Source organism: Sminthopsis crassicaudata, chromosome 1 (genome assembly GCF_048593235.1).
Source record: "Sminthopsis crassicaudata isolate SCR6 chromosome 1, ASM4859323v1, whole genome shotgun sequence".
Lineage (NCBI taxonomy): Eukaryota > Metazoa > Chordata > Mammalia > Dasyuromorphia > Dasyuridae > Sminthopsis > Sminthopsis crassicaudata.
The window spans coordinates 737,116,155-737,392,289 of record NC_133617.1 but is presented as its reverse complement, the minus strand read 5'-3'; the positions used below and the strand labels follow the sequence as shown (position 1 = coordinate 737,392,289).

Below are 276,135 nucleotides of genomic sequence, written 5' to 3'. Positions count from 1 at the left end.
TTTTAAATGCTAACTCCACGCCAGGCATTGGTGACATGGAACTCAGAGGCCATTTTTGCTGGGCACTTCCTACATAAATTCAACCTCTGACCTACTGCACTCATCCCAAAGCCTCCAAGTCACTTATTCAATGTCATTTTTTTTTTTTTTTTTTCATTTGTCTCACTGTTTCCCAGTTCTGTCTTCTGGTGTCAAGCAGAAAAAGCCACGTTACATTATTGCTTCCTATTGAGCCTGCTAGGCAGTGCAGATTATAAGAGTGCTGTGTCTGGAGTAAGAAAGATCTGCGTTCAAATCCAGCCTTGGACACTTAGTAATCGTGTGATTTTAGGCAAGTCATGTAGACGTTGTTTGACTTAATTTCCTCATCTATAAAATGGAGACAATCATAGCGCCTCTCTCCCGATCTTGGAAGAATCAAATGAGATCGTAGCTGGAAAGTACCTGGCATAAAGTAAACTCTATATAGTATTAAATCAGTTAAGTTCTAAGTTTCTTTAACTGTGAAATGGGGTACAATAGCACCTACCTCCCAGGCTTGTTGTGAAGACAAAATAATATTTGTAAAGTGTCTCCCACAGTGTCTGGCACTGTATAAATGCTCACTATTCTTTGACTATTCCTTATTTCCATTTCCATTTGATGGCCCTTCAATACTGGAAGATAGCTCTGGTGTTTGCCCCCTTCCCTTCCCTGCAGCCTTAAACATCTGGTTCCATGGATGGATCCTCAGATGCATAAACAAGAGGCCCTTCATGGTCTTGATTGCTCTACTGGAATCACTTGCAGCTTGTGAACGTCCTTCCCTGGAGAAGACCAGATGGGCCTGTTGAGGTTGGAGGGCAGCCGAGCCCTCGCCTCTCCAGTTCTGGATGCTCTGTGTGATTGCACCCACTTACCGCATCACGCTCCTGATTTAGAGGTGGGATTCTCCCAGCTGGCTCACTGAGGTCATGTTCATGGGGTGGGCAGAGCCTTCAGCCTCTGAGGACCCAGAAGAATAGACAACAGACAGGAGCCACTGCTTGTGCCCGCCCATGCCCGTGGTATACAAATGCATGGGAGCGGAGGCATAAATGTCAGAGGGCACCTGTATGACCACCTGTATGTCCTCATGGGCCATTTTTTTTTTTTATCAGATATGGAAGAAGTCAATTTCAGGGGCTCTGTGAATTTCACTTGGAATGAGACATTCTAAACCAGAAACCATTCCACTCCGGGGAAATAATCTTCCTATTAGTTTGTTTAGCTGCCGGTAATAAGAGGCTCTGTTCAATAAAGGAGCACCTCAGTGTGGGGGCCCTGGGCACTCTGTGGTGGGGTGGGGAGGGAGGGCTGAGGCTATTGGATTCGGGGGCCCTAATTATAAACCCCTGCAGCTGGCTTTCATCAAGGTCTGTTTGTGCGGGGACTTGTGTGTGTCTGTGTGAAGGTGGGTGTTTGCGTGTATATGTGTGTGTTTTTATTTCTGCAAGTCTGGGGATGTGTGTTTATGTCCGCACTTATGTCTGTGAACATGTGTGTGCGTGCTTTTATTTGTGGGTCCTGGGGAGCAGATACTCGGAGGGAGAACTTGAGCTAGAGAGGATGATGGAGAGGGAAGAGGGGAGGAGGACAGGAGGAGGAAGGACCAACTTCCCTGACGGAATTTCCCTAGAGTTGCTGTTGATTTTGATCCATGACAACTCCCAGAGAATCAGGAAGGAAAAATAATCCTCAGTGGATTTCAGATGTGGAAAGTACCTGAGAGATCATCGAACTGAATGGTTTTCAAATTTCTTGGTTTCGGGACTTCTTAAACTTAAAAAAACCCCTTAACTTTATTTATATAATATTATAATATCATATATATTATTATTATATATGATATAATATTATATATTATATATAATATAATAATACTTTATAATAAACAGAATAACCCTGGATATTTACCATGTTAAAAATTAAAACTGACAGAAAATTTAATATTATTTATTCATTTGAAATAATAACAAATCCATTATATGTTAAAATAACATCTTTTAAATTTAAATTAAAAAAAAATCTATATTTTCCAAAATCACAACAAAAAATAGTGGCATTGTTTTACATGTTTTAAAACAAAAATCTTTCATGTCTAGTTTCATAAAAGACAGCTGAAGTCTTCTCTCTGCTTCTCATTCAATCTGCTGTGCTGTTATTTGGGTTGAAATCTGCAAAGAAAACTGAGACTCGTATAGCTCTGGAGTTGGAAAAGAAAGGAGTCTCTTAATAGGCAAATAACTTCTTAATGATGTTATGAAAATAGCTTTGACCTTGAGGAGCCCTCAGGAGGGCAGTGGGGACCCCAGGGGTTTATGGATTCCACTTTGAGAACTGCAGATCTAATCTAATCTCCTCATTTTACAGATAAAGAAAATGAGACCTGGGGAGTTTAGATAAACTTGCCTGAGGTCATCTAGATAGTGAATTCTGGAGGAGAATTCAAACTCTCCTCTAGTTCCAAATCTGCCATGCTGCTTCTCACTAATCCTATTATTTTGGAGATGAGAAATTAATATTTGTAAATTATAAGTAACTTGAAGAGGGATGCAAAGCTTATGTGTGAAAGTGCATTACTTTTTAATATTCATTTAAAAAAATTTTGAGCTTCCAATTCTCTCCTTCCCTCATTCATTGAGAAGGCAACAGATGGGATTATACATGTGAAGTCATGCAAAACATTTCCACATCAGCCTCTTTGCTAGAAAAGCAAAGTTTAGAAAAAGCAGGCTTTGATCTGCCCTCAGATGCTATCAGATTTCTCTCTGGAGATGAGTAACATTTTTCATCCTAAATCCTTTGGAATTGACTAGGATCATTGTATCACTGAGAATAGTTAATTCGTTCAGAGTTAATCACCAATAGGATATTGCTGTTACCACGTACAATGTTCCCCTGGTTCTTCTCACTTCACTCTGCATCAGATCAAGGGAGTCTTCCCAGGTTTTTCTGAAATATCCTGCTCATCATTTCTTATAGGACAATAATATTTTATTACAATCCTATACCACACTTGTTCAGCCATTTCCCAAGAGATGGGCATACCCTCAATTTTCAATTCTCCAAAAAAGCTGCTATAAATATTTTTGAATCTATTTAGATTCTTTCCTCTTTTCTTTGATTACTCTAGGATGCAGACTTAGTAGTGGTATCCATGGTCAAATGGGATGCACAGTTTTATAGCCCTTTGAGCAGAATTCCAAATTATTCTGTTATATGCTGGCCATTGTGCTAGATGCTAATTCCTGCCCTTGATAAGTTTATATTCTACTGGCATGTAGAAAATACAACTTTTATGTAAGTAAGTATAATATACCATGTTATAAGAAAAAATGAATAGGGAGCATTTGGGAAAACATGGGAAGAGTCAGGTGAACGGATGCAAACTGAAATGAGAAGGATCAGAAGAACACCTGATACAATAAGTATAACAATGTAATTAGAAAGGCCAAAAACCAAAATAAAGCTGAATATTTTGTATTCATAGTCATCACACTTGGTCCTGAAAGGAAAGGGGAAAAAAAAATGGGTGAAGCAATACCTAGGATGTCAGACTCAGATTCTGGTTTGGCTGGTTTGGTTGAACCATTTTTGCCTTTCTTAACTTTTGTTAAAAAGTATGACTTGCCAGGTAGAGGAAAGGGAAAAATAAGTTTTAAAATAAAAAGTCAATAAAAATGTAGCAATAAAATTAAAATAAGTACAAGTCAAGGGAATTTGAAGGAGCAGATAGCACTAGGATACAGAGGTTGGTGTAGGCTGGAGGGATTGTAAACTGAGGAAAGGACTGATTTTTCAGAGATTTCTTATTTTCCATGGCACCTAGCAAAGTCTTAAAGTCCTAACATGTCAGAGCTTGAAGGGATTTGAAAGGCTGGGTTTAACCCCTTAATCAGGCAAATGAAGAAACTGGAGTTCATATAGGGGAAGTCACTGGCTCAAGGTGAGGTAGCTAGTTTAGAAGCCAGTTCTCTTGCCTCCCAGGCTAGTGCTTCTGACAAAATTTAAGTTGCTTAAAAGTAAGTTTCCAAGAATATTTGTGAATTCTGGTTCTGTTTCTGAAGAGGAGGTATTTATTAAAAACAAAATGGTAGAGCAAGTTTGGGGCAGGAAGGCAGATTCCTTTTGACTTTATGAAGTAAAAGATCAACAAACTCAAATTGCTAAAGAGAGTCATAGTGGTTGGATGTTCAATATGATCGTTCCCCATGATTGAGAGCTCAGAATCAACTTTACTGGTACAATCCAGATTAGACCTACTGATTTGGCTCTGAGTCCCATGGTGATTAGCCACTGAGTGCCCTTTTCTCAATCAGTGAATAAGCATTTATTAAGCACCAACTGGGTGCCCACTACTAGGGATATAAAGACAAAATTCTCTCTACCCTCTCTCAGGGTACTGATAGTTTTAGAGAGATGTAGAAAGCATAAATGTTAAACTCAGAGCATTTAGCAGCATGTAGCCACAACACTCCTGAGTGAGTCTAGAATCAAGTTATAATTGGGAAATAGCTGACAAGGTAAACAAAATATAATAAAACATAGTGGTTTGCCATTTCCTTCTCCAGAAGCAAAGAGAGGTTAAGTGACCTGCCTAAAATTGCACAGCTAGAAAGTTTCCAAGGCTGGATTTGAACACACACACACACATTTTATATATATATATATATATATATATACACACACACACACACACACATATATACTTGTATATAGAATACGTACATATATATTATATATATATGTATACTACATATACAATACTTAATATATATACGTATAATATAAACCACATATGTACTACAATATAGCCAAATATGTATGCAAATATATTCATTATATATGACTATAGGAACATATATTGATGTTATATAAATCTAGTTAAACATTTAATGTATATGACATGCATATATAATGTAGTGCTTCCGGCTGTGGGGGCCAGACTATGCAAAGACCAGCTGGGGTGTCCAGCTTTTAGCTGAGGGCCTTCGTGCCTTCTCACAACATTACCCTGTGATGCATTCGGCTGCTAAGCATCCTCTGTGCCGATTTGTGACTAGCAGGGTTCAATTACTGATGCAACAGCAGAAGAAGTGACATCCGTGCACCAGTGAATTGCATCTTACAAAGCAGTGTCAAGACTATTTACTCATCACTTTATAGTAATTTCTACCCTCTGAAAGGTTGCACGAGTATGAGAGAGAAGGGAGACAGTCCCTTTCCTAGGACAAGACAGGAGAGAGACAGAGAGAGACAGACAGAGAAAGACAGAGACAGAGACAGACAGACAGAGACAGAGACAGATAGAAAGAGATAGAGACAGAGAGACAGAGAGAGAGAGAGACAGAGAGAGAGAGAGAGAGAGAGAGAGAGAGAGAGAGAGAGAGAGAGAGAGAGAGAGAGAGAGACAGCGAGAGAGAGAGACAGCGAGAGAGAGAAAGAGATAAAGAAAGAGAGGCATAAAGACAGAGAGACAGAGAGAGACATAAAGACAGAGAGACAGAGAGAGAGAGAAAGAGAGAGAGACAGAGACAGAGAGATAGAGAGAGAGAGAAAGAGAGAGAAACAGCAAGAGAGAAAGAGATAAAGAAAGAGAGACATAAAGACAGAGAGACAGAGAGAGACATAAAGACAGAGAGACAGAGAGAGAGAGAGAAAGAGAGAGAGAGACAGAGAGACAGAGACAGAGAGAGAGAAAGAGAGAGAGACAGAGAGACAGAGACAGAGAGAGAGAAAGAGAGAGAGACAGAGAGAGAGAAAGAGAGAGAGACAGAGACAGAGAGGAAAGAGACAGAGACAGAGAGACAGACAGCGAGAGAAAGAGAGAGAGAGACAGAGAGACAGAGACAGAGAGAGAGAAAGAGAGAGAGACAGAGAGACAGAGACAGAGAGAGAGAAAGAGAGAGAGACAGAGAGAGAGAAAGAGAGAGAGACAGAGACAGAGAACAGAGAGGAAAGAGACAGAGACAGAGAGACAGACAGCAGAGACAAAGACAGAGAGAGAGAGGAAGGAAAGAAGAGAGGGGAGATACAGAGAGACAGACAGAGAGACAGAGACAGAGAGAGAGACAGAGAGAGAGAGAGAGAGAGAGAGAGAGAGAGAGAGAGAGAGAGAGAGAGAGAGAGAGAGAGAAACACTCACAGAGACTGACAAGGAGGGAGATACAGAGACAGAGAAGAGGAGGGAAAAGAAATTCACTGTGAAACCCATTAGCAGAAGGTATAAAAGAATTTCCTGAGACACAGTAGGTACAGGGAGTCTTGGGGAAGGCATGGAGGAAGCTCCGAGCGTCGTTCCGGGGCAGGAGACCTGGAACGTCTGACCTGACAGGGGCTGCTGGTGGTGCTATTGGATTAGGCAAGATCGCTCTGGGACTGCCTGTGCCTGTGCTGGCAAGACTAGTGCTCAGTCTGAAATAAAACAGCATAATAACAGTTTAAACATTAAAGGGAAAATTAATCTCTATAAAAATATTCACAGAGTTTACTATCCAGGCAAGTCTATGCCCAAGCTAGTTTATTGTTTTATATGTGAGCTTTTCATTTGAAAGATAACACATAGGAAATGTAATTACATCACGTTAGCAGAAGTCTCAGAATACAGACAGTCGTGGAAAAGTCCTGCAAATAGTAGCCATGTGCTACAGAACTTGGAACGGGGCTGAATTCGTGGACCCAGAGCCTACAAGTCCATCAAAGGCTTGCTCATTTCCAAGGCTGCTGGACTATCGACTTACAGGTTTAATGAAGGCAGGAATTGTTCACCTGGGCTCCTAGGCAAATTTCAGGGGGTCTGTGAACTTGGATGGGAAAAAAAAATCTTTATTTTCTCTAACTTTAGCATTTCTTTTGAATATTTAAGATTATTCTGAGAGAGGACCGTCAACTTCACCGCCAAAGAGATACATGAAAGAAAAGGCAAAACCTCCTGAATTAAAGGCTGCCATGAAAATTCCCATTAAGATGAAAAGAAAGAAAAAAAGCATAGCATAAACTTCAAGCTGAAAGGGAACAGGGTGATAATCTTGTCCAATGTTCCCATTTTATGGATGAGAAGTTAGTTAAATGACTTGCCCTCATTATTAGAGATAGTAAGTGGAAGAGACAAAATTTGAAAGTGGATATTCTTGCTTCTAGACTTAGTCTTAACTCTAGCCAAAGCTCTAATTCTAGTTTTATCCCTAACTCAAACCATAGCCCTAGTTTTAAATCTAATAATAGTTTTAACTTAAAAATCTCACCTTACTTGTATCACAACCAAAGATCTTTTTTTTTAATTAATAATTTTTTATTATATATATATATTTTTTATAATATTATCCCTTGTATTCATTTTTCCAAATTATCCCCCCCTCCCTCTATTCCCTCCCCCCGATGACAGGCAATCCCATACATTTTACATGTGTTACAATATAGTCTAGGTACAATACATGTGTGTGAATATCATTTTCTTGTTGTACAATAAACTTTAGATTCCAAAGGTACATGCAACCTGGGCAGACAGATATTAGTGCTAACAATTTACATTCATTTCCCAGTGTTTCTTCTCTGGGTGTAGCTACCTCTGTCCATCATTGATCAACTGGAAGTGAGTTGGATCTTCTTTATGTTGAAGATTTCCACTTCCATCAGAATACATCCTCATACAGTATTGTTGTTGAAGTATACAGTGATCTTCTGGTTCTGCTCATTTCACTCAGCATCAGTTGATTTAAGTCTCTCCAGGCCTCTCTGTATTCCTCCTGCTGGTCATTTCTTACAGAGCAATAATATTCCATAACCTTCATATACCACAATTTACCCACCCATTCTCCAACTGATGGACATCCATTCATCTTCCAGTTTCTAGCTACAACAAAAAGAGCTGCCACAAACATTTTGGCACATACAGGTCCCTTTCCGCTCTTTAGTATTTCTTTGGGATATAAGCCCAGTAGTAGCGCTGCTGGGTCAAAGGGTATGCACAGTTTGATAACTTTTTGGGCATAATTCCAGATTGCTCTCCAGAATGGCTGGATTCTTTCACAACTCCACCAGCAATGTATTAGTGTCCCAGTTTCCCCACATCCCCTCCAACATTTATCATTATTTGTTCCTGTCATCTTAGCCAATCTGACAGGTGTGTAGTGGTATCTCAGAGTGGTCTTAATTTGCATTTCTCTGATCAATAGTGATTTGGAACACTCTTTCATGTGAGTGGATATAGTTTCAATTTCTTCCTCTGAGAATTGTCTGTTCATATCCTTTGACCACTTATCAATTGGAGAATGGTTCGGTTTCTTATAAATTAGGGTCAGTTCTCTATATATTTTGGAAATGAGACCTTTGTCAGAACCTTTGTTTTTAAAAATATTTTCCCAATTTGTTACTTCCCTTCTAATCTTGTTTGCATTAGTATTATTTGTACAGAAACTTTTTAGTTTGATGTAATCAAAATCTTCTATTTTGTGATCAATAATGATCTCTAGTTCTCCTCTGGTCATAAATTCCTTCCTCCTCCACAGGTCTGAGAGGTAGATTATCCTCTGTTCCTCTAATCTATTTATTATCTCCCTCTTTATGCCTAAATCATGGACCCATTTTGATCTTATCTTGGTATATGGTGTTAAGTGTGGATCCATATCTAATTTCTGCCATACTAATTTCCAGTTTTCCCAACAGTTTTTTCCGAATAATGAATTTTTATCCCTAATGTTGGTATCTTTGGGTTTGTCAAAGATTAGGTTGCTATAGATGTACCCTTTTTTGTCCTTTGTATCTAATCTGTTCCACTGATCTACCGGTCTATTTCTTAGCCAATACCAAATGGTTTTGGTGACTGCTGCTATATAATATAGCTTTAGATCAGGTACACTTAGACCACCTTCCTCTGAGTTTTTTTTTCATTAGTTCCCTTGCAATTCTCGACCTTTTATTCTTCCATATGAATTTTGTTGTTATTTTTTCTAGGTCATTGAAATAGTTTCTTGGGAGTCTGATTGGTATAGCACTAAATAAATAGATTAGTTTGGGGAGTATTGTCATCTTTATTATATTCACTCGGCCTATCCAAGAGCACTGAATGTCTTTCCAATTATTTAAATCTGATTTTATTTTTGTGGCAAGTGTTTTGTAATTTTTCTCATATAATTCCTGACTTTTCTTTGGTAGATGGATTCCCAAATACTTTATACTCTCAACATTTGTTTGGAATGGAATTTCTCTTTGTATCTCTTGCTGTTGCATTTTGTTAGTGATATATAAAAATGCCGAGGATTTATGTGGATTTATTTTGTATCCTGCCACTTTGCTGAAATTTTGAATTATTTCTAGTAGCTTTTTAGCAGAGTCTTTGGGGTTCTCTAAGTATACCATCATGTCATCTGCAAAAAGTGATAGTTTAATTTCCTCATTTCCTACTCTAATTCCTTGAATCTCTTTCTCGGCTCTTATTGCCGAGGCTAGCGTTTCTAGTACTATATTGAATAGTAATGGTGATAGTGGGCAACCTTGTTTCACTCCTGATCTTACTGGGAAAGGTTGCAGTTTATTTCTATTGCATATTATGCTTACTGAAGGTCTTAAATATATGCTCCTGATTATTCTAAGGAATAGTCCATTTATTCCTATACTCTCAAGAGTTTTTAGTAGGAATGGATGTTGGATTTTGTCAAATGCTTTTTCTGCATCTATTGAGATGATCATATCACAACCAAAGATCTTTCCCTAGCCCTAGACTTAAGTCTAAGCCTGGAAGGGAACGATAAGACAAAGGGCAAAGGTCAGCAGTTTCCATGACCACTGATATGGGCATCCATGGGGGCTTCTTGCTTTTTAGTATGAGACAAGATTATGTTGCTTCCTATAGACACCACCCTCCCCTGTCTAACTGCTAAGTTAAGCATCTGTCCCATTTTCTTTAAGACTCATTGTGGAAAGACTTTTAACTCAAAGTACAGAGCTCTTTACTGCACCAACCTAAGAAACCAGTATTTATTGAGTGTTCACCATCCCATGAGGATGGAATAGAAGGGGAAATTATGGGATGCACACCCACAAGTCTCTGCCATGAGAAGGTCAACTGCCAGCCAGTCAATAAGCATTTATTAATCTCTTACAATTTATTTATTTTTTTTTTGAGGCTGTGGTTAAGTGACTTGCCCAGGGTCACACAGCCAGAACATGTTAAGTGTCTGAGGCTGGATTTGAACTCAGGTCTTCCTGATTCCAGGGCCAGTGCTCTTTCCAGTATACCACCTAGTTGTCCTCAATCACAAGCTTCTTTAAACTTATGTTTCTCACAAGCTAATAATATACTACTATTTGTGTATGAGCAATTCACGTCTAAGCTCCCTAAGTCTTAGTTTCCTCATCAGTAAAATGAAGGGAGGAGACTAGTTGATTCCTGACATTTTCTCCAGTTTTAGGTCTATGGTCCTATGAGCTCTACATGTCGAGACAATTGAGATGCGCTCAGCTGGGGTTGGCTTACAGAAAGCATCCCGGTAAGGGACCGGGTGGACAATTTCCTGCCTCAGAAGCAGATTGATCTACAAAAAATCTGATGTACCTCTTCCTTGACATGCTATAGGAATTGCACATAAGCTTTTCCCAGCCTTGTTTTGTATAAAGCAATGAACACTCTTTTCCTTTTAATCCAAGTAGGGAGAGGGTTTCTGTCATCTCTGTTCTCTCTTTTTCAGTGCAGATTTTGGGAAGGGAGATGGATGAGATGTTCTGAATACGACAGTCACTTTAGGGGAGTCGCTGAGAGCCTGGGATATCACTTCAAAATGTGTCTTTTGCCATTGGATAAAAGTCACATCAACAAATATTTATTAAAGGTCATATATATATTATACTAATCTAAATTAAGTATGAATATTAATATTAAGAGTTGGATTTACAGAGAAGGGCAAAGAGCAGTCTCTACTACTCTCAAGGAGCTCCCTCTCCAATGACAGAGACGTGCAAAAACTGTAGAAACAGCTATGTACAAATGATCCACAGGGAGGACAAATTGTATACAAGTTAGAGAGGAAACCCTGGTGATAAGGGGTAACTAGAGAGACTTCTTGCAGAAAGTTGGATTTTTGTTGGGCCTTGATGGAAGGTGAGGAGCATGGAAGACAGTCACAATCAAGTTAAATTATTATTATTCACTGAGGCAATTGGGATTACTTGATGTGCCCAAGGACACACAGACAGGAAGTGTTAAGTGTCTGAGGTCAGATTTGATATTATTAGATTATCATTATTATTAATAATGATAATCCATGCTCAAGTTGTTCCCTTAAGGTAGGAGAACCCCAAAGGCACGACCCATCTCATGTTTGCCTTTTTTTCCCACTTCCTCTCACCATGCTTGATCCATAGCAGGTGCTTAATGATTGCTTGTTGAATGAATAATCTACTCCCCCTGCTCCCCAGTCCCCAGGTTTCCTGCGGTTTCTCCGTGGGCCAGATCAGATCCTGGGTCCCCCATTGCGAAGGGAACAAAGATTGATGGACTCCCATCTTGGCGACTCGGTTGTTCATTCGGGGAGCACAAACAACATTTGCAAGAAAATGGAAGGATAAATTATTAATGCTCACCAAGGAAATTTCTAACGCTATTAGCGTCATGCCATTAAATGTGTTTCTTATGCCAGGGAAGTGATTTTATTGCAGATCAGAACGGGACAGAATGCAAACGCTGTAACACTGGATTTAGTCAATTAACGGAGATGCAGGGAAACTGTAAGTTGGTGGTGGTTTATTATGGCACTGCTTGGAATGGTAATGCTTTGGTGACTTTTCCATTTGCTTTATAGCTAATGTTTCCATTTATTGCTGAAGTCTGTGCACTCTATTAAAAAAATCTCCTTTAGTTTAGATGCTCAAACTAGGATGTTTAAGGCAGGAAAGGAGATGGAACTAGGGCAGGGTAGCGAGTCAGTGCCCCAGGGTGCTGAAATTTAAAGGGCACTGACATGCCTTGTAATTTCTGCAGGTAGAAATGACTGAGTTTAACATCTAGTTAGCAAGACTAGTTAGTTAATACAAGAAGAACTGCTTTAAATGCTCCACCCAACCCCAGTGGCCACATGAAAGATGAGCTCCTCCATAACTTCCCCAGGCATAGCTTTGGCGTGTTCTAGAGTTTTTGACTCAGTTTTGGATGGGTGGTGCTCTAGACCTACAAGGCGCATGTTTCATTCTCTACCATCTCACCCTGCCCTCTGAACTTGGTCTTAAATTTGAGTGTACCTTTCTTGCCGTTTACTGAGGGGAAAGAGAAGAAGGAAGGCATTTTGAGATGTTAGTTCTAGGCTCTAACATTTTTAGTTACAGCTCTGCATGGGTATTTATTTATACAGAATAAATCCTAATCCTTGCCTAATTTAAGAGCTGGAAGCCTAACTCTCTAGGGAGGATCTGGCAAAATCTTCTGACCAATACATAAATGAATGAATTTTTTAGTTATTTTTGCACTTGCTCTTTAACAAGTTTTCTTCTACGCAGCCCTTGCCTCAAGAACCTTATATTCTTCTAAACAAATTAGAGAACTATGTCCATGTTTTGAAATGTTTTAGAATGGGGCAGCTGAGTGGTGCAGTAGAGTACAAGCCCTGAAGTCAGGAGGATCTGAATTCAAATCTGGCCTCAGACACTTAACACTTCCTGGCTGTGTGACCCTGGGCAAGTCACTTAACCCTAAATGTCTCAGCAAAAGAAAAAAAAAAAAGATACTGGGATAGTGAGCAGGGATATAGGGGAGTAGATTGATGTTCTAGGAACAATGGTGGAATTAGTTTAATTTTGGCTCTCCAGCTGGAACACTGAAATGGAGTTGGCTAAAAAGAATCCACCTATAGTAATAATGTGGTTATTCAGACAGTTAGAAGATTGCCGGACAGCAGGGATGGAGTGAAGGAGAGTGGGGTTCTCCTGAGAAAGCAGGCCGGAGAAGACAATTAACATCTAGAACAGAGTGCCAAGACGGAAGGCCTGGAAGGAAAGAGTCAAAAACTCCAGGGCAAGTTTGGCAATGGCCACTAGGAAGGTCCTAGTTGAGAGAAGAAAGCTCCAGTTAAAATATCCCTGACTTAGAGGAAGTTTTTCAGGATCCCGCAGCAGAGAAAGTGGCTGCTTTCCCCCATCATCCTGTCAGGATGCTGGCCCCTTGGGAGACTATCTGCCCCTTTGGAACATGTTTATAAGAAGTATATGATGTTATGACCAGCCAGTCTCCTTTTCCTAAAAGTTCACTCAAGATCTGAATTAATGAATTGCCCATATTTGTACTGGGTGCTACAAAAAAAAAAAAAAGCTTTCCTTACAATAATAATATAATATAATATAATATAATATAATATAATATAATATAATATAATATAATATAATATAATATAATATAATATAATATAATATAATATAATATAATATAATATAATATAATATAATATAATATAATATAATATAATATAATATAATATAATATAATATAATATAATATAATATGATGTGATATAATATAATATAATATAATATGATATAATATAATATAATATAACATAATATAACATAATATATATAATATAATATATACCGATTGTGACAATCTGTATATAAAGTCTCAATATACCCATTGTAGAGAGAAAAAACTGAGGTTCAGTCCCAATGAAGGTCAGCGTGAAGTAAATGGCAAAGCCAAGGGCCCAAACCCAAGTTTTTTGCCTCTGAGGCAGACTCTGCCATGTCGCTGCCCTCACTCATCAACTTTTCCTGGTTTGGGCACATTTTGTGGGTGTTTCCACCAAGGAAGGATCCTGTGATACCAGATACCGCCTGTCTCCCTGTGATTGTAGCCTGGGGAGTGCCCACCAAGGCAGGCTGTTATCTGTAGTTCTGGGATAGAACATCACCCTGCACTGACTAGGAGACTAGGACTGGGAGCCATGGGCCAGTGGAGAAGAAAGAGTCTATTTGGGAAGACTAGCTGGAGAGCGAGTTGTTGGGCCGGCCTGGCCACGCTCCTGAACAGCAATCACAAAGGGCAAGATTTCGGGTTCCTAGCTCTGAATGGGGCAGCTGAGTGGTGCAGTAGAGTGCAGTAGAAATAATCTTTTATTCCTTCAGTGGATGGAAAAGGGAGGCTTTTTTTCAAGTCCAAGGACTTTTTGGCCCATTACCCTTCAGTCACTGGAGACTGAGAAGGAAGGAAATGGACTTGAACCTGAAGGGGGTAAAGGTTCCAGCCAGGAATCGAATGAGCCCAGTATGACATGCCCTACCACATACATGGAATGCTTTTGATGTTAGCTTTTATCTAATCCAATTAGATTGTTTGCTTACTTCTGAACTGGAGGCTGAGGAAACTGGCCAATAATATGGAGAGCAACTCAAGAGCAAATGGGGACTTGTGAGCGAGATGAAGCTAGGTGAGCCAGATGGAGGCAATGTTGGGAGCGTTATTATACCCACGGCACCCTCATCCCTCATGGTATTCATGGGGACCAACCTGCTACACTGGATTAAACAAACCTGCCTTTCTTTCCCCCTTCTTCCTGGCTGAAAATCTGCCCCGGAATCAGAGCTTGTAGAACAAATAAAGTAGATACTGAGATAAATTCTCAGAGCATGAGCAGCTAGATGAAGGGACCTCGTCCTGTTTACTTCCATTAATTTGTAATCTGGACTCTTTTTTTTTTTTCATAGAAAGAAGGAAAGGCAATATTCTTTTGTTTTCACAGCTGGCTTACTGCTGTTTTATTAGTGTTCTGACTGCAGGAACTTGACAGGTGCTAACCTTTAATCTAAGACAGAAGAGCCATGCTGTAATGGAGGAAGGGAAGGAAAGAAAGAAGGAAGGCAAAAGGGCAGAGAGAAGAAAAGAAGAAAGGCAGGGAGGGAGGAAGGAAAGAAGGAAGAGAGGAAGGAAAGGGAGGAAGGAGGAAAGGAGGAGAGAAGGAATGATAGAGAAGAAAAGAGAAAGAATGTAAGAAAGAAATAAAAGAAAAGGAAAGAAAGAAGGAAAGAAAAGATAGTGGAAAGAAGAGAGCAAAAGGAAGGAATAAAGAAAGAGAAAATCAGAATGATGTGATATCCCTTTTTTATTACATCTTCCCCACTATGAGGAACGAGGTTAAATGAATTCACTCTTGGCTAAGCCCTGCCTGCTCAACTACGCTGCATTTGTACTTTTGCCCCATGGTCCCCCAAATGAAAACCTCCATCTAATTTCTTCTGGGTCTTTAAGAGCAGTCAGGCAGGACCACTGTGCAGTTAACATCTGGAAATTAATTACAGCTGCGAGGGGACTTAATTACAATGCTCTGGATGGTACAAGAGCTGGAGATTAGAGAACAAATAGAGGAGTCAGAGCATCACAGAATGTTAGAACTAAAGGGGGCCTGAGAGATCAACTAAACCAACCCCTTCATTTCACAGATGAGAAAACTGAAACCCGAAGATGCTATGCAATTTCTGCAAGGTCACAGGGAGTGTGTTGACTCCTGGGGTTTGGAACTGACACGTTCGTCACTTCCCTAGAATTGCATTGAAGGTGACGGCTTTTCCTAGTGATGGGGTTTTATCCTTGAGCACCTATTGAACTGGTTGACATTCTTAAAAGAATCCCAGGTAATCACTTAAAAAAAAAACTCTATACAATTTGCACTTGGGAGACGGAGACAAAAAGGAGAGTTTTTCTTTCTGCTACACTTCACTGTCTCCTGATTGTCATATTTTATTAATTTAGATTCTTCAGTTGCCCACTTTTCAATGTCCTTGGTTGGGTGGGGTCAATACTTGAGCTTTCTCAGTGTCAGACTTATAATATGATCATCGGACTGGCCAGAATTTTACAGCTAGAATAACTTTTTTAAAATTTAAAAAATTTTAAAACTTAAATTAAAAAGTTTAAAATTAAAATAATGGCATTATCTTTTGTAAAAGCAAAGAAACAGAAGCATATTGATATTTGTAGATTGGGGAATGGCTAAATATGATTGGTTCAATATTAATAGGATTTAAAAACAATGAATGTGATGAATTCAGAAAAGGAAACAAGTTTCATAATGACTAAAACAATGTAAATGGAAAGAAAACTACCATAAAGGAATCAAAACTAAATGTTGTGAAATTATAATAACCAAGCCTCACTCCAAGAATGCCTTTGATAAAACGTCACCCTTCCTTATTTGTTAGGCCAGGGAATATGGGTATGGAACTTTGCATTTGATCTCAGATTTTTTTCAATGTTTTTGTTAATTTTGCTGAACTGTTTTTCTTTCTTTCTTTTTTTTTATTATAATGGACAACTCTCTGGGAGAAGGAGGGAAGAGATAGGTATATACTGGGAATATAGTTGGTGTAAAAACAAAAGATTTTAATAAAAATAATTTTTATTTAATATTTTCCCCAATTATATGTAAAAATGATTTTGGCATTCTTCCCCTCTCAAATTTTGAATTCCAAACTCTCTCCTTCTCTCCCTACCCCTTTCATTGAGAGGGCAAGCAATTTGACATAGGTTATACATGTATAGTCATGCAAAACACATTTCCAAGGAAGTCATTCTGGGAAAAAAAACACAGAGAAAAAAACCCCAAGAAAAATAAGAAAGTAAGGAAAAAACTGTCTGGAAACATTGTATTGCTGAAAATAGCTAAGTAGATCATCATCCAATATTGCTGTTACTGTGTACAATGTTTTCCTCGTTCTACTCATTTCCCTTTGCATCAGTTCATCTAAGTATTTCCATCCTGTTCCTTATTCTTAAAACACAGTAATATTATGTTTAAATTTATACACATAAAGTATATATACTTTAAAATTATATACAACTTGCTTAACCATTCCTGATTTGTAAATATCTCCTCAATTTGCATTTTTTTTTTTTTGCCACCACTAAGAAAGCTGCAATAAATATTTTTGTACACATAGGGCCTATTCTTTTATTTATTTTTTTAAATCTCTTTGGGACACAGAACCAAGTATTGCTTAGTCAAAAGGTAGTTTTATAGTTCTTTGAGCATAGTTCCAAATTGCTTCCCAGAATGATTGAATCACTATACAACTTGCAAATAGTACATTAGTGTTTTAATTATTCCACATCTCCTCTAACAGTTGTCATTTCCCATTTAGGAATATAAACAGTTTAATCTTTTTGAATCCCTAATGATTTCTCTTTCTTGTTTACCTTTGATGCTTATTTTGCATCTTGCAAAGATTTTGAAAGTCAAATTTTCTATTCCACTCTGGTCTTTTCACCAGGAATGGTTGAAAGCCCTCTATTTTATTGAATATTCAATGAATATTTTCCTTCATCCACAGAAGTTTTGCTGACTAGGTGATTCTTGATTGTAATCCTAGCTCTTTTGCTTTCTGGAATATAATATTCCAAGTCCTCCAATCTTTTGACAAAGAAGTAGCTAAATCTTGTGTTATTTTGACTATGTTTCTTGATATTTGAATGTTTTCTTTTTGGGTGTTTGCAGTATTTTCTTCTTGATCTGGGGAAGTCTAGAATTAGGCTATAATATTTGTGAGAGTTAATCATTTTAAGATCTCTCTTAGGAGATGATTGGTAGATTCTTTCAAATTCTATTTTACCTCTGATTCCAAAATATTAGGGCAGCTTTTCTCAGTATTTTCTTGAAAGATGGTATCTAGCTTCTTGTTTTGATAATGACTTTCAGATAGTCCAATAATTCTTAAATGAACTATTTTCTAGGTCAGCTCTTTCCCCAATGAGATATTTCACATTTTCTTCTGTTTTTTAACTCGTTCTTTTGATTTTGTTTGTTTCTTGATTTCTCATAAAGTTGCTCAATTCTAACTTTTAAGGAGTTATTTTCTTCAGGTAGTCTTTATACCTCCTTTTATATATGGCCAATTCTACTTTTTAAGTTCTTTTCAGTAAATTAAAAATTTTTTTTTTCATTTGACCAATTCTGCTTTTGAAGGCATTTTTGTGCCTCTTGCAATTTGGCCTATGCTGGTTTTTTAAAGTGTTATTTTCTTTGGTAATTTTTTGGGGGGGACTCCTTTACCAAGCTGTTGATTAATTTTTTATGATTTTCTTGCATCACTATCATTTCTTTTCCAAATTTTTATTTTTACTTGATTTTCAAAATCTTTTTTGAGTTCTTCCATGTCCTTTTCTTTTGAGGCTTTGAATGCAGACATTTTGACTTTGTTTTCTTTTATGAGTATATGTTTAGATTTATCTTGCCACCATAATAACTTTCTATAGTCAGAATTTTTTTCTGTTGTTTACTCATTTTCCAAGCTATTTTTTGACTTTTAACTCTATGCTAATATGGGCCAAGAGGAAGTGGCATTGTTCCAAGTTTCAAATTCTTTTGTGCAACTGTTTTCAGAAGTAATTCTGGAGACCTGTAAGTTTTTGGTTCTTCAAAACTGGTATAGTCTAGGGATGTTTGCTACCCTCCTGTAGGTCTGTGCACTGTTTTCAATCCTAGAACTTTGACCTGAGTTTCTGTTCCCCCATGGCCACAACTTCTAGTATGCTGGTGCTCCTCCTCCTCCATTGGGACTAAGACCCAGGACTGTGACCTCAATCCAGGTATAGGCAATGGCACAGTCTTGTCCCTGTTGCCAGCAAAATGATCCCTGTAAATCAGTGCCTCTGACCCAGTGCCTGATCCTATTATCATCTATGATCTGAGAAGTCTGGAAATCATTATTGCTGCCACTGACTCAGTCATTTTCATGCCTACTCCTGGTTTGCCGGGTCCCAGTGTGCACTGGCTCAACCTGCACTATTATTCTCTTACCATTTTGTCCTGCTGTCCTTCTAAATTGGCTTGGGTTGGAAAATTGTTTCACTCAGTCTTTTTTGTGGGTTCTGCTGCTCTAAAATCTATTTAGAGGTATTATTTGAAAGTATTTGGAGGGGTTTGGGGGCGAATTCAGGGGAGTCCCTGATTTTACTCTGCCACTGTGGCCTAAAATTAATTTTTTAAATGACCTTTATCTGTATCTTCAAATTGTCTCTTAGTGGGAGGAATGATTCAACTTGGACTTGGTCACAGAAATACCTTTTTCTAGATTTGCTCCTAGGTTTCTACACAGGAGATTTCATTATGGAAGGCTACCTAGAGCTCAATTGTAGAAAATGGGCTAGTTAAAGTCTTATTGTTAAAAGGGAGAGAGGGAAAAGGAGAGGAAAAAGGAGAGGAAGAGAGAGAAAGAGAGAGGAAAAAAGAGAGGAAGAGAGAGAGAGAGAGAGAGATAGATAGAGAGAGAGAGACAGAGAGAGAGAGAATGAATATTTATTTCCTGTGCTAAAAAGTCGATAAAATTCACAGAATTTTCAAGTTGTGAGAGACCATAGTGATTGTTTAGTTCAACCCATAAATGAACAAGATAAAAACCAAATATGATTCTTGCCTTTTAGGGACTTGCACTTGCCTGGTACACATTGCCTCCGGCATCTCTCTCAGAATGCCTTTTTGCTGTAGCTAGGCTGACTCTCCTCCCCCATGGTTGGCATTTGGTGACCCTTTATCTATAGGAGTTGCTTTCTCAGGGAATGGGGGTAAGGGTTTTGCTGGAAGCAGGACTGGTGGTCTGGTGGATGTTGCCCCTCAGGATTCTTGTGCCGATCGGCCTCTCAATGGAAGTTGGTCAGCAGTTGTGACAGATGATGATGATGAAGGCGGATCCCTCCTCCGTGATGATTTCTCCCTTCAGTGATGGCTGCAGGAGATGGGTAAGAAGTAAGTCTGGTGGTTTGGGGGTTATTGTTATTTCCAAGACTCACGAATAAGGGGATAGCATGATTAGATGTCTGCTTTAAGAACATCAGTTAAGCAGAAAATGGGTTGCAAAGAAGGGAAACTGGAGACAGAGAAACCAATCAGAAGACTGTTGTGATAGTCATCAAGAAAAAAGAAAAAGGAGACAACAAGAAAGGAGAGCAAGGAGTTGACAGATGGATAAGAGGAGCTGATGTGAAGTCCTACATGGTTTTCTCCTTGTATATATTATTAGAGCCCATTGTGAGTGTCCTTGCATGGTTTCAGACCAAATGAGATCTTGGAAGGCATCTTAAAACTATATATAAATTCTAGCTATTATTATTTTCTTCTCCTAGAACTCAGAAGTAGTCCTGGCTGCCTGTTATCTTTTACAATTTCTATTTGGTAAATAATTGTGTAGATTGGGTTCATTTGTACATTGGGATATAAGTTCATTTGAAGAATTGTTAAAAGCATCTTTGGGTCACCTCGAGCAGCAGATTTCTTCCCGTTTCCACACGGCTTTCATTTCTTCTCCTCCGTCTCCATTCTGAGAGCTTTTTGTCTCCATGGAGTTTGGGGATCATGAGTTAGGGTAACATCTATCAGACACCATTTCCTTACATTTTTATGTGTAGGCAATTATGGGAAGTAGCTTTAGCTGGGAAAATGCACTGATTCTAATGTAGTTTATTTGTTGATTTATCAAGCCCATTTCACAGTTCCGATTAGTAATGCTGGGATTTGTCATCTGTTCATTTCTGAAGAAGAGTGAGCCTCTGGTCAATATTTCTGATCAGATGATCATGTCTTTTTAGGTGTTTACATATTTGTAGACTACAATGACGTGGTTTTTTTTTGTTTTTTTTTTTTTTGTTTTTACCATTTCCTTGAAAAGTCTGCATTAATAACCAAATACACTAGCTTTAGGAATGTGTCATGTCTGCAGTTTCTTTTTTACTTTATTTTTGGAGGCAATCAGGTTAAGTGACACAGCTAGTAAGTGTCAAGGCCAAATTTGAATTCAGATCCCACACTCTATCTGCTGTACCCTTGACCTGCCTCGTATCAGCAGTTTCTGGAAACAAAGGCCCAATTCTTTGCAGTGATTGTGAAATCCTGCATTTTTGTAGACAGACAAATCCTCCGGACTGAGTTATTTTTCCCTTGATATTTTTTGACATACGACTGGTTGAGTCCATGTGGGTGTCGCCTATGGCAGCTCACCTTTTGGTTCCAATCCTGGACCTTTTCCATTTCCCTGATGCTCTCTGCTGATGAACAGCTGCTAGTTACACCCAATAACTCCAGGATCCTCTCTTCCTGTTGTTCTGTGGAGTGCCGTCTGTTTGTTTAGAGATTATTACAGGTAATGTGTAACCTCCTTGCCACAAAGCTCGAGAATATTTAACACTTCTCTTCCTCCTTTTGATGAGAAAGTGTTCATCTTTTTCATCTTTATATCTCCATTCTATATCAGCTACTTTAGATCTCTAGTAGGGATGACACTTCTTTTGTTTGGGTCCTTTCTGACCCCAAATTAATAAAGTTGTTGTCTCCTTTACCATTCTGTTCTGAAAGTCCACATTCAGACGGGCATTGAGAAGGTATTAATTATTTCTCTGAAAGCTGTCTCCTCTCTTCCATCCTCCTCCATCCCCCTTTCCTTTTCTCTTTCTCTTTCTTCTTCCACACAAGTCCCCTTATCTACCATTCATACCTTCACTGCCCCTGTGCTGGTCTTAATCCCCTCTCATCTGATTATTTCAATGGCTCCCTAAGTAGCCTCCCTGCCTCCGATTTCTCCCCACTTGAACACAGCCTCCCCTCAGCTACCAAAGAGATCTTCCTAAAACACAGGTCTTACCATGTCATACCAGCCCCTACTCAATAAACTCCAGGGACTCCCCATTATTTCTGCAAAGTCCTCTGATTTTTAAAGGTCTGGTTCCTTCCTGTCCTTTCAGACTTCCTTCACTTGATTCCTTTCCCATGATCCAGTGGAACGGATCATTTTGCACTTCTTGTAATGGCGCTCCATCTCCTATCCTTTATCTGTTGGCTTCTCTGAGCTTCTTTGAGATAAAGCTCAAGGCTACCTTCCAAGAGGGGCTTTTTTCCTGTCCTCCTTCCCCTCTCCCACACCCTACTCTCTACTGCCTTACCCTATGGGATTACCTTCTGACTTCTCTGCCTGAATCTTGTATTTACATCTTATCCCCCTATCAGAATATAAGTCCTTTGAGAGAAGATACTGATTTGGTCTTTCTTAGCAGAGCACCAGGCTTGTGGTAATCATTTGTTAAATTCTCCCTGCCTGACTTCTTCTTCTCTTCCTCCTCCTTCCCCCCTTTCCTTCTTCCAAGGCCAGACAAGAGAGTATGGAAGCAGGGGACAGAGCCAGGTCAGATTGCCTGAACTCATGAAAGGGATGGCCAAGCACTTGGTTCTTAAGTTGCAAAGAGTTGGTGACTTCAGCAAAGCTAATGCCTCATGGCCTGGCTCTATCCAGACCGCTGCCCGGAGAAAGGATGGCCCCATAAGGCAGTGGAGACACATTCACAAGATCTGAAGCCAAATACTACATTCTTGGCTCTTGCATAAAATGACCTGGAACAGGTGGCTCGTCAATCTATAGCCCTTCCTGGTTCTCTTGGCCATGTGGCCCTTCAGGACTTTGCCTTTGTGGTTTCCAACTCTGTGTAAAATTTCCTGATGGTATTAGAGCCTTGAGCATCCTGGATCTTGATTTTGCACACCACAGTCAAATAGGTTTGCAAATGGAAAATTGAAAGCCACTGTTAATGAAAATCCCCTCAGAAAATGGAGTAGCTATACTAATAAAGATAATGACAGAATCCAGCCAAGCCTGGAAATTAAAAAAAAAAAACACACAAAAAAACAACTGAGTAAATTCTAAGCAGTTTGCCCAGAAAAGAGGATGCTGGGTCATTGACCTCATCCTCAAAGTTCTGGTCCGAGCAGCCCTATCTCAGGTGACTTGGCCAGGGCAGCCTCTCCACAATGCATCTGACTCCTGCCAACGAGGCACAGCAGGACAAAGTCCGAGAGGGTTCAGCTATTTTCCACGGGCCTCAGAAATCACGGCTTGCCATCTGCTTGTGAAATAAAGAGATACATTTAGGTTTCTGCCTCCAATTGGACACATGGGGAGCGGCACACATCAACCAGTCTGCATCGAAATGAGAATTCATGCTCGGTACAGAGAGACCCACTGAGACTTCTCCCCTCAAAGGGATCAGAAAGTCAAAGAGACTTGCAAAGTTTGCCACCCTGATTTTGTCAGGAACTTTCCCGAGAACTTTTCTAAGTCTCAGAATGGCTTCTTTTCAGAGGTTTATGCTTCCATTATCTCATTCCATCTTCATGTCAGACCCCCTACTTAACCCCAATCTTCTCCCAGGGATATGACATGGCCATCAATCAGGGAACACTGTGATTTGAGAAGATTCAAAATGGTAGGGGCAGAAGAATAACAAAAACCACATGGGGGGCTAGTAATCAGGACGCTTCCTATCAGGGATGCTGACATTAGTGTGAAAATTAACCCCTGTGGCTCCGACTCCTGCAGCTGTGGGCCTCCTGGCAACTCAGAACAACTCAGAAACTTCTGAGTTTGGGACAGTTTTATTTTCAGTTCAGTGTGGGGACCATGACAGCTCAGGGGACACCCCCAAATCACTGGGTTCTGAGTCTTGGCAGGGGACTCTAGAACAAGGAACATCTACAGGTATCCCGCCCTTCTGGGCTGTATCCATGATCTATCCATCACGAAGTCACCCCAAGATACAGCTGTCGGGGTGAGAGCAGCAAAGGCTTGTTAAGTGAAAAAATAAAGTGTTTCATGGGTTTCCAAGTTCAAAAGAAAAAAACCTTAAGCAAATAACACAATAAACTGGCCTTAAGAGCAAGCTTCTGGGTAACCAGGCACCAGACAAACATTTATTTGCCTTTCATTTGTTTCCAAGTTTGATTAACTTTCCTTTGAAAAATCATGAGTCCAGCCCCAATGGTGGCGGCTCAGAAATCCCAGGACAAATCTGAGATTCTTTCCACTGTATTGTTTGAGACTCATGATCCTACTCCAATCCACCTACTGACAAAACACTTGGAACACAGTAGGTGTTTACTGAATGCTTGTTGCTCATTGTCTGTTTTTACTAAATAGCTGTCTGCCTACTATGTGCCAGGGACTGGTTCCTTTGTCAGCATATACTCCCCCTCCTCCACTATGCTCAACTGGCTTTTTTGATTCAAACATAAAATGTTTCAGATGAAATAATATGCATAAAGTGCTTAGCCCTTTACCTGGCACATAGTAGTCACTTAATGTTTGCTCCCTTTCACTACCAGAGATGTGAGATTTCAACCTAGTTTCTCTAACTCTAGAGAAGAAAATCTTTTCTTTGTACGATGCAAAGAAATTCTGTACAAATGAGCCTGGCAGTTTGATTGGATAAGTTCCAAAATAAATGAGATTCAAAAAGTGGTAAATATTTTAATTACAAAGAACCCGACACTGTCCACTGAATTCTTAACTTGGGTCCAGTTCCTTGTCCTTGGTGCGGCTTACCTGCAAAACGAAGCATTGGGAGGGGGATCTCCGAGCACCTTGCAGTTCCAACAATGGTTGACAACAAACTTAGACTCTTCTCCTGATGGGGAGAGCTCCCCCCCCCCATATATCTACCACATCCTCAGGTGCGAAACATCCCAGCGGCTTGAAAGTAAATGTTCTTTTGGAAATCTGAACCAAACTGAAAATAATCTCGCAATGATTCACACTTGGCTTGTCTTGCTTCTCAGGTACCAGTTTCCCCAGATGGTACAAGATAAATTAGTTTCCTTCCAAGTGAAATAAAACAGAGAAACCAGAGACAGAAAATACTAATCCTTTGACTCATGTCCCATCTCCTCCATGAAGTCTTTCCTGAATTATTGGGTTGACCGTGGCCTCCTCCTCCTCCTCCATTCTGGAATCAGTGCCATAGCTAGGTGTTCTAGGACCTGGGCCCAGCTTCCAAGAAAAGAGGGTGGGGCAAGTAACCTGAAATGAATATTCACCCCAGTGTTTCAAGATACATTCAACTGAGGTAGGGGGAGAGACCCAAGGACCAAGGCCTAGAAGAGAGACCCAGGACCCTACAAGGCCATAGCTGGAAAGTCCACAGCTTGCCAGACTGGGGAAGGATGCTGGAGTGGGGCCAGATCTGGGGGGAGTTTGCCAAGGCTATTGCTGCCTGGAATGTGGTGGAGGGAAGGAGGAAGGACCACCTGGTAATTTTGAGGTGAAGGGGAATGTTGGGAGGGAAAGAGGAACTTGCCAAAAAAAAAAAAAAAGATAAAGAAAAAAACAACCCAGAAAGAAGGAAAGTCAATGAAGCATTAAAAATATACAGAAAATTTCTAAGATCTTTCCAGCTCCCAATTTTAACTAAAGATTCTTACTAACTCAGTTGTAGGCTCCATTTCATACTATGCTTTTTTTTAATACTCTGCTTTTATTTTAGGTATGTAATACATATGATTTTTCTAAACTTTCCTCTCTGTTTCCGTTTTCTTTCATTCTTTAATGGGAGTGGAGAGGGAGATCCTTGGCAGAGCGATGCCAAAAAAAGAGGGCCATTGTGACTTTTAAAATGAAAAAATAGAAAAGAAGTTCAGAAAGAAAAACAAAGCAATCTTACTGAATAAGTATTTTTAGATGGACTGAATTGCAACAGTGGTCATGTCTCACGTTATCTCATAAATAAAATCAAAATGAACAGACTGAAACTTGCCCATTCCTTTCATTTTCCCCCTCAAGGATCTATGTTTTACTAAGTATGAATTTCCAAGAGATCAAAGAAAGAGATGAAGAATCCATGTGTTTTTGCCTTTTGCTGTACTTTCAATGCTTAGTCCAGTGCCTGGCACATTGTAGACACTTTAAAATACTTGGAAGGGAGCTGGGCGTTGCCGTGGTTAAAGCACTAGGTTTGGAATCAGGAGGACTCATCTTCATGAGTTCAAACTTGACCTCAGACACTCACTCTGACCCCGGACAAGTCACTTAGCTCTGCCTCAGTTTCCCCATCTGTAAAATGAGCTGGAGAAGGAAATGGCAAACCACTTCAGTGTCTTTGCCAGATGCTGTCTCAGAGAGTTGGACATGAATGAAATGAAATGACTGATAACCAATAAATGCTTGCTGATTTGCTTTTCCCACAGCAACGATTTCTGATTGATTGACTTGTTTGTTTGTTTGATTGATTCCCATGCCTTAATTTGCTCATCTGTAAAATGAGGTTATTTGATTAATGATCAAATTAACGGGAGATGCCTCCCAACATTAAGTTTATGAGCATAATTGGAGGGGTGCTGCAAAGACAAAGAGAGATGGGTGACGGAGAAGCTGCTGGCCCTGAGCGCAGGTTCAGCAGGTCAAGATGGCCCTGAGCCTTTTCCTGGGAGCACCTCCAGGGGACAGAAGTAGCTGAAGTCAGATGCTCAGCTTTCTAAGTAAAAAGAGGCTGTAAGAGCAGAGTGGGGTGCTTCCTCGTCATGGGGGAAGAATGGGGGCCAGGTTGGGGAGGACACTGGGCAGCCCGAGAGGCAGAAGGATACAAATGGAGCCTCTTGCTCTGTACTGAACAAAGTCATATTCCAATGTGTATGAGTGGCAAAGTGGGGCAGGATGGGAGTGCAAATTCAGATAAAGGGAGAGCATCATTTCTAAGCAGGCAATCTTTGTGAATGATAGAGAGTAAGGAGGGGGTTCATGGGTGGGACCATAGAGGCCATCTTGCTCAATCCCCTCATTTTATTAATGGGGAAAATAAGAGTTAGAAAAGCAAGATGACTCACTCAGTGTCACCCATATGGCAGTGGTAATATTTGAATTTGGGACCTCGGGCTCCAAAGCTTTTGTCCCATGTCTCCTTGTGCTGTTGAAGCTCCACTGCCAACAGGCTCCCTCTCTTTCTGTTTCAAAGTCTATGAAGGAAAAGGAGAAATAGTTCCTAGAGTTTCTGTGTTCATCCTCTTCCAGGAGGGGGCCCGAGGGGGGAGCCTAGTGTTCTTGGCGGGGAACTAGTTGGGGAATGGGCTTTGTATCCTTGGTTTAATCACAATTTTCTAATTAGAACTGGGAAGCACATTCTAGGGGAAGCTAATAGATAAATTAGTGCAGTTAATTGGTCTTTATTAAGTTTGAAGATAAATTTCGATTGTCACTAAGGACCCTGCTTGAAAACACTTCAGACAGAATTTTCAACCCATGGGGAAAATGAAGATAATTTTGTTATTGTTATTAATATGATACTTTTTTTTGGAGGGTCTAAATTTTTGATTTCACTAGTTTGGAGAATTCCCAATGAGGAAACTCTTTCTTCCAAAAGTCCTAGATGTTTGCTAGAGCAACGAGAGGGTAAGGGACTTTCTTGGGGTCACAGAGCAGGTAGATGTTGAAGGCAGGATTATATCTCAAATCTTCCCAGTTGGAGAGGACTGGTTCAAATCCTGTTTCTGTGCGATTTCTAAAATTCTAACTTACAGTTTTTTGATCTCCAATCATCCTATATCTCTATCTGGCCACTGGACCCAGAGGGCTCTGGAGAGGAACGCGGGGCAGGTGACCTTGCGGAGCTTCCCTCTCTTCAATCCAATTCACAGTCACCTCCCTGATGTAGTGGTCCTCCTGGAGAACGAAGGACAAACATCATTGACCACAACAACAGTTTGTTGGTATTGGGGAGAACGGTGGGCTTGGAATCCGCAAGATGTGAGTTCAAAAGTGCCTCAGGTACTGCAAGACCATGGGCCAGTCACTTAATTTCTCTCAGCCTCAGTTTCCTCCTCTGTAAAATGAAGATGAGAGCACCTATTACAGAAGGTTGTTGCCAAAATCAAATGAGTTAATGAACGTAAGACATGGTTTAATCATTAGCCATTGTAAATAATAGCACTAATAATAAACACAATTATTAATAAGAATAGGTCTATAATGGTGGAGAGAGTTTTTATACCTGGAATTCTCAGCACAAATAAAAATGCTATTTCTTTTTTTTCAATTAATTTTATAATTATAATTTTTTTGATAGTACATATGCATGGATAATTTTTTTTACAACATTATCCCTTGTATTCACTTTTCCAAATAAAAAATATAATTTCTGAAGTCCTTAAAGAAGTTCTTTTTTTTAAATAACTTTTTTTTTTGACAGTACATATGCATGGGCAATTTTTTTACAACATTGTCCCTTGCACTCACTTCTGTTTCGATTTTTCCCTTCCCTCCCTCCATGTTAAACATGTTAAATATGTTATAGTATATCCTAGATACAATCTATGTGCGCAGGACCAAACAGTTCTCTTGTTGCACAGGAAGAGTTGGATTCAGAAGTAAAAATAACCTGGGAAGAAAAACTAAAAAATAGCAGAAGTTGTCACGTGACTTAAATGTTTGTTGAGTTGATTTGAATTATAAAGGCCACTCTGGATAAGTTATTTACTGCCTTTACTTTAACCCTTTGGGGGCCTCAGTTTACTCAGCTCGTTGGCCCGGATAGCCACTGGGGCCCCTTCCAGATACAGATATGGGAGCTAAGAGCTAACAGGAATTAAATGACACAAAGGGTTTGGGTGTCTATGGGAACTTTCTGACCTCTGACTCATTGACACACCCAGAAAACCAGTCTTGGGATTACTGCCAACTACCCTCACTCTGAGACGGTCACAAGCCGGAGGAAGACTTGTGGATCTCAAAGAAACCAGCAGGGATCTCTTTGGGATGTGGAGATGTTGACTGTGGGAGTTGGGTCTCAGAAAGGAATAAATTGGGGAAATGTGCAATTATCCTCCCAAAAATGTAAGCTCCCTGAGGGCAGGGACCAGTATTTTTTATTTTTGTACCCCCAGCTCCTGGAACACAAAAAGGGCTTGATAAATGCTCCTTGGATTGCATTGAATTGATAGAGCAGGGGAAAAGTTATTACCATGACGCCAACTTGATGGCTACATAGCACTTTAATGTTTACAGAGCACTTTATAAATATTTGATTTTGCCTCCTAACAACCTTGGGCGGTAAGATCTAGGACCATTTCCAGGCAGAGAGAGGTTAGGTCAGTTGCTCAGGGTGCTACAACCAGCCAAGGCCTGAGGCACGATTTGCATTCATGTGCTGTCAGTAAATAGTGACAAGCTCCCAGCTGGTGGATCCCCCCAGATTCCTCTATTTACTGATCTCCTTTACATTGTTTCTCTCTCACTTCTCCCCAGGTTCCAACAGGTGGTGCTGCTTGCCTTTTTAAATTAAATTTAATTTATTTATTGCTGAGGCAATTAGGTTAAGTGACTTACCCAGGGTCACACAGCCAGGAAGCATTAATTATCTGAGCTCACATTCAAACTCAGGTCCTTCTGACTTAAGGGCTCTACTCACTGAGCCACCTAGCTGCTCCTGCTGCTTTTCCTTTTGCTGGAGCAAACCCTGCCTTTGCAGTTTGCAATTCCAAGTAATTTAATTCAATTTAGCAGTTATTGATTAATGGGAAAATGAGGGCTTGTGAACAGTAGAATAGGAATCCAGTCTAATAAATCCTTCCTAAGTGCATTGAATGAGGGGCTATGGATGCAAAGATTTTTTTGGGGGGAAAATACCCCCAAACAGTCCCTCTCTTTAAGAAGCTTACACTCTAGTGAGAGGAGAGTACTTCAGGTCTTCCCAGACAGTCAGCAGAGAAAGCCTCGCTCCATATTCAGCTCCACCAGTTCCAATCCCAAAAGTCTCCACTTGGAAGCCTCTCCCTGCTCTGTGGTTTATGCTGATGGCATAAATATTCTCTAAGGAATCAATGGACATGATAGCATATCCCAACTGCTCTAGTTCAAGGCTAATGCTTCCAAAGAGCAGCATCTTCCACTTTGGCTCATAATAGGGGTAAGCACAATAAGCATTTATTAAATACCTATTGTGTGCTAGGCATGGTACTGAATGCTGGACATACAAAGCAACAACCATATATACATACACCCAACCATGAGGGAGGGAGCCTGATCTGGCAGATCAAAGGGTACCCCTGAACACTCCCATTTCCTGTTTTTTTCCTAATATTTTGATCTGATGGAATTAATTCTAACTGGTCACAAGAAAGCTATTCAGAAAGAAAATGAGGGCTTGTGAACAACAGAATGGGAACCCCAAAGGAGAAAATGGAACTCTCTTCTTTTTTGAGAGAATTGGGGGGGGCAGGTATGAAACTCTATACATGTTGGCCAACCTGCTCGATTTGTTGATTCATTTTCCTGAACCTTTTCTTTTGTCTCTTTTAAATTCTTTATTATGAAGGATGACTGCCCGAGAAAGAGAGATTTATAGAAATGAAGATTATATAAAAACAAAAGATCTTTAAAAATAGATTTAAAGAATAGGAATCCAAGCAGATTCTAAGAACCTGAATATAACTTTTTGCACTACATTTGTCATAATTATTTGTACACTTGCCTATCCTCCATTATTCCATAGACTCCTTGAGAGGAGGCTTACAGGAAACAGTGTAGTTGGTATAGTAGATCCAGTCATGCCCTAGAGATAGAGAATCTGAGTTCCAATTCCAACGCTGATGCTTTTCCTACTATTGGCCAAATTATTAAGTTTTCTAGACCTCAGTTTCCTTGGCTGTAAAAGAAGGGGGTTGGACCGCACAACCTCCTTCTTATACTTAGATTTATGATCTGATTATGATCTGATTCCAAATTGAGGACCAGGAGCCTCTGAGGTTGCTTACATCTCTATAATGCCTCCTTCTAGGATTATCTTCATTTAAACTATCCATCTATCTACCTTTCTATCAATGTTTTTCTTTCTTTTTCTTTCTTTCTTTCTTTCTTTCTTTCTTTCTTTCTTTCTTTCTTTCTTTCTTTCTTTCTTTCTTTCTTTCTTTCTTTCTTTCTTTCTTTCTTTCTTTCTTTCTTTCTTTCTTTCTTTCTTTCTTTTTCTTCCTTCCTTCCTTCCTTCCTTCCTTCCTTCCTTCCTTCCTTCCTTCCTTCCTTCCTTCCTTCCTTCCTTCCTTCCTTCCTTCCTTCCTTCCTTCCTTCCTTCCTTTCCTTCCTTTCTTTCTTTCTTTCTTTCTTTCTTTCTTTCTTTCTTTCTTTCTTTCTTTCTTTCTTTCTTTCTTTCTTTCTTTCTTTCTTTCTTTCTTTCTTTCTTTCTTTCTTTCTTTCTTTCTTTCTTTCTTTCTTTCTTTCTTCCTTCCTTCCTTCCTTCCTTCCTTCCTTCCTTCCTTCCTTCCTTCCTTCCTTCCTTCCTTCCTCCCTTTCTTTCTTTCTTTCCTTCTTCTTTCTTTCTTTCTTTCTTTCTTTCTTTCTTTCTTTCTTTCTTTCTTTCTTTCTTTCTTTCTTTCTTTCTTTCTTTCTTTCTTTCTTTCTTTCTTTCTTTCTTTCATTTTCTTTCTGTCTATCTACTTACCTATCTCAATCTATCTCTATTTGTATCAGGTAAAATGATTTGCATGTTATCTTCCTCCCTTGAATGTGGGCTCTTTGAGGCCAGAGAATGAATTTTGGCTTTTTTTAAATAATAATTTTTACTTTGCAAAATACATGCAAGAATAGTTTTCAACATTCACCTTTACAAAAACTTGTGTTCCAAATTTTTCTCCCTCCTTCATTCCTTTCTGCTCCCTTAGAGAACAAATAATCCAATAAAGGTTAAACATGAGCAATTTTTCTATCCATATTTCCACATTTATCATACTGCACAAGAAAAATCAGATCAAAAAGGAGAAAAAAATAAGAAAAAAGCAAGCAAGCAAACAACAACCAAAACAAAAAAGGTGAAAATAACTATGCTGTGATCCACATTCAGTCCCCACCGTCCTGCCTCTGGATGCAGTGGCTCTTTCCATCACAAGTCTATTGGAACTGTTAGCCTTTTTGTGTGTGCCCATTATTTGGCAGTATATCTAACACAGAATAAATATTTAATACACTTTTGTTGACTGATTGAATGATTGACGATGATCTATGACTGTATTTGTCTTTGTATTTCTAGGGCTTAAAAGAGTGCCTGGGACACAGTAAGCACTTAATGAATGATTATTGAATTGATTTGAAATTATATATTGCTTTCCAGTTCATAGAGCACTTGCCTTATAACATTCCCATGAGGAAAATAATTCAAATGTTATTATCTATTTTACAGATTAGGAAACTGAGGCAGAGAATTCAGTCTCCCACTCCTATTCATCTATCTGGACGGTGGTTTCCTGGCTCCCAGGTCAGGCTTCTTTCTGCTGGCCCATAGCTTTCTCTAGATTCTTTTCTGTGAGATGAAATACAATGTAGAGTGCAGAACTTTTGTCTGGCTCAGCTATTTCTCAGTGATCAGATCTTTATCGCCATCACTCATTCCCCTTGTCCCAGGCAAAGGGCTCAGTGATGGATTCCCTCTATAACATGGCAACTCGACCATTTGCCTTCTTCCCTGGCAGTTCCTGTGCTGTTCTACCTGGCCCCATAAAGCTTAAAACATGGACAACAGGTTTTTGAAAAGATGCTCTCTCATATATACTGACTTGGCTTTAGAATTATTGGAAATAGTTGCAGCCAAATCACATTTCTGTCCTTGGCTGACACGCACCAAACAAATACTGGATGGGGGCCATCTCCTTCGTAATGTAGGACTTCATTTGGATGGCTCTATCCGTTACTGGGATTGTCACAACCTGTACCTACAAAGACTGTTGGCCTTGAAGACCTGTTCTGCTCTGGTACTAGTCAGCTCCTCAGCTTGGGACCCAGGTATGTTGATTTTTGACCCAGGCCAGTCATTTCACTGTACAGGGGACTCAGCAGGAACTTGGAGGGTTTCCCTGGAGTCCTTAAGGAGTTAAGTGATTGTCCTGGATCGCATGGTATCAGCACCAAGGCCAGCTCCCAAGCCAGCAGACCAACTGCCTCTCTTAAGGGTGATGTAGTGGGTAGAGTGTAATAATGGATCGAGGGCTATCTTTGAAGTTAAAAACAACTGGGTTCAAAACCAGTCTTAGATATTTTTTACTTGTAAAAATTACCATTTTACTTGTGTAGTGTCAGTTTCATCATCTGTCAAATGACAGGGTTGAACGCAATGGCTTCTAAGGTCTCAATCTTAAAATCTACGATCTTCTGATCTTAAATTTTTAAAATATCTTCTCTAAACCTCCTAGTTTAGTATCTTATCTCTAAGACTGAAAGGATGTATCTCATCCAACACTCTCACTTTATAGATGAGGAAACTGAGGCCCCCAAAGTTTAATGGGTTCACCTAAGATCCCATCAGTATTAAACATCAGAAGTAGTTTAAAAAGGTGCAGCTTCTCTGATTCCAGAAAAGATGCTTTTCCCACTTGTATCTTGCAGCCTCAATTTCCTTGCCTGTGCAATGGGGAAACCCCAAATTCCCTGCCTCAAAAATGTAATGTATGTAATGCAATCTGTAAAACTTAGCATACTATTGACTTGTAAGTTATTATCATTACCTTTGCTGTTACAGCAGGTAGAAGTGTACCCAGATGGGGGAAAATATTCTTTGAGAACGCCTTTGAATTTAGCAAACCTTATGCAGAGCATTGGGAAGACAAAAGACCAAAAGAAAATAGTTTCTGCCCTCAAGGAGCTTATCTTCCACAACAAAGAATGTGAAATGTATATAGAGAAGCATAATACAAAATAATTCGAGGATGAAGTAAGTTTTATTTCTTTTTTTTATTGACAGAACATATGCATGGGTAATTTTTGAACACTGACCTCTGCAATCACTCCAACTTTTCCCCTCCTTCCCTCCACCCCCTCCCCTAGATGATAGGCAGTCTTATATATGTTAAACATCTTAAAATATATGTTAAATACAATACATGTGTACATACTTATGCAGTTCTCTTGTTGCATAAGAAAAATCGGATTTAGAAAGATAAAAATAACCAAGAAGAAAAACAAAAATGCAAGCAGTCCACACTCATTTCCCAGTGTTCTTTCGCTGGGTGTAGCTGGTTCTGTTCATAACTGATCAATTGGAACTGATTTGGATCTTCTCTTTGTCAAAAAGAGCCCCGTCCATAAGAATTGATCATCCTATAGTATTGTTGTTGAAGTGTACAATGATCTCCTGGTCCTGCTCATTTCACTCAGCAGCAGTTCATGTCAGTTTCTCCAAGCCTCTCTGTATTCGTCCTGCTGGTCATTTCTTACAGAACAATAATATTCCAAAACATTCATATACTAATTTACTTAGCCATTCTCCAACTGATGGGCATGATGTAAGTCAGAAATAAATGTTAGGAAGATAAAAGAGTTTGTATGTGGTGGGTAAGGAACTTCTCAGAGACAAGAAAAGTAACTTAGTCATCATATTCTTCACGACTCTTAGAATAGTGAATAATCAATGCCAACTTATTGAATATTGGAGAAGTTAGGACTTAGATGCCCTAATACCTCAGAAAGGTTCAGAAGGGGTAAGATTTGGAGGATAATGTTGATACTATCATGATGAATTTAACACACACACACACACACACACACACACACACATATATATATATATATAAACTAGATACAATAGAGATGTGTAATTCTATACATAATTGTTTTGTCCTTTGTTTATGATGATTGCCTAGTTTGTGATAAAAATTTATAAAAATAAAATAACATGAAATGTGTCTCCTAGCACCGAGTATTTTTCCTTTGCTGTACAGCCTTGACTGAATTATTTAATTTCTCTAGGCCATAGTTTCATCATCTGTAAAATGAGGGAATCAGATTAAATGACCTCTAAGGTTCCTTCCAACTCTAAAATTTATGATCTTCTGACTTTATCAAAGACCTAGCACAAAGCAGCCTTGTTTTCCCCATGCTCCTAATGCTAACGGTGACCCTATCTTGTTAACCATAAATCAGAATATATGGTCTGACAAAGAATATTACTCTCACAAAGCCATGGTCAAAGGACATTCTTTTTTTTTTTGAAATCAGAACTGTCCTATAAAATCCTGGCTGCCTGGTCACTGCCATTGATTCTGTAGAAGCCCATTTCTTTAGCATCAAAATACTCTAAGTGACGTAGGCAAAGCATGGAAGACCATTTGTCCCACAAACTGATATGGCAGGTGACCCACAGGGCACTGGAAAGATGCATGGTGAGTAGAAATAGGTTGTAGCATCTTGCCAATAATGAAAGGTATAGAAGTTTAAATTTTATCAAGGATACGTGTATCCACAAACAAAGGTGGGTTGATCGGCGAGAAAGAATGGACAGCATTAGCTCTCTAGTAGGATTCCCACAATATTAAAGTAATAAGAGGCAGGTCTAGGTCTTCCTTCAGGACATAGGGGAGACTTTTCATGGAGGACTTATGGGAAAACAAGTGAGTTTCACACAGAAATAGGAGGGTTGTGCTCTCTGTTTGTAGAGGGATTAGATACAGCGATGAGATCAAGCACACATCCACTGAAGTTTTGGTCTGGTTTGCCACATCAGCATATCTAAGATTTGGACACATCATCCCCACAGTTCTATGCCTGGATGAAATGTAGACCACATGCACACAACCGATTCACTATTACTTATACTAATGCATACATAGGGATCAGTAATTAGACTTACCATCATAACACTAACAACCAAACTTTATTAATCATAGGTATGCAAACATTAGCTGCTAGTCTCTATTTTATTCTTCCCATTTAGGGAACCCATTTAGGGTTTTCTTGGAAAAGATAGAGTGGTTTGCCATTTCCTACTCTGGCTCATTTTCGAGATGAGGAACTGAGACAAACAGGGTTAAGTGACTGGGCCAGGGTCACATAGCTAGTAAGTGCCTGAGGGCAGATTTGAACTTGTGAAAATCACTTTTCCTGATTCTAAATCCAGTGCTCTAACCACTGTTCCATCCAGCTGCTCACCTTCTCTATTTAGCATTATTAATGTGAATCCCAATGGAAACAAACCACCAATCTGATTTCTTAGGGCTTATCAGAAATCATGTACTCAGTGCTAATATTCAGTGACAAGGTTCCTTCTCTGCCCAGTCAAAGGTCACGTGTCTGCCTCTAAGGTGGTGGTTTGGCAAATCAGAAAATCTTGCTCAGCCAATCAGCTTGTTCCTCAAGTGAACATGGCCAATCTTGAGTGTCCAGTGCATGTGCCTTGTTCACTACCTAAAGACAAGCAAGGGGTTAGGGTCTCTGTCATGTTTCTTGTAGATCTTGCAATGGGTATGCATCCAAATTGTGATTGATTGTCAATGGCTTAATTTATTTATCCCTTAATTTAACTGATGACATAAACTAATATTTAACAAGATTGTTTTCCAAATTTTTCCCTCTGTAGTCTGCTTGTCTGATGTCTCATATGTTGTTTAATCATTTACCAACTTATCCCTCACAATGCTTATTTTAATATTAAAAACAAATTATGAAAAACAAATATAAGAATATTTCTACCCAAATGGTGGCTCGATGATAGTCACTTATGTCAAGGGAACAAACATCCTCATCACACTGGAAAAAAATTCTTTCTAACAAGTCCCCTTCCAATGGTCCTGGGAACTCTACAAAGGCACATCCGGAATAGAAAGAGTTCAGACAATACTGTAAATTGCATCTATTACTGACTTTGTGGTATAGTTAGTATTCTTCAACCCTTAACAATTAAAGCTCTTCTAAGTTGGAATAGATTAAGAGATAATGAAAAAAAAAAGGGAGAAAAAGGGATAGAGCACCAGCTCTGAATTCAGGAGGACCCGAGTTCAAATCTGATCTCAGACACTTACCACTTCCTAAGTATGAGATCCTGGACAAGTCACTTAACCCCAATGCCTCAGGGGGAAAAAAGATAATGAGGTTACTTGCTAGAATATGGATTAGACTAAATGGCTTTTCTGATCCTAAGATTCTACAAAACTCTTTATTGTTCTCAATGCCCAGTATCTTGCAGCATGGCCCAGAACATTATTTCCTTAGAGACACATACAACAAAGGAAAAATCACTTAGAACTAAACACCAGCCCTTCTCCCTCCTCCAGAAATTGCTCTGCTTCTCTCCCCACTTTAAGGACAATCATGTCTACAATCAAAACACAGGGATCAGTCGAGGAACAGCAACCCAGAGGCTCTGCTCTACCCTGCCCCATATTTTTCATCTACTGTCCACAAATAGACAGATTGGGAGACCGGATGTCCCATGTTTGGACAACTGGTAGCAGATGCTGTCTTTCTGTCCCCAAACATTAGCTGTCTTGCCTTCCTGACTATTGAAACTTTTTCTTTTTTCAGGACTTCATCCACTGGGGACCTTTTCTTTTTACCAGATAGGGAAGAACACGAAGAACAATTCATTGTTAATAGTGCGAGGGGTATGTTTACCCTGAGGCTTTTCTCCAGAATAATTTCTGCAGAAGTACTTGAGAACTTGGTAACTAGGATGCTCAATTTGATATGACTCATTCCTGCTAATGTTCTGGTCTCATAAAAATTTTAACTTTAACTGCCATTATCCCCGATAAACAAACTTACCTAAGACGCCAATGGATGTCTCAGCATCAGCCATGTTTTATGACCCTCGAAATCCATCTTCTCCTTTAGTGACCTGCATCAGCTAGGTTTTTGATTTCTTTTAATGAAATAACACCATTTCCTCTTCAGCCTTTAGCTGCCCAGACTGCAAGAAGTTTGTTCTTGCTTTGTGCCATGGTTTTGTTGTAGAGGCCCAGAAGTGAAGGAGAAGAAGGAAAAGCTGTTTTGGAAGCTCATGGAACTCTTTTGAGTGGATATGATAGCATCATCACAGGATCTGAATGAGACTTTCTTCCTTTCCCAATCAAAGACATTAATTAGATCTCAGACCATATCCTTTAACAGAACTTATCAGGAACTTTTGCCATCAGGGCTTTTAATATATGTTTGGTAAGACAACCATTTTAGTTTACGTTAGTTACAGCATTCTTGTAGTGAGGGCTACATATGAATCAGCTTACAGTTAATTTGCCAAGTTTGGTCAGTCAACTTGGGAAATTCAGGCACAATTATGGTTCTCTTAGGTTTATGGATATGGTTTACGACTGGGGAAATAGAATGCCAGATTTCCTACCCACAGCTACATCTAGGGGAGCTACATAACCTGGAGACCGTTGACCAACAAGGAGTCCTTGGATGGATTTCAGGGAGTTCAAGAACTTGGATTGGGGGAAAATTGCATTTTCAATTTTTCTGACTGAAATTGAACCCATCTTTCAATGAGGACTTTAGGCAATAGATCATTATTCTGAGAAGGGTCCGTAAGCTTCACCACACTGCCAAATGGGTCCACAACACAAAAGAAAACTTGATTTAGCCTTGGACAGATTCTTATGAGCAACTTTCTAGTGTCCCAACGGCAATTCTCTAGTATTATAAGGGGCCCAGAAGGTTCCCATATTTATGTTTGTGAAGGGAGTTTCATTCACAGAAGATCCATATACCAATGAAATCATAAGGCCAGAAACAAAAAAAGACCCATAGTTCTTTTCTTTGTAGACTGTTGTGAGGCACAAATGAGATAATATTTCCTAGACTTTAATGTTCTCTCTACATGCTGGTGATTATTTATAAAATGGTAATCATATTGCTACTGGACAAATAGTTGCTCTGATATCATTCATTCAGCAGTTGAACACAGATGGAAGAAACTCCTCTTTGAGCCCATCAAAAATCTCTCCTACCTGTCCGGTCCTCCTCCAAGGGGCTGCTTTGGCTGGTGAACAAACAATACAAAGACTGATGTACTTCCTGGTCAGCCTCCTTGATTTGGAATGTTGTTTTCTCAATGTCTAAGTGAAAATTTTTCCTTAAATTTCATTTTAATCCATTCCCTTAAATTTCCAGAGAAATATTCTCTTCCTTCATCCTTTACCCTGCAGAGTCTCACATGTCTTTTATTGTTCATCACTGTTTTCCCATAGACTTTTCTTTAGGGATACAAATCCAAGCAGAAGTGACGGTCAGGCTGAGTGGACTCTGTGGCTGCAGCAGTACTAATGCTGGGCTTGATGTTTAGGACCATCAGAACTTAGGTCAGATCACCAATGCTGTATTTTCTGCTCACTTCTCTCTCAATCACTTTTCCCCTCAATTTCAAACCAATCTAACTTTCTTTTGATTGTCTCAATGTGCTTTCTGTGTGAGGCACAATATCAAGCCATTGCTTACTTACTACAGACTTCTGGAATCATACAGCCTAGGGCAAGTGAATTAACCTCTGTCAGCTTCAGTTTCTTCATCTGCAAAATGGGTATAATCTCACAGCATTATTTTGAGGATAAAATGAGGCAATATGTAAAATGATTTGCAAATTTTGAAGCACTATTTAAATGCTAGCTACTTGTCTGCCTTCTGGTCAGGAGCATTCTCACCCTGGAGATGCTTCTGTCCTGTAGCCCTCTCTCCTGCCTGTCATGGATCACTATTTCATGAGATCTCTGGGGGGCCCTTGCTCACTTTACTTCTTCCTCCTCCCCTCTCCTCTTTCTAGGTTCTCTTTATGTATTGTCTTCCCTTCTCACAACAGAAACTTCTTGCTGGTAGGATCGGTCTTTTTGATTGTTTCGTTTTGTTCATCCGTTTTTGTATCCCTTGAATTTAGCAAAGTGACAGGCACTTGGTAAGCACTTAAAAATGCTTTATCCCTCCATCCATCGCCACCATTGTTATTTAGTAGAGTTCAAGAAGTTCCAGCTATAGCAGAGACAAGAAAAATAAATGGAAGGAATTAACACTGGCAAAGAGGAAACACAATTACCCCAATTTACAGATGATATGATGGTGTATTTTGTGAATCCTAGAGATTTAACAAAAATGTAATTGAAACAATTAAAGTTGCTATGTAAAAAAAAAAAAGAAAAAAAGAAAAAAGAAAAACACAGAAAAGCAAGTATGTTACTGACAAAACCTAGCCAGAGGAGTTTGGGGAAGAAATCCACTTAAAATAAATGCAAAATGCATATAATATCTGCAAGTCTTGGGCACTTATAGGGATACAACTATAAACTATTCTTACATAAGGAAAAGACGATAAACAATTGGAAATGTTTTAATTGTTCACAGGTAGGGCAGGACAACATAATAAAAATGATGGTGACATCTAAATTAATTCCAAGGTTTGGTGCCATGTCAAGTTTGTAGACTAGACCTATCCCAATATTTCCAACATTTCAGTGGATTTGTGAGTTTATAGATCAATCAATCAACAGATGTTCATTAAGAGCCAGACACCATGCTGGGGTCCTGAGGATGTTCTTGCTCAGTCATTTTTAGTTATGTCTGGCTGACTCTTCATGATCTTATTTGGGGTTTTCTTTCTTTTTTTAAAAAGTGAATATCATCATGCTTTATTTTCAGTTTGAATAGTTCCACAGAGAATGATTCCTTCTTCTAAATCTTTTTTAAATTGTAGCATTAAAAATATTGAAAAACACTTTCAAAATCTTGTCCAAGCATATATTTTTTAATTTTTAATTTATTTGCTAATATGAAAGTATGTTTTGCATAACTTCACATGTATAATCAATATCAAATTGTCTTCTCAAGGTCAGGGAGAGAATTTGAAACTCAAAATTTGAAAAATGTTAATTTTTTTACATGTGTCTGGAAAATATTTATTTATTTTTATTATTAAAGTTTGTTATTTTCAACACATACACATAGACAATTTTCAACATTTACCCTTGCAAAACCTTGCGTTCCTTATTCCCACCCCTCCCCTACATGGCAAGTAATCCAATATATGTTAGACATGTACAATTCTTCTATACATATTCCCACAATGTATTCCCACAATTATCTTGCTGCACAAGAATAATCAGATCGAAAAGGAAAAAAATGAGCAAGAAAACAAAATGCCAGCAAACAACAACAAAAAAGTGAAAATCCTGTGTTGTGATCCACATTCAGTCCCCACAGTCTCTCTCTGGGTGCAGATGGCTCTCTCCATCACAAGACCATTGGAACTGGCCTGAGTCATCTCATTGTTGAAAAGAGCCATGTCCATCAAAATTGATCATCGTATAATCTTCTTGTTTCTGCATACAACGATCTCCTGGTCCTACTGATTTCACTCCATATCAGTTCATATAAGTCTCTCCAGACCTCTTTGAAGTCATCCTGCTGATCATTTTTTTTTACAGAACAATAATATTCCATAACATCCATATACCATAATTTCCCCAACCATTCTCCAATTGATGGGCATCCATTCATTTTCCAGTTTCTAGCCACTACAAAAAGGGCTGCCACAAACATTTTTGCAGATGTGTCTCCCTTTCAGTTGAGAAATATTTAACAAAATCAATTTAAAAATTAAAAAGAAGTTGAAAAGTGGGGAATAGATGAAAGATAACCATCCTAAGTTCTTTCTCAAAATGGAGAATTTTGTCTTTTATGGGACATTCTCAAAAACTGGCCACTGAAGAAGGACCCTGCAAGGATTTACTTCCTGGTTGAAAGGAAGTCAGCTCAGTTTTGGAAGATACCAGTAACATGTGGACCTCAGGCTTCCCAACTTTCCCAGATTTGTGGAGAGTCTTCAGAATCACCACCAGACTTCGAGCTCCCAGGCCCTTTGTACTTGCCTCCTCTCCCTCCCCCCACTCCACCAGAAGTGGGACACTGGAGAACTTCCCTCCAATTATGCTATAGCTTTCTTAGTTATTGGCTATGAATAAATATAATATATAACTAGGAGTAAATTGGGCTGGCTAGAGTTTTGTTTTGGGGAAATTTTGTGTTAACAAAGGGTAAAGCTAGACAGATGGATGTCAGGACTGGCATCCGTGAGTTAATAGTCACGTGCCAGGAGCAAGGGTGGGAAGGAGTATTTGCATGAAAAGCTGCCCCTTTGATTTACGACCAGACATATCGGCATTCACCATTAGTCTTAGTAATTCTCTTAAGCGGCCTTTCGGGTTTGGGTAATAGCACTGGCTTCACATGCTCGGAACAGCCACCTTGCTATTTTTTGTTTGTTTCTTGGCTAACAGCCTCATTTTGCATGCACTGGTTAAGTCTGATGACTCCCTCCCTCGTTCCTGTCCAGTCATTTCTCTCTGCTTCTATTTCCATTAGCGATGGCTGCCACCTGAAGCCCACATCCAGCCATTTATCAAAGTTAAACCTCCTCCTGTTGGCTCTGACCCATTTTCTTCAGATCCAGCTCTTTCTCTAGCTTGTCCCACCCTCTCCTGTGGGTCAAGTTTGACTTGAGTGAGAACTCTGGGCTTCCTGATTTGCCTCTTTCCTTAGGCTATTTATTAAATTAGTAAATGGTTCCCCTCCCAATGTATCACCATTCTGATCATTGTGGTTCTCCAGTAAGGTGTGATGTCTCCCATGCCCAGTCAGGAATCAATTAGTTCACATCCCTGGTGATCTATGGAAACAGTGTCTCATCTCCCGACACATCCCTCATCTGGGCAAATCATTCTCAGAAGGGCTTCAAATGGATCTGTCTTTGGTTTTTTAATAATCAAATTTTTATGTCATTTGTTACAGAAAATTAGAAGAATTTAATGTGAGCTGACAAATATTGATTAGATTCCCCTGAATTCCTAATGTTATTGGGTGATTTATGAGCAAATCCTTCATTTCATTAATTAGATCAGTCCGGCAGCTTTACAACCAAAGCTATGGTTCTGTGGATTATCATTCCTTGGCTCACATCAGCAACTTTTGAGAATGATAATTTATTTTTTAAAGTCTTTCTCCAGATTTTCTGCATGCTCTATTAAGAATTCTTATGTCTAGAGGGCTTGCCAAAGTTCTTCCCTCCCAATGATCCAGTGAGGAAAAGAGAGGAGGATTATCATCTTCATTGTACAAATGAAGAAACTGAGTCACCTACACCTCAAGAGTGACAGAGCTGGAGAAGTGGCCCTTTTGGGGCCACGCGCAGTGAGTGCTCCTTGGGACATTCTGCATGGTCTCCCTAGAAGCAACAATGTTCTTCAGAGAAAGACAAGATGATACAATAATTAGAGCGCTAGACTTGGAATCAGGAATTCCCGGGCTCATATCCTCCCATAATACTTATAAGCAGTGTGTTCCTGGGCAAGTCATGTATGTTCTCTGAGAGTTAGTTTCTTTATATATAAAATGAGATTAATAATAGAACTTGATCCATAGAATTACTATAAGGATCAAATGAGATTCTTTCTCTCTGTCTCTGTCTCTATCTCTGTTTTTCTGTCTCTCTGTCTCTGTTTCTGTCTGTCTCTGTCTCTCTTTCTCTCCCCATCTTTCTTTCCTTCTCCCTTCCTAGTATTCCTCTTCAATCTTCCTTTCCTTTTCCCTCTTCCTCCACCTCTCTCCTTTTCCCTCTCCTTTCCCCTTCTCTTTTTCTGTCTCTCTCTTTCTCTATTTGCTACCTCTTTCCCTTTCCCTCTCCCCCCTCAGTGCTCCCCCTCTCTCTTCCTTTTCTTTTTCCTCCTCTTCCCTCTCCCTCTTTCTATTTCTGCCTCTGTCTCTGTGTCTGTATGTATCTCTTTCTTTCTCTCTTTGTTACCTCTTTCCCTTTCCCTCTCCCCCTCATTACTCTCCCTCTCTCTTCCTTTTCTTTTTCCTCCTCTTCCCTCTCCCTCTTTCTATTTCTGCCTCTGCCTCTTCTGTGTCTGTATGTCTGTCTCTCTGTCATTTGAAACCAAATTGTCGATGACCTTGGAAGGCTGCAGAATCTGGACTTAATTTGGTAGCAATGGGGAGCTGCCGGTGACTTTTGAGCATTAATATCACATTGTCAGAGCTTTGCTAGCTGGATCCCTGAACTCTGCTAAGGGCACCCTGGGAAAGCATTAGGGATGTTAGCTCAGACACCTGGACCCTAGATAATCATTGAGCAGTTTCCTCTGGTTGTTCTGGGCTGGGCCACTTGCCAACATGACTGAGGGTGTGCCAGATGCACCCCCAGGGGAGATGGACATGCTAGGTCAAGCTGATCACCTTGCCCAGATGAAGAGCAGAGCAGAGAGGAACAAAGACTCCAGGAAGGGGAGGGCGGTGGAAGATTCAGCACAGAGCTCCCCCTTGCTTTCTCCCATGTTTTCTCTTATTCTTTGTTCCTCCTCCACTCTGATGACAGAATTATAGTCACCGGGAACAGCTCTTTTGAACTGGTGAGATTCAAAGCATCCTAGATGGAGGGCTAGACAAGCCCTTAGGGTCATTAAACCCAAACCTCTCCATTTCTGGATGAGGAAATTAAAGACCAGATGGGTGCAGTGACCTTTTTCAGGTATAAGTGACCAAGAAAGAACCCACGTTCAGGACTCCCTGGCCTAAGGCTCCGTCCATTATTCTACATTGTCTCTCTGATCCCCCACTTTTGATTATTCTGTTTCAGTTTCCCCAATGTCCAGAGCCTCCTTCTTGGGCACCTGAAACAAGTCCTTAATTCCCTCTGTGCCCAACTTCTCTGTGTTGGGATTTCCTCCATTCTGGTGAGAGGAATTGATTGGGTTCTTTTCAGAGCAAGAACTAAGGTAGGGTGACTGGGGTTTAGTGGCTACTAAAATTTGGGGAGCACTAACAATGTTTGCCTGCTATTAATGGAGAAACCACTGGGCTTATCACCCAGCTAGCAAGAAGAATCAATTATAGGGACATACCAGATGGTGAACTTGCCAACTTCCACCAAGACATGGTCGAGATGCCACCTGCAGTGCTCTAAGGACCTTTGCAATCTGAAAAAATTTTGTTTTCCTAGGCCTCCAGAGCCTTTCCATTTGATTTGCAGCCAATACTTTCTAGAAATGATGTTTTCCTCAATTATCTCCTTAAGAACAGGAGCTATCTCATTTTTCCAAGTATAATTCCAGTGTTGGAGTCAGGAGTTCAAATCTGGGCTCAGACATGTCTGTGTGAACCTGGGCAAGTCATTCAACTTATGTTTGCCTCAGTTTCCTGAATTGTAAAGTGGAATTCATAACAACATCTGTCCCACTAATTTTGAAAGGATCAAATTGTATATTTGTGAATAGCATAGTGACTGGCACACAGTATCTTCTAACGAATCCTTCCTCCCTCATTCCCTCTCTCTCTCCCTCTCTTTCTTCTATCCTTCCTTCCTAATAAATGCCTTTTCATATCTTAATATAAAATTTATCTGAGCCTCTCTGATTGATATTTCTTTTTATCTCTTGAAATTACTTGGCAATTATTCATCATCTCTACTTATGCTTAACTTGAAGGCAGGATCTCTTTTGTTTTGTCTCATATTTTGTTTTATTCCTAGCACCTAGTATAGGGCCTTGGAACTGGATTGAATTGCACTGAGTTTAGTTTCTTACTCTTCAGAGGAACAAAAAGAAGCAATAAAAGAAATATTGAAGGAACCTAAGTGCCCAAAAGAGCAGCCATCAAGGTCCTGAGGAACTTCTGATTTCCCACACTGGAAGCTCAAGAAACTAGAGCAGAGACCAGGAGACTATAGCTAGGGGATAGCAATTAGAAGCTACTGCAGCAATCCAGGTGAGAGGTGATGAGGTGGGAAATACAACGATAGCCCTGGGAGTGGACAAAAAGGGACCTACATGGAAAATGCTGTGAAGGCAGAAGAGAGATTTGGCAGCTGATGGGATGTAGAGAATGAGAGTGAGGAGTCTAGGAGGATATAAAGGTATGAACATGGGTGATTAGAAGGATATTGTGCTAGAAAGATATGGGATGAGGGGAAAGAGTTGGGGTCAAAATCAGGGTTGGGAAATTCAAGGTGAACAGCCTCAGAAGTTTGTATTCTTTTTGTAAGTTTTGAATTAAGAAGTGAGATTCTCAGATTAGAGTAGGCAGGGGGAAGGGCCATTGTGGACTTTTGAAGAGAATTTGGAACGGTGCCTGTAGTGAATTGGACAGAAAAGCAATTAGGGAAGAGGACTGCTTTGATTAGTTAATATAAATTTACTGTGGACTCAGTCGGTATAGTTATGTGACATCCTCCAGCTTCATTTACCAGAATATGAGGAACTAAATGCAAATTGAAGCATAATTTTTCTACTGTTTTTATTTTTGTTGTCTTGTTTTGTTTGTATTTTCTTTTGCAGCTTGACTAATATAAAACTGTTTTGCATGACTTCAGACACACAATCGATAATCAAACTGCTTTGCTTTTCAAGGAGAGATAGAAAGGAGGGAGACAATTTTGAATTCAAAAGTAAATAGAATATTAAACTTTACATCTAGTTGGGAAATATTTAAATAACTAAATAAAAGTAATTTTAAAAACCCAGTCTATGGTGGGGGTAAGCCAGGATTGGGTTTGGCCAGACAGTGGTGAACACAAGGGAGGTAGAGAGGGTGACGTAGAGTTGATTCTGTAATCAGAAAAGGATGAGAGTATAACCAAAGCAGGGAGGTAGCCTGGAAAGTGTGAGGGCTGGAGAGACTAGAAGCTACAATGAAGACAAAGGATAGGTAAGGAATAAGGAAAGGAGGAATGATGGAAGATTATAATTGGAAGATCAAATAGGAAAAGGGAGCCCTTCTTGGTGAGCAAGGGATGTGTCCACATTTGTGTGTGACAGAGATGGAATAGAGGAGTGAATGAAAAGAGGTGAGTAGAGTGAGAAACTGGGAAGTTAGAGTATTTTAGGAAACCTCAACATCTGTCATGGTCCTTTGTATGAGGGCAGAAACTGAAGTGGAGAAGGAGCTAGATTATGAGTCAAGACATTGAACTCATTAAGAAAGAAGGGAGACGGTCCCTGGGGTCAGTGAATAACAGCCGGTTGATTGGTTGTTGTCCTTCATTCTTGAAGAGGACCAAAATGACATCGCTATGTTGGAGTCCAGTTACAATGTGGCCCAGTGTGGTGGATCAGACCAATAGGAACCACAGGTCAGACACAAATTGTCCATAGGAACATTTGGGACAGATTCTTGTGTTTCTTCTGGATTAATTCCATTCTGCTTAGCTCCAAGAGCACAGCCCCTTCTCTAATGAGGGCACGCCATAGCCGGCGGTCCTGTGTCAGTGTCTCCCTCGTCATACAATCGATTCTAAAGTTCATAAGAGAGACTCTGAGAGTGTCTTTGTATCGCTTTTTTCTTGTGAGCTAACAGTCACCAGTATTTCAGTTGGATGATTAGCCTGGTTAGAGTGAACCTCAAAGGAGGAAAGATTGGTGAGAGATAGCAGTAAAAGAACAAGCCAGAAGTGTCAGGGGGAGGAATGAGAATTCTGACAGGTGAGTTGGGTGGTAGGAGAGAACATACTACAGCCAATACAAGAAAGACCCGAGATATCCTGTAATCCAACAGGAGTTGGGTCTCAATTAGTGTCAGGAGATGAGAGAAACAAGAGAGGAAAAAGATTAAGATGAAAAGAAGCTTGTTCATTATAGAACAAGAGATCCAGAGAGCACAGTGAAATGGGCAGACAGAGCAGGAATGTCTTTGTACGTGGCTGAGATGGTTGAGATAGGGAAGGATGAGTTGGTGTTGGGGTGTGTTCTTTGGCAATCAGGAGTTCTGTATCCCAGGAAAGGGGAGGCCAAAGGGAAGGGAAGCATGTCAACCATTAGGGAAAGAGTCTGTAAATAGTATTAGTGGATGGGAGGAATTCCCCTTTGGACCAGAAAGTTCAGGTTTCCTTCTTAGCCTTGGCTGGCGTTTGAATTCTCACAGCCCCTAAATATGCTGTGTCCAACATCAGGAAGCCCTGCCTGGAGATGGAAAGTGTTACCACATCCTTAACAATCTGAACTTTCTTCTGTCTTGTGTTTACTTTTAAAAAATGATTGATTAGGATTCTTTTCTCTCCTTACTTTATCGCCACCAGTCACCAGCTCTCCAAATTTAAAGAAAAATTAACATATTGACCTTGTTAGGTGATGAATGACCCGTTCTATTGCTTTACCAAGTGTTTTATTTCCAATGATCCTATCAATAGAAGTAATTTTTATCCCTTGTCCCCTGCCCCAGTCAGAAGGGGAAACTAAAGACTGGATGGAACTAAATGCCTAGCTCAAGCTTCTACGACCAGGAAGTGACTGAACCCGGCAACTCAAAGTCAGGAATGAGCTTGTATAATGAGCTCTTTTCATTATGCTTTTCTCTTTCCAAAACCTCCAAGTCATTGGAGAAGGTTCTCTCTCTTCTTAATTTTCTTGTACTAAACGCAGTTGCCTACAAGGTTTTTCCCTGAGGGGAGGTTCTGTTGCTTTTTTGTCAGTGTGCCCTTTGTGCCTAACATTGTGCCATGTATGAAGCTGGGACTTTACAAATATTGGTTGCTTTGAATTTGACACTGAATTTTTATTGTGATGTGGTAGCCACCTGCCAGTGGCTGCTGGAGGTCTAACTCAGACCTGTAGAATGGATCTCTTCATGTGAGAGGATGATGATGATACAAGGAAACTGAGAGGCAATTGCTGTTCTCTGACCTCTCTCCTCTTCCCTCTTCCTCCAATTTATTTCATTCCCAATCCATGAGGAACATCTCCATCAGTAAAGGCTGCTTTGCAACGCCTTCAAGTGTTCTGATTCACCGCTGTGGAGGCTCTTGGAGAATTGACCTGCCCCTTCACTTAGGCGTGGTCCTTAACAAATTTTTAAGTGGGAAGCACCCCAAATTCATTTCCTGAGATAAGAGGGAGGCCAGAGAGACTTTTTGCACAATCAAATAATGGTTTCATGTAGGTTTTCTTTAACATTTTGTATCATGGATACCTTTGGCAACCGATGTGCCCTTTCTCAAAATTACATTATTTGATGAAGAAAATAAAATATGCAAGATTACAAAGGAAACCAAAGTTTAGTGGGGAAAAATGTCATTTTTTAATAATATTCAGATTCACAGTTGGATTGAAATCTGTCAGAGACCCTAGTTTAAAAGTCCCAAGTTTAGTGGAAAGAATATTAATTTTGTGTGTGGACAACCTTGCTCTGCCACTTCCATCTGCCTCATTATCTTGGGCCATCATCTCCTTTCTCTGAGTCTCATTTTCTTCTCTGTAAGTGGAAAGAGTGGGACTGAATAACCTCTAAGTTGCCTTCTCATTCTAAAGCTTCTATCCCACAATCCACTATTTTGATATCCATTGAGATCATTAGGGAGCAGGATGTATAGATCAGCCATGCTGGGATTGGCCTGGGTTTCCGCTTTCCATCTGGGAGAATGCCCTTCAGGGCAAGGTGGCTTCAGATACCAAGCAGGGAGGATAATGGGAAGGGATATTTCATAGAGGCACACCAGATAGATCTTAGCAGCTCGCTGAAGTTTGGAGGGGTGTCATGATATTCATTCTGGGGAAGTGGAGGAGGGAAAAGATGGAGGAAGAAGATGGAGGGAGAGGGGACGTACTCTTTCTTTAACCCCTTTAGAAATGTTCAGTCCTGTCAGTGAAGGATCGACAGCTGCCACTTTACCAGGACTCTTAGGCAGGTGGTTTTGTGCCCTTCCAGAGCAGGCAGATTAGTCCTGGCAGAATTATTCCAGGCCATTATGGTAAATAATCCATGAATTAAAAAGGATTTCCATCAGAGCCCAGGGAAGCGACAGAATGGTTCTGGTCCATCAGGTTGGACCTGAGAATTTTTTTTTTTTGGAGCTGCCAATTTCTATAACATATGAACCCCACAGCTGCTCATAATAGTTTTCAAGACGCTTCTCTGAGGGAAAGCTACCCTGATGCGTTTCCAAATGACTTCATACAATTCCTTTTCTCTGCATCTCTTAATGATTTACACAGGGAGACACAATTTTTTTTTTTTCAGAAACAGTGAAGAAAACTCCGAAGAGTTTTTGTCAGATCATTCATCGAGGACTTTAATGTTCTTTGTGTGGGAGGAGAAAAATGAATGCGTGACCAAGGAAGGGGGAACATTTGGGGGGGAAAAAAGAAATTCCACATTTATTGGAAAATAATTTTCCATGGCGTAATAATAATCCATTAACCCTGGAATAAACCCCGAGTTAATGGTGATCGTCACTGCACTGTGATGTCTCATATTTTCCAAGGCAAACAAAACCGTCATTAAGCATGATGGTGTCTCCTCCAAAGCTATCATGCTCATTTTGGGTGAAATAAAATCCATTACCCATAGACAGAAATGCCCTGCGATAAATACAAGGTTATAATTTAGCTCAGGGTTCTGGGTGGCGTCATTGGCCTGTTTTAATAGGAGAAGGGACCTGGGATTGAATTACTGTCTGAAGATTTCCTGCCGAAGAGCGCCTTGCAAAAGGACCTTGTCAGATCGTATATTTTATGGTTTATAAGGCATTGCATGGTAGACATTTAAATCTCACAGAGAAGAGTTTTTAGTGCTGGGGGCACCGAAGGAACAAGCCTGGGGTTTGCAGGCTGTGAGGTGTAAGAGGACAATGATAACAGGGAAATAAAATGGTCTCACTTCAGTCTGGGTCATCATTCTTTCAGCTTACAGAGTGAGGCTGGCAACAGAGATACTGAGCTTGCGTGAACATCACTCACGGGGTAGGATTTCAGCGAAATGCTGCTTTGATTGTTTGTTCATTATCAAGGCCTAAAATTCAGCCTTCTGGGGTTACCACCTCACTCCTGTGGAGTTCTGGGAGATCAGTGGGTGAGGAAGAGAGAGAACAATTTGTTCCTGGCCTTCTGGAGCAGTGGCTGGAGGCTCAGATTGCCTTTCCAAGCAGGAACCTGCTTGAATTAAGAAATTGGGTCTGACAGCAGTGGAATACAAAATGGTTGCTTTGGCTCTGCTATTGTGCCAGCTGGCCCAGCTTTGGAAAAACAGGCCAGTTAGTGTATTAATCGGCCCTCCCACCCCCAATCCATGTCAATGCTGTGGAAAGAGCAACTTTATTTATTGTTTCAGGCAAAGCTGGGAGATTACCCTTTTGTTTCATAATCATAATTCATATTTAAAAAGTCCTTTGAAGTTATCAAAGTATGTAACTTCCAAAATCTGGTTTCATGTTTTATTTATAGCCTATACCCTCGCCCCTTATTGTTTGCCCCATGAAATAAACTCCAATTTCATGCTGTGCTTTCATTCAGCATTCAGGCAAATCTAGAAGTTCCCCATTGGTCCTTCTTTTACCAGACCAATCAGATGACACTTTAGTAAAAAATACTAGTACAAAACTAAGGACCTTTACATAGTTGGACCCCACTAATTAATTAATTAAACATGACCCAAAAATGACAAGGAAAACTTTCCTCATCCTCCTGGAGGTGTTCTTTCTTTCACAGAAGTCATTCGTGGGGGTACACATGTGAGAGGACACTTTCAGAATAGGAGAGGCTACATGAATCAGAGACATTGATACCCCACTCTCCTGGGGCCGCACCCCACCTGGAACACCTCCCATTACTGGCTGAGCCGGCTGCTGGTCCCTCCACTTGTGCACTTACCTCTGGGATGTTGATATTATTTGCTGATCTAGTGATGTTTTTTGCTTTTGGATTGGCGTGCAACAGAGTGGTTTTTAAATGAACTATTGAGTCCTTTATTCTTCAATGTTCCCACCAAATGTTCCTCCATGGTGCTAATAGAAGTACTATTATAGCTTAGGGTTTCTACAGAACTCATCTGTTCAAGTTCTTGAAGTTTAAACTCAATCTATCCAGAACTTTTCCCCTTAAACCTTCCTTCACTCCAAGCTTCCCTATTATTGGACCTGCTATCCTCCCAATCCCCCCAGCTCATCACCTAAGTGTCAACTTTGACTGCTCACTCTCTCTCTCTCAAGTCTACCAAACCCTTTCCATTTCACCTTTGCAGCATCTCTTGTATGGAGAGGAGATAGTGGGAGAACTCTGGGAAAGGTATACTTGAAACAAAGATACTTACAGCAGGGTGTTTACTCAGTGTGATTGATGAGATAATGGTTCTCTAGTTCACATAAACTTAGTGTGATGTAGTGATGTAATAGTACTAAGGTACTTAAGGGCTGAGAGGACTTGAAATAAATAGACTCCATCTTTGAGCATCCTTGTGAGTCTCCTACCTTCATCACTCCTCCAAGATCAAGGACTTGGGCTGGTCCTGAGGTCCTCCAGAGAGCTAGTCCAGATGGTATATTTTGGCACCCCAGCGTGGGGACTCTAGAAACAATGGTACATTTTATCACTCCAACTTGGGGGCCGTAGAAAGCACACTACATTTTGGCGCCCAACGTGGGGCATAAGAAGCACAAGAATTATCATCATCCTCTCACATGAAGAGAGCTATTTGTGAGTAGGATCCTCCCAGAGTCTACAGGCATGAATTAGACCTTCAGCAGCCACTGGCAGGTGGCTATTGCAACATATGGCTCCCAATGCTCCAGAGACCCGGTATAGACCAATCATCACAACATATGGTGCCCAAACAGAGACAAGGAAAGGGAGAAGAGACCCGGTATGGGCCAATCATCACACTTTTATTCACCCCATTCTCTCTGACACTGCCCCACTCTGGTGCGACCCTCCTCCACACGCTTGGATCATGTCATAGCTGCTGCTGGCTCTGTCCCACTCCAATCTCCCCCCTCCAATCCATTCTCTAACCCTCCACTCAGCAGTCTGACCACATGATGCCCTGACTGAATAAATGCTACCTTCAAGGACTAATACAAAGTTTGTGTTGGGCTTTATAGACCTTCATAACATATCCCCCCCATTCTTTTCCCATCTCCCTATACCTTTACACCCCACCACAAATACTTCAGATCAGTGACACCGTTTCATGGATGTTCCACTAATGAGTGACTCCATCTCTTGCTCCCGGCACTTTCATCAGCTTTATCCCACAGTCTCCCTCTTCAACTCTACCTCCTGACTTGCTCCAAACACCAAATAAGAGCTCATTTTCTGTATCCAACCTTTCAACCTTTCTCCCCTGCCCTTTTAATTATTTCTTATCCATAGCTTGCTTGCCCACATTTGTCCCCTTGTTGCCTTTCCCATCAAATTAGGAGCTCTTGGACTATCTTGCTTTTGCCTCTTTTCTCCCCCCAGGTCTTAGCACGGTATCTGGCACATAGTGGGTACTTAATAAATACATACTTGAGTGAATGATTAGATTTCTGCTGCTATCTGTCAGTCTTCAACCATACTGTGGATTTACCATAGTCTTTCTCTTACAAGGAGGTTATTTGTATTCTTTTAGCTCAAGCCTAAGAACTATTTTAGCTCTTTTCAAGAGTCAGATATACATGTGTATCCAGGTGGCCAACAAAATTCAAGAGCAACATTCAGGCTTAGATTTAACTTGCTTTTTAAATTCCTTTGTTTCTATCTCAGCCTCCTGCTCCTTTAATTCTCCCTCTCCTTCTCCTTCTGCTCCTCCCTCTCTCATTCCTTTCTTCCTTCCTTCTGTCTCTCTGTTTCTGTCTCTGTCTTTCTGTTTCTTTCTCTGTATCTGTCTGTGTCTGTCTCTCTTTCTTTGTCTCGGTGTCTCTCTTTGTTTTCTCTGTCTCTGTTTCTTTCTGTGTTTCTATCTCTGTGTCTGCTTATCTTTGTATCTTTCTGTTTCTTTCTCTGTGACTGTCTATGTCTCTTTCTATATCTCTGTTTCTGTGTCTGTGTCTTTCTTGTTCTCTGTCTTCTCTTCTCTCTCTCTTTCTTCTTTTCAGATTTCTTTCATCTGCTATAACTGTTTTCTAAAGAGATCCCTTTACGTCACTTGGCAGTTTCACTTAGCAAGATTAGGGAGGCCGAGTATAGAGGTTGTCACTTTTTATTTCTCATTCCTGACAGGAACAAAACTGTTCTTCTTTCAACTTACAGAAAAGGAAGTTGAGGCACAGAGGACTGTTGTGAAGATCAAAAGAGATGGTGGATGTAGCAAGCTTTGCAAAGCTTAAATCCCTCCATGAATGTGAGCAATGATTGTTATTCTTTATCAGTTGCAACATTGGCACTATTTTCTTCTGTTAGCGTAGTTAGATATTACAGGCAGAAGATGAAAATATAATTTGAAGGCAGATAAAACCAGAGAAATTGACTCTATAAATAATATTCTTGCATAAAGTTCATATATGAAGAAATTCAATAATTTCAGGGAAACTCCTAAAGTTTCTCTCAATTTATTAAGTAATCCAGTTAGTCTTGGAAGGTTTCTATGCTATTTTAGAGATGTATTGAGCACAGTTCATAAAACCTTGAGATAGAAAACCAAAAGGATTTGAGGTAGGTCTTGCTGTGCTTATTTTGGACTTCTTTGTTTGTCCACCACACTTTCCTCAATTTTTTTAGCTTTCTTTTGTGTTTGATCTTTTCCCATTGGATTGTAAATTCCTTGAAGGGAGTAGCTATCTCTTTTCTGTATTTGTATCCTCAGATGCAAATCTGGCTTAGATTTCTGGCAAAAAGTAGGCATTTAATAATTTTTTTTACTGACTTGACTAAAGTTTCTTCCTTGTTCCTCTGTCCTTGCCTCAAAATCCAAAATGGAGGTCGGTTCTCTGACCTTTAGGCGGTTGACTGCCATTCTGCCCCTTTGAAGCTCACAAGACCATATCTATATTGCCCTTATCTAACAGAAATAAGATAGGATAGACCACAGAGACAGAAACAACTCCCAGAACATGTGCTCACAGGCCACATTGTACATCCTTTTATGATCTCTTTGGGAGATAGACCCAGTAGAGACATTGTTGGATCAGAGAGGGAAATAAAGTACTGATACCCCTCCACTGGAGGCTTTCCATGTTCCTTCCATCCTCACTAGAATATACCCAGGCCCTTTGGCAGGGTAGTACTTTTGGAAGAATCCCAGTTCCAGCATCACGACCAGTCAACTGTCCATCTTTTCGCCATATAGTGCGCAGACCAGCACTGGCTACAGGAAGTCTATATGTGCCCCCAGAGCAGGGGGGAGTGTGCTACATATCTCTGCCCTTAAAGGTCATCCTGCCTCTCTGGAAGCAGGCTGCCTACACTGTTTCATAGGGATACTGAATAGGCTGTTTCCCACCCATATATATTTATGTATATTTATAATTTGTGTGTCTATTTTCTACCTTGATAAAATGTAAGTTCCTTGAGGACAGGGACTGTTTGATTTTTGATTATATCCTCAATGCCAGAACCTGGCACATAGGAGGTATTTAATAAATGCCTGTTGAATTGAATTTATATCATTTTCTCTGAACTTTCTTTCTTTCTTTTTCTTTCTTTTTTTGCTGAGGCAACTGGGGTTAAGTGACTTGCCCAGGGTCACACAGCTAGGAAGTGTTAAGTGTCTGAGACCACATTTGAACTCAGGTCTTCCTGACTTCAGGGCTGGTGCTCTAACCACTGCACTACCTAGCTGCCCCCTTCTCTGAACTTTCAAGCCATTGCAAATGGCACATTTCTTCCCTGAATTTCAGTCTCTCTAGTTTTCACTCCCTCAGAACACCCATCTACACCCAAAACATTGCTTTGGCTTAGGCTTACATCCACAAGCTAAACATGAAAAGAAAATTAATTGGCTCATGGCATTAGAAGTGAACAAATGTTCATCCCATTTGTAGCTCAGTGATGGATTGTCTGTTGCCTCAGAGCAGAGATGCCCCACGTTCACCCCTTAGACTTGACAGATTATTTCTTTTGGCAACCCCAGGCCACTTGTGGAATTCACAGTCACAGGGGTTGAGATATGTATAAATGTCTAGGAGCAAATGAGCTGATGTGGTCAACAGCTGGTGGCTTGGAGGTCAGCAGAACCAAGACAGAGAACTGGCAGGTTGGAAATCATGGCTCCAGAAAGACATAACGTCAACAGTCATAAAGCAAAGTAAGAGAGATACCCTGCAGAGGGAGGGAAGGAACTGGGAGAGCTTTGTGGATAAGGTTATCCAGATGGGACTGACTTAACCTGTTTATTTGGAGACATTCTCTCTCCCCTAAAGCCCTAGGTTCCCCCTTTACTTATGAAGAGACTGATGTAGCTCTTGTGAGTGACTACCGTGTAGGGTAAATGTGAACTTCTTTTAATTTTTTCTCAGATTTCTCCTACTATGGACAGTCTTTTAAAAATTCTGATTGTTCTATGAAATCCTGAGTTGAACAGGAAAATGAGAGCAGGAGGGATTGTCTTCAGAAAACTGCAAAGTGCATTTAATAATTTCAAGTTTCCCTGTGAACCTGGTCTTTTAAAAATGATTGTTATTTTTTTAGCATATTCAATATTTCTGCAGTTGTTTTATGTCTGTAAATCGTGGGAACACTAAAGAGTTGAAAAATGGATGCTGTGACTCACCCAGAAGGAGATTGAGAAGATCCATGGTGGATACAGCAAGCTTCAACTCCCCATCAGCAAGGAATTACTGAGTTGACGTGGGGTAATATTTATCCTCACAGTTCCCATTTTTACAGCCCTAGAGGTTTGCAAAGAATCTTACTGAGGCTATCTCATCAGAATCTTATAATAGCCCTAGGAAGTAGGTTTGATTATTATCCCCATTTTGCAAAGGAAAGGATGGCAATCCACTCCAGTATCCTTATCAAGAAAATCCCAAATGGGTCAGGAAGAGTCAGACAAGACTGAAATGACTGAAGAACTGTAACAGAGGATGAAGAAACTGAGGCAGATCAGGGTGAAATGACTTGCCTAGAATCACACAGCTAGTAAGTGTCTGAGGTGGTTTTGAATACAGGTTGTTTCTGTAATGCATCTCTCTCTCTCTCTCTCTCTCTCTCTCTCTCTCTCTCTCTCTCTCTCTCTCTCTCTCTCTCTCTGTCTCTCTCTCTCTCTCTGTCTCTCTCTCTCTCTCTCTGTCTCTCTGTCTCTCTGTCTCTCTGTCTCTCTGTCTCTCTCTCTCTCTCTCTCTCTCTCTCTCTCTCTGTCTCTCTCTGTCTCTCTGTCTCTGTCTCTCTCTGTGTCTCTCTGTCTCTCTCTAGAGACTCTCTCTCTCTCTCTGTCTCTGTCTCTCTCTGTCTCTCTGTCTCTGTCTCTCTCTGTGTCTCTCTGTCTCTCTCTAGAGACTCTCTCTCTCTCTCTGTCTCTGTCTCTCTCTCTCTCTCTGTGTGTCTCTCTGTCTCTCTCTAGAGACTCTCTCTCTCTCTCTCTCTCTCTCTCTCTCTTTTTAAAGAGTATAATCAGGAGGAACAGATACAGCTGGCCACTTTATGATTCCATTGGCATCTTTGATATGTCAAGAGAACTGGAGGAAAGCTTCCAACACTTTGGATAGACCCCCATGGCAAATATATGGGAGGACTCGGGTAAGAGACATGTAAATTAGCTTGCAATTGGCATTGTGTGAAGGAATAGCAATATTAATGAGGTAAAATATTTTGCACAATATTCTTCATAGAATTAAATTTTTTTTAAAAATAATAGCTTTTAAAAAATACATGCAAAGATAGTTTTCAACATTCACCCTTGCAAAATTTTGTGTTATAAATTTTTTCTCCCTCTCTTCCTCCCACTTCCCTTCCCTGGACAGCAAGTAATTCAATATAGCTTAAACATGTACAGTTCTTCTAAACATATTTGCACATTTATCATGCTGCATAAGAAAAATCCAATTAAAAATAAGAAAGAAAAAAGCAAGCAAACAAATAACAACAAAAAAGGTAAAAATACTATGTTGTGATCCATATTCAAAACCGACATTCTTCTCTGGAGGCATATGGCTCTCTCCATCACAAGCCTATTGGGACTGGACTGAAGCACCTCATTGTTGAAAAGAGCCATGTCCATCAGAGTTGATTATCACATAATCTTGTTGTTGCCATGTACAATGTTCTCTTGCTTCTAGTCACTTCACTTAGCATCAGTTCACGTAAGTTTCTCCAGGCCTTTTGGAAATCATCTTGCTGATGGTACAATGATATTTGAACAATTGATTGAACAATAATATTCTATTACATTCATACATCATAACTTAGTCATTTCCCAACTGATGGCCATCCACTCAGCTTCCAGTTCCTTACCACCACAAAAAAGGGCTGCAATAAACATTTTTTGCACAGAAGAGTCTTTTCCCCTTTTTTATGATCTCTTTGGGAGATAGACCCAGGAGAGATATTGTTGGATCAAAGAATATGCACGGTTTGTTAGCTCTTTGCACATAGTTCCAAATTACTCTCCAAAACTGTTCTATCACTTCATAATTCCATCAACAATCCATTAGTATCCAGTTTTCCTACATCTCCAACACTCATCATTCTCTTTTCTGTCATCTTAGCCAATTTGAGAGGTGTTAGTGTTTTCTCAGAAATGTCTTAATTTGCATTTCTCTGATCAATAGTGATTTCGAGAGTTTTTTCATATGATTAAAAATGGCTTTAATTTCTTCATCTGCAAATTGTCTGTTCATATCTTTTGGCTATTTCTCATTTGGAGAATGGCTTGTATTCTTATAAATTTGAGTCAATTCTTTGCATATTTTAGAAACGAGACCTTTATTAGAACCCCTTCCCCCCCAAAATTTTTATACTTACCTTCCAATCTTGGCTGCATTGGTTTTGCTTGAACAAAAAAATTTCAATTTAATATAATCAAAATTATCCATTTTGCATTTCACAATGTACTCCGGTTCTTCCTTAACCATAAATTCCTTCCTTCTCCACAGATCTGAGAGGTAGACTACTCCTTGTTCTCCTAATCTGCTTATAATATCACCCTTTATTTCTAAATCATGAACCCATTTTGACCTTATCTTGGTATAAGGCTTCATAGAATTCTGCATATTGGATTCTTCATTGATTTAATGGAGAAATAGATTTATCTATAACTGAGGATCAAACTTGGTAGACTTTATCTCTTTCAAATTTTCATTCTAGGGTTACTTTTTAGGGCTTATATTTCCAAGGGAAATCCGCTTCTTGCTTTCAAATGGTTTGTCTTGCTGAAAACCAGCTATGAAATCTTTTTTTTTTTTTTTTCTTTCCCCTGAGGCTGGGGTTAAGTGACTTGGCCAGGGTCACACAGCTGGGAAGTGTTAAATGTCTGAGATCAGATTTGAACTCAGGTCCTCCTGAATTCAAGGCTGGTGCTCTATCCACTGCGCCCCCTAGCTGCCTCCCTATGAACTCTTTTGATGTTTTAAAAAATATATCATATGTTTAAAAATGTATATATGCATTTATGCATAGATACATACATAGGGATACACACTATGTACATACACACCCATATATATGTACATGTACACACACATATACATACACAAACAGTTTCTTTTTACCAGAAAGTGATCTCTTTGGCAGCCCAGTAATTCTGGACTCTGAAAGTGATTCAAATAGCTTTTGGAGCCTATTAGAGATCATCATTTCTACTTGGCCCTCTGACACTTGTATGGTCTATGAGTGGAAGGAGTTTTCTTGCAAACTATTAATTACATAAAGGACAGTTTGCCATTTGCTCATTATTATAATTTCAAAGATGGTGCTTCGAGGCATTCCGGAGCAATCTACTCAATGGTGTTCACACCGCTCTCCTTACGACTTGAACGATCAATTTCACTATAAATATCTTCCCTATTGAAGCGTTGGGTCATTAAGTTTAACACTGTCAGTGTTCTACCTATTACATACTACTTAATTAGTGATATTAGGTGATATTAGGCAGCATACTTCACACTGAAATATATTTAGATTTTTTTTATACTATCATCGGAGCCTAGGATGTACTATAAAAGCTTAACAGTGGAGTAATTGTGTGGTAAAGGTACAGATAGTTGATATGTCTAATCAAGAACAAATATTCATTATGGGTAATGTACTGTGTAGCTCTCATTCATGTGAAGGGATGGTGGTAGACATGGGCAGAGCAGTATCTGGGACTGGCTGTTCTTTCAAAGCTTATTTGTACCCCAGAAATTGGACACTGACTTCAGGATCTTGATTGTAGAGACTTTAAGATGGGAACTTAGGAAGGAAGGACGATTTCTTCCTCCAGAGTTAGCAAGACGGGATGGTGAATAAAGGGCTAGTTTTGGGATCTGCCTCAGTCACTTACTAGCTTGTGTAACTCACTTTCCTGTACCTCAGTTTCTGCATCTGTAAAATGGGAGGCAGGTTGCACTCGATGGATAGAAGGCCCCTTCTAGCTCTAATTTATGATCTGGTGATGATGCATTGGGGGAGTGTTGAGGAAAAAACATGGTTTCTCTACTTCTTCATCCTTTAGATTTAGTTGGCAAAGTTTAATTAGCTCACAAATGTAGTTGCCCAGAACAAATCTACAGTGTCATCTTTTCTCACTTAGTCCTTCCTTATACTTAGCATTATTAGGTTTGTTCAGCATCTAAGCACACTGCTCATGGACCTCGTTGGGGAGTTCTTTTACTAAGTCAAGCCTCGTAAGGCAAATCCAAAGCAGAGGCACCGAATGAAACAGAATCACAGGTGATTTCAATGACTTGGGTATTCAACTGCTCTGCCCTTCATTTCCAAATGGTCGCCATCCATCTCCCCTACAAGTCTCCCAGGCAGTATAAGGACTGTCCATGATGAACCCTGGGTTCTAAATCTAGCAGGAGGAAGATTCATCAAGTCATACTTTTTTCTACTTTGGGCCTCAATGTCTTTATCTGTAAAATGAAAGCACTAGAAGAGATGGCCTCTAAGCTCTTGATTCTGGCTGCTTGGCTGCCTCTCTCCTTCCTTAGACCAGCCCTAGCTACTTATATATATATATATATATACACACATATATATGTATATATGTATACTCACATATACATATATACATACATATATATATGTGTATATATATATATATATGTATATATATATATATATATATATATCTAGGGTTTTTTAAAAACTATTTCAGGATTAATTTTCCTTAAATAGATCTTGTCTATTGTCTTCCAGATTCTTCTCTGGAAATGTTGATTCATTTTGGGACTAGAACATTTAGAGAACCGAGTCTGATGGGAGCACTGGCCTTGGGGACAGAGGGGTAGAGTTCAAATCTCACCTCTCACTACTTATTAACTTGAATAAGACCTTGGGCTCCTTTGAGCTTCAGTTTATTCTGTGAAATGGGTGGGTCGGGTCTCCAAGATCTCTTTCAAGTCTATTTCTAAGGTCTGACAAATCTAATTTTGACCCATTTTATTGGATTCCATGTGGATCCCACCTTGGCAAAGGAAGTTAAAGGACTAATTCCAGATCCACAAAGGTGTCTTAAAGCCTTAATCTTACATAATGCTTCTCATCTTCTGACACCTCCAACCACTTATAGAATTCAGCTGCTCTTGATGAGTATAATTTGATTGATTTTGCCCAAGTAACTGAAAGTGATGGACCTGGTAAAGAAACTGATTTGGGAGTGATTTGGAGGCTTTGCCAGGTGTCTACAACTGTATTATAACATTTCAGTCAATGGGGGGGGAATGGGAAGGTTGCTCAATAAGCATCCTCCAGACCAGTGTTTCTTAGACATTTTCCAGATGACTCCATTTCATCTGAACCATTTTTACATGATTCAGGGTGTGTGTGTGTGTGTGTGTGTGTGTGTGTGTGTGTGTGTATTCCTAATTATGTAACTCTGAACAACTCACTTAACCGTGTTTGCCTCAGTTTCCTTATCTTTAAAATGAGCTGGAGAAGGAAATGGCAATTTCCTCTAGTGTCTTTGCCAAGAAAATCGCAAATGGAGTCATGAAGACTTGGACATAATTGATATATATGTGTGTGTGTGTGTGTGTGTGTGTGTGTGTGTGTGTGTGTGTATGTATATATATATAATATATATAATAAGTATACAAGTCAAAAAGTGATAATAAATCATAATTTTGCAGCCCCCACATTCAGTTAGGAGACTATATAGAGTAGTGAACCATGGTTTAGGAAGTTGGGCTCTAGGTCACTAGAAAAGGATGGATATAAAACATAAGGTTTTCTTAGCTTTAATCAAGTGGGAAAGGGAAGAATCAAGCAGAAAGCACCTGTGAAAGTACTGTTTAGGGTCTGTTCTGGGCATTAGAGAACGAAAGAGCAGGATGAAAAGTCTCGGTACTCAAGGGCTTATTTTTTCTTAAGGTAGATGACATTTACATACACACACACATGTGTACATAGCCAATTAACCAACAAATCAATCGCCCAAAACTTATTAAACAACTCTTGTGACTAAGTACACAGGCAAAGAGACAAAAAGGAGTCGGGAGTCGGGAGGCATTTAGGGTTAGGGTTATAATCCTGACCTCAGGGGGCATACATTCTATTACATTTTAGTATTAATATTATATTCTATTATTACAGTTTCCCATGTAGGTATCAGTGAATCAAAAAATATTTATTAAATTTCCATTTTGTGCCAGCAATTGTGTTAGGCACTGGGGGGGGGGCACAAAATCAAAAGTTAAGTAGCCTCTGCCCTCAAGGAACTTACATTTATTTTGGGAACACAACATGTATACTTCTAAATAAATCAACGAGTATTTATTAAGCACTTGTGTGCCCTCTACTAGGAACACAAAGGTAAAAGTGAAACAATTTCTGTCCTTGAGGGGCTGCCATTCCATTGAATGAGTGTCTATGTGTATGTGTGTATAGTATAAATACACATATATAAAAGAATATACAAAAATATACCAGATAAGGATAATTGTGGGGACAAGAGGGAACTTTTGCCCATATCTCTCAACATTTGTATTTTGGGATCTGTTGATACACACGTGATTGGTATTTTGCCAAGAGTGAAACAATGCTAGTTTGTAGATGATGTAATTTAGGGTTAACACAGTGTAGCGTTACTACGCAAATTTTTCTAACACTTAGATTTTCTGTTTTAAGAACATTTGTCTGGCTACATATTCCCATCATCTGGCTTTTAAAGAGTTGAATCCGCATCTAACACAATCCCTAACACACAGTAGGTGTTGAATTTTGTTTATTGAAGGCAGCTAGGTGGCCCAATAGATGAAGTGATAGAGTTGAAATTAGGGAAGACTCTCCATGAGTTCAAATTTGGCATTGGACACTTCCTAACTATGTAACTCTGAACAACTCACTTCACCCTGTTTGCCTCAGTTTCCTTATCTGTAAAATGAGCTGGAGAAGGAAATGGCAAATCCCTCTAGTGTCTTCACCAAGAAAACTCCAAATGGAGTCAAGAAGACTCCAAAACAATCCAACAAAAAATGTTTATTGATTGATCAAAATAAGTCTCTGAAGATCTTGTCAGCAATTTACAAAATGGATCAGGCCAAAGATGAAATCCATCTCCCTAAATAAAAACAAGGCCAGGTCTGACCAACAACTTTGCACTTAACAGGCTTTACATAGTCAATTGAAAATTACTCAGCACAGTAATAAATGTTTAGCAAGTGATGTTTCTTTGCACATCAGGTGGTAAAACTGTAGCTGTGAATACATTGCTTGTAGTAAGAGTCTCCTCTTTTAATGCTGTGGTCGCAGATGGGCTAATAAATATTCAGTGTCTTTGAAGTACATTTGCAGTTTCGGAGGGTTCATGTCCCTTCCCCCTCTTTTACACAAATAAAATGCACAATCACCTTAAATCATACTTTTTAATGAGGGAAAAACATTGTAAGTCATTGTGAAAAACATCCAATGTGTTTTGAAAGTGGCTGGCTCCATTCTGGCAAGGCTGTGGCTTTAGTGTTCAAATTAGTGTTTGTTTCATCTAGTGAAGGAACCCTTTTGTGACTTGGAAATTTAGTAGAAACTCCGGCAACACTCTCGATAGCCAAGTGTCCTATCAATCGGCAAAGATTTACTATCCAGAGAATCTGGAGGGCTACTGTCATCCTTCAAAGTACAAACGAAATGGTGACTTATTGATCCAATGAAGAAGAAAATTGACTTTGTTTCCAGATCAAAGGATCTATAGAGATCTTTCCATCCATAATCTCATCACTTATTCTATGTTCAGAATACATCTAAACAAATGTAAACATATATCTATATCTATAGTGTGCATATGCTTGAATATGCCCATATATCTTTGTGTGGTATATGTCACTCTGAATCATTGATGAAAACGTTATCTCGAGAGTGGGACCAAGCATAGGTCTCTGTGTCAGTCCAAATCGCTATGAAATGAATATTCGGAATCCAATTCTATGTATCATCATTGGTTAGCTCCTGGATTTCCATCTTAATCCACATGAATAGAATGAAAGATTCTATCATCTTTTCAAAATTTGGGTACACTATATCTAAAGCAACTATTTGAGGCATTTAGGTGGCACAATGGATGGCGTGTGGAGCTTGAAATAAGGAGTAGTTGAGTTCAAATCTCGTGTCCCGATCAGCTGTGTGACCCTCGGTAAGTCACTTACCCCTAATTGTCTCCCCCAAAAATTCAATATAAATGTGAGCTATATAACAGACCTCCCAATTTATTTATCATGCCCAAAAGGGAAATTAGGCTCATCTGGTATGACTGTGATCTTCTCTTTTGTGGGCCTTCTTTTCTTGCATTGTAAAATGAGTGAGGTGGACTCGATGACCTTGGAAGTCCTCAACATGATACCAAAGAAAAAGAATTGGCTTGGGAGCCAGCGGGCTTGGCTTCAGATATTTGCTCCCTGTGTGATCTTGAGCAAGTTATTTAACTGCCCTAGAATCTGTTTCCTTATTTCTAAAAAGACTGCTGACGTTCTTCCAGTTCCAGGCCTATGATCCTGTGTATGTCCCAGCATAAGATCTTTTATATTCTTAGTTCTCAGTTTCCTTCTCTGTAAAATAAATGGGGACTAGCTGGCATATGAGATTCCTTTGAATGCACCTGTGCCATGAATTACACAGTGGAAAGAACGCTGGTTTCAAAATCTAGCATCCTGAGGTTGGATCCCACCTTAGACATTAGCTAGTGATAGAATCTTGGGCAAATCTCTCATTACATAAGAACTTCAGCTTTCTCCTTCACAAAATGGGGAGAAGAATCTTTGCTCTGCTTGTGGACAGTATGAGCTCCGTAAGGAAAGTGCTCTGGAATCCTTAGCTGCTCTCGAGAAACGTGAGTCATTATTGTGAGCCAGAGACAGATGTGGCTTAAGGAATAAGACAATTTGGAGATGAGACAATCTCCCCTAATGATGTCCAATCTCAAAACTCCCAAGACAAACAGCAGTTATTTTGGAGGCTCTTCTCTGTAACAATCATTCTGAGCAAAAGTAGCAGTTCAGTGGACATTTCCTAAGATTGTGTTAGCAGCTGAAACAAGTACATTGAATGGGATGGTAATTTCCTAAGTTTTATGTGACTTGGTTTTTTAAATAGAGATGAAATCAGATGGACATGAAGTTAATGAGTACTTGCCCATGTAAACCCATCTGGGCAAATCTACTTCTTCCCCACCCTCCTCAACTTCTGGGGCTTGCCATACCCAGTCCCATTAGATTGTAAAGTCTTTGAAGTCAGGGTGTGCCTTTTGCCTTTTTTTTTTTTTTTTTGTATCCCTAGCACTTAGCACAGTGCCTGAAGCATAATTAGTGCTTAATAAATGTTTATTAAATTTAAATTGCCCCAAAGCAGCTACTGATTGCGACTAGAAGGGGCTGACAATCTTAGAGCTTCTTAAAGCAGCCATACTCCTGAAAAGATTTATGTACAAGCTAGATTTTTGGAGAAAGTTGATTTTTCTTCAAAGATCCACTGTGGTTGATTCTTATAACAGAGGCAGTATGGGTTGAGAAAAGGGTGTTGGGGTTTGAGTCAGGAGACTGGTTAGTTCCTGGCTCCACCCTTTAAATTCAATGACTTGGGGAAAATCAATCCTTTTTAGACTTTAGCTTCTTTAAAAGGTTGGGTTTCTAGGACTGTAAACCTATGATTCCTTGGCATGATTTGGAGCTGGTTGACCTTCTAAAAGAAAAGAACTGAAGATTAGAAAGTAGAAAATGGGTTAAGGTGGCAATTTGGGAAGGATTGGGAAGAACTGGACTTTTCTGGAAATATTTGGTTGTGAAGTCCAGAGAGAGAGAGAGAGAGAGAGAGAGAGAGAGAGAGAGAGAGAGAGAAACAGAGAGAGACAGAGACAGAGACAGAGACAGAGACAGAGATAGAGGCTGAGAGAAACAGAGAGAGAGAGAGGACAGAGAAGACAGAGACAGACAGAGATAGAGGCAGAGAGAGACACACAGAGAGAAGGAGAAACAGAGAGAGAGAGAGAGGACAGAGAAGACAGAGACAGAGAGACATACACACAGAGAGAATGTGTAGGTGTCTCAAATCTAGGTTTTCATTGAGCCTGTCTGCACCATTTCTTGCTGTTTTATCTTTAGCCCTTCTCCAACTAACTTAAAATCTCCCTAAGTTAGGCGACGAGAAGTGTGGGGGATGGAGAGAACACTTCGATTCTCCAGTTTAGACTTTTTGTAAATCCAATCTAAAAATGCAATTTAAACACATTCAGATACAGTACATAATACAAATGAAGATGCAAATGGTTATTAATAAAAAATGAGGTAAGTTAATGAAAAAGCAATTCACAATAGGTTTATATCACATAATGAAGTATCAGGGGCATAAAAGTCCTTGACATATGAGAATTAATCACTGGGCCCAGAATGTTCAGGAGACGTTGAAGGAGACATAATTTTCTGAACCCTCAAAGTGAAAAATGGAATGGAAGTGGAACTAAGTTTCTGTAGTCAGGACTGAGGCGCCGGAAATTCATAGTGGAAGAGATGGCTTCCATTTCTTAAAGTCTTTCAGAGCACTCTGTAACTCATTAAGGCCAGATCTGAGGGAACACTGATGCTGGGAGACGCCCATTTAATCCCCCCCAAAAAAAATTTTAGCCACCTCCTGGCTTTGGGATGGAGCTCAAAGCATCAGACTCATGGTCAGGACTGACCTTTAAAACACTGCCCCCATGACCAGTAAGAGTCTGCCTGGTGTTGAGTTTTGTTGAAATGTTTTAATGGTGGAAGTGGGAATCCTAAGGGAGGAAAAGTAAATGTAATCTTTTTTTTTTTTTTTTAATTCTAAAAGAAATCGGCAGACCGCAGTGGAAAAATCTCTGGATTTGGAATCAGAGAGGTTCAAAGGCTAGCTCAGACACATACTTGTTGTGCCATTCTGGATAGGTTCCTTCAGTTCTAATTCTGTTTCTCTAATCTCAGTTTTCACATCTGCATAATGTTGGGATTGTACTAGATGATTCCTCTTCTCCAGTTCCACCATCCTATGATCATGAACTTTGCAATTATCCAAAGGCAGAGCAGCCCTCTCTACTCACATGTAGGCTCGTCACTTCACTTCCTACTGAGGAAGCCTGCCTTATGTCCCTGCCTTATGTCTCTACCCACTTCAGGCCATGTTCACTGAGCTGCCAAAGGGATCTTCCTAAGTGCTGTCACCTGCACCGGCCAGGAACTTCATCAGCTCCTCATCACCTGTGTCTGACCTGGGTAGAGCCTCCCTAGATCCTGTTGAGTAGCAATAGTTGGACATGTTGTACTTTGTTGTTTTGTTTGCTCCTCTTTGAGTTCAAAGGGCAGCAATGATCATGGCGGTGACCACCGATATCAGATATAAAGTCTTCTGCTTGGCATTTAAAGGCTTTTGTAACCCGTGTTCTTCCTTTCCAGTCTTCTTAATCTTTCCCTTCCACTCTAGGATCCAGCCACTGGTCTCCTTGCTGGTTCTTTTTCGCAGCTCTCCATCTCCCATCTCCATGACTTTTCTCTGGCTCTCTCCTAAGCCTGTAACGTTCCCTCTCTTCACTTCTACCTGCTGGCTTCCTTGAAGACTCAGTTTAGATTTCAGTTTCTATAGAAGGCCTTTCTTGATTCCATCTACTGCTAGTGTCTTCCCTTCTAGATTTAGCTTCCATTTATGCTGTATGGCCAGAGTTTTCTGTATGTTGTTTCTGTTATTAGAATGTGAACTTCTTGAAGACAGAGAGCATGTTTTTGCCTCTTTTTGTATCCCGGATTACAAGTAAACACATCAGAAATACTTTTTGGCTAACTGACCACTCCCTCCCGGGACCAACTTATTGTTCATTTTCAATGACTACGATGTAGATAAGAATGGACATGTTGTATAGGTTGTCCATGTGATTGTGTATCATGATTAGGCAAGAGGCATTCTTCATCCCGTCTCTCCATGTAGTAAAATTTGAAGTCCTAAGTCCAAATCCATATATAGTTTATGAATCCTGTTTGAATTGTAACTGCAAAGACGAATCCTTGCTAAAAAGAACATAAATGCTCTTCTGAACTGTTGGAATAGCCCAAAGACCTCAATTAAGTTATGTTTCCTGCTTTCTTGACCTACAAGTCGTGGGAGTGGATCAATTCAGTCCTGTGGCAATTAGTCTTCTTTTCTGCTTTTTTTATGACCATGATTTACATCATATCCAATTACATCATCACAGATAACATCACAAAAGAGTTAGAATTATAGAAGAGTGGAAGCATAATAGGATTTAGAGATCATCTGGTCTAACAAAATCAAGATATTGATGAGTGCATAGGGACTCAGAGACACTGACTCTGTGTGGTACATGGCCAGGGAGTTATTTCTCCTTTTTTTTTTAATTGAGTAGGATACAGAAAAAGAAAAAAAAAATCCAAAATGCATTCAGGGGAAACTGAACTTGCTTCTTAAAACAGTAAAATATTGTTTTCATTTTTTTCCTGCTATTTCTTTTCAGTTACCAAGAAATATTCCCACTCATGGCACACAAAAGAAAAGGTTTAATTCTTGTAATAACTATGCAGAGTTAAGCAAAACTAATTCTTTCATTGGCCAAGTGTAAAAAAATATACGTCTCATTCTGCATGCTGAGTTTATGATTTCACTGTCAGAAGCTTATTTCATCACTAGTCCTCTGGGATCATAGCTGACCGTTGCATTCACCAGACAAATTAAGTCTTTCAGAGATGTCTTTTTGTTGTTCAGTCATGTTCAACTCTTTCTTACCCTTCTTGAGGTTTTCTTGGCAAAGATATTGGAGTGATTTGTCATTTCCTTCTAAGTTGTCTTTATGATATTATTGTATGAATTCTGTTCTGCTCATTGTATTCTGTATCAGTTCACATATATCTTTGTGGATTTCTCTAAAATCAATTGGGCATCATTTCTTTTGGCATTTAATTACATTCATGTTCAGCTATTCCCTACTTGACGGGCTCCCCTTTAGTCTCGAGGTCTTTGCTACTACAAAAAAGAGCTGCTACTTTCTGCGGTAGCAAAGAATTGGAAAATGAGTAGATGTGATAATAGAATATTATTGTTCTATAAAAATGATGAACCAGCTGGTTTGAGAAAGACCTAAAAAGATTTACATGAACTGATACTGAATGAAACAAGCAGAACCAGGAATACAGTGTACACAGTAACAGCGAGAGTGGGCGATGATCAACCGTGAAAGACTTGTTTCTTCTCGGTGGTTCAGTGATCCAAAGCAATCCAATAGACTTTGAGCAGAAAATGCCATCTGCAATCAGAGAAAGAACTGAGGAGACTACATGTAAATCAACAGAACTATATTCACTTCTTGTTTCTGTTTTTTTTTTAATCTCTTCCTTGATTTTCCCCTTTTGCTCTGATTTTTCTCTCCCAACATGATTCATAAAACAATGTGTACTTTAAAAAAGAGCTGCTAAAAAAGCTCCTCTTTCTTTGATATTTTGGGGGCATAGATGTGGCAGAGATGCGCTTTCTCACTATCCCTTCACTTCTCTTGAGTTTCAAGTCACCTGGACCTGACATATTACATATACTCCACAGTATTAGAAGGGTCTATGAACAGAACTGCCAATCTTTGTTGGTGATTTTTTGAGTCAACAATGGAGAGAGAGAGAGAGAGAGAGAGAGAGAGAGAGAGAGAGAGAGAGAGAGAGAGAGAGAGAGAGAGACAGAGAGAGAGGGAGAGCGAGAGAGAGAGACAGAGAGAGAGAGAGAGAGAGAGAGAGAGAGAGAGAGAGAGAGAGAGAGAGAGAGACAGAGACAGAGACACACACAGAGAGAGAGAGAGAGAGAGAGAGAGAGAGAGAGAGAGAGAGAGAGAGAGAGAGGAAATAGGCAAATATTCTGATTTTCAGAGATTCCTTCAAACACTAAACTAGAGAGTTTAATACTGGTTTCTGATAAAATTCTAGTGCAAACAGCCTATTAAGAATGTTTTAGGTTCAATTTCTTTAGGTCCAATTCTTTATCCTTCTAGATGCCTCCTGACTCTTTAATACTATTAATAAAATTTTGATTGATAAACATTTATTAAGTGCCTACTCTAATCCTTGAACTATATACCTTTTATAATTAATATGAAGAAAACATTTTTTAAACCTTAAAATGTTGAAGCTATAGAAATATGATTACATCATTAATAAATCATTATGTTTCCAATAAAGCAAGACTGCTGGGTTATCCTGTAATCACTCAGTTACTTCTTGATGCAGTCTATATTAATAATGTCACTATTCGTTGGCGCAGTCTACACTAGGAGGGTAACCATTTTATTAATTCAGTTGATAATAATGCAACCATTTACTTATTAGTGAAGTCTACGCAGTGAGGTAACCATTTTATTGGTATAGTCTATACCAGTAATCACTTTTTTTTTTTCCTGAGGTGATTGGGGTTAAGTGACTTGCCCAGGGTCACACAGCCAGGAAATATTAAGTGTCTGAGACCACATTTGACTCAGATCCTCCTGACTTCAGGGCTGGTGCTCTATCCACTTCATCACTTAGTTGCCCCCCAATAACCACTTCTTTTTGGTGTACTCTACACTAATAATCTTGGGATTATACAAACATGACCCTAAGAACAAAGCCCTGTAGTCAAAATGGGAATGTAGAGATCATTTAATCTGACCTCATTTTATAGAGCAGAGTCTAGTGAGTTCACCCCAGTTATGCTATAAAAATAGTAAGCGACCTCTGACCGTCACCCCCATCCTTCCATTTTTGCCTTCATCTTTCCTTCAGCTGTTTTCTGACCCTTGTGATCTCTACCCTTCACCCTCAGAATTTTTCAGACATTCTCCCTGTCATAACTGCACTTCCTCCAATCTCAGCTCTATAACCTCACGGGACAAGGTGTTCTGCTCTCCAACCTCCTACTCCCTGGTCTTATTGTTGCTTGTTCCTTGACTGACCCCAGCCCTGGATTACCTCTCCCACCAACCATCTACCTTTTTTTTGTTCCCATTCATATGCTCTGAACAGAGTCAAAGAGCTGTGCTCACAGCCTACATTCTACATTCATGTCACACACCTTTGACTGGGCTCTGGAACCTAAATGACTTTCTATCTCATACTCACATAGAGCTTCAGCACCTTTAGAGATATTCTAAATCCCCGGTCCCCTCAAGACTCCCAATCCTCTTCTTTTCAGGACTTTATCCCTCTCCTTTCCTTTCTGTTAGTCTCTGATAACGAGACAAGGCTGCCCTTCCACGTGTGCTGCTGAGCCTCTTCCCTCCCCTTATCTCTGTCATGCATCTTCAATCTCTCTCCATCTACTGGCTTCCTGCCTTCCTACCTGCCCAAGTCTCTAGCTTTTAAAGAACATTTCCTCAGACTTACCATCTGCTCAAGCTCTTGTGTTCTTTTCTCCCTTTCTCAGACTCCTAGGAAAAAGCCATCTGTATTTGTTGCCTCAACTTCCCACCTCAACGCTTTGCATTCTGGCTTCCGCTATCATCATTCAGCTGACACCGCTCTCCAGCTTTGCTAAGAATCTCTTAATTTTCCAAATTGGATCTTCTCTTCTCAGTTGTCCTCTTCTTGGATCTGCTGCATTTAACACTGCTGAGCCCCTTCTCCTGTATATTCTTTCCCCTTTGGGTATTTGTGTCGCTCCTGTCCAGGTTCTTCTCTTGTCTTACCACACCTTCTCTAACCTTTACCGGCTTACCAGCTGTATCAGCCCCAGGTGGGCTTTCCCTCTGCCCTGAGCCCTTCTTTCTCTCTCCCTTCTCTCTCTTTAGTGACTTTAATAACTTTCATGGATTTAACTGTCATCTCCATGCAGCTGGTTCACAGATCTATATATCTAGTTGCAGTCTCTTTCTTGAGATCATTTAGAGTTCTTAGTTAACATTGGTTGAAATATTGAATTATTATTGGTTGAGGAAATAGAAAATATAGAGGCTCAGTTCTAGACCTTTGGTTTTCATTTGAAAATATGAATACATTATGGTTTATGTAGAAGGAAGAATGAATAAATGGAGTAAATGAATGAAAAAAGCATTTATTGAGCACTATGTACCAAACTCTAAATCAGGGGATCTCAAACTATGGCCCGCAGGCCACATGTGGCTGCTGAGGACGTTTATGTGGCCCGCCGGGTTATGGCAAATGGGCTGAGGGGCGGAGACAGAGTGTGAGCTTTTGTTTTTACTATAGTCCAGCCTCCTACAGTTTGAGGGACAGTGAACTGGCCCCTATTTAAGAAGTTTGAGGACCCCTGCTCTAAAAGCTGGGTTAGAAAGAAAAAAAAAAGAAAAAGAAAAATTTGAGCCAGTGAATTGGGGAAGACAACCCATTAAAAAGTTCAGCTGCAGAGATGGAAAGCTTAAAGGCTCCTTACTTAGGGTGTGTTCTCTGATTGAGCCATACTGCCCTGATGGCTATTTCTCCACCCTGTATTTCATCTTTTTTCCTCCTATCGGTTGTACTAGTGGTTTTCCATGCCCAGAATGCTTCAGCTCCTTACCTCTGATCCTTGGACTCCATGCTTTTCTTCCGACTTTGCTCAATTGTTCCCTTCTTCAAAAAGTCTTTCAGGATTCTCCCTAGTTGCTAAGAAATACCCTCCCCAAACTACCCTGCATTCATTTTGCATATATCCTCACTGTACCCACTGACAAGTGTGTCTGGCATTAAAATGGAAGCTCCTTGAGGGCTTTTGTGATTTTGCTTTTGTAGCTCCAGAACCTAGCCCAGCACCTGGCATATAGTAAGTACCTCACAGATATTTCAGATTGATGGACTGAGCAATGAAACTTTCTCATTAGCAGAGATTATATTTCAGAGTGATGACCTTTTTAGAAATAATTTATCACTCTGAACTTTCTGCAAATGATTACTTTTAAATGGCTGCACTTTCTTAGATGACTACATTTAATGTGAGATCCCCCTCCCACTTCTCCAATTCAAAAGTAAATCATTAAGACTACTCAGACATACTCTTTATATGATAATCAATCAATCAATCAACTAGCACTTATTAAGTGTCTTTGTGTGTGCCAGGCACCGTGCCTGGTCTATCAGCTATCCTAGACCATTAGGAGTAAGTTCAGATGGTAAAATCTTGCCAGATTCAGCATAAATCCTGACGTTGATAAATTGGATTGATGAAAAGAATCAATATCATGGGCCATTCCTGCCTTTTGTAATAGTTTGCAGGATCATAAATGATTTACTATAGGAAAAATATGTCAGCAGGAGAAATAATGTTATCTGTGGTCCAAGTGTATTGACAATTTAATTCTTAGAGTCCACATCATCATGGCTTAATGCAAGCCTGATTATATTAAAACTAAATAAGCCAGAAATAAAGTGTTCATGGCGATACTGAGCCCACATAGAGACCATCCATCTCTCTGCCCTTTTCGTGTGTGTGCATTGTCCCGAGTCCCTCTTACAGTTTATCTTTACAGATATTTTTATAAAGCTTATATTCTAGCATTTTCTAAAATGAATTTACTTTACACAACCCAAATACTCAGATATGAAGCATTCTCAGGCTTGGGCTGGGCTCCTTGAGGATAGGACTGATTTTTGTCTTTCTTTATATTCTCAATGCTTAGTATAGTTTGTGGCACATAGTAGGTGCTTAATAAGTGTTTAATGATCCATAAATAGAGAGTTATAACTAGCAATTCCAATGCTTGGGGCAAGCGATGTGGGTGGAAGAAATCTTAGACCTCAGGACACAAGGCTTCTTACTTTCCACCCCTCCAATTAAAGGGACTGTATGGAAATCTCTAGGCCCCCTCTTATCCTTGGGGTCTTGTGATTTTGCTGATATAGAGGAGAAGGGAGGAGGAGCCCACTTTTGTATGTTTACAAATTATTATTAATTGCATGCAAAGCTCAAGTGTTTCTACCTGCCCAAATGGTACCAGCACTGTTAGCTATTGACTAATTTTTCAACCATTGATATACACAATGTCTTTGTCTCAATGCAAGCCTTGGTTGCCCCGCCCTAATGCCAGTTCTGGATAGATCAATCAACAGTCCTTATTGAGCACCTATTTACTATATTCCAGGCACCATATTGGACTCTAGGAACATTAGGATAGAAATGAACTTCTCAAGAGGAACTGATATTGTAATGACTTGGGAGGGAATTCTCTCTCCTTAGGTCCCACTTCCAATATTTATTGGATGTGGGAGCTTAAGCTAGTCACTTACTCTCTGCCTTAATGGGGGTAATAGCCCCTGACTCCCAGGATCATTGGGAGCACTTATGTTTAAACTGTTAAATAAATATGAGTGACTTTTAATATATTAGTAAGAAGAGGACTGGGATAAAAGTTCTCTTGGCTGACAGATATTCTTTCCTGGGAATGACTTAGAATGGGAATAAAACTTCTTCCTGATCTTCACTGATGTTACATGTGATTGTGGGCCCTCCTCCCCCAGGAATATGGCAGCCAGGCAAACATCCTCAGTGCCTACTTCCGAGCCTCAGGTGTTGATGTTTCCAGAGTGGAGATGTTGTATTACATTGTTTCTTATATTTTCTTTATTGTTACAGGGATAAATGTGTTTGTTGATTGTGTGTTGCTTTGATGTTTTAAGTTTCCTCTTCCCTTATGTCTTGTTTGAATCAAAGTTCTGAGCAGTAATAGACTTATTCTCACCCCCTTTAGGTCTGTGCCCATTAAATGTGAATTCCAAACCTGGATTAACCTTAGAGAGTCACCAATGGTAATCCTTCTGGTAAGTCAAAAGCTACGTACTGCTATCTGACCTGCTGATACATCCTTAGGACCACTGGACTTGTCCATCTGCCCTATAGATGAACTCTTCTGTGTTGTTTCCCTCCATTATAGTTCCATGAGAGCAGGGATTGTTGTTTCTTTTTTTTTGTATAGGGCTTGGCACACAGCAGACACTTCAAATAATTTTTCATCCATTGGTATACACAATCTACATTGTGCTAGTATTTAGATTTGTTTGAAAGCTAGGTTTCTGTGTTTTTGTTCAACCCGTATTACTTTAATACTCCCTTTGCTTTAATCATAGACAAGTGGATCACTTTATAATGACTACTCCTAAACTAACGTCCATTTATCTATAGTCATGGCTAGTAAATATAGTTGTTTTTTCTTTTTTTTTTCCCCCCCTGAGGCTGGGGTTAAGTGACTTGCCCAGGGTCACACAGCTAGGAAATGTCTGAGACCAGATTTGAACTCAGATCCTCCTGAATTCAAGGCTGGTGCTCTATCCACTGTGCCACCTAGCTGTCCCTTAGTAAATATAGTTGTACTTCAAGGAGAAAAATCAAGATATGCTCAAAATGACTAACTGACTAAAAGAAGTAAAAATCTGGGAGCTGTTGGGACCCTGGATCTCTTAGAATCAGCCAAAGTCAGGATAAGCAAAAGTCTTTATTCTTGGTCTTTTGCGGTCGAGGTCAGGGGGTTAGATCTAGCAATCTCCACACCTCCTTCCTCTCCCTCCACCACCAGGAGAATGGATCAATTTCCTCCTCCTACTCCGCCCACTCATGTCACTTCCCCTTCTTTGTCCACATGCACTGATCCAGCCAGCACAAAATAGCTGGGGAGGGTCATCCTTCAAACATGTTAATAGAGAATTGTCCAATTGGCAATTAGCCTCACGTGCTCCATTATCCAAGTGCATTTGCTCAGTTCTAGCCCTTTAGGGGGAGTGGGTATGCCTGAGCAAATTTATTTGGCATAATGTCTGCATGCATTAGAATACTCCAGTTTTGCTGTGCTTTCCTTTATGGGTTTCCATTTCAATTAACTGGGATCCTGCGCTCAGTGTTGATTCCAGTGACTTATTTAAAACCAAGAATTCCCTCCCACTTGTATTCTCCACTGGTTTCAGGTTATCCATTAGTAAGGATTTGCCATGACTAATAATTCAAAGGTGGCCAATTTAAAATCACTCATGGGATGTACACGGAATTATTTGAGACTGTCTTATTTTATACCTACGTGTCTATTCAATTCAACAAGCATGTATTAATTGCTGACTGTGTGCTATCTACATTGAATTCAGTTTAACATTTATTAATGGCCTACTTTGTGCCAGAAACTGGGGATACAAATTTTAAAATGAAGCTAACAGTCCCTGAATGAAGGGAGGGATGGAAGGAAGGAGACCCTATATACTACTTTTGGATGGTAGTAACAAAAGCAATAGTCATGGGGATGTTTCTTCTCCAATGTCCTTTTCATTGATCAATAAATATCACTTCCTCCTGCTGAGCCATTTGCAGGGCCACAGATTGTGGTGGTGGAAGCTCTCCCTATATCTGTAGTGGCCGTGGCTGTGGTCCCAGTAGCAGCATCCCCATGGGGAATGCCCCCTGGGATGATGGCTATGGGGGCCAGGCTGAAAGGATGATTCCCAGAACTCTTGGGCTTATGCCCATTGTTGCTAATTGGTCAACGGCAAGGGAGTGGTTCCTTTGCCACAGTGATTGCTCCTCCTGATGATGGCTGTGGGCCAGGCTGTGGGCAGCTCAGAAGTTCCAGGACCAGGACTCTAGTGCCACTGTGGTCTTAGGGGACTCACTTGACCACATTGCCCCTGACTCTGCCAAAGAGACACGTCTTGATAACTGATGGATTATGAGAGCTAAGGAAGAGTAAAGAGCCAAAGATGATTCAGAGGTTGTGAATCTGATGATTGGAAGGATGATGATGATGATGATGATATTTCTATTTTGGCTCAAGCTCACTGTAATTCTTTTTTCCTTCTCCTTCCTCAACTACTTGGAAAAGTGTGGGCAGTTCTAAGTGAGATATCTCAATCTTCAATTAATTGTAGTGGCTGAAAACAATATATCATTAAGTGGAGATGCACACTGAGGTATGGGACGCACCATTGGAGGTGATATGATGTATGGGAGACATCTCCCTCTTCTGCATCTCTGCTGTCCGCCACCACTTGATCAACGGGCACCCATGGGGCAATTTGAAGATGCTTTAGAGTTGGCCATATGAAGCACCAGACAATTCCTTCACTGTTTTTGTTAGAATTTTCCATAGGAATTCTTTGGGTGATTTCTTATAAAATACAAGAGACATTTAAGAGGAGTTAATGAGAAGGGTTTTTTTATTCCCGAATGTCTTATTTGTGGCATTTGTGTTCCTGGTCCAGAGGCCAGACAGGGATCGCATCATAGGCCATACGGGGGCTGCTCGCTCCAGTCAGGACAGCAGGAAACGGAAGCAAATCCACCTTTAGGAAATCCTTGACATTGAATGGCTGGAAAGTATGCCGAGAACAAAGGCCCTCAGGTCATCCCAAATGAAAACTGTGTTAACTCAGAATAGAAAGACTCAGTGGAGAATGGAGACATGTCATTAAGCATTTAATGAGTTATCATATGATCACATAAAGACTGTTCTGCTCCCTGGGTCCCAGAGGGAAGAACCAAGAGCAATGGGTATCAGATGAGAAGCCTGATGTCAGGGGAAACATCACCCCCTCCCAAATACAAGAACAAGACTTTTTAACTAAGAGGGCTTTCCCCAAATACAGTGGACTGCCTTGAGAGGGATGAGTTGCCTCTGACTGGAGGTCTACAAGCAAGGGCTCGTCAGGAACGTTGCAAAAGAAATTCCTGTTCAGGGATGAGTCGGACTCAATGACTGCTGAGGGTGTTTTCAAGTTTGAAATCTGGTACCAAATATTCACTGTTTTATTGTAAATAGGAAAATCCTGGGTGTCTATTCATCACAGAGTTATTCTTTATGATCAAAAGGATTAAAATTTTATGATCAGGGATATGGCTCTAAATAATTGATCATCCCTTGAATAGTGGGCCCAATCTGCTATTTAAATTAAGAACACATTTTCTACTTCGAGCTGTTAACACTAAGTGACTACTATTAAGAGCCTGAGACTATACACCCATCATTTTTCATTTCAAAAGGCACCTTACTTTATTTAAAAAAATTGCCTTATTAAATAAAAAAATATAGCAGCTAATGTAAGTGTTTCCTCAGGCTCAAGAAGACCATACTTGGCAGATATTTGAAGGCTATCTTCCCCGGGGCTTGAAGCACAGGACTGCTTCTTTGTCACACAACTGTACTTTTAGCACACAAAAAGAAAGACAAGATGACCTCGGACGAGCCAGAGATTGGGGAATCTATCCAGTTTGTGGAGTTTTCAGATTAGGAAATTAGACCGTTATAATTAGAATTCTGAGATAATTGGTGGAAAAATTCAACAAGATGCACTTATGTTCTTCTCTTAAAGACAGGGCTAAGGAGACAAGTGGCCTGAATTGATAAGTAGCAAACACCGTAGTGTTTGGCAGAACCTGCAGGAATCATAATGAAAAAGCAACACTAAGGCCTTATAAAGACTAAGCTGATTAGGGATGGTTTCCTTTTTTTTTTTTGTGACTAAGAAAAGGTAAGGACTTCCAGCAATATTTTGGTAAAAATGTAGGGGTAATACAAATACAAATATGCTATAAAACTGCAGAGCAACTTACAAGACTTTTCTTTGACTATCACACTTTATTTTCTTTCTGGTAATACAAATATATAATAAAATAGAAAGTACCCAAATAGATTTTTAACAGGTAAGAAAAGAATACAGTTTCTGGATATCAAGCCATCATTTACAAATTAACACTGCAAAACATACGAATTAATAACTCTTAATTGGTTTACATAAGAATTATAATAGGAAATAAACAAAATCATCTATTTGATACAGAACAAATAAGAAAAAGCCCCCAACGTCCTAAGATTCTGTCATTATATTAGTTCTTCACAACGTTTTAAATGAATATAAATCTGTAAAAAAGACGTAGCTATTTCTGAACATTCTGTGGTACTTACAGACACATTTGATTCTTTGCCAAACTATTTTGATTGAAAGTGTGACCACACAACGTGCACGCACATTTTGGGGAACACTTGACAAAGCGCTAAAGCGTGAGATAATATCTTGCTGGAGGTGGAGGCATCCTGGGTCTTGGATAAGGGGCTAAGCCAGCTCGTAGTATTTCCCTGTCTGGGGATCGAAGTAGCAGTTTAGACATGGATCATACAACAGAGTCAGCACTTCCTCATCCTCTTCAGTGCTTAAGTCATCTTCACCTGTAGGAAAAAAGAGAAAGACATGAACCCACAAAGCTGAACAAAGTCGGGGAAATCCATTATTTATTGTGCTGACTGTGCAATCCACTGAGCTAAATACCGAGAGAAAGAGGATAAAACAGAAAAGATTCCCTGCCCCCAAGGTGTGATAAAATTCCACCTTCTTGAGGACAGTTTTTTTTTTTTTTTTTTTTATAAAAACGCTTGAAATCTATGGTTTTGTCGCTGTGGGAAGTCACCCAGGGGAATGCCCCTTGGTCAGTGGATTTAGATTGAGAATTGGCCCTGGGTACTCAGAGGTCCCCTGATTTTTTGAAAATTACAGAAGTTAGGAAAATGTTCAACAAACAAGCAAAAATTTGTGTCTGAAGGTGGACTATAGTAATATTTGAAGTAGAACAAGAAAGAAAATAACATAAATTTAAATAACTTTAGTGAATATCTAATCCTGCAGGATCTCAACCTAATATATTTTTTAGATATGTTAATTTAACTTTTTAATGAACTTATCTGTTATAGTTTTTCCTTCTTTTTTATTAATTTCATAATTATAACTTTTTTTTTTGACAATACATATGAATGGGTAATTTTTTACAATATTATCCCTTGCACTCACTGCTATTCCGAATTTTCCCCTCCTTCCCTTCACCCCCTTCCCTGGATGGCAGGCAGTCCCATACATGTTAAATGTGTTATAGTATATCCTAGATACAATCTATGTGTGCAGAACCGAATTTTTTGTTGCACAGGAAGAATTGGATTCAGAAGATAAAAATAACCTGGGAAGAAAAACAAAAATGCAAACATTTTACATTCATTTCCCAGTGTTCCTTCTCTGGGTGTAGCTGATTCTGTTCATCATTGATCAATTGGAACTGAGTTAGATCTTTTCTTTGTTGAAGATGTCCACTTCCATCAGAATGCATCCTCATATAGTATTGTTGTTGAAGTGTATAATGATCTAGTTCTGCTCACTTCACTCAGCATCAGTTGATGTAAGTCTCTCCAATCCTCTCTGTATTCTCTTGTTGGTCATTTCTTACAAAACAATAATATTCCATAGGATTTATATATCATAATTTACCCAACCATTCTCCAATTGATGGGCATCCACTCATTTTCCAGTTTCTAGCCATTACGAAAAGGGCTGCCACAAACATTATGGCACATACAGGTCCCTTTCCCCTCTTTAGTATTTCCTTGGGACATAAGCTCAGTAGTAACACTGATGGATCAAAGGGTATGCACAGTTTGATAACTTTTTTGGGCATAATTCCAGATTGCTCTCCAGAATGTCAACCTAATATTTTGAATCCTCCCGATTCTATTGCACAAAGGGAGAATCAGTGACTTCAGGAACTTCCTCTAAGTTGTTGGGTTGTGAGGGAGGTGGTGAAAGAGAGGAATTGGGCAGATGGAAAGAAAAGCACAAGGACAAACAAAGCCAGATAGAATAACTGGGAACTGGGCTCCCTGTTAACCTGGTATACACTCAAACCCCCCAAGCTGTCTTTATTGTAGTCCTTCCTGAAGTGGGAGGAGCAGGGAAAATGAAGCTGGGATTGTACTGGCTTTGATCGTGTACCAACCCTTAGAAAAAGGTAAACAATAAAAATGAATTTTAAAATCCTCCTAGCCTAATTCAAAGGGTCTAGCTACAAAAAGGAGAGAAGTAGCTATGGAGACAGGAAAGGATTCATTTATAATCATCCAAGTGGCTAAAAGGATGATGTCTGCTAGGGAAGTCGGCATTAGGTGCCTTTTATGGGCCAGGTTGCCAGATCCCTTGGAGGATGAGGAACAGTCTTTGTCTTTGAGGGGCTTACATTCTGCCACAATATCTTTATCATTTGCATGAATACGAACAGACCTGGAGTTGATTGAGATCTCAGTTGGTGCCCATTTGACGGAGAAGAAAACTGAGATACTGATGGGGTATAGCTTCTAGGAGAAAAATAGCAATAATCCTGAGGCTCCCTGTCCTAACACGTAAAATCCCTCAGCCTTAGAATGCTATAATATAATCCTACAAATGTGGCTGGCTGTTGGTCAGCGATAACAGGGCTTCTGAGACAAATGGTGAGATGCATACCAGACCATTCCTCAGTTCTACCTCTGGGCCATAAAATTAGCATCTCAGTGTCATGAAGAATAAGATCTCTCTGTCTTTTTCTATTAATTTATTTTCTTGCTCCCGGTTCTTGGCTAAATTTTTTTGGAACTTACCCCACTTCAGTTGGTGTTAGAATTATAATATTATACAATTATAATAAACTTGATTTAGAGATGGGTTCAAGCCTGCAAATTCTTTTGAGACACCTTGTGATACCAGTCTGCAATCCCAACCTTTTGGGGTCTCTTTGGACCTCAACAATACTGTGGCTTGCCCTGGCAGGAAGAAACAAGGCCTTGGAGATCCACTGGTTCTTTGATGGCCAGGTTGGCTTTAGATACAGCCCTGGGTGCTGGGAGGCTCTTAGAGATCATTCCCTCGAAAATGGGGAAACTGAGTTCTAGGAAATGAAGTAACCTGACAGATACTCAGGGCCAGGATGGGAACCTGAGGCCCAGAACAGGATCCTTTGCTGGATGGATCTGGGCCACAGCCCACTGTGATTAACTGAGTTTTGGAATAGCCAGGATATATTCAGTTTGCCAGAAGCCCGTGGTAGAGGGAGAATCCTGAAGTGCCTCAATCAAGTGCCCAAGAGGTTAGCTCTCCAGCTGTTCCTCTAAGGAAGAAATCCCATTCCTTCTGAAGTCTGGAAATCCACGGGAATGAGAGGAGAGAAGGGGCTTTTGGGTGGGGTACGATTTCAGCAAGAAACTTTCAGGGGCAGGTCTGGAGGAGAGGCAAGGGTCTCTTCTGGGCTCCTCAATTACCATGTAGTGACTTCCTGGGTCTAGATACACCCCCATGACCCAGCAAAGTGCCTGGCACATAGCTGGCATTTGAGATAAGTAGTTTCATCTGATTGACTCTTGCTGTGGTGGATGCCACAAAAATGCATGAAGTCTCTGGGGGAGCGAGGGGGAGCAGACAGGAGGGCCCAGGGCGCAACTATGGGATGTGTTCACTTCAGAAACAGAAACACACCAAACCAAACCAAACCAAACCAAATCTCCATAAAATTGCCTCTACTAATCAAATAGATCGCTATTTAATCTAATATAGTAGAGGCAAAACCCCACGTTCCTTTACATTAGAATGTAAGAAGCACCTCTCACATTCAACTCCAAAGTCACCCCCACTAACTCTGGTCTACAAGGACATGGTTGGTACTAACCATCATAGCTATCAGGCTGGGAAGCCGGCTGCTGGAGAGGCCTGGGAAGCCTGACTGGGGGGTGGTTGTGAGCAGGGGACCCCCTGTGCTCCTCATTGTCAAGAGACAGAGAGAAACACATAGACACCCCCCCAGAGTATGACTATACTGCCACCAGGAAGATTATCTAAAATGTGTGTGTTTGTAAAGACCTAATTTAAGGTTTCATGGTCTGAAATTAAGAGTGCTAAAGTTTTAAAGAACTGAATTCAAATCCTGCCTCAAAGGTCTGGAGAGCCCCTTAGTCTCTCTGGGTCTCACTGAGCTCAAATGTAAAATAAAGGGGTTGGACTGGCTGGACCAGGAGGTCGCTCCCAGTTTAGAGTGAGCATCGTGGGATCAAGTCTTCCTTACACGTGGCCTAAAATTGACAGGCTGAGAGGGTATTTTACATTGATCATGTCCCCTGCAGTATTTCCCTGCCTAATGTTCCATTTTTATAGATTTAATTAACCCTATTACTTTTACTATGAGAAAAATACCCTTGCCCAGGACCCTGGCCTAGACTATGTGACGTGCCTTTCTAACTGTAGCCTTCTCTACATAAGGTTCTTGAACTATTAGCCAAAACCCATTTTTTCACAGAGTAAAACTAATTTTCCCAATAGAGATAACCGAAAAATCATATAGCTGTGGAGTGAATTCTTTTGCATCATCAATCTCTTGTGGACCTCAGTCTATTTCTTGTCATGACTAAATAATGTTTTGGGAAAATCTGACCTTTGTGGTGAAGGATTATACTGAAGGTAACTGTTTATGGGCCTCTCTACCTGTAATTTATGGAAAGGCAGATTTACGGGCTAGCATTCCAAGATGAGAAACACTGGCATATTATAGGGCTAGTTGGGAATCTTGCTAGGAAGGTGGGTGGCGGATGAGGGGTGAGTCCTATACCCAGCTGGGCAGGGAGAATCAACAGGGACCCAATTCATTTCTAGATGTTTGCTAGAAGGACACTGTGGTGCTGATGGGGATAGTCTTGCACGTGGTAGGGGCTGCGTGGTTGTGAAGCTGAATTCTTGTCGAATTTATAATTGTTTCATATATGCACGCACATATGTGAATAGAAAATCTATCCCTACACAAATATTATGGACCTACAATCCCCATCCTCCCACACCATAAACTACACAGGCGTGAGATGAAACTGAGTCACCACAACAGAATGTCTCCTTTCCACGTGTGTGAAGGACCCGAGGTCGGGGAGAGAAGCTGGATAAAAAATGCTATTCCCTTCCATTGATCCCCCTCTCAAACCAACAAGGCAACACCTACCTTCCTTGGAAGATTACTGGAAGGAGAGTACTTTGTAAAGTTCAGAGAACTTTAGAAATAGGAATTGTTATTAATAATAAATTAACAAGCATTTCTCAAGTGTTTCCTCTGTGTCAGATGCCGTGCTGAGCCTGGGATATTTTAAATATGTGCTTGGTTATTTTAATTATTTTACAATATGGCTACCATCATGAGTTGAACCTTGATATATCAAAAACCGCATCTTTGGAGCCAAACTGAGTGAAATGATCTCCTTTGACACTGAAATGTTCAATCTAACTTCATCAAAAGATTTTGTTTTGGTTCTAATGTAGTTTCCCCAGACTTCAACTAACATCACTTTGCCATTGTAATCACTATGTAATGAAATTATAGTGTCATTAAGCAATTACCATTATGATGTCAAAGCAATGGGAAATGTTATGAAAAGTAATTACCGTGCATGGGTACGATGGAAACTTTCAATTACGTTCTTGGATCACACAGGGTTTGTTTTTTCCTCAAAATGGCAAATTGTTCTTTTTAAGGCTGAGCCATAATACCTCAACAAGGATATATTAACAAAAACAACAACAACAACAAAAATAGACAATTTCCCACTACCACTAGAACAATCTAGACCTGGGTCCAAATCAGGCTTTTTAGCTTTCCCCCATAATAAAATGATATCTGGTTAAATGGAATTGCCTTTTATTTAGTAATCAATTTATTGAGTTTCAGCCTCATCCACTTTGAAATTAGTTAACGGTAATAACAGAAGAAAAACCGACTCAACCATTGCTAATGCTGTGATATTGGCTGTCTGCTGATCTGTCTATTAAGAGTTACTGGGAGGAGTCAATTCTCCAGTTCACCTACTTTTATGAAAGCCAATTAATGTAAATAATTACCTACATTTAATGCACTTATAAAACAAACAAACAAAAAAAATCATCCAGCCTGTGAAAAAGAATCACTCAACTTTTCAATCCAGAATATGTCATTGGAGGCCAGATACTTTGAACACCTTTGAATTACTTTCCTTATGCTTCGATTTTCCGCCTCGGCATATCCCCTAGCTCCCTTACGGAGCTTCAGAAGTGATGGACTACTTTCCTATGTGCATACTAACACACTAGTTGAAACCATTCCATGGGGAAGGATCTCCATTTGGGATGGCCTGACCCTCCACCAAGAAAGATGGCATTTTGAGAGAGGATCTCATTGAATGTGGGGTTTTCCAACAACCTGGAGCATCCCTCTGGCAAAGAAGCATCCTTGAGGAAGCTCTCTGTAAGTTGCACAGTGTTCTCAGTAGACGTGAGCCCCAGGGGAAGAACAAGAGAAATGAAAGGCTCAAATATGATTTCTTTGACAATACAGAATTAGAATCTTATTGCTGCTCAGAAAGCAAGTGAACGACAGGCAGGGAGTATTGATTGTTGTTCAGGCATCAGCTGGAAAGCGTGTACATCAGACACTGTGGAAGCCAGAAGCAATTTTCTATTCTGATGAAATGCTACTTAAAAGAGAATTCTGAAGGTTTGCTTCATCTTGAAGTATCAATATTTCACTGTGTAAACAACTTCTTATAAAACCATTGCCAATTTCTAAAAAGACTGGGCCCCAAAGTCCGTTTATCAACAAACTCTTGAGACCTTGTAACAGATTTTCTCATACAAGTAAATGGTGAGCTGCTACCGCTGCCCCTGGATGAAAGTAGAGGCAGTAACTTCAAGGTGGAGCCAGAAAGTCCTAACTGACACCAGCAGGCTGTGAGACCCTATCCAAGTCCCATCAGCTTCTGGTGTGCCAGGTAGCTCACCAGGGCTCTAGGATGCTGCACAAGTATTGAGCTGCCCTGGAGGAAGGTGTTTCTCCACCTAGGAGTTCCTGATGCCATGAAATCAGTCCCCACTGCTGGGTTTTTAGGCTAATAACCAAAGCCTGGTAGAGTGGAAAGAGGACTGGCTTTGGGCCCGAGACATGGCTTTGGCAATCACTCTGCAGGCCTTTCTGAGGCACACATGGGTGTACGGGGTGGTACCTTCCTTGTGGATCCCTTCCGAGGGCCCCTGAGCCACCAGAGTGGCCCTAAAGCACTTGGACCTCAATGCTTGGAAAGCCACGTTTTTCACTGGTTCCTGTCTTTGGGCAGATCCCCAGGGCCCATGTGATGACATGACTGAACTCAGGGTTCCTTCCAGACCCCAATGAGACTGCATAACAGGGTGTGTGTGGACACAAATCCCTGCAGCTGGAAGCACACGCCCCCTCAAGTACAACCTCATTATGGCTTCTCAACTGCACCTGACAAACTTTATACTACTTTTTCCATGAAAAAGTGAAGTACAAGTTGCAATTGGGGACATTAAAGCTATATCCTAAAGGGGCACTTGATATAAGGGAATTTGGGCAAGGGTTCCTTGTTCTTAATTTAAGATGGCTATCTGAATTATATTCTTTTGTTTCTCCTTGCCCAGTACCTCTCCTGGCTTTCCACTGTTTGCCTCTCCAAAATCACCAAAGTTGATTGTGACTGAGGAGCTGGAACAAAATCTATTATGTTTCAGCTAAAATGAAAAAAGCACGAGTTGCAATCATGACTTCTAGATAAAGCAAAAGTCAAAATAGAGCTAATTAAAAGAGATAAGCAGAGGAACTTCATTTTGCCAGAAGATATCATAGACAATGAAGTCACTATCAAACTTTTTTAAAGACAAATTTCTCTGATAAAGGCCTCATTTCTCAAATTGGGGAACGGAATCAAATTTACAAAAATAAGAGCCATTCAAGCTCCAAGGGTTATTAACTAGCATTTTTCAAAAGAACAAATCAGTTACCTATAATTATGTGAAAACTATTCTATATCACTATTGATTAGATAAATGCAAATTAAAACAACTCTGAGCTATCACCTATCAGAAATGACAAATATCAGAGGGAATAAAACTAGAAACTAGGTACATTAATAAACTGTTGGAGGAATTGTGAACTGGTCTAATATTTCTTTAGAACAATGTGGAACTAGCCCCAAAGGCTATAAAACTATATATATTCTTCGTTGCAGTGATACCACTCCTAGATCTGTACGCAACAGTGATCAAAGAAAAAGGAGATGGACCTATGGGTACAAAAATATTTTTAGCAGCTCTTTTTGTGCTGGCAAAAAATTGGAAATCGAGGGGACACCCATCAATTGGATAACAGCTGACCAAGGTGTGGCATATGACTGCGATGAAGTATTAATGCAATGGTGAGGGGGCGGTTTCAGGAAAAACAAAACAAAACATGATATGAAGTGATGCAGAATGAAGTGAGAAGGCAGACTGCTGTGCATAAAAATGACAATGTTCTAACGATGACTAACTGTGAATGTCTTGGCTACTCTGATCAATACAATTATTTATATAAGACAATTCCAAAGGCACCATGATGAAAAAAAAAATGCTATCTACCTCCAGAGAGAGAACTGATGAACTCTGAGTGCAAACTGAAGTATATAATGTTCCGTCTTTTTAAAATTTGTCTTGCTTTTTTGTGAGATAAACTAATAGGGAAATACATTTTTGCATGATTTCACATCTATAATAGATCTATAATACATTTTGCTGCCTTCTCCCTAGATGTGGGAAGGGAAGGAAGGAGAGAATTTGGACCCCAAAATTTATAAGTAAAAGAATGTTAAAAAAAAATTTAAAACAACAAACAGAAAAAAACAAAACTTCTCAAACTTCTAAGTTGGCTTAAAGCCCTGGGAGTGGTGTAGGTACAGAAGGTATATTAGGGGGCCTCTTGGGTTGGTAACATGTAGAAATGCGAAGTAGAAGACCACAGGCTTTCTTGGTTCACTGAGGCCAGAAAGCCGGTGACACTGGCACCAGGTGAAGGTGCTGAGCCATGAGGAGTTAACGTGAGAGAGCCCATTTCGAAAGGACTCATTTGAATGCAATCCTTTAATTTCCCCTCTGGCAGAAGCTCAGTTTATGTTCCACGTAACTGAGTTGCTGCTGTCAGTGCTCGCCTTTGTGACAGTGACTTCAAGATGCCTTTTGAGGCGCTATCAGAAATCTATCTCTCGGGTGCCTTTGCTCAAGGATCAAAGTCTCATTCTCTTTGGCTTATTTGGGACATTTAACAGAACAGATCACGTGCTTCCTCCCAGCAAGGTCCCTTCTTGACAGCAAGGCCCTATTTTCTGTCATGAGTAATTATAAATGTATACCTCCAAAAAGATGCCCAATTGGGGGGGGGGGCATAATCTATTTCAGATAGTAAATCACAGAAACAGCTCCATCCCCGGGGCAGCCAAAATATACAAGTCAGATTTATGAGCTCTCACTCTGAATTCTCTAGACCTGAAGACAAATGTGGAAATATCAGTGTTCTCTCCCTTGGGCAATCAGCAGAAAACTGGCACCTTGGTTGGCTTCGGCTGTTTTTTTTTTTTTTGTCTTCCTAACTCTAGGTCTTGTGCTCTCTCTTTCGAGATAAGATGCCGAGAATGTTCTTAGCCAGCCATGATGTCAAGGCTGAGCATACATTTATTTTCCTTTGCTACCACTCACATTGCTCTATTTTCAGCAGAACTTATTTTGTTGCTGTCTCCTCTTTGGACCTTACTGGTAATACTTCGATCCCAAAGCTGGAACCAAATGGGTTACCTGGGCAGAGATCGCTGACAAAGGATCCCCCGTCTCAGGTTTTGTCTCTTTGTTCTTTTCAAATTTCCACTAGGGAACAGCAGAGTTGCATTGAGTGATTTCTCCCAATAAAAACGTGTGGACGACTTTGTATTGCTCAGGAAGTGAGACTTAAACCTTACAATTACTTTCTTAGAAGCACTAATTAGAAATCAGGGCCACTTCTTTGATTTGTTTAGGTTATGCATATAGTCTGTTTAGAAGTACAATAAATATTCACTGAAATTAAGAAGGAAGAAATCAAGACAATATCCCCTAGTACAGAAATGGTCCTATGTGGCTGGTATTTTACAACTGAAAAATAGCAAGATTTCCTCATTCTTAAATGGAGGAGAGGAAGGAGGCAGATGAGATGGCCTTAGGAGCCTCCTCCTGCTCTGGGTTTATTTTTAAAGGTTTATAAATTCACTTATTTTCCTTTTCAGCAAATGCTACTATTTAAATTCCTACCTTGAACACTCAAACTTCCTGAGGAATCCAGATGTTCTGTAGGCTGCTGGCTTGGGGGGACGATGGGGGGACTGAAAACATTTAGCCAGTCGCTGAAAAAGAAGAAATCAAACATGATTTTAAACTTGAGAAAAATGAGGGTGAGATGACAATGCATTAACAGATTTTTAAACTGTCCAATTACATATAAACACATTCAAAAAACTGCTCTTGATTTAATGATGAATAATAATTATGACTATTCACATTTTTACAGCATTTAATGTTTACAAAGTGGTTTTCTAGTAAAAAGCGTGGGAGTTAGGGACTTCAAGCATTATTATCCCCATTTTAGAGATGGCAAAACTGAGGGTGAGAGAAGTTAGATCATTATCTCCTGATACCAAGTACAGGGCTCTATTACTGGCAAAAATCCAGTGCATGTGGTGTGGAGGACCTGATTTCTACCCACCTCAGCCACTTAATGCTGGGGTGATCTTGGGTCAGTCACTTCAACTTGCTGGTTTTCAGTTTCCTTTAATATAAAGGGGGTTGGACTATGTAGCCCTGAAGGTCCCTTCCACCTCTAATTCTTTAATCTAATAATGTTCTGATCCTAAATCAGGTTATTCTGTATCTCAAAGGATTCCCATCTCTTCCAGACCTTCAGCTTCAGGGAATCCATTCATATTACCTCCAAATTTGAGAAGCATGATTATATTGTCACTTAGGACCCTGATAAAAACATTATATGGCTCAAGGCCAAGCAGAGATCCCCGGGGCACTCCCTAGGTACTCTTCTAAGTCAGCACTGAACCATTAATGATTCTTCTTTGATATGGTTAATCCAAAGCTATCTCTAGAACTGTATCCATTAAGGGATCTTTGAACTGCATGCTTTTAACACATGTACAAGAGACAACTTGTTGGAAGCGAGCCCTCAGTGATGGATTTTGCTCTACCAAGTCAAATGATCTATCACTTTGCTTTGTCCAGAACAAATCGTGAAATGATTTCTTAGTAATAAGAATAAGATTTCTATGTTAGAGAAAAAAAGCGTCTCTATGACCTTTTAGTTTTGACAAGACGGTAATTTTTTTGTTTCATTTATTACACAACAATGTCGGTCTTAACTTCCCATATGGGAATTTTGTTTCATGGACTGTCACGTTGAAAGAATTCATCACCCAGTGGCCACTGGTGATGAACAACTTTGTCCTTAAGTAGGCTGGTCCTTAGATAGTGGACACTGTCACCAGACTGTAGTGAAAGGGCTCTTCATGCTAGCTCTCTGTCACTGCTTATGTTTTGCTGGCAGAGCATTCAAGAATCCAGGGTCACCTATATATCCGGATGAGTCACAAAAGTGGGAATTTTGTGGAGGAAAATAGACAAAAATTGGCAGAATTATAGCATCGGTTTGATAAGAATCTCTTTTCATCACTGATGACAGTCCCCAAATGGATTTAGCATTTGATATTCTCTTTTAGTAAGTGGCAAATGGCATTCAAGAAGAAGATGGCGGGGAACGCATCGGGACCAAAGTAAGGACACCCAGACAGAACCATGCCCAGAGGAAAATGGCTCTGAAAACATTCTGAAGCTGAAGAAGGGGAAAGTATATCAAAGAACAGGAAAAATCACATGGAACACTTAAACGTGGCCTAGAGAGCATCAGCAGCTCCTGACTCACACCTCACGTGGTTATTGATGTAAAACTTTATGAGAATGACCTGAAGACTTATTATCAGAGCTATGGTGATGAAAATACACCAGGGGAACAGACAGGCACCGCCAATGACCTTCTCCAGTAGAGCTCATCTTCACAGCCACAGGGAGGATAAAGAGGAAGACAGACAAGAACCCTAGCCGAGAAAGCAGGGGCGGGGTGGAGGTTGAATGCCTATTTTTGAGATTTCTAACTTATTCACATGATTGAGGAAGGAGAGTCCCCCTCCTCAAGTTTTCAGAAGGGTTCAAGGGTTCCAGAATAAGGCCCTTCAGCCACAGAGTAGCCCATGTAGCCCGAGCCCAGGGAAACCCATGGCTGCACAAATACCTTCAGGCTGACTGAGGGTGGATTGTGGAGGCGAGGAAGGACCCGGCTCAGGCCTGACCAGAAGGGCTCTCCTCCCTGCCTTATCTTCCTGCCTCATTTTTGTCCCATCTCTACCATGATTCCAAAGCGGGATTGAGTTCAAATTCCGGCTGTGCTATTTGGTACCTGGCGGGCCTGTCTGGGCTCAGCTTCTTGAAACGATGAGGAGGAAGCAGCTGCCCTCTAATGTCCTTTCTAACTCTAAATCGAGGAGCTGGTAACTGCTTCCATTCATCTTTTGTATCCCTAGCACTGAGCAGTGTCTGGTGTAGAACTGATTCTTAATGAAAGCTTACTGAATTGACTGCATACAGATGAAGCAAACAGGATAGCAAACAGCAATGGTCACAGGGCTCTGGTCTTTTTCCACTGATGAGGGGCTGGTAGGGTGTGAAATGTGGCTATTTTTAGCTGTGGGAAGGGACTGAGCTGGGAGGAGAAAAGGGACACGTTTGCATCTTCACGTTTATTTTCATAAGTGACCCACTGTAAATTTTCTATTTATTATAAATTCTGATTATAACTGAATGGATCATATAGTTTCCAGAGTAATTAGGTGGCAAACTGCCTCAACACCTTCCTTTCTACCCACTTTCCCTCCCAAATCTATCTAATTTCCTTTGCAGACTTTGAATGGAGCAAATTAAATTCAAGATGGCAGTGTGGTCCTAAGTCTTTTTTAGTAGTGGCTTTCCTTAAAATACCATCACTCACCCTGCCAATGTAGAATGATTATAATGGGGAAACGACTCACTCAATGTATCCTACTTCAGGATACTTTTTCTGCTAACCCTGGCTATCAATAGATTATAGACAGTAAAATGAGTGTGGTGAGCATGCTGTGTAATTGAATTTCATAATAACACATTAAGGAAATCAGAAAGGATTTGTCCTGAACTTTCATGCTAATAGGGTATTTTCTGATAAGCACCTTTTATTTAGTCCATTTAATTATAGCAGACTAAGACATTTCTACTTTACAGAAAATTTACCAAAGTTACATACAAATTGCTAATATAGTGACCTTATTAGTCACTCAAAATGATAGAGGACAAGGATTCGTAGAATAAAAAGAGCTATATAATCCTACAAAGGAATCCCCAGTGACAAATTATAAAGCCCAGTCATTGATGACATTTTCTGTATGAACATATGCATGATTCCTATGGAAATTCAAACAATTCACTACAGGTGGTTATGAATTATTAATGTGAAAACCAAGGAAGGTCGCAGAAAAAAGCCTTTCCTCCTTAATCGAACAACTCTACTAATGTGCTCCTCTTTATTCAGAACCAGAACTCTGAAAGCAAAGAGCTTCTTTAAGTTACAAAGTGATGACTTTAAACCAGTAGAATATTGGGACTAGAACCGGAAGGACTGAATTCAAATCTGGATTCAGTATATTCCTGGCTGTGTAATCCTGGGCAAGTCTCAATTTCCTCATCTGTAAAATGGGGATGATAACAGCACCAACTTCCCAAGGTGGCTGAGAGGATCAAATGAGATCATATTTGTAAAGTGCTTCCTATGATGTCTGGCTCACAGCAGGCAATTAATAAATGCTTATTTTATTCCCTTTCTGATTCCCTTCTGAATGCGTTAGGCAACTGGATAAGATACACAGTGACTTGCATTAGCAAGTAGGGCTACCTCAGCCAAGAGGTCAAAATGACCCCTGCAACTGCTGCTCATTGATCCCTGCATGACCCTAACAGGCTTGGAAGGGCCTTCAGAGACCATCTTATCTCCCTTAACCTTCTCAGTTAGAGGGGATGGAGCTGATGACGAAGGGCTTAGAGGACACATTTCTTTCCTATGGCTTCTTCCTTGCTGACTTAAACATTACATTTTAGCTATTTGTGCTGCTAAACAATTCCTATCGATGTCATGTAGGAAGTATGTCTGGAGCATGTAAAAAGCCTGAAGTCCTCATGCAAACATACATGGGGCATGGGTCTCGGCCTTGGATTTTTTCTACAAATGACATGTTTGGTGAATGTTAACAATACTACCCTCCATCCTAACATTAGCTAAACAGTTCCTTAATGGTATAGCTTAGAAAATCAAGGAAAAACGTATGGCTCTCACCGGCATCACTAAACTTTTAAGACCCTTAATTTTTAGCAATTTCATTTTGTATGTTTGACCCCGTAAGCTCAGTTAGGAAGAAGAATCCTTCAGTTTTTCTTGTTAAGTTAAGGTTGACTAGTTTATAGAAGCCAGACTATTTTTAGCCACAGCCTATATCCTGCTCACGTATTCAAGGAATAGGTTGAATGATATAAGAAGAAAAAACTCCCATTATTAATATGCTTATTCTTCTGGTTCTTGCCCTCCAATTTCATTACAATAAAAATATCTGAACATATTATATAACCTGGTTAACCCCACTAATTGGTTCCATGAACATATAACGCCAGGCAAACCCATGTTTCTGGGAGCAGTTTGCGTTACAAGAACAACATTCTACATGGTTGATTAGTTACTGTTACCATACAGCATTACTACGTTGAGCTTGGATTGGCTTATTATTTTGTACATAATGGCGTTAGTGAAAAATGGTGTTGATCAGAGTAACTTTGGGCTGCTAACCTATTTTGAAGGACAATTTCTTAATAGCTTTTGAGCGTGACTTATCATACAGAAATCATTTGTAACAATCAGAAACAAGCTGTCTAAAAATTGTGATGACTTACACATACCATTAGCTCTTAATTCATTCTCTGCTAAAGTACCAATATCAAGGACTTCTTAAAGTGGGGCCCTGAGCACGTAGACAGATAGGGAAGACACAAAGATGAGGAAGTCATGGTGTCTGCCCATAAGAAGCTCGTGAGCTAATGCTCTTGGTAATGCTAAATTGCACGGCAGAAGCCCGACAACAGTAAAAGAGTTAATGACATAATTGTTTACACATCTGTCCATCTCCCTAGCCTACAATGTTTCAATGTGCATAATTTAGGGACAGTCGAGAGGCCGCTTGATACAACAGAGAAGGCAGTTATCAGAGAGGGGCAGACAAAGTGCTTCTGACGTGCCAAGAGACCGGGGAAAGTGAATGAGACACACTAACAAGGGGGACACAACTCAGAAAGGAGAGCTGGGAAGAGGCTGGTAGGGTGTGCAAATGTGGAGAAGGCCTAAGTCTGCGCTCCTACACTCTGCTTCAAAGTGTGGCTGTGATGTCTGTTCAGAGAAAGCACAGGGCGGGCATCATATGGAGAGGGTGGGCATCCCTGGTGGCAAACCAAACTCCTCAAATCAGTTCTGTGCTGAGGATCAGTTTCCAAACTAGGGATGATACTGGAGACTTTTTGTTGAAATTCATTTTTGGTTTTATGAGTGTTCAAAGAGAAAGCTGGGGAGAGGCCCCCTTCTTAACACACACATGAAGTCTCGTGATGCAGACTCTCATAGAGCCGCCTGGAGCCCTGAGGGGTGATGTCCCTTGCCCTGGGTCCAACAGGCAGGTCGGGCAGAGTCCCTGGGGCCACAAAAACTCCTGTCAAGGACACTGAAATAAGGCCCTTTCCTCCAAGAGATAGCATGGAGAAAGGAAGATGGAGTTTTCTTATTCCAATGAGCAATGCCAATGGATGCCAGCCAACATGGTGTGGGGAAACCCGACCTCTAGCCCTGCCGGCCCGAAGGCCAGACTGGTCCCCTCTGTCATGTTAACTCAGCAACTGATTTTTCGAATGATATAAAAGGCGGTTGCTGCCTCTGACCCTGCTTTTCCATTTTTGGACTGTCTGAGCACACCTTGGTTTCCACACACACACAATTTTGGTATTCACATTTTTTCCCTGACAGCCAGGAGGGGCAAACCTCAGGAAAGAGAAAGCAGGGGCAGATTCCCTTGGTTGTACCTGTGATTCCACCTCCCCCGCCCTGGCTCATTTCCCAAGTGAGACTTTCAATTTTTGTCAAATCTGAACATAACAAGAAAGTTCTCAACAGTGTCTATTAAGGAGCTTGAGATCTGATTTGGTCTTGGATCTTTGAAGAAGAATTAGGTGGATTTCCAAATATTTTCTCATCATGAATTGGGTTTCTGTTTATTTTTCCTCAGAATGCTAAATAGCATTCAATTCAATTTAATTAAACAAATACTCATTAAATCCTTCCAAGGGACTTTGAAATTTATTGGCTAATTGAGGGAAGTACAAAAAAACAAACAAACAAAAAAAAACACCTAATGACTATTGCTCTAAATACAAGTCATGCTCACTTTTGCCTTCTCTTTCCTTCAATCTGGCTCGTATAAAAATCTGAATCCATTCTGATCTTGCATTAATTTCCCATGGTTACTTATATAGTTTTTCATTTTAGGATATCTTTTAGGGAGGGAGCTTATATTTAGAGGAAGATGACATTATAATCGTATTTTATGTGAATATAACTCATTAGAGCTTATATGTTTTCCTCTTGAAAACCACATTATCAGATAGGTAGTAGAGGTATTATCTCCATTTTAGAGGGAAGGAAAATGAAGCTTACAGCAATGGCCTCCGGTCCCTCATTGCTGACTCTTTCCATGGTGTATGATAATAGCAGCTAACAGATATGTAAGGCTTTAAGATTTATTAAGCTCTCTCCTCCAACCATCATTGAAGTTATGGTAGTCATTTCATGCAAGAACAAGCTGGGGCACCAAAACATGGAACAGATTGACTGGGGGTCATACAGCTGCTAGGGATGAGTACGAGAGCTACAGCTCACAGATCCACAGCTACTAAGCGTCCTGAACTTCACCTGGGCTAACTCCCTGTCTTCAAGGAAGAGGCAAAAGGTGGCACTGTGAATGACATAGAGAAGTCTTCTTTGATGAATTGGTTATAAAACTATTGTAGGCAAAACCTGAAGTTTTGTATCCTGCTTGAATCTCTCTAATTCTTCCCATAAAGGGGACCACAGAGGACCAATCCAAGGGTCTTGGTCTTTTAACATTTCATTGTTAAAGATAATGTGAAAGACATTTCATGGCCCAAGCTGGGTCAGCTGTTCTCAATTTTGTATCCTTTACAGAACATAATTCAACAAAAGGCCATGGAAAGGCAGATTAAAAATTAATTTGGGAATTAAATAATCTAAACCTCAAGAATGAATGGGTCAAAGAACAACATGTAGAAACAATCAATAATTTCATTAAAGAGAATGACAATGAGACAACATACCAAAATTTATGGGATGCAGCCAAAGTAGTAGAAATTTTATTTTTCTAAAATTTTATATCTCTAAACATTACACCAATAAAAGAAAGAAGTAGATCAAAGAATTTGGCAGGAAGCTAAAAAAATCTAAAAACAGAACAAATTAAAAACCCTCAATTAAACACAAAACTGAAAATCCTCAAAAATCAAAGGAGAAATGAATAAAGTTGAAAGTAAGAAGACCATTGAAATAATAAGTAGAATAAGCGATTGTTTTGTGGGGGAGGGGAAAAACCAAGCAAAAATAACTAGATAAATCAATGATAAATTTTATTTAAAAAAGGAAGAAAACCAAATTATAGAAAAGGGTGAACTCACCACCAATGAAGAGAAAATTAAATCAAATATCAGGAGCTATTCTGCCCAATTACATGTAAGTCTAATAATCAAAGTGAAATGGACGAATATTTACAAAAACATAACTTGCCTAGATAAACAGAAGAAGAAACAGAATATTTCCATCTTAGAAAAGAAATTGGAAGAGCCATCAATAAGCTCTCTGAGAGAGAAATGCAAATTAAGACAACTCTGAGATACCACTACACACCAGTCAGATTGGCTAGAATGACAGGGAAAGGTAATGTGCAATGTTGGAGGGGATGTGGGAAAACAGGGACACTGATACATTGTTGGTGGAATTGTGAATACATCCAGCCATTCTGGAGAGCAATTTGGAACTATGCTCAAAAAGTTGTCAAACTGTGCATACCCTTTGACCCAGCAGTGCTACTACTGGGTTTATATCCCAAAGAGATCTTAAGGAAGGGAAAGGCATCCACATGTGCCAAAATGTTTGTGGCAGCCCTCTTTGTAGTGGCCAGAAACTGGAAACTACATGGATGCCCATCAATTGGAGAATGGTTGAATAAATTGTGGTATATTCATATTATGTAATATTATTGTTCTGTCAGAAATGACCAACAGGATGATTTCAGAAAGGCCTGGAGAGACTTACATCAACTGATGCTGAGTGAAATGAGCAGGCCCAGGAGATCGCTGTATACTTCAACAACAATTCTGTATGATGATCAATTCTGATGGACGCAGCCCTCTCCAACAATGAGATGAACCAAATCAGTTCCAATAGAGCAGTAAGAACTGAACCAGCTACACCCAACGAAAGAACTCTGGGAGATGAGTATGGACCACTACATAGAATTCCCAATCCCTCTATTTTTGTCTGCCTGAATTTTGGATTTCCTTCACAGGCTAATTGTACACTATTTCAAAGTCCGATTCTTTTTGTACAGCAAAACAACTGTTTGGTCATGTATACATATATTGTATTTAGTTTTATACTTTAACATATTGAACTTGTACTGGTCAACCTGCCATCTGGGGGGGGATTAGAACAAAAGGTTTGGCAATTGTCAATGTTGTGAAATTATCCATGCATATATCTGGTAAATAAAAACTATTATTAAAAAATAAGCTCTCTGAGAAAAAAATAACCAGGAAGGATTCACAAGTGAGTTCTACCAAATATTTAAAGAACAATTAATTCCAATACTATATGAACTCTTTGGAAAAATAAACAAAAGAGTTCTATCAAACTCCTTGAACAACATAAAGATGGTGCTGATACCTAAATCAGGAAGACTAAAAACAGAGTAAAAAACTATAACCCAACCTAACGAATATTGATGAAAAGAATTTAAATAAAATACAAGGAAACTACATTAATATATCACAAAGATCATATACTATGACCAGGTGGGATTTAAGCTAAGCATGCAGGGCTGGTTCAATATTAGGAAAAATCATAATTATATGAATAATAAAATCATCGGGATTCTCTCTAGAGGTGAAGAAAATTTTGATAAAACAGTGATATTTATTAAAAACACTAGAAAATATAGGAACAGGAGTTTTCCTTAAAATGATAAGTAGTATCTATCTAAAGTCATCAGCAAATATTATCTCTAATAGGGATATGATATAAGCTTTCATTATAAGATCAGGAGTGAAGTAAGGAAGCCAATCACCAATACTATCATTCAATATTGTATTAGAAATGCTAGCTGTAATGATGAGAAAGATAATTGAAGGGATTAGAATCATTAGTGAGGAAACAAATTTATCATTCTTTGCAGATATAATGGTAAACTTGGAGAATCCTAGATAATTAACTAAAAAATTAGTTGAAATAACTTTAGTAGAATTGTAAGACAGACAATAAACCATATAATCATCAGCATTTCAATATATTACCCACAAAAAAATAGCAGTAAGAGATAGAAAGAGAACTTTCAATAAAAATAATTGTAGACACAAAATACTTCAGAGTCTATCTGTCAAGACAAACCCAAGGGCTCTATGAACACAATTACAAAATGTTTTTCACACAAATAAACTCAGATCTGAACAACTGGAGAAATATTAATTGCTCATGAGTAGGATGAGAATATAATATAATAATAATTCTACTTAATTTATTTATTCGGTGAAACATCAAATTACCATCTTTTTTTTTTTAAATACAGCTAAGAAAAATAACAATAATTAATCTAGAGGAACAGAAAGTCAAGAATATCAAGCGAATTAATGGAAAAAATATGAAGGAAGGTGGCCTCGCTGTACTACAAAGCAAAAATCGTCAAAACAGAGTGGTACTGGCTAAGAGAGAGTGGTAGATTAGTGTAATAAATTAGCTACATAGTGCTCAGTAGGTAATGACCAAAGTAATCTAGCATTTGATAAAGCCAAAGACCCCAGTGTTTGGGATAAGAATTCCCTATCTGACAAAAATTGCTGGGAAAAATGGAAAGCAGTTTGGCAGGAACTAGGTACAGACCAACATTTCACACTTGTAACCAAAATAAGGTCAAAATGGGCACATGATTTAGATATTACCTGTAAGATCTATAGATAAGGCAAAAATTTGTGGCTAAACAAAAGAAAGAGAGCATTACAGAATGAAATGGATAATTTTAATTACATTAAACTAAAAAGATTTTGCATAAACAAAACCAAAGCAACCAAGATTAGAAAAAAGCAATAAACTGGGGAAAAATTTTTTTACAGCAAGTTTCTCTGATAAACGCCTCATTTCTCAAAGTCAAATTTATAAGAATACAAGTCATCCAATTGATAAGTGGCCAAAAGATATGAACAGGAAGTTTTCAGACAAAGTAATCAAAACTATTTACATACATACTGAAAAAATGCTCTAGACACCATTGATCAGAAAAATGCAAATTAAAACAACTCTGAGATACCCATTTCACATCTATCAGATGGTGATAAGAAAAATCACAAATATTGGAAGTAATGTAGGAAAAAAAATGGTACACCAATGCACTTCTGGTGAAGCTGTAAAGTGTTCCAACTATTCTAGAGCGTTTATAGAACTATACCCCAAAATTATGCATAACCTTTGATCCAGCAATAGCACTATTAGGTCTGCATCCCAAAGAGCTTAAGGGGAAAAAAGGAAAAAGACTTATATACACAAAAATATTTACATTACTTTTTTGTGGTGGAAAAGAACTGGAAATTGAGGAGATGTCTATTAGTAAGGGAATGGCTGAGCAAGCTGTGGTTATATGATTGTGATGGAACACTATTGTGCTATAAAAATGATGAATATAATGGTTTCAGAAAAACTTGGAAGATTTATATGAATTGAAGCAGCATGAAGTAAGCAGAATCAGAACAACATTGTACATAGTAATAGTAACACTGCATGATAATCAACTATGAATGACTTAGATATTCTCAGTAATATAAAGTTCCAAGAAAATTCCAAAGGATTTATGGATAAAAAAGGAAATTTACCTCTATAGAAGGAACTGATAAGAGTCTGAATGCAGATCAGTATGCTTGTGTGTGTGTGTGTGTGTGTGTGTGTGTGTGTGTGTGTGTGTGTGAAAGAGAGAGAGAGAGAGAGAGAGAGAGAGAGAGAGAGAGAGAGAGAGAGAGAGAGAGAGAGAGAGAGAGAAAGAAACTTTTTTTGGGGGGGGAGTCTGGGCTTTCTTTCATAAAATGACTCATGAAAATGCATTTTGTATGACTGCACATGTATTACCGATATCGAATTGTTTATCTTTTCAATGAAGGTGAAGGGGAAATCTAGAATTTGGAACTCAACATTTTAAAAATGATAAAAAATAGTTTTACTTGTAATTGGAAAAAAATCAATATTTAAAAAAAGAAATTAAATGCAAATATGCTTGGAAATTCTCCACTGGAAAACTCAAGAAAACCAGAGTATTCTCTGGAGGTAATGAGATGATATGGCTGCAAAGAAAGTGATTGGCTTTCTTTCTATATGGTTTATACATTTCCTAGTTTGGCTTTGAAAACAAAATGGTATCTGGTATGAAGTCTACAATGCTAAGTTCTGATAGTTCAATGGTTCCCCATGAAGAAATAGACTGAGGATGGGAAAAGTGGATACATTTTACAACAAGGAGTGAGATGGACTAAAAAGCCACCTGAAACCCGGGATCATAAGATGTAGGGGAGGGAGATCAGTTGGTTAACTCTATTTTACAGATGATAACAGAGGCTGGGTATCTTGCTCAAGGTCCCACAGGCAGTAAAGGGTAGACCTTGAGATTCAAATCCAAACCCCAAGGATGCCCTGCTGACTCTGAGGAGTACCACACGAGTGTATTTGTGTATATGAAGGAGGGCATTTAAACTGAAAACTGTTTTCTGAAAATCTTTTAAACTTGCTAGAACACAAAAGAGCCTCATGGGAGCTCCTAAAGTAAGTCTCCTTTACCCTTTATTTTTCCCTGAAAGAGAATTATATGGGGTGAAATTTCTTGAAGCAGTCAGTTTATCTCGTCCAAACAGGGGGAAAAAAAAAGAAAAAAACTAATCAAGCATTGTCTGATTAATTAGACATACTTTTTTTGAGGGCTATCAAGGCCTGGGGCTCTAATCAATTCAATCAACATGCAAAGAGACAATCTATGGCCTTCTAGATTAACAGAGTTGAATGTTAAATAGCAGACTGACATTGTATTGCCCACCATCTAAAGCAACTAGAAACTAGCTATTTTCCCTGATTATTACAATGTAGGTTAATTTAATGTTACAGCTCTCTTTCATAACTACTTCTTAAGGTAGATTACAAAGAAATCATGCTTCTATCTTCTTTTCATCTTTTCCCCTGGCATTTTCAACCGAGTAAATGGCTTTCTGTCCAAAAAAAAGTAGCTTGAGACCATTTTCAAGGAGGGGGACCACCAGAAGCAACCCAGAGAAGTAAAGGGTAGTCCAGGAAACGCCACTGGCTACTTGTTTCCCTTCAGTAGCAGATAGTGGGCTCTAGAATTCTTCGGAAACAATGAGGCAATTAAAGCCAGAGAAAAGTGAGACTCCATCTGTGTCTGCCAGTCTTAGGAAGTGAACGAGGTGAACGAGACCCACTTTGCACCATGGTTTGGGTGACTCTTCGGCCTGCTTGCTGCACCATAGCTGGCTGAACAGGGCATGCCAGGCGGGCTTCCTGCTGATGCCAGCTGCACTGAGTGATGCCCACAGCTGGCAAGCCCTGCTTCCTGATCACATTCCCTGTGACTTACCAGTACAGAATTCAGAGCGACTCAGCTTTGACAGGATCTTTCCTCCCTCCCCAGAAAGTCAGCTCCTTGAGGGCAGGGTCCCTTTCATCTCTGTTTTTGGATCTTTGGGGCTTCTCATCATTTATCCTTTTGCCTTGGAGGTTGGCAGGCTTTCAAGTTGCATAAAATCATTTCAAAATCCCCAGATTTCCAACTGGATTTGGCCCTTTTGATTTAGTCCTATCAGTGACAAATAGTATAAGGTTCCAGAATTCTTCATAAAGATGACATTATTGATGATAAAATACATTCTTTAATGCATCATTATGCATGTTTCTACTCAATGTCTTGGTCAAACTGACCTACGAATGGTTCTCTGAATCAGCCCTCCATCTATTCCCAGGCCTTTGGGCTGGCTTCTCCCAAGGCCTGGACTCCACTCCTCCTTCCCTTTGACTCTCTGGAGTCCCTCACTTACTTCAGAGCCAGGGTTATGTCCTGTGTTCTATAGGAAACCTTTCCAAAGCCCTTAATGCTTATTTCCTCTACCTCTAATTATAATACACACACATTGTAATTAAAGATATATAATTTATATATGTACACATACCACATGCATATACTTGTTTATGTGTTTTATCTCCTTCTCTCTGAAGGCAGAGATTCATCTTTCTATCTTCCAGCTACAAATACCTAACAGATGCAGAAAAAATGGGTGCTGGATTTGATTAGGAGGGTGTTCACTTCTCTTCTCTTTCCACCCCAAATTAACATGTACATAGCTGTTTCTACCTTCTATCTTTTCAACAGACTCATGTTCTTGAGGGAAGGCACTACTTTTTATTATCTCTGTATTCCTAATCTGAATAAATGGTTGGATTAGAGCAGGTTAGAGGACTTCCCCTCACTATAGGTCTTCCAACGAAAACATTTGTTAGGTATATTGTAGAGAGATTTCTCGTTAAAATATGGCTTGGACATCAAGATCCTCTTGATTTGAAATACATTATTTACTGATTCTAAAAAACACCTACAGAGAGAGGCATACCTATTTCTCATCAGGGACTGCTGTCACTTTGGAAAGAACACAGAGGTTTTTTATGACAAACTTCCTAAGATCCTGCAAGAAGAGGCCACATGTGATATACTTAGTTCCCAGAATATTTAGAATTTTACCAGTTTAGGGCTGTAAAGGACCTCAGAGGTCATAGTACAAACCTCCTCACTGGCCTTTTACAGATGAAGAATGAGACCACAGAGTAAAGTGACTTGCCTAAAGTAACCCTGGGTGAGTAGAAAGAACATCTGGGTCTTCACTCTCTGCCTTTACCAGGATTTTTTCCTACCTTGCCCTGCCTTCTGCCTGTCATCTCCCTGAGCTTTCAAATAAACCAAAAGACTGAGGCATAATTATAAAACTGAATGGTAATCATTTTGATGATTAGATGAGTAGGAGTAACTGTGCAAATGACAGAAAAAAAAGATCCAGTCTGAAGTAATTCTACAGTTGTGTATTTTAAGGATCACAGCACTGATGTTAATTTTTGGCAAGCCACCCGATGTAAGCCATGTCACATCAGGAACTGGAAGCGTCAATGATTTTTCTAACTTTAAATATAGCTCATTACCTTATAGCTAGAATAAAAAGAAAATGACATCCAAACTTTTTATTTTTTTAAAGAGAAATGTGACTCTGAAATAGTTACACAGAAAAGAAAGGACAGGCAGGGCTGCACTGAATGCTTTAATTTAAATGTATGGGTTTGGAGAAAGAATCAGGAATAGCAATTTCACCATCAACTCTGACAAACTATAAAAAAAGACCAAACTTATGGACTAATTTTATTTTCTCCATGTACTCCCCTCCCCCACAAATTCAATAGTAAAATAAAAGTGTTATGAGAAAAGAAAGGTGCTGCAATCTGAATGACAATTTAATTTCACCCAATATTGGCTTGGAAGCACAACAAAACCTTGGAAAAAGATGCCAAGAACCTGAGTTGGGCTGAAGTTATTTTCCAGTTCTTGCAAGGTGTGATGCTAATTGTAATGTTTCAGTTAATGAAAAATATTGTGACATAATGATACTGTTGACTGTTGGGCAATTTAAAAAAAAACTAGATGAGGGTAAAATATTATATGGATATAATGGTAGAATACAATTTCAGTATTTCTTTATGGACCAAGTCCTAATGTAGGCAGTACTTTACCTAGGGGGTCTGTGAATTTGGTTTTAAAAACCAGTTTCACAACATGAATTATTTCAAAACGACTGATTTCCTTTATAATTCTTTGTATTTTATTTTATATATTAAAAAAAGAACATTATATGGATGTCTACATGCTTTTCAAGATTTCCAAAAAGGTTCATGACATAAAAAAGGTTCAGAACTACTGTTCTAAGGAATATATTCGGAAGATTATTAATTGCCAACTCTTCCAGATCACCATGGCCGCCACTACCAGGGACCTCTACCTCTTCCTTCTTCCTTAAATCCCACTGATTCACTGTGTTTTTCTGGTTGTTGTGTAACCTGGTTGTGGAGTATGTTCCACAGGAAGCTTATTCTTTAAAATATATTAACATGGAGCAACATGCAAATACATGCAAATACTTTTTAAGTAAACTGAGGGACATGGCATCAAAAAGGTGTGCCAATGAATTAAAAATACATAATAACCCCACACATAGATAATATTTCTTACATATTTAATTGTAATTTTTATTTTATTTTCTTTTTTCTTTTTTCCCTGAGGCTGGGGTTAAGTGACTTGCCCAGGGTCACACTGCTAGGAAGTGTTAAGTGTCTGAGATCACATTTGAACTCAGGTCCTCCTGAATTCAGGGCTGGTGCTCTATCCACTGCGCCACCTAGCTGCCCCCTATTTAATTATAATTTTTAGCACTGAAGGATTTAGTGAATTGGGTGTAGTAACAATAATAAATACTACTATTGCTGCTGTTGTTGCAGAGGTAATGGCTACTACTGCTACTACTTTTAAATAAAACCTTTTTGGTTTTCTAAGTCTGCAGGAGGACCCTAAAGGGGGCCGGGGTGGAAAGCAGGATGTATGGAGTGGGGGAGAGTGAAATACGGCCAGAGAGCCAGCCTGGGAGAATGGAAAATGCTGGGCCAAAGCTATGTTCCAGACAAATGCACTGTGGAGACTTCGGTTCCAGTTGAGCAGTAGGGATGGAAAGCTGACTTGAGGAGTTTGGAGTTTGGAAAGCAGATGTTTGATTTTCCCCTTTTTCAGCTACTCAAAGGTTTACAGAAACTGAATGGAGGCTGAAGACATCATTCCAAGACAATGGAAACAGTTCATGTGCACAAGTCACTTCCAGGTACTTCAAACAAATTTACTACAAAAAACACAAACCTGAGCAAGCAGGAGCCATTTCCCTTATTCAATAAGCAAGGTTCCCACTTGTCCAAGTACTTGTCGAACATAAGTGCCATAGTTGTTACACAGACTGAAGGACAAGGAGGTAGCTATTTACTAACTATAAGACAAATCTCCAGCACGGATTAGTTTGTGGAGAAAAATCAGAAAGTTGGTGCAAGTTTGTCCCCTGAGTTAAAATCTGGCCCCACACTCACGAGCTAGGTTTAAATGACTCACCCATTTTGCCTCAGTTTCCTCACCTATAAAAAGAGCCAAAGGAGGAAATGGAAAATCTTCTCTAGTAACTTTGTCAAGAAAACCCCAAATGGGGTCAAGAAGAATCTCAAATAATCAAAAAAGATGAGAGTATCTCTTTGCAATAATGGATCTAAGGTAGAGCCCCTCATTTCATAGATTTGAGAGCTAGACTAGCCAATAGTAATGGGTGGGAAAAGGACCTTAATGAGAAGAGGGAATCAACAGTTTCAGTCTTTGGTTTCTTTCTCTACCTGAGTGGTGGAGAGAAATAAGAGGATAATCCTTAAGTATTTAGTGAGTTGGATCTAGAAAATTAATCATAATAATGTGATGTCACATGAGAAGGGGATAAGGTAGGCTTTTCTAATAACAAGAACTACCATCATTTATATAGTGCTTTAATGTTTGCAAAGACTTTGCAAATATTATCTTGCTTTATTTTCACAACAGTTCTGGGAGATAGGTACTATTATCCTCCCCATTTTACAGCTGAGGAAACTGAGGCAAAAGACTTGCATCACTTGTCCAAGGTCTCACACACATTATCTGAGTCCAGACTGAACTTGGATGCATGCTCGTCTGCTTTTGTGGATAATTTCCTACTCCTTAACCTCAGAAAACACAGCTTTATAGCAGACCGTGCCTTGGTACCCATACTCACTGAATCACAGCTGCCAAATTGATGTTCTTCAAGGCCAGGTCTCATCAAATCCTTGCCCTCTCCAAGAAACTCCAATGGTTCTCTAACCCTCCAAGATGGCACACCAAAGCAGACTCCCTTCCTAATCTGGCTCCACTTTCTCTTTCTGGACCTAACTTTCCCTTGCAAACACTTATGCTCCATATTGACTTCTGCTCTCCTTACATGGTATTGCCTCAGTTCCTTCTCCCTGATGTCCCACAACCTTTCTGTGCCCTGAGACTGGACGGCCTCATCATCTCTGTCTCACAAAATCTCTCAGCCCCCTTCAAAGCACAACTGAGGTTGTTTTATTACATTTAGATCTAAGATCCTGGGAAATTAAAAAAAATGCTTTCCCCAAGAAGGATAACAAAATATGACTCAGGTCACTAATGGTAACTCATCAGCTAAAAAACAAAGAAAGAAAATTCATCAAAAATTTTATTGCTTGTTTCCAGATTTCTGACCATAACTCTGATAAGACGGAGAGCAAATTACCCAGAGAAGCACATGTTGCTATGTGAGATTCAGCAGAAAGAAACAAGGTGGGTAATTAGATTTTAATTGGATAGCACCCTGATGGTAATTTGATTCCTACTTCAAATTCAACATAGCTTGCCTTATTAAGTGTCTGCTACCTGAAAAGTATAATGCTCCAAGTGCTAGGCTTACAGTAGGAGCACCTGGCATTCTAAGCAGGGAGAACAGGTAAAGGAGGGTGGAGAGCTGTCCAGGGTCTCCTCCTGGGCCATACTGAGACCCTCATTTTCCTGTCAGAGTGGTTTCCCTTGTACGTCCCTGACAATGTAAAACATATCATGGCCGACGAGCATCTGGCCTTTCTACTGAGAGGGCGATAAAGATGGGCACTTTGGGGCGTGTGGCATTAGGAAGGGCAGGATGATGGCATTGCAGAGGGTAGAATATAGGGGTTCTGCCTTACTCGGACAATGTCTATAGTACTGTTTAGTTATAAATGCCACATTTTAGAATAAATGTGGATAAACACTGTTAAACTGGAATGAGTTCAGTGGAAGGTGAGCTATGACATGTTAGACGTGACTGAAGGAACTAGCATTATATATAATAGAGAAGAGAAGACTTGGAAGGATAACTCAGCTTGATCTACGTACTTAGTATCCGACCCCGAGTAGAAAAACTGAATTGATCCTGCTTGATCCTAAAGGGAAAAACTAGTAGCAAACAGTTAAAAGTCATAGAGGGCAATTTAGACTTGATGCAAGAGAAATCCTTCCATTGATTAGATTCATGTCAATAAGAATTTATGGAGTGTTCACTATGTAGCAGGCAGTATGCTAAGTGCTAAGGATTCCCAAAAAAGCACAAAAGACAGTCCCTGTCCATGAGAAGCTTACAAACTATTGGGGGAAATCATAAGCAAACACTACCCAAATAAGGTATACAGATGTGAACTTATTCAAACACAGGGCAACTTGGAGCTACTCTACAGAGGGAAGGACTAGTCTGAGAAGGGATCCTTGTAGAAAGTAGACTTTTAGCTGAAAACTGGAGGAAGGCAGGAGATAGAGGGGAGGAGAGAGAGCACTCCAGGGATGGAGAATAGCTAGTGAAAAATCACACAGCCAGAATATGGAGAATCTTGCCCTTGGAGAAAGAGCAAGGAGATTGGTATCACTGGACTGTGGAATATGTGGAGGGGAGTAAAGAACAAAGTAGGGAAGGCAGGAAGAGGTCCAGTAATGAAAGGCTTTAAAAGTCAAACAGGATTTTCTATTTGAACATAGAAGGGATGGGAAACCACTGGAGTTTATAGAAGACCACCATGCGGTCAGACTCATGCTTTAAGAACAACAAAATGACAGAGAAGGTGACAAGAGGATGGACTGAAGTGCGTTGTGATGGTCCGGGCCTAGGGTTCTGCCCCAGAGTGCTGACACTGTCAGAGAAGAGAAGGAACATTTCCAAGAGTCCCCGAGGACCAGACTGGATGAGGGAAGAGTGTGTGAGGAAGAAGGCTGACACCTGTGGAGCATTGGGAGGGCTGGTGATGCTCTGGACTGTCAAAGGAAAGGAAAATGGAAATGGAAAGAAGGGGAGACTGTGGGAGGGAAGTCCATGGGAGAACTTCTCCTAAAGAGAGTTAGCAATGGAACTGAGGGAGGTTTGTTCAGGCTCCATTGGATTAGATGGTACTTTTAGACACTGCTAAGTGTGGCACACTATGATCTTTTAATATCTTCATCTAAAAGTCTTTTTCTTCACCCAAAGACCTGTATATGAATGAGGGAGACAGGAACAAATAAAACTTGCTGAGATGCTGGGCTAAATTTCACTTGGATGTAAAGACTGAAACCCAAGGATACGTTGTGTGAGAAAGCACTTGGTGAGTGCCAGTGGACTGCATCTACTTACTTGTGTTCAGAGTCCATCAAGGACTTAGAAAGGGAGAGTAATCTTTTTATTTGCATATAAGGTTCATTGCATCTCATTATATAAAGCCATTAGAGGTTGAATGAGAGGATAAGTCAATACAAAATGACTTAAACATTACATTAATATCTTTATATATGAACTTGGTCCCATCATTAGATGGGTTTATATGCAGTAGAGATTTGAGTCTGGACACCTGACAACGCCCTAAATTCAGGATCACTTTACATAACTGAAACTGTTTTACACAAATTACAGTTTTTAATTTACATAAAAAATAGAACAAGCTTTGCCCTGAAATCTATTAGTAAAGAACAACAACAACATACATTAAAAAACAAAACAATAAAAAAAACAAACAAGATTTTCTTCAGAACTGTAAACTGTTCTTATTTCTATCCCCAGAATCATGGGTTGTGGATTCTAATGGGAATCCAGAATTATTTCATCTGCTGCTCTTTCCATTACGTACTGTAATCATTCGACTATTAAAATGGTCCATGGTGTCTAAGCATATGAGCCATTCTTCTATTTACAACAATATTCCCAAATTTAAAAAGTATGCTGGAAATGTGAAGATAATTTAATACCATTTATGGCGGACTTTCACTGAGAAAACGATTTTGGTTTTATGTAAATCCTAAATGGAAGGTCACAATTTCTGTTGAAAAAAATTTAATCTTCCTTAGAAATAGATGTGACATTATTATGCAAAATCCATGAACTAAAACCTGTATTTTCAATGCTGCTTTAGAAAAGATTCTGACTATAAAGCTTTCTAAAGATTTCTATTAAGGTCATTGTTTCTGGTACTTCAGACAGTGCTGTTTGCTGATTTGAAAGCTAAGTATTTTAAGAAGGATATCAAAATTATTTTAAGGTCAAAACTGACAATATGTTGATTATTAAAAAATGCAAGGCAAGTGCTTTATTACATTACACTCTGAGAGTGTTATTGTAGTTTAAAAATATCATTAAATCAGCACAAACCAACACTTATCATTTCCTGCACATTTTTCACACTGAGCTGTATTCTGACTATGAGTAATCTGTTAATCTGTTCTTTGCCACGCAATCCGTCAAAGTGACAGATTCATTCCATCCCTAATACATAATATCTTCATTTACTGTATGCCTTAGTGCAACTTTTTTTTTTTTTTTTTTTGCCAGCATTGAGATTTGGAAAATCACAAGCAAATTTATAGAATGTCACTTGGGTTCTTGCTTGTTCTCATTCCTTTCATTATCCTAGCAATAAAAATAAAACTCCCCCCCTTTTTGGATTTCTAATGTAAATTAATTGTACTTTGCAAAGTAAGGCAGTTTCAGGTTTTAACAAGTCTCATTAAAGAGGTCAAAAAAAGGGCAATGATAAAATATGGAGAGAATACACGAGTCCTGGAGTCCAAACACTAAACATAATAGAATTTTCTGCCAACGTTTGTGGCTAATGAATAGATTTTTCTCAGCCTCTAGCAGTGAAGAAGATATCATTTCATTAAGCTGTATAAAGATGAATTGCACTAAAAGGGGGTAAGATAAGATTTCAGTTGGCAGACAATTCGTTCCTAATGATAGCTACGTGGTAATTTTCTTTTAGGCTCAACCTTCTTTTCATCATGCGGCTGACGAGACACCCAGATTGTAGATTTTTGTGGTCTGCTATTGAGATGATACAAATGGTACCAATTGAAAAAATGCTTCAAAGTGTTTTATTACCTAATTTAACAGAAAATATTAAGCCCTTTCCTACCTTAATTGCTTTGATTCATCTGTTTATAAGTCTATTAGTTTGGCAAATAAATAGCATTAAGGACTTTGAGAAAGGCAATGTGCTCTTCTGCAAAATTCCAGCTAGTTCACATTTAATCTCCGTCAAATAAAGGATAATGAAGCTTATCAGTTATAAACTATCACTGGTCTTTACTCTTCTTCTGGTCCAAAGGCTCATGTACTTTAGTAAAATGTAGATAGGTTTGCTGGTTTTTTAAACTTCAAGCTTGTCAATGAGGCCATTGATTTTGGGATCGCTTTCACAAAATACCTGGTTAACTTCTAACTAGTCTTGTTTCTGTAATTTTCTTTATAATTCAATGTTCAATACTCTTCTGTTGGCTTGAGCTAGATTTTAGCAGGTTTATCTTAATGGATGACTAAGAGAATAAGACTATGTTTTATTTTAAATGAACGCACAGGGAAGAGTCAATAGAGCAATAACTTTATTGTTAATACAATTAAATCTGTTCAGAGTTGTTTGCCTTTCCTTCTTTAATTAGAAATGGGTGACAGTATATTTATTACTCTGAAAAGATTTAGTTTAGCCTTCAAACTGACGTTCTTAAATTATGGATTTCCGTTCTCCACTCAAAAATCTAGAATGATTATCTATCATCCCCAAAAGAAAAACTTCTCTATTTGGTATCCAGAACTCTTTGAAAGCTGGTTCCCATCCACCGCTCCAGACCTGCCTGTCCCAAACTTCAGTGCAGTGCATTTACATGGCCAGCTGTTTTTTGAGTATGACCTTGGGGTTTTGCTCTCCTGGCTCTCCCTTCTACCTTCCATTGTCCCAGTCCCAGAATTCCTTTAAATTGCCACTGGGGCTCCCTCCTCCCTTCTTCTTGGCTGTTTAGCTCCTTGCGTGTCTGTCCAGTAGAATATAAACTCCTTGAGAGCAGGTATTGTTCTTTGTTTTTATATCCCTGCTACATTTCACTTTGTATGTTGAGTTGAATTTTAAAATGATATTTAAAAAGAACATAATACAAAGATGGAAACTTGAATAAACATTTCTACAATAAACATAATTGGCTTCAAGGGGGAAAAGTTTTTAAATTTAGAAAGAATTCCCTGAAAGGTGGTAATATCATCAATGAGGAAGAGGGGCCTAAGTTAAGTGAACAAGTATATGTTTGAGGAAGAGCAGCCCCTTCTTTTCCAAATAGTACAAATTTTAAGTCCTAAATATTATGATAGTTGATTGTTTAAATATCAAGGGAAACTATTAGATTGTAAATTCCATTCACATGAGAAAAGAATGTGGCTTAATAAAAAAACAAAAAACAAACAAACTTTGAATCTCTTCCCTCCAGCCCAGTCGAAAGTCTATGAGAAAATTCTACATTTTTTGAAGCAGAATGGGATGTGTGTGGGGTAGATCACACCTGTTTCTTAAAGGAACAGTATGGCAAGGGTGTATTAAAATCATTTTAGATTGGAACTGACTATTAAATTTTCAGTGGGAATATGTATACACCTTGGAAATAAGCAAATGCTACAAGCCAGGGCCTGAGTTAGTGTTCTGCTGATTGTTTAAAATTAAAATGATGGAGAAAATGTTAACTTAAGAGTGTGCTATGTATAATTTTTCTTTTTCAGACAGTCAACTGTTTATGTTTCCTAGCATACCACTGTCGTATGACATGATGGATTTAGATTCAGATCCTATCTCAGATAATTTTCTCTCTCTGTGGCTCAAGTGTCTCATTTGCAAAATGACGTGATTGGATACATGACTTCCGAGGTCTCTGTGATACTATGATCTATCAGTATTTGGTGGTACTCCTGGTGTGGAAAATCCTCCACCCATGAAGATTAGCAACTCTTCTGACATTTAGAAGGTTGCCTGGGGTATGGAAAAACTATGGTCAGAAGTGAAGGAGGGCTCACTAGTAATGAAAGCAAGGGAGAACCAAGAGATAACCTACACATTCCATGCTCTCTGAGTGATGTTAATGAATCAAAAGGAAGGTCCTTAGCACAATGGTTGGGTTCCCTAGGGTGGGCTGATGGGAAGATACAAGCAAGAATCATCCAGAAGAAGAGGGCAAGGGTAGGCCGCAATCCTCATCACTGAGGGAATGCCCCATCAAAACTGAAAAGCTTGTGTGATGAGCTATCTTAATGAACATGCTTGGATAACAAGGGTAGCTAAAATGCACAGAGACTCATGTTGAAACACAATGATAAAACTCTTAGAATATCCCAAACATGCTTTTACTACGAGGGAACAATCTGTTATTAGAACATATCCTAATGATTTGTCATAATGAATCATGAACCTTTAAGAAGCTTAATAATAATAAGAGTTGGAATTTAAAGTCACTTTTAAGATTTACAAGACATATTATAAGAAATATCTCATTTTATTCTTGCAACCACCTTGGAGGAGTCAGATTTTAATAGATGAGAAAACTGAAGCAAATCCATAATGTCCGAGGCTCAATTTGATCTTATGTTCTCCTTACTCCAACACTCTCTCCACTGCAACCACTGGCTGCCTCCCATAATGAGTCTGTTATCCCTATTTCTCAATACCTAATGTTACTTTCATGGAAGTACAGATACTTAAGAGGACCTGTTTAAAGGCAACTTGGTGTCAGGGACTGGTATTTATTAGGTTCTTCAGGCCATTTTTTTTTCTCAATAGTATTTTATTTTTTCAAATGTAAAGATGTAAAGATGGTCTTCAATAGTCATTTTTGTAAGATTCTTGTGTTCCACTATGCCCAAAAGGCTATCAATTTGTGCATCCCCTTTGAAAAGTCCAGCAGTGTCTCTACTGGGTCTGATTCCCAAAGAAATCATAAAGGAGGGAAAGGGACCCACAAGTGAAAAAATGTTTGTGGCAGCCCTTCTTGTAGTAGCAAGAAACTGGAAATTGAGGGGATGCCCATCAGTTGGGGAAAGGTTGACAGACTATGGTTTTTGTATATAATGGAATATTATTATTCTATAAGAAACGATCAGCAGGATGATTTCAGAGAGTTCTGGAGAGATTTAACATGAACTGATACTGAATAAAATGAGCAGAACCAGGAGAACATTTTACACAATAAAGATAATACTGCTGATTTAGTTGCTGATTGACGTTTTTAACTTGGTGTCCATGAATTTTTAAAAAATATCGTTATAATTATATTTCAATAGAATTGATTTCCTTTGTAATCCTCTGTAATTTCCTTATGCAATGATCAGCCTGATTATATGAAGGGGTTTATTAGAACTTGCCAAACTGCCCAGAGGGTCACAATACAACAAAATTAAGAAGGCCTGGTTGAAGACAAGACCATCTAAAACCAAACATGGCCTGTGAAACACGTGCCATCACACTCCATGCGGCTTCCCCAGATGTTCCTCCATGCCTTCCTCTCACCACTGGTTCACAGAATCCCCCGGCTTCCTTCACAGCACCATTCTGGTGCCAGAACAAACGATACTCGTACAGAAAAGTCTTTGCTGATCTTCTCCCTACCCCTTCTGGAAATCACTCCCTTTTTTTTTCTGCACAATTTGTAATTATTTCTCTGTGCATATGCATGCTTTTTGAGAGTGTGGACTATTTTGTCCTTATATTCCTGGTGCCCATCACATAGCACAGTAGGTGATTCATGTTTGCTGATTTGCATTGTTCCTGAACACTTTCATTGATTGTTTTTAAAATACTCACTAATGTATGATAATAGTAAAACACACAGCCCTTAGATAATGTAGAATAAAGGTGGAGCATGTGCTTGAATATAGCAGAAGGTCCGAGTAGGAGAAGAAAACTATTCCCCTGTGTTACTAATGCCTGAGAATACTTTGAATACCACCATGGGATGTTGGGTAAGCAGAATCCATCAGAATGAAACCTTTTCAGGAAAAGGCAAATTCTTCAAAATTTTCAGATAAAGGCAAATCAATAAACCTTGGTCCTTTTCAAAAAAGAGATTTCCCAAGAATTATGAGTAACTTCTTTGAGACTTGAAAAGACATGCAATTGGACTGTCATTTGACACCGGGAGCAATGACAAGGAGTCCTTTATTATTTCAAGGCCAGGAATCACTTCAAGGTATTTCCACCAGGCTGAAGACAATCTTAATAAATAAATAAATAAACATCCAACTATAATGATAAATAAATTGATATATCATATAATATGCATATTATATGCTATATCAATTAATAAATAAAAAAAGGAAAATGACAAATAAATAAATAAATGAGTGAATAAATAAATAAGTGGGATATGATAGCATGGTACAGAGAAAAGTGATGGGGAGGCCAAATGGAAAAGAAGATACAAAAGATCACTTCTAAAGAAAATAATTTTTTAAAAACCAGAAATGGAAGTAATGGAAGCCAATAACTTCATGAGAAATCAAGAAACAATAAAGCAAAACCAAAAGAATGAAAAAAAATGAAGACAATGTGAAATATCTCACTGAAAAAAGAACTGACCTGGAAAATAGATCCAGGAGAGATAATTTAAAAATTAATGGACTATCAAAAAGCTATGATAAACAGACAAGCCTGAACATCATCTTTCAAGAAATTATCAAGGAAAACTGCTCGATTATTTTAGAACTAGAGGATAAAATAGAAACTGAAAGAATCCAATGATTCCCTAAGATGAAAACTCCTGTAAATTATTATAATCAAATTCTAGCATTCTCAGGTCAAGGTCAGCAAAAAAGAAAAAATTCAAGCATTATGGAGCAACAGTCAGAATGACACAAGATTTAAGGATTAAAGGGTTTGGAATATGTTACTTTTTATACTGAGTATAATCCTTCAAAAGAAAAATATACATTCAATGAAATAGAGAAATTTCCAGAATTCTTGAGAAAAAGATGAGGGGAAAATTTGACAAGGCTCTAGAGAAGCATAAAAAGGTAAACAGGAAAGGGATGAGAGAGGAATGTGTTGGGAAAAAGGGAAAGGGGAAGGTAAAATGGGGTAAATCATCTTACATAAAAGAGGCAAGAAAAGCTTTTCTAGTGGCGGGGATGAGGATGGAAGCAAGAGGCAGTGAGTGAATCTTACTCTCATCAGAATTAGCTCAAAAAGGAACTAACATACATCTTTGATTGGGTAGAGAGATCTATCTTACAGGAAAGTAGGAGAAGGAGATTAAAAAAGGGGAGAGTGGTTATAGGAGGAAAGGAAGACTGGGGGAGGAGGTAGTTAAAAGCAAAATTTTTTTGAGGAGGAACAGGGTGAAAAGAGGGAGAGAGAATAAGAAAAAAAAGTATGAGAAAAATGAGGTAACTATTGTTAGCAAAAACTACTGTGAAGAAATGTTTTAAGCAAGTTTCTCTGATAAGGGCCTCATTTCTCAAATGTATAGAAAACGGAGCCAAATTTGTAAAAATAAGCCAGTACCCAATTGATAAATGATCAGAAGATATGAACATTTTTCAGATGAAGTAATCAAAGTTAGCCATATGAAAAGGCACACTAACTCAATGTGTTTGGAGAATTGCAAATTAAAACAATTCTGAGGTACTACCTCAAACCTATTAGATTGGCTAACAGGACAGAAAAGGTAAATAATAAATGATGGAGGAGAGGTGGGAAAAATGAGATACTAATGATGGACTTGTGAACTGCTTCAAGCATTTTGTAGAAGAATTTATAGGAACTATGGCTAATAATACCCAAAGGGCTATAAAACCATGCACGTCCCCAATATCATTACTAGGTCTATTTCCCAAAAGAGATGAAAAACAAAAAAGGAAAATGACCTATACATACAAAAATATTTTAGCAGCTATTTTCTGGGAGCAATGTATTGAAAATTGAAGAGATACCCATCATTTGAGGATTGGCTGAACAAACTGCAGTATGTGACTATGATGAAACATGATTATTCTATAAAAAATGATGAGCAGGATGCTCTCAGAAAAACTTGGAAAGATTTCCATGAACTGATGCAAACTGAAATGTACCGGTACAAAATAATAGCAATATTATATGATGATTAGCTCTGAAATACTTTACTCTCAGCAATATGAGACAACTCTAAAGGACTTATGATGAAAAATGCTACCTATCCCCAGAGAAAGAACTGATGGTATGTGAAAGCATACTTTTTAAACTTTATTTTTCTTGAGGTTTTTTTTTGGGGGGGTCTATGTTTTATTTTACAACATGACAGAGAAATGTTTTGCATGACTACACATGTATAATCTATATCAAATTGTTTGTCTTCTCAAAAGCTTACATTAAAACAAACAAACAAACAAACAAATAAAACTTCTTCAAAGGGTCTGAAAAGATTGAATTCCATGTGACAGCTTTAGGCCCCCAAGCTCTGATTCAGGGTGAAGATTTCTGACTGGTAAAATCTGGCATCTATTTAAATCATCCAGTACAATGCAGTATGATCTGATTCAATCTGATATGATCTAGTCTAATTGAATCTCATCCCATCCAATCAGATCCCATCCTACCCAATCCCATTCCTTCCAATCCCATCTCATCCCAACTAATCCGATTCAATCTAATCTAATTCAATCCAATTTGACCAGCAACTGTTAAATACCCACTGTGTGCAAGACCATCTAGCTAGGAATTGAGAAAACAAAGAAGAAACTGAATGAAAGCCCTGCGTTCAAGCACTGGGCATTTTACCTTCCGTAATTCAAATTCAGAAAATAGAAAACCTATGTAATATATTTTTTAAAAAAGCCTATTTGTCTTGATGACTTAATGAAAACTTCTTATTGTACTATAGTCTGAAAGAATTATGTATGTAACCTGCTCTTAAAAAGCAGGTAGGTGACATGGCATATAAAGTAACAGTCTTGGAGTCAGGAAGACCTACATTGGAACCCTGTCTTGGGCTTTCATTAGCTTTACCATCCTGCTCAAGTCACTTTATTTTTTTCAGTCTCAATTTCCTTATTTGTAAAAAGGGCTGATAATAGCATGTACTTTCCAGGGATGTTGTACAGAACAAATGAGAATCTATGCAGCTCTGTAAATAATAAATCACTATATAAATGTTAGTGATAGTTATTAATAAAATTTCGATAGATTAAAATGAATTAAAATTATATTATTGTTAATGACTACTAATTTTGAAGCTACTTGGAACAGAAGATAATCTTTAAAGCATAAAATGAATATAAAACTTGAGAATATTTTAAAAATGGATACATTTTCTTTGTGTTTGGGAAAAAATATTGACCAATAGAAAGGAAACATGAAATTTACTCTATTTGGAAATCCCCAAGCCTGCAGAGAAGAGAAAAATGATGACAATAAGATCAGTTCAATGTAATGTATGTAGGGAGGGAGGAAAGAGAGAGCTTGCTTCAGTCAGCTTGTGCTGAGCTCGGGTGAAGCAGGGTCAGTGTATATTAATCATCTGTCAAAGACTGGAGGACTTTATCGGCCAATTATAGATAGAAATAAGTTTATAGCACATAAACAGGGAACAGAGCTACCAAGAATTCCAGCCCTAACATAACCAAGAGTGACATTTTTAGCATCAAGATAAGAGATGCATTTTTTAAAAAGGCTGTGCTATCTACTTCTGCTTGGTTATTTTAGAGTTATTTTACGAAATTTGTATTTCTGTTCAACTAGATATTTCCCCCCAGAAACTTACCAAGCCTCTCACTACTCTTACTCCCAATTTATCTAAGCTGAAGCAAGAATAGCAAGTGTCATCATACTCTGAAAGAAGGCCCTGATTATGGGCTCCATCCCCAGGAGCTGCTACCCAGAAGGTAATCATGGCTTATTTTATAAAATCAAGGACTAAGCAAAAATATCCTCAACTGTTTGGAGGACTCTAAACAAACATATAAATAAATGTGCCTGCTCTAAGAACAGAGCAAACCTAGAATGCCAGGGGAAGGCATCTGAAAATAAACTATGTTAACCCGAGAACGGCATCCATTTTGCTTGGTTTGGCAGAATGTCTGAGTCTAAGGGAGGCGGCACTGCTCTCCTGCCCCACTCGTTCTCAATGTCTGGGCTCACCAGGCGAGTTTCCAAGAGCCCAGGGCATTTGAAACTTAAGAGTGTGGACCCCCATGGGTCGAGGTTCTACTTTACTCCCCAGGGCCACATTGTTGGAAGAGCCCCACCCAGTTCTAACAGGACATCCCTGCTCTGAGACCCACATGTGCAGAAAAAGTGCTAAATAAATAGGAGTGACATAGAAATTCCTAAAGATGAATTCCTTTAGCTCAGACTTCTCTATCCCTTCTACTTTCTTGTATTCTTCATCACTTTATTACTGTTCTGGGTTTAATGACCCTAATAATATAGCACTGGGAAATAAATGAGAAGCAACTGAAAGAATATGTGAATGAAAAAAAAGCAAACACATTCATATAGCATCAGTAGGTGTAAGGACTGTGCTAAACACTATATGAAAATCTCATTTGATTCTCACAACAATTTGATCCTCCTGTGAGATGCTATTATTATCCTAATTTTATATATGAGGAAACTGAGGCAGACAGAGATTGAATGCCCAGCCATGTCTATGTGAAATGCTGCAGGGGGGCCATGTCCATCTGATGTGCCATAGGGAACCACATCTAGCTGATGTTCTGCAGGGGGCCACGTCTATTTGAAGTGCCGCAAGAACCACATCTTTCTGAAGTGATATCTGTCTCATGTGCCACAGGGAGCCACATCTTTCTGAAGTGCCACGGAGGGCCATGCTTTTCTGAAGTGCCATGGTGGGGGGGATATATCCATCGCCAATTCACACTCTTCAGAGCCACAGGGGGCCATGTAATTAATGTTTGCTAACACCGATCTCAACAACGCCCTCCACAGACTTCCATTCCAAGGAGAGACAATATATCAGTAAACCATCTTCTCTTCCCATCATTCACTTCCAAACGATCTCTTTTTCTTTGGTAAGAGGGAACCCCTCACTAAATGTACTCATGACAATCTGAATTGTTTTCATTTAAGAAATCAGATCCAGAGATAGCTCCCTGAGGTCCCCAATTTTGTGGAGCATTTGCAAAAACCAAACACTTAGACATGGAAGATATTCCCTCACCATTTAGTGGTCCTATATCTCCTTAGGGACAGCTTCTTCTCCCCGTGGGGAAAGGTACGGTCATCTAGACTACTTCCATTACTGCCAAAAATCAGATTTAAGGCAATGAATAAAAAGAGCACAAGGTTCCTGCAGAGAGTTACATTTCTTGAGACCTACTATGCTGAACTGTTCGGATTAAGTCCAAGACTCACCCTGAAAAGGCAACTGAGTTAAGTGAGTAGAATGTTGGGCTCCTACTTTTATAACTCCTTCAGGATTCTTTTATTTTTCCATTTTAATTATCTGTATCTTTTAAAGTATGTTCTTTACTCTAGGGTATAATAGCCTGGGATAAAGTTGCTAAGATATAAAATAAATAAATGTCATGAGATGAGGTATGGCTTTCAATTATAAGTTATAAATTTTTTTTTAACAAGATACGATTTCTCCAATTTTTATATGATGATACATGCTGACCTCATAATTTTATCACCTTTTATATTTATGGTCCAATAATGCCTTCTTGGCAAATCACAAAAGCTGCTGAATTTATGACACAACAGCCTGATAGGTAATTTACAGATTTTCTGATTGACTGTAAAACAATTTTCTAGGAAAACTGGTGGATAACATACTGGCAAATTCAGTTAACTATTTTCTTTTTCCTGAAGAAATCTGGCTCTTAATTTCAATAAATGAAAATGTAAATCACCTTTTCTGAGTGATTAAACATTTACTGAGTGATATAAAACATGTTATTTATTTAATTGATGAGGCACTTCAACATACTGTTTAGCCTTTTCTGGGCCTTTTTTTCAAAATCTGGTGCTCAGGACTTAGCACAGTGCTCAGGTATGGTTTGACTAAGTCAGAAGATAGAAGGATAATAATTCTATTCCTAGAAAGTTTGCCTTTCTTTGTATGGCTCAGAGTGTGTGAGCATTTTTAGGGGTCAAATCACTCTGCTGTCTCTGAAGGAACTTGCCATTCACTGAAAACCTTCTATCTTTTTCAGGCAAATTTCTAATTATCTCACTCCCAATCTTCTACTTAAAGAGCAATTTTATGGAATTCAAGTATACTATTTTACATTAAATTTCCATGCAGAAACTGTTTTCAGTTTAAACTTAAAGGAACTTAAATAAGAAGTTCCTCACCTTTGGTGAACAGATCACATTCACAAATGAAAATGGGAAGTCAGATCATGAAATAACAAGACTTGTTTTGTGTCTAAATTGATGCTCAGTCATTACTTTCTTATGATGCATAAGGTAGCACAACAGACAGCAGCAGAGATTGGGGAAGGTCTTGGAGGTTATTTTTAAGATTGACATAAAAGAAACTAATCTCCAAAGACAAGACTGACTAAACCAAAGCCTCCCTGGTAGTAGTGAGGTGGCCTGGGGAGGCCCATTCCACTTCAGCATCAATCCCGATTTGCTCCCACCACATCACATTGCACTATCATGCATTCTAATATCATTAGTCTACGCTCTTTGGCAGGAAGAGTGCTTTACTCTTTCATCACCTAGAATAAGAAGATGTTGTACGTAAAGTGATTTTTTTTCCTGGCTTTAACTTGTATGCGAGGGTCGTCTTAGTCTGAGAACTTCCGCCATTGATGGAGAATGGCAATTTCTATGATAGGCCAAGGCCTTCACTAGGCTAGCAAAGAGTCAATAGGGAAATTCAAGTCCTGATTCCAGAATGGTCCCTTTATCCTCTCTGCTTCTGCTACCTCTCTAGGAAACAAATGGCAGCAAAAACATTTATCCTAAAGAAATTAAATTTCTTTGAAATATTTCAGAAACAGCCATTTGCAAAGAAAGGCCAATGTTGGCAGAAGCTAATTCCATATCAAATTTATCTACTGATTATATCAGATTACAGTTTATGGATTGTGTAAAAAAGTCAAATAGCTTTGTTGAGCAATTTGTGTATCCAAAAATGATGCAATTCTATTTATTTCCAATTTGTTTGATCTTTACAACTATGGGACTTCTCTGCTCTAAGCCTGTTTTGTCCTACGGAATATGGGAACAAGAATATTTGTACTGCTATGAAAAAGCACTTTGTAAACTTGAAAACAGTATAACCACACAAGTCATGAACTGTTATGGGTCAGAACTTGAAATAAAGTGCTAATGCTTATGTACTTAGTTCACACCTTTGAAGGAGTTCACACTTTTAGAGAGCATATATAAGGAGGAGTTCTGGAGCCCACTAAAGGACAAGTCCACTCTTGGACTTCTGAGAGATTCACAAGTCAGAAGTCCACAATCCCACTCTCTGGGAGGAGGAGTCAAGATTCATTCCCACTTCCATCTTTGTGCTGGCTGGAGACACTGGGAGGACAAGAGGCTGAAGCTGGCAGAAACAAAGGATAGCAGCAACAGTGCTGAGAACCAAGGAGAGAGGTAGGCCTATATTAAAGCTTACCGGGCGCCCCAGGAAAAGATTCAAGACTTGAAAAGAGAAAATAAAGGATTTGGACTTTAACTCCTGGCTGCATTTGAGGTGATTATTGAAACTGAACTGAAAGAAAGGCAACCTCCAGAAGCGCCCCAAGAAACCTGCTCCCAGAGAACATTACAATTTAGAGAAAAAGATTACAATGATTGATAAGAGTGGGATTTCACTGAATTATTCAAGGTTCCTTTATAAATTTGAGGTTTTAAAAATAGTGATATTTGGATCCAAGAAATTCTGAAACATGAAATGGTCATTTAAATTTGTAGAAGTATACTGAAAATGCTTTAATGCCATAGAAAAATAAATTTAAAATATAATGAATTATCATTTGCCAATTAAAAATAAAAGTCATGATTAGCATTTTCCCCCCAAGGCAATTGGGGTTAAATGACTTGCCTTAGATCACACAACTTGTAAGTGTGAGGCTGCATTTGAACTCAGGTCCTCCTGTCTTCAGAGGGGTGCTGTATCCACTACAGCATCATCTAGCTGACCCTATTACCATTTATTCTGAAGAAAAATAGAATAAAGCCCAAGCCAATCTTCCAAGCAATTTAAACTCTCCTCACCAGGAGGGTTGAGGATTGCTTACCGAGGGTTAGAAGGAGAAGGAGGATCCATTTCTTTCTGATAGTGACGTCCTTGATTGACAGGCTGCAAAAGATAGTGAAAAGAGTACTTAGAAGATACCGCTGCAAACAGTTTATTTGACAAAGTGCCATTCTTAGGCACACATCCTACCTAGGAATTCATCAGAGCTGTTTTAGTTTACCTCAAACCTGTCTTAGTTTACCAATGTGTTGACTGATATTGGGTCATCAATGAGTGTGATTAAAAACTAGCCCCAGCCTCTCAGGCTGACTACTCGAACCCCAAAGGGAGAAGAAGTCCAGTTAAGTACAATCCTGTACAAAAAAGGACATTTAATGAATTGTCAGACTTTCAGGATTTTGTTGCAAAAAGACCTGAATAGAAAATTTGATATATAAGAACCAAGAAAAATATAAACTAACCATCAAAGACTAATTACAAGACATACAATAAGGACAAATTGTTTTATATATGGACATGGAATTGTCCAAGATTATCATTAGTAATTGGGTAGTTTGAAAGAAATACTGGAGTAGAGGGCAGAGTATGATATGATTCTAAAAAGCCAAACCATATAGGAAAAGGTAAAAAAGTCTAATTAAATCATACAAATGAGGTGTAAGAGCAAGAAATGATACAGAGGAAGTAAAGGAAGAGGGCTGGTAGTTCTGGAATCCTACTCACTTTGGGAATGGGTTAAAGAGGAAACAATATATATCTTAAAAAGTACAAAAATCTTCTAAATTCAGAAAGAAAGAAAGAATAGGGTAAGGAGATAGGGAGGAGGAAGAGGATAAGGGAGAAATTTTTAGAGGGACCCTACTCAATATCAGATTAAGGTTAAAGATGGAACAACATATACATTTAGAAAGGAATAAAAATCTTCTAAATTTATAAAGAAATAAAGTGAGGGAATAGAATATGTGGGAGGATATAGGAATGTATAGTATAAATAGTGGATAAGACATATAGACTAATGAGAATGGAATAAAGAGGAATAAGGTGAGGGGAAGAAAATAAGGGAGGTATCTTTGGATTGGGGATATAGTAAGTAATAGGAGGGCAAGGTTTTTTTTTGTTTGTTTGTTTTTGTTTTTTTTTAATTATCTTTATCTGAAATCTCTCAGCCACCACTGCTCTTAATAGTATTTTTCCTGGGTTACTGGGATTGCTTTGTTTGAACAACACTACAAATAATATTTTTTAGATATTCACCATCATATTCATCATCATATTCAACTGTCACCCATGTTTTCTGTGTATAATCCTTTGAACTGCCATAATAATGATTTCTTATTAGGAGTTATAAGTATCATCTTCCCATGTAGTTATGTAAACAGTGAATTCCTTTTGATTTCTCCTGTTTATCTTTTTACGCTTCTCTTGAGTCTTGCATTTGAAAGTCGAATTTCCTTTTCAGCTCTTTACATCATTTATTATTTTATTTTACAATAATAATAATAATAATAATAATAATAATAATAATAATAATAATAATAATAATAATAATAATATATTATTTAACTCATTTTCCCAGTTATGTAAACAGGAATTTACAGTTTGTTTTTCTTTTCTTTTGTTAAAGCATTTGGGGTTATGTGACTTGCCCAGGATCACACAGCTATTAAATGTCTGAGGCCAGATTTGAATTCAGGTTCTCCTGACTCTATGCCAGTGCATTATCTACTGGGCCACCAAGCTGCACCAACCCCCCCAATTTTTTTTATTTATTTTTTTTTTTTTGCGGTATTGTTGAGCTTGGCTGAGTCCCTGCCTTTGTCCACTATATAGACTCTGCCCTACATTAATTTTTTTAAGCTGATCTTGGATCCTAAATTCCTTACTTAAAAATCTTCAGTGTCACCCCATTTCTGTGAAATAAAGTCCAAGTTCTTTTGGCATTCACGCATGGCATAATCTTTGTGGAAGTTGTTCCCCCATCTTTATCCTTTATGAACATCATCTATAATTTCTCCCCTCACTATGGTGAGGTGAGGCATTAGTCAATACAAAGGAACAGAATTGGGATGTGGGATAGATACTATGAGTGATGTACAGCAGAAAGCTCAGTTTGCCTGGACAGAAGATTATGGGAAAGGGGTATTGTCTAATATCACTGGGAAGGCAGTTTACGGTGAGATGATGATGGACTTTAAAAAGTCAACCCAAAGCATGTATATTTGATCCTAAAGGCAATAGGGAGCCACTGCAGAATGACACAGTCAGAGCTATACTTCAGGAAAATACAAGTTGTGTTTAGGATGGCCTATATTCAGGAGAGATATGGGGCAGGCAGACCAATTAGGTGATTGCAAGATGAGAGATGATGAGGATCTGAAGGAGACCATATATGCACAATGCATATTCCAACTTATTTGTGAAGTTCTTCCTGACTCACCCCAGGTGAAAGTGATCTTTCACCTTAGAAAATCCACAAATTAATACTAACTATTTAGTATTATCATTTTTTTTTTGTTATGCATCTCCCAATTACATTTTAATCTGGTTTAGCAGCATTAAGAGGCTTTACAGGGATTCCCAAGAGTTTGACACCTTTGTCCTAGACCTCTGATTGGTTGCGAAGACCCTTTATGAGGTCAAAACTACTTCCAAAATAATATGATGTTATTTTAATTATATAATCCACATAAACAAAAGCTGCTTTGGAGGGTCCTCAATAATTTTTATGAATTTAAAGGGGCCCTGACACCAAAAAGTTTAAAAAACATTGATCAGGGAATTAAGAAAAGATATTTCATAAAAACATTTGGTACTGAAGAGTCTGATCACACAGGTTAACCTTAATGCTTTGCTCTACTTTTTATAAAAAGCTGGATGACATGATCACCTCAAGGCCCAATTGACTATTTGATACTCTTCTCTTGAGGCTAATAATGGAGGAATGTAACTCAACATTGATAAACTAATGTCTCTCAGACTCAAGAAATAATGTAAAGAGGCCCCACTGTACCTGTATTATTGCTGACTGTCAATCATACTCCATACACAAATCCATAGTCACAATAATCTTACTTCTGTACATTACATTAGAAACAGGTGGGTGTGTCTTGACTCCATCCAAAAAACTTTAAAACTGAACTGAATGTTAAATAAATTATTGAATTGCTAGAACACACAGTAAGAGGCTTATTTACTGTAGGGCCATAGAACTTTATAGCTGGAAGAGCCCTAAGAGTTCATTTAGTCTACTCCTACCCATTAAACATAAGCATCTGATGCCTGGATAGTGGAATTGATTTGCACTCAGGGTCAGGAACAGAATCTAAATGTATTCTTGACCTTAAAGAGTCCTATGCTTATTCCTCTACAATTCAGTGACTGGCTTTGAGGTATCAAGAACAGAAACGATGCATAAGATCTTTACAGTGAATCCTTTCCCTTTATTATTTCTTTAAATATTCCTATTTAATTCAGGGACTCTTAAGTTGGGACCATGAATTTAAGTTATTTTTTAAATATTTTGATAACTATTTCAATAGAGTTAGTTTTTGTTATAATACTAAGTATTTTATTTTATTCATTTAAAGATATTTCTCTGAGAAAGGGGTTCACAGAATTCACCAGACTGTAAAAGGGAGTCTGTGACATAAAAAAGATTAAAAAGCTTTCATTTAAGGGAAATTGAATATCCAATCTCAGCATCACAGTCACTTAATCTGATGAGATATCATGTAGCATAAGTGAATTTAAGTGCACATGGGCAATCAGGCTCAAGGCATTTCAAAGCAATGGCAATAAAATAAACACAATAGCTGTGAGAAGAGTAGAGGGAAGAACACATCCAAAATTTGGTTTTATGATTTCACTGATTAAAATATTAATTAGTTATGTAATTAAGGTTTTATTATCCGGGGAGAAAAAGAATTAATTAGGTCAAGAAAAGGTCCTAACTTATGATCTTGCCTGGAAAGGACCTGTTCAGGATTACTTGCTATGATAAATAAACATGGAGGGGTTTAGTGTTCAGTCTTTGGCTACACATGTATGCTTTACATGATAGAGCATCTATCTACTTATTTTAGACATACCCATAATTCATTTTTGGCTCACTGTCAGGAAGATTTCTTGATATTCAGCCAAAATGTCCATTTTCTTAATTTTATCCCATTAATTGTATTTACCCACTCCCTTGTGTCAGACTAAAGAATTCTTTCCCCTCTCTCAGCCATGCAAACATCTGGATAATTCTATCAGAGCTCTTGCAGAACGGTCATTTAGCTATGTTACCAGGAATGTACTCTCTTAACTTTTTTTGTGTGTGAATATTTTTTCTTCTACTAACTGTTGTTTAAAAAATCAAACAGGACAATAACACAATAAAACTGACAAGGAAGAGATTAAATATATATTTAATATTTATATTTAAATATTTAAATCCTTATTCATGTTTCAAATTGTCAAAATCAAACAGAATGGGAAGAGCAGTGATTTGTACAAAAGGATGCTTGTAGAGGTATAAAGACTTAGAAAACCACATATTAACATTAGCTCTATTCTGTTCTATTTTTATTTATGTTGCTAAATATTTCCTGAATTCATTTTAATCTGGTTCAGCCTCAAGCTGCACTAGGGATTATTGTGGCCTTTGTGATTGACACTTTTGATCTAATATGCATCTTTACAACTAATATTTTATATTAATGGTACAGTGAATAAAGTACTTGACCTGGAGTCAGAAAGATACATCTTCCTGAATTAAAATCTGGCCTTAGACACTTACTAGGTTGGGTGACTCTGAGCAAGTCACTTAACCCTGTTTGCCTCAGTTTCCTTATCTATAAAATGAATTGGAGAAGGAAATGGCAAACCACTGCAGTACCTTTGCCAAGAAAACACCAAATGGGGTCATGAAGAGTTAAGACATGACTAAAAATGATTGAGCGACAAACTTTGTATTAAAATGAAATCACAGAATTTCAGACTGGATGAGACAACATCACTCATCTGTTCTGAACACTCCCACAAAGAGGTATCCAGCCTAGTCAACTGCTAAGTAACAAAGCTTAGTTTGTTACTTAGTTAGTTAGTGTTAGTGTTTAGTGTTAGTCAACACTGCTAAGTAACAAAGCAAAAACTGAAAGTTGGCCTAAAAGAGATTTTTACTCTGAGTCTCAAACACTGATTTATATCAGGAAAGATTTATATTAGTGAGATGTTTGCTTCAGTTTCTTCAACTGTAAAGATAATAAAGATAAAAATCAGCTACCAGAGTTATTGTGAAGATTAAATGAGATAATATTTATAAAGTACTTAAAATAATGCCTGGCGTATAACAGATGGTTAATAAATCCTTCCTACACACAAATACACAAATACACACACACACACACACACACACACACACACACACACACACAGCTAGAAAGACAGACTGATTAATTCCGTGGATGCCGGTTTCCTTTCCAATGAAATATATCTCCAAACTTAATATTATAATCAAATTGATATATAACAAGCGATAGTCATGTACTTTTCAAAAGGTAATTTTGAGAAACTTCAGCTCTAGGAAGTTGGTTTTGATAGGCAAAGAGTGTCCACTCAAGTAATTTCTACTGAAGACAGAACGTTATTTCCTTTCAGCTTAAGTTAGGCATAAGGGAACCTAATGATTTTCATTGGTTTATTGCACCTGGCAACCAGGGGCCCATCTGATCATCCTGGCGTAGCGTTCCATTCTGCCAAAGGGCAGTTTTCCATATCCATGCTGTAGAGAACATGCAGAAACTAGAAACTGATGTTTGGTAGATCTGTGAGGTCATTTGTGTGGGTTCTTATTTCAGAGAGTGATCAAAATCCTTGGTGCCATTTCCCTACATGCTGAAGGCTTCCCTCTTTTTTTTTTTTTTTAAGTATCTCAAGAATAACGGGTTAAGCAATAATTCTGTCCCTCTCTCATTTCTCTTCCAAATTGTGTGAATTATTCACCCCCATTTTCTAGTCGTTCATTTCCTTGACAATGTTCTGTATGGTATTTCACTTGTCACTGGCAACATGTCTGCTTACCCATCATGCATCATCTTTTCAGATTCCTTTAAATGATCTGTCATTTTAATTCTTCTTAAATTATGATGTGCTACGATTTGAGGCCTTAAAGTATCATTGGGAAAGTATCTGATGCCTTTGGGCACTCTGCGATCTCCTTTCCCATCCAATTCAACATGTGTCTTTTGAAATATTTCAGTTTTTCCAACTCAATCTAGCCCAAGCTTATTCTCTTAAATAAACCGCTTTGTTCTTGGCTTGGTTTATTATTCATTTGCAAAACTTGTCTAAGTCATAAGTATTGACGAAACTATTCTGATGGGCTCTTTTCCATGAGCATATTTTTCCCTAAGGAGATGATAGTGTTCTGAGAGTTCCATGCAAACAATACAAGGTCATTTCATTTGTGAGCTACTTTGATAAGCTCACCATTATGTATACTTTGAAATATCTTTTTTTTTTCTCTTCACGTATATGTACATAACTCCATGAAGTACCAATATGGGTGTACACACAGAAGCAAAGACTCCCTCTGTATTTGGCATTGTGGAGACAATCTGCCACAGAATAACAAAATCATTGATTCAGCTCTGAAAGAATAACTAACTTCATCCATCTCAGTTCAATGCAAAAGGGGACAAAAACAATGAATGGCACACGTATTTGGGATGCACACTGATTTACAACTGAACGTTTTTTTACTGACCAATGAAGATATTTATATTAAAGTTAATATTAATTATTATTAATTAATTACATATTATATTTTTGTTATATATCATGTATATTATTAATATTCATTATGTAAAATAATTAATATATTAAGTTAATCAAGTTTTGCCATTTAACCAGAGATGGCAGAAATAGAATTAAATAACAGGTTGCAAAAGAAACAATTTGCTGTTTGAAGTGTAGATTGAATTTAAACCAACCGCTAAGCAACTTGCATACTTCAACAATTTCTCTGACAGCATAGATATTACTCTAACTATAAAATACAGTTTTTGGTCTATCATTTTTATAGATGCATAAGAACATCTGTTCATCTGATTTATCCACAGCTTAGCAAAATCAACTCTCTTTTCAGTACTGGACAATTTTTTAAACCTCATTAAAGCTCAAAGTAGTGAGCAGCTAATGAACCTGATTATAAAGGGGGGAGGGCAATGCAATCCTAAATTAGCCTAAAGAGCCAAAGGCCAACATCTAACACACATAGAGCCAGAAGGTCACCATAGAAAACACCTGAACCCTAGGCCAGGTGGGAGGCCATCACCAAATGGCACACACAAACAAGCTCCATCAAAGCATCCTATGGGGGGCGCTGTTGACCTTTACTGACCACCCCAATGTTCACCCCAATGAATTGCCACTGAGACTAGGGAGCTTTGCTTTTAGAAAAGGGGGGCAAGGAGAGAAAGAATCTTGCTGAAGAATGCTCCCCAAAACATTTTTGTCTTATTTTTGGATAACAATGTTCCCAGGTTAATAAGTTTCTAAAAACCTTCTCCCTGCTAATCAATGGCTAATTCGGTTTGTGAAACCAGCCTAATTTCTCTCAGGTGGTGGGAGTGGCGCAAGGTGATGTGCAGACAGAGGTACCCATCACCTCCTCTCTGAATGGAGGACACAAATGGGTTCTTCATGAGGCTGAGGAACTGCATAATTTGGATGGATGAAGGATGCTCATGCAGCATGGATTCAAGCCCTTTCTTCTATAATTTGTCTTCAAATTATGACGATCTAAGAGTCTAGGGGTTCTGTCTTATGGCTTATTTGCAAAGGAACAACATTCTAAATCAGTGAGAGAATGAAAAGGCACCGAGGTACAAACAGAAAAGCAAGCTCTACTAGGGGAAGACCACATGAGACCTGAGGGCAAGTCAGATGGGGAGGTCCATGGCTCCTGGGGGTGGCCTCGAAGCGGAGAATGGAGCCCAAGGCCCGCCATCCTCCACCAGCAGAGCAGAAACCTTCCCTGACCCGTGGGGTGAGGGCTTCCCCATCTTTCCTCTCCCTTTCCTCCTCCTCCTTTCTGCTTCCCTTTCCTTTATCATCAAAACGTAAGGAAGTAGGCTCCCAGCCCTCTAATGTCCTGTACCGCACAAATCATCTCAAATTAGAAGGTAAGCAATTGATCCTTGTTTAGTCCCTTGTGCTTGTTCATATTTGCCTTTTCTTATAAGACTCCTGTGTTTGAACTTCGAAGCTCTGTTCTTTTTCATCAATTTTTGGAAATCCTCCATTTCAATCAAGGTTCATTTCCCTGCCCCAGTTGGATTATATTCAGTTTTCCTGGCTTTATTTTTGGTTCTTAAGTCTAAATCCTTTAACTTCTGGAATACTCTAAATTTCTACTTCTTTGGAATGGTGTCTGTGCCTGATTATGTGTAATTCTGACCAACTCTTCTGTACGTGAATTTTTTTTTCTGGTTGCCTATAGAATTTTTCTTTTGACCTAGAATCTCTGGTTTTTGGTTATTTGTAGGAGATGCACTTTGAAATTTCTTTCAGGAGGTTACTAGTGGATTCTTTCTATTTATACACTGTCCTCTGGTTCTTCAGAGATCTTAAGAGAGAAAAGTTTTCTTTTATGATTTCTTTGTTTTTGTTATAACTTTCAGGACATCCAAATCAGTTGTTTTGCTATATGTATTTCACATTTTTTCAGTCTTTAGATTTTGTATTAATATTTCTTGCTGTGTTATGGAGTCAATGCATCTATTTGGTTTATTCTAATTTTCAAAGAATTTTATATTTTTTAAATACCTCTTGTCTTCTTTTTTATGTAAGTTTTGTCTTTTCCATCTTTTCCCCATGTTTTTGTTTCAATTGTATAAAAATTTTTAAATTCTTGCTTCTCTTTTACAAGTATTTTATTTGAACTTGTATCCAAGCTGTCTTTTTATGTGAGGTCTTGCTTGTAAACATTTTGGAGTCATTTTTCTAGGTTTGTGTCTTGAGGGTCTTAATTGCCATAATAATATTTTATCATGGGATTCTTTTTTGTGGCTTCATGGCTTCTGACTTCATGTCAGGTCCAGGCTCTCAGCACTTCTAAAAGGAATCTTTGGGAGAGACCTACTAATATTTTACTGGACCTCAGAGAGAGCTCTCCAAGTTTTCTATATTCTCAAAATGGTATGAACTAGGGCAAAGTTGGGTCACTGTACACTTTTCTTCTCCATCCTCTCCCCATACCTCCATCTTTCATCTTCACCTGAGCTCTATAAGTTTCTGACTTAGATTTGAGATGGAACCTGTGGGCTTCCCCCACTTGAAATTTCAGTGGCCAGCTGCAGGACTAGGCCACTGTCAGGCAGTTCTCCTTGAAAACTGCACTGAAATCCTGTGTCTGTGTATCCCTGAGCAAGCCACAAGATCTTCTTGGTGCAATTACCGTCTCTCAGAGGCTGCAGATTGCAGCAAAGCTGCTGTACGCATCACCAGGGGTTCAGGACTAAGGTTCCCTGGGATTCCTGCCCTTGTTACTCTGCTGCAGGCTTCATCCTGGACTGAAACCTGAGTGGAGATCACGCTCTGCCCCTGGCTCAGCATCTTAGAGCTGCTCAACTTGCTTGCTGATTGGTACACAGCCCAGGGCTCATGCTCAGCCTGGACTGCCAGTCAAGGCACAGGCGCCATCTCAGTCAGGCTTCACTCTGTGCCCCGGAACAAGGTGGTGCATTTCTAGCTATAGCCAGGATGAGATTGGGTCTTTCTTGGATGGATTTGGTGAACTGCTTCTCTCTGTGCTGGAGTGCTCCGTATACCTAGCTAGTATACCCCCATCTCCAGCATCCAAAGACTTTGCTGCTTGTCTCCTTGTGTAGATTTGGCCTGGAAAAATGACTTTTTCCCCTTGGGTTTCCCCAAAAGAACTCAGTTTGGTACATTTTCTAAATCTTTTTCATAGGTATTGGGAATTTGGGAGAGGGAAAGGAAGCTCAGTTACTTCTTCCTGATTCCCTAAATGCTATTATATTAGAGTGATTATCATAAAAAATCTTGTCCTTTAACTGCTCTTTAAAAACACTTAATGGGACAGCTAGGTGGCGCAGTGGATAGAGCACCAGCCCTGAAGTCAGGAGGACCCGAGTTCAAGTCTGGTCTCACGTAACACGTCCTGGCTGTGTGGCTCTGGGCAAATCACTTAACCCCAATTGCTTCAGCAAAAACAAAAACAAAAGCACAAAACAAAAAAACAAAAAAACCCAAAACCTAAAAAAACAACCAAACCAAAAAAAAAAAAAAAAAAAAAACAACCAAAAAACTTTATGCATTAACAAGATTTGATTTTTTTCTACTGATGTCAATCAAGATTGCTCAAAATGGTAAATTCCTTTAAAAATCCATGAGAACTCTCAGTATTCCTTTTTTTCCAGGCCACCCCAAGTGCCACTTTGAACAGAAACTGAACAAAACTGATCATTTGAGACCTGGTTTTCACAGAAGTTGCAAAGTATTATTTTAATTAAATTTCCTTACACAAAATGCTGAAAAATTTGTCTATCAAAATCTAATGGATTTCCTAAGGGGTTTGATGTACTTAAGAGTTGCCCACAAAAAACAATTTGCAACAAGAATAATGACTACATTAATTATACTAATTGAGAAATTTACAAGTATATCTAAATACATTTTAATTTATACCTATTAATATGATTTAGAGTACTAACAAGGAAAACGGGGCATTTCTGAATCTCCTGGAAATTTCTTTGTTATGAGTCACCCTTTATGGAATGGACTCACTCCTTCCAATTTCTGTCAAAGTTCCTTATTCAAAGGACAATTTGCGTGATACCTCCTCTTCCATGAAGTCTTCCCAGAATTCCCTCGTGAAATCTTCCCCATCAAGCTGTTCACAGCAGCTTCCCTGGACTTTTGCCTGCATATCTTCTCCCCGAGAACTTGTGCACTTCCTGAGAACAAGGACTAGGTCACTTCAGTCTTTAAATCGACAAGGACTGGTGCGGTGTTTTGCACAGAACAGCTGTTCTGTAAACACTTGTCACCTGGGAAGCCAAAGTTCTGCAGAGGCAGTAGGCCTTGGAGGAGTCGCCAGCATGTTGTGTTATTTGGGCTCTTCCATTTTTAGATTGGAACATATGTGAAGTTAATATAGAGAATATGTTGAACCAAACTTGATTGCTCTTTACTGATCACTGAACCATGTGAAGAGTTAGATCTTTATTCTGGGAGGGTCTTTAAGCTGTTTGGAATCTGAGCACTGTGAGATATAAACAACAACAACAACACAAGTGCACACTCTTAGAACACCTGCTAAGTATCCACTGGCTGATTCTTATCATTGGAATATTATTTTTTTAATAGTACGGGGTAAGTTTAATAAAAGCAACATGGTACAATATGGAGAGAAGGCAGACCCAGGAGTCAAGAAGACCTGGATTCAAGTCCTTTCTCTGATCCATGTTGTCTGTAGGACCCTGGGCAAGTCCTAAGGTGGCTTGAAGAGGGGCAGCCCCATTGCCTCAGCAGAGGGCACTCCCACACTGGGAGGTCTCAATACCACTGAAATCACAGATCCTGACAAAGGGGGGGGGGAAATACCCCAATAGGCCCGTGACTAGATGATAAGAATTTCTAGAGGGCTTAATATTACCAAAATTATTACTGGCTAATTTCCTTCATTCCTTACCCTATTGCTGCCCTGAAATTAGAAATGAGCTTTCTGATGCTCCTCCACTGTGAGCATACTAGCTCTAAATCTGGACAGCATTTTATATTCCCCTGTATTGGGGCTTTATACAAAGAACAAGATGCAGAGTTTGCTTCTACATCTTTACATTTGAGACCACCCAGAGCTGAAGACTCTGAATTTGTTGCAATGAGAAATGTACCTTGTGAAATCAAAGGTAAGGCCTTAAGTTTTTTTTCTTTGTAGAACAATAGACTATTTTCAATCTTCTCATTCTGTCCAGAAGACACTGAAGTGATTAGAAACAGAAACAGCAGCATCAGGGAGAGGAAGGAGCTCCAGTGGCTCATTCTCCCTCTGCTCCCAGCCCACCAGAGAACAGACTAGTGGGGGGAGGATACAGTATCCAAGGCAACAAGCACCCGGCTCTTTGGGGCATAAATAATCCTGCCTTTAGCTCCTCCTCTATTTTGTCCTTCTTTGAGCTTTTCCACAGAGAGAATTTATCACGAGTCCACAGTTTTCTTTCCTGTGGCTTAAATTACTTTTGTACAATATTTTTATAAGACAAATCTCCAATTCTGCTGCAAATCCTATTTGCCGCTCTCAAGAGCTGCTTTTGTAGTTCGTTGCTCCCATCCCAATTTCCATCTCCCGGTTCGGTGCATGGCTATTCAGTGGGATGGTACAGGTCTGCTGAAGGCAGCAAGTCCAAACCTTCTCCTACAATGACAGTATAACTGACATAAGGAGATACTCCCATGGGGAAACCCAAGAAATCCAGCCAAGGAGAGTTGTCTTCAGTTCACCGTTGAGCCTCCAATCCTTCCACTTCAAGTTCTCCTCTCTCCCTCCTCTGAGAGTCAAGAGTTGTCCCTGCCGACACCAGGCATTGGGCAAGGAACCACATGTGGGCCTGGCTTAGCTCTTGGACTGCTGGGGGAATTGAGACCTGGTTTCTGAAGGATTATTTAACATGTGTGTCCACAGCCTGTCTCTCCAAGCAGACTGCAAGTCCTTGAGAATTGCAAAATTCATGTCTGGGGTTTTTAATCCCATAAATCTCCTGTACATAGTTCTAAAATACATACATTAATAAAGCTCTTCACAACTGTCTCCAGCTTAGCTTTAAATTTTTTTCTTTAATTATTAAATATTTTCCCAATTATATGTGAAATAATTTTAACATTAATTTATGAACTCCAAATTCTCACCCTCCTGCTTGAGAAAGCAAAGAGTCTGATGCTGATTACACACATGAAGTCAGCTTCCCTTTCCAGGCTAATTTCAAGTTGTTCCCTCTCACACAACCTGTGGTACACCCACCAGCTTGGTCTGGCTCCTGCTCCCTGTTGCCGATGCTCTGGCTCTTCCCCCGACCTCCTCTCTCTCTTCACCTTCATCTCTTGCAATCATGCTCTGTCCTTTCAAAGCTAAGCTCAAAGGGTCCTTCCCATAGGAAGCCTTTTTTGATGGCTTGCATGTGGCAAGAATTTCTTCCCAGTACTGAATACCTTGCATACTTAATTATGTACCAACTGTTTTCCTGCAGTAGAAGGTGAACACTCTGAGGGCAGGGACCATTCCTTTTTAGTAGGCACTTAATAAAAAACTTGCTGAATTGAATACATCCTATACTTCTGAACAATTAAAAGAATGCTGATGACTAGGAGAGTGAAAAGCAAGGACCCAGCTGGTAAACACCCTCTTTTTGGCCCTGATTTTTTGAGTTAGGGCACTGTCTAAAAACAAAGGTAGAAAAAGAGCATTTTGACTCACTGGTGGCAGGCAGGAGTTCCAGGTGGTGGTATCGTCACTGCTGCTACTGATGCTGACGTTACAGTTGTCAACCTGAGACGCACTGAGACCATGAGAGGCTCCCACGTCTTCCAGTTCTTCTATCTGTTGCCTTCTCATGCTGGCCAGCATCTGCAGCTCAGACTCACTCATTTGACTTGGCTGATAGTTTGTCCAGTCATATTCCTTACCAAAATAAAAAAGGAGAAGAAAAAAGGAAGGGAATGAGAGAGACAGAGACAGAGAGAAAGAAAAATTTAGAAGATAGGAAATATAATGTGGCTTGATTTCAAATTAAATTAATAACTAACAAATAGCTCAAAAACAAAACATATGAAATACTGTACACAAAGTGTTTTGCAAGTGTGAAGATCTCCAATCAAAATAAATTGCTATATTTTTTAAACAAAAACTTACTGAATACCGCTTTTCTTTTTCTTAGTGAGAATACAAGTCCATCTCAGAAGTTTCAAACATACAGAAACAGAAACATTATTAGAGCATGAGGAATGTATGAAAAAGTACAATTGTACTTGGGCAAGGGGAAGACTGGATCAAGGATAATCAGATCATAGCAGCCTAAGGTGGAGCATGAGTGATGCTGAGAAGTCAGAAAGCATCTGGCGTTAACATGTGATAGTATATGAAGGAGGGACTGGTTGTACCAGTGGCACAGAGAGGCTCTAAGAGGATCGCTCTAAAATGAAAGGGAGATCTTAAGGAAAAAGATAAGGCAGCTAAAGGAAGCCTGCTTGGTGCTGAGCAAACTGAGAGCCTTCCTAGGTCCCCTGTACGGAATGATGATTAAAGCTGGCCCACACTTTTTATCTGACAAGTTCAAGCTACTACTCCTGTAGACTGTTCCTGGAGCTGTGCTTTTAAAAGGCCAAGAGAAAATGAATTTCCAAAACCTGCTCCAAAAAGATCTGTGGCAACAAACACAACCCATAACAGACCATCCTCTGCTACATTTTACAAAACAATGATACTATCTTTCATACTACACTATACCTTACTATATTATACTATACTTCTAATACTATACTATATTATATATATTATAGAATATTATATTATACTATATATACTGTACTTTAATACTATGCTACATTATACTATATACACTATACTTTTAATACTATACATTATATACTATACACCCTATGACTTTTAATGCTACACTATATTGTACTTAATACTATACTTCATTATACCATTCTATGTACATTATATTTTAATACTATATTACATTATGTCATACTAAAGTATATGCTATACTTTAGTACTATACTACATTGTATTATTTTATCCGTTATTACTACATCATACTATGTATATCCCTGTTTTTTAATACATTACACTTTACTTCAGTACTATACCACTATACTTTACTGTACTCTGCTATGCTTCTGACTTACTTTTCCTTTCATGCTTTTATTTTAATAATTCTCTCCCCACTTTTTCCTTTCAATTAGACAAATACAAGTCCCCTTTCCGCTTCTCTTTCAACTAGTCCTGAATAATATTTTTTAAAATTTCACTTTCTGTTCCCCCTTCTAAAGATTTTGCTTGTTCTTTCCATGTTCTATTTTGTTGGTTCTGTATCCTCATATCTGCTTCCTCTCTTTTCTCTGCATTCCTCATGAATCAAAGCTTCCAGGGTATTCATTCTGGGATCTCCCTGCTGGGCAGTTATAGAGCCTAGCCCATAGACTCCCCTGTTCCATTTTGCCTCACACCCAGAACAGTACCAATTATTACTGCAAGCGCCAGAGGGATTCTGCCCTATGCTACCCTACCCTCAATCTCTGATTATGTAATCTCCCCTTGATATTTCCTGCTTACATCATCATTTACCTTCCCTCCCCTCCAACATTTCTCTTCCCTGGGTCTACTTGCTCCCAGGATTTCCAACGAATTCCCTCCCTGATGTAGGAGGAATGGACTCTTTCCACACGAAATTCCCTAAGACATGACCAGAGTAGGGTCCCATCCCTCTTCACAGACCATTCACCATGGAACATCCCTCTACCAATAAAGCTTCTTCCTCTCATCTCTTGTAGACTCTTCTCTCTCTGAGGCCATCAGAGTTGCCTTCTCATTACTAGCTTTTGATTTGACCTCAGCACACGATCCTGTCTTCTCCCCGACCCCTTTCACATGCTCTTCTAGGCTGTAATAAAGCCCCATTAAAAACAGAGCAAAAACACTGATTTATTTATAATCAGGGTGTCACTGGATTCTGGCCTAATGTTCCCTGTCTACTTCACTTTGTCCACTACACTTCTACCTTCACCTGCCTCCTTGTATAGTTAGAATGATGACTCTTTGCAGTCACTCTTGTTGCTATGGTTGTCCTTGCCTGCTTCATTTATTCAAGTCTGCCTTTCTGCTATTTGAGAAGCAAATCTTTTCAGTTCTGGATTTTCTAAAATATTTCTAATGCCTTTATTATGAATGTCCATCTTGCTTCATGTACAATTAACTTTAGATTTGCAGGGTAGCACAGCATGGCTAGTATCCTGAACTCCATTGCTCTTTGTAACATACTCCATTCCTTCCTACATCTTAAAGTGAGTGCAGAATAGTCTTATGCTATTTGAATTTTCTTTCATTTGTATTTAAGGTCTTTCACCTGATCACTTGCAGAACTTGTTACTGAAAATGAATTGTTAAAATTTCACCCACTATACGATTTGGAGTTTGTAACCCTATTCTTTCTTGGCTGTCTGTGAATTCTTTCAATTGGCATTTTTTTTCTATTTTTAGAAATTCTGGGCAATTCTTCTCCATTGTTTCCTTCAAGGCGTATTCTTCCAAGAAGCCTGCCATCTTCAGGTTGTCTCTATACATCTTAATTTAGTGATCAGTATGTTTTGCTTGCACAGTGTCCTAGTCTATTGTCTTCTCTTTTGCTCTTCAGCTTAAGGCTTGCTACTACAATTTTTCTATTTTTTGTTGTGCAGCCATAAGTTTTACTCTCATGATTCTGATTCCTTTTTTGAACCACTCAGAAATAGAATGCTGTGGTTTCATGTTCTCCTCACATTCTATGGAGTCCTCTGTCTTATCAAAAGCTGGATCATTTTCCTTTGTTTTGCAACATTTATTCACAGATGCTTGAACTTGTTTACTAGACCTAAAAACCATATTTCCTTCTGTTGATCCTAGTTTCCCTGTTGATTTATCTGCTTATATTTAAAATATGAATTTTCTTCTTCTCAAACCTTTGGCAATTTCCCCTCTTATTTTATTTTTCCCTTTTGTTCACTTTCCTTCTTCTAACTGCAGTTTCTTCAGAAGCTGAATCTCAAAGTGTTTCAGCCTATTCCCAAGCTGGACAATTCAAAGTTCATTTGCCTAAATCTCTGTCCTATTTGAATTATGGGTGGTCAGAAGTAGCCCCAGGTGGACGCTGTGCTCGTAACTCAGGCTTGGTGAGGTGCTGTATGGCTCCCCACATTCATAATGTCCTGTTCTGGTAACCTTCTCCATTTCCTCTGTTCCTTAGTTCTTTGGCTCAATGCTGGAAGTTCAGAGCTTTACAATGTTTGTGCTTTGGAGTTGTGGCCCCCAGTAGGCTTTGCTCTTGAAAGTTTGTGGGACATGAGGGTTGCCTATTGTATCCAGGGCAAATTTTTGCACCAGAAGCTGGGTTCCCCACAGTTCTGGAAGGAGGAGGAGGGAACATGGATTTTATTCTAAGTCTGTCTGGTTCTTGACCTGGTTCTTAGGTCTGGTAGTGTAGCTTTGCTGCTTAGTAGCATGGCAGGTGAGAAAGGGGGGGTCTAAATAGCTTAGGGTCAGTGAGCAACAATTTGTGAATTCTGGTTGCTATTCTTTTTGAAATCTTCTTTTGGATTCTGGGAATCCTAGACTGTAGGAATAGCTTAAGTTGTCTTATCTTTGGTGCCTAAGTTCTGTTTTGGTGAGGTTTGAGAGGTTGTGTGAATCCGAGAAAATGTTTAGTTCTACATCATTTTACTTACATGATCCAGAAGTTTGTCTCCAGTGATTTTTTAAAGTATGCAGAGAAAATTCTCAAGTTTTTAAAACACAAATATAATAGGTAGAAAAAGATACAGATGTCCATTTATCCAACATCTTTCAAATTTCACTTGCCATGTTCAAACAATTCTAGGCCTTATATACTATTGTTTTAAACTTGTTTAATCCCAAATTTGTCCATAATCATAATATGAAATCAATCTTATCAGGGTACTAAACTACTTTTAGCAAAATACTTTTCACTTTCCAAATGAGGGTCTGAAAAAGTTCACTTAATTCACACAGATAAGCAATTTACTTCTAAGTAATTTACTGATTGGCTCTTTGGAGAATAAAATCCACTAATGATAAGAACAAAAAGTAAAGCAGTAGCTATATTCAGAGATTGAAGGGTAATAACAAATAGGCAATCACGATTCAATTGAAAGTATCTTGGACCTTTTAGCCCAAGTTCTAGTGTATAAAATGGGGGATTAAAAATTGCAGGACCAATGGAAAATGAAACCATAGGATTGGACTAAGACTTTTTGCTAAATATAAAGCATGTTCTAGTCTGTAGCATCAATTAGAAGCCAGGCAATTTGAAAAAAATCTAAGGGCATGTGCTAAGTCTATATCATTCAGTTAGCCTTAAGCACACTTATCTCCAATTCTGTTTTTGGTAGTTTTCACTATAAATTTCTCAAATATATAACCTTGAAAAATTATCTTTCATCCACACTTAGTCAAAGTTCAAAGTTAACAATGTCACAACGTTCCAAGAAGATTTTTTACTAGTAACAGTACAATATTTGCTAAGTTTCTGGTAATACCTTTTCTTAAGATCACACCTACTCTTATTCAGTTAGTTATTTAGTTAATCTTTAGTCCCTGACAGAATGCCAGGTACTGTTCTGAGCAATAAACATACCAAGAATAGCAAGAGATTGTTCTCTGCTCTCAAGGAGCTCAGGGTCTCATTAAGGCGACAATAGGCAAAAACAATATTTGAAAAAGGCAAAGGAGCCTCTAAAACCAAACTGGAGAGAATCATCAGAAGGACTGACCTAGAATCGCAATGGCTGTATTTTGGAGAAGAGAGATGTAGCATAACATTGTGACTAGAGTGCTGGATGTGGATTTAGGAAAAAAGTAGGCTAGAATCCTGCCTCTCCCATCTGCTTGCTATGTGGCCATGAATGAGAAAGTAAACTTCTTCAAATTACAGGCAATCAAGCCTTAGTCACAAAGTCATAGGTAGCTACTACTACTATAATTGTTGGTTTTTTGTGTTGTATTTTATAAAAATAATAATCTATGACCTAAAAAGAAACCCACTAATAGATATTTTGATATAGTTCATTGCAAAATTCAGCTTGTGAGCAGGGTTTAGAATTAATTTCCTTACAAAAGCATTGATTTAAACTTTTCATTTTAATGTTAAATTGAAAGAGTAGCTTGATAATTTTCAATTCTTTGCTGCCTTACTGCTGAAATCGGAGTATTTCTCTAGTTGACTAGAAACAGGGAAAGACGTTGGCTAATGGTGTTTACTACCATCATCCAATATGTCCTGGTCAGGTGTAAATGAAAGATGGGAGTCCCTAATGAGGGAAAGACCTTCCATAAGCTTCTGTTCTTGAATAATGTTGTGGGGATGTATATGCGTGTGTGAAAAGAGGCACAGATGATGAATAACAAAGTGGCCCAGGTTTGAAGAGTCAACTGAATGTGGACTGACTTTGTAAAATGACACAGTACAGGGCTTCCAGGGAGCTCAAGCAGCTCCTGGATATAAAACCCCATCTCTTCAACACAAATGTTCTCCTGGCAAGCCTTAGTACATTCCTGATGCTCCACCTTCAATCAAGCCAGGGACTACTTTATTTTTATCTTTATTGTTGCTTTTTATGATTCTTACAAGGTACTAAGACAGTGGAATTGAGAGAGACAATAATTATCTAATTTAGCATGGTTCAGTATGATGATCTGATCCTACAAGGAAATGTTATGGGCCAGAACTTGAAACAAGGTACTAAGTGGAATTGAGGAGACAGTGGTTAAATCTAGTTTAAGCATTGATTTAATCCTACAACAAATAATGGTTTCCTACTGATGTAATGATTGGAGTATGCTCAGCATATGAGCAAGAAGCTCTCAGGGCCAGACCCACAAGCCCACTCTTGGAGGCAGAGTCAGATTTATTCCACCTTGGGAGGACGAAAGGCTGAAGCTGGAAGAAACAAAGGACTAACGGCAAGAGCTTTCGGAACCAAGGAGAGAGACAGGCCTTTAAGAAAGCTAACCGGGCTATTTTGAGGGAGACAATAAAAAATCTAGACTTTAAGCCCTGGATGCATTTGGGGTGATTATTGAACTGAACTGAAACTAAGGCTGCTCCCAGAAGCTCCCCAAGAAACCTGCTCTCAGAGAAAATTACATCTTTAGAGGAAAACATTACAGTTGCTGTCCAACCCAGAGCCTTGCAATTAATGGCTGAATAAAGAATAAGGAATATCATCAAGAAAAAAAAAGGTGGTTTAAGAATAACAGAGGAAGTAACTTGAATGCTGCTCTGGTACTTACACCTACACTAGGGGGCTGCCGCAGCCTTTTGATATCATGGTCTGCTTGTGAGGCTACTGTGGCCAAAGGAAATCTTTTTAGAACCTGTGTTTTTAAAAATTATTCTAAATTGAAGAAAATGCTCACATTCACTTAGTGAAAATACTGCCATATCTCTCTGCCCCCAAATAAGTTCAGAAACCTAAAAACTAAGTTAAGGACCTCAAATGAAGGCCTCTAGTTTGAGAATCTTTGCCTTTAAAGCAATAGTTTTCAAATTGTCATTCCAAAATTTTTGGGAATCCCCAACATCGTTTCAAGTCATCCATGAAGTCAAAATTATTTTTTATAATAGCAAGATTCTATACTTTATAATACAGTAAATATCCAAAGCTACTTTTTTGGGGATCCTCAATAATTTAGAATGGAATAGAATCATGGGACTCAGTAACTGGAGAAATGTCGACCTAGAGGAGGGCTTCAAGAAAATTCTGAGGTTCCTCAGCAGAGAATTTTTGGGAGAAGAGAGGATGAGTGCTCTATTCACTAAGCTACCCTATTACTCAAAGGTTCCATTACCTTTTTGGAAAACTGTATGAGTACATGTTGGGGAGGGAAGGAGGAAAAGGGGCACACAGGCGTGTGTCTGAAGACACATGCTTTTTTCATGGTTCACGTCTACTACATCAATTGTCTGTGGCTTTACAGGATGGGACATCAGCTCATCGGGTAGATAGTGGGCTCCAAACCCAATCATCCTGAAACACACACACACACACACACACACACACACACACACACACACACACACACACACAAAATCCTTTCACTGCTTCTAAATACTTCATAGCCATTTCACCCACTGAATTCTCTTCTGAATTTTTGACTGTCAGCATGAAAAAGGCCTTTAGACATACTCTGATCTTTTTACATTTTCTACTGAGAAACCCTAGGTCTCTTATCTTGTGCCTCCATACAAATGAGGGAGCAGAACCACAGGGTGGAGGCAGCAGGCCATTACAGAATCAACCTCATTCTCAAGAAAGCAGAATACTGGGGTTTTTTTCCCCCTGTAGACAAATTCTAAGCAAAAGCAAATATCTTCACTGACAACGAAGGCTAACCAAAATTGACCTCCAAATCCAATCCAATCCAAACCAATCTGAAAAGCACTTATTAAAAGCTTATTATGGGCCAGGCATCAGGGACCCAAGAAAGACAAGTGGCTCCTGCTCTCAAAGACCTCATAGTTTAATGGGGGAAGACAGCAGGCAGGTAGCTAAGTACAAACACAATTTAGACAGGCTATTCCATCTGGAAATAATCAGCAGAGAGAGGGTACTACAAAGGGGCCACAAAAAGTAATCCTTGCCTTCAAGGTGTTTACATTCAACTTGGTGATGTGACATATAAACAGTAAGTTTATGTACCCAGAAATTCGGAGGCTTCCAGCACCAACTTTTGAAAGAAGTCTTTCCCGGTGTCTAGAATTGCCAATCCCTCTTCCCCCATCCCTTGGCCTCAAACTCCCTTTATATTTAACTACTTTGTACATATTTGTATTTATTAACTTTATAGTTATGGTGTATACACAAGCTCCTTGGTAGTAGATATTGTTCTGTTTTTCATACTTGTAAACCTTTACCTATTCCAGAGCCTGGACTATAAATGTGTTTATTGACTGATAAAGCAAAATAAAGTCTTCCAAAGCTAGTAAATACCTTCAGTTTTTTAAATTCAGTTATAGAATTATCAAGTGATAGTAATGTCTTATTTAATATAGACAATGGGGTCCAATCATGTTAATATTTCCAAATATCTTATGTTATAAATACATAATGATAATTGCTCTAAAACTTTTTGGTCTCAGGGACCCTTTACATGCTTAAAATTGAAGAACTCAAAGAACTTTTATCCTAAATATTATTATATCTCTTAATATTTACTCTATTGCAAATTAAAACATAAAATTAAAAAATATGTATTAAGTCAAAAATACCAATAAAAATCTTATTACATGTTAAAATAAAAAGAATTTTATAAATCAATGTATGGGGGTTTCCAAAGGTGAGGATGAATGTTCTTTGTGTGCAGAGCACTCTGCTAGATAGTAGGAACATAAGTTAAGAACAAACCCAGTCTCTCTATCCTCGAGAAGCTCAGGATCTAAAAAAAGGGATTTTACAATGTTATTTAAGCTAGAATCAGCCTGGATGAATAAAGAAGAGAAAGGACATACCAGGGCAAAAACTAAAATATTCAAACAAGTGGAAAGAAATTATTATTTTCTGTTATATTAATACCCAATTATTAAATTAAGAATGAGGGCTTTTCTTTCTATTTCCTCATTCAGGGACTAGCCCCTGTCAGTCAATCAGTCTCTGAAGGACATAGCTGATAGACAGATTGCCCAAATCCTCTTGGGTACATGCTTTGTTATCTTGGGTGGAACTTTACTGAATGAAATATATATTTATATAATATATAATATATGCATATAATCTAAGTGATTTCTGACTCTGGGGAAATAAGTCCCTGTCCTTGGAATTCTCCATTGGATTTTAGGGTGACCCAGTTATAAAGGAGAAACCCAGCCATTGTGATCTGAGAAAGATTCCTTTGTCCAGATGAGACACAGTTGAGTCTCATGCTCTCAGCAAGAGCAAAGACTTTTGGCCTGCCTCTTTCTCATTTGAAAGTCTACTCTCTCATTAAATCTCACTAATCATGATTGATTTTTTACTTGTTGGAGGCACTCCTTTCCTTGAGCTTTTCCTTATGGGATCTCTTTCCAAAGGTGATCGATGGATTCTTTCAATCAGTATTTCCCCCTCTGTTTCTAGAATTTTGGAGTAGTTTTCCTTAATGACCCCTTGCAGAATGCTATCCAGGCTCTGTTTTTGATCATGGCCTTCAGGTAGGTCAATAATTTTTAAATTGTCTCTTCTGGTTTTATTTCCAGGTTGGCTGTTTTTCCAATGAGATATTTCATATTTTCTTCCATTTTTTTGATTCTTTTTAGTCTGTCTGACTGACTCTTGCAGTCTCACAAAGTCATTAGCTTCCATTTGCCCTGTTCTAGTTTTTAATATGTGATTTTCTTCATTTGGCTTTTGCATATATATCTTTTTCCATTTGGTTAATTCTACTGCTTAAGGAGCTGTTTTCTTCAGACAATTTTTTCCTTTCTTCCTCTAAGCTCCTGATTCTTTTGTGCATACCTCTCATTTCTTTTCTCATTTTTTTCTTCTATCTCTCTTATTTGCCGTTTAAAGTCTTTTATGAGTATTTCCAAGAAGCCTCTTTGGCTTGAGACCAATTTATACCACTCTTTGAGATTTCCTCTGTGGAATTTTGTCCTCTTCTGAGTTTGTGTTCTGGTCTTCCCTGTCACCATAGGAGCTTTCTTTGGTCAAGGTTCTTTTTTGTTTGTTGCTCATTTTCTTTGCTTTTCTTTTGGTATTTCCTTTTTTTTTTTTTTTTAATTTCAAGTGCAGCTCTGAGCCTTAGCTCAGAGCACAGGAGTCCATTGTGTTTGCAGGAGGATAGTTTTTCCTGTTTTCTGCTCTTTTCAGGAGCAGCCTGATTTCCCAGATAGCTAGAAACTGTCTCTTAGGTAAGTTGCAGTTGGTAGGCCAGAGGAAGAGAAAGGCACCATAATAGGCTTACTCTGAGGCAAGTAGATATGTAATACAGAAAAAGGAAGGCAGGAAAGAAGGGAGAGGGGAAGGGAAGGAGGCAAGAAAGAAAGGAGGGAGGAAAGGAAGGAAGGAAGGAAGGAGGGAAACAACCATTTGTTAAGTGCTTACTATATGCTGGGATCTGAGTTCAAATCCCAGGTATTCTTAACTAGTTGAGTGACCCTGGAAAAATTGCTTAAGGTTTTTGCAATTGGTCTAGACATATTCTAAGATCCCTTCCTGCTCAGATACTATAATCCAATCATTTTAGAACCCACACAGGGAAGAGCATTTTAAGCCCCTGCACAATGACCACAACAACTCACTTGGGAAAGATAAGGAGCCAAAAATGTAAGACACAAGTAAAACCTCACAGTATCTTTGTATTAAAAAGCAAACAGCACAGTTTTTCTCATCTCAAGCTGTGTTTACACATGTCATTTATTCAAACTGCTAAAAATCGGGTTTTTCCTTCCTATTTATTTCAGTTAATATATTTTGTCACTTCTTCACTAATTGTGCCAACATCTTTACCACTTACTTATCCACTTGATAAGTAATGAGATCTTTCAGTACAAGAGGAAGAGAAATAAAATTCAGAGACCCACCATCATATGAGATTCTGATTCCTTTTCCACAATTACCCTTAAAAAACATATAATATGGAAAAATCCCGAAATCCATTTTATAACCTCTTTTATTTCCTTTCAGTGATTTTTTGGGAGTAACACATCTTCTGGATATGGGAAACACTGAATTGCTTTTGGTAACTATGAAAACTCACTACTCTATTATGGCACCTAATGTCACACTCTGGTGATTTGTTGGTTAATTTTGCAAAATATTTGTTACAAGGGAGATGGTCCTCTTGGGAGGGGCAAGGTGGTAGAAGGACTATAACTAGAAATAAAGGTGATAAAAACCAAAATATAATGAAAAAGATTTTAAGAGAAAGAAATCTGCTGAGCTGATACTGAGTCTAATAAGCAGGAAGAGGTAGCTGGTCTATCTACTACATTTTCATGACTCATAATTTAAAAGAGGTAGTTGAGCCACAAATAAGGCACATAAGCCAACATCACTAAGCACGTTATCATAATCCAATGGATATTTCTACAAACAAATAAAAAATGGAGTAAAATATAATGAATATTTCATAAATCTTCAAAAAAGATTTTTTTTCTTTAAGTGAGCCACCTGGCTGAATTGTACTTTGTAGCTCTTCTATTCACAAATTACATTATATTATATTCACAAATTAAGTTCAATCTTGTTGAAATGACAAATGTAATTTCAGAAAGCTTTCCTTTAAAATCTTCAGGCTGCACATAATGACATTTACATTTTACAACGTTCGAATGATTCATTCAGAATTGTTTGAATATAGTTATACGTGCGGAAAAGTTTAATTACCAGCTATGTGCATGGTTGCAATATTACCTAGAGGGTTCTGCTTTTTTTCTTAATTAAAACTATTTGAAGTTAATAATAAAATACTCTCTTAAGATATGAATCGAATATTCCAAAGAAGTTGTCTACTAAATTAGTCGATTTACTAAATCTACTAAATTAGATAAGACTAATTAATGAGTCACACCAACCTGGCCAACTTCTTTCTGTATTAAATCCTATCCCTTTCATTAAGGGTTGCTTTAGTTTTACTTGTACTTTCAGGCCATTGGAAAGAGCAAATCTTCTCGATATTACCACAAAAACTTTTGACAGGAAATTTCCTGTGCCCTGAAGTCACTCCCTTCAGCTTTCCCTCAAACTTCTGTAATGTTTCTCTGTAAGTAGGACTTGGAGATGAGCTATAATCAAGCAAGCAGCAGCTAAGGGCTGCCCAGAGGGTGCCTGGGAGCCTGGGGGTAGAAGGTCTCGAGTTCAAATTCAGCCTCAGACACATTACAGCTGGAGATCCCTCATCTCAGCGTCCTCATCTGTCCAATGGGGATCACAACAGTCTCTCTCTCCTGGGGTTGTAGTGAGGATTAAATGAGATACCATTTGTAAAAAGTACTTAGCCCCAGAGCCGGGGCACAATGGGTGCTGTAGAAAAGTCAGCTATTCTTAGATTAATACAATAAACAAGCAGCCTTGGTGGGCTCACTGAAATCCCACCTTTGGGGAAGATGCAGCTCCCTGGAAGCAGGGGCTTCTCTCTCCTACAACAGCGGGAAAACAAGCTGGATGCTGAGGTCCTGGCGGGCCAGGGCGTTGCGATTACCAGCCAGGGAAGGACACAGCTTTAGAGTGAAGTTCAATGACAGCCATCTCCTCCTCTTGGATAAGACTAATTAATAAGAGTCACAGCAACCTGGCCAACCTCTTTCTGTACTACCTTGTTAAGCACCTGAATGACAGCAGCCAGGCCAGAGAGGTAGGACCCATGTGACCCTTCCCCTTTTACAAATAAGAAAACCTCATAAACCTCAGTTTATAGAAGTTGAGTAACACGTCAATCGTCAGGAGGCTTTGTCAGAGTCAGGACTCCCACATCTGACTCCAAACCACTTGATCTCTCAGACAATCAGAGAAAGGAGACATTGCTCTCAAAACCACCGAGCGACTTGTTTATAAGACACTGAGACATACACACATACACACAGAGACAGACAGACAGACAGGGAAAGGATCCTCAGCAAACAACTGTGCTCTATTCACTAGCATCTTTTGGGCTGAGCACAATAGTCTCTGCTAGGCTGCTGAAGATGTTTCAATATAAGATTTTACACTGTGACTCAGGATACATGGGTTATGACTTAGAAAGAAAATCTTTTAAGTTAAAAAAAAAAAAGCTTGAATGTCACATTTGAAACAGCCCCATTTGTTCACAATTTACTACATATAGTTACAGGGGGAATAGAAGAAAAAAGCCAGATTACATGAGAGAAAAATCAATCGGACAGGCACGCACACAGCTGCCAAACTAGCCTTTGCGATTCGGGCTGTGACACAGACTTTCTGTGAAACTTCAAACATGTAATTCCTTTTTTTTCTAGAATGCTATAAAGAGACTATCAAAGGCCCTGACTAATGAGGTTTTTTTGGTGGCTTAAATGCAGATTGTTATTGAAAGTCTATCACTTTCACTTGCAGGTTTTCAACTTTCAAGTAGGTCTGCATTTATAAGTCACAGGCAACAAGTAGTGCCATTGTGGGGGCTCTTACATGATGGAATTAACTTGTTTAACAAAACATGAGGATTTTTATTAATTTTGGGATATGAAATCCATGCTTTAATATTGAAACAATCGGATTGATTTTGTCTTTTTTAAAAAATTGATCCTATTTACAGTTAATTGATTTGTTCTGTAATTGCCTAAAATCGTGAATTTCTTGTCTCTGAACTTAGTTCAGAAATTCATCTTGCCTATAAGGTATTAAGTTTAGAAATTCAATTTTCTTGTTAATTACTGTCCTGTTCTTCCGAGAGGGTAATCTGCTAACCCTGAAGGACGTCTGGTTTGCTATTCAAAGAAGTCTGGTCCACTCTCTCTAATCTTGCAGGCAGCCTCAGACAATGACCACTTCTTAGTCACGGGACAGAAGCGGGGATTTTTGCTCGCCTCTCGTTTCTGATTGCTAACTTATCCTAACTTGTCGGCTGTCTATGAAGTCATATTCTTTGTCTTGCACTTTCCTAAAACTAGAAAAAGGGTAACCATTCCCCACTTCAGGGTTTTAGCTTAGCTGGGGAAATCTGAGATTCTATTTATTGGTAAATCTGTGCTTTACTAATAAATTAGACTTGGAATTCTGTTAATTTGTAACTTGTCGTAGCTATTCCAGCCTTAGAATGCAAAAGAATAGAAAAGAATATAGATGCCGACTCCCCTCATTCTGGACAAAAGGCCCTAGGAAAAGAGTAGGGGAGGAAACAGTAACACACAGGGAAACCAGAGGGAGATCACTCACAGATGGGTCAGGAATCAGGCCTGCATTTTCCGCTGGGATCTCTTTTAGGGAAGCTTTGTTTACTGACGCTGTGACTTGCGGGGGTTTGGTGACTCTGCGCAGAGTTTCCCTGGAAAGCTCAGGCCTTCTTAGTCTGGGAGAGAGGCATGGAGAGGGCCCTGCGCTCTTGTGAACACGGCTCTTGGGCGCAGATGTCTCCACGTAGGCACTTTTTACACGTTCTTTATATGTCCCGCTTCCAGACTTCCCCAGAATCCTTTCTAAGAGCAGCTCGGATGAAACTGTTGATTCACATAACCCTGCCGTGTTGGGGCCTGTGGTAGGGCCTGCTGATTCATGGATGAACAGACTCTGGGTGTCCTAAAATGTGGGGAACAAAAGGAAAACAATTTTGAGCAGAACCCTGTGGTGGACAAGTTATCATGTATTAGCCCTTAAACCAGTTCACAATTGGTGATTTTTATGATAACACGGTGACTTTAGAAACAATGGGTTTTATTTTTTAAAAACTCTTTGGATATGCTCCCTGGCCAGATCCTCTGTATAGAGCCTCTCAATGCATCCCATATTTACCAACTCCGTGATACTAAAACATTTTATAACTAGCACTCCATGAGTATATTTATTCCAATTAGAAAAGAGAGTCATGTGGTTACCAAAAATATCCATGTTTCTCACCTTCAGTTTTGTCATTTGAACATACAAGGAAACTGAAATGAACAGCCATCACTTAATACAGGCATGAAAATGTCACAAGACAGATTAGAGACCCATTTTAGTACTTCTTTCCCCCCTCAATGATCCCAAGATCTACAGATCAGAGGGATGGAATAATTATTTTATGTTATTTTAAAAAATATATATTTATTTTAACTTTTTTTTTGACAGTACATATGAATGGGTAATTTTTTACAATATTATCCCTTGCACTCCCTTCTGTGCCGAATTTTCCCCTCCTTTTCTCACCCCCTCCCCTAGATGCAGGCATTCTCATACATGTTAAATATGTCATGGTATCCTAGATACAATATATGTGTGCAAAACTGAATTTTGTTGTTGTTGTTGTTGTTGCACAGGAAGAATTGGGTTCAGAAGGTAAAAATAACCTGGGAAGAAAAACAAAAATGCAAACAGTTTACACTCATTTCCTGTAAAGTTCTGTTGTCTCCAGAGACTGCCGATCGCTCTGTGGCCTAGAGCAGAGACTTCTTCCTCCAGAGAGGCGCCCCAACTCTGGCGCAGACAAGACTCTCCCCTTGCTCAATGGCGTCTTCTTTCATCCTCCCAGAGAATGGGTGTGGAATAACTCAGGGGCTTCTGGGAAAAATACTTCAACCAATGAACTTGCTCCTTCTAAACATGTAAGCTCCTCCCCAGGAGTTCACAGGGGTAAAACTCCCCTAAAGGCCGGAACTAGAGAACTGTTAAGTACTGACTTAGCACTTAGTAAGAAAATAACAATTTCCCAGTGTTCCTTCTCTGGGTGTAGCTGATTCTGTCCATCATTGATCAATTGGATCTGAATTAGATCTTCTTTTTGTCAAAGATTCCTCGTCCATCAGAATTGATCCTCATACAGTATTGTTGGTGCCGTGTATGATGATCTCCTGGTCCTTCTCACTTCACTCAGCATCAGTTCCTATCAGTCTCTCCAAGCCTCTCTGAATTCATCCTGCCGGTCATTTCTTACAGAACAATAATATTCCATGATAATCATATACCATAGTTTACCCAACCATTCTCCAACTGATGAGGGGATAGAATAATTATATTGCATATTATCTTTTCAATTATGACAAGATGTGTGCCCCTAAACTGTAAACCATATTAGCTATTTCTTGGTAAGCTAATGTCTAACTATAATTTAAAATTTACTTATCAAGCAGAGCCAAGACAATGGATTAAAGGCAGGAACTCATCCAAACTCACTAATTGCTCTCCAAACAACTATAAAATAATACCTCAAATCAAGTTCTGGAATAGCAGAACCAATAAAAGGTCAGGATGAAACACATGTTCAGTGTGAGACAATAAAAGAAGTTGGCAGGAAGGTCTGTCTCGCTGGGGCAGTTATAGTGCAGGCCATTTTCTGGTAAGCCAGGAGCACTGACAGCGGTATTGATAACTCTCAGACCACAGAAGTGGGAGGAAGGAATGGACAACTGATCAGGAGGAGATAATAGGGAACTGAGTGCAGGCACAGGGTTCAAGACTGTTGCACTGCCCACAGAGAGTTCTAGGTCACAGTCCCATAATGAGAAGAAACACTAGCTCACTAGCACTTGAGCTTCAGTGGAAGGGGACCCCTGGTCTCAGTTCAGAGGGTAAAAGAGTGCTCATGGTCTTTCACAGACCAGAAGATTAGTGACAACACATTTCCTGTGATCATGCCAGCTTGCAAGTACTAAAAAACTTAAGAGACTCCCCTAAAGTCTTGATTGTTTCTAACATTTGTTGTTTAACTCACTCATTCTTTAGAATTACATTATTTAATTTCCAATTGGTGTTTAGGCTACTTTTCTTTGACTTTTACCTTCTGTTTATGTATATCCCCTTCTAACTGTCCTAAAAAGGTACAGTTCAGTATCATTTCCCCTTTTTTTCCTTTCCTGTTTACCTTTCCATGTTTCTCTTAAGGTCTATATTTGAAGACAAAGTTTTCTGTTTAGTTCTGGTCTTTTCAATAGAAATGATTCTATTGAATCCCTTCCTTCACTGAAGATTCATCTCCTCTCCTGAGAGATGATGCTCAGTTGTACTGGGCGGCAGATTCTTGATTGTAATCCCAGGCCCTTTGCCTTCTGGAATATGGTATTCCAGATCCTCTGATCCTTTATTGTAGAAGCTGCCAGATCCTGGGAAATTCTGACTGTGGCTTCTCCATACTTTGAATGTTTTTTTTCCTGGCAGCTTGCAGTACTTTTTCCATGAGATTATAGTTCTGGAGTTTTGCAACAATGTTTCCTAGGGTTTTCCTTGTGGGATCTCTTTCTGGAGATGATGGATGGATTCTTTCAATGACTATTTTGCTTTCTGGTTCCAATCTATCAGGGCAGTTTTCCTTGATGATCTCTTGAAGAATGCTATCCAGTCTCTATTTTTGGTCATGGCCTTCAGGTACACCAATGATTTTTAAATGATCTCTTCTGCATCTATTTTCCAGACTGGCTGTTTTTCCAATGAGGTATTTTACATTTTCTTCCATTTTTAAAATTCTTTTTAGTTTGTTTGACTGATTCAACTGTCTCTTAAGTCATTAACTTTCATTTGCCTGGTTCTAGTTTTTAATGTGTGGTTTTCTTCAGTTAGCTTTTATATCTCTTTTTCCATTTCATTAATTCTATTTTTTAAGGTGTTGTTTTCTTCAGTTGATTTTTTTTTTTGCATTTGGCCAATTGTATTTTTTAAGGAATTGTTTTCTTCAGTCAATTTTTGTCTTTCCCTTTCCAAGCTGTTAACTCTCTCTCAAATACTTCTCATTTCTTTTCCCAATTTTTCTTCTAGCTCTTATTTACTTTTGAAAATTCTTTATGGACATTTCCAAAAGCTTCTTTGGGTTTGAGACCAATTCATATTACTCTTTGAAATTTCCTCTGTGGACATTTTGTCTTTGTCTGTGTTTTTAATCTTCCCTGTCACCACAGTAGCTTTTTATGGTTAAGATTCTTTTCTGTTTCTTGCTCATTTTCTTTCTTTTTTCCCCATTTTGTGACTCTTAAGGTCAAGCTCTGCTCTTGAGGTTCAGGGGACCCGGTCTCAAGCTTCTTGTGTAGCTCTGAGCCTTGGCTTTGAACACAGGGTTCAACCCTTGCATTCAATGTCTTACTCACAGCAAGTAACACTACCTGTTCTCTCCAGAAAATAGCGCGGTTTCCCAGAGTTTGCCTTCTGACCTGTGACTGGAAGCTGCCCCACTGGTCTGCTCCACCACTGAGCCAGGATCGAGGCTCTTAGCTGCTGATCTGCTGTGATTAAGACCCTCTCACTGGCTTTTCCAGCATCTGGACTGATCACCCCTTTCAGCCTAGTGAGAATGATCTTTCTTGAGTGTATATGAAAATAAAGTAAAAATAGGTACATAATTTAAACAAAAAAAGCTGATATCATAAGCAAATTAGGGGAGTACAGAATATTTTACTTGTCAGATCTATGGATATCATAAGAATTTATGACCACAAGAGATAGAGAGCATTATGAGAAGCAAAATGAATAATTTTGATTACATTAAGTTTAAAAAGATTTTTTTCCAAAGAAAACCAATGCAGCCAAAGCAGGAAACCAAAGAAAAAAACTGGAAAAATTTTTTTCTTTAACAAGCTCCTATTAAAAAGGCCTCATTTCTCAAATATATAAAGAGCTGAGTCAAATTTCTAAGAATACAAGTCATCCCCACTTGATGATAAATGGTCAAAGGATATGAAGAGATATTTTTCACAAGAAATCAAAGCTATCTATAGTCACATGAAAAAATATTCTAAATCACTACAGATTAGAGAAATGCAACTTAAAACAACTCTGGGGTAACAATTCACATCTAATGAGATTGATGAATATAATTGAAGAGGAAAACGATAAACATGAGAGGGGATGTGAGAAAGCTGAGACATTTTTAAAGCACTGTTGGTAGAGTGAACTGACCCAACTATTCTGGAGAACAATGTTTAAAGGGCTATAAAACTGCACATTTTTTTATCCAGCAATTCCACTACTAGGTCTGTCAAAGAGATTTTTTTAAAAAAGGAAAAGAACATTTATGTCCAAAATATTAGTAAGTGACTCTTTTTGTGGTAGCAAAGAATTGAAAATTAAGGGGATACTCATCAATTAGGGAATAATGGAACAAGTTGTGGTATATTGGTTATGATGGAATACTACTATAAGAAAAGATGAGCAGGATGCTGAGAGAAAAATATGGGAAGACTTATATGAACTGATGCAAAGGGAAGTGAGCAAAACCAGGTGAACGATAGACATATTGTATGATGATCAACTGTGGGGAGCAGTTCATGAGTGTTTCATGACATATGTAATACTGAACTTGGGCTTAGAAGAAAGCAAAAGATTTAGCAGGAGTAGTAGAGAAGACAATTCAGTCATACATGGGATGTTCAACATATTAGCTACTCTGATCAATGCAATGATCTAAGACAATTCAAAAAGGCACATAATGAAAAATTTTCACCTATCACCAAAGAAAGAATTGACTGAGCCTGAATTCTAATTAAAGCCTAACTTTAATTTTTCTTAATTGTCTTCATCTGCCTTGTTTTTATTTCTTACTGCTTTCTTTGGAAATATATTTTGCATTATTACACACATATAATCTATAGCAAATTGCTTCCTTTCTCAAAGAGGAATTAGGGAAGGGGGGAAATTTGAAACTCAAATAAAAAATGCTAAAATTGTCTTTACATGTAATTGAAGAAAAAAATAATCTTTTTATGACAATAAAGACAATAGTTTTCCTTGGGAAGCAGGATGATAATATTCTAGATAAAGATTTAAAGACAGAAATTTGCTCTTTTATTCTAACATGTATTTGAAAATCAAGTTGGGTATTACCACCCAGGAAATAACAAGTAAATGTTCAAACATTAGGGATTTATATTTCCTCTGAATATCTTGCATAAGAACAGTTTTTACTATGGAGATCTGAGAAGTTTTTGCCTTTCAAAGATCAAATATAGAAAATAAGTTTAATTTTTCCTTTCTGTTATCTCATCTTTTTTTTTCCTTTGCTACTTACTTGTCATTATTTTCCATTGGTCTTTACTTTTTGTTGTTGTTCAAAAATGAAATAAAAACATAGCTTATATGTCATATATTGTATTATTGAATTAAAATTTTATTGTATTATTGAATTAAAATTTTCTTTTCATAAGTAAATCTATAATTAATACAGACTTTTATGAAAATCCCCATAAGGTTGGTCGACAATTCATTGTATATCCCAAAAATCCAGAGTTCCCAAATGGGTTTTAAGTTCAGGTTAATTTCTATTGACATGAGATGGCTTAAGAGACAAACGAAGGTACATATAGAGTAGCTAGTGCACAGTAAGAGAAAATGATTTATTTCTCATCACTCCTTCCCATTTCTACCTGAAATAGACCATTCTGTTTTAATCTCATCATACAACATACCATGCTTGGAATTAATTGTCTTCCCTTCGCCTCCTGCTGAAAACCTTTGCTTTCTCAGCTAAGTTCAGATACTCCAAACTCCCAATATTCTTCCCACAGCTACAAGTAATCCCTCCTGTCGGCCTTCCTTTTTGAAACTCTCATGCTACTCTGTCTTCTATGATGCACTCACTTTATTTTTATTGTTTTTTTGTGAGGCAGTTGGGGTTATATGACTTGTTCAGGGTCACACAGTTGGAAGTGTTAAGTTTCTGAGGTCCTCCTGACTCCAGAGTTGGTGCTCTATCCACTGCCTCTCACTCACTCTATTTAAACTGGATTATAGTTCCTTGACTCTATCTCATTCCTATGAGATTAAATGTATCCTGAGGGCAGGGATTATTGCTCTTCACCTCTGTACACCTGGCACAGTGCTTTGCACACACTAAATCTCAGTATTTTTACACTGTCTGAATTACAAACTAGTCAAGGCAATCCATCCCGACCTCTCCGATTCTGTCCACAGTCAGTCTGGGTCACTGTTATCCTCTTGGATCAGACCAACTCCTTTGTGCCTTGAATCCTTGCAAAAATTCCCCCTTGTTGGTAATTCACTTCGGCTCAGATTTCTTGGACAACTAACTGCTTGGTTTCAGGAAAACTATCTAATTTTCCCATATTGATAATGACTATGCTAGAATTGCTTACCTTCTCAACTTCCCCCATCTCATCTTTCTCCTCAGCTAGGGCTCAGTACAGTAACTGAAGCAGAATCATTATTGCTATAGGAACAAGGAGACATTGTTTAGGCTGAGACAAAGCTTAAGAGGGATGATGGTAGAAATACAGAACTCTTTTGAGTTAAGCTAGAATAAACTTCCCAATCCTTGGGTGACTGAGTAAAATCTGGCTATGCAGAGGATGGGCCAGGATTTCCCCTCCTAAGAGACCATTTCTAGAGAAAGGGCTTCACAAAGTTACCAACAATTATGCATTCTAAGATGTGACAATCCTTCTTCTCCCTCATGCCACAAATAACCCAAACTCTAGCATTTAGAGATTAGTCAGTCAAGCAACATTTATGAAACACCTACTATGCGTGAGATGAGGCAGCTCATCATCAATTGAGGTTGTACAGTTAGCAACAACAGTTAGCAGTGGATAATGTCTTGGACCTGGAGTCAGGAAGATGGACCTTCCTGAATTCAAATTTGATTTCAGATACTCCCTAGCTGTGTGACCATGGACACGTTACTTTACCCTGTTTGCCTCAGTTTCCTCCCCTATCAAATAAGCTGGCAAAAGAAATGGCAAATCACCGCAGTATCTCTGCCAAGGAACCCCAAATGGGGTCATCAAGAACTGGACACAATTAAAGAACAAATGTAACGTGTCAGATTCTGGGCTAACCCTGGGGAGCTCCAGCCAAGTAGGAGACAGACAAACATGTACAAGGCAAGTGGCGTGCAAGGTGAAGAGGAAGTAATTATCAGAACAATAGTTGGGTGAGCTACCAGGAGGATTTTAGCGGGGACCCGAGGGAGCTAGGGGTGTCACTAATCAGAATGAAGGAGGGAGAACATTCCAGGCTGGAGGACAACCAGAAAAAACATCCAGAGCCGAGAAACGGCTTGTCTTGTTTGTGAAATAGCCAGTGTCAGGGTCCTCAAATGCCAGTGCAGGTTAGTTTGCTCCTAGAGGCAGAAAGAAGCCACTGTAGTTTACTGAGAAGGGGGTGACATGATAGGACCTCTGGTTCAGGACATAAGGTGGACCAGTGGATAGAGCACCGGTTCTTAAGTCAGGAGGACCCAGTTCAAATCCAGCCTCAGATACTAGCTGTGTGACCCTGGGCAAGTCACTTAACCCCAAATACCTCCACAAAAAACTAATCAAAAACATAAAAAATCACAAATCATGGTTGAATGGACGATGGACTGCAGTGATAAGTCTGCCTCTTCACCAACTGTGGCAATAGCCCAGGTATATGGTAATTGGTCTTGAGCAACCCAGAGTCCAGTCATTTTGTGTCTATTCCTATGGTGTGAGGTTACAGAATTCTGGAAAAGGGATTTCTTAGGCTCAAGGTAGGTTTTTTGACCTAGCACTAAACCCAATATACAGTAATTGTAAAGACTGCCATGGTAGTCAAACACTTTCTGTAGGTCTGAAAAGTCAAGCTAAGTTGGAGAGGAGTTTCCTTTCCTTGAACTATTTAACGTTCATTCATACCTCTATCATCGGGCAACAAAATTGTGGAAAAATGTGCTGTGTGTAAATTGAAGTTCAGGGGTCCTTTGGAAAGAACGCCCTCCTTTGGCACTTCAAGACCATGACAATCCCCTTCCCCTTATCAGATCTTTTGACCACATCTGACAGTCTCAAACCCTAAAAAAATAAATTCCCATAGGTTGTCTGCCTTTCCCTGCTCCCAGTGAAAGTACAGACCCAAGTATGACAGATTTTTTATTTTTAAAATGCCAGTGATATGTGGCTTCTAGTGAGAGGAAGATGTGAAATGACAGATGGTCCTGGGTCATGTTGGGCTAGGGACCCTCCACTCAGATCAGTAAGACAAGCTGTTATGTCTAATTTCACGAGCTTTATGGCTGAGTGAAGGACCTGGTCAATAAAGTAATGAGCTGCTACCAGCTGTGCCTACTCTGTCATGAACATGGTGTCCTTGGACTTCATCATGGGACTTCCATCCCAAAGGCGAGACCATCATGATGGTGTGCTAGTCATACCAATCAATAGAGCCGGTTTCCTCCCTTGTATATACACTGCAAAGGTAGGTGCTCTTGGAGAAATATTCCACCTACCCACTTCATTTCCAGTTGGGGTCATAGTTCCTTTCTCACCTTTTTAGAGCCATTTTACCTGCAAATGGATATACACTTTTCTACAGAATACTATTCCCAGACATGATCATCGGCATGTTGGAACCAAATATCTATGGTTTCACTTCCTGACATCAGGATTATCAGATAACATATATTCATTGCTGATTGTCAATAATGTTGTGCACTCCCATCTAGAAAATTGACAAACTGTTGATTTCTGTCTCGGTTCTTCCTACGTTTAGGATCTAACATACCTAGACAAATTGTCAATCACGACTTAAGATATTGGAGGTTACTTAAGTCAACTGTATTGGATGTTGATAAGGGCTACTTACTATCACTGAGCTTTGGAAGCTAAATAGGGCTGTTAATACAAAGTCCTTTCTCCTCTCTAACAATGTCACTTAAGCCCATCCCAAAACCCCTGCTCACTCTCTGTCTGATTCTTGGACTAGTTTAGCAGCCTCCCTAGTTTTTGAGGGTTATTTATAATGTCCAAAAGTGAGCACAATTCTCTAGCTGTAGTGGGGCAGTGGGTAGAAGACCAAACTTGGAGGGACGAAGACCTGAGTTCAAAAGCTGCCTTGGACACTTACACAGATTGTAATTGGGCAATGGAAACTATCAATTTAAGGGAATTTAAGAAGGGTGCCAGAAATGTTCTCACTTAAAAATTCCAAGACCAATCTAGTATGCCCTATAGTCAAATGGATTGAAATATAAGGCTAAAAAGAGCCAAGTCAAAAAATTAGACTAAGATCTATGGGTAATATTTTAGTTTATTCTGATTTACTTTTGGGGAAGGGGATTAAAAATAAAATAAAAATAATCTGGTAATACTCTGATACAACATGAAATTTTTAAAAAATTAACTGTTCCTCTAAAAAGATACATTTCCTAATTGTTAATGTTTATACGATAGATATAAGAAAACTACAAGTGTAATGAAATACATTCTAAACAACTAATATGTTTTTAAATTTTATTTGTTCATCGTTATAAGGAGGTAAGTGAATTGATGTTATAAATTCTGTTTTAGTGTGAATTTCAGAGATAATGACATTCTTTTTTGCTTATTATGGGCTACTTAAAAACCCATGTTCTAATCTCATCCTATTAAAATAAGTTAGTGTAATTTTTCAGAGTATTAAAGAAGTTGTCATGCTATTTATCTAGAAATACAAACTGATTCTCTAAATCAGCAATTTAAAATATGTTTATTTAACATAATTTATTTTCTTAAAGTTCCAAATCTCTTGGATTATTTTTCTTTTAGGCTAAGGAACATTTGTTTGTTAAATATTCAATCATGTAATTGTGCCAGGAACATCAATATAGTTTGCTTGATTAATTGTAGCTCAGCATATGTATACTGAAAATGAGAGAGATTTCCCTGAGGAATTAGCACTTCTACAGTTAAAATTACATTCCTTAAAAGGACATGCAGATGGTCATTTGGACAATAATTCTGGAATACATAAAACTGATTGCTCTTGCTGGGCTGTAATTCTTTAAAAGAACATTCTAATGATTCTTGAGGACTATCTCCTTGGAACAGATGGGGTATCCTTCCTTTTGTATATCCAACAACTTTAATATTCTGTAACTCAGAAGCTGCTTTTTTTTAGCCTTTGTAAAAAGTGAATGATATTGTTTATTTTTATTAATACTGCTCTTTTAATTATGTCAAACATGAGAAAAGTTTTGATTTATTTAAAATCTGTGTGACAAAATGAGTCCCTAACACTGCTGTTTGTTTTTGAAGATCATTTTAATTTCGCAGGTGAGAGCCATAGGCATCTAACTTTTGTCCAAGTTTTCACGCTTTTACCAACTGACTGCCTATACTGATGGCTAAGTCTCAATCACTCATTCACTTTAAGCTCCTGCTACACTGCAATTCAAACAGCTGTCTCTCTGTCTCTCTTTCCCTTGTTCCCTCTTCCTCTCTGTCTCTCTTTCTCATTCTCTCTATCTCCCTCTCTCCTTCCCTTCTCTCTTTAAGGAACATGTGTAGAGAAGTATGTGCAAAATACAAAAGAAGTCACCATGAAGCATTGGAGAGGACCAGCAGACCTCCCCATCCCACATGGCCCTGAGAATAGTTTCCGGGGGAGGGGAAAAGGGATGCATTATGGGTAAGAGCACAGCTAAGCAGAGACACAGAGACAAGATGGAAGGTCGTGGATGAGGGACTGGAGATGACCACTTTGGCTGGAACAGAGAAGACACACAGGGAAAGGGAAGCAGTGTATATTTGGATATCATCTACTGTTTGGCAGGCACAATACTAAGCACTTTATAAATATGATCTCATTTGATCCTCACAACCACCTTGAATAGCAGATGCTCTTTTATTTCCATTTTCCAGCTGAGGAAACTGAGGCAGGTGGTGATTAGGTGACTTGTACAAGGTCACACCTCTGGTTAAGTGTCTGAGGCTGGACATGAAGTTTTGCCCGCTGTGCTCCTGACCTGCCTCTGCAAAGAGGAAAGTCCTGTAATTACAGGCCTCTGACAACAGTAAAATTGATTTGTGACTTAAAAATGGTCAGCAGGTCATTATGATTATAGCTAAGATCATTAGCTAGCAGGACAAACCAAGCTATTTTTTCCCCTAATCCAAGAACAGGATTAGAAACCACTGGGGAGAAATGTATTCATAAAGTTACATCTCAGATTTTAAAAGATGTTAATAAAACAGAAATATTTGGCAAAGATTAATGGTATTTTAATTTTATTGGTAATGAGTCAATGGAAAAGCAAAGCATTCTGGGAAATGTACCTGTTTTCAACAGAAAGTTTAACTTCAAATATAGGATTTCATTTTGAAACCATTAGGACTTTTCTTATGGAACTAATCCTTCACATCACAGAAAATGAAGCTGCTAGATAATTACCAAATAACAGAAAATTTCTAGGAAATAGTATATTTACTAATAGTTCACAATGAAATCTGAGGTGTTGTGGTATAAAACTTCATCCCAGGAAGTTGAGGTAAGTATAGACAGGTTAAGCAGCTCCAGCACGGGTACACCACTGATGGCCTGCAACCCAAGTCCTTGGACACAAGCATGGGCTTCCCTGCCCTTCTATTACAGCAGCTTCAGAAAAAGGAGGCGAGAAATTGCAAGATATCTCAGATGGCAAAGGTTTCTTTCATTGGAATTAAATATATACTTCTTAATAATATTTTTCATGCTGAACTTCCTTTGAAATCCTGATATATCTCTACCCCTCCCCTCAAATCCCAGAACTTCACAAAGTGATGGAACAATTAGGAACAAAGGCTCTCAGGTTTCAGTTTTCTCATCACACCAAAGATAATTGATCAACATTCAACATTAGCATATATGTATATTTTTATAAATACAAAGGATTATTCATCCAGTCCAGTAAATTCAGCAGTTTTACAGATTAGGTTGTGATCTACTAATGAAAATCAAATGCAATCAATTCAAAGTGGAGTCCTATCACTTTAAAGTTTTTTTTTTTTAATACAAATATGAAATATTTTGATTATCTTCCTTTCACTATACAAAAATATATACATTGGTTACGCTAAAATTGTGATCCAAACACAGGCATGTTAGGGAAAAACAGAGAGGTCAAACACATAGAAGTCTCTAGTCATAAAAACTCATATAGAATATAACAAGTATAATTATTATTACTGGGCACTGAATTGATTTAGATGAAGAAATATCTTCAAAACAAAGAGATAGTTAGGAAATACTGACTAGTTCTTTCAATAAGTATTCTTAAAATTGCCCCACTAAGGCTTGTCTAATGACTCAAAAGAAGTGAAAATTTGGCAACTGTGCCACTGGAAGGCTAATCTGAATAACAATCCAAGTAGATCTTTTGGGTTTTGATTTTCTAAAATGGGTTTTACATAGATCTAATTAAGGAGTCGACAGGAAAAAACACTTTCTTTTGTGCTGCAAGCTGCATTTTTAGACACCCAAAGTATCAGTGTTTTTATTGAGGAACAAGTGGGACATCAAGAAGCAGCTAGATAACTCGGTGGATGGAGCATTGGGCCTGAAATCAGGAAGATTACATCTAGCCTTACATATTTACCAGCTGTGTGACTTTAGAGAAGTCACTTCATCCTATCTGCCTTAGTCCACTAAGGAAGGAAATGATAAACAGCCCCATTAACTGCCAAGAACACTCCATACAGGACCAGAGTCAGATATGACCCGAACAAACAAACGAGTAGTCAGCAAGCACTTATCAAATTCTTGCTATATGGAGGCACTATGCCAACTTTTGAATATACAGAGACAAAATGACACAGTCCCTTAATAAGCTGATATGAAGGAAGAGTTAAATATCAATTTAAATCCAACACAAATGGAAAAGATTTCATGCCATAAACTTTAAGAATAAAGCAATTAAAACAATTACAGACAATATAAAACATTTGAGATTCTACTTGCTAAGACAAACCCAGGAACTACATACAACACAGTTATAAAACACTTTTTACATATATAGTCAGATCTAAATAACTGGAAAAAATATCAATTGCTCATGTATAGGCCGAGCTAATAAAATAAAAAAGGCCAATTTTACCTAAATTAATTTACTTCTTCAATGCCATAGTGATCAAACTACCAAAAATTATTCAAATCCATATATATCCTTTTTGTCTTCCTTGTTGGAATACAGGCTCTGTGGCAGTAAAGATTACTCCATTCTTTGTATCTGTATCTTCAAGCAAATGCTGATTAATTCATTAATGTTGTGTATTAATTAATTCTGCTTTAGAAACAATCTCAAAAAAGTTCAAACATTTTCTGCTAATTATCAGGGTTTTTTTTTTTCCCCTGCAGATTAGCTGTACTTTTACTGGGTGTGAGTGTGGCAGGTGTAGGGCTTCAGGAATAAGTATGACTCCAATTGTTCATCTTTCACCTTTCACAAAGGAATAAAGCAGCAGGAAACAATTCCCTTATAATTAAATCTCTGCACAGTCTTTTAAACGTCCCTATAATAATTTCTCGAGATCTGCTAAACCTTGGTGGCAATGAGGCATATAAAAATGTGTGTTGGAATTGTACAGAGGCGCTGGGTTCAAATAGTACCTCTGTGAACATGTTTAGTCTCTCCATCTCTGTGGATTCTGGGATTCTGAGCTGCTAAGTTCTAGGCAGATATTGCATGAAGTGTAAGGTCCTTTCCACTCTAACTCTGATCCTATGATCAGTTTTTATATACAGATATTTTTTACTTTATGTAAATTAATTTTATGCAAGTTTTACTTTATGTAAAAATTTCTAAAAGAAATCTGCATTCCCCCAAAACATCTTTATTAACTTTACTGTACAGTATTCTGCTATCTTTCCCTCTACACTCATCTTTTGACAGCATTTTGTGGCCTCCCACCTTGCATTGAAAGAAATTACCAAAAACATCCCTCCAGAAAAAAGGAAGAATCCCTGCTGCTGGGTCATGGGCTTGTTGGAGAACTCCTGAACTCTGAGAGAAGAGCTGGGCCCTGCTTGGCCTGCCTGTCCACACATGAGTCTCCAGGGGTCCCCCATCCTCGCCTGTCAGTGTCCATGTTCATCGCCAACATGTCTGCTCTCCAATGCGTTTTTCTCCTCAGTTCCAGCCAAGCCCCAACATGTTCCTCCCCTGCTCTTCCCTCTAAGGCACATAGCCCCTTCTTGTTTCCCTCCTTCCCCATGTCCATGAGTAAATGAGCATTATATAAAAAAAACACTCTGCACAGGGATCTTCAGAATAGTCTACTTATGCAAGTGAGAACCACCTATTGTTATTTTTAATAACTCATTTTTGTAGGAAAAATAAATTTCTATCATTAAATATCATAAAGCAGTTTTGAAAGTAAATTCATTTCAAAATAGGAAAATAAAGGCTACGGTAAGGTGGGAAGCTCTTAGAAACCTGTTTTCAAATAAATTCATTTGATTTTAATGAGTTTTAAAAAATCTTTCCACGAACATAATTATTTGAAATTTTGTATTCTGGAGTTGGAGCCAAGATGGGGGAGTAAAAGCAGGAATTAGCCTTACCGCTGCTCAAACCACTCTAAATTCCTTGAAATGATGATTCTAAACAAACTTTGGAGCAGCAGAATGAACACCCCCAAAAGACAGAGCAGAACATTTTCCACCCCAAGGCAACTTAGGCGCTCAGCAGGCAGGGCCTGTTTCACCAGGATGGGGAACAGGCCCTGCCCCCACCCCAAGCAGGGCTCAGCTGCTTTAGCATCCTGGGTCTCACAGCCAATGGGGTGTGGGAGACACCCCAACAGCTCCATGAGGGTTCATGATCAGGAGCCTAGACACAGAGCTCCACTTTAACAAGGAGCTAAAAGCAGAATAACAGGGAAGGAAAATGAGGGGACAATAGAAACAGTTTGCAATAAATGCAATAAAGCAAAATCAAAACAAGGGGAAAAAATCTCATTGGAAAAATGATTGATCTGGAAAATAATCCAGGAGAGATAATTTTAAAATTATTGGCCTACCAGAAGGTCATGGTCCTCCCCCCCCCCCCCCAAAAAAAAAAGAGCCTGGAAATTATCTTTTAAAAATTTATCAAAGAAAACTGTCCTGATATTCTAGCACCAGAGGGTAAAATATAGATTGAAAGAATTATAATGTTCAATTCCTGAAAGAGCTCTTAAATGAAAACTCCTAGGAATATTATAGCCAAATTCTGGAACTCTCAGGTCAAGAAGAAAATATTGCAAACATCCAAAAAGAAATAATTCGAGTAGAGAGGAGCCACATCAGGATAACACTAGATCTAGCAACTTCTACATTAAAAGACTAGAGGGCTTGGAATATGATATTCCTGAGAAAAATAGAAATAGAGAGAAATGATTCTTTTTCTTTTTTTTTCCTACCCAGCAAAACTGAATAATCCTTCGGAGGAAAAAATGGATATTCAACGAAATAGAGGATTTTCAAGCATTCAAGATGAAAAGGCCAGAGCTGAAGGGAAACTCTGATTTTCAAATATAGAACTTAGGAAAAGCATAAAGAGATAATCAGAAAAGTGACAGCATAAGGGACTTAATAAGGTTTATCTGTTTACATTCCTACATGGGAGTAACTCATTAGGACTTTATTATTATGATGGCAGTTAGAGTATAAATATATTCAGAAGGGTACAAGTGTGAGCTGAATAATATATTTAAAAAATGATGAAATTAAGGGGTGAAAGAGGAATGCCCTGGGAGAAAGGGAAAGGGAAAAGTGGAATGGTACAAATTAACTGCCATTAAAAAGAGGCAAGAAAAAGTTTTTATAGTGGAAGGTTAGGGGGAGGAGCGGGTGAGTGAGTGAGCCTTACTCTCATCAGAATTGTTTCAAAGAGGAAATAACACACATACTCAATAGGAGTATAGAAATTTCTCTTACCCTATGGGAAAATAGGAGGGGAATGGAATATTGAAAGAGGGAGCATGATAGAGAAGAAGGCATAGTCGGGGCAGGAGTGGTCAGTAGCAAAACAGTTTTGAGAATGAACAGGGTAAAAGGAGAGAGAAAATAGAATAAATGAGGAGAAACAGAATTAGCAATAGCAATTATAAAAAGAATATTGAAGCAAGTTTCTCTGGCAAGGCCTCATTTCTCAAATGTAGAGGTAAATTCATAAAAAATAAGGGCCTTGACCCAATTGATACATAATCAAAAGATATCCTCTATGCCCAAAGGGCTATAAATTCATGCATATTCATCTACTTAACAATACCACCTTTGGGCATGAATACCAAAGAGATTAAAAAGAGGAAAAGGACCTACATGTATAAAAGTAATTGTAGCAGCTCTCTTCTCAGGGCAAATAATTGGAAATCAAGGGCATGACCAACAATTGGGGAATGGCTGAATAAACTGTGGTATGTGATTATCATGAAATATTATTGTTCTATGGGAAATGATGAGCAGGATGCTCTCAGAAAAAAAAAAAAAAAAAAAAAAAAACACTATGGAAAATCCTCCATGAACTCAAGCAAAGTGAAACGTAATGTATATAAAATATTAGCAAAGTTCTGGGATGATCAGCTGTAAATGACTTTGTTATTCTCAACAGTACAATGATCCACCACTATTGAAGGATTTACGATGAAAAATTCTATCCATACCCAGAGAAGGAATTATATCTGAATACAGACTGAAGTCTATTTTCTCTCTTTATTTTTCTTGAGAATTTGTTTTTAAAATTATGGTGGGAGACCTATGTTTTCTTTTATAACATGACTTTTATGGAAATGTTTTGCATAATTTCACCCATAGTTTTTAAATGGGGTTTGAGGGTAGGGATTAGGAGGAGAATCTGGAATTCAAAAGTTTTAAAAACAAATGCAAAAATTGTTTTAAATGTAAGTGGAGAAAATATTAAATAAAGGAAATATATAAGAAAAAATAAAAATTTGTATTTTGAATGAATCTAAAATAAATAACATACTATACTAATCCATGATTAAACCTAAACCTTAATTGTTTTACCTCAAAGACAGAAAATAAGGAGCCCAAACAGGTCTAAAGTGAAACAAGGAAAAGAGAGTAAGATGCTCTCAGAACTCACTAAACTTAGAAACTGCAATGTAACAGCCTCAGTCTTATCAAATAAATCAGCTAATTTTATTTTTTATTCTGAGATGAAGATTAAAATGTAAAAACCACTTCTATAACTGAAAACTAAATATGGTAAAAGCTAATAAAAAATTAGCAACAGTTACCATAACAAGATGTGACTATTGCTGGAGATTCCAACTGGCTGCATTTTTATAAATAGCAGGCAAGTTTTCCCCTCATCCCCCTGATCTGCTGCTAAGCTAACGGGAGAATGGTGGCTGCTCTACTTCCAAGTCACTCACAAAGCTTGTACCTCTTCACTGCTGTCGCCTCCACAAAAATCATCTTCCAACTGGGCTCCTCTCCTCCTCCCTCTGTCATTCTCGTTGAAATCCAAAAGAAGGGAGCACTCTTCTGCAAATGCAGGCTGACACCTGCCATGAGGCAAGGACCTTGGCCTTGAGGAGAAGGTGAAAATCTCATTTGGAATACTCTGGCTGTCCTCTCCCTGATGGCTATTTTCACTTTCTTTGCAGTCTTCTGGCATCTGGTGTGAATGATCGCAGGAATCATCTTCTAGGGTTATGGATTGTTTGCTGGTGTATAAATGAAAATGGTCTCCATAATTTTCAGGAAAAACCCACTCATCTGACAGTAGGGAAGATAAATGAAGAATAGTAATTAGCAGACTGTTTGATAAAAATAAAACGTGACTTTAGCTGAGGGGTCTAAGAATAATACCCTGTATTAGTGAACTACTGATGAACCAACACGACAACAGTTTATGCATTCTCAACTGGAAAAATAAACATGTATAATGATCCTGTCAACCATGTGGAATGGTGCCAGTTATTTAACCAACAGGTCAATGTCACCGATGACAGGCAATTAATTCCTTATTCTTGTTCAATTAAGAGAAGAAAAAGTCATCAAGCAATCCAGACACCTCAAACAGTGATCACCTGTATTACCCCCAGGGGGTGTACAAAGAACAACCCCATTTGTAATCAGAAGCCATGGGTACTAGTGCCCAGCATGGTCCCACTTTTGGGCTCTCCCCAAGCTCCCTAATGCTCCCTTCTCACCTCTGACTCCTAAGGTCTGTCAGGCCAAGTCTGGCCATTCTCTAAGATACTGAGGGCCAGAGAAGGCACTCGAGAGCTCCTGATTCTCTATATGAGGGATACCCCAGGCCTCATCTCAGTCCCCGTCTTTCTAGTTCTAGAGAGTTTCAGGCTCACCAGAGACTCCCTTCACTACAACTCTGTCTGGAGTAAAGAGGATAAACTTGACAGAGGAAGAAACTGAAGTTAAATGGATGGTGATAGTCACTGAACAAACAAACTCCCCTTTCTTTGGCTAAAGTAATGGAATATTAGACATGATGGAAAAAACAGGGAGAGGTACCCTCTCACTGGGGCCTGCTGCTTGCTATGGAGGCCAGTGCAATGTGTTTCCCCTTCTAATAGAGAAAGTCAATTCAGTGTGAACCTTTCAATCCCTGACATGGACCACAAGAAGACGGAACTAACTGGGAATGTGAGAATGCAGCTGAGATGGGGCAAGGGAGAGGCTGTCTAGGCTGGGTTACCTGTTTATCTGTGACACAGAGATTCATCAGAAAAAGCATTTTTCAAAGAAATGGAAACCTTCCCCATTTCAGTGTCTCTTTGAATGATTCTGGGTATCTTGAAGGTGCTAAAAAAATGCTTCTTGGCTGACATACAAAAATAAATATCACAAAGACAATATATTATAATATCAAATTGACATCTAAAATGGGTACTATAAACAAAGGATAGACACAAGGATCAGAAAGTTCACTATGGATTCCCTGATATAAGGAGTTCAATGCAGATTGATACCTTCTCTGCCATTCCCAGAGAATGGCCTGGGGCACTAAGCACTGAGAAGGTATGGACTTGGGGCACAAAGAGAGTAGCTTAAGAGGCAGGATTTGAATTCAGGTCTTCCCAATTTGGAGGCTGGCTCTCTTATCAACTATACTGTGCTGCCAAAATCATTGGCAAATCTTAAAGGATAATATAATAAGAATAGTGCTTAATAAAATGAAATAATTCTGGGGACCTAGTGCCAAAGGTAACACTTGACTAATAAAAATTTTGAAAAAATTTTTAAAAAGTTATTTTCCAAATTCTATTATCTGACTATGACATTACTCAAGAATTTTATTTTTACCCCAATTATTTCCATATCAATTGTAATGAATAATTTGGTGTGTTTTCTTAGGAAAATATGTAAATTACTATGTAATCACAATATTGCAGCAAACAAGATAAATAGAAGAATGATCACCTAAACATCTAATTAGTTTTCCCTACACAGTCAGATTTATGCTAGAGACTCTAATTGCGCCTAACATTTTAATGAAGGTTTCAACATTGCATAAATAAGACTGACAAACTACAAACAATATTCATTCGTTTTCTTTTTTCCTTTGCTCAAAAACAATTTGCCTTTCTAAAAGTACTGCACACCTGCTAGACAAGATATGTGGATGTGTCCTGTCACAGATCTCAGCCATGTTTGTTATACAACAGAATGGCAGAAAAAAAGAATAATAGATAATCTTTTGAAAGAGTGATAGGGTTGAGTGAAAAAAAATATCAGAAAAGTCTATAATTTTAGTATTTATTTTGAATAGGCCAACAAGACACTACTTGGCTTATGCTAACATGTCATGACAATGGGCAAGAATACTGCAGAAAGTTATTTCTATCCTAGAAAATGGAATTTACAAAAAAAAACAGTGTTAGATGGCATCCATTTCCCCCTAGAGCAGTGGTCTTCAAATTTTTTAAATAGGGCCCAGTTACCTGTCCCTCAGACTGTGGGAGGGTCGGACTATAGTAAAAACAAAACTCACACTCTGTCTCTGCCCCTCAGCCCATTTGCCATAACCCAGCGGGCCGCATAAACGTCCTCAGCGGGCCGCATCTGGCCCCGCAGGCCGTAGTTTAAGAACCCCCTGCCCTAGAGGATAACAGAAATATCATAAGATCTGAAGCTAGAAGGAACTTGAGAGATTATCTACAAAACCCATTTTACAGATAAAGAACAGGACCAGAAGTGTTATGTGACTGATCTTGGGTCAGACAGTAAGGAGAACTGGATTTAAGTTCAGCTCCTGTGATTTCAAATTCACCTAAACTTCCACCAAACTACAGAGCAATATCCTGCTGGCTTTTAGTAGATATGACAGAATAGAGGCTCTCACCTGTTTGATGTGGAGAGAGCTGCTGACGACTGGTGACATTCAATGTCACTGCGCTGTTCATTCTTTGATGGGACACAGTGGTGAGCTTAGCTGGTGTCGTATCTTCATTATGGCTGTTTCCTGAGGAGCTCCCTTGATGGGAATAAATATATTCCAGAACCTTCACCTCTACTCAACAAACATTTACTTAAGTCCCTACAACACGAAAGGCATATTTCCCCTGAAATCTGTAAAAGCTGTAGAGTGCTTAATAATAATCTAAATTATTTTAGAATGGGTAATTTTGTAATTAAGTAATGACTGAAGAGTAATTCTATGGAATCTTTTTTCCTTTCATAGGTTATTTTAAAATCAAATGAATCATTTCAAGTAGATTCTTTTTTCTAATTTTTTAAACTGATAAACATTCATAAGAACTGAAAACACTTGTCATTAATAATACCAAAAATGGTGCTTCAAAAAGGTATTAAATTCTGTTTCTTTGGTGCCATGAAAGTAGTATAAATTTGTGACTGTTAATTTATAGCTATTTCTAAGCTATAGTTTCTGAGCAATTTCTGTCTCATAAAGATGGCTACAGAAAGAATTCTAGAATTGACTTAGTTGTTCACAGCCTTTAAAAGTCTGATGAAAGAGGCAAGGTAGAGTTAAGATTTTTGACTACCAACTCTACATTATGCAAGCAAGTGCAGTATAAGTCTGTGTGTGTGCATGTGTGTGCTGACTTTTGCTTTAAGTATTTTAGTTTGAACAAGGGAAACAATAATACTGGTGCTTAATACAAGGCCTGGCCCATAGTAGTAATACATTAAATGTTTTTTCCTCTTTTCCATCCTTTTAATAATAACAATGGCTTGCATTTATATAGTTTGCAAAGTTCTTAAGAAATATTACCTCAGTTGATTTAAGATCAACCCTGGGGATGAGAAAACAAAGGCAAACAGAGCCTTTGTGCTTCCAGTTGTGGTACTTTACCCACTGAGCTATTAATGCCTAAATGGCAGCACGTGCTGGCAGAGAAAAGACATGAGCTCTGCTTTAGAAAAGGAGAGAAAAAGCTAAAAAAAAATGGTGGGGATCCATCCACAAAAACTTCAATACAGCCAGTGGGCAGCACCTTCACATCCGTAACACTGTTAGTCCTGCCTGGCTTCCCATTTGGAAAGTGCAAAGCTCTGTTTCTGAACCACTCAATCTCTGCTAGCCCTCCAAAGCAATTCTTTAGGAGGTCTGATTTCCCTAATCCCTCTAGACAGACATTCATATCATCAGTGAATTGATCCATAATCCTTTAGATTCTATAACACACACACAGAGTCTATTGCTTTGAGTAAACTACAGATATGAGATAAGGTCACATTGGAGCCTTACCACTGCGGATCTCTGTTCTGTCTCTGCTGGTGCTTTTTAGCCGTAATCTTCGTCTACTGTTGTTAGTCTTATCTGCGGATGGTTCTGGAGGGGGCCGTGGATGCATAACATGGAAATCAGCTGTACCATTACCATATCAATGAAGACAAAGCAAAAATACAGGATACAATGAAAATTTGAGATAATCCAGCAAATAACACAATTATAGCTACAAAAGGGTACTAACAAGATTTACTTTTAAAATATTCTCAAAAAAATTTTTTTTTTCTCCTCTAAGATGTATTAGAAGGAGCACAATTCAGTCCTGGATAAGAATGTGTTTTCACTCTTTAATTCTGAAATTTCTCTATAGGAGAATTATTAGTACATGTATTTCTACAGAAAATACGTAGTGTCAGAATATGTAAATCAATATATTTCATTGGATTTGTCATCTCATACATGACACCTCTCCTCCACAAGTGAAATCCATCTATGCCTTTGATCCCTGTGTAATTCTTGTATAGAAAATCCACCTTGTATGCTTTTTTATATCAGAAGTATATGCGATGGAGTATTTGGGAAGCCCATCTGTTATCCTTGATTTATGTCATGTACTGAGTCTACTAATTTTCTGACCATATATTACCTCAATATCCCCTATATCCCTTCTTGGGCATAGATCATGCTGGAAATATGTAGTAACTAACTTGAATCTAGCATATATCTCTCCATTGCTTAGAGAGCGGGGAATTCAACAATGAAACAGCAGAACACTAATGTTGAAAAATGGATTTTTGCACCATGAAGCAAATTAGAAAAAATATTGCATAATTTCAAATGTAATACATGAGATCCTCTCTTTCTCCTATTCAAATCTGTTTGACACAATATGTCAAATACATCTACTGATGTATCAGCTCGATGGACTTTTGTGTTACTTTATTATCATAATCTAGACAATGGGCATTACTATTTTTTCTTTAAAAATTTCTTTTCAATAATGAACTTAGTAATTATTAAGAAATATGGATGTTTTTAAATATAGGGAACAGAAAAGGGATTGTATATGGGGAGGGACAGAATTTGGAACTCAGAAATTTTAAATTTGGAACTTAAAATCTTATACAAATGAATGTTTGAAAACAATTTTCCCATGAATTTGGAAATACAAAATAAGTTTAAAATTGCTTTTACATGTCATTGGGAAAAATAAGAAATTGAATTTGCTAGGAAAAAAAAATACTGGTCATTATGCAAATTGTTCCTTTGATTCTGTTCATTTCACTTTGTACTAGTTCATATAAAATTTTCCCTAGTTTCTGTGAATTTGTAATTCTCAAAATTTCTTATGATGTATGTACATTAAATAGATATAGTAGAAATTTACCATTTCCCAGTTGATAGTTTACCATTTCCCAGTTGATAAGCACTTTGGTTTTTAATTCTTTGCTACCACAAACAAATTTTGCTGAAATTTTTTTTTTTGCTTATATGAATAACAGTAGACATTTTTCATCCATTTAGTTTTTCCCATGTTGATTGTGTAAGTGTCTAGCACTTAGTAGGCACTTAATGCTTCTATGTTGATTCTTAGGTCACTTGCTTTAAAATAATTACAGATCTCACTGGAAAGGTCCCATAATATTTTGGGGCCGAAGTTATCCAGTATAAATTTATTCACGAACAGTCCTCTATCACAGTGGTTAACATCTCTGACAAGCATGCATCACTCTATTACATAATCATTTTATCATTGAACAGTCATACAATTGTCAAAAATTCTGTATATTCCTAAAATATGCAAGAGAAACCCTTTGTATTTTGCTAACTGATTTCTCCTTCTTCCTTTTCCTTTTTTTTGTAATCAACAAAAAAAATTAACAAAAGAGGATACTCTATTCTTCTGACCCTTCTGTCAAGTGGTTTTCTATAGAGCACTATTTACAAAAAGTTTTATTTCAAACTTTCATCGCAGATCATTCTCATAATGATTATTACAAAAAACAAGAAAAATAGGCACTTGGCAAATTAGTACTGATGTCAGCTCTAATTTGTTTAAAATGTTAATATCATTTGAATTTTTCTCCCCTCTTGAGGTATCTTTGTAAAACCAATTCTTTCAAGACTGTCTTCTGCAGCATGGATTTCCTCAGCACGTACTTAGTTTGATCCACACATGCTTCTCAATTCTGTCTTTTTCAATAACATTCCTACCTTTTAGGATTGATGCATTACAAAAATGGTGGCTTCTCCATCCCTGACAGTGATAACAGATTGTGAGTGAAACAATGACAGATTCTTTCTCTTGAGAATCTGCTTGTCCTCCTGCCGCCAGCATTCACAGCTGAATGCTCTCAGGCTGAGGGGGCTCCTTCTGTTCCATGCCGAGCTCTCTGTAGATACATTCCTAGTCACTGCTTCTCACCACTGTATGAGCTAACACTGTCCAACCTCCTCTGTGGAGTTGACAAATGAGTCTGGGTGCTGAATGCTGCTTCTGGCTGCCATTTGTCTAGGCTTGGCAAAGAAATCGAGGTGATCTAGTGAGGGGGTCTCAACTTTCCCTCTCCAGCAACAACTTCACATTTGTAAAACTTCACAAGTAAAAGGTGATAATTTTGGGTAAAATCTTCATCTTGCCATTTCTATTTTTTTTTCTTTCAAGGATCACAGGAATAGGTCAGATTAAAATTGCTGCAATTTTTCACTATGCTATCTTTTCATCTTTAACCTTTTTTCTAAACTGATGTTGATTTTTGCCTCTATCTTAACCAGCTGATGCTCTCACTACACAAAAGAAGATGATTCTGAAATGACTCCCTTATACATAATGGCAATGCTACAGATTTTAAAAGCACATGAAAATACCATACAAAAGGATGTTTCAATTGAGATACTATTCTAAAGATAGGTTTCACCTATGAATTATAATATTCCTAATATTTTACTGTAATGAAAAAAATCATAAGGTTAAGGGAAGCTATTTTTGTTCAACTATATTATATTCTGGGAATATGGCAAAAAAATAATAACAACAATAGCATTAACAGTCAAAATTTAAATGGAACTATACAGTTGCAAAGAATTTTATAGCTATTCTCTCATTTAGTTTCTAAAACAAACCTGGTGGGTAGATGCTATTGTTATCTACATTTCATGGATGAGAAAACTGAGGCAAGCAAGCTAAGTGATCGTTTTTCAGGGTCACAGAATATTTAAAGCTGGATATGAATTCAAATCTTTCTGACTTCAAGCCCAATACTATCCACTGCTGCCTCTAGCAATTAGCATGCATAAAGAGGTCTTCCAAATTCCTTCTGAATCTTAATTTTATGTTCCATAATAAAATATTCAAAATAAAATTATTTTTTGATTATTTGATATTGGAAGTTTAAATCAGTATTAGAAGGAAATTAGAAGAGCTTTCATGATATGACAGGATTTTAAAACAATTAAAAATTTTATACTAATTTTCATCATCACTCTTATTACATACTATATCTGTTTTATATAGAATATCATTTGTAATGAAATTGGTTGCTACGTAGATCCAAATGCTGCAAAATATCAATTTCACTTAAGATAATATTTTTAGGAAGAAATTTCAAAAGTTTGTCTGTGGCCCTTTCAAAAAGTAAAAATAATATTAAAACAACAAATAATGAAACTTCCTTAAACTCTGAGTAGCTTTTTAGTAGTGTGGATTGCTATACTGTTCTGCTTTTTGAAGAAAAAAAACATCAATCATCAAGTTTGGGTGATTTTTTTAAAAAGCAGCAATTTGTTCTCATTTAGAATTTTTATTCCAAAGGCAAGATCTTCAAATGGGAAAATTGAAAACAAAACATGAAAACCACTTACAGTAATGACTATATGCATCATTAAGAATTCTAAACATGTTTTTATAATAGTTCCCTACTCTTTTCAATGTTAAAATAATAATTCCATTGATTTATTTCTTTACAAAAGAACAGGTTTACTATTGATCATTATGACATTATGACTACTGACATTATGAATTAATCTTTTTAAATTAATTCTTACCATTAATTGGTGTAATTTGCTTTTCCAGATGAATATTTTCTTTGTCTCCTTGCTCTTCTGACTCATATAACTGTAGGCTTGACATTTCTGACCTGTTGGTACATTTTTCTATAGTAGGCTGTTGGCAAGTTCTGCTACTTCTGGATTTTACAGTCTAGAAGATAAAATCATCAGAGACTGTCAGATCAAATAGTTGATTAAATCTATTTTGCCTTCCCAGAATATATTTTAAAGGATATTTGTTTTGAAAAGAACTTGGAGAGAAAAACAAGACAATTACTTAGGATTAAGATTATACATACATATATGGGAAAGACCTTCTATTATCTACTCTTTCCTCCATATTTCACTTATAAAACAGGATCTCTGGGAGGTGGATGACTTTGCCAAGATCACACATTCTGTACTAGAGCAAGGATCTGAAGGCAAGTCCTTTGATAAAATAACGAGAGTTCTTCCCACATCTTTAGATGTAGATCTCAAGTAAGAAAAAGCCTCCTTACTTAAAAACTCATTTTGTAACATTGGGACTTTCCAAGGAGGCAATGAATTTGTAGATATGTTTAAGAAGGATTTATGGGGATTTTTCAGAGTCTCAATTATTTTACTTGCTGCATATATTTCATTTATGAAAGCACAAGTTATCCTCAATAGTAAAAAAAAAAAAAAAAAAAAAAAAAAGAGGACAAGGTTTTTTATGTATTTTATTATTGGAAGAGTTAAGGAAGGCCATAAAATTAAGTAAAGTTAAATTACTGTATATAAATAGAAAGAAAAAAAAAAGACACAGAAATGAAAATAAAAATGTACTTCTTTCCTCTGAAAAGGTAGAAACTTCAAAAATCATGCAGGCTTATAATTTTTCACATGCAAGACTTTCAGGAGAAATACAAATCATAATGTTCAAGAATTTGCTCACTCACTAACTAGGGATGTCTAACCCAGTTTTTTTCCCTGAGACAACTGGGGTTAAGTGACTTGCCCAGGATCACACAGCTAGGAAGTGGTAAGTGTCTGAGACTAGATTTGAACTCAGATCCTCCTGACTTCAGGGCTGGTGCTCATAACCCAGTTTTAAAGTAAAAGAAAGAACATATCTACAGGTGGAGTCTTATCTTTGAATTTCTGCCTACTTATGCATTGAAAACATTGTCTAAAATTTATTTTGAGCTATTGACATCTATCGAATTCACTGATTTACTCTTATCATATTTATTAAGTCCCTACTGTGTGCCAAGCTCTTTGGTGGGTGGTGAGGGAAACAAAACTTTTAGGAAAAAACTTGACTGTTCACCTCATTGAGATTTCTACCTGACGAGCAAAGAGAAATAATATTATGCAATTACATATTATAAAAGTATTGGAGTTGCAAAAAAGTGAAAAGTGAGATTAAAGGGGGAAGATCTTTAAGAATATGGGTTATCCCTGTATGTGAATCTGTATGTAAATGAACTCTGACCCATTATAACAAACTAGGAGATCAGTAAATGAATAGTAAATGTGAAGGGAATAGGACATCTTTTCTATTCCTTTGTATTTTTCTCATAATATCATGGGCATATTAGAGTTGTTTTTTAAGTATCAGAACAAAGCATCACCACACCATGTCATCCATATTTAGACAGATTTCTGAACAATACCCGTACCTCTCCAGATGTTCTTATGCTATTTCTTCTACCAGATGGTGGAGGTGGTCCAAGTACTTTAGATCCAAATGCAATGTGAGAGACATCTTGATTCTTACTGTTCCGTGCACTGCCTGATCCTCTGTTAATAAACTGATCTGTTGAAGTTTTGTTTTTTGAAAAAAATGAAAATTATTAATTAACAAATAAGAATTATCAATTTCATATTACTCAACATTTTACTTTCTGTAATAAATTAAATATATTGAAAATAACATATTAAAACTATTTCTATTAGGGCAGTTTCTCTATAAGTGTCTTTTCACAAGAAGCCAATTTCTAAATTTCCCTAAGTCACTTAATATAAATTCCAGTTTGGAATCACCAAAAATCTTTTGAGTTTTAGAGGGTTGACAATAAAAACAAATTATATTCACCAAAATTACAAGCCACTTAAAAAACATAAGTGATAGTAACAATATAAGATGCTATAAAGCTACATTGCTGCAAAAGTGCTAAGTGTTATGAAATCAGAGGGGAATGAGGCATAAATTAGGAAAACTTATGACAGAAGTCAGAGTTGGAACTTAAGGGCTGCAAAAGTTTGTATAGGGAGAAAAGGTGTTTGAAAACATTTAGGATGGACATAACAAAAGACACAACCTATTTGATAGATCCGTTATATTACTGGCATGAGAGCTCATGCTACTGACCCAGACAATAATTCTGTACACCCGTGCTTGGCTATTCTCTAGACCTTCTATAAATCCTGAAGAAAGGCCTGCGGCCACACAAAGGAAGGCATTGTTGATTCCTTTCATTCTCTTCATGGCCCATCCCCAACTTTCTGGACTCCTCTGCTTAAACACATCTCTTAAATTTCTTTATAACTTAGTGTTGTTACATGTTAAAGTTTATGCTCTATCATATCTTTGTGAGGACATTTAAAAAATTAAAATTGTTTTTATTTTTATGATATTCACAAACCATTACTGAAAAAAATTAACATTAATAAGATAGATTTTTGGCAGAAGCAAGGTATTTATGAACCTTAAAAGTCCTGGGAAATAATATAGGTGTGATATAGAATGAAATTCTCCTTATGTTTAATTCTGAGGCTAAGGCCTATATATTGATATTCAGATTTAATAGGCTTTCCACTTAACATTTAACATGTCATAAGCTAGGCAATATTCAGTTTTTATACCAGGACAAAACATCCTTAATCTCATAGTACAAGTTCAACTGCTAATGGTTTGGACCAAGGTGCAGTGGTTTTTCAAGTTGCAATAAGTTACTTAACACTAAAGAAAAACATTTATCTTCAGTATTTATTAAATACATACAATCCCTTTCCAAATGCATTCGATTATGATTTTCTTTTCTAGTTTAAAGACATCTTGAAGTAGAAATCAATCATTAAAAATTAAGAAAGTAAAAGTGAAATAAATAGAAGAAAAACATAAAGTGAATACATGTAAATTTACTCATAATCCAGAAAAACAATGGTCACTGTCAGTTTGAATAACAACCTTAAGGGTAAAAAAACACTTTTAAAACTAGGGTCTCTAATTCTAAATTGTTGTAAAGACATAACTTTATGTTATACACACCCATACCTCCACACCCACCCACACACTATTCTGGGTGCAGTTGTGTGGGGATGTGTATGGGTGTGTAACAAAGTTATGTCTTTATTCACAATTTTCATGATCAACAATCAAAAAATCCATCATGTAAATTGCTTCAATATTATAAGAAAATTTACCTCATTTTGGTCATGAGTGTTTGTTTTGAAGGAGGGGATCTTGGTTTCTCAGTAAACTAAGACACTATTTTAAATTTTACAAAGATATCCTTTGTTGCTTATTTTCTTATAGCTTCATTTTTTAAGAGCTGCCAAGATTTTATGACTTTGCTAAGGGTGAAGATCTAGAAAGTCTGCTAAGTCCCCAAATGACTTTGTAGGTGAGAATTTATAAGTTCTTTGTAACTTTTTCCAAAAATCTATTATTATTGTTATCATTATCAATTTTAAAGCAAACTATACACAAACAAAATATCTAAGGCATTTTTAGCCATAACAAAAAGAATCTACTAATGATAGTTTAATTTCATAAAATTTAGATTAAAAAAGGAATTACTCTTCTAATAACATAGTTATATCCTGATTGGTACTATAGTTTTAAAAATTAACAGCATTTTTTCTATTATTGTTACCCCAAAATCAGAATTCAAGAAATTGTAAGCATTATGTTAACATAAAACATGGATTTTAAACATATGCACTATAACTTTTGCCTGTCACTAATTTAGCTGAATGCAATTCTAAATTATCTTACAATCATTTTCATCTATCAATTTTGTCATTCTATACTAGTTGCATTTGGAAACAAAATAGAGTAATTATGACCTAGTTACACTTATAAAAGTGACTGCAAGCATTACCATTCAGTGCACATATCAAACTGTGAATAATAATTTTCCCAATTAATTTATCAAAGTAAATTAGAAAATTTTGAGTTTAAGGTATTTAGTATGTCAAATATTTCTAGTAATTGCAATATGGTTTAATACATTTATAACTGTTTACAAATATTTTAACTTCATGCCAAGTTTAAATGTGTTCTCCATCATGGTCTGTTTTACTTATACAGGACCAAATATCCTAAGAAGAAAAATACAATGTCTTTTACATGAGGCCATATTATAATTTTGTTTAGGACAATCAATCAAATCAAGTCTAGTTTGGATTTAGTCATAAATGGCACCATATAAAGTCTCAAGTTTTCCAAGGGCCATTTATTACCCCCACTTCAAATTATAGATGCCCCTCTACCTTCTGTAAGTCTACTGCCAAAGATTGAAGTGGCAACTTTGTATTTTAAAATCTCCATTTCAAGTACATTTTTCTGCTCTCCTGAAATATGGCTATTGTAAATGTGAACTTTTTTACATAAAAATCATGAATGTATATTCCCAACATAAAAGTTGGAACATAATCTTCTGCTGGGATTCAAGGGGAACCCCCAAAATGTTGTGGTTCCAGACATGTGTCGTGAGGTATACCAAAAGAATTTGTAGGCTCTGGGATTCATTCAAGTCAAGGGGTAAAGTTTATTATAACTATAAGGCAAATTAAAGTGGACTAAGTTCCAAAAGAAGTCAGCAAAGAAGCAGGAGCAAGAAAGTAAATTTATAGGGAAAAGTGAAAAGGACCAGGTGCTTCTAATATGGCTTAGAGGGAGAGTTGAGGATCAGTTGGGTTCTGACTGTGTGTGTAGAGTTCCCCCCTTCCAACCTATGTCTTGAGACCTGTCTGTAGGTGAAGTGGCAGATCCCCATTTTGTTCTGCACTTGTGTTAACTTTAAACACTTCATTACTGTTGCTCATCAGTTATCCCTGACCAACAAGCTGTTTTGCGGTACACAGTGATATTTGTGGCCTCAACCTCCTGGTCAGAGTAAAGGGGAGCAGGATGCCCAGGGGGAGAAATACATCACTTCCAATTACATTATTCCCAAGGCCAAGGGCCTTAGAGTTATTGCTACCTCTTTCCTAAGAGCTGTATCACTTCTACTGGTCTTTCAAGGACAGAATTTTAAAATGTAGGTGACTATATTCAAGTAATTCCATGCTGCAAATATAGTTTTTAAAATAATTAATGGTAAATGTTGTAACTAGATAGAAGCCTGAGGATTTTAAATTGTGCTCATGATTCTAGATATTTTGCCATATCAAGAATAATACTGAAATCAGTGAAATAAAATTCTGAGATCATCAGAAATTTCAAAACTACTTTTAACCAGCATTTCTCCAAATTTACAGGCACAGAATTCTTCCCATACTCTTAATCTGTTATACTTCTTAATCACTGGGAAGGTAAAGCATTCATCTAACATTAAATATGCTTATTCTCAAATTATTTGAGTCTTGATTTAAACAAGTCTCTTTCCTTCCAAGGTGGAAGGAAGATTTGATAAATAGGTGGTTTTTAAACATGTGATCAATTTATAAACTGCAGATTGCAAAATTGGTTTTTGTTTGTTTCCCTCACTTTTTTATTTCATTAGATAAAACTTGTAAATTGATTTCTGTTTTGTTTATTTTTTACCCAGTGAAATCACCCTTTTTCTTTTCCCAACAAATCTGTCACTTTCCAATGAGAGAGAAGTGTACTGTTTTGTGGAAAAAAAAGTTCTTGGGGTTACAATCCCCCCAAATCCACCAAATATTTATAAAACATATCCAAATCTCATCTCCACCATGATTTTCTGAAATGCATTATAAAGATTTCTTTTCCTTGTTGGTTCAAAATGAAGTCTCTAATTAGTTTTCAATGCTATAAATTGCTAAAAGGGGGATTTATCTCTCTCTGCATCCCCAACTCTGCCAGAATTAGGAACACAAAGAGGAGATCGTAGCTTTTTGAAAGGTTTAAAACATTATGTAAGAAAAAAGTTCCTACTCTTTTCCTGCCTTTTTATAAAACTTGTTTCTCATGGAAAATTCAAAAGGTCAGTAGAAATTTTTTTTTTGAAAGTAAGTTTAGTGTAAGAATTGTATTAATTAAAGATATCAGGGAAAACAGACTTGAATCTTAAGTTTCAAGTTGAACCTAAGCCTATGCAATATTTCAAAACTAAAAGATACTCTCCTGACTCAAGAATATTGTATTTTGGCATTTAATACAGCCCATGGTGGGTGCTGGTTATTAAAAAAAAAAATTCCCACCATACCAGAATTCCTTTATCAGTAGATTTGACAAAGAATAATTTGGCTTCCAAATCCACAGGCAATTGCCACAAATCAAAATGATCTTAACTAGACCAGGATTTGAGAGAATCTATGATAGATCACTGATTATTGCAGTGAGATATCAGATTTATATCCGTGATTGGGATCAAAGTGATCCCTTGGGATTTATACCAGATGAGACCAGACAGGATCTCCCAGCAATTTAGACAGGAAGGGTAGGCAAGATAGCGGAGTAATTATAAATAACTACACAAAGAGATAAGTCACTTGCTTACTTGCCTTCAGAAAATGACAAGGTTTTCAGCCCAAGCCCTTGCTTTCCAATCCCAATGACTCTGCTCCTCAGGGAGTCAGGGTCGCTAGTTGGCTGCTCACCCCAGAGTCCAGTGGTTTATGTCGAATAAGATTGTTCAGGCACAAAAGAAGCAGGCAATATGGACAAGTACACAGATCTGTCTCTGATTTCTAGCTAGGGCTCAATCTTTTCCAGTGAGCTGATTGTTTTCCTTCTCACAAATCTCCCTAGGTAAAATCTACCTTGTATGTGCTGAAGAGCTACCAGGTAAGATCCAACTTGGTCTATCCCCTCTGGGTTGTTAGTAATAGAGACAGAAATTATAGGAGGCCATAATACAGGGACTACTCTCAATCTCCCACATCAATGACACAGAGATATAAGCTGCAGTTTTAATGCCACCAGAGCAGGGGATACACAGAACATTTCCCAGTCAGTGAGTTCAGAGCAATTTTCTATAGAATGGGAATACATAAGCAGGATGGGTCCAATGGAAGAGTACAAAAGGAAGGTCCATGTCAGGAAACAAGTAACAGAAAGGGAAGGGAAGGATGTCTGCATAAGGAAGATTAGGAAGCTAGCTAGTCCAAACTAGAGATGAAGTTTCTATCCCAAGCCTGATTCTGCAGACTTCAGCAGGTGTGTCACCTGCTTGCTTCCAGCAATTCAATGTATTAACATAAAAAAGCAATCGCCACTCTGCTTATTCTTTTTTCATGTTTTCAATGAAGACACCCTTTGATATTAGGACATTTTCATAAAGATTTAAAAGAAAGAAGGTAGTTACATGGGGCTAACTGCTGACACCTTTGAATTTCTTTTGAAAGAAAGCACCTTGAGTTGCAATTCATATTTTGCATTAAAAATATGCCTTGTTTTCAATAATCCCAAATTGTTTCCTGGCAACAACAAAATTTCCTTTAACACCAATATTTCCCTTATGATAATACTATATTACTTTTGATTCATGGAATACATTGCAGATGACCTAAAGGACAAAGGACAGATGTATGGCTAGAGCATATTTCTTTCAATTTAATTTTTAAAAAAATTATATGCATGAAAAGTGTTATTATGATGAAATGTAGAGTGACAGTCCAAAGGCTGCAGACTAGTATCCACAAAACATAAAAGACTTAGAAAAAGTCCTCTATTACCCAGGAGCAATCCTCTAGAGAAAATTAATAACAAAGAGCTGAAAAACATTACATAGGAAGAAGAGTGGACAAGTTATGTTCTATATTGATCATACTGATGAGAAACAAAAATGAACATCCATTCTCTTTTATGATATTTTAGAAATTTTCCTTTTTTCAGCTATTTTTAAGATTTAACACTGAGAACCCTTTAAAACTCTGTCACTGCCTGAATAGCTGATCAAGCCAATGCCTTCTTTCTGAAGTTAGGATGCTGATTTTGTTCAGCCTCACAAACAAAAAGGAGAATTATTGGGGTATGTAGGAAGAGGAAGGGAAGAAAGTAGAGATATGGGCAAAAGAGGAGAATTAACAGACTTGAGAGAAAGGGAACCAGAAACCCTAGGCAGGACTAAGGCCTTTCTTTGGAGAATTCATCCAGGAAAGGCATCTCAAAGTCAAGAGACTGAGGACGGCCTCAGCACATCCTTGATCATCTGTGCAGTATGGAAGAGGAAGAGACCAAAGAACGAGGAGGGAATCCAGAGGTAGTGATGGATAATATAAGAGAAAGGCTGACCAGAAGTAGTGATGCAGAATATAAGAGAAAGGCTGACAAACTAAAAATTCAAGAGAGAAAAAGCCTCCATAAAAACCTACATTACAACTTCAAAAAATAGTAGAGAAAATCTTAAAAACAAAAGGAAGAATAAGAAAAAACAAAAGTATTTATATTATAAAGGAAAATTTACAATTCACAATTTACAATTACAATTTATAATTGCCCAATGAAATATGTAATCCTCAGAATTCTTCAGAAATCATGGGAAAATAGTTAAGAAAATTCAGAATGGTTCAAAAAACAAAAAGAAAACTTTTTTAAAACTATGTAAATTTAGGTTGGAAATCAGAGCTCTCAATACAGCATTAAAAGAGACAAACAGCAAGTAAGTAAATACAACAAATAATAAAGTAATAATTTATTAGACTCCTAATATATGTCAGGCATTGTGCTCAATTAATACTTTAAAAATATTAATTTATTTGACCTTCACAACAACCCCTGGGAGGTAGATGCTATTATTACTCCTATTTTACAGAAGAAGAAATTAAGGCAAATAGGGATAAACGAATTGCCCAGGGCAACACAATAAGTATTTGAGATCAGATCTGAATTAAAGTCTTCTGGATTCCACCAGGCTCAGTAGCCTATCCATTGCTCCAGCTCCCAGTGAGAAGTTGGAATAACTGAATTATCAGGTATAGTACCTCTTTATAAAAGAAGATTCTCAAATTTGAAATATGAACATATTGAGAAACAGGAAAATTTGGTAGAAAAAAACAGTAATTTTCTTTTAAAAATCTGTAATTCCCTTTTAGCCAAAGCTATTGACCTTCAATTTGGCATTTAAAGATATACAACAAGAATCACAGATTTCCAAAAACACCATTACAAATAAAAAAAAACCCTGAATATAATACTCTGGTAAATCCCCCCCCCCAAATTACTTAGGACGTCTGAAAATAGAGCAAAAACCCTATGTTTAAATCTAAAAATCATAACCTGACATATTATTCCAAATAAATCTTCCTGAATACCTTATAACATACATTCCTCTTCTTAGAGAGTAAGATCCTACTAAATAATAGTTCTACATTTAGGCTAGATATATTTTTATATGCACTTGTTTCTTCTATTAGAATGTGTCTTGAGAATAGTATTTGTATTCCAGTGCCTAGGATGTCAGAGTCCAAGAGCTCAGAGCAAAACTAATTTGTCTTAAAGAGCAAGAAAGAATGAATGATGATTTCACTGGGAGTGGGACCTCCCCGCTGAACAAGCTCCCTCTTCCAACGCAGGCCGAAGCTGTCTCTACACTTAACAGTTCTAGAGAGGTAGAGGCAGCCCGTTGGCTGCCTGGATTTTGAGTCAGGAGTCATGAGGTCCAAGCCTGACTAAGATACATACCTCTAAGCACAGCACCTATGTAAGGATCAAATAAGTATATATAAGTAAAGTCCTTCTGTAAAACAAAGTACAATATAAGCACTGCTTACTATGACTACAATTATTGCTATTATTACTTTAGGGCTTGTGACCTGACAAGGCCCACACAGCCAATATGTGTTAGAGGCACTTCTTGAACCCAGTTTTTCCTGATTTGCTCCCTATACACTCTGATCAGGTTAATTAATTTATATTAATGATGATGATAGCTAGCATTTGCCATGCACTTTGAAGGTTGCAAAGTGTTTTACAACAACCTATGGCAGGTATTGTTATTATCCCCGTTTTTACATATGTGTAAACTGAGGCAGAAGTTAAGTGACTTGTTCAGGGTCATACAGCTACAAAGTCTTCCTAACTCCTGGTTCAGTGCTTTCCACATTGTACCAACTGGCTGCTTCTAAGGAGACCAACCCAAAAAAAACACAGAGGAAAAAACCAGAATGGATGAACAATGCCTATTTTCCATGCTATCCTACACTGTCAGAAGGTCAGAGTACTAACCAAGCTCAGAAATTCTGCTATCTTAGGCTGGAATTTAGGATAAGTGATGAATTAGAACAAAATCTTCCAGGTATTCTCTAGAACAAAAATAATCTCTTTTGATGTTGGTTATCAATTTTGGAACACCATAATCTTCCTAAGACTTAAAGTTACATGTGACCCAAAGGTCAGGGGAAGAAACAGATCGATATCTAAGAAATGAAAGAAATCATTCAAGAAATATACAATAAAAATGGAGGTCAGTTGGTTATATAATAAGAGTGATGCATAAAATATTGAGAGCCTGAATATCGCAGTAAGACCCACCCAATGGAAAAAGACCAAGAGAAAGATTGTCTGGGTAGACAATCTGAGGAGGAACCATGAGAGAACATGGAAGAGATTGAAAATACGTGGATGAATTTACATTTGGCACCAATGGAAGACATGTAAGGAGATTGCAGAACCATTGCAATATCAAAGAAGTGTGTAAATACATATAGAGTTAGTTTATCATCATAAAATTGTTAGTTAATATCATTTGATCCTTTAAGAAAATTAAAATCAAAATAAAAAGCTTAATGGACAGTTTCTAAGTCATTAAACTTACAATAACAAATTTTTAGGTGGAAAATCTATTACTTTTTGGATTCTGGAAAAAATGGAAATTAGTATTCATAATAACAAACTTAAAAATTGAGATCAGATTAAATTACTGCTCTAGGCATTTCATTTTCTCAAGTTGCTGAAAATAAACTTAGTGTAGGTCAAAGATGTTACCATTCATTATTTGACTACTTTTTGGAGGGATACATGCTTTCACAGTTATATGATAAAACCTAAGGGTCTACATTCTAATTGTCTTTTGGAAAAAATAAACATTAATTTCTGTCTCAAGATACAAGGTTCTAATTATTTTAGTCATTTAAATTTCTAGGGTCTTCAAAGCTTAACCTATAAAATCTGCTGAATGTTCAACTTTAATCACTAAGGGGGTCATGCTTCCAGCTTCCTTGTGCTATCTGACAATAAAGTCAGTATTAAATGTGACACTAGATGTTTGGCTTTGAATTTGAATATTTTCATATGCTAACTCAGACAGCTCAACTAAATGAATGGCACTAGATAACAGAAATCTATTTCCACCTCTGACACTTATTTACAATGTAACTTTGGAAAATTACTTAACCAAGACTTTCATCCTCTCATATATCAAGTAAGTATGTTAAGACCTCTTCATATAATTAGCAGAATTCTACGAGTATAATTCAAATGGTTGCAATGAGAATTAATGGGGTAGTAATCTAAAGAACAGAACAGATAGGATAGAAAAAATAATGGCCTTTCCTCTGAGATAATAGAGAGCATTGAGATAGTCTCACATAGCAGGCCAAGCCGTAAGGAGAGGAATAAGGAAAGGAAACTTGGGAAACCAAGAGGCAGAAGGGAAGAGAGTATGAGAAAAGGCTGAGTGCAGAGATGAAGGTCTGAGCAGGAAAAGGAAGGAGCATTGCTGGGCCTAGAGTAGAAGGCCAGGATGAAGTGAAAGGCTGGACAGCAGGGGTCCAGTTTGGGAAGGAAACATCAGCATGAGATGCTGGGATGCTATACAAGGGATAAACTTGCAAGGGACTGAACATGTGGGCCAAATGTAGGAGTGCCCCAAGTGGGGAGTCTGAGGACCTGGGAGTAGGGCAGTACCTCTGACAGGAAGAGCCAAATTCAGGAAAGTTTGGAAGAGAAGACCCTGAGTATGAGTTTGAGATGGTCAAGAAAACCAAAGATTTGAACAAAGAGGAAACAGCCTTTAGTGAGTTTAATCTCTCAAATTTCAGCAAAACTTCTAACTAATTAAAATCAATATGGAGTTTTGGCTCTCCTCAGATTCCCTTTGGATGCCTCATCACAGCATCGAGATAATCCAAGGTTCACCAAAGCTTTCCTAAGCAGAGCTTCGGGGTTGGTCAGCAGGATGTAGTGACAGACTGCTCACCTGCCATTCAAGGAGATAAATCTGTAACAAAATTCGGTTGGAAAAATCAAAGTTCTAGAAAATCAAATCATAAAAAGTAAGGATGAAGGGGTTTAAACAGTCACTAACATGAATTTTCATCCAACTACCTAGATAATTCTTTAAGAAGCATATCCTAGGATAGTTACAGATAATGATTTTGGGGGTACATAGTAACTTTCAAAGACCATCTGCTAAGATATTTGTGTCAAAGGAGGGGATCTCCAAATTTACAAAATTATAAAATTTTGAAGTGTCTTTAATGAGAAGAATTAATTCTTCACACTTCAAAATTTTATAACTTTGTAAACTTGGAGATCCCCTTCTTTGACACAAATATCTTATGCTCGTTTATGAGTTCTGGCCAAGACTGAGAGGGACAATTTTAGAACCTTGAATTTCCCTGACATAATCTGGGATTTCCTTCCATGACATTTTCAAACATTAATATGTAAATATAAAAGATAAATTGATCCTATAAAATGATTACTATGAAAAATACAATTAAAAGTTATATAACTAAAATAGCGTTTTAAAGTTAAGTATTTGATAAACTTAAGCAAAAAGGGTTTTTTATAAGTATTTTAGAACATACCTGCTGGATTTCACTTATTTTTAAAATGAAGACTAATACCAATTTTTAAAAAGATTTATTTTATCTCTTCATTCGAGTCTAACCTGATCCTTTTAATTTTGTCACATTTATTTTTGATTTTTTGAAGTATTGTGCTTTCCACTTACAGTGTTGTAGTCATTGTGGACATTCCCCCTCTCCCCCCCCCCCCACCCTGGTTCTGCTCATTTCATTCTGCATCATAAGAGAGCTTTCCAGGCTTCTCTGTTTTCATCACATATATAATTTCTTACATTATAGTAATATCTCATCGTAACAATGAATCACAATTAGCTATTACCCAATAAATGGGGAATATACTTTGTTTCTTATTCCTAACTATGACAAAAATGCTGCTGTAAATATTTTGAGGTATTTTGAAGATATTTTTCTCATCAGTGGCTTCCTTGGGGTTTGAAAATAGTAATGTTATCTCTGTTCGAAAGATTCAAAATGTTCAAAATGATCATTTTAGTCACTTTATTTGAAAATTTCATATTATTTTCAAAAATGGTTATGTCATTCTACAGCTTCACCAACAATGTATTAGTATGCTTCTCTTTCTAACAATACAGACTGCTGCCATTTATTTATTTATTTTTTGGTCATTTCTGTCAATGTGAAAGATGTAAGGTGAAACTTCAGTTGTTTTGATTTTCATAGAGATCTGGAGTATTTTATGTAGTTATGAATACTTTGCAATATTACTTTTGCGAACTATCTGTTCTTATCTCTTGACCATTTTATCTACTAAAATAATTATTAATCACATACATAGTTATTGTTTAAATATCTTAGATAACAAATCTTTATCAAAGTAATATAACAAAGATTTTTCTTTTCCATTTGACCACTTCCCTTTTTATCCTAGATGCATAAATGTTGCCTAAGTTTTTATTTTCAAGTAATGTTATCTATTTTATCTTTTACAATTGACTCTATCTCATTTCATTAAGATTATATCCTCTACTTATAGCTGTGAGAAGTATATGATCTGAATTTCTTCTAATTTTAAATTATGTGAACTTCAGTAATAAGGTCCCATATCCATTTAAAATGTATTATGCTGTAAGCTGTTAGTCTTAAGGCTAATTGCTGCCAAATTGCTTTCCAGTTTTCCCCTAATTTATTTTTTATCCAAAATGGATATTATCAAATGCAAGATTTCTCTCAAAATTTAAACTCCTTTATCTAGTCTGTCCCAGTGACCTATTTTCTAATCTTTTTTTTTTTTTTAATTGGTATAGCCTAGTCACGAACACTGAAGATTCATTGAGCTATCTAGCTTGTTTTTTAGTTCTTTAAGGAGCATCTTGTAACAGGGTGTACACAAGTCTTTTGTGTGCTTTGGGAGGCTGATCTCCAAGACATTTTATGCATTTCATAGTTATCTGGAATGGGATTTCTTTTCTATTATTTCTTTATATGCTTTGCCATTATTTTACAGAAATGCTCTAAATTTTGTAATATTTTATACTTTGTAACTTTCTTGAAGCTATTAATTATCTTAATTAGCATCTTTATTGATTTCCTGGGATTTTCCAAGTAAAATATCATATCACCAGCAAATAGGGACAATTTTCTTTCTTTTTTAACTTATGATTTATTCTTGTAATTCCTCTAGAGCTTTTGACTCATTGCTATTGTTAGCGTTTCTGGATTTATATCAAATATTACTGGAAAAAGTAGGTATCATTGTTTCATTCCCATAATTACTGAAATAGCTATTACATTCTTACTGCCTACAATACTTGCTTTCAGTTTTAGACATATGCTTTTTTTTTTTTTTTAAGGTCCCTTCAAACCTATTCATTGTAGCATTTTTAGCATACAAGAGTGTCACATACACTAATGCTCTGTGGTTGGATCTGTGAACTGGTCCAATTATTCTGAAAAGCAATTTGGAACTATGACCAAAGGGCTATAAAACTGTGCACAGGTTTTTTTTTTTGTTTTTTTTTTTTGTAGTGGTAAAGAACTATAAATTGAATAGATGCCCATCAACTAAGGAATTGCTGAACTCCCAACTTTAAAAAAAATGTTAAAGAAATTATTTGAATTCAGATCCTTCTGTTTCCAGAGTTCCAGTTCTATCGACCATGCCCCTTAGCTGCCCCATTGAAGGTTTTTTGAGATGATCATATAATTTTGAAAGTTTTGGTTAATGCTAATGTTTTCCTAAGATCGAACCATCCTTACATCACTGGTATAAATCTCATTTAATTATAATGAATGGTATATTGAATAAATGGCTGTTATCTTGATATTTAAAATTTTTGAGTCAATGTTTATTAATGATACTGGCCTATAGTTTTCTTTTTCTATTTCATCTTTTCCTATTTTAGACATTAGGATTATATCTGTCTTATTAAAAAGGTTCTGCTTAGAGTGGTTTCTTTTCTCAATTTTTGAGAGTAATTTTTAAATATAGTTAGTAATAATTCTTTCCAAATTTGATAGAATTCTCCTGTGGTTTTTCTTTGCTGGTTCCTTTACAACTAAATCTATGTTCTTTTCTTATACTGAGTTATTTAAGATCTCTATCTCAAATGTTGGAGGGGATGTGGGAAAACTGGGACACTAACATATTGTTGCTGGAGTTATGAACTGATTGCAATCATTCGTGAACTAAGAATTTGGAACTAAGCCTGAAGGGCTATCAAACTGTGCAGACTCTTTGGTCCAGCAGTGTTTCTACTGGGTCTGTATCCCAAAGAGAACATGAAGAAGGGAAAGAGACCCACACGTGCAAAAATATTTAGCAATCTTTTTTGTGTTAGCAAAGAACTGGAAGTTGAGTGGATACCCATCAACTGGAGAATGGCTGAACAAGTTATGGTATATGAATGTTATGGAATATTATTATTCTATAAGAAACAATCAGCAGGATTATTTCAGAGAAGCCTGGAGAGGCTTACATGAAGTGATGTTAAGGAAGTAAGCAGAAGCAGGAGATTATTGTACATGGCAACAACAAGATTATATGATGATCAATTCTGATGGATATTGCTCTTTTCAACAATGGAGTGATTAAAGGCAATTTCAATAGATTTATGAGGGAAAGAGTCATCCATATCTAGAGAGAGAGAGAACCATGGAAATTGAATGTGGATCAGAGCAGAGTATTTTCATCTTTTCTTTTTTTTTTTTTTTTTTTTTTTTTTAGTATTGTTTGCTTTGTCCCCCCTCTCTTATGTTCCCCCCACCCATCTGATTTTTCTTGTGCAACATGATGAATATGGAAATATGTTTTTTAAAAAATCTTTTTTATATAGTTTTGAGTATTTTATATTTTGAAAGCATTCCTGGTTCTTTTGCATTCTCATTTTTTAAAGCATATAACTGCATCATCATCATTATTGTAATTACTCTTATTATCTCATTATTCTTTTTATTCTGATTTTGCCTTAGTCATTTGCTATTTTATTGATCTTTTTTTGCTCTTTTAAATGAAATTAGCTAAGGGTTTAACAATTTTGTTAAGTCTTTTATTAGTTGATTATGACCAGCTTTTAAATTTATTTTTTTCGAAAGGTTTTTTGTTTCCAATTTATCTACTTCCCCTTTAATTTTTTATCTCTTCTGTACTTATTTTAGGTTTATTTTCTTCTTTTTAATGCATATTTAGTTTATTAATTTTATTTTTTGTATTTTGTTGATGTAAGGTTATGATTTTGATGCAGAAGACAGTTTTAGCTGTATCCTAGACATTTTGATATAGTATTTAATCATAATTTTGTTTTATAATTATTTCTGATTTTTTATTTTGACCTATTCATTAAAAATTCATTATTAAGTCTTCATTCCCAAATTTCATGCTTCCACAACCAATTAATTTTATGTATTTTGGTCTGTAAAGGATGTATTAACTATTTTTACCTTTTTACATTTGCTTACATATCTCTGTGCTCTAATACCTAGTCCGTTTTTGTACAGGTTCCATGTGATAATGAGAAATGTTTGCTCTTTTATTTTCCATTTAGAAAATGCTTTAAAAATTTTTTTAAACTCTAATTTCTCCAGAATCTTGCTTGATTTAACATTTTCCCTTTTGTTTTTCTTTTAGAGTCATTAAAAACTGAGAGACTTATTCAAATTTCCTATTAGTATTATGTTACGGTCTTCTTGAAACTCAACTGTTTCCTCTATGAATTTGGATACTCAAGCATTTGAAGAGTATACATTTATTATTATTTTTATTATTTTTATAGTTTTAATTTACCAGATATATGCATGGGTAATTTTACAGCATTGACGATTGCCAAACCTTTTGTTCTAATATTTCCCCTCCTTCTCCCCCACCCCAGATAGCAGGTTGACCAATATGTGTTAAATATGTTAAAGTATAAATTAAATACAATATATGTATACATGTCCAAAGTTGTTTTGCTGTACAAAAAAAATCAAACTTTGAAATAGTTATACATTTATTATTGATGTTTTTTTCTATATGGTTCAATTCATCATATCTGCTTTGTCTGATAGCATGATTGTAGTAACTATTACTTTTCTAGATTTAGCTGATTTGAAATAATCCCCCTCCCCCCATTCCCTTGGATTTTGTTATTGTTTTATTATGTCTTTGTTTTTTTAAATGTGTTTCTTATAAGCAATCAATTTTAGAGTTTTGTTTTTATCCAATCTGTCACTACTTATTATTTTTTGAATAGCTCAATCCATTCACATTTGATATTAAGGATTAGGTTTATGTTTTCCTCCATTTCTAAAATTAGTTTTTTTTCCAAAATTATGAGCCCCTTTGCTCCTTTCAGATAAAAACACAGTATTAAGTTCCTTTAGTCTTTTCTTAAGTTTGCCTTATTCCTACTGGGTCTCACTTTCATTCCTAATCCTCTTTCTTGTTATCCCTTTTTTCCATTAGGGTTTTTCTTTTAAAATTACTTCTCTCTTGATTTTATCTAGTTATAGATTTTCCTTTTTCCTTCTTAGTATGGTAAGTTCTCCCTTTTTCTCTTTTTTTTTAGCTAGTCCTGTTAACTAGGTTTTAAAAATTTTATTTTTTATAACATTTTCCAAAATGATATTTCATTGTATTTTCCTCATTATGCATCTTCTCTTTTTATTTATTCTTGACTTTTCTGATTCGTAGACCCTATATCTGATTTTTCCTTTTTTCAGTATTCTTTATACAATCAAAGTTTCCAGAGTATCCATTCTAGGTTCTGGACTACAGGAATTTTCTGCTATTGTCTTAGTAGGGCTTATCTTGTGAATTGCCTTTTTCCAGTGTATATTCTTTTCAGAACAATAGTTATTATTGAAACTGTTAAAGAGGACACTGCCCTATGATACCTTTCTTTGTTCCTACTACACTGATCTATACCTTCTCATTGATCTTTCCCCTTATCCACACTTATACTTGCCTAGAAATCTCTGCTCAGTTTATGCTTTCCTGTTTCTAACTCTCCTCTTCCTGGAGCCTTTTCAGGCACCCAAAGCACCAGGACTCATCTGATATAAGGTCCCACATTCTCCTTTAACTCAAAGAAGCATTCATCTGTAAAATTCCCTCCATCCCCAAAGTAGGCCTCTTTCATTTTCTCCCCTTTTCTATATCTTTTTCTTCCTTATCTGCACCTCTTTAGGCACTTTTTCTTTTTGAGGCGATAATTTTATTCTTTTTAATCTTTAAGTTGATCCTGGTTCAACACCCATTCCTCTCTAAACCACTGATCCCTTCCCTGCTTTTCATGAATTTTCCTATATTGCAAATATAGTCTCACAAAAGAAGTAATCACCTGTAGACAAGGTGTTTCCAGGTTCTGTACATGCTCCCGTCGATTTTTTCATTGTTACCTCTACCAGATTCTGCTTTCACCCTGTTTCCTTGTATACATTTAGAAAGAAGTCTCTTACTGGTCTTTCTGTTATGGAATTGAAAATGGACACCCCACTTTATTTTTTAATATTTTAGTAAGGCTTAATTCACTATATATTAATAATCAAGCTATTATATAATGCTCTCCCTTAGTATATGAACTTGAACTTTTTAAACCTGCCACTATTAATCCCTCATTTTGCAACACAAATCTCCCTCCATGCAATAGGTTCTCCTTTGGAGTTTTCAGAGTCAATATCCTCAGCTATATTCTAAAATGTTAGAACTTGCTAGCATATAGACCACAAATTGTCCTGTTCTTTCTCAGAAATTGTCAACCATGGGATATTCTAAAGAATATTAACCTACCTGGTGATTAACTGATGTAAATTATATATAAGTGACCTTAGCACTAACCAATAAAAATGAGATACTTCTTTTTTTCTGCCAGATTGAGTCACTGTCTATTTCCCCCTGTACAACTACAGAAGAACTGCCTTGATGGTCAGATGCATTCTTGACTACTGAGGAGCCTCCTATTTATTGGCAACTGCTAGCCTTATTAATAAATTAATCATGCTTGGAAGTTTTGAATTCAATTTTTCTTTATTGCATATTTCTATCACTGAACGTATTCCTCTGATGCCAGAGATCGCTGTATTTATTAAATATTCCTTCACTTCTATTGCTTGGAGTGTTCAAGAAACAAATGATTTTATTCTAAAAAATGCTCCAAAATTTTCTTTATTATAGAATGTCTATATTTTGTCCTATGCATTTAGGCTCAGATGTGCAGAACAGGACAGGTCACCCTGGTCTGCATTCTGTATTGCAGTACTCTTCAGAACACATTATTCCACTCTCTCCTCATTTTTCTAGTGGGTGCAGAATTGTCTTTAAACGTCCTTCCCTTTGTTTTTGAAGATTTTCCTTCTGATGACTTGCAGAAATTATTTCTTAATTGTTAAATTTAACCAAAGTGTCTTAAAGTTCTGAGTTTTGAGTTTTTTTCTGTTTGTTTGATTTTTTCTTGGAGGTAATTTGTCATTTCCTCCTTATTGCAATTTCATTTTTTTATATCCAGAAGTTCTGGATAGTTCTATTCTGTTATTTCCTTCATTATGGTAATAACACTTTTCATCCTGTCATGTTCTTCTGGAAGCTTCCTGATCCTTAGGTTGTCTCAACGTATCCTGCAGTGAGTGTATTTTAATGTTTTGTTTTTTATTTTTCTTCTCCCAGGCTGTCTTTTGTGTGTTTATATTCTCAATTTATTATTCTTTATTTTGTTTCTTTGCTAAGGCTTGTCATTGCAGATTCCAGTTTTTCTCTTCTGCTTATTACTAATGCTTTAGAGGACATAACATTCTGATCTCATAATTCTCTTTTCTCTTTTAAATCACTATTTAAACACTGTTGTGGTTTCATGTTCTCAACTTCATCAGCATCTTCTGTCTTGTCAAATGTTCCATTACTTTTCTTCATTTTGTAGTTTTATTGATAGATGTCTAATCTTGTTTACTACATCTGGAAGCCATATTTCTTTTTGTTGTTACTGTTTTTTCTATTGATTTATCTTTTTTTAAAATATTTCTTCTTTCTGGAATCTTTAGGACTTTCAGTCTTTTTTCTTACTTTATTTTATCATTTACTTCTGAATATTTCCTTGGAGACTGATTCTCAAAATATCTCAGCATCTTCCCAATACTAGACAATTCATGGTTTACCAGATTAGGTCTCTGCCCCAACTGAGTGCTGTGCTCTTTTTCTTGGGCCTGCTGGAGTGCTGAACAGTTCCCATCAGCATAAAATCCTGTCCTGGTGACCTGCTCCACTTCCTCTATTCCTTAGTTCTCTGGCCTGGCATCTACATTTCAGTACTTGCTCTCTGAAGTTACTGGCAGTTCAGAGCTTCGCCCACTGTACTTAGCAGCAGGCTTTCATTCCTGAAGGGCTTTGGCAAAGCTGGCCGCCAAGGCCTAAAGAAAATTCCACAGCCTGGAGCTTGGGCCTCTCTGACACTGGAAAGAAGGGGTGAAAAAGGGATGTAGTTTTGATGTAAGCCTGTGTCGTGTCATTGGGTCTGCTAGGGGCAGCCTTGCTGCCAGTAGTCTAGGAGATCAGGAATGGGTGCCTCAGTAAGCTCAGGGAGCATCAGTTCCTGTTTTTTTTTTAAACTTTCTTTTGAATTCCAAGTGTCTTAGACTATGGAAATAGATGAAATAGCTTTATTTTTGGTATATAATTTCTGTTTTGGAGAAGTGTGAGAGGCTGTGGGAATCTGAGAAAATGTCTAGTTTGCTATCTTGTTGCTCATATGATCTAGAAAGACTGTAATCTATTTTCTAAACAGTTGCTGACACCTTTCTCATAACAAACTTTTTTTAATGCTAATTTAAGGAGTCGGGCTTAAACTTCATTTTCACATTTATATGAGAAGAAAAGCCTGGGGTAGTTCATGTAGTAGGTGCTTAATAAACGCTTATTGTACTGACACTGTAAGAGAAACTGTTATATTTGCTGTAAATTAATGAGAGCAAAAACTATTCAAAATGCAAGGAAAAGTAGAAGTTTTCACTTTCAGTGGTTGTGAAATGATACAGCTGACAAGTGTGCTGCTGATTTTCTTTACAACTAACTGACAGGATCTGAAATAAGTTATTACTTGTTTCTTTTCCACTTTCAGTAACAGTATTCCAAACTCCTTTCATCTATTTTTTAGATTATACTTCATAGGCGTTCTTCTTACGACCCTCCTCTCAACAAGGTACAAATTAGGATTCCAAGAAGGCTTTTGTCATTGTGAGAGAAAGAAGACAACATCATAGTTCTAGAGAAAATACTTCTTTGCCATAAGGTAGTAGTATCATCTTACCAATCAGGAAAGAGAGAAAAAAAGAGAGACAGAGACAGAGAGACAGAAAGACATAGATAAAGATGGAGACATAGAGAGAGGAGAAGGAGGAGGAGGCACAGAGACAGAGATAAAGACAAAAGAGACAAATATAGTGAAGACTCCCCTTTCCAAACCCTCACCCTAATGCCACTGTTTGTTCAGGAACAAAGATGTTTATTCCAATTACCTGTTAATATTTAAGTAAATTACAAGCTTTGATTTGTGCTAAGTGGACCAGTGCATCTTATCATTAGTGAGCCAACTACTCCATTCAAATAATCAGACCTGATTTTCTCGATTCCATTAAATTTGGATACCATGAAAAATAATCAGGTTCTCTGCTAGCTTTACAATCCTAACACCTCATCAAGTAGACATTAAAGGAAAAAAAAGTTTTCACTTATTTAATAATACTGCTCACATCACACTTCACTAGAAATACAATGATTTTTAAAATATAAAAGAAGGTGTTTAACATAGTTCTGTTCTCTCTTAAGTTATATGAGACTCACCAAATACTGGAAAGCTCTAGACTCTTAGGAGTATTTGTGCTTATTGGAAAAAAAACCCACAAGCTTTTGTAAAAAAACAAGCAGCTGTTGTCTACAGTTTAGGGTCTGACAACAATGCACTGAGAAGGGCAGGATCCGGCTCTGGGATTCACTGGTGTAGGGATCTCCCTGGGCAGCACACTATCTCTACCAGCTCAGATGGTTTCTTCTCAACAACTTAGAGTCTTAGGAAGCTGCAGAGAGTACCAGGATGTTAAGTGACTTGCTGTGTCAGAGTCAGGACTTGAACTCAGGTTTTCTTGGCTTCAAGGATAGCTTTCTGTCAACTACTCTATTCTGCCTCCCCATACTTATTCATCAATCAAGAGAGTAGAATTCATTCAATCATGAAGTTCAATCATTGTTGGGAATCAAGCCTTTGGGACATGCAAAAGCAAATTGTTGGAAAGAGAAAAAATTACTTCCTGGGTTTTCCATGATGAAGAAACCTTACTATTTTACTATTTATGATAACTGCTTATCCCAATACCCACTGAGCTTTGAAGTTTATAGAACAGGTTTCTTAGAGCCATCCAATGACAAGGGTGGTCCAAGTTCTATTCCTATTTCAGAGGATCTTCCCATGGTAGCCTGGGACACTACCCCTAGCTTTCAAATTAGATTTTCCTATAACCACATGTAGCAATTACTTGCTGCACAACAATTAATCAATAAATGAAAAGGTAACAAATGCTGGAAGACCAGAGTATTATTTGTGGCAAAAGGTACTAGAAGTCAGAGTAGATGCTCATATAACCCTGAGAAGCATCCTAAATGAAAGAATTTCTCCAGCCATCTCACATTATGGGAATAGAAATGAGGATGTCTGCAAGAGAGCTTTTTGGGACATAAGTTATATGCTGACTGAACTATCCTTATTTCTCTGCGTATATGAGCCAAGTAGAATGTTATTATTCACTGGGATACCATGCTCACAACCTTGCATGGACAGTCTATTGCCCACTTGGGACAAGATGATATAAACTCTGGGAAGGAATTTTAATTTAAGTAGAAAATTGAATTAATGAGGTAGGTAACACCCAAATACCCTCTTAACCCAATGCATACTAACAGTGTCCTTGAACTCTGAAGTAAAAAGACACATAGAAAACACTCGATGAAGGGCAGCATTTTTATTAAATAAATATTTGTTATAATAATGAACTCGAAGAACAAAATAAAAATTGAAAACACTTAAAGCCTAAATTTTATCTAATTGCATCTGAAAAACTATTTGTTACAGAAAATCATCACTAGATACAAAATGAGCAATAGATGATAAAAGAGAATTTTTGCATTTTTAAGGAGGTACTTAACAAATGCCCATTGACGCCAACATCAAAAATGTTTCTGTGAGGAGTTATAATGGAGACTCAGACCTAGGCCTGTGTGACCCTTATTCACTGTGGATAAGTCCTTTTATCTTTCGGAGACCCAGGAAAACTTTAGTAGCTGTCCCACAGAGCTGGTTTGGGGCTTGAGGTTATACATGTCTGGCAAATGCCTTCCAAACTTCCAATTGCTTCAGAAATGTCTGATGTTGAGATATGACATTTTGGACTCATCTCAGATAGTACTACACTGATATATTTTGTGCTAGATCTCACTGTGTTATCTATTATTACACTGTCTCCTTTGATCCTGGAAACAACCTTCTAAGATTAGTCATTAAGCACATTCCTTGATGTTCCCAACTCACAGGATAGTTTCTAACCACACAAAGTGGTGAAAGCTCTCAATAACTTAAATTCAGGCCAGCTGGCATGCCCACTGCTGGCTACAAAGCTGTTACCCCTCACAGACTTAACAGTCTAAGACAGATAAGACTAAGACAGATGGAGACTAAAATGTTGACAATATGTGGGCATAGTGGTAAGGGACAATTACACTGCCCAATTACACTCTACAATGTATTTTTACAAAGACATAGCCTCACAATCACACTGTGAGGTGAGTGCTACAGACACAGCTTAAAGAAAATCAGAATTTGACTCTAGGTCTTCCCAAGTCCAAATCATGCTATCTCTCGTAAATTGATATAAGATACATGGTTCTGTCAGCCCCCTTATTTTCATTAAAGATACTTCCACGTTCCCCTTTCTCGAGAACTTTCCAGTACCATCACTAGCCAATGACACTCCTTGTCACGCTGTCTCCTTTTCCTCAGATTCTGACCCTCCTCCTTTGCGAGCTGTCTTCACAGCAGGGACAATCACATACCAGCACCTCCCACTTTTTTATTTTTTTTAATTTTTTTTTAGGCTGGGGTTAAGTGACTTACCCAGGGTCACACAGCTAGGAAGTGTTAAGTGTCTGAGGTCAGATTTGAACTCAGGTCCTCCTGAATTCAAGGCTAGTGCTCTATCCACTGCGCCACCTAGCTGCCCCTAGCACCTCCCACTTTGATGAGCATAATGGCCTCTTGCTGTTCCTGGCTCAAGGCCTTCCAGCCCAAGGTAGTCACTGCTATCAGACTGATCTTGGGCAAATCTCAGAATGTCTCCAACTAGCAGGACTTCCTATCTGCAGCAGATATATTCTAAAGTCCTCAGCAAGACAAAAACTAGAAGAGATGGTCTAACACAGATGAATGGAAGGCTAATAGGTGGGACACAGGGCAAGAGGCAGAAGGAGAAAGAACGTCAAAATCAGACCCACTCAAAGAGGCCACTAGAAGGGAAGGCCAGGTAAAAGACACAGATGGAGACAGGACAAGGGCACAAAGAATTATCCACAAGAATTTCTCAAAGATTATCTGTAACTAAAATGAACCTGGCTGGGAGGGGCCCGGCAAGACAGACTGCTTCTCAAGGCCAAGGGCAAGAGCACCCCCCCCCCCAACCGTCTCCACACAATCCCTGCATACCGAGTCTTCTGCTACCATTCCTCTCTGAGTGATATTATCTATAATTGTTTCCATTTCCATTTTTCTCTATATACTTGTATGGTACTTCCAACGAATTTTCAGGGTTTCACACATGTATCTCCTGTCTCTCTAACTACATAGGAGGTTTTAGAATAGGCTAAAGCTCTGTGTGTGTGTGTGTGTGTGTGTGTGTGTGTGTGCGTGTGCACGCATGCATCTTAAAATACCTATTAGAAGACAGAAAACACAGCAGACATTTAATGAATATCCATCCACTGGATTGAACAAAAAAAGCTCCACCAGACAAGTGAGACACTGAATTATATTCTTCAAAAGAGCTAAGGGAAGAAAACCGAAGGGGAAAAAAAGTAGCCTAAAAAGCATTTGGTGAAGAGCTTGAAAGCTAATGCTGAGGACATGACACCAGATTTACAAACCACCAGATTTACAAATGGGTCTGTCACAAAAAACACTGAATGCTTTATTTGGGTTGTTTTTAGCCTATATTATTTTCTCAGTTTCCAAACATCACAAATGCAAAAGTCAATTAACACTATTTAAGTGAAGAGGAAGCAGGAAATCTAATTTCTCCGCACTTTTATTAGTTGGTTAGTAAACAACTTGATATTTCGGTTTTTCACTTCAATTATAAAACAAAATTTAAAAGTCAAATGTTTAATTTACTTTAAATAAATGACTGCATTTCAAGTCTGGGTTTATATACCTGGTTCTGTTGATGTTAATGGTTGACCTCCAAATTTCATTTCTGTTTGGCGAAGCTTTGTCATATTTAGCAGCTGTGTAACCTGAGGTACATCTGTAGTTAACTGACAGCTTCGAGGAATGATATCTGTAGGCTCATCTGTTGTAAAAGGTGCACCATATATATCTAAAAATAAAGAAAAAAAATTCACTTCACAATGATGAATTCACTGATAAACGCATAGGTATAGATCTTTAGACCTATAAATGTCTGTCTCTCTCTCTGTGTCTCTACCTCTCTCTTTCTCTTTGAGTCTCTTTCTCTCTAGCATGGTTACTACAATGGCATCAAGTGACTTGCTCATTATCGGCTACAAAGTCACAGGTGGGATCAGAACACCGATGTGAAAACAAAAGCCAATATAACTTAAGAAAGCCAATGGATGAATAGCACATTTGGCACATAAATGGCCGTGGGCAAAAAGAATCCTTCTGTGCACTAGAGAGGGCATGAGCTACACTGGTGGAGAGAATGAGTGTCCTTCAATAGAATCAAGGACCTAAATGATCACTTCTGATGTGCTTTCAAAATTAAAGAAAATTGCAGCTGATTACTAGCTAACTAGAATTAAAAGGGGAAAAAAAAAAACAGGCTAAATGTAAATATGATCACTAAAATTCACCACAGTAGGAAATAACTCAAAATGATGTCTAAATCTATAATCTGGTGAAAAATTCTAAGAAAAGCCATAAGGATCATTCAACTAATCTTCACTTATCAATATCTTTTTGTAAAGAGTTTAGAAAAGCAATTATTTTATGAAATTCCTAGAGACAATGAGAAAGCCCTAGAATGTAAGTCAGGAAAACTAGAATCACTGTCACTCCTGGCTTCTTAACCTTGGCCATACCATCCTCCTAGGCTTCAGCACCCTAATATATACTTAAGAGTTGGCCTGGATAGCCTTTGAGGTCCCTTCTAGTGATAAATTGAGGATCTTACAAATATGAATACATGTTAAATCTATAACTTCAATTAATGTTTTGATTTCATGATATAGACAGATGATGGCAGTTTCCCATTTATAGAAGTTTCTAATCTTCATAAGGAAAATGAGTACTTTTCCATTAATACATTATGAAATCTGTAATGGTAGTGGTGTAGCCCATTTCTCTAATTACACAGATCTTTGGTACAGTATTACTTTAGCAGATGGTCTTTGAAAGAGAAGGAAGAACAAATATTTATTATGTGACAGATATTTGATCACCACAACAAGGAAGATGCTATTATTCTCATTTTACATTTGAGGAAACCGAAGCACTTTGATAATGGTTACATGACTTTGCCAGGGTCCCATAGGTAGTAGGAGTAAAGCTGTAGTTAAAAAAAAAAGATCATCCTTGAGCTAATCTGCTTAGGAATCTTTCTCAACTAAGCAAACTGGGTTTTCAGACAACGTTCTGGTGCCATGTGTGAAGTCAAGTTTGGAAGGAGATGCTGAAGGGGTCTGAGTTATAAACTAGTAGAACTTCCTAGCTGTCTAGACTTTGAAACAGTAGCCCTGGCCCTGGCCCTATGCCTGCCCTGACCCAGCAAAGCAGCAACACTATGGATTTTCTCTTAGCCCAGAGATGCCAAATGTTCAAGGTCTGCAGGGAAGGTCGGTCAGCAGGTGAGAGAGCATTGGGAAACCCACAAATCCAGAGTGGGCATAGGTAGTGGTGGTGGGAGCTCCCAGAGGCCTCTGCTCCCAGGTTTCTCTGTGAGCAGTGAGGACGGACTGCTGCCTTAGCACCTTGGGTCTCATAACTACAGTAGGGGGCAGGGGATACCCCAACAGCTCCCAATAAACATAAGCTCTGACAATAGCTGCAGCCTCTACCCTGGACACAGAACCCCATTTTAATAAGGAACTAAAAGCAGAGTAACAGGCTAGGAAAATGAGCAGACAACAGAAACAGTTTCTGACAATAGGAAATCACTATGATGACAAGGAAGATTAAAACACATTCTCAGAAGATGACAGCAGAGTCAAAGTATCTACATCCAAGGGCTTCAAGAAAAATAAGAATTGGATTCAAGCCATAGAAAAGCAAAAAAAAAAAGGGATTTTGAAAATCAAGTTAAGAAAAAAGGAGGAAAAATTGGGAAGAGAATTGTGTTGCAAAAAGAAATACAAAAAGTTAATGAGAAGAATGCCTTAAAAAGCAAAATTCCCCAAATGGGAAAAGAAGTACAAAAGCTCACTAAGGAAAATAATTCCTTAAAAATTAGAATTGAGCAACTGAAAGCTAAAATCTTTATGAGAAACCAAGATACAATAAAGTAAAATAAAAAAAAAATTAAAATAGAAAAAACATGAAATGTCTCATTTTGTACACACACACACATATGATAACAATTGACCTAAAAATAGATCCAGGAGAGATAATTTAAAAATTATTGGTCTACCTAAAAGTCATAATAAAAAAAAAAAGAATATGGACATCATCTTTCAAGAAATTATCAAGGAAAACTCTCCTGAAGTTCTAGCACCAGAGGGTAAAATACAAATTGAAAGAAGGCACTGTTCAATTCCTGAGATCCCAAAGTGAAAACTTTCATGAATATTATAGCCAAATTGTGGAACTCCCAGATCAAAGAGAAAATATTGCAAGCATCCAAAAAGAAATAATTCAAGTATAGTTGAGCCACTCAGAATAACACAAGATTTAGCAGCTTCTACATTAAAAGACTTGGAATATGATATTCTGGAGAGCAATGGAGCTAGAATTAAAACCAATGTTTTATAAAAATATATTTGTGTATTTATTATTATACAAATAATGATAATTAAAAAACCAGAATACTATGAATTTTTTTTAAAAAGGTATTTTTAAAATTGCTCTAATGGATATGCCAAAAGAATAAATTTTTAAGGAAAAAAAGTCAGAATCACATAAGATTTTAAATGTACTAAGTCTCCCTTCCAGATATTGTAACTGAAACAAAACAAAAACGAAAAAGCTTGTGAAATATTTTCATTAAGCTGACAAAAATTCACCAGCTTCTGATAAGGGAGCAAGACAAAAGTAGAGCAAATTTCAGTCCTCTAAATCTGGGACCTACAATATGGTGAACAGTACAAATTCCAACTCACCCCAAAGGGATCCAACTGGGTTCTGCAATAATTTTTTATTTCTACATTCATTGTTTCTTTTAAATGCAAAAAATGTCTAATGGAATGAAAGGACTGATATGGCTTGTGAGGAAGTCAGGATGGGAAAGATCAAAGTAAGAATCAAACCAGAACTAAATCCAGCTGATGGTATTTCCAGTACTTAATAGCCTGACACTTTCTCCCAAAGTTAAAGAATGTATCTGAAAGGCATGTAAGTCTTAGACTGGAATGACCTGAGAAACAGATTTGGATCTGGGTCAGCTCATGGAGACCTTTTAGCTTTAACTAAACCATTCTTATTGTTCAGGTTTGTCCAACTCTTCACGCCTCTGTGGGCTGCAGCACACTGTCAGAGTCCATGGGGTTTTCTACAGATGAGTACTAGAGTGGTTCGCCATTCTCCCCCCAATGGATTAAAGAAAACAGGTTAAGTGACTTTTCAAGGTCACACAATCAGTGAAGAATCTGAGGCCAAATTTGACTCAGGCCTTCCTGACTCTGGGCCCAGCTCTCTGTCCAATGAACCACCCAGCTGCCTTATTGCACAGAAATGTAATTGCAGAGAAGGGTAAGTGGGGCTCCTTTCTTTCCAAAAAGAAAAAAAAAAAAAAAAAAAAAAAAAGGATTCCCAAGTCCTGGCAGACAAAAGCAAAGCCTCCAATTCCTTGACCAGTCATGTTTCTGACTGCTGGAGAGCAGGAGGATTTCTCTAACTAAATAGAACTGGATGAGGTTCCACTTCCAGAATCCTCAAGGCCACTAAGTCGTCTTGTGACTGTTTCCTGTCTATCCTAAAAATTAAAGCTGTTTCAGTTCATCCTGAGGTGGCAGAACTCTCACACGCTTGAGAGCCGTCCAAATTATACTTCCAGGTGAATTCTTCCATTTTCTCATTAGCTGGGGGCCGTCATTCAGCTTTCACTACCTAGAAAACACTCCACAGAACTTCAGACCAAATGTTTTTCTTCCTCCATCACAAGCAACCAATCAGCCCATGGACGTGGCGTGCCCCCACAGGCAGGGCTTTGTCAGGTACATTCTAGCTCCTGGAAGGGATTTGTTCAGATGCTCTGAATAATGGAATAAGCTTTCTGGATGAGACCTGAGTCAGCTAGAAAGCAAAGGGGACAACAAGGGCCAGGACAGGCGACAGCAGACCAGTCCACAAAGGAAACAGGCCCCACAGCACCAGGCAGCAAACACAAACGACATGGAAGGCATATCACAAGACAAGGAATGATTTCATATGCAGTTGTTTCTCTCTTCTGCCCCCAATCCATAATTAAATGGAACATTTCACAATCACTTAGTGCCTTTTAAGATCTTAATAATTTTAAATAATTTAAATAATTTTAAAAACATGATCTTATAAGTTGTAATCAAATGAATAAAAATCAGGTTCTTTGGATTCCTCACATGCTTGTGGGTGGGCATGAGGGGAGGGTGACTCTGGAACCTCCAAGGCAGGCAGGGGAGGGGTTCCACGAGGACGCACCTGGAATTATTGTCCAATTGATGTCCGAGGCCTATCACCAAGAGGCCGGCCACCAGGAAATGATGTTTTTGATTCCGGCAATCAGTTATGGAGGGCTCAAAACCAAGGGAGGGAAACCAGGGAACTAATGACCACAGGCTCCAAAGCTGAATGAAACCTTAGAAAACATCTAGTCCACACGCACTTCTCGAGACCTTAAATCACAGTGAGCCTTTGAATCTGGATTCTAAGCCCAGTGCTCCTGACATTACACTATTATCCTCTGGAGACTAGTAGTACCTGCAACTATTCATTCCTATTTATTTACGTGATAAATCTTTCATTTCTCATGATTATCAAATATTACTTTCTAAGTACTGATTATTCCACGTAGTTGTATCCTAGGAACACTAGAGGGAAAGTTACAAGGGAGCCACCTGGGAGGTGAGAAATTATGGTGAGTCTAGAGTCATTAGCGCCCTGGGTCTCAGCCTCTGAAATGACCTAACTATAGAATCCTGGCAAGTACTCCTACTACTTTACTTGGCGGCGGCTGTGGGGATCACTTGAGAGTTGGCACTTTGAAGGTTCGGCAAACCTGACCGGCCTGTCTAAGTGCCAGCTATTATTACATCAGCTATTATTAACTATTATGACTGCTATTTCCTCTGTACATTCCACAGTTCCCTGACCAGTGGTATGTGCAGAGCATGCGCCCACTAAGTATCCATAACATTTCTTCTGATTAAAGCTGCTGAAGCCGAACTGGGAAGAGCATATGCGTCCTAGATGGTAAGAAACTGAATGAGTACATTGACTTCATGGACTTTCCTCTGAAGCAATTTTGGAGGAAGAAAAAAAATCTCCAACCCTTTTTTATTTTTGCATGATTAGAAAATAGTATGTTCTCTCTCAACTGATTTCCTTAAAATGTTTATAAAGATGTTTAAAATATTAGTTAAAAGAACTATAATAATATATAGAAGACATGTATAATAATATAACTTAAAGAAAAATTTTAAGGAACAAAAGACTTATCACCTGTCTATCTGTACACACACTCATCCTCTGTGCGACACTTTAGGTAGGCAGGAAAAGAAAACAAGGGGACCCTGGTAAGGATTTGTTTTTGCATTCTCCAGTAACTCTTCCCCTACCTAACCAGACCAGCAGCCCGGCCAATTACTCAAACACACCATCTCTGTCAGCTGTGTCTCGAGGCTTTGACTTCAGAGTGAAGATCTTTCGGAGCTTGCAGTTCGCAGAGACGATGATTCCATCCAAAGACTGGAATACGGCTCCCTTGAAAATGTCACTGGTGAAGGCTACCAAGTCAATACACAGATTGCACCACTGAAACAGAGGCCAAAAAAAAAAAAAGCGAGGGGATTAATCACAGATGCACCAGAGGCAGTAGCAAATGGAAAGTGAAGAAAATGGAATAGACAATTACTGAGATACTTCAAACAACCAGATTATTTTGGTCAAGATGAGGACCTAAAAGACACCATTATCTTATCTCTGTATGAAATACAACTTTGATAATTATAAGTCCCCCCTATAAAATAGTCATGCTATGCTTAATCCCAACAAATTTCAGGAAATAAGACTGGATGGAAAGACATGGTGCTACTGGGAAGCTATTTATAGGTATGCTTATTGAAAATGAAATTAAATGTTCCTGCAAAGGTCCCAATTTGTAAACTTATTTATTTGTAAATATCTGAAAACACAAGTACTGAAGTAGAGTCAGGCTTCAAATTCTTGTCAAAAATGACTATTCATAATCAGATAATTAGCTGCACCCTAGTGTCTGGTACTAGCCAGCTGGTAAGTCTCTTGAAGCTAAATGTTCTTTTAACAATCACAAAAATAGCTCCTTAAGCAAAGTCTCCAAATGGCCTGGTTGTGTTAAGAAAAAAAAAAGAAAATGATCACTTATAATGTTAAGCATTCCCAGGGGCTTGGGAGCACACAAAGATTCAGTGTCTGGACAGAAGTAATATTCGGAATTTACAGATTTTTAAGCACTGTATGACAATACATTTTTAATGAAACTAGGACTTTCAACTGATGACATAAAGGCACAAATTATATTAATGTGCTAATTTATCACAGTTTATAACCACCGTCATTCTACAAAGCAAAACTGCAATATTTCTATCTGTAAACATTATGTATATAAGTTGAGAATGTTGCTCTATTGAAAATGTAAGTCAATTCTTAATTATCTGATTAATGTGGTGAAGTGGGAAACTATGGGTCCTAAATTTAGAAAAATTGGGTTCAAGTTCTAAGGTATCTGACAAATAACAATAAACTAGGAGACACATGGCCAACAATCTTTCACGGCATGCTCAATAACAGGGAGTGTACTCCCAGGCTCTACTCTGGCCCTGTTCTCTCTTTCTCTCCACTCAACTCTCTTGATGACCTCAGCAGCAACCATGGGTTCAATTATTACCTCTATTGCAGATGATTTCCAATTATATAGAGAGATATGTACAGACATCTAATCGTACTCTCTCAGAGATCCGTTCCTGAAATACCAACTACTCATAGGATAGTTTCAAGGAGATGTCACATAGACATCTGAAACACCGCTCCTTTGGAGTCACCCAGATTTGCCTCCTTAGAGGGATATTCTCGAGTCTTCATACTCTGCCCTTATCCACAGCTAAACCTTTTTGTTTCCATCTCCAAAACCTTTCTTGCCTTTCTTTGTCCCCTCCTCCCCACTCCCACAGCCACCCTCCCAGCCCAGGTCCATCTCTGCGCTCAGCAGACTGCAGTAGCCTCCTCGTAAACTCCTTTGTCTTGAATCTCTCTGCTCTCCTTTGCTCAGTTAACAATGATTCTCCTAAATTCAGGTCTCAATGCCTGCTCTCTCTGCCCAGTAACTCTAGTGGCTCCTGACAAATTCACCGTCTGGCTATCCTCTTCCTCCCTCATCAGTTTCTTTAACATGACCTGGGTTTGTAAAGTTATTCATTTAACTTGGGTTAAATGACTTGGGTTTGGGGCACTGGATCCATTACCTGAGTAATCAAGCAGTCAGTTAACAAATATTTATTAAACTCCTATTATATTTCAGGAACTGTGTTAAAACAAGAATGAAATAGTCCTTGTATTCAAGCAGCTTACATTCTATTGGAGGAGATATTTATAAATGTACAAATCCGATCATAAATGTCTTAGGAAAAAAAAAAAAAAAACTTCTTACCCTGAAGGAGATCAAATTCTACTGGGGGAATACAACATACTCATTCATATGTCATATAAATTTTTAATTTGTTTTCTTCTGAACGTGTGATTTTCAGCTGGGTAGGAAACTTGGCGTGACAAATTTCCCTGCCAGGACCTACTCTCCAATGTAGAGTCTTTGAGGATTTCCTGAGAGTTTTGAAAGGTTAAATAAGTCGTCCAGAATCATGCAGTCTGCATGTGGAAGAAGTGGAACTAGAGCCAGGTCATTCTGATCCAGAGACCCGCTCTCTTGACCACTACTGCCTTTCATAGACTGCTAGTCTACCAAGCTTGATGCAAAGGCAGGTAGAGGAGATGGATTAAAAGATATTGGTAAAAAGTCCCGAGCTTTAAAAAGTGGCCAATGGCTTGACAAATGATCAGAATTATTAATATTAATGTATACCTCTATATTGTGTAGATTTTTCCCACTCAGACAATAAGCATTTATGAAGCATTTACCATGTGGCAGGTATTGTGTAGGTCCTAAGAAATAAAAACAGAAACAAAAGAGACTTTGTTCCAAAGAGCTCATAGAGAAAACAACATGTACCTATATAAAGGGGCAGAAGGTATTAGTCACTAGTGGAATCAGGTGTAGGAGGTAATGCCTGAGCTGAGCGCTGAAGGAAGCTGGGAAGTCCCAAAGGCTGAGGAGGGCAGAGTGCATGAGCTATGGCCCAGGCAAAGGCAAAGCTTTGGGAAGGAAACAGTGCTTCATGGTGAGTCAGTCCTGGCTGACCCATAGAGTCTGCCGAGAGGAGCACTGTGGAATGAGCTGGAAAGGGCAGCCGGAGCGCAGGCCTCGGGCCTCTGGGCAGGACAGCCACACCACTGCCAACAGGTGCATCTGTCTGACGCTCTCCAACTGTTGCATCCTGTTCCTTACCACATGCTGTGAGGCAGGAGCTGCTGCTTTTACTGATTTGGCTGTTCTTCCCAACTAGAGATGAACCTCCAAGCAAGGTCAGACTTGTATTTTAGGACTACTGCTGGGGCAGCTGGGGGGCAGCATGGATCAGAGGAAGGAGAAAGGCAGAGGCCTAGGGAGAACAGCAGGATACAAGGGCCACTCTGGGGATGGAATGCCCTGGCCATGGAGACTACGCCGTGGGACGCAGTGCAGGGAAGAGTGGAACTGATCCTGAGAGTGTCCAACTCTTCGTGCCCCCTTTGAGGTTTTCCTGGCAGAGATACTGGAGTGGTCTGCCATCTCCTTCTCCATCATTTTACAGATGGGGAAACTGAGGCAAAGAGCATCAAACATCTTGCCTAGGGTTGTACGGCCAGTAAGTGTCTGAGGTCAGATCTGCAGTCAAGCCCTCCAGATTTCAGGCCGAGTTCTGTCCACAGTCTCACACAGCTGCCCTAAGTACAAGTAGATGCTTTTGTGCAGCCAGACTCATGAGAGACCAGAGTTCCAAAAGGGAATTCCATAATTAAGATGAGATGTGCTGAAGAGGGGAAACTCCTCTAATATCACAAATAATGCCACAAACTCTATCTTAAGGGAAAGATGGTCACCTACGTCATGAGAAATTCCCAAAGATGGTCATCTATGCCAGTGGCTCTCAAAGTTTTCGTTGTCAGTATCTGATTAAAAATTCCTGAGGCTCTGTCCAGAGTTTGTTTATATGGTTCAAATTTATAGATTTTTACCACATTGGAAATGAATCTGTAGACCCTCTGAAAGGGTTTCAGAGAACCCCAGGATTCTCTAAACCACACTTCGAGAAGCACTGATCTAAGAGTGAAATTCCCTAGGGAAGGGATAGTCTTCCTTTCAGATGTTCCTGTTTTCAGATGAAACTATCTTGACTTAATGAAGCCCCAGAAAATGATATGGCCCTCTCCATGAAACATAATGACCATTTGAAAGAAATCCTCTTAATAAAAATAATATTAATATTATTATATTTATCATTAATTTTATTAATATTAATAAAATAATTAATAAAAATTTTAAAATGGATTAAGAAAAACTATTTTCCAGATTACCTTGGGCAAGCACTGACCTTACAAAGACAATGAACTAAGCACAGCATAAGACAGGACGAAGACATAACACTTGGAAAATGATACAATAATTTGGGATTCTTAGACAGCCCACAATATCTCTTTTTAACAGGAATAGTGATTCTAATGATACCATATGATGGTGACATGAAATATCAGAGTCTACAAAGGATTAAAAATATAGAACATTCAAAAGATAATGAAGAAACTGTCTTTCAGGTCTAAACTTCATGTTCTCTGTCTGGAGAGCAGGAAGTGAACAATAGCCCGAGTGCAGTCTTGATGGGGACAGAGAAATAAAAGGCCCTTGAGGAAGGCCGCCAGTTTATAAACTATCCTCATGGAGAACAAGATGAGGGCTTAAGAAGGTAAGAGGTTCTACCTCCCTAAGAACAGAAGATTATGGAATCAGAAGAAGCTAAAAGTTTAAAAAATAATAATAAAAGTTTTTTATTTTTTTTTTAAAAAGCATGTGTGGTTTGAATTGCCATTATAAAATGTAGTTAACTAAATTAACTAAAGATACACACAGGCAAGTAAATGTGGAAGCATGGAACCCAGAAGGAAGATCAGGACTAGAGAGAAAGAAAATTGCTTGAATAGAATGGAAATTTAAATTCCGGAAACAAATGAGATTGTAAGAGGACAAGTAAAGAGAGAGGAGGCCAAGGCTGGAACATTTCTATTAATGGGTTTGAAGGAAGATGAGGCAAGGCAATACATCTTAGTGGACACAGAATCTGCCTATGAGTCACACAGATCCGGTACGTTTGAGTTCTGCCTCTGCCACTCTGGGGGACTCTAGACAAGTTATTTAACCTCCCGGGGCCTTAGGTAGCTATCTAAAGATATAGATTATTGAGCAGATGCCAATCTGCATGGGTACAAGTTCCTGTACCAATGAAATTATAAGGATCCCCTGTGATTGGAGCTTTATGCCGGCCCAACTATTCTGAAAAGTGCCAAGAATTATACCACAAAAGGCCTAAAATGCCCATAACTGCTTGACCCAAAAATTCCATGAGTAGGAATTTACCCCAAAGAGGTCAAAGACAGGCAGAAAAGATTTATATACACAAACATATTTACAGTAGCTCTTTTGCAATAGCAAAGAACTAAAAAGAAGACGACTGGGGAATGGGCAAACAAAATATGGCACTATACTTAAAAAAAAACAATGAAAGTGAACAATACAGAGAAGCCAGTAGAGGAAGCCTCTTACTAAAGACTGAATGATTTGCCACAAATATTAATTGTGGAATAAAATCCAAAATAAGAAATTATGATAAACTAGGAGATACATGGCCAACAATTTTGGCATTTGATGGGTCGTGAGACAAACCACCATACTGTAATGAAGTTAAAGTCTAGATTTATTCGGAGACTTGCTGCTTCAGTATTTCCTCGTCCTGTATTAGCCTCAGAGATAACAGGTAGAGTGCTTATCTCAAACTTTTGACTTATAGTGGAAGCCTTCAGAATATTCTCTTAGTTCTACTTCAATAAGCATTTCCTCAAAATCTACTCCATGCTGAGCAAGGCTGAAAGGGGGAGCAAAGGGAATCCATATGATTATTGTCAAAATAGCTTTTGGATGAACAGCGAGGTTTACTGCAGCCAACTAGAGATCTGCCCGAATCCTCCTGGATGTTTTAGTAACATAAGTATTATTTATAGACTTTATGTAATGGACATATGGGCACAGGATAGATATTAATGAGTACAAATAGAACAACTGATCTCATTAGATAATGTGGTACATACTCCGCTGAATTTAGATGAAGAACAATGTTTACAAATTTCTACATTGGCAGAATATTAATTAACAAACTATACCAACCTATAAACTTAAGAAACTATCAAATTCACTCCTAAATATAATACATATAATTATTAGAAATCACTAAATAAAATTTTTCTACATAAGAGCATCAGAGCAATTTATAAGGCCTTATTCCTTTAAGCTGTTATCTTTTCCATTTAAGAACTTCTAGCACTAGATATTAATGTTCATTTTCAATTACATAATAATTGAAAGGTACCTACAATTTTGTGCTTGATCATAAAAAGTGGAATTTTTTCAAAAAAACAAACTACACTAACCTATAAACCTACCTATAAACTTGAGACTATCAAATTCACTCCTAAATATAATACATATAATTATTAGAAATCACTGAACAAAATTTCTCTACATAAGAGCATCAGAGCAATTTATAAGGCCTTATTCCTTTAAGCTGTTATCTTTTCCATTTAAGAACTTCTAGCACTAGATATTAATGTTCATTTTCAATTACATAATAATTAAAAGGTACCTACAATTTTGCGCTTGATCATAAAAAGTGGAATTTTTGCATGGAGAGGGGTTGCAGAAAGCTCCTTATGGACCGTTGATAAATACAATCTTCGTTTAATGTTGCCTAAATCAGTTATCCTGAAAAAAAAAAATAAAGGGAGAAGAACAAGAAAGATTTATCTACTACCAACTTTGGAAAACTCATTACAAACGTCACAAAATATGGTATAATTCATGGTGTCCCTTTATAGGAAGGTTAGGAAACTGATGTGGAACTTAAGGATTACCTTTTCATATGAGTAGTATTGAAATTTCTGTATTAAATTCAAACTTGCCAGAAAGGATGCAGTTCTTTTTTTTTTATTATTATTATAGCTTTTTATTTACAAGCTATATGCATAGGTAATTTTTCAGCATTGACAGTTGCAAATCCTTTTGTTCCAACTTTTTCCCTCCTTCCCCCCCAGATGGCAGATTGACTAATACATGTTAAATATGTTAGAACAGAAATTAAATACAATATATGTATACTTGTCCATACAGTTATTTTGCTGTACAAAAAAAAGAATCAGACTTTGAAATAGTGTACAATTAGCCTGTGGAGGAAATCCAAAATGCAGACGGACAAAAATAGAGGGATTGGGAATTCTAAGTAGTGGTTCATAGTCATCTCCCAGAGTTCTTTTGCTGGGTGTAGCTGGTTCAGTTCATTACTGCTCTATTGGAACTGATTTGGTTCCTCTCATTGTTGAAGAGGGCCACATCCATCAGAATTGATCATCATATAGTATTGTTGTTGAAGTATACAACGATTTCCTGGTCCTGCTCACTTTACTCAGCATCAGTTCATGTCAGTCTCTCCAGGCCTTTCTGAAACCATCCTGCTGGTCATTTCTTACAGAGCAATAATATTCCATAATATTCATATGTATTATGAATACATAATATTCATCAATATTCACAATTTATTCAGCCATTCTCCAATTGATGGGCATCCACTCAATTTCCAAAAGATGCAGTTCTAAGGTCACTTAGCATGTTCATTTTTCAAGACTTCATATGAACTCAATTCACAACAACTAAGAATGCAGAGATTCAGTTTGCTTCAAGAATATCGGGGCCTACATCCTGTGATACCCCCAAAGACTGGAAATCTTCCTACCTTGACTCATGGGGCTATCCTGGAGAAATAATGCTTCCTTAGGCTGCTGTTGCTTCTTTAATCTGGAAGCAATGATTAATTCATCTCCTATTATTAGCCATGCTAGTTCTACTACACTAGTAATTTTCTCCAATTAGCAACAGTTCATTAAATGATCTTCCTTTCATTGTTTTTATAATATTGTAAATATATATTTTTAAAGTTAATGAGGCTTTCCTTTTTCCTATAGTACAGAGTATCCTGCTCATCATCCAGCAATGTCTAGATCCCTTTCCATTTCCCTATTTTTAGAAGACCCTATTCTCTCTCCTTGTGACTGGGGAGATGTTCATTTCTAAATGTAGGCCGAGTCCAGCTGTTGGTAGAAGGAGCAGCTGGCATGAATTCAGGACCTGGTGCCCTCTCCTACACCTGCTTGATGACATCTGGCATTCTTTAATGCTTTCATCTTGCAAAGGGCAGGCTTACAAAACTCCACTGACAAACGCATATAAAGTGCATCAATTTTATCCCTGAAAACAGTTGTTAGTGGAGACTGGGGTGAATAAGAATACCAGGGTAAGGGAGAGATGAAGAAAGGATAAAAAGGGAAGACTGGGGAAAACAAAGTCAAACAGATCTCTGCTTTTATCAGTGTGGGAAACGACAAAGACCTCCTCCTCTCAATGCACATCTGTCCCTCCGGGCAACTTAAGTCTCAGAGATGTGCACGGGGAATTGAGAAGATGGTAAATGTTTCAAGCACCTCAGAGCCACTATGTGGAACTTGAATCTGGGTCTCCAAGACTCCTCTCTGTTGTGGGTGAATCCTTTGAGAGCAGTGCTGAGCACAGAACTTTCCTGCTCCCATTCAGAAAACCCCAATTCCTTAGCCTGGCTTTTAAGATAGTCCTTCCACCATCTGGTCACAAATTACTGGTCACATATTAGCTCATATTATTTTGAGGTTTTCTCTTTCAGGTATTTTAGACTAAATATTGATCTGCTTGTCAGTTCCTGAACTTAGGAATTTTCTTAGCTCTCTGTGTTTCTTCATACCATTCCCAAAGCTTAGACAGGCCTTCTTTCTGAAACTTGACCAGTTCTTCAAGGACCAGCTCAAGCACTAGCTTCCCCAAGCTGACCCTCACAGTCCCATAACCACACTCAACCACTCAGTGAGCTTCTTCTCCCTAAACTCTCCCATCATCTCCCATCCCAAGAAGTGTTTGCTATGAGCAATGCACTGTGCAAGTCACTGGAAGAAATGCAAACAGGAGTTTGGCAGGAGTGCCCCCAAAGAGCTTACTAGAATCTACTAAGAGATTAATTAGGGTCACAGGTAAGGATCATTAAAACAGGTTAGTAATATAAAAATACAACATTAATACAGTACCATCAAGTTAAATAGTGCTACTAAGTCAGCTCTGAAGGATCAGGTAAGAATGCCTAATAAAAAGATCTTTGAATGGATAGATCAAGTACAAAGAGGAGAAGCATTATCCAAGCAGATGCACGCCTCATTTCGTGTTGGTCAGTTTGCATAATAATTAGTGATGTATGTATTTCATATAAGATCACAGAAGTAGAACTTAGCCTCTTATTCCAGCTCCTTAATTTTACACATGAACTGAGGCCCAGAAAGGTTAAGTAACTAATTTCAAAGGGAAGAAAAATAAATGTAAGCTCTCCATTATACAATCTGGTGCCTAACTATCTTTTCTGGCCTCCATGGACAGAAATTTTCCCTTCTGAATGCTTCCTATTTAGCCAAATGTGGTCCAAGGGTCTTTGCACACTCACAATGTACTCCTACCTCCACCTCTCTTCCTTTAGGAGATAGTGCAGCTTTCCTGCTTCCTCTCCTGCTAGGGCCCTACCTCCATTGTTCAGTCTATATCTGTATTTATACTCTATGTATTTTTATGTCTATGTGTTGATTCCACCATTAGAAATGAAGATCCTGACAAGTAGCAATTTTCATTCTTTACACTTTCAGTACCTGGCACATAAACTGGTTTATACTTATTGACTGTCTAATAACTGATGGGATCAGGAGATTCAATTCAGTCTCCTCTGTTTCCTCAATAAAATAGGTCAGATTCAACAGAGAGTGAGGAAGGAGAAAGTGATGAGGGAAATATAAGGGAAGAGGACAAAGGGGATGGAAACTCTGGCAGACTCAATCTAGGAAAAACCAAAGGACCTCTGGGCAACAATGAAAGCACGAATGGTGTTGGATCACGTATACCTAATAGTGAACCCAATGACTTTCTTTTTGACTGTTTAATAGAAAAATAGGATTCTGGTAGTACCAAGTCAGGTCAATAGGACCCTCAGGGCTCGGGATTCCAGAGTAACAACAGTAGCTGATATTTATATCCTTCCATAAGGTTTGCAAAATACTCTCCACAAATTATCTCACTTGAACCTCTAACAACCCCTTAAGCAGAAAGTTAAGCCCCATCACACAGATAAGGAAATTTAGAGATTTTAGTGTCCAAGGTTGCAAAATTACTGCGTATCTAATAGATTTTGAATTCCTAACACCAAGTTCAGAGTTCCCTTCACCATCCCATGCAATGCAGGCTGAGGGAAAGGAGGGCAGAATGAGAGATGGAGAAAATGGATGGGCAAGAGAAAGTGGCTGATAATAAGATTTAATGGGTGTATAGCCTTAGAGAGAAAACTAAGAGTTTTGGACAATAAAATTGAAAAGGTTTGCAGATGATGGTCAGAGCCCTATGTGTGGCTAACACAGGATGGGGCAGAGAGTAATGGAATCTGAGAACCAAGAGGTCAAAATGCTGACTTATAGGGGGGTATGGTGCTCGTGGAAATTGTTCCAAATTTGCACATTAATATAAATATCTAGCCTGTGGAAATATCTTTAAGCTGTGACATATATGGTAAAGGACAGTAATAGTAGTGGATCCCACACATGGTTGTGAGAGATTATTCTTTTTCTGAATAAAGAAATCATAAATCTTTGTATTTCAACATGACAAAATGCTTTATTTCTCTAGATATAAAGGCGTCACAAAAAATTCTGAATCCAGCAATGAACTGAAAATCTATAGTTGAGGATCAGTCTCAAGTGAGGAATTTTTGCCACAGTAGCTATCAAAGACCTCTTGTTAGTGGTCACAGAGGAGCTGCAATCTACACCAGTGAAGGAAATAAAGTCTATGAAATTTTAAGTCACTAAAGTAGTCAAGAAATAGGAAGTGCTATATCCTTTGACCCAGCAGTGTTTCTACCGGGCTTAGATCCCAATGACGCCTTAAAGGAGGGAAAGGGACCCATGTGTGCAAAACTCTTAGTGGCAGCCCTTTTTGGAGTGATAAGAAACTGGAAACTGAGTGGATGCCTGTTAGTTGGAGAATGAGTAAGTGATGGTATATGAATGTTATGGAATATTATTGTTCTGTAAGAAACAACCAATAGGATGATTTCAGAAAGGCTGGAGACACATGAACTGATGCTGAGTGAAGTGAGAAGAACCAGGAGATCATTGTATATGGCAACAAGAAGATTATATAATGACTAATTTTGAGGGACGTGGTTCGCTTCAAAAATGAGACGATTCAGCCCAGTTCCAATGATCTGTGACGATGAGAGTGTGGATGATAATATAGCATTTTCACTCTTCTTGTTGTTTGCCTGCATCTTATTTTCTCTCATTTTTTCCAGTCTGATTCAATTTTTCTTGTGCAGCAAGATAATTGTATAAATATGTATGTATGTATGTGTGTGTGTGTATTGGATTTAACATATACTTCTAACATGTTTAACAAATACTGCACTACTTGCCACCTAGGGGAGGGAGTGGGAGAAGTGGGAAAATTGGAACACAAGGTTTTGTAAAGATTAATGTTGAAGAATTATCCACGTATATGTTTTGAAAAATAAAAAGCTTTAATAATAAAAAAACTAAATTATATAAAAAAAAGAATGCTAGAAAAATCATTCTCAAAGACAGCTGAGCTGTTCATTTAAAATTCAGAATAGCTTTGGAGGGTTTTAAAGTTAGTTCTTTATAGAAACTAGCACGTATGAAGACCCAAGAGCATTCTTGGTGTGAGAATGACGATTGTGATTCTCTCTTCATTAACAAAACAATTCTGGATCTTGTTTTACTTTCTAAATACCTCCCCACCACGATCTCATATACTTAGAAAACCAGCAATTGCATCATTTCTGTTGTACACAAAAAGACATTTCTAAAGCCATTTAAGAGTTAATATATTTTTATTTTTGTACTTGAGCATCCATATATAAGGGTCAGACATATGATAGAAAAAGTAATGAGACCATGTTGAGAAAAAATGAGGTAGTCAACAAGAAAATCAACCTCATTTATAATAATATTCTAGTGATCAGCAGGTGCATAACTCTCTCAGCTATGGTCATTAACTGTATTCATTTCACATTTAACATCTACATTTGCACAACATTTGAAAGTAAAATTACTTTTCAATTCAATTTTCAGTTCTATTTTATATCTTCATCTTTGATTGACTATTTTTTCCTCACAATGGCATGTGCAGGGAGAATGTGAATAAATAGTGGTAACTACCCAAGAGAACAGAACTCATCAGTTCCGATTACCTCTTTACTTTGCTCCTTTCTAGGTATACAAACACAACCACTATTTGTTAATGCTCTCCTCAGGATAAGAATGGACTTGGGGGGTGCAAAATGATGCCCTACTTCTGAAGGGCTGACTTCTTTTTCTTTGATGACTTTACCTTTAGATTTCTCAAATCTGAAAGCTCTTCTTTCAGCAATATGAACAAAAAAAAACAATTCCTATATAATGCTGGATTCTAAAGCATTACCACTGACACCCTATCACAAAGATATGGCAAGTGCCCATAGTATGAAATCTTAAATACACATGGGATGTTCAAGTCTCTACATCAGCTAGTGCTCTGGACTGCGAGGGAAGCCACGAGCAGAGAAGCAGGTTCTTTAAGCTTAGGCTTAAAGGGGAAAACTTAGGCCCCTTCTGCTGAAGTGGAGGGTCACTTGGGGCTGTTCCAGTCTCAGCAGGGTGCAAGTGGCTTTTGCAGCCTGGGTCACATCACGCTCCCTCAAGGTAGCCATATTCTCCTCCTTTTAATGGCAGATTCTAAGAAACAGGAAAAACTTGGGTGAACTTCTGGGAATGACATGAGCAGAACAAGGGATACAGTCCCTACAACAACATAAAGGAAAACAACTCTGAAAGCATGTGACTGTCTGGCCAAAATGACTCGCAATGACTGAAGGAGACTTCTAAGGGGGAGCCTGCGTGCCGATGATTTGGGCTAGAGAATGATGCACCTTCAGACATGACTAATGAGTAGATTTGTTTTGCTTTAGCATGTAACCAGGGAGAACATCTATTTGCTGGGAGAAGGGAGAAGAGAGGCTGAATTAGTGGGTAGTGATTGATGAGAATGCCAAAAACAAAACATCACTAAATTTAAAAATATGTGTACAGAAGAAACAAACGGAAGTATAGAAAGGGACACAAGTAAATAAAAGAAATACTGTTAATTGTATAAATAAGAAGCAGGAAAGGGGAGAGGGGAAGAGAAAAAAGAGGGAGAGTACTTTAATAAAGTAGTTGACAACAGATGAAATCATCTGATCCTCATAGCAACTATATATATATTTCTCCTCCCCCAACCTCTCCGTCTCCAGACAATCTTATTTCTACGGAGTCAACCACTGTGCTTTCACTGTAGCTCCAGCCCCAAAACCTGGTCTAGGAGGGCCTGATGGGCACACAAAGTGCTGGAGAAGAGCTGGTAGGTTCACAGCTGCTCTCGGGGGATGGTTCCCTCCTAAAGCTCTTATAGGGGAAGGACTTATCCATGGCCCCAAAGAGGGTCCAAGACTGAGAGCTTGATGAATGCCTTTTACACATGGGGATAATGAGCAGGGAGCCGTGTTATAGGTGACCCAAAAGGAGGACAAGAGAGCCTTGGAAACCCAGGGTGGGTTCTTAAAGGCAGCCACATGGGGGGGGGGGAAGAGAATGCACACACATCTGCCTGCTTGTGCACAAGGGACTGGATTTTAGGTTGGATGTATTGAAATAAAAAGTAGCATAAATCACCATAATTTCATTAATGGATGCATTGAATAATCTTTTAATTTGCTTTAATTTTGTAAAATGTTATTTTAAATAAGAAGTTTAAAATTTTTTTTCACTGAAAATACAAATACATTTCTTAATTGCATTAGGCGGCATTTGGGAAGCAAAGTGCTAGAAGGAAAACAAAATCTCCTTATTCTGGAAAAGTAAATTAATTGGCAATCCATAAGGTCACTGAACATCATTTTTTTCCCCATTCACAGACATTTTCCAATATTAATGATCAAAGACCCGGGTTATGAGCATGAAAAGAAATATGTGACAATAGCATGGTCAGAGAAGACAGCAGGGGCCCAGAATGACAGCATCTGGATGCAAAACCTGCCTCTGTAGTTCACTCCCTCTGTGACCTTGGGCTTTTGGCTTCATCTGGAAAATTTAGGGGCTAGACTCCATGGATGGTCTCTGTGATCCCTTCTCACTCTAAATTTATGGAGTGAGAAACAAGGCACTTAGTTTCAACATAATTTTGACTATTTATTTATTTATTTATTGGTGTATCGTGTAGAATTATAAACCCTATTACTTTTTGTGATTTGATTTCTCAGACATTGCCAATTTTCACTTTAACGTCTTTTAATGGACAGTTTTGATTTTTATTTTTTTAAACATGCAATTCTTCTATACAAATTTCTATAATTATCATGCTGCACGAGAAAGATCAGATCAAAAAGGAAAAAAAATAAGAAAAAAAAACAACAACAAACAAACAAACTAACAACAGCAGCAAAAAAGGTAAAAATACTATGTTGTGATCCACCTTCAGTTTCCACAGTCCTTTCTCTGGGTACAGATGGTTCTCTCCATGACAAGACTGTTGGAGCTATACTGAATCACCTCACTATTCAAAAGAGCCACAAACTCAATGGACATTTGTTAGCAATTATTTCTCTATCATTTTAAAAACAAGGTGAAACTGATTCTAAGAAACCTGCTTTTCTAAAGGAAAATATTTTAGCTCAATTAAAAAAACTCCCCAATAATTTGCATATATAGAAAGATGTGGATAAACTCTTAAAATTATCATAAAAATCAAACATTGTGTCATTTTATATTTCAGCAGAAGAGAATTTTATCTGCTGAGAAGAAAAAAAAAAGCAACAGTCCATGTCTTATTTCTTTAAAAGTAAAAATATCTGTTAAAAGACAACCCGAGGACTAAAATAAAATGATTACACCATTTAAAAGAAAGGTTTATATTCATTTCTTTTACTGCTATTTCTACAGAATAACATAAAATCACCTGTTTGGTTGGTGACACTTGACATAGACTGAATAGCCCTTTGTAGAGCTTCATTTTTACTGAAGAAACACAAAAGAATAGGAACCATTTTGCTTCTGGAGACCTTTGATAAAAGAGAACATTGTAATATCTACACAACTGTCATTTGCAAAGTATATGTTTAGGCTTCCTGAAGTCTAAAGGAGAGAAAATTCAGGCCATTTAAGTGTTGTTGTTTTTTTAATCTTCTGAAAAATGAGTCAACAAATAGAGAATTTAAGGCCATTTTAATTTTCAATGTAGATGATAAGTTCTAATTACTTTTGCCACAATTCATTGTAAAATGCAAACTTTTGGTTTTAAATATGTGTATACACATACATATATACATACACACACACAATACAAAACCAAAAATTTCATTGTGTATGTATATGTATCTCTTTCTGTCCACACACACACACACACACACACACACACACACACACACACACACACACACACACAGGCACTTTCCCTCTAAGGCAGTCTTCAATCAATAAGGTAATATCAAGGCAGTCTGTGATTAAGAAAACTTAATTTAGTACTGGGCGAGGAAGGTTGAGTTGTCAGCAGTAGTAATAAATGGCATTAAGTAAGGCCTTCAGATTTGCTAAGTCCTTTCTATAAAATCACCTATTCAATTTTTACAGGTATCTAATGAGAGAGCTTTTCTCCCATTTTATAGGCAGGCTCAGTTAAGTAACTTGCTCAGGTTTTTAAAATTAATTTCATAGGCAGAATTCAAACGTTCCCCGATTCCAAATCCAGAGGAGTCCAGTCAACGTTTATAAAAACACCCAATAGTGCCAGGAACTATGTTAAGCTTTAAGGATAATCTAGTGGGGGAGAGAATACAAAAATCACTATGTACAAACAAGACATGGACAAGAAGATAAACTGGGAGTTGCCTCAAAGGGAAGGAACTAATAGTAAGGAAGTTAGGGAAAGTTTTTTATAGAAAGTGGGATTTGGACTGGAGCTTGGAGGAAACCAAATGATCAAGAGTTGAAGGGAGGGAATTAACACATAGTCAGACCCACTAACGTAGAGATGTCATCCTGACTCTACTTGAGAATGAAGGGCAGCAACCACCCCGCCAACAAGAGCTTGTTTCCTGATCAGCCTGCGCCTCTGAACCCCTCATCTCTCCTTCCCTGGGCTTATTTCCCCTTTCACCCCCAAACTCCCAGAAAAAGCAACTGACACCTGTGGCCTGCATTTGTTTTCTTTTTAACTTACTGCTCATCCTCAACAAACTGTTCTTCCACTTATCAGGGATCTCATTCAGTAGTTATTTATAAATTGTACTAACGGAGAGAGTAAAAATTTTAAAAAGTTAAAAGAACAAGACAAGGAATTTAGGCAGAAGAAACTAAAGGAAATTAAATAGTTCTGAGAAATAATAATAGAACAATAGCATATTTGAACATCCTAAGATTTTACAACATTTTACTAGACATACATGTGATTTTATATTTCATATAATGGCAATCTGTGAATAATAACGTTTGGTTCTTTAAGGGCTGGTCTACCCCAAATCATTACCTTTTTTAGAAGCTGTTTGGAATTTTCTTTTACAAGTTATGAATCACTTTGAATCCCATGGTCTGTATTACTTTAGTTTTACAGATATCTATGTCTCTCTATGTCTGTCTGTCTGTCTGTCTGTCTGTCTCTCTCTCTCTTTCTCTCTCTCTCTCTCTCTTTTTCTCTCTCTCTTCTTTCTTCTCTCTCTCTCTCTCTCACACACATATACACAAAAACAGTGCAACGTAAAATTTTTATTTTAATATAACTCAGAAAACATCTTGGAATGCACATATGTTCATATATAATGTAACATTTTTGAATGTATTTCTATGTTTTAAATATTTTCCTTGTGAGTTACAAAATCTGAGGAAAAACACCATGAGGTAAAAAATAAAAGACAGTCAATTCTATTCTTAATTTTCACTTATCATGAATCAAAAATATCAATAAATATTTCATTGTGCTTGTTTTGTGGTTACTAATGAAAACTGATGAAAGCTGATTTATTTGCTTATGCTCAGTGGATGGAAAGAAGTAATTATTTTCAATATGAGCAGATTCAGATTTCCCCCTTTTTCTTTTACCCTCACCTCAAGACCTGTCTCTGAAGGATGAGCTCACCTTCTCCTCTATCCAGACCCCATCTAAGTGGGGTAGACATTGTGCTCTACTCTGATTTGGATGGGGATCAAGTTTTTGAATAGATTGTGCAAAGATGTGGGTCACCTAAGAAGTAAAAACAGAGTTCAGGTCTAGGCCCTCATTGTTAACATGCATTCTCTCATTAACTGTTAACCAATCAGAGTTGACTGCCACTCTAAGGAACACCCTTCTTCAAATGGGCATGTAAGCCATGAGCCTGTCTCCATGATCATTTTTGTTCTGAGAGATAGCCAAATGACTATCCTTTTATTAAATGGAGGCATTATTAATAAAATGATTAAATCACCCAGAAATTATGACTCATGAATCTTTTTAAATGTCACAGAGCATAAGTAAAGGGAAAAATAATTTTAATAAGTGCTGGGATCTCTATAGAACTTTAAAGGTTGCAAATTCAGTGACAAATTTTATTGCATTTGAACACTGGCAATGACATTTAGTTCCAATATTCTGCAATGACTTCTCAATAATTCTCCAGATCAACAACCAATAAGGCAAGAAAAACAGATATTTGATAAGGAATAAAAAGGGAAAATTTAGTAGTTTGTGGTAAGCAGGCGATAGAATTACTCAGGTCTTCTTGTGAATTAAAATTTGTAAATGCAAACTTATTACTTCTTCCACTTTCTTTTAAAGTGCTCAAGAATACTATGTGCATTAATATTTAATAATAATAACAATATTCTTTATAAATTTCCATTTTAAAAATTATCATGTGGTAATATATTAATCTTTAGCATATTTGAGGAATTAAGTTCTACAACCTACTATTTACAAATGGTAAAAAACAAAAAGTTGTGGTTTTTTTAATGATATAGAAAAAGAGAAGAATTTTTTTTTAAGCCCTTAGGAGACTTATCTGAACCAAAGCAAGGAAGCAGAGCCAGGAGGACACTTCATTGGTAAGTCCACCTACAAAGACGATCATGTAACATGAGCAATCACAATTCCAGAAGAATGATGATGAAACACATTTGGAAGAGAGAAAATAAGCCAGAGATGCAAAGCGAGATGTATAATTCCAGATATGATCAATGGATGAACTTGTTTTGTTTTATGATACTTATTAGATAAGAGCGCTTGTATTTATTTTTATTGTGAGCTGTAAAGCTGTGGAAGGGAGGGTTGTAGTAACAGTAGTGGAAAAAAAAAGCAGAAAAGAACAGGTCAATTAGATATTAAAAATATACAAAGAGCAGAAACAAGTTCAAAAGGAGACAGAGACAAGCAGGACAATGTTGGCACTAGTGTGCTAAATTGTACATCATTTAAAAAAACCCAGGTTGGGTATTTATGGTTTGTTTCTGGTTTTTATGGTTTCTTATATAATTCTTCTTCTTTTTTTTGTTCTTTGTGGAAATGTCCATATTTGTTGTTTAAATTCCTAATAAACAGAAAATTTGTATAAAAAAAGGCCTCACAAAAACAGGCCTGTAACATTAGAACTGCCTTGCTAATTAGTGGATCTATGGATTGAGAATATCTCAATAAAGCTACTACAACTCTCTCAAGCAATATGGAAGTTAACTCTGGCTCTTAAGTGGAAGGGCAGTTGAAACAGCCAAAGGGCAGAAGAAAAAAATTCTAAAATTTTCTTTTTCTCAGAGGGGATATGGGCCATCCAGCTAATCTTCAATTCTTAAGTCCTTAAAACCTCAAAATTATAGAAAGAGACTCTCCCACTTTCACAATGACAAAGAGATCCTGCTCTTCATCCATGGCAAGCCCGGCCAATCAGAAGGTGCTCCAAGTTCATTGGAAGCCTCAGAAGGCTGCTAAGAGCTTTCCCCACCACAAACCACAGGGGCCTGCTAATACCTGAGCCTTGGATGAAGAGAGATATCTAGCTGAGCCAGGCAAAAAGCAACACAGCCCGGCCAGGGCTGATGCTTCTCCCTTTGATACAAGGAGGGCTAACTTTTACAGGCTTTATCCTGGGAGCTACTGAGTGCTCTGCAGGGAGACATAAAGACCTGAATTCTAATCCTGAGTCAGACACTCAGCACTGTGATCCTGGGCAAGCCATGTAACCGTTCTTTGCCTTGATTTCCCCATCTATAAAATAGGGATCATAACAACAACATGATTAGAGCAGATGAAAATGATCAATGTAAAGTGCTCAGCACAGTGCCCAGCAAAATAATAATAATCATTAGTAAATGTTAGCTATTATTATTAATTTCTTATTATATATTTCTTATATTTCAAATTGATTACATGTTTGTCTACCATATTAAAAAAGTAACAGTTTAAGAATTAGGAAATTTAATGTATGTATTTATATTTGGAAAATAACATGAATCCCAAGGTCCTTTTAATAATGCTTTCCAAGTCCTCATCTATTACTGTAGGAAAAATGTCTGTGGGGAGGAACAAAATGTTAGAAATATGGAAAGGTAAGAAGAGGAGGATAATTTGAAGACCTTTAGATGCCAATAAGAGGGAAATTTAGGTGGTTTCTGGAGGTAATAGGAAGCTGCTGGATTTCACTCAATGGGGGAGGTAGGTAGAGTAATATGGTGAGACTTGCACATTAGTAATTAACTTTGGCAGCTGAGTGGAAGGCCGACTGTTTGGGGAGAGATTTAGGGCAGCAGAAGGTGCTGAGGATTTGTCCCCACACTGATGGGCCATGTGAATTTCCTGGGCATGTGCAGGAGTTGGAGTGAATGTGAAAAGGCAAGATGTGACACAGACTGGATACATCGAGGGAATACATAAGGAGTGGAGGAGGACATCAAGGCTACTAGTCTGGCAAGGCTGTGAAGCCTTTAATGGTAATAGAAAAAATGGGGAAGAAGGCCAGTGAACCATTTCAGACCTGCTCACTTGGAGATACCTATGGGACACCCAATTTCAGATGCCCCAGAAAGGGAGCTTAGGAGAGAAATCAGTGCTGGATATGTGATCTAGGAACCATCTGCACCGGGATGATGTCTGCACTCATGGGAGCTACTGGGATTATCAAGCAAGAAGAGGAGAAAAGAGAAGAGGAACCAGGTCAGAGCCTTGAGGGGCATCGACCTGAACACAAGCTGGGTAAAAATCCAGCAAAGGATGCTGAGCAGGAGCAGTGGGAAGAGAACAGCAGGAGTGAAATGTCATGGAAACCCAGAGGGGAGAGGAGATGCTGACCCACAGTGACAAAGGCTTCAGAGAACCAAAGAACCCGCCATTGCAGTGGAAGGATTCACAGGAAGGGAGACAGCTTCCAGCAGGCAAAGCTCCTCTGAGCCGGGCTGGCGAGCCACAGCATTAGGTTTCTGCACAATTTGGTGAAGACAATGAAGAAGTGGAAAGTGTTCTGAGCAGAGTAATCAGTCCCTATCTCCTGAGGGTCAGTTCAAAGATCTGGCTGCAATCTAGAAGTCAGCTGGGGGCAAGGACTGAAGCAAGTGAAAAATTAATCTCCTAGTGTAGGGGGCTGGGACAGCTTTGAAATCCTTTGGGGATCTGTCACTAAAAAGGAAGGAGTCATAAAAATGGGCAGCAAAATGTGAGACTATAAAGAAAAAAGGCTGAAATTGCTAAAAATCTTCGAAAACTTCTAAGCAGAAGCACATCAGTCAGCAGGATAGGTATTAATAACAGAAGGGAAGATAAACTCCAGGACATCTAAATGAGTCCAAATAAATATAAATAAATACTGCAAGACAAGGAGAAATGAATCAACAGCTGATACAATGAGAGAAAGGGTGCTGAGAATGGGACCATTCTCAAATGGTTCAAGAGAGAAAAAAAATTTGTGAAAGTAAAATGTATAACCTGCAAACCATAAATAACTCAAAAAACAAAAAAACAAAACACTTGACTTCATGGTGACAAGACTTTCCAAAGAAACAGGGAAAAAACAATTAATTGGCAATACAAATACACAAAGTTAAGGACAATCTGGAAGAGGAGAAAAAAATAGTAATGTTTAAAACAAAAGAACCCACAGATCTTCAAGCAAAACATATTGATCTGAAAGACAGTACATAAATAATTTGAGGATTACAAGTTTCCCAGGAGAACATGACAAGGTAAAAAAAAAAAAACCTGATCATCATAACACAAGAAAAAAATATAAGAAAACTGCCTGGAAATTCTTAACACAGAAAACAGTGCTAATCAAAAGGCTATATTGATTACTTTCAGAAAAACCTTACTTGCTAATTTATGAATGCTGAAATGTAAGGGATTTGAAGTCAAGAATTGTTTTTGCTTTTGTGCATTAACTCCAGAGCTTAGCACAGTCTCTGGTATATAAAAAAAGATTTCAGAAAAGCTTGACTATGGAAATATTGAAGTACCCACAGAGATAAGATCACAAATCAATTTAGATCTATCAGAGTCTCATTTCACTGATTATTATTCATATGGAATGAGTGGTTTTCAGTATATATGAACATTCTTTTCATTACATGGTATTTTCAAAAAGCAACAAATTGAATATTCTGTCCATAATAGATACAAAAATCATTATCACTCTTCATATTTGGTTCAAGAGAAGGAAGTCAAGAAACAAGCAATTTACTGCATCATTTTTGGCAAAGCAACAAGTCATGATATGAAAGGAACTGAGAAAAATGTGACCATAGAGACAGATGTGAGTTTCAAAACTGGTCATCTTGGTTCTAATCACAGGGAGGGCATTGCTTTCATTTGCAGCCATCTCTTAGAAGGGAAACTTGCAAGATCATCACATCAGATTGAATAAGTGTATGAGAAGCACCTATAGTGTGCTGAGAGATAATGCGTAGTGAAGTTAGCAATATAAGCAATGAAACTAATGCCCTCGCAGTGATTTTTTAATGCCATCCCTTGCCTGAATGAGAATCTACTATAGAATTCTCAAAACAATATTGTTGTTTGGAAAACTTGTTACCCTAAAAATTTGATAATTTGAAAAGAATTATAAACAGTATCATGTCACATGAGAACATCTATTTCTGCAATGAAGAATGATGTGGGATAAAGAGAACATTTGATTTGAAAATTATACGTCTAAGGAAAATTAGTGATCTGAAATTGGTTTATGTGTGCACTTGTATTTTACATTTGTCCTGACTATATCCTTAAATTAAAGACTAGTCAAGGGTAGGAGTTACATCTATCAGAGTGTTCAATCAATGCTGAATAAACTAGTTTTTTTAAAAGTCTTTCAAAAAGAAAGTATCTAAAATATTTCTTCTCTAAAACACAGATATCAAAATTTGACAAAACATCAGTGTCATGCTTTTCCCAATCATTTGTCAGTCCATAAAGACTCAAGACATCCAGTATCTCTCCCTGAATGACACATCACTTGCAAGACAAAAATACCAATTCAATATTCTCAGTGCCATGTAAAATTTTATCAACACTGCACAGAATAACAGTATTCTAATTATTCATAAGCTCTACATTTTTATAAAAAAAACATAACTTAAAATTGTGAAGGTTTAAATTGGTGATGACCTAATAAAAAAAAAAAAGTAAAGTTGCACAGAAATTAAAATACATGTGAGATGACCAGTGGAAGAAAATGATCAAACCTGTCCAAACTAAGAAGCGTGTTCTCTTCAAACTTCTCAACTCAAATAATGCCTTGCTCTTGAAAGCTTTCCTCATAGGCTATAAAGCAAGTTGCTTCTTCTGATCTCACACAGCACTTTGTTAAAACTTTCTAGTGCACTAATTACCTAATTACATAATGGTAGATGTGCTTAACATGAACTTTAATCTCTCCCAGGGCAGAAAACATGACTCATTCATACTTTCACTCTCCTCCCAGACTTCATACAGTAATATTCACAAAACTGCTACTTAGGGGCACAGTGACCTGAGTTAAAATCTTGCCTCACTTCAATAGTTGTAGAATCCTGGATAAGTCCTTCTGCTTGCCTCAAGTTTGGCCAACTGATCACAACTACATCTACTTCCCAGAATTGTGAGAATCAAGTGAGATTCTCAAGTGAGAGCACTTGTAAAGTGCTTAGCACAGTGCCTGGCAGACACTAGGCATTATATAACTGCTTATTCTCTTTCTTCTTTAGTGAATGATTGTCCAAATAATCACAGATTAAAAATATTAATATTTCTCCTTACAGTTTTGTATCTATTCAGAGGAATACAAATTTTGGATAGTTTTTTTACGCCCCCCAAAGAACAGAATCAAAATAGTTTCTCTTTCTTAACTTACAGTGTAAAGCCAGGAAGAATGAATTTTTCAATATATGGTTTAGAAAAAGAACATTAAGAGAAATTTAGTTTAAACTAGATAGCAAAAAGAAAGAAACAAGACTAAAGATTTTTAATTTGAACAAGTCTCCTTTCCTAGGAATTCAAAAAAGACTGTCATGTCATGTATCCAATACGATAAAAATGAGATTTTCTAAGTGAGTAGGTTTTCTCAAGATCTGAAGATCACCTTTGAAACCCTTAAAGTGTTAGAGCTGGGATTCAAATCCAAATCTGCTGACTCAAGACTGATTCTCATTCTAATAACCTACTAAGGTCTTAAACTGAGGAAAAACTAAATCACTATATGTAGTTTAACTACAACCTGAATTTAAGCTAAATTCTAAATCAATATGCTTTGGTCTACAGTTAGTTCTAAGGCCTTTCCTATGAAGTAAAATTATGAGCATTTTTTTTCAATTAAGAGCTACTTTTCAATTTCTAGATTCATTCCCTGGGGTTGAGGTTTGGGGAATCTAACAATGCTGCCTCTATCTCTGTCTCTATCTCTATACACACACATACATACATAAACACACAAAGGTACAGATAGATACAGGTATCTATATCTACACACACACATATGCATATGTATCTACATATATACAACCCTAATATGTATGTATGTAATTTGCTATCTAGAACTCCATAAGACAACCAAAAAATATATATTATAGTCTCCACTTAGAAAAGGAAAGAACTCAACCAAATTGAGGGTTAGTAACTTGTCAGCATCCCCAGAAAATGAGGGAGACCATCATGGCTAAAATTTAGGTCTTTCCAGTCTCTCCCTAGAGTTCCATCCATCAGACCCTAATGCTCCTCTTCCCTCCAAGTATTCCTTGACACATATTTTAAAAAATGCAGTGACACTAAATTGCACTTTGCTGATAAATGACTTAATGACTTTACTGTAAATGACTTAATAAAATTCAAAAGGTCTCCGTAATAGCAAAAACTTGTGGAAACCAATAAAGAAGGTTTCTCCCCAAATTCTACAGGTTCCAGGATGATCCTTTTTTGTTTTCTGTTTTTCTTGACCCAAGCTGGCATCAAAAGGCTCGTCAACCCAACATGTTGTTTTGTTGAACCCCTTTACATGCTGTCCCCCTTTGTAGGTGCTATTTGAAGATATCCAGTAATGGGGAAAATTATTACCCCTGGAATAGCCAATTGGAATAGCTCCAATTGCTAAGAAGCTTTTCCTTATGTAAATTTAAAATCTGCCTTTGATTTCTACTAATTGTGATTAGTTAGACTGAAAGAAGTCTCTTCTGTCTTCCATATAAGAGCCTTCAAAAATCTGGAGGCACCAGAGGGCACAGAGGCCTGGCCTTCGGGAGACATGACTTCAAATCCAGCCTCTATCATTTCCAGCTTTGGGACCCTGAAGAAGATGACAGGTAAGTTGTCTGCCTCAGTTTCTTCATCTGTAACTCCCACTGTAGTACCTGCCTCCCAGACTGTTGGAAAGATCAAAGAGATAATGTTTGTGAAGCACTTAGGACAGGGCCTGGCCTACAGGAAAGGGGCTATGGAGACCTGAGCTACCTGTCAGTCACTTGAAGAAAGCTTGAACAACCATCACTCCTGCCACAAGCCCTTGTTCCTGGGGGTCTTTGGGAGCCCTCTTCTGCTACCGAGCATCCTGCATCTCCTGGTCCCTCCTACCTTTCCAGTCTTCTTCCACCTCACTCCCTTACTCTTCAGCACAATGACACTGGTCCCCAGTCATCCCACTGCCAAGACCCCCATTCTTTAGCTCAGAGCAATTTTTCTTGATGTCCTCCATGCCGGGAATGCCGTCTCTTCTCTGCTCCAACTAAAGCCTCCTCCAAGCCCTCTTAATCCTATGTTTTTCCTCTCACTTTCCCCCCTAATCATTCTGTACACAGTCTGTATTTATGTATGTTTGCATGTTGTCTCCAGGGGCTGTCCTTTGCCTTATTTTTTGTATTCTTGGTGCTTAGTACAGTGCCCGGCACAAAGCAGGCACTTGCTCAGCAGTGCTAGAGAGGGAGCACCTGGAGGGATGGGAGGTCTGGGAGCCATGGTAACAAGCATCTGCTACCCAAGGGTTTCTTTTTTTTCCCCCTTATACAGCTGCCAAAGCAAACTCTTTAAGGGACACTTGTGCTAAAAACCTTTCAGGACCTATCACTGCTGCTGGGGGGAAAAAAAAGCAAATCCCATCCCTGTTTTTCAAATCCGTCACAGTCTGGGGCTGGCCAACCTTCAGTCTATCTTTGCATTACTTTCTTTATGCACTCTTGTGCACACATTTCCAGTGGCACGCTATCTAAATACATTAAAATCTGATTTCAAATAAGAAGGAAGGGAAAGGGAATATACATTTACCAGTCACCTACGATGTGCTGGGCACTGTACTAAGTGCTTTTATTTTCTTGTTTAATCCTCACTTCCCTGTGAGGAGCTAGGTGGGCTTGAAGAATGGAGCGCCAGGTCTAGAATCAGGGAGACCTGAGCTCAAACCTGACTACACCTTTTCTATTAGCTGGTGTCAAGTCACTTTACCTGGTAAGTTGCTTACCCCATTTGCATTAGTTTCTACATATATGAAATGGGGGCAGCAATAGCAATTACCTCCCAGGATTGTTGTAAGGACTAAATTAATTAATTGCAAAGCGTTTAGCATGATATGCCTGGAAAATAGTAAGCATTACATAAATGCTAGCTGTTAGTAATTATTATTTTACAATTGAATAAACTGAGGCAGTCAGCATTTAAAGGGTTTTGAACTTGATACCGAGATGGAAAAGAGTCAATGCTAGTACATAAACCCATTGTGGGAATTTTAAAAATACCTTCACTAAGCTTAATCAGCTGCACTTTTCTTACAGTTACATTTACACAAAATTGACCCAGTCACTTTTCAAAGTTTTAATGATTAGAGGTTTATTTTGTTGAGGATAACAAGTAACCCTCATGACAAACTCCATAATTCTAAATGTCCATAAGGGAAATTATAACATGATAACAAAAATGAATGGACAGAAAATGAAATATTTTCTCTATGGTTCAAAACTTATAAAATCTGAGTAACACTGAATATCATGTTTGTTGGATCATAAAAGTTCAATTCTTATCAGAGTGTATGACAAAGGATGAATCTGTCTTCCAAATTTAAAGCTCTCTTATAAGTTTGCTTAATTTAAACAATAATTTCATGAAAATTCATTCCAATATGTAACCTAAAGCCTCTGTAATAGTCTGAACCTATTTACTCTTCTACTGGCTCAATATGAATCAGCAATGTGTTATGGCTGCCGAAAAAGTTACTGTGACCTTGTGCTGATTTAGACTATATAGCTTTCAGAAACAGGTGATGATCCCGCTCCACTCCATTTATCCATAGGCGAGAAAGTCTCTAAAGGAGGAAAAGTAGGATGGAATGGCTGAATAAAGTGGGCATCTTTAGTCTGGAGAAGAGAAGGTCAAAGGGCTTAGATTAGTTGCCTTCAAGTTCTTAAAGGGCTGCCATGTAGAGCAAAGAATAGGTTTATTTTCTTTGATCAGAGAGTAGAATCAAGAAACCAGAGAGAAGTTTGAAAAAGTTTAATTTAGGGCAGATATTTTTTCAAAAACCTTTTTTGTATTTATATTTAGCACTGTCTCAAAATGTGCCACCATGGGAGAAATGAGCTCCCTTTCCTTGAAGAAGAGGCTGAATAAACCACTTCTCATTTATGTTATATTAGGGATTCCTTTGATGAATGGAATAGATCAGAAAGCCAATAAAGTCTCTTCTAACTCTCATTCCATGAACCTGTAATTCTATGATTTGAAAAAACAAAAAAAAAAAAAAAAAAGGCAATAACAAAATTCACAGAGAAGGAGAAGGCAGGGAGGGATTATAAAATTGACTTACGCAGCCATAATTAGAGACATTTTACCCTTGTAAACATTTAATTTCCTAATAGTTATGTCGGTAAAATTCCTCTCAAAATGAGGCTTTAGTCAGAAGATTTTTTTTATAGTTATCAAAGTAGATTAAAGTTTAAAAAAGAACCTTAAGTTTCTGAAAACTTTGATAATGATGTCAATCCTTGCCTAATTTTATTTTTTATCAACTGACATCCTAGAATAATCCATACTTGCTGAATCTACAAAGTCAAACATTACTTATTTTCTTTGAAAAACAGGAGAAATTGATGATTTGTGTACCCTTACAAGCATATTTTTTAATTGGGGAAAAAACTTTAGAAAAGAAAAATTATTTTCCAGAAACACAAGCTAGAATAAAGTTAACCCTTTTCAAAGCTTAGCTAAATTCATGACATGGATTTTCTGATACCACACCAAATCCAACAAGAGTGTTTCTTGCCCAATTTTATTTTTTATCAACTGACATCCTAGAATAATCCATACTTGTTGTATCTACAAAGTCAAACATTACATATTTTCTTCGAAAAACAGGAGAAGGGCAGCTAGGTGGTGCAGTGGATAGAGCACCAGCTCTGAATTCAGGAGGACCCAAGTTCAAATGTGTTCTCAGATACTTAACACTTCCTAGCTGTGTGACCCTGGGCAAGTCACTTAACCCCAGCCTGGGGGGGGGGGGAAGAAGAAAGAAAGAAAAAAAGAAAAACAGGAGAAATTGGTGATATATGTACCCTTACAGGCATATTTTTTAATTGGGGGGGAAAAACTTTAGAAAAATTATTTTCCAGAAACACAAGCTAGAATAAAGTTAACCCTTTTCAAAGCTTAGCTAAATTCATGACATGGGTTTTCTGATACCACACCAAATCCAACAAGAGTGTTTGTTGCGCCTCTTACACTCCCAGTGCCGAAGTACCAACATCTACTTCTGCATGGACTCCATGTTCTGGACTGCTTGCCAGAAATACAAGCATAAGCCACCTACAGTTTTACTTTACACACAAATATTTCTCAAATATTAAGCTATTTTTGCTACTTCAAAGAGATAACAAAATTCAGAGAACTAAGCATTTAACAATGACTATGACATTTGCAATAGAGGGCTGTATTAATTGTTAACATCTTGCTGCTCCCATTTTAATGTAAAAGCAAAAATGGCATAAATTTCATGCTCAAGTACCTTATTCATTTAATTGTGAGGAAAATTATTTAGCTCATCCAAGCCATTTCAAATATTTTCCAATAGGACCAATACTTATTATGGGATAATGCTTAACTTACTTTCTTTTCATTTCTCGCCAGCAAACAAAAGGTCAGTTTTCATTTCTGACTAATTTAAACAGTTGTTTACACATTCAATATTTATGACAGGGACTTTGCATGACTGGCCCGAAGCAATGAGTTAGAAGGTTTAGCTGAGCTGCTGCCCAAAGTGATGGATGGTTTTGAAAAATTTCTTGTTGATGAGATCAATCACATAACAGAATGCAAGGACCAGCCTTCAACTGGATTCCACATATTCTTGTATGTATGTAACAGTATGAAAATATGTATCATAAAGCATAATGTGTCTTTGTAAAAAGCCATCACTAAAGAGAAATGAAAAGACAAAGTGAATAGTAACAAATATCAACTTTTCCCCTGAATACTAAGTATAATCTTGAACTAATTTTATGATCTTTAAAATACAATGTCATCTACTACCAGTGGTATTTTGAAACAGACTCTGAGAAAGATAGAATTTCCAGGAAGGTTCCTCAGCAGCCAAGGAATCCAATCCATGCCCTGATTTTGGACAAACTGGAGCATCCAAAGGAAAGTAAGCAGGGTGGCTGCAAGTCCTGGAGTCCATGATTACTCAAATGAAGTGAAGGTTGGTGTAGAGAATGGGCAACCAAGCAGGAGCCCCAGGCATAATGTATTTTAAGGGTTATCTTGTGGAAGATGGAACTGGCTTGCTTTTACCTGCTCACTGACCCAGTTCACGAAAGTCCTCATGTCTTTTCTGCATTTGGTTTCCCAAGGCTTCCTCATAAAGCTGTTTAGTCCAAGTTTAAGGCTTTATATTTTCCAGATTTGCCTCAAAAATTCTTTTGGACTCTCGCTAGGACAGCCTGTTTTTGGTGCACTGCATAGAGTAGTAAGCTTTGTGTCAGGAAGACCTGAGTTCCAATCCAACCCCAGATGAATTACTAGCTGAAACTGACTACCTCAGTTTCCTTATCTGTAAAATGAACTGGAGAAGGAAGTGGCAAATTACTCCAACATCTTTGCCAAGAAAACACCAAATGGGATTTAGTCAGAAACGAAGGAACAATGACAACAATAATGCTGGCTGATTAGGAGAAAAGGGTAGACATTGCTAAAGGGAAATTCAGAATTGATATAAGAAGACACTTCCTAATTCAATGCTATCTGGAAGTGAAATGGGGTGCTTCTGGAAGAGAGCTCACTAAATCTTTAAGCAAAGATAGATTGGCTACTTGGCTGGAGTGTTGTCACCTCAGAATTTTTTGATGTATTGCTTAATGTTGCTAAATTGTTTTGTTCTCTTTTTAAAATTTTGTAAAAAGGAAATTAATAACTTGGGTTATGTTAAAATGACTTAATGAAATTTATTTTTTTAAAAGAGAATTATTGCAAATAATGTGATTGCTTTTTTATAATGGTTACTTTCATTAATATTTTATTAGTTAAATGTTCATTGGATAAGTGTCATTGACAGATATTATTTTTGCAGGAATTTTTTCAGTTTTTTTCCCTTTTGACCTAGATAGGGCTTTAAAACTTCACTTATTTTATAACTTAAGAAATTTTTAAGCACATCTTTTCAATTTTAAAAGCAAGATGTTTATCCCCAAATTGAAAGTGCTTTTTACAAGATATCCTCATATGTGAATTACATGATATGTATAATTTTTAAAACATGTGAAAATAAAAAAGTAATCAAAAGATATGAGCAAAGTGAAGTTGATCTCTAATTTTGGGGTATATTCTGGCACAATAATTGGATATGAGTATTACCTAGCATTCACCCTACTATTTCAAAGTAAAGAAGAAGGTGGAAGTTCTAGAGTAGACTAGAAAGCTATATCAATCAGCAAGAACTTAGAAATATCTACTATACCCAAGTCACCTAGCTTATTCTTGTTCCCATAACTGTAAGGGCCCTTTAAATGGGCGGCACCACAGTGCAAGGAGAGATTGAGTGCCCCAGGAAGTATTCTCTGTGGATATTAGGACTGCCCTGTGGGTGGGATCTTGGCCATACTGAGATAGCTTCGTAATGGGTGACTCTCTTGCTGATTGGCTTTGTGTGTGACCTCACAGGCCCTTTATAAGCCCACTGCAGGCAGCAGTTGCTCTCTTTAACCTGGCTCCCTAGCCTGGATGGCCAAGCCAAGATGGATAGCCGAAAGAGGTGAGGATTTTGGTAGTGAACACGTGGGTCTTCTGACCAGGTGTTCACTAGGGAACCAACAAGTCAGGGCATTATGTGAGTAGGTATAATAAAGGCTTTTAAGATTTTAAGATTCTTGAGTGTGCTACCAGTTATTAAGTTATAGATTCAAGAGATCATGGCCAGAGACCTTTGAAGGCCTCAGAGGGGGCGAGCCGGGTAGAGTTGACACTGCAAAGGTCAGTGGCCAAAGGTACTCTGTTGGGCTTAGGACAGACTAGTAATTGTAACTGCCAGGAGGGCATGTTACACATAATCTGTTCTGGGCACTAAATGGAAAAAATAATAACAAACTAAAGCACAGCAATTTCATTTTCTAAGCTCTTGTCTGATTGATAGGCTTATATTATTCAAAATGAAAATGGTGAAACAATTGGTTTTTGTTTTCTTCATAGCTTATTAAGGAGAGTAAAGACTGATCAGAAGTCTTACATAGTAACATGGGATGTAGTCATCAAATCATAATTGTGTTATTAAAATTTTTGAGCAGAGGTGATCAAATAAAAGGCAGCGTGTACAGAGCAGGGGCTGGCACACAACTTTGGACCTGAAAGCCAAATGTGGCCTCCCATCAGTGTGGGATGCCCAGTATATTCATTTTACCACATGGAGGTCCAACCCAGGCCACTTGGGCCTCAATCTGCTGACTCCTCATGGGAGGGAGCTGGAGTCAAGGTCAGCAAAATCTAGGCTAGAGTCCTTCCTCTGATGACTAATGATCGGTCTGGGCTATGTGACCCTAGGGAAGTCATGAGACCTCTAAGGGGCCAATACAACATGAAATGCAAAAGGAAAAGGAACCTCCTTAGCATAGATTCCCAGGCCAAGGAATTATAAGTCTGCCAGATAGAGAAAATCACACTGTAATCAAACTAGAAGAACAGGATTTTAAAATCATGGAAAGAGAAAGCATTCTTGACCAAATAAAACACTGAGAAGATCACAGCAAATAAAAATGACAACTAATTCAATGAAATTGAAAAGCTTTGTATAAAAAAAAAATAAAGATAAAACAGGAAGGGAAATAGTTAACTGGGGAAAATCTTTGCAATTCTCTGACAAAGTTTTTACATACACACACATGTGCTTGTGAATACGCATGAGAACTGGTTCAAACATAAGAATACGAGTCAATCTCCAGTAGATAAAAAGTCAAATAATATGAATAGGCAGTTCTTAAAAGGAGAAAATCAAACTTTCAACAACTATTTTTTAAAAAAGTTCCAAATCACTAAATAGAAAAATATAAATTAAAACAACTCTAAGGTTCTACTTTATACATATCAGATTGACAATGACAACCAAAAAAGGTAAAATAACAATTATTAAAAGAGTTCTAGGAAGCAGATACATCAATATGAGTTAAAACAACTTGAAACTAAACATAAAATGCCACTAACTATACATATCCTCTGAGCCGATCATACCAGTACTACACCCATCTCTCAAAGAAAAAGACCTCCATATATAAAGGTAAGAAAAAAAATATTTAAAGCAACACTTTTGCTGTAGCATGTATCTAGAAATATATTGGCTACCCATAATCTGCTGAATGGTTGAAAAAATTGTTCTACAACTTTGATCGGAAGAAATGATGAGATGAGAATTGGAAGAAATGATGGGATGATTTCAGAGAAACCTAGAAAGGCTCATATGGACAAGATGAAAGAACGTGTACATTGACAGCAAAACAGCAAAAATACAGTTAGTATTTTTTAAAAACTGTAAAATTATTAAAAACAATTTTAACAGATCTGAGAACTCTGATTACTGCAGTAACCTACCATAACTCCAAAGGTTGGAAGATGAGGTGAGCCTCTTGACAGAAAGTTGAAGGACTTGAAGGTGCCGACTAAGACTTTCATTTTAGGGTATGGCTAATGTGGAAGTTTGTTTTACTTGACTATACTGTAGATTACAAGGGAGGCTGTATTTTGGAGAGAATTAATTTTTGGAGAGAAAAGATTGGAAAAGTGATCTCCAACAAAAAAGAAAAACAATGTAAATCAAATGCTTAAAAGAATGCATATAAATGAAAAAGGGAAAAAAGGCTATTCCAAAGAAGACTAAGACAAGAGAGAAGCCTTGAAACTAATATGTTGAATTTACTGCATACTTTAAAATTGGAACCAGATGGATATAGTGGAGATTTGCAGTTTAATTAGTAACTTTTAAAAATACTCTGTATCAAGGAATGTTCATCTCTGCTGGCATTTGTTAAGTTCAGGATAAAACAATTTTTAAAAAGAAAAAGAAATCATAAAAATCTAGTCCAAAAAAAAGAGTCAAGAATTTCACTTCTAATTCTGGTGGAACGTACTGAAAATTAACACAAGTATAATCATGGTATTGGACCTGGAAGTATTTTTAACTTAGATTTTCACAGCAGAGACCTTCAAAAATATCTTCCACTCCCACCCCTCAGATGCAGGAGCAAGATTAATACAAAAGTAAGGACAAAAAAAGAAAAAAAAAAAGAAATCAGGAATAAGGAAACCCCCCCAAAAGGAGTAGAAATAAAAGGAATAGCATAATACTACAAGCTCACATTTTTCTCAGTGTCATCTTCAAACTAAGAGATTAAATAAAGCTTTACTATTCATAGGGCCAGGAACAAGCCAGTCATGCTTTCTAAACCTTGGCTCTTCATCTATAAAATGAGAATAGCAATACCTACAGTACCTACTATCACACAGATGGCAAAAATAAAAGTATATGTGAAGTACCCTGTAAACTTTAAAATGGATGATAAATGCCAACTATTATTCTCATCTTTTTTGATGGAGTTTACACAAAAATGATCTATGGGATAAACTATCTTATCAACAGTTTTATTTAATACCCGATAGAATGCTGTAAGGATAATTAAAATAACTACTTTTTTTTGTCATCAAATAAAAAAAAAAGCCTCTGGACACAAGCTCATTCTTTGTAGGCTTGCAGCAAGCATCTGGAGAACACTTCTGGTAGCAGGCAGGATAAGAAGGATAAGATTCTTTGTTTTATTACTAAATGATTTTCATCTCCTCTACTGGGCTTCTATATTATGTAAACTATTCTCTATGCAGATGAGCATTTGGTTTGATGACATCTAATAAAAATATTCTTAATTCAGACTGTGATATTGGTCCATTGGCAGCAATTGGCTGATTGGGTTCTCCAAGTTCTGCCCAAACTGTCTATTTGTGGTCTAGAGACATCACGCATCTTTCCATGAGGGATCCCAATCTTGGCCATAGACTTCTGAGGCACCCACCAGCAGTTATCAGCAGCACAGTTCCTATTCTGTCCTTGCCTAATCTACATTGATGATCCCAAGCCATGCTACTGGAGCTAACCTTTCTCTGGTACTACCCTGGAATACCCAGGGGTGTATGAGGTGATCAGAGAGGACTAGCCCCTCTCCCGTTCAGGGTTGCTCACTTTCCCTTGGTGGTACTTGCCAGCCAACTCTCACCAGCTGTTGCAAGAAGCATAAGCAGCAGCCACATTCTGGAGAAACCATCTTGGCAGACAGGCTAACCAAGCTGAGGTACCTGACGGGCCTCAAATCCATTGGTGAGCTGGGAATGTCTCCCCAAGCCTGTAAAGGTGTCATCTGGCGGAATGTGCAAGCTCAAAGGGCTATGAAGGGATGAGGAGCCACTGGGGCGGGCCTGGAGCTCGGAGCCAAGCTCAGCCCTGCACCCCAAGCCTTTACCAATCACCCCAACTTGTGGCTTGCCATTGGACTCTGATGACTCAAGATGGGCAAGTGAGGCTGGTGACTGCACCTCTCTGCCTCCCTGAAGTCCAATCCAAGTCACATCTTCCAACCAAAGTGAAAATGGACCACAATAAGGACCTTGCTCTGACCTGCCCATTTCCAAAAGGACTGTAAAGGGCTGAAACTGAGTTGATGCACTGAGGTCTGACAACAGAACACTTAAGGCTAATTACTGATTGGCCAATATTCTATTAGCATATGCTTGGAAAATGGCCCTTCCCACTATTTTGTGCTGGGTCAATCTTTTGGTGTATACAGAGAACTGTGGGTAGGATTAGGGGGTGGAGTAAGATAGAGTCACCATGGGCGGTAAAGAAGGAGAGGAGAGGTCATACAGATCCTGCTGTAGATCCAATTCACTTCTACTCTTAAGACCAAAAGTAAAGACCAAGGACTTTTACTTATCCTGACTCTGGCTGATTCTAAGGTATTCAAGGTACTAACTCGGTCTTCACAAAGGACAGTCTGCTTGGCTTAGCCTGCCACTTGGCTTGGCCTGCCGCTCAGAGCTTCTCTGTGGGCACTCTTGGCAGAATTCATGAAGACTGACACCCACTGAAACAGGGAGGCCATTTTGGGACCTTTGGCCATAAATTCTCGAGATAACTGCTCATACTTACATCTGAAAAATCCAATAGTATTTACCTGACATCAGCTCTGAGTATAGCTCAATTAAGGGAAAGGTTAACCTTAAATAGCTACCGTAGGATGACTCCCTGTGTTTTGGTATTAATGCTTAGAGTTTTCAAAAAATTTTTTCCACATCTATCATGGCATGGACAGTTCTGAAAGTATACCTTAACACTTGTAGCTCAGGTGTTAACGTGCTTTAAATACTTCTTCTCATTCTTCAGGATTTCATTAAACCTCAACATATTCATTGACTACTGCCTCTCATAGGCACTTTATGTTCAATGTGTCTCTCCTGGAGGAGCCCAAACGAATATGTAGGTTTTACTTTTACCAAATGGTGCAATGAGGCCTCCAGATATAAAACCAAAGTTTTTAGTCACTTTAGTCACATCATTAGAGAATATTCCAAGAAATGTAGAAGCAATTTAATGTGTTTTTCAGTGAAGAAAGTTAGATGTCATCTATGTGTCTCGATTAACAAAAATGTTTTGGTTCAATTTCCTTTTAAATTTGGAAACCATACTTAATACTATTTGGGAGAGATGATAATGGATTTAAGGTTAGGCAGAATCATAATAACCTTATATCATTGAAAAAATGCCATGTTGAAGGTTGACCCTCCCCAGCTGTTCTGTGCTGACTTGATTAGTGGGACAAAGAGGGGGAAGTGGCGTGTGTGGGTGGAGTAGAAGGAGGAAATTGAGGCATTCTCCTGGCTGTGGAGAGAGAGGAAGGTGGTATGGAGATTACTAGATCTAATCCCTGAAGGCGAGCTCAAGAGACCAAGAATAAAGACTTTTGATTAGCCTGACTCTGGCTGATTTCTGGGACGACAGAGTTCCAACACTCAAATGTTTGCTTTTAGTTAGTCAATATAGTGTTCAAGCTTTTTTTTTTAACTATATATAATCACTAGATATTGATATTATCTTCCTATTATTCTTCCTAACAATTTCTATCCATCAAAAAAACAAGAAAATTTTAAATAAGTGTGCCACTCTCAAATTATGAAAAAAGAGTAAACTTGTAAACATCTTTTAAATGTCTATGCTGTGTGGTATTAAAGGAATTATGGGACATTTTGATCAGTGTGAAACATATTTTAATTCCCTAATTACAAATAAGTAGCATTGAACCTTAGAAAAATTTAATGATAAAAATCTATGGATGTTAAAAGATGGAGTGGTGGTCTTCAGAGAACTACAATGTGCTGAACACAGAACTTAATTAAATCTAACACAGTTGTCATCATTGAAATTTATTATAATAGCTTTTTAAGTATGAAGTAGATATATATGTGAGATCACTAGTGTGTACTAATAAAAGGGGACGGATAACTTGTTTTTAACTGCTTTATTAGATGAAGAGTTCATTTTGAAGCCTGTAATCAAAAGTTTTCATTTATAAATAAAAAGTATTCAACATCAGTCCAGCCTTGTAAATAATTACTTATATATTTCTCCTTCCATGTTCTTCTCTTCCTTTCTTTTTCCCAACTAGAAAATTCTTCAACTGAATATTATAATAGAAAGAATATTGGAATTACTTGTTAAGATTTTAATTTTATTCCCAACTCTGCCAAAATGCCACAAAAAGTAGGATAAATCTCATAATGTATTTAGAAATAAGTTTCCTTTTCTTAGAGATGAATAAGCTTAATGAGAAAATGTTTAAAACACCTACACAAACCATCCTATACTCCTAAGATAAAATGACCTCTAATCTAAGGTCTCTTTCAATACCATGATTCACAACTATTTTCCTGCTTTAGAAAGTAGAATCCAAAAGAGAACTCAAGGCTATCTACTCTGTACTTGAAAAAGAATTCTTACAACATTCCCCAAAACGCCCCAGGAAAACTCCAAAAAGATAGCCTGGAATTCTCTTCCTTCTCTCATTTCTTAGAATCCTTGGCTTCCTTCCAGACTAATAAAATGATCTTCCAACATAGTCTAGAATTTACTTACTTAAATGCTTTCTGCTCATCGAGATGTAAGTTCCTTGATGGCAGTTCCTAACAGATAACAAAGTTTAAGTACTTTTTACCACAGACCTATGGGAAAGATGGCGAAAGGCAGAATGGTCAGGGGTTGGTAACTGGCAAGGTCTGGAGGGAGACTTAAAATGAACCCGGGTGGCTACAGGAGCAATAGTGGGATCCTGTCAGAAATGGGGAAGTTAGGAGGAGTGGGAAGATTAGGGTTAGAGAAGCAGGTCTGGGAGTCATTTCTACAGAGAAGATGACAGCATGGTCAGATGAAAAACTAGGATTGGCATTTATTTTGTGCTGGGATTTTTGTCTAAATAGACAAGACCTGAAGCAGGAAAGGACTGAGTGGAGGAAAAGAAGCATAAAGTAGGGGATAAAGGGGAGACTCAAAGGACTGAACAGCCAAAAAAGGCAGAAAGGGCTGGCAAGAAAGACTTGTTCTTGTTCTAAGAATGAAGCAGAAACAAGGAGGCTGAGCCATCACCAGTTGGGAAGTGCTGAGGAAAGGGCCTCAGGTTGGTTTAATTAGATAGGAGGTGATACCATCTTCCCCAAAGACCTCTCTGGGCCACTACTGGTGAAGGGAAATATGAGCAGGGGCCCCGGCACCACAGAGAGTGGCCAAAGGAGATAGACAAGGGCAGTGCAACGAGAGCCCGGAGAGAGCTGGGCCATTCAGGTCCTCAGGAAGCACATCACTAACAGCAACGCAGACAGAAAATTCCTGGAAAGGAATAAGGGCAAAAGGAGGAGGTACCAAAGAGTCCAGAGTCCCAGAAGGGGCTGGCTAAAGTGCAGATTGTGAAAGGACAAAGCCTTGCTGAAGGTGGGGCAGCAGGAAGCCCGGATGGACAAGGGCCCGAGGCTGCGGAGGCAACAGAAAACGAGTAGGAGGAGGATGCTATGACATTTGGGCTGGGCTCCAGGACCAGGATACTGGGCCAGGCCATCCCTCCAGTGATGGCACATCTCTCAGCCCACTACTGGTGGCTGAGGAGACTCTCTCTTTGAGGGTCTTTGGGTCCCATGAGTGGAGACCTAATGCTCAGAACCAGGGAGAGGCCCCATCTGTGGCTGATGGCTGGCCAACCAGACAAATAAGGCATCCGGACAGGTTTGGCAAGCACGTGGCAGATTACCCAGGGGCAGGGCTACAAGGCCAAACAGATGTCACCGAATATGATTCTCCCCCACTATAGAGCAGCAGATCAGGTCACAAGGATTCTCTGAGCTGGGCAGGAAGGAAATGGGGATTTCTCCCCGCTAATTCTCTGATTTCTATTTTAAGGTCCGGTTAGGATGAAAGACTATCAGCCAAAGTCTTCATTATGTCCTATCAAAAAGAGACACACAACAGAATCAAACCCTTTTCCTTAGCTGGGAAGGTACCAACTATATCAGGGGCAGAGAAATGGTGCCATGCATGGAGCTCAGGCCAGGAAGATCTGGGTTCAAAGGAGCCAGACATTTAGTAGCCTGGGACCCTGAGCAAGTGATTTAAACTTCATCTCAGTTTTCTCAACTGAAAAATAAAGTAAGACTTCCCAGGGCTGTGGTCAGGGTGAAAGAGCATAATTTGTATACAGTGCTTAGCGCAGTGTCTTGCATATAAGAGGAGCTTACTAAATGCTCCAAGTCTCAGAGGAACAGAGCAATATGAAAATACTGAGCCCTACAAGGCCCGCCAGCTACAGCTCTAGGATTCTTAAATCCAATCCCCCTCCTGTCTCTCTTCAAGAAAAGTTTTGTAAAAATGAACAAGAAAATAGGGAAAAACACAGACCTCATGTACAATAGCTAAGATGCATGCCACCTGAAGTAGCACATTCTTTAAAGTATTATCTAAATTCCCTACATAAAACCTATTTTAAGCTATGTAAATTTGATATATTATGAAAGTCAATATGCAAAGGTTTTAAAATACTTTTTACTAATGCATGTAATGAAATATACTGATTATGCACATTCATTTAATTGGATACAATTAAAATAATGAGATTTAAATACTGAATATTTTAAAAATAAAAGTATCAGTTGGAAATTAGCATATGAATTTAATGTTCATGAAATTTCCAATGCCATTATTAAATATGAGGTAATGTAGTGCAGGAAAGAGGAAACTGGCCTCAGAGCCAGCGAGTCCAGCACCAGTACCAAGGAGCCTCTCGAAGTAACCAGAGCAGCTTTCAAGGCTCTGTGTTCAGGGGCAAGAGCCAAGGAGACCCTCAAGAAAGGTCTCGGAGGGTCAGAAAGTGACAACCACCAGCACGCTGCTGGACAGCCTGGGCCAGGCCATGCCCAGGGATGCTGAGGTCCCTAATAACTCTAAATGGACTCCTGAAGAAGCAAGGCTCTGGACTGCAAAGATCCAGGAGGGCTGAAGCTGGCAGAAGAACCCAGGAGATTCCAAATGAGACCGAGCGGGCCAAGCCATCTCAATAATATAAGGGAGGAGGCAGGGCCTGGCTCTGACATCAAGCCCAATTTAGGGAAAGCGATGAAGAAATCAAAATACCATTCACAAAAACGTAACCACCATAGAAAGGAAACAGGAGCTATAGGAATACCCAGAAGAAATGAAGAGCAGATTAAAAAAAAAAAAAAAAAAAGAAACTCAAGTAGTTGGAAGGAGAATAAGGACTATATAAGTATCTATCTCTGTATATATATAAATACTAGTGTATATGCATATGAATATGCATGCATATATGGTCAGATATAACATCAGAAAACAAGTCAAGGAAAAGGAACTTACGAATCACCAAACTCCATGTGTATTACAAGGAAAAAAAAAAAAAGATCTAAATATGACAAATCACAAAATCCTAAGTAAATACTGCCTGGATCTCTCAGAGCCAGAGTGTAAAGACAGAAAGATAGATAGAGAGGTCGCCTTCTGAAAGGAGTCATAATGATGAAGTGCAAATGAGAATCTGGGTGAGAGATCCGATCCCCTCTGGTCAGAGGTGCAGGTCCTATGAAAACCCGAAACCTGATGGCCAAAAGGGATTTATTGGTCCTGAGAAGCCAGCTTGCTAGGAGGAGAGATTTCTTAGTGGGCAAAGAGTCCTGGCAGGACAGCCTACTAAGAAGACAGCTTCCTTGGCACACATAATTGTGTTTTGGATTCAGAGTTCAGAGTTGTCTTTTATTAGCCATTTGGGGCTTCAATTTAATTCAAAATTGAATGAGATTCACTCAGTGTTGACAATGCCCTGGGCCTAGATCTCCAACTGAAAAGAGATAACTGGGAGTTTGAGCTATTGGGAGTGGTTCAGGACTAATCTTCAACTCAATAGAGGGTGCAACCACTGGCCAACATCTCCAACTGAATGAAACCACTTACTGGGAGTTTTCAGGCTTTTCCCAAGGTCTGAGAGTACCCTTGAAGGGGACACAGTTTATATCCAGAGTCCCCAAAAGATCTCAGTTTATGTCAATAACAATAGCAAGCCCTGACAAGAACTTTTCCAAATGTGGTCTCATTTTATCATCATAACAGCCCTAAAAGGTGGGTGCTGTTATTATTTCTATTTTACAGATGAGGAAACTGAGGCAGGCAGTGGTCACCCAGCCAGTCAGCATCTGAGGTCAGATTTGTGGGTCTTCCAGACTCCTGGCCCAGGAGCAAAGCATGAAAATCCAAAGCAAACATCCAGAAAGAAGGAATTCAAGTACCAGGGATGAGCGCCAGGATCAATCACCCAAGAATCCAGTCTTAGGATCCAGCATCAGCAAGGAAACAAGCAGGCTTAAAAGGGAACTTTTAAGGAGGACAACTGGGAGAATTGAAACCAGATGGACAAACTTCTTATTCCTCAAACTGTCATTTAAATGGAGGAAGAAAAGAACCAGAAGCTGAGAAGAAGTCTTGGGCTGCCTTGTAGACTCAGAGGAAGGCCAGAAAAAACATGATCACTATAAAAAATGACAAAAGCTAATTCTGGACAATCTTTGGTAGTGTGAAGACAGAGGAGTAAGAACAACAATAGAAAGATAGCTCTGATGGGAGCTCTGGCTAACCATACCTCCAGAAGAATGTGGGGAGCACAGGCCAGGGAGAAGTTCATTTTGCGACAGGGTCACTGTAGGGGTTCTGCTTGCCTGTTCATTTGTTATGAGTTTTTCTTTATTTTTCTTGAGGAAAGGCAGAGCAAGAATGATGTCCCCCGCCACCACCACCAAAAAAGGGCCACTGGAACATTGGCAAATAGGCACAGAAGATAACAGAAGGAAGTTGAGGAACTACATATGAAGAAGGCAGTTTTGAAAGTAACATGTAAACATGTTTGTTTATACATACATACATACATATATATATATATATATATGTTTAAAGTAGGTAAAGCAAGATGGAAATTCAAAGTCTCATACAGAGTTCTCCTTTTGTGTTCTGCTCTATGTGGAAATGTTCTTTTTCTGGGTGTTTTGTTTTGTTTTTAATTAAGAAATCAAGGTGAATGTTTGAGAAAATAACTTCCAAATCCATACCCTAAGGAGTGACAATCTAATAATAGAAGTCTATCAATGTATAAATACATCTTTATGAAATAAAATGCCTCTCACATCCTGACAATAGGAAATTTAAGAAACAAAAGCTCTTTCTCCAAGTTTGTTAGATAAATGGATTATTTTAAATTGCCTTCAGCTATCCTTTAAAAAATGTGATATAACAAACATCATATGTACTTGAAGAAAAATCTTTTATTAAAAAAAAATAAATAAAGACTAACGCCAGAAAAGTCAGAGATTGAATGAATCAACATTATTCTATTTTCCATTCTGTAAAAATGAATGTAATAATAGTTTTTGTCAACAATTCAAAAAACTCTTGAAAGATTTTGGTATCTATTAGAGATATCATGCTCTTGTAAAACTGATATATCTGGTTATAAAACCCATCATTACTTCAGGACCAGGGCAGAGGATGTTAAAAACAAAACAAAAACAAAAACAAAAACAAAAACAAAAAAAACATCTATTCAGTACTTAATAAGCTTGGGATTACAGATTTAAGAAGTATATGGACCTGGGAGCTAGATCGGCTGTGTCATCAAACTCAAGGCTCCCTGGTGCAGACCTAAATCAGATTAAGATATAACTGGAAAATATTTTAAAAACTAAACACAATGATAACATCCAGAATGTTAGCTTGTGATTTGCTTGATTCCTTTCAATTTGAGTCTGTTACTTCCTCTCTAGATCAAGGTGAAGAACTTGGCCCAAGATCACATAGGAAATCCAACATGGGGTGACTACCCAAGTACCTGCTGATTCTCTATCCATAGTGCATCTCAAGCTTGACTCTTAGGAAATCAGCTGTGTTAATTTACCAGAAAAAGCTTTATGTTAAACCTCAAAATCTGATTATTTTGGTGAGAATGATGACATTCCATGGCTAAATTCAATTTCCTATGTAATCATTTTTTTTTAATTGAATAGTCTTTAAATCAACAATTTAGCATTCACCTCCAGTAATAATTCTAGGTCTATAATGTGAGGAGATGAGAGTTTCAGCATTTGTAATGATAATTTTTGTCATTTCAGAGATTTTCAAAAAATACCTTTTTAATGGAGATCTTTTGAAATCATCTAAGTCTCAAGCTAGATCTTTCCCTGTTCTCCTTCTTAGCAGCCATCTCTTAGATCAAGAAAATTTTTTAAAAAGATAAAAATCAATACATCCATCAAGAAAAAAAATCTGAGAAATTATTCAACGTTCCATGCCCATAAAAGGTGCCATCCTACCTCCAATTCTGTAAGAGTAAAAGGGAACCATCCTCTCATGCATCCTGCCTCCAATGGTCCACATGAAATCTTTCCATACTGTATTCATCCTGTCGTTTTCTTCAGCATAATAAGATTCCCCTATATTCATGTAATTTGTTAAGCCCCTAATTCAACTGATGGACATCTACTTTGTTTCCAAAATGTCACTTCTGATATTCTGGTAATTTTTCTGATCAACCAATAGCTAAAGACTTTGTACAGGAAGATGCATTTGCACTTATGAGAAATCACTGTGGAGAGCAGATCCATCTTCTTTATCACTATCAGCAACAACTGCTGACCAATGCTACCAATGGGCTGATGGATGCAGGAGCACTGGAAGCAGCGATATCCTCCTGATCACTGGTCCTGCTTTTAGCCCAGCCTTCATCTTGGAGGCTGCGGAGAGGGTACCCGCTCTCCCTGTTATCTGCCAACCAGCTGCCACCTGTACCTGAAGTCTACCTGAAACAGTAAGTTTCCCTGAGAAAGATACAAAAAGCAGCAGGGGCCAGGGCCACCTCCACCATCTGGATCTCCACAGACCCAGTGGAGAAGGCCCAGAACCCTCGCCTCAGGTCTCTTGGAGTCAGGCCTCGGCCTAGTGCCCTCTGCCACCATCCTGAGAAGTCAGGCCCGGGATGATGCTGCCTGACCACTGTTCCTTTAGGAGTTACAGCTATAGGAGACTCTGATAGGGAAGTTCTCCAAAGACCTTGGCCCTGTCCAACCTCCCAAACTGACGCTTTCCTTAGCAGAAATGACATGATAGACAAATCATTACCAACTGCGGAGCAACTGCTCCTTCAGAGCCATGATAACTTTCCTTTTTGAGCCTGAATCCTTCCCTCAGAGCCCTCTCCCCAATGGAAGGTGAGCTCCTTGAGAGCACAGGCAGTCTGTGCTTCTCTCTCCATGTCCCCAGGGCTGGGGATAGGTACTTTGCACATAGTTATTACTAAATTAGTAAATTATTATAAAGACTTCAGCCATTCCTCTTTCGTAATTGCCACTCAATGGCATCTGTAGCTGTTGATTTTAAATACCTGGAATAGGATCTATAAAATCCTTGTGATGGAAAAGGGAACTTGAGGGAAGTCTAAAGTCTAGACACTGAGGAAGAGAGAGACAGACAGACAGATAGAGAGAGAGAAAGAGAAAGAGAGAGAGAGGGGGGGGGAGGGAAGGAGGAAGAGGGAGAGGGAGAGGGAGAGGGAGAAAGAGAGAATCACATTTTCTTCCCACGAATGTATGCTTTCTTCTTTTGCTAAAGTTCCCTTCCTCCTCATACTGTGGCTGTTGTAGACATCTGCATTTTTTTTCGAATGTAGTTATCTCATTTATTTATGTTTTGTATTCAAGAACTGCTGACAGTCTAGATGTGTAATAAATATAAAAACTTGAAAAATGCAGATGCCTAAGGAAAAACAGGCAGATTGAGCTTAAATGCTTTAAGGAAGATTACTGGAGTTTGTATGAAAAATGAGATCTGTACCAAAGTGAAAAGATCCACATCTAAGCAGCATCTTTCTACTGGGATCCATTCTTCATTGTGCTTCAGGGAATGCTGGAGATTCACTGTCTGATATGATCCTCCTTCAGTCCAGCCTGCCAAGAACTCAGATAAAACTTGATTGTAGCAGCTCTTCCCCAAAGGGTCAGAGCAGGTATGTGTCCAGAGCTGTCATGGACACGAACAACACAGGAAAGTCATTTGCTGTCACTGACCTTTCTGTAACCAGGCCTTAATATGAAATCAGCATTGTTAAAGAACCAAGTTCAGTCCTCCTGTCTCCAAACACACAAGTAAGAGAAAGAGGTTTATGCTTAAAGTACATGGTTTTTGTTCAGTAATAAAGCAAAGTAATAGTTTCCAACGTGTCCCATTGCTTGGCATAGCTTGATGGCACAGCAGATAGACCACCAGCCCTGAAGCAGGAGAATATAAGTCCAAATCCGGTCTCAGACACTTTACACTTACTAGCTGTGTGACCCTAGGCAAGTCATTTAACCCCAACTGCCTCACCCATGAATAAATAAAACAAAGTGTCCCATTACTTACATATATTTTCCCCCAAAATATTTTATTACTTGCTACTCTTAACATCCATCCATACTAGAAAATCCTCTATACCTATTTGTAGAAACACAACTATTTTGTTCTAAAAAACAAAAACAAAATAATAATAGAACAAGATTTTGGGCAAGAGGACTCTAGGCCAAGCTTTAATGACAGGAAGAGTATGTTGACAGACTGTGCTCCAAGAGGCTCAACCATTTTGCTTGGTTGTTTTTTGTTTTTTTTTCCCCCCTTGGCAGAAGAACAAAATAAGCCAATTGATTTTATCTTATCACTAACATCAAAAAGAACAACAACTCAAGGTTCCAGTGACTGATAATGGATTTATTTGACTGGATCATCTCCAAGGTCCCTCTAACTCAAAAGTGCTTCAATTCTCTGACCTTGCATTAAAAATAAAGTTATCACCTTCAGACTGTCAGCTGAGAGGCAGTATGGGATGGCAGAGCTAGCTGGTCCCAAAGTCCGACATACCCTCATTAGATGGATGTGGACCAGTCATTGATCCCCCCATGCCCAGGTAGTCCCCTACAACCACAAAGCAGAGAAGGAATCCATGTGGAGGGATGCAGCCAAAAGACAAATTAGCAAAAATCCTAGGTAAATTACTCATTTCTCATGGAGTAAAAATAAAGTCCCATGTGAACAAGGAGGGGAGTTCTGAAAAGAAGCGTTCCCCACTTCCCTTCAAGCAACTGTGATTCCACTCTTAACGGTCTCATCTTGACCAACACTATACTCTTTACAATGTAGTAGATGGAGAACATTACAAACTTGTAAAAAGGAGTAAAGCACAAACTTGTCTGATAGGCCAGGAGGCTAAGGAGCTTCTGGGAACTTGATGAGGCTTTGGGCCAATACAAAAAGGTGAACTATGGCTATGGTTTCAGTGCCTTGAGGTTTACCTATTTGAAAGTTTCTTAATATCAGGCTTGGTTTCTTCAAAAATTTTTAAGTGAAATCTTGATTAAACCATTTTGCCTACCTAGAAATCTCAATTATCTCCGACTTTTTGTGTGTTCTGTTTTCTAAAGAAGAAAGACACTGAATGATTAAGAAAACAAACTCTGGCTTTAGACTTATTTGACAATATTAATTTCCCTGTTAGGCTTTGGACTTGGTACCCAAAGGCATGGTGTTGTGGAAAAAGTGCTAAACTTAGATTCAGTGTGATCATATATGGGTCATTTAAATCTAAACTTCATTCTATTCATCTGTAAAATGGGAATAATATCTGTGAAAACTTCATAGAGTTCTGAGGCTGAGAAGACATGATGTACAACATGATGTATAAAAAATCCTTGAGGGATTGTGCAAATGCCAGTAAGATGGCATATTCATAATAACAACTGTACAGAGTAATGAACCAAAGAATAACTGGAAGATATTTAGTCAAAGATTATTGTAGAGTCCATTTTTACCAAACTATTTTACAAAATCTTCAATAAGATGGAACAAAATAGGTTTAATTTAACAGAAATCTCATTTCACTGAATTTAGCACTAGTCTTAGAGACCAGGAACTTTTAAACCTGATTAAAACTGGGGATTAGATTGGTCAATGTAACATTCAGCAAGTTACTGACAAAAATTGAAACCAATTAGATAGTAATAATATGCTATTCAGAAACTTCCTATTTACTAAAAATAATTTTTCCCCATTTTTCTACTTTCCACTGAATGGGAGATATCATTACTTCTGATAGTCTTCAAGAAGATAACCTTCAATTAAAAAAAAATGTAAGAAGGAAAAACTACCATTCAAGCAAGGAAAAGAGAGGACTATATGCGAATCTTGGGAGCCTGAAAACAGTAAGAAAATCTTTTAAATGTTATCCATTAATCATAATTCCTCACGTATATTATGTATGTTCACTTACTGAAAGGGGATACTAGTCAAGCTGCAAAGCAACCTAAGCTTCAACATTCCAGAAGCAGCTGTAGCCTCAGCACAATCTCAGAATATTGGTCTCTGTAGGTCTCAAGTCAAACATCAGGAAACCTGCACTTTCTACCTCCCCTTTTTATTAGGCACATACAAGATCCACTTCTCAGGGAGATATCTTATCTCTATTTTGGCTCCAATACTATGAGTAATAATTCCAAACATTTTAAATATAGGAAGCTTTAAAACAGAAAATCACAAAGTCTATCTTGTTAGAATAGTATTATTGTAATCTCATTCTCCTTATCAGTGACAATATTTCTAAGCATAAAATAAATTATATTAAAATGCCAAATTTCAACCTGTTTTGAATAGGTATACTTCTCTATAGTCAAGTAACAGGAAATACTTATTAATACAAACCTGCAGTTTAATGGCACAATTTATTTTTCTGAATATTTTTCCTAAAACTATATGCTCTTTACTGTCACAATCATAATTCTTTTTATTTTTTACACAGAACTCTTTCTATCCCTGGGGAAATACCAGAATATACTGGGCATCTGAGAAATACGATTAAATTAACTTAATTACTTCATGTTGACTTGATAAGTCACTGCTCTTTAATGCAAAAACTGCCACTTGCGATTAATGGCTGTTGGTTCAGCTTCAATTGATCAAGTGTCTGCTACACATAAAACATTCAGGGAAATGAGGTCTTTCTTACAGCAATTCAGTGGAGAAGTCTTGTCCCAGGGGAACGTAGATCTGAAGTACAAGAAACCGCTGGATCAAACCAACTAGAATAAGAGGGGAAGAGAAATGGACAATGTCATGAGGACCAAGACAGCTTTATATACACACACATGCTTTAACACAAACATCATTAACAGACTAAATCTTTTAGCACTTTGGCAGTGCAGACCTGGGCTTCTTCAACTTTGTCCATTCACAACCCCTTTTTGTCTGAGAAATGTTTACATTGACCTCAGATGTACAAGTACATAAAATAGGTGTACATTTACCAATAGTAAATCCTCATTTTGTGATCCCCACATTCAATTACAAGACCCCATCTGGGGATGCAAACTACAGTTTAAAACAGGGGTTCTCAAACTACGGCCCACGGGCCAGATGCGCCTGCTGAGAACATTTATGTGGCCCGCCAGGTTATGGCAAATGGGCTGAGGGGCAGAGACAGAGTGTGAGCTTTTGTTTTTACTATAGTCCGGTCATCCCACAGTCTGAGGGACAGTGAACTGATCCCCTATTTAAAAAGTCTGAGGACCACTGGTTTAAAAAGCTGGGATACAGACCAAGTACTATAATAGTGTTGTTGTTGCTGATGACTCCCAACTATGGGAAAGTAAATGAGAACTTAAAAAAAACAAAAAACAACCCTCAAATTTCAACCGAGACCCTGCTTCCTTAAAATTTCATATGTAGTCTTAGTGAAATTTTTATGAAAATAAAAAAACCTAATTTTTTATTTACCATTTTTATTAGGTTATAAGAGAATGAACACAACGCACTATAATCCCCATAGGCACATAAACTTGAACTACAGAATCCCATCAAAGTTACCATAAAAACAGGGAGAAATTATTTTCATTCTCTGACAGTTTTAACTTTATTAAACAACTTAATAAAAACAATCAATCACAAAAAGAATTACAATTAGGACAAGTGTGCAAGCCAAAGTTTAATGAGCCATATCTGGCTCATATGGTTAAGTTTCCAAAGTCAAGTGAAATGGGGAATTCTATTTTCATTTATAATGCCAACTTCTATGAATCTGCTCATGGTATATGAATCACAATCTTATTGGATATTAAGAGTTTTAAAATTTAAATATTCCTTATCCCTAATTCCACTTGGACTAAAGGCATTAGGAAAAGCAACAGCATCTTGTGCTTTGGCTAAGCAATGCATAAGCATTCATTTCTTTCTTTAGATCTCTAACCAGTCTAACAAGCCACACTGCCTCCTTCCTGGGCCAACATCTGTTATCAAGTCAAGGAGGTTGATCTGAGCAGGAGACAGAGGGGTCTTGTTTGTAATTCAATTTCAATCAGAATAATCTCAGGATAGTATGGGATTAGGCAGTAAAGTCAAAGTGCATTTAGAGAAGTAAAGTCTTCCAAGGGCTCTTCATCACTAATTTTGTTGGTGGTTCCCTATCAGTGCTGCCCTTTCAAAAATTAAGTGACTGTCAACTTTCCAATAGATAAACAATCAAAGGACGTGAACAAACAGCTCTCGAAATCACAAACCATTAAAAATCATTTAAAAGCATGCCCCAAATAGTTAAAAATAAGAGAGATGAAAACCAAAACAACTTTGTAAGATTTCACACAGCCCTCAGAAAACTGGCAAAGCTGATGAAAAGTAGAAATAGCGATGAAAGGATTATAAAAAAACAAGCACAATCATCTCAGAGGAAAGGTACGAAGACTAAGGAGGCTTAGGAAAAGTTTCTTGTTTAAGCTAGGACTTTGACACTGGAAGGAAACCAAGGAGGGAGAGAATTCTAGACATGGAGGACACAGAAAATGCCCAGGCAGAAATTGGGGGAATAGCAAGGAATCCAGTTCACTGATGGCAGAAGGCTGAAAGGCCAGAAAGGGAAGATGGGAAGGGTGGAAAGGGAACAGGTGTTATGGAGGGCTCTGAACAATAAAGGGGGTATTCTATATTTGATCCTGGATGTAATTAGGGACTACTTGAGTTTACTGAGTAGGGGAATAACCCAGATCCATAAAAATACAAATATATTATACAACATTATGGTAGAGGCAATGGGATGAATATAAAAGCCCGTGTTCTAAGGACAAAAGTTATGAGAAATGCTAAAACTCATTATGAGATGAAGCTTGTGAAAAAGCTAAGTCAGTTTTAATTTTTTTCATGTTCTATTGGGAATTAGAAGTAGAACCAAAAAGGCGTAGGGCCACTGCTTAGGGAAAAAGTAATGATTCTCACTGACAATGAAGAGAAAGCAGTTATTAAGTTCCCTCCCCTCCTTTTTCTGTTTTGTTTTGTTTTTCTGACAAGAAAAATAACTTTTGAACTAGAAAGACAAGAATCCCTCTTGCTAGTAAAGAATTGATAACTGCCTTTGATGACTTTAAGTTACCAGAGAAAGAACTACTCCCTAGAAAAGAGATGTCCTAACACTTAGCCTGCAAAACTCTCAAGTGTGGAGCAAACCAGATTAACATGTCATTGGGAAATGTTTAACAAAACACATGAAAAGTAAAATATAACATAGACCATGTACATAACTGGTCTTCTAAGTCAATATATGCCTTTTTGATGGTGGGTCCATTTCTGAGTTTGACACCACTATCCTAGAGTACTAAAAGAACAAGTTAATGCAACTAGAGAGTATCAGAAATAAATGGAAAAATATGAAAAATAGAAAAGGTGTTACTTTTCTGCAGAAGGACAAATTTCCCAACAAAAATGAAATTTGAAAACAAATCAGTGAGCTTAACTTTGAGTATTCCAAAATTTCTAGAATGTATCACTTCAAAGAGAGAAAAATAAATGCTAAACACAAAGAGCCCGCATGACTTTATCGGAATTGGTTATGTCAAACCAACCTTATTTCCTTTTTAGACAATATTATGAAGTTAATAAATAGATGAAATTTACCTATTAAAATTTTAGTAAAGCATTTTCTAGTTTTATACTGTTTTTAGAAAAAGAGAAAAGTTTAATTAAATGGTTTCAGACTTGACTGAATGGCTTGACTCAAAGAGTTTTAAAGAGTTTTAAAGAGATTAATGGTTTGATATCAGTTTGAAGAAGGTCACAAGTAGAATGCCCCAGGAATATTTTCCTAGCCCTTGAATAGTATAACATTTTATCAGTAACATGTCATAATTATCTGCTTTGTTCCTGAACCCTAAGAACTATGGTCTCTAACTGATTTGCATCTTGGATAGAAGACACTTTTACTTTTCTAATTGTATTCCCACTGCTTAGCAAAGTGCTTTGTACATGGTAAGCACTTAATAAATACTCTATTTATTTATTGATTGTACTCTTAACTTCATAGGTATTATTCTTTTAAAATGTTCATATAATTCAAAAGGAGGAGTAATAATTAGCATAGTGATGACACCATCAGGGAATCTAAAAATATTATGACAGGCTAGAGTGTGGGCCAAATATAAGAAGAACTCTAATAGGGTAAATATAAATTCTTAAACTTTAATTTAAAAAAAATGATGCCAATGGGAACTCCAGGTCATCACCTGGTCAAAAAGGGAAAGTCAAAAGACTTTCCTTGGGCTCAGTGCTTCCCCTTACTATCTCCTTGTACAGGTCCAAGGACCTGCATCCCTGAACAAAACCATAGGTTTGCTGGCTGTTGCTCAATTCCCAGAGGTATCAAATTCCTTCAAAGCTTTTCCCAAGCCACTTCTTAAATTTCTCTCTTGGCATGAAGCACTTCTGTCTTCCCAAGTTAATTCAGGACTTGCTCTCATCTTGTTCCTATTTTTAATTGATTGATTCTGCCATTCAATCCTACACTATCCAACTCTTCTCAAGACTCCCTGGCTCCCCAACACCTTGTCACCCTCAGCTACCTCACCATCTGTCTCTTCCACTCCTACTCATGTGTTTTTGAAATGAGCGAGAGAAAAATCACAAAACCATGATGACTGGATCCTCTACAAATTTATGTGATTTATTTTTGAACTCAAACCTCACAAGCCTTTTTAATTCTAATGGATTCTCTGTCCCACTCTTCACAGAGGTTATTTCCTTCTCTTATTTTAATCAAGCATATCCTCAATACATGTGTAAAATATGTTCATCAAGATGTTACAAGGAGGGGAAGTAGTTGATGTCTTCTCAACTATCATTTTCTAAATAATAGCATTTTTCATTTTTTCCCATTATACTTCTTTCTTGAGAGCTCTTGTAAAACAATCCCAATATTTTCGGGATTTTATCTTTTTCAAAACAAATTTCCTACATGGGTATTTAATCAAGGCCTAAAATTCTTACTGATTTCATCTTCTGGACTGTATTTCAACTTCCTCATATGATATATCCAGTACTAAGATGTTTGTGATTCCACTATCACTAATGATATGGATGCTGACAAATGAGTTCTATTTATGGTCACTTTATTGTCTTCCTACCAGTTTCACCTATAAAATTACTTGGAATGATATGATCTTAGGTTGGTTGGATCTCAGGTCAAGCTTTCCCTATCCTTGTTTTCATTTCTATTGTTTTTCTCTGTTTTGTGAAGAGAAGTGGTTCAAGCCATCTTCTGAACGCTTTACAAATGAGTTGTATTCAAAACCAGAATTGCCTTCAGCTTCTATCTTTCTTCTGGCTGTGCAAGGAAATCAAATGTTTCCTGATTAAAACAGTTTCAGGATTCTTTTTAGACTTTTTATTTTAACAATTGCTTTGTACCAGTTAATTTCTTTGCAAGAAATGGTGATAATCAAGGTCAATAATTTTACCCTTTTTCAATTTCCCTTTTTTTTTTTTTTTTTTAGCTTAAGTAGCCATTTAAAAAGGTCAGGTTGAAGCAGCTTCAGTAATTTTAAGCATTCTTATCATCTTTATGTCCTTATTCGATGTTGATTTTATCCTTAGCTCTAAGATCTCAATGGTCTGACTTATATACAGACAGCTAAATCTGATTTGAATCAATCAGAAACCAAATGTTTTCCTTGTTAGGATATAGGAATTTCATTTTTTATTGGATACTGAGTGCTTAGCATGTCTTGAGCCTTTGACTTTCTTACATAAGAAAATTTGATTTTTGAGGAAAAGATAACCTTTGATAGTTTTCATTTCTCAACTGAAGTTACTGAATATAAAGGTATGTGTTAATTTGGTCATCTTGTTAATAGTATATCTTGTTAAATTCCTTAAAATCTTCTCATTTATTTTCTGTAACAGATGTTGATGAATAAGCCCTAAGTACATTCATTATAGTCTTTTTCTTTTACACATCACAAGAACATGCTATTACACTTCTTGTTGTCCTCAAGTGTATGATGAAATCAATTACATCATTTTTTAAAAATAAATTTGATATACTTCTCTACTTTTACTTTTTCTTCCTTACCAGAGAGCCATCTCATGTAATAAATAATATTTTTAAAGACATAAGAACAACAAAAAAAAAAATCAGCAAAATTGATCAATGTATATCACAAGTCTAAAAACACGTGCAATGGACCACACTTGTAATTGTCCCACATCTACAAAGGAGTGGGGGTGAAGGGTCTTCTCCTATCACTTCTATGGAGCCATTTTTGGTTTCTAAATCTGCAGCATTCACTTTTGATTTTTTTTTTTTTTTTTTTTTTGGTGATTATTCCTTCCATTGTGGTAAATGAAGGGAAGGGTGTCATTCTTAAATTCATATAAATCTTTCTGCATGCTTTTTGGTATATATCCTAGTCATTTTTCATAGTACAGCAATATTCCATTACATTCATGTGCTACTTCTATCTTAAAAGATACTGCTATAAATATTTTTGTGTATATGGTGACTTTCTTCTTATCAATGACCTCCTTGAGGTATAAACCCAAGTGTGGAATCTCTGGATAAAAAAGTATGGATATTTTAATCACTTTATTTACAGGAGTTCAGATTGCTTTCAAAAACAGTTATACTGATTCATATTTCTACCTACTAGTGTACCTATCTTCCTATACCCCTCCAATACTGACTCTTCCATCTTTTGTTATCTTTGTTAATTGTTGGGGCTATTTTGACATGCACATCTTTTCTTATTAATGATCTAGAGCATTCTTTCACATGGTTAATAAGAATCCAAGATTCTTCTCCTAAAAACCACTTGTTCATATCCCTTGATTCCTTGATCTATTGGGTAGTCACACATCCATTTAGATGCAATTTCCTGTCACCTTTCTAGTCTCTTTATTTTGAGAATATCGACACTGCGATAAGTTCAGTCCTTCCATTTTTGTCAATTCACTAGTTAGTGAACAAAGATCTTGGAGTTAGAGTATCTATAGTTAAGTAAATATTTATTTATAGATGATCTCTCTTTTCCATCACTGCACTATTCTTGCAGAGGAAGAAAGAGGGCCACACAGGATAGAGCCATTTTGGAATTTTTTTATGGAGTGTCATATACAAATGGTGTTAAATCTTTTGGGCTTTAGTTAGATTGGTCCTCAGCAGACTCTGTTCCTGAGGCTATTTAACTTCTCTTCAGCATGTTAGCACCTGTCAGAGTTGTATCCCACTGGCATTTTCTTTGAAACTAAAAATCCAAGTTTGGTTTCAAAGTACAAAGAATAGGACTTTGTGAAAGTCAAAATTAAATATAAGTTTAAATTTCCGTTTTAGGTTATTACAACTGATAGATTTCTAAAAAGTATCATTTCTACCCCTCAAAAATATAGCCATACAAAAATTTGAGCCTTGATATATACAAGTTAGCCCAAAAGTCCTAGGGCAGTTTTCAGTTACTGGGTCACTCAACATTTAAGAATCCAATTAAAAAATTAACCTGGGATGGGTGCAGAAGAAGTCTTAGTGATATAAAGAGGGAATCTAAAGTATTTTAAAGCAAAATAGTGTGTGTTAAACCTACAACCACTGTAGTTCAGACCTCAACTCTTTTGACCTAGACATAGACTATCCGCTATACATATTTCCTTATTCTTTACTACTATCATTTCCTTTGTCTACTCAAGAACCTTCAGTGACTCCCCATTGCCTATCAAATAAAGTACTAACCCCTCACTGTGGCACACTGAGTCTCACAACTGGACACAACTTAAATATCAGGCTTTACTAACTATATTATTCTCCTTCATGTCCTCAAGGTTCCAGCCAAATTCTACTTTTGGTACTCCTTCCTGCTCTTTGCCATATCCATGCATTGGCTATTTTGTCCAAAATGGACCTTCAGTCATCTCTTCTCTAGTCTAGTTTTACCTTCCTTCCTAAATAAGATTTCATTTTCTTCCTGAAGTCTGCTATCTCAACCGTACTGTCAGGTGGAACCACTCTCGTTGCAAATTTCATGCAGACCTAAAACAATTTCCTACACATTCTATGTGTAGAACATACAGACTGTAAGCCCACTGTCTTTGCATCCCATGCCTGGTGCCTAAGTAGGTACTTAATAAATCCAGTTTAATTGATAAATGGAATATTACTTAAGTTCTTGTGGAATTAAATCTATTTTCACACCAAGATTTTGACACATGTAATAAATATTTTTTACACATTTGCAATTTCATCCTCTGCACTCAAGTTCTACCCTGATGCTTCATGATATTTTTAAAGCTAGCTGGCCTAGTAGATAGAGGCTGGAGTCAGAAAGACCTGAATCCAAACCCTGCCTCAGACACTTTCTAGGTGTGTGTCCTGGTGCAACTCATTTAATCCCATTTGCCTCAGTTTCCACAGCTGTAAAATGAGGATAATAATAGCATCCACCTCCAGAATGTTTGTGAGGATTAAAGCAGATAATATTTATAAAGTGCTTAGCACTCTATAATCCCATAAAAATTATATAGTACATGGTAATCCTATAGAAATGTTAGTAATTATAATTATTACAACTCAAAACTTAATGAAGCTAACATCTGACAAGATTCTACCAAGTTGGAAATGTCCAGTAATAGAAAGATAGCAATCAAAGGAGTAGCTGAAGATTAACACAAGAGTTTGGCTATTAGATGATTTTTTTTTTGTCCAAAGTAATTCATAAAACTATCTCTGAAAGGAAAAAAAGGTTGTAATTTGCATTGCTGGAGGTAAAGCTCATAAATAAAAATCATGGAAACTTTGAAGAAAAGCTGAAATAATTTAATACATAATAAAAGGAGATGGGGGAACTTATATGGAGTTGGAATTTTAGTAATCCTTGCCACAATAATATGAAGACTATCAATGTTCAGTCAAACATGATCCAGAAAGGCTGCCACCTCCACTGTTAGAAGATAAGCTTTTTGAGGGCAAATATTATTTCATTTTTGTCTTTGTATACCTCACATCTAATACAACTTATGTTTTTTCCCCCCACACAAGTTTCCACTTGATTTTTATCTCGTTTGAGAAATATTTCAGACACGCTTAATTACAAAGTGCTCTACTAGTCATGGCAAACTTCTTGAAAAATTATTTTCCTTGAAATCAAGAGTATAAACTCAATTCCATATTAATATTTTTTTGGTTAGTGAAAAAATCAAGAACAATAAATAAGAAATGGAATGCAATTTAGGATATTAGTGTAATACTTACGAATCTGCTTATTCTCCCTTGGTAACTGAATTTTATTGGTCTGGCTACTGCCTTCAAGGACAAAGACAAAACTTTTAACTTCTTTATCAAACTCCTAGAGGATGCAAAAGAAAAAGCAAACAATATAGGACATTTCCATTTCAATTCCATTATAAAATCAAAGATAAAATCCCACAGAAAAAAATCCTTCAACAACATGAATTGAAATTAAAGTGTGTATTTGTGTTTGCAAAGGAGGCTAGGTTTTTAAAAAAAAAAAAGTACTAAATTGGACTAGGTCCTCCTGGAGTATGGGTAGCTTGCCTGACCAGATGAGCTCTCTTTTGATGTAAGAATCTCCCCCCCGCCCCCCAAGACAGTTTCCACTGCTGAAAACTCAAACTAATTCTTCTTCACTACTTAGTAGAATAGTAATAAAGAAGCTGAAGAAGCTTTCACGTTCAACTGATCTGGATGATTCCCAGTTCTCAAAGGCTTTGCCAACTCTGTGAGATGTTACAGAGTCAGCTTGTATGCTTGTAACTCAGAAAGAGTAAGACAGATATTAGTTGCAATCTGAATGATATAAAGTATAACCACAGTGATAGAACTACAGATCCTTGAAGTAATCAAACAAAACTACAATGTTATTCTTTGCTATTAGTTGTGTGACCAACTAACATATGATGTATTTAGGACTGCAAAGTCCTAAAGTTCAATTCATAATTTTATTTGACCTGGCACATTTCCTTATAACAAAGAATTCTATCTGAATTTTTGAATTAAATATCTGAAAAGGTGATTTAGGATACTTTTGTTAACTATAAAGTTGCAACTAATTTGGGCCTATTACAATAAAAGTATTCAAGGTACAATAAGCATAATGAATCTAATTTCAAACATGCAAAGCTTTAATTTAAATGGTCATCTATTATGAAGTTAGAAGAAATGCAAGTAATAAGTCCTCTTATAATCAAGTCACACAGCTTTTATGTTTTCACTTTTAATATTTATGTAAACTTTTAAATAAACTAAAATTATAGATTGAAATTATATTTAAATTATAATACTTACTTTCCAAATTACAGATGGACTGCCAGAGATCTTCCATTTTGCTCCAGGATTTTTGCCCTGGGCACTAAAGATTTCAACAAATGGCCCCCCCTACAAAATAAAGGTAAATAAACAATTAACAATGAATTAATCAACAAATATTCATTAAATATATGTGAAGTACCAGGAACCTGACAAAGCCTGGGGGGTATAAAATTCTCTATCCTAAAGCAGATTACAGTTTAGCCCAAGAATATGAAGAAGAGTGAGAATGAAGAGAGTATCATTTTTGACTTTCTAATCTAGGGGACTGGATAGATGGTGGAATCCTTAATAGAAATATCAAAGTTTGGAACAGGCATGGATTTGAGGAGAAAGATATGTTCAGTTTTAAAAACACTGAGTTTGAAATGCCTATGGGACATCCAAAAGAAGGAAGCGAATACAAAAGTGGAAGCTCTAAGAGACCACAGGACTGGATAAATAGGTCTGTGAGTTATCAGCATAGAAATTAAATCCATGAGAACTAATGCCATTGAGAAAGAAGGGACCAAGATAGAACCTTGGGGGTCTCATCCATAATTTGGGGATATGATATAAATGATGTTTCAGCAAAGGAGACAGAGGAGCAGCAGTCAGAAAGGTAAAAGGAAAACTGAGAGACAACAAGCAATGAATGGTCTAAAACCCCAGAACAGACAATGTTCAATTGGAGATGGGAGTCAACAGTGTGGAATACTGTATAAAAAGGTAAAAAGAAAAGAACTCTTGAGAACTGTATTTCTATTATGGGTGTACATAGAGAATACGTGTATAATTTGATTTTATTGTTATAATATTAAAAAGAAACTAGAGGTAGAAAGGGGATTATACCAGAAAAAGGGGGAAATGGAGGTAAAATGAGGGAAATTACATCTCAGGAAGAGGCAAAGAAAACCTATTATGATTGAGGGAAAAAAAGGAGGGGGATGAACATTGTATGAATCTTACTCTCATCAGATTTGGCTCAAAGAGAAAATATCAGACCTATTTGGTTCCACTGAGAAACTTCTCTCACCTTATAGAAAAGTGGGAGGGGAAAGAGGAAAAGGGAAGGGGTAGGCTAAATAGAAGGGAAAACAGAAATAGTTTGGGAAATGTATAAGAAAGGGGGAGGGACTCTAAAGGGGGAGAGCTGCTTGAGACAAATAGTATTTATAAGTAAAATACTGGGGAAAAGGGAAAAGAGAAAAGGAAAGAGAAAAGTATAATTTGGGTAAATAAGATGGCAGGAAATATAGAATTGGTAGTTTTAACTGTAAATATGAATGGAGATGAAGAGAGCTGAGTGTAGCTGAATCTATACTACAGCTCTGATTAGGTATTAGTGTGGAATACTGCAAATATCAAGAAAGATGAAAACTAAGAAAAGACAAGTCAGATTTGGCAATGAGGTGAGCACTAGTGACTCTGGAAAGAGGCAATTTCAATTAAATAATGAGGTCTCTTCTGAGAAGAGAATGAAATAACAGGTGTGAAAAGCAATAACATCTCTTCCTAAAGTTTGGCTGATAAAGGAAGGAACGATATGGGAGGAGACCTTGCAGATAGACTCCTGAGGGTCTGTTAAGGATGGGGGAGATGGCATGTTTGGGAGGAGCACTAATAAAAGAAAAGAACAATATTCCAGGGTTAGGGAGGGATGCCTGAGACTGCCAGGTGCTAGAGGAGAAGAGTCTGGACAGGGAGGGCAATTAACAGCCTGGGACACTCATTGCTCATCAATCCCCCTCTTCTCCCTTCTCTCTTCATTCTAGGCTTCTGTGACAATGTGTCTCAGATCTCCTCCTGTCAGACTGTTCCTTTTCCATCTCCTGAGCTGGTTTTTCATTCACTTCTCCTTTAGCAGAACCAAATCTCTCATGATCCCGCTTTCATCTTACACTATCTCACTTAGGGAGATCATCAGCTCCCATGGGCTCAATCATCCCTTGTTTGCAGATGATCCCTAGACTTCCATATCCAATAAAAGATATGGGATGATCAGCAAAACCAAATGCTTAACTGGTTAAGTTCCTCCTTCCAGACCAGAAATGCAAAAGATTTCTATAAGGTCTGCTGTGCTGTGGTCAGAGGAGTGGCAAGAAGCCAAAAGCCAACATGATTTCTGGAGAAAAAAGCAGAATCTTGGCTCTCATCAGTTAGCACTCTGGTGAAGGACAAGGCCATTTCATAAAGGAACATGGAAGACCTCCAGGGGAAGATATGCAGGTTTCAGGACCCTTCAAGGGCCCTGCACAAAACAGTTATCTGTCTCTGTCATCCAAAAGGACAAGGCTCAAAGCCACCTCCAAGCAACGAGGCAGAACATCCTTATCTTCCAAAAGAACAGAACAAGGAATGCAGTTAAAATGTGAAAGATTTATAGGGTTCAGATCAGGGATTGAGTAGACTCTACGAAGTCTCAGGTGAACCTAAAAATGTAGGATGGCAATCACACTCTCAGCAAAGCAACAATAAAAATGGACATGATTAAAGAGCAATTCAGAGGGAGTACATGAGAGTTAAACATGAACATGAAGCAATTATAATGCTCAAGAGATATCCATCAAATTTAAATAGCACAGCAACTAAACAACAAAAGAAAAAGCTACTCTCACTACAGTGAGAAACAGACAGCAAAAACACAGGTGGGGAAGTCAATGTGCTCCAGTCAGACTTTGACATGACTGACGATAAAAAATAAACAAGTAGGAAATTGTAAAAGAGTAATATCAACTAAGTGTGTCCCCATCTGAGTGGTCTACGTGGCTGTGGTAAGAGTCATTTACAAGATTTCCTGGTAGTCCAGAGCATTAAAAACCCAGTCCAATAGAAGTCAGAGCCTTCAGGTGCAGCCTGTATTTTACTGCTGTTTGGAGCAATACACTATTAGATCATGTACATTTCTTTGTGGAGATGAGGAGAGCTGAGTGTTGCTGAATCTGTACTACAGCTCTGATTAGGTATCCATGCTATATAACTAAGTAAATCTGCTTTTAAAACCCCTCAGTCTCTAAGTGTTTCATTTCATTCCAATCCTGTACCTGAGCCACCGGACAAGCATGAATAGGTCTGAATTATAAAGGGATTGAAGATCCGAATGAGATTTTTGAAAAGTTGGAGATGACAGATCTCTGACAATTATTGAAAAGGAAATGAAACGGCAATATACTATATTTTTCAGCTGTGTGGAATCTTTACAAAAACTGATGACAGATTAAAACATAAAAAAATCTAGAATTTAAAAAATACAAGAAAAGCATTTGCTCAACTAACCACAATACAATAAAAATTATAATCAAAAAGAGTTTATGAAAAGATTCAAACAAATGAAATCTAAACAAAATGATCCTCAAGAATACAAGTGCCAAAAGAAGAAATCATAGAAACAATACATAATTTCATCAAATAAAATAACAATGAAACAACATATCAAAGCGTTGAAAATGCAGCTAAAGCTGCTCCCACAGAAAACTCTGTAACTAAATACTTTCATCCACAAAAGAATCAATTAATGATTTAGACATGCTCTTAAGAAACTAGAAAATAAAAAAAAATTTAAAACACACCAAAAATTTATGAAAATAAAAGAAATGCTTAAAAACAAAAACAAAAAAAATCACTAAAATGACCAAATGAAAACACAATCTTTAAAAAACTAAATATACAAAATGTGTTAATTTAATAAAGGGGAGAGCCAAATTGGCAACATAAAAAATGAAAAAGGATAATTCAGATAAAGATGAAATAAGTGAAATTCTTAGCAATTGTTTTCCCCAATTATATGCTAACAAAATTGATCATTTAAATAAAATGGATGAATATTTACCAAATTATAAAATACCCTTAACAGAGCAAGAAAAAGATCATTTAAATAGTCTCAGAAAAAGAATCAGAACTATCACAAATGAATCCCCCAAACAAGGGGGACAAATGGTCTAGATGTATTTATAAGCAGATTCTACCTAACATTCAAAATATGATTAACTCCAACATTTTATCAACTGTTTGAAAAGTTGTAAAAAAGCATCCTCCAAAATTCTTCCTATGACATAAATCTGATCCTGGTACTAAAATAAGGAGATAAAAAGCAGAGAATGAAAACTATAAACCAATATTTTTAATGACTAGAGATATGGGTAAAGCTTGGGATTAGATACTAAGCTAATGACATCATTGATATATTTCATAAGACCACATGCCTACAAGAACTGTTGTAATGATCATATGAAAAAAATATTTAGAATGCTTGACAAACCTTTATGCTCAATATAAATGCTATCTGTTATTATTATTATCATTGAGACTCTGCAAATGCTCCGGATCACTAAGAAGTTAAGGGACTTGCACAACACCACAAAGTCTATTGTAGCAGAAGCAGAATTTGGACCCAGCAAAGTGGTTGCAACATTTTCCATGATACACTATGACCACTTGAAATTACACCAGAAATTCAGAGTAGTTCAATAACAGGAAAGCTATATTCATAATAATAAAATTCATGTAATTATGTTAACAGATGCAGAAAGGGCTTTTAACAACTTATAATACCCATTTATGGTTAAAAAAAAATTTAAAGCATAGGAATAAATGGACCTTTCCTTAATACGGTGAAAAGTTAATTATCTAAAACCAAGTGGTAGCATCATTTATAATAAAGAAAATACAAGGAACCTTTCCAAAAAGATGACAGATAAAGCAAAAACTTGTAGTTATTTCTATTAATTTATGTTGTTCTGGAGATGTTATTATAATATAAGATAAAGAAATTGAAAGAATAAATATAAAGAGGAAACAAAATTGTTTTGCAGATGATATGCTGGTTAAAACAAAAAAAATTATAGCAAATGTCACTGATAAATATCTAATAGACAAGAAATATCAGGAATTAATATTAATGATTAAATATAAAATCCAATAGAAAACTATTCAAAGGCCAGGGACAGGTAGTTTTCCAAAGACGACATATGAGCGCTATCAATAGTCATATGAAAAATGTCCCAATTGATTAATAAAAGAAGTGAAAATAAAACCAACTCTGAGATTCACCTATATCTATCATATTGTCAAAAATAATTTTTTAAAAGAAATCTCTTGGTGGGACTTGAAGAGCAATTTCGAACTATATCCAAAGTCTACTGTCTATTGTGCTTGTGCCTGGACCCAGGCAGACACTGACACATCAAAAGGGAAAGTGGAGAGAAAAAAAATGCACATATTTGCAAAAATATTGGTCATAACTCTTTTTATTACAGGAATGAACAAGAAACAAAGTATATACGCAACAAACCAGGGAATAGATGAACAAACTGGTAAAGAAATGTAATAAAATGTTATTGTGCTATGAAAATCAAGCAAGCAACATTTATTAATCCTCTATAGCAGTGGTCCTCAAACTTTTTAAACAGGGGGCCAGTTCACTGTCCCTCAGACTGTTGGAGACCGGACTAGAGTAAAAACAAAAACCCACACTCTGTCTCTGCCCCTCAGCCCATTTGCCATAACCCGGCAGGTCCTCAGTGGGCCACATCTGGCCCACGGGCCATAGTTTGAGAACCCCTGCTCTATAGTGTGCCAGGCCTTGAGCTAAGTGCTAGGGATACAAAGAGTCCCTCCCTTCAAGGAACTTTGATCAAATAACCAAAGGCTCAGATTCAGAGGATGCTGGGAAGATTCAAAGGTACTGATGCAAATAGAAGTGGTGTGAACTAGGAGAAAATTTACACAATGGCTATCATGATGAAAAGAACAACTGAAAGATGTAAGAATTTTGATCACTAAAATGACCAAGCATGACTTCACAAGACTAATGAAACTCACATTTCACTCTTGGGGCAGAGGTAATAGACAAGAGGTGCAGAATGAGACATTCATGACACGTGACCAATGTGTGAATTTATTTTATTATATGTACCTGATCAAAGAATCTTTAAATAAAAAGATATATTCCTGTCAGGAAATTCAGGAGGGAGCAAAGGGAGTAGGTTTGATGGAGTGTATATGTACATAGACTATTGATAAAAAAAAGAAGCAAGTTTGGTCATGAAAATATATCACAGCCCAGCTGGACAGAAAAAAAGAACATAAAAATTTAGGAGACATCTCAAACCTTGGCACAGTTCAAGCCTGCTGATAACCTGTTTATTATCATAAAGTTATCACAAGCATAGAAAGTTACCAAAGGCAGCTAATAGATTTCTGTCTTGGTTACTAACCAGTTCACCTTGTGAAAAAGTAGAAAAACTAATTAAAAAACAAAACAAAACAAAACAAAAAAACCTGTTCTATATCTGATTCTCATTAAAAAAGAACAAGTGGCTTCTGGGTAGAAATGATGGCAACCTTGGAGGGGAAGCAATTAGTCCATCTCTGAAGACTGTGATAGTGGAAAGGAAAGCTGACCTTAGTATCATGTGTACTCTGGATACATGTGAAGATATCAAAAGGCTCTGAGGAAACAAAAGTAGAATTTTGCAGACAAATTCTACAGGTAAAGTGAACTCAGAAGGAATGGGAAGACTTCAAGAGTGAAATCCATAAGATAGTGAAGCAATTCTGAGTTTGAAAAATGAGAGAGTTTAATTAAGAAGACTGATGAGGATGATTGGAACTCATTAACTAATGAGGGTTTTTAAAAAGACACCTAAAGATGAAAAGAAAGGCAGATGATGGGCATGACTGCATGTCATGGTGCTGGATCAATAATGTCAAGAATTTAAGGGTTTGAATACAGGAAGTTTGGCAAAGAAAGAGAAGAATAACAAAAAGATAGTCTCTTAGATAGAAAAAGGTCCAAGAAAGGTTAGGATCACAACATGGAAGATAAGATAAGTGGTGAGCACTGAGAGGGGTGAGCTTTGGTCTGTGTCTCCCTGGGCAAGAAGGGACAGAACACAGGTGCCCAAAGAAGAGCAGACACCAAACAGAGGAGCACTTGGCTACCCTAGCCGAGCTTGTCACCTCAAGGGCAGCAGAAGCGGGCCAGTCTGAAAAATCAGTCAAGGAAGAACTATCCGAGAAGGCCATATTCTGGGAAAGGCAGAGGAACATGAAGGGGAGAAGTCTGCCTCCACCAAGATCTGGCCTGCTTCCCTCCTAGAAGAGTGGGGGAAGGGGGGCTGGCAGGGGAGTGCCCTAAGTGCCAAGCAGGTGCCAGGGGTGACAAAGAGGCTCGAGCTCACTGAGGAGGGATGGAGGGGGGCGTGGTGGGCCTGCACTTTGGCCTGGAGGGGGGCGAGGCTGAAGGCAGGAGGCTATGGGGAATACAAGGGGATGACGGCCTCCCTCATGGTGTCAAAGAAGGGGGTACATTTAAGAGATGCTGCAAAGATGAAATCCACAAGGCCTGGCAGCAGCTTGGAGATGGAGGTGAGAGGGTGGGGGAGGCTGGGAGAGAGGCTGGGAGATGAAGGCCTTGCTGTCCATACACACAGAGGGGGACGATGGGGGTGACGGTTTGGGGGAGAGAGAACGACGCCCAGTGTGGGCATGTCAGCCTAAAACATCTACTCAATGTTTAGTTCAAGGCAGAGTCCTGGAGACCTCTCAAGTTCGGAAAGGCAGGTGGAGATGCAAGACAGCCAGGAGGCCCGGAGACAGGGCAGGGCAGGAGGACCCAGAGGCAGAGACGGCCCTTATATCCACAGGAGCTGATGAGAAGACCAAGTAAAATGGTGGAGGGGGAGAAGGCCCTCCGGCCAGAGCCCCGAGACAAGCAGAGAGACAGGGAAGGACCGCTCAGAGAATCGGGAACTGTAAAGAAGCCGAAAATGTGGAAAGGACACTGGAGTAAGAGATTCCCAGCATCCCTGGCGAGTGGGATCAAAGTGCAATGAAGAGGCCAGCAGCCAGACTCTCCAGGGTGACAGAGAATGGGAGGGGGGACGTGGAGGCCCCCCACAGGGGGCTTTGTCACGGAGGTTAGCCACAAAGGGCAGGCCAGCTGGGGATAACTGAAGGTTCTGAGGAGGGGGGAGCCGGGGCTTTTCTAGAGTGGAAGGGAATGAGCCCGTAGAGAAGGAAACTGGCAATCAGAGCAAGAGAGGCACGAAAAGGATGGAAGGGAGGACACTGGAGAGAAGTGAGGTCACTCATCGGGTGAGATGGAGACCGCAGCAGAAGACACGCTTCCAATTAATTCACTAAGACTCAAAGAAGCCAGCCTGGGGGCAGGGGGGTGATCAGGCTGACGCGCACTGGTCCCGTGTCTCCCCGGGCCCATCCGGGCTATTTCCGCGCCCAGTTCTTAGATAAGTTTTCACAACTACAGGCAGAGCACTTCTAGTCTCCCCCACAAAGACCACCCGACGGGCACCTGAGGGTCTTGTTTCTCACTCCCACGCCTAGACGTGTGAGAAAGCACTAAGTAAAATCTACACCCGCCCCAGGACCCCAGTAAAAAGAAGGGGGACGGGACTGGCAAGCTCCACTCGGGATACAAATCACAGGATTTATCTGCAATCCCCTGGAGCAGACGAGGGGGGTGTTATAAGCACTTTAATAAAGGCTTGAGGAGCGGATCAAATAAATCGCGGGCACTTTTCACATCCACCCTCAGGCCTCTCTGGACGCGAACTGCCCCGGGGCGCTCGCGGACTAGGTGCCGAGGCTGGCCGAGGCGGCCGGGTGAGGTTTCTGCCGGTGACGTCAGGCCCACTCCTCCGACAAGATGAGGAAACTGAGGCCCGGGAGGGGCTGTGACTATCCGGCTCTCTCGGAGCTTTTTTGGAGCCAGCCGGAGCTCAGGAAGGGGGAGCTCGCTTTCCCGGTGCATACTGGGACTCACTGGAGATGGGTTCAAATCCGACCTCTGCCCCGGAGATGCCGGGCCCCAGTTTGCCCACGTGTACGAGGAGGTCCTAGCTTCCCCGGGACCTCGCGGGCCCAGGCCGGGCCTCAGTTTGCCCACGTGTACGAGGCGGCGCCCGGCGGGGGCAGGGCAGGGGGCGGCGCCGGGGGCTCCCATTACCTGGTACTCATTTTTGAACATCCCTGCAGGGAGGGCCGCCGGAGCCGGGGCCTCAGAGCGCTACTCTCCGGCCTCCGCGCCGGTGCATGGCCGCCCGCCCGCCCGCCGCGCCCGGGATCTCGGGGGTGAAACCACGTCACCGGGGCGGCTGTTAACTCTCAGACAACAACGTGCCCCGGGAAACCAACCGCATGCCCGCCAGCGCAGAGCTGGGCGGAGACGCGCCCCACGGACCCCGCCTCCGAGCGACGCCGACCGCGACCCCGCCCCGCCAACGCCCGGCCCCGGGGCGCCGAGGGGCGGGGCGAGTGCGGCGCGGAGCGATGGCGTCACCGAGCGGGCCCGCCCACGCGAGGCACTACTTGCCCCGGCGGAGAATAAAACCCTCGGGAGGCGCGAGGACCCATTGTCAGGGGACGGGCTCTAGGAAGAAAAGGGGAAAAGGGAGAGGAGAGCCTGAAATGGGGCGGAGCACTAGGCAGAGGTGGGACGCTGAGAGAAGTTAACGGCCTAAGAGAAGGGCACTAGGAGGGAGTCCGGGAGGTGCGCTGAGAGGACTGGGCTTAAGTGGCGTCGCACGATGACGTCAGGACTCGGGCAGAGTGTCGGGAAGATAGGCTCGGGAGGCGCACTAACAGTCTGAGCGCGCGACGGGGCGGGCTAGGGGCGGGGCTTAGATGACTACGACATAAGAAGCGGGATGGGGGGGTGGAGCGTTTTCTTGCAGCTCCCGCCTTCCACCACAAAGATTCCCATTCTGCGAAATGGTCCTCTGTTTAGCCCATTCATTGAATCTATCGAGCCGAACTGGATGCTTCTGTATTGCGCATGAGCGGCATGAGCGGCATGAGCATGTCCCGCCCCGTATTAGATTATTTTGAGAAATCTAGCCTACCTTCTGGTCGCTTATGTTCTTCCAAAGAAAAGATCCCAATAATGAGGGTAATTTACATTGGATCCAATTCAGATCCGCGGGAGACCGAGTGGTCGATGAGAAAATGGAGGCCCGGGGAAGTTAAATGACATTAAGCGTTCTAGATCAGAGCTGGAAGGGACGTCGGGGTCCCCTGGCCCCCTGCTGTTGAATAGCTGAGGAAGCCGTAGTCCCGTGTAACCGGAGCGGTACCGAAACCCACGGAGCACGGCGAGAAAAATCGGCATGAATACAGAGGCCATGGGAAGGGGCCAAGGTGGGGGAAGGGAGTGCACTGGAAGGCCCCGGCCTGGACCTGGAGCAGAAAAGGACCCAGGAGAGCTGGAGCCCCCGGCCGGCTCCGGCTCCGTCCCTAAACCTTGCGTGGTGCAGGCTCTGTGCCGGCGAGATCCCAGGACTAGAAGGGCACTGACCTGTGTGGATGGGGGTGGCGGGCGCTCAGGCCTAAGTGTTACAGAGGAGGAGGAGGCCAGGAAAGAGCAAGATCACAGACAGGGGTTAGGCACCGGGTGCTCTGACTCATCAGGTCAGTGTACCTGAGAGAGCATGGCCGGCCTGTGGGCTGCTGAGCCAATCCTTGCAAGGGAGAGAGAATTTCAGGCTTTGGATCCTCAGGGAAGGAGAAGCCAGGATGGTGCAATGAAAACTCACCTGGACGCCCTCAAATTCTGCTCCAGCTTAATATAAACTAGTCTAAAACACCTTTAAAATAAGGCCTCAAAACGTCTGGGGGGGAACCCACAAAAGCGTGGTGGAAGACAACTGGCAGGAAGGGTCTCTCTCACTAGAGTGAGAATGTAGTCCAGCCCAGGCTCCCCAGCCATGGGGACAAGCACTGACTGGTTTCTGGAGCTTTCGGCCCTCCGATGGTAAGGAGATCAGAAGGAAATTACAGGGGAATTTTTGTTGGCACTGCGGACAAGACTGTTGCAATGTCCATATTGCAGACCCAGGGCGGGGACAAGTAGGATATGTGGTTTGTAGGGGAATGGAGGCTATAGTGGCAGTTTCCAGAGTGGAGAAGAGAGCTTGTGGTCACTCAGAGCATTGGCCAGAATATCAGTGATCCCACCTTTCCTTAGATCCTGCCACTTGAGTGAAAACTCACAAACCCTTAGAACTAGGTCTGAGAACAGCAGCACCAAAAACCCTGAGACTTGGGACAACCACCTCTCTATTCTGGAAGCAAAGCCCAGCTTTAACATAAAGTAACAAAGTTATTGTGGTCCAAACACAAACTCGGAAGATAACAGAGTCAAACTGCCACATCCAAGCCTCAAAGACAGATGTGAGATGGTCTCAGGCCCTCCCCCCAAAACTTAAATCAAATGGGAGGTAGAGGAGAATGTAGGAAAATTATACAAGAAAATTATGAACAGCTTGGTAAAGGTGGAGAGTGATTCCCCACCCCCCAAAAATATTGAAGAAAATAAGATCTTGAAAAGCAGAACAGGCCTAATGGTATAAGAAACATAAAAAATCACTGAATAGAATAGAACTCAATTAAAAGGCAGAATGGACCAAGTGAAAAAAGAGGTACAAAAATCCACTGAAAGAGAACTCCTTAAAAGCAGTTAAAAGGGGAAAAACAAGTTCCTCAGTGGAACTCAAAATTGAACAGAAGAAAGAAGCCATTAAAGGGAAGATGCTATGAGGTAGGACACAGTACATCCCA

At 38.2% G+C, this 276,135-nt stretch overlaps 1 protein-coding gene across 2 annotated transcripts; it reads right to left on the bottom strand.

Annotated features, from left to right (window-relative positions):
* Nucleotides 1-78,322: 78,322 nt before the first annotated feature.
* CFAP20DC (CFAP20 domain containing) lies at nt 78,323-273,822 on the bottom strand. 2 transcript variants are annotated; one of them, XM_074284241.1, is made up of 17 exons: nt 273,527-273,822; nt 264,559-264,648; nt 263,506-263,599; nt 254,962-255,034; nt 213,826-213,940; nt 207,441-207,597; nt 201,629-201,793; nt 177,469-177,605; nt 175,823-175,976; nt 171,797-171,916; nt 170,426-170,557; nt 167,501-167,835; nt 149,662-150,021; nt 135,494-135,697; nt 122,054-122,115; nt 88,664-88,755; nt 78,323-78,930 (listed from the first exon to the last, which is right to left on the bottom strand). In XM_074284241.1, the coding sequence occupies exons 1-17, from the start codon at nt 273,545-273,547 to the stop codon at nt 78,818-78,820; spliced, it is 2,424 nt and encodes an 807-aa protein (XP_074140342.1). In that variant the 5' UTR covers nt 273,548-273,822; the 3' UTR covers nt 78,323-78,817. The 2 variants fall into 2 exon arrangements, with proteins under 2 accessions (XP_074140342.1, XP_074140343.1); XM_074284242.1 differs by lacking the exons at nt 78,323-78,930; nt 88,664-88,755 and adding an exon at nt 118,989-119,088.
* Nucleotides 273,823-276,135: the final 2,313 nt, after the last annotated feature.

Bases quoted from the DNA above. Each gene is read 5' to 3' on its own strand.
- CFAP20DC (XM_074284241.1), bottom strand. From the start codon at position 273,547: ATGTTCAAAAATGAGTACCAG. The intron at 177,606-201,628 runs GTATATAAACCC...AAACTTCAACAG, and splicing joins ATTAACATCAACAGAACCAG to ATCAGTTTATTAACAGAGGA. The intron at 88,756-122,053 runs GTAAGCAATCCT...CTTCTTTTTCAG, and splicing joins CCTTCTCCTTCTAACCCTCG to CGACTGGCTAAATGTTTTCA.